Genomic DNA, 288,358 nt, shown 5'->3' with positions numbered 1-288,358 from the left:
AACTCATGGAATTTCCCAATAGTAGAATAATTATATATTAAACTCTTTCGTAAAGCCAAGTTACATTAGCAGAAATATACGTATTTAATATCATCTTTGACTATTAATACTACAACATCATCTAATCATAAAATGCAATGCTACTAAGTCTTGAATAAAAACTCCCAATAGGGTTCCTGAAAAAAGCAAAAATATATACGTCTAATAGCATTTGTAATAATATATTTTCACTAATACTGTTGACTTACAAGACGGTAAATTCATATAAAAGTTGGTACCAAGTAAATACTACCACTTACCAACATTTATATGTATTTACCGTCTTGTAAGTCAGCAGTATAAGTGTAAATATGTTATTACAAGTTTTATTATACGTATGTATATTTTTTTCATGAAATTTAATAATACGTACGATGCTGATCAAGAAGTTATTAATAGGGTTCCGTCAGGCTGAGTACTTATTGAGTGGTAAAAAAGTTGGTAAACAAGTTTTAATTATCTACAACATGGAGATCGTGTTTAAAAAATCTCGTTTGGTTCATTTGTAAAATTGCAATCAACCAACTCTTTATACTTCTTTCGTTACATTAGGGTATAAAACAATAAAACCGTCTGTACTTTCATATAACTGGACAATTTTGATAATATTCATGATGGATTATCATGATATTCTACACCATTAATATTCAGATACATGATGATGACAGGAGGTTGGCTGAAGGCAGTGTAATTAAACCATTACACGTGACATGATTCTAATGCTTTGTGTTTGTATGGTAAGACGAATTATTGTCCTACTATATTTGTAACTTACATTTATCTCATACTCATGCCTGCTAGTGTAACTTTTAAATCGGTATAATTGGGACAAACCATGTAATTTTATGCAGTAATGTTAGTTGTTATTTAATTGTCATAATGCAAATAACTTCATCAACGCTAACGGAAAAGAAACCCCTAAAATACATTTGAGAAATAAATATGTTACAAACGTGCTAAAGAAACACATACTTGAATAAATAAGAAAATTAAATGTTTTGGAATTTAATGTTTGATTAAAAAAAGATTTTTTGTTTGAATTTACATAGCTATAAACTACGAGTAATGGAATATCTGACATGTCTGCAAGCTCAAACATTAAACATCAAACAATGAATACGGTAGTATACGGGACGTATATAAAAAATAAATAGTTTAAATGGACATTTTTTATACTTTGGTAAATAGATCTTATAGCATACAATAAACAAACAAAATGTTTCTTAGATTCGAATCCGGAAAGGTTTATGGTTACATCATAAATTGATCACCTTTATCTCATAATTGGTAACCACTTACAGATTTTTTTTTAAATAGGTATTTTGTTGTAATTCGTGTTGATTATACCATATTATTATTTCTGTGTGATTTAGTGTGTTCTTGTTATCTTAGATAATTAATTAGAAAATATTTTGATTGGAAACAATCTTGGAAGTCATGCTTACATGTTTTTACCATGTACAAAATAATGAAAATAAACCACGGATAGGTTTTAATTCACCTTAACCAATGGCTGTATGTATAATGTCATAGCTCAATGAATACATGATTTCGATTTTTGTACTGATTAACCTGGTAAAAGGTTTACAGTACTTTAAATATCATATTGCAGAAATATTGCTTAAGTATATTAAGCAATATTAATATTTTAATACCTCAAAATATTAGAGCCTACCTCGGACAGGTACCAGATACGTTAAAACATAAAACTATTATAAAGTAAATTGTATAAATCTACGTAACTCGACTTACTAAAAGAAATTTACTGTTTCAAACTTGATACCTGGTTTTAAAATTGATATTGCTTAAAGTTTCACACCATTTAGTGTGAAAGAAAGTGAGAGATAACTCCAAGATTTATTTCCCCACGAGGCCTAAGTTTTCAGAGCCGAGGGAAGCAGTCAAGCAATATTTGACGATACTGTAATAAAATGTAAAATTAACGCAGTTATGAGCTAACGATGACTTATGATTCCTGTGGTTATTATACTTTACCATAACTGCAACTACCACCTCTTTACTTTAACTGCTATTACTTTACCATTTCTCTTACCTTAAACATAATGTTGCTAAGCCTTGGAAATCTGCCTCATTTTATAACTTTTTTTCTTAAATGATACATTTGAGTTATAAACCTTTTGAAAGATTTAAGTTGCATTGTGCCATTATATAAGACAACAAGATTGGCGTACTGAGACTTACTGTTATATCTGTATAAGGTCTACGGGGAGTTAACGACTTGATAATTTGTGGAAGAGGGTATTTTCCAGTTTTGAACTGGGCTCAAGGGCGACTATATTTACGACTAACACAAGTATAATTTTGTACTTCGTTACTTGAAAGCTGTTATGTTATGTTGCCCCCAGAATAAAAATTCCGCAATATTATATTACGCCAAATTTTATAATATTTTATGGCAAAACAGTTTTTCTTGTCTATATAAACATTATACGCCGAACAATTAATTTAATCCTATCAGATTTTTCAATTTATAAAAAACATATTACTGTATTAGGAGTTTGGATTTGGGATTCGGGGTTCGGGATTTAGGATGTGACGTGATGTTTAGCAATTGTACTAAAAAAGTAAAAGACTTAAAATGTTATTTATTTCTTCAACATATGTATATTTTCTTTGTTAGGGAAAGGATGTCTCGCAAATCTATTTAAATACATCATTAAATAACAGGTTATATCCAGTTAGTTTTACAATTAGAATGTATTCACGCAAACATCCACACACTAAAGGAGTTAAACAACAACAAAACAAATTTCAAAACTAATAAATGTTTTACTTAACTTCTATCCAAAAATTAAAAGTGCAAATGTTTACATTACCACAATTAACTCTATAGGAGGCATTAAACATTTATGGATTCACTCTTCAGTTAAACTATTTCGAATTTATTTTTTCTTCTTGAGGTATACATTCAAAGCATTAAATCGTCTGCATTAGTCATTAGTGCATTAGTCTTTCAGTGAAATTCATTCTATATTTTCTACTTTAAGTAGAGGTAATCACACCATAGTAATCTTTCAATCTTTGATTGTGCACTCTAACAACAGTTTTGAATTGCTTTCGCTGCTAACATGAGCTAACAAAAAGCAACTAAGCAATCAGCCTGAGTTAATTGAACAAAGCGTTCAGAGTTCAATCCTGTAGTGTTTGGTGCACTGTTTACACGACCTTTATCGTACAATGAGCTACAATGGATATTTAGCCATAAATAGAAAAGCTAATCAGTGTCATGTAAGAATCAGTGTTTATGCCATTGCAATTCTAATAAAGCCCCGCCGTAGCAAACCTGCAGACTAAGCGAATTTCCATTTGCCTGATTGGATTTACACAAAATGCCTCCTTAAATATATCACATTTATTCCCTATTTAAATAGAATTAGTTTTTTAGTTTAACGAGTACTTAGGTTTTCTGCAACAGGGAGGGTAAAAAAGTGTTTTTTGTTGTAAAATGTTAATAGTTTAGTAAGAAATTAATGTATTTTCCAAATTCGATCAAAATATGTTCATAAACAAGCAGACTACAACAGTTGATTTATTCTCCATAAGAATGACATGGTAATTTTAAATTTACTTGAAATTTTCTCCGTAACTTTTGGTCGCACAATAACGCTTCAATTACTATAAAATTCAATATACTATAATATAAAATATTATACTGCATCATTTGGTTTTGAAATTTATACGTATCTTAAAATTAAGATTTAATCAATTGTTGATAGATTATTAATTAAATAATATAGGTCTACACGGAGTAATATGTTTATGCTAATTGGGGGCAAATTTAGTCTTTATGGCATAGAACAAAATAAACAAATTAAGTTTACTATTAACTGGTCGTTTTATTCACCTGATAATGGTCTTAAACAAACATGATCTTTGAAAAGTAAAAGGGTATTATGTCATTTGATTAGCCTTAGAAACAAGTCTTAAACTCTACACAAGGGGCCCTTCGTGTTCATTATAAGCTATGCAAATAAACATATAATGTAAAAGTCACTGATTTCTAACACTGACATTCGATATGGTAGTCGACGTAATTTATATATGTAAATATGTACAATTTAATAAACGTTAAAATTCTTATACTAAGATAGAGAGAGAGGGAGAGAGTGGGAGAGAGAGAGAGAGAGAAGGGTGGCGGAGAGAGAGGGGGGGAGAGAGAGAGAGCATTTTCCCTTATCTTATAATTATATAATAAAAAAATAAACGTTTCAGCATTTTATATGACGTGAGGAATGTTTCCAAGTGAGTAAACATTACAGAAAACAATGTGAACTTATGTCAACATATCGTTATTTAACTCTGTTCAAACACTGGAACGTTGGCACAATTTGTGTTTACAACGAAGTTTCGGTAAATAAAACAGCAGAAGACGTCATGGTTAGTGTTGTGGAATAACAAAAGCAAAATTTTGAGTAGAGAAATAACAAGGTAAATCTCTTTTAACTTTTCTCCAGGTTAAAACATATTTACCAGTATAATAAACATAGCGGGTTAGTGTTTTGACAGTAGATTTATTTTTTATTTCTCAAGGAAATGTGATACGAGCACATACAATTACTTAAATATGTTTTGTATGATCTGTAATATCTAAATTCCTTTTAGTACTCGTCATCTTGAAATTCTAAGTAACGTAAATTAATGGATGAATAAAAAAGACGTACTACTACTACTACTACTTTTACTACTACCTACTACAATCGTAATTTTTAAAACAAGGACTAACCAAAGGTACAGAATGAACATAAGTATCTTTAACATCCTGTGTAAGCTTTTATGTTTTTTTTCCTTCCGAGTTGGTCAAATGTATTTACAGGTATATAAAGCAATATTCAGTTACATGCAACACCAAAAAGGCCAAAAAGTACAAAAAACTGTTAGGTTGTAAAAGTATATCATAGGAAGTATTTTATTAAAGAATTAATTTATAGCATTTGGCTAAATATATTACTTACGTGTATTACCATTTTAAGCAAAGCATTTCACAACCATGGTTAAGCTTTTTACTTGTGTGTGACTAATTTTTTGATCGGCACAGTGTATGTATACACTAAATGTATCGGTACTGTACAAACATTGTTTCGTCCATAATGTAAGCGGATTTGCAAACAAAACCTTTGTTTGAAAAGGACAGACATATTGTCAATGTTATATTGACAAGTGACATTGTATACTGACTTAATCAAATACAGAGACTATTTAAATTAATGTTTATTTAGATAATATGGTGGATTTACTTTGACATGTAGTTTATATAAACCGATAACATTTATCATTCAAAAAATTTGAATGAATTCAAAATGTATTGATATCATGATTAAGTAAAATAATGCACGAAATGTGCAAATTAATGGAAATTGGCATTCAAAATTTGTAGGCTTCATAATAACAAAATAAACCCTTAGAGATACATAAAACAAACTATATAGGCCTACATCAAAACAGATTTAATGAAAAAACAAACTACAAACATCAAAACAGATTTAATGAAAAAACAAACTAACCTTCAGGACCTCATGCCGACCATAAAAATAGTTGTTTAGTATTTGTAGTTAAGGCACTTGTTAAGTATTTACAAATCGATTTATACGAATAATTCATCAATCGAGCTATATTAAGACTGAAAAAATGAATGCACCCCATTCTCAAGAAGTCTTATCAAATATTTGCAAGTTGATATACAACCATTTGCTTGCTTGTAACCGCTGATAGACTATTGTGAATGTCTGATTAATATTCTACACCATTAATATTCAGACACATGATGATGACAGGAGGTTGGCTGAAGGCAGTGTAATTAAACCATTACACGTGACATGATGCTAATGCTTTGTGTTTGTATGTACAACAAGATGACGAGGCGTCCTGTTTTGGTGATCTATGGAGGAAAATTTGTTGTATATGTCGTATGTATTGTTGTTGATAAAACTAGTGAAATAGAAAAAATGACATTTTAAATACACGTCCATATACCTGTGGAATGCTATATTTCTTAATATTTATCAAGAAATGTTTAATATATTGCAAAAGGTTAAAATATATGTATTACATACCTGTAAAATACAGGTATTTTAACCTTTTTACAATATTATTGTCAACGTGATTCGGAATAAACAACACAATATGAAAATGTTTAATTCTAAAATTATATATTGCCAGTATTACTGTTTGGTATCGTTTTTCTTTAATTTTCCTAACACTTTCAAAAGAGCGTTTAAAACTGGTGACCTAACCTTCTGGCGGTTATTTCAAATAACAATGTAAATTCCGAAGCCATCATAGAACTTTATCGATTAAATCCTCCTTATTTCAGATGTTACTCTTCTAGTTTCAATTCGTAATAGATAAAGTAAGAGATTTCGATCAAACGAAAACATAATTTAATAAATGGAATACCATAAAATGGAAACTTTGTATTTTGATATAAAAATTGTGGCTCAGTCACACAATAGTGATAGAGTGCTTTAGAAAAATTATAATCTGTATTCATTTAAATATCTTCATTGTACAGTGAATGAATAAAACATTTAATCAAATGCTCAGTAGAAAAAAACTCATTTCCTGATATAGATAAATTACCTAATATAAATAAATACGATATGAATACAATCTTTTATTTAAAAGGATTGACGATACAAATCTTGTGAATGTATAATATCATCCAAGACGAATCGCAAAGTAGAAGGTTCACGTAGTTCAACAAAATACAGAGACCTAAATAAAATAACAAGACCCTCAGTAGCAATTTTCAATTGATTTTACATTACCCCAATCACATGTATAGCTAACTCAAAGAAGAAGTATATCTTGACAAAAATGACCTTGACATAATGACCTTTTTGATAATTCCAATCGAGGCCGTCCTGTAAAATGTTAATAATTTATTCCTGAGATTAAATAACACTCAGGAATTACTACTTGCGAGTGTTGTATAGGTATTTATTGTATTTTATTTAGTTTCATGAAATTTGTAGAAAAATATCACATAAATCATTATGTTATGTTTTAAAGGTCATGCTTTACACTTTTGCAAAACTATTATTTTAAATCTAACTGGCATAAAAAAGTTAATGATGTTATTAAACAGCTGATAATTTGTTTACCATTTTTGCTGTTCTTTAAAAACGTTTGTAACGGTTTAAACTTTTTAATTATAGAAATAACTCTAAATTATGAGTACTAAGCTTATTTTACGAATACTGCATACACTACATGAAGCCTATAACACAATAATTATTCTGCTTGCATACACAACCAATACTTTGTAAAACCTTAATAAAAGAAGAGTTCTGACAATGGTGTGTTCACTGAACCGTAACTTGCAATACACAATACACGTATTGCAATACAGGGACTCAGGGATGAACACTTGAGTTCACAGATTGAATACGTCTCAACAATGATGTTGCTGTCTTGGAAGACCTCAATATAAGGTAAGTCCCATCCTAGGTTAAAATCGTTAAGTTATAAAATGCAATCAACCATTCAAGGTAATAATCACGTTCTTAGCTACAGATTGGATTAAAATTTAGTTAAGTTTTGCATAAAAGATCTGTTGAACATTAAACCTTAACAGGTGAAATAGTATAATTTTTTTCCTTGATACGTGTATTCTCTTATATTGATAGCCTTTTTTATCGACCAATCTATTAGTTTATAATATTTTATGTGCCTTTACATAGGGAATATTTGTGTATTTATACAGAACAATATGGGCTTTGTTACAAAAAAGAATTGATATAATTTTATGTATTGTCAAAAATAAAACGTCTTAATCTTTTTATTTTTTACCTCTGGAAACGACCGTGTCGTTGAGCTGGCAATAATTTCCAATGTTTCGCATGCGTTGCAGCAACTCATTCCCAAGTGCCAGGTTAGCTAATAAATAAAATAAGAATAATCTGGTCTAGCCAGTACTGTCACTAGTTAAACAACACGGGCATATCCCTAAAACTAAAATCTATATTTGTTATTGGCAATAAATAATTTCAGAATCTCTGATTTCAATTATCTTTCTATATTATATTAAGTTATACTTTTTTATCCAACAATATGGGTTTACCGTTGTTTACGAAAAGACAGTACAATAATCTCACACTAAACAGTACCTTAAAATAAACTCTTTATTAGTAAATCAATCATCGGTAACTCTTTCATCTTTACACACACATACTGTGTCACTAAGTAAAATAAAAAAAAAACATAAACATGTTCATGTTCAACTTTGATCCATTGATCACAGGGTTAGCCACAACAATCCATGGTTTGCGGTCGACCCAAGCGTTGGAGCTGCTGTTTGGTAATTCATTGCCGTGCATTTTGCAAAACCTAGTAGTCTTAGTGTGTACAGTGTGTTGCAGAACTATCCATATGTTTAAAATAGTTGTTTGGTGAGAACCAAAATATGCAAGTAGCCTCCATAAATACTTTGCATAAACACGATCATACATCTTAAGATCATACATCTTCTTCAGTTAGTGAAACGTTATTTTACAAAACGAATGGATGTCTTTTGGGATTGTGTGATTGAATAGTACTAATACTTTAAGATTTGAACAAGATAAAAAGGCTTAGATTATGTTTCTAATGAAAATCTACAGATCCACAAGTTTAGATAATACACATCTGAGATGGATGAGTGACTGTGTCACGAAAGAGCTAAAATAGTGCCCATTATTATACACCACAATGTAAAATGACAAATCTAATTGAAATACATAAAAAATAGCAATATTAAAACAGATGAAATGAATATAATATAAAAATATTACTTGAAAGATTACATTCATTACCTCAACAGTGGAATACATCTCTTTTTATTGCAAGAAAACAATAATCTACTAACGTATATACTGTGTAATATAATTTGTATAACTAGAAAATTTGAAATTTTTGGAGGTAACCGTTTTTAAATATTTGAGGAAGAGTTCAAAGTTGTTTTATGCAACACCTTTTTTTCCTTAAAAGACTATAACAGTATTTCATTATTAGTAATAAATTTACTACTGCAATTGAAATAATCAACGCTGCTATACAATGTACACCAATAAATAATACCTTTGACTATAATACAACAACTAGACATTCCATCTCCATGTTAAAGTTGTAGCCAGGTTTTTAATAAAATTTGTTTTAGTTGATGTGAGCCACCTACAGATTGTATCCAATAGTCAATGATAATACTATACTACATAAGTAAATTACATTAGTAAAGTAAACTACATAAGTAAAGTATCTGCTTGGATAATAATTCACCTTACTATATAAATCATTGTTTGGTACATAACACATGTTGTTACGCTGCTTTACACTTACACTATAGTAGAGATTATATACGAGGGGTGCAAGTGTTCAATATGACACCATGTTGGGGTTTGCCAAACTAATGTATCTGAAACATTATGAAGTTTAAAGGTTTACACATGTATAATTCATGTTTTCGTAAACAATTCGTTTAAAATGTGTTTCTTAATATGTATTTATTATTTAGTAAAACAACTCTCTGAATACAACAAAGGGGTCTTCATGATAAGGTTAGAATCCTTTATACAAATACACAGTAAATATAATTGGACGAACATTTCTAATATCCTTTTTGTTAAAGAAATATATTTACGATTGTTTATGTAATGCTTCTTCTGTAATTATTACATTATGTGTTATAACATTATATAATTTGTCTGGATATTGGAATATCAAAAATAAAGAGTTCTTTGAAAACAAATCATGGTTTTTGTAAAGCATATGTTGTATTTAAAGTTGACTTCTAAAGAGTTTGGCTAAATATTATGAAGCAGTAGGTTTTATGATGAAACTGCATTTTAAGTTTCAAACAGCACGGTTATGATTTGGATGAATCACTAAAGGATTAAATCATTAACGGGTAAACAACTTTTGACGAACAATCTTTAGAACTTACGCTAAAGTTCTGAAATTAAATTCCCGATTAACTTCCGTTTTATTTGTGTATATAGTTTGCCTCAATTGAATAAAACCACTAAGATTAAAAGTTTATACATTAAAAAACTAATTTCTCCATTTCATAAAAATGCTTTAACTAATTGATATTTCTTGATATTGAGATATTGATATTGATGATTGAGATATTGATATTGAGATTCCATTCTTCTTTATCATATCTTTAATCGAACAAAAACACATTTTAGAAAAGCTTTTTTATGACTATAATTAGCAAGAAGGATATTAGTATAATATCAAATTAAAATAGTCTTTCTAATGTAACGGAATAAAGAGTAAGATAATATAAGGTTCTTAAAGAAATTTTATGTTCTAACACTAAATAGAATCTGACAGTTGATAGAAGTTCCAGCAATACTTGGCCATAAAACACATCGCACATGTAGTAAATTAAACAAAACTGTTCTTTTAAACACATACACTTATAGAAGTGGTTATAAAAATAGTTCAATGTATAGGTTAGGATTAAATTAATCTCTTTAACATGATAACAGTGACATGAAGAGCTTCCTGGGACATAGATCCTCGTGCAAGGTGAATCACAAGATTACAATCTCCTGCCAAGACACATTTCATTGGCAACACTGTCTACTAACATGTCGGGTTGTTATACTAAAATTAGCATTATATGTATTGTCAGAATTTAAATACAGTTACAGCATCAAGAATAGAGTTAATAAGTTTTTTTTTTTTAAATTACCAGTAAAAAATGTCAGTTATTCGGTCAAAGTATTTTATTTTTGGTATTTTTTTAAGTAGAAGGCTTATTTTTAAGCGTTGTAGTAAAGTTACATCTACAGTGGATATCTAATAATATTTTTTTTCACTTTTACTAATCCCCCCCCTTCCGAGGGACTAAACATGTTTGCTAGCGTAAAACATTTTAAGAGCATCGATGGAAGTTGTAGAGAATTTGTTTTATTTTCAAATCCCTACTATCCAGCTTTTCACATAGACCTAATGGTATGTGCAGGTATATACAAACAGCGAAGTATTATTAGGGTATAAGTCACATAGTATTAAAATAACTATAAGTATTTTCATACAATTTAAATTCAATGTTTTTTCTACTGTCAATAATTAGATTACATTTATAGTGCTGAATTAACCTTTTTGGCAGAACAAAACAGAGATGTAACAGATAATGGGGAGAAGAACCAAACTAAAATTTCTATCTACACCACGCTGAAGTAGGTATGACGAGTAACAACATCATACTTGGGAACAACATTAAATATGTCTCCAAAAAATAAAAAAATGGAATGTGCCTTTTTATTGGGAATGACGTATTTTACACACTATTTAACACAGATTTAACATGATTATAGCTTCAGAAAGTGATATAATGTTCGAGAATTCTTCTAACCGCAGGAATGTGCTGAATATAACCAGACAAATGAAATCTTCTAATCCCTCTAATAATTGGTGTATCCATTACTACTTTAGATTGATCAAAGCAGAGAATCAGCAACTCATGGCGATGTAATAGCACAGAAAACATACTACTACTACCAGTATGTTTTCTGTAGTAATAGGTATTACATATGTCAACAGAATATTACAAAGTACATCATTGCGCTACTTATGTAATATGTTAACGTACTTAAACACGCTCAACTGTTACATATCTTATTTGACGTCATAAATATAACTGTTGGGGTGAATTTCCCATATTAAAGTATAACCAAATTTTAAATAAAACAGTTTGTTGTTCATTAAGTGATTACCTGTGCTGCTGCAAATATGTTATTTCTTTATATACGGGCACTGGATGATCCTTGTTAATTATTATTATTATCGACATATTAAAAGCGACCTTTTCCCTCAAATCCAATTGGTTGTTGTTTTATGAGGGTTTAATGGGAAAATAACATAAGTTACAGTTACTTGTCAACTCCTGTCCAAATCATCACATGTAGGCAGTGTTCAATCTCATAGTCAGTATAAACCACATAGCGTAATTACCATGTTGTTATGTACGCCGCGTGTTATGGTTTAATTACCCTCTTGACAGCCAAACTCTGTCATCGTCAGTGTCTAAATATTAATGCCACGGAAATCTTTGTTAACCCGTTAGTCAACGTTAGAAGTTCTTTATAGCAATTATATAGCCTTGTACAGCAGCAATCTTTGATTCTTTTATTGGCCTTAACATAAATTGATTGATTTTTAGTCACTATTAATTGATTATCATTTAAGGGTAAAAATGATGAGTAACTAATTTACCGTTTTGTAATACCACCCATTTTTAAGGCTGTAAAGTTACAAATGGTTCATTTAAACACATAAACTCAAGTACCCTAATTCACCAATAAAAAATACCCAGTTGTCATTTATTTTGCAATACATTCGTAGTTTAGAAGGTTCATTTTGAAATACTGAAATGTGATACAAATGAATCATAATTATAATTTTTTTAAATAAACATTACCCGTCGAAACGTGGATGGAATAATTCTAAAATGTACTTTTTAAGAAGAGTATCTTTAAACGTTATCAGGAGACATTGCAAAAATCAGGTAAGGAAAAGGGAGTAACACAAGGGTACCAGTAATCACTCTCACTTTATTGAATTTAGATCTCAAAAACAAGAATTTCGTTCAGCCACACAACAGTAGGATATACTGATAATCTTTGTCTTCCTTCATTTGGTAAGGGGATGTGGACACTGGTTAAATATTAGTATAGCTGTACTTTTTGGAAGCCGTTATTTCAGGCGTTTAACTCGTTTGACATCAGTTACTATGAGACTCTTAAAATTATACAAATTTGTAAAATTACTCTCAAGTGCAAATTGCTGTTGGATTTAGACCCTACAGTATCGAGTACGTTCTGGATATTACTGGCTGGAATTTTTAATTAAATTCATCCTTGTTACAACATGTACCAACAACCTTTATCAAAACGTGCAAATCTTAGTCAAATGTGTTTAGTCTCAATAAAAATATTTGTCAGTGTTTCAAAGTAAATCTAATCAAAGGAAGATTTTTTAAACAATTACCTCGTTTAGGCAATACACTTCACTGAACTGTTGTCCCATATATTACAACAGGAGGCTTCCTGCAATATTCATTACAGGAGTATTATATATGAGGGACACACGTGCTCTATATGACAACATATGGTAGCGTTGAGTGTCTCCTTACAGTAAATTAACAAGTGATAGGGATTTTTATTTTTACTTGTCACGGTGTTGCTAGTTTCTACTAATTGAGTTTATCAAGTTAAATAACATATTCCCCTAAGAGCCCTACGTATGTCAAAAAATCTATTCTATTGAACACATCAAACAACGTTGTAAATACAAAAACAATAAACTCGATATACCGTATATTATAACTAAATAAATATTTTTTTTAGCTTATAGCCTGATTTCAAATTAATTTTTCATAATTAGCATTGACTCTATATTGTAAATGTAATAATTTTTGGTAATTTGTGAAAGAATTAGCATAGGACATGTAACAACTTCGGCATCTTTTATCCTGTTTACAAAAGTAGATTATATTGTAATGCAGTCATATATTTCAAAGCGTTGTATATTTTTAAACATGTCCATTTTCTGCAGTTAACTGGCAAAATGGGATTTCTTTCACTGACTGTAACACGCAAATTAGCTGATACCTGCATTTACTCACTTTACCGCACTCATTTTACTTTGTCACACTCATTTTAAATTCACGCATTTCGGTATTTCAACCAAACAACACAAAATAGTGTGCAAGTGTTAGGCACGGAATATGTGTACGCTTGAAAACCTCGCCGTTTTGGCATAAACACAAACTGGCCACTTTCAAAGCTGTTTCAAAGTTGTAATATAATTCTCACTCCGACCTTTGGCATTCAGTTTTACACTAGGAAGTACAGCAATGTTCGAAGCTGAGAATCTTCTTTGGACAAACAACATATATCCCAAGGCAATGAGCAAATAACAGTACGTTAATGATCAGCCAAGCGCGATCATATTTAGCTCACCTGGCTGCACTCAACCAGCCTCGGGAGTCTCAAACTGACAAAGCTTAGGTTAGTACTCGACTGGAAAATAATACCAGAGGAGATTTTGTTTCATTACCGTAGGAAGTTAAACTAATAAAATTTCGATGCTTGAATAAAATTCCTTAAATTCGTACCTGTATTTGCGTAGGACGAATTTATATTATTTTATTTTAAAACTAGCAATTCAGTGTAAGAATCTATTACATATTGCTAGCTAGCATCCGAGTTTATTTATAGCACAATTCCAATAATGTCTAGAAAGAGTCAAAATGGTCATCAGATGTCAGGTGATATGATGAAACACGAGTGCAGGACTGAGGGCTTTCTAGGGGGGTTTGACTTATTTTAGTGAGCAATCCTTATTAAGGTTGCTAATGTGTGGCTTAGCTGTTGGGAGGGCGATACTAATAAGCGACGTTTGGTTTGGGTGCAAGTTGACGGCATTAGTTAATGTATTACGAATTGGACACAACACGTGTTCAACATTTTTTTAACTTGTATAGGATAGAAGTACACAAACCTATAATTTTTTGTTTTGTTTCAATTAAATGGACGTAAAGTGCTAAATTTGTTCATTAAAACGGTTGCTTTAACTTAAATAAATTGCTTATTACAACTTATAGCTTTTTAATATGGGCAATTCGCTAACATAAATTACAAAAATAAATTATTTGGTTAAGATATAATATAATGTCCCCCACGTCAAATGGTTAACAGAAGAATTTGCATTGTTTTGCAATAGAATTACACATAAAAGAAGAATTAAGCAAATAGTTTAGAACTTGAAATTGGTAGTATACGCGTCATATTCAAACAAAAACAGAATCTCGCCTCTAACGTACTAGGCCCTATATAATCTAAAAGAACAATAATATAAACCAGTAATCGTCAGTTTATCATCCCTTAGTTAAACATAACGAATTCAATCAGTGTCGTCCACAATCACGTTGTAACTCCGCTGAGAGAATGAACAACGAGTCAATCTTTGCTGCTGAATTGTCTGTGGATGAACGTTTTTTCCTAGTGAATTTGAATTGTTAATAACAGTCGCCGGCTTATTAACATTCTATAACATAACAACCCGGATACCAGGATAGTTATAAGGAAGGTGCTGCATATATAACATGGATAATGAATGAACACAATTAATTGTTAATGATGTATTTTTATGTACCGGTAATCTTTTGAGTGACTTAAGGAATCATTTTATTTCCGATTGTAAATACATATTAATCGGAAGTCGGCCTAATGCTCAGTGTGCATTTCTTATGTTAAATAGTAAAACATCATATTTCATGGTAAAGATAAGTAAAAATACAATACAGTACGTTTCTATATTAACACTCGACTCTACCACTAAAGCGTAATGTGAATTCCTTCTGCGATGAATATTTACAGCAAAAATAATAACTACACTGTTTACAATTTTTTTCCCTAATTTATTGTAATAATAAACATCAATTGTTGGTATCTCATAGCTACATACATAACAATTTTATGGCTATAGCACACGTGACATAAAAAAAACTATAGCTAAGGTAGGAAACTGAAGGAGCTGTATTTTAGTTGTAATACAGACAGTTTTTTCAACATATGTTATTGGGTTGTTTAAATTTACGTTACATTTGTTCTTAAAATAAAGAGTTAAGGATTGCAGTTATAAATTTGGATCCTACATATACAAGATACAGTTTATAAAAATAGATCACTACACGCGAAATATAAAAACGGGAGGCGGTCATGTGGAATATCTCCGATCTATCAGCTGTCTCTGGAGTATTCCTAACAAAGAAACACTTTGGGGACCGATTTGTAACTGTGTGTGAAAAACAAATAAATTGTTTTACTTTAACTCAACATTTTCTTGTACTTTCCTGTTAAAGGGAACATTCATTATTATCGATGATTTTTAATCTATATATCGATATTTTTGTTTCCCTTTACGATCCATTACAAATTGACAACTGATCTTGTTTAGGCTAAAATATAGTCTATTATAGATAAAAACTGTTCTTAGCTAACCTAAAATAACCAACCAAACTTGCTGTATGTACTATTTTTAAAATTCCGTTTGATTACAGAAAAGGCATGTGGGGAATATTAAGCGGAATTTTTAAATGTTACAGCAAGTTTGGTTAGTTTTGTTAGGTTGGTTTGAAACAGTTTCATTTCAGTATTTTTATTTTTGTTCTAAACAATATTTATTTATCGTAGTTGTCAGCTGATAGGTTTCAATTCGTTAATATCGATACATCGATTGAAAATCATCGATAATAATGAATGTTCCCTTTAACAGGAAAGTACCCATTTTCTTTATACTTAAATCCTCTGTCACTAGTTCTGTTGTTATAAGGCATATGGCCTGTTTATCAAAGAAATGTTATTGGTTATTAACGTACTCTTTCTGAGTGCGAACTCTCATTTTCAACTATTTGTTGTTCAGCGTATAATTAGCAGCGTTATTGTGAGCTTGTTCTTAAAATGTTATTGAAAATATGTTTTTACTTAGAAACCATCTTCTACGATAGCATGTTTTTGTAAATTTTAGCCTGTTTAACTTCGAATTAAGTTAAAAATTATTGTAACTTAAAGAACTATTTTGTTTCTAAAACAATTTTAATAGAATTCACCATGCATCACTTAAGAGGCTGTGGTCCTTCTCATGAAGTGATCTTATTTAGTCATAACTATTTTACTACTTAACCTGGCGAACTTTGTACCGCATTACAGTCATGTATGACGTTGATATCTTAGTGATACCCATCGTCTCCTCTCCAGAACATCAATGGGTATTGTAAAGTATCATTTGAACGGTGTGTTTCATACATCTGTTGCAGTTGACCAGTATCTCGACAATGTTGCGTGATTCCATGTTTTCACCAACAATCAAGATGGCAACTTCATAATATTGTTGGAGCGTTAAATGTGCGGGCCATTCATCCGGTCTGATCACGACTTTGTAGTCATCATTTGGCATAAGATACAAACTTTACAGTCCAGTGGGGCTTAGCCCTATACGTCTATATGTTAATCGAGGCAGAGACGAATCCAACGAATCAAAAATAATTAAAATCGGTCCAACCGTGCTTGAGTTATAAGTGTTCTACCATATAGACTAGTATGTTTTATCTATAACAACAACATTGTAGATATCAAAATTATTATTATCCAGAATAAAACTAATTGAACGGATTGAATACTTGATCAGTGAGTTTGAAGTTGGTGTTTAAAGAAAATTCAAGTCTTTATTATTCAAAATTATAAGATCCCTAATAACTTTTATCACACGAAGCTAATACTACTTGTTTTAGTCTATGTTAGCTGTTTAAAACTATACATTTTATAAAGTTTAATAAAAAACAACAAATTGTGTTACGTCTAAGAATATTTTAATTAACAGTTCGAGGGTATTTATTAGAGTTTAGAATCGAAGCTTTACGTGTAGCTCTCTATAAGGTTTTATGTAACTCTAAGGCTTACCAGCAAGAAGTTGTAGAGTGGAAAATGTGTATACAGGGTGTTTGGTACTCAGTGTGAAAAAAAAATTTTGGTGTAAGTACAAAGTAAATGCAGTATGATGATGCATATAAAATGTCCCAAGTCTAAAAATTAGCTTCCCAAAGAATTATTTTATGTTTTTCAAAAATAACTATGTTTTTAAACTTAATACAGCTATTTCTCAATTACCTGTAAATGGATTTGAGTATACAATGTCATTTTCGTGTTCTACATTAAATTTTGAATAAGAATAATACAAAATGACAGAGGATCAGTTGTAAAAACTCCATCGTAAATAGATTCAAAGATAAAAATTAAGATGTCTGATAAAAATGCAAAAAACATTGGTCAATTGCATTTGTTCACACCCTGTATACAGGAAAGTGTCGGAATATGTTAAAAACTGCGCCATTTTATAAGCTTTCCAACCATATGCTACACTATTGAGGTTTAGATATTTTTTTGTTTATTTTAGTGGTTTGAATGCCAGAAAACAGGGAACTTTTTTTACTGTTTTTACTGTTCAAGCTGAAACAAAAATACAACTTTTGCTTAATACATGCTGACTTTCTATGTTTTAAATGATAAAGACGCCATGCTTTGTAGTCTTCAAACCACGAAAGCGTACATAAGCAGACAGAAAGCTCAATGGTGTAGCATATGGTTGGAAAGCTTATAAAATGGTGCAGTTTTTAACATATTCCGACACTTTCTTGTATACAGGGTGTGAACAAATGCAATTGACCAATGTTTTTTGAATTTTTACCAAACATCTTAATTTTTATCTTTGAATCTATTTACGATGGAGTTTTTACAACTGATCCTCTGTCATTTTGTATTATTCTTATTCAAAATTTAATGTAGAACACGAAAACGACATTGTCTACTCAAATCCATTTACAGGTAATTGAGAAATAGCTGTATTAAGTTTAAAAACATAGTCATTTTTTAAAAACATAAAATAATTCTTTGGGAAGCTAATTTTTAGACTTGGGACATTTTATATGCATCATCATACTGCATTTACTTTGTACTTACACCAAAAAATTTTTTCACACTGAGTACCAAACACCCTGTATATGAGTAAATCGACATCTACCTGAACCGTGACTCGCATGTAAGATATCTACTTCTGCTTCTACAGCAATGATTGTGCTTTGGTAGTCTAACCGAATGATTTAATTGAATAGTTTGTGAAGTGTTTTAACTAAAAATCACGCAGTTATGCTGAATTCTAACAGCAAGCTATGTAATCATGTTATTCCGTTTACAACATTATTATGTTTAGCATGTATTTTTTTCGATTTTAACATTTTAGTATATTAATAGTTATACCAATTGAAATACATCGTTTGGTGCAGGAATCACACAACTGTGAAAAATGTTAGTTATGGGATTCCTGCAATAAACTATTCAATTCCATTTCAAACAAACGTCTGAGAATATAAATACCCCCGCCGCAGCAAACCTGCAGACTAAGCGAATTTCCATTTGACTGATTGGATTTACACTGAAATGTCTACTTAAAAATATAACATTTATTCTTGATTTAAATAGAATTAGTTTAACAAGTACTTAGGTTTGCTGCATCAGGGAGGGTAAAACTGTTTTTTTTTTGTGTAAAATGTGAATAGTTAGTAAGAAATGAAAACATTTTCCAAATTTGATCAAAATATGTTCACAAACAAGAAAACTACAACAGTTTACTTATTCTCCATAAGAATAACATGGGAATTTTTAAATTACAATTTTTTTGAATTTTCTCCGTAACCATTAGGCGCATAATAACGCTTCAATATACTAAATTATTTGTTTTTTTAAGCTCTACAAAATGGTTTGGAAAGAAATTGCTAAATTTTATGTTTTTTGGGTAAAAAATGAGAAAAACCTATTTTTACCCCATAAAACCCCCCGTAAACCCCCGTTCCCATGGTCCGATCATAATGGATCGCGAACTCGTTCGAATAAACGTACGTTTACACGTTTGTACCAAATTTCATCAAAATCGGATCATTTTTGCTCGAGTTATCGTGCTGACGGACACATATATATATATATATATAAATATATATATATATATATATATATATATGAATTTGAACGGATGGTGTTTTAGGCCTCTAGGGACCTCAAAACGAAAAAAAAAATTGGTCCCGCGTCCAGGTCTTACCATGAGTACTACGGTAATAGCTTATTCCCTATATGGGAAATTCGCTAAAAGCAAATTTATGTCTTAGATATATTTTGAAAACTATTTTAGATCAATCGTTTCATTTAGTTGTATGTGTAACAACAAAAATGTAATCGTATCCATGAAATCAGACACGGTTCATACAAAGATTACTTCAGTACAAAAAATTTTAAAATTCAAATCGTAAGTAAAAGTCTTAAATTGCGTTTACCTTAAGTAGAAAATATTAAAATACAGGGTGAATAAAAAGTCAACACCCCCCCCCCCTGTAATATTTTTCCAAGTAAATATACAGAGATATTATTTTGGTGATCGTGTAATCTTAGCAGGAAGTTTCAAGATTTTGAATCTTTTGAGTGTCCCCCCAAAAGGGGGGATTTGGGGGGCAACTCAAATATTTTAAATGTAAACCCCTTCAAATGACACCTTATGTTAAAGTGGTTACAAAAACTTAAAGAATGGTGAAAACTAGAGGTCGCTATTTCTTCTCTATCCAAAATGGTAGCCCGTCAAATGTTGTGGAAAATCAATGGTAAAATTGGATCGTAATGGTAATATTGGCTACCATTTTGGATAGAAAAGAAATAGCGAACTCTGGTTTTCACCATTCTTTAAGTTTTTGTAAACACTTCAAAACAAAGTGTCACTAAATGGGGGTTTACATTACAAATTTTTGAGTGTCCCCCCAAAAGGGGGGGATTTGGGGGCCGTGGGGGGCAACTAAAAATGGTTCGATGTAAACCCTCATCAAGTGACACCTCATTTTGAAGTGTATAAAAAATCTAAAAAAATGGTGAAAAACAGAATTCGCTATCTCTTTTTATAAAGGATATATTATATCTCTTCTTAATTCAAAGGATATTGTCTTATATCATTATTAATATGTAATGACACACAAATAGTCATTATCGCCAATAGATTTTTAATGAGAACTTATTCAATAAATCGCTGAGAAGAAATTTTGTTAACTTTTTAAATTATTTTAAAATAATTATCGACTTGTTAACCAACTCAATCCTTGATTTAGCAGTCATAATGAACATGCAATTAGAAAAAGTGAGATGATTTATAGTCTGTGACTATTGAATGCCTGTGATTTACAACTCCAAATCATTTTCCAATATTTTACGAGAGCCAGGAATGGATATTGAATTTCAAACGATTATATTTTTGATATCATTTAGGGTTAAAACCCCTACTATAATTCCTACACATCTAACATACAATACATATTCATACCAAATTTGTTATTAAACTTAAAGTTTTCTTAATTAATTAAAATTTTTTTCATGGGTTTTCTTTATAATGGGTACTTTCCTAGCCCATAATATCAAAACTGACAATCGCATTTATTATAATATATATTTGGGTTTAAAATGGGTATTAATGTGTGAAAAGTGTGTGTGGAACTCACTCATAAGTCCTGTTGTCTATTAAAATGAGATTAACTTTTTTTATAAAATGTAACTATTCCTGAACCACGATTTAATTGCGATACTAATGTTATAACGTCATAATAACCGTATTTAGAACACGTAAAGTTTTTTTTTACTTTGAGATTAAACGAAAATCAGTAGAGGAATGAAATCATTGGTTAACAGTTAAGTAGATATGGCTTTACATAGATTGCCACTAATAATAACAATTCATTGTTTTATGACTATGTGGTTTTATCAAACTTCTCGATAGCCTTAAATACTGCAACAAACAATACTGCAGTAAATAATTATTAAATACTAGAGGAAATAATGTAACAGTTTTTTCCCCCATGACAGGTTTTTCATAGAAAACTGTCTTCCAAAACAATATGTTTTTTAATTCGACAATAGCCTTACAATGCTTTTAAAGATACAAAGAATTGAAAAAGTCCTTAAAACCAGATGTAAAAGAAAATAAAACATTGCAGTTTCCCAGACGGCCTTTGATGTTGTTTAAAAGTGTTGTTATTGGAATATTACAACGAATTACCTGCTATTTATTTTGATTTTGATTTGATTGTCACACCTGACTAGAACAGTGACACAGCTTGTTATACAGCAGTTTATACAGCTGGTCAAGCTGTACAGCTGGTTGGTTGGATCAATCTTTAACCACTCAACATTTTATACAATTATCAATTATTTAAGATGGGGACGCCACTATGTGCGTATTTTAACCCAAATATGAAAGAAAGATGAGTGTAGGATGAGTGGCGCAATCTTATAGTCTTGTTAGTGACTAAGGCCGACAAATTCCTTAGACACAACTGTTAATTATCAGCCTATTCAGCTAATGGCAACTAAGGGGCCTACAGTTTATAGTGGAATCCAAACCACATTTTTGCCTTGATATTAACGAATTGGTCTAATTATCAGGATATAGTACTGCGGATAGTCGTAGTAATCACTAGTGCGGACGTTAATCCACACCATGGAGTATCCATCCACAGTGCATGCCTATAAATATCCACAATCCGTGACCTCCTAGTAGTTGGATTACAGGACGACGCGACGCCACCGTCCCAGTCAATTTAATTCAATCATACAATTCAAGATATAAACAATTTCAGAGCCTGCAATGAATCAGAATGGTATACTGTTGTGTGATACGTTACTTATATAAATAATCTTACAAATATTATAAATTTTACAGTTTTTTTTTTCATCTTCATATTTACAAAAAATTAAACAGTGCATTCTTTATAAATCCCTATCATGACAGTGATCGACTTAAAAATGTATGTGCGATGATTGTGAAAGCTTACATTATTTTAACTCCTCAATTAGGAAATCAAATCCCTATATCCCTAAATTAAAAAAGAAAATTTTAACTCCATTCGAGAAAACCCAAATGGGTATTAGCAGTAATGCAACATACATTAGACGAGAGAAAAAAGGTAAGGAAATAAACTGGTGGACGATTCTCATGCATAAAATTACCATACATATGAAGGTTTTTATCTAGCGTGTTATTTGTTATATTTTCTGTACTTTTTCCACTTATATTGAACAGACAAAGAGTAATTATCATTAACGTATCAAAATATAAACAAACGTCGTTGATAAATATTTTGCTGTATATTTAATTTTAATAATAAAAACCCTTATTACACTTGTAAATTGAGGTGCATTTCAAAATCCATGCCGAACAATATTAAACGGGCTTAATTAAACCATTGACTATGAATTCATAGTCAATGATTAAACGAAGCCTAAATATGAAACAGATTTATGTTAAAACACTATTAATAAAAATAACAGCCATGGTCAACAAATTAGAGGTCATATTTTCAGCTATAACCATTCAACATTTTTCAAGCGAAAACAATATCTTATACGTAATAGTGTTTTCCATGTATTTTTGTTTTTCGTTAAAACTCTGAAAGAAGTTTGATTAAATTACAAGAAGGTACTTGTTGTTTAAGGGGGTTGTTGTTGTTATACGAAAGAAAATAAGCGCCCAATGTTTGTCAGCAGTCGATCACAAGAAACGTTGCTTTTTATAGATTAGAGGATCGCTTTTCACTGCCCACTTAACAGGGTTATCTCACCTACAAGCAGATAAACAAAAAAATATATTTTTACACAATATAGATTGTATAAATACATTGTATTGATATCTTTGAAAACAAATTTAAATGAAAATATACAATTCCACTTATCTATCATTTTTGATGTTTCAGGTAAAAGTAGCAACCATAGCATTTAAGATTTTCCTACTATAGGCTATTATCATGTATTGTGCCTTATACCATTACTGAATTATTTTTAAAGAAACTACACGGTTTACGATTTATAATATCAAAATTACATTTTTATCTTTTATGGTTTATAATGTTTCAACCTAAAAAGTTCATATACGATCAGCTTTACTTTAATCTACAAATAATTTTGAATGTTTTTGGTTACTTATTCTACTCTTCATTGCTAATAGGCTCAGTAACAAAATTTATGATTCACCCATGATCCCTAATTTAGTATAGAAATGCTAGTTTTTGGTTATAACTTTAAATAGTTATAAAATATATTTTACTACTAATGTAAGGTATTTTAGAGTAAACAGTAGCGTACATAAGTAAGAGCTTATCTTCAATATTACGCCAACTAATATTGTAACCAGGGTGCTAGTGGATAATAATTATAACCTATTTTATCACGCTTAAATTTGTTTTTAACTTATTCTACTCTTCAGTTCTAATAGGCTCAGTAACAAAATTTATGATTCACCCATGATCCCTAATTTAGTATAGAAATGCTAGTTTTGGGTTATAACTGTTTATAAAATATATTGTAAGGTATTTTAGAGTAAACAGTACATACGTAACAGCTTATCTTCAATATCAGGTACGCCAACTAATGTTGTAACTTAGGTGTTAGAGGATAACACCTTAGGATAAATTTTCAAACCGTTCTCATGCATAACACCATAATTATAACCTATTTTATCACGCTTGAGTTTGTTTTTCAATTATTACCATTTTAAGGGAAATACTAAAATCATAAGTGATTACACACAAATTATTTCAAATTGTGCGTATTAATTTCTGTTGTAGAAAAGTTGTGGACTCATTATTTATATTCTTTTTTTACTAAATAAAATGTACACATTTAATCTTAGTTATCAATTAGCTGACTTTGGTTCCATACAATATACAAGTATAACCACTCCGCAATACTTCTGAAATACGCTTATTTAAAAAAATACCAATTTCCATGAATAAATTTATGTTTTCATTTATAAATTAATCAACAAAGCTTTGTTGTCTGTTCTCATGAATCATTTAGTAGGAACATCCAGCAATTGGATACAATACAACTGACCTATTTTGAGCATTACATTAAAATTGGAGATATTTATAAACAACCCGAAGGCAAGTCGATAATTCAAATTTAAATTAATTATACATGTTGCTAGTTTGGTTTACCAAATGGAAGACTTTTCGTGATAAACATTTGACTTGTTTTTAGACTCTTATCTTATTTGGCACAAATTAATAAAGTTATGTAACAGAAAAAAACTTGAGCTGAGGTTAAGATGGCAAACTCATAATGTTACAATGTAAACAAGCAGAACTGTCAAATGAATTTCAAATTTCCACTAACGAAATAGCCAACACTACCTTAGTTGTTGTATACAAAATATATTTTAATGTTTGTAATACTATAGGCAGATTCAACTTATACTACATCTATGTAAAGATAGGGAATTATTATGCGATGGACATGTACTTTTTTATTCATCAGCTAAATGTACAGGCTACTAAATCATATTAAATGTCAGGTAAATGTATTTTAGTTTGAATTTTAACTAGAGAATATGGTTCAATGTTTCATACCGATGATTGTTTGTTTGGTAGGTAAATTAGAATGAAGGTAATTAATAATTAATCATTTGGTATGAAAAAGAAAATCCAGCTGTCTTTGAAACTTAATATGATTGAGCTATAAATATTAGAAAAAATATGATTGGTATTCATGATTTTTAATGAATCAAGTAATAATGAAGGTTTCATACAGAATGCACGGATAAGAAATTTGTCTGTGAAACAACCAGAAAATTGAGTTTTTAAACCTTAAGGATTGTAATTTTAAGGGTCATTTGGACCAAGAAAGATATCCTGAAATGTTTCACTAATATTATCTAATGTCTTTAACTGGGTCATGTTTCTTTTCAGCTAATAAATAGCTTTCTATAAATCATAAAGTAGAGTAATATTATATTTTCAAGTTGAAAAAGAAAAAGATTGCAAAGATCCGTTTCCTCTCAAAGATACTTGACAAAGTGTTTAAGTGTTGGTATGCTTTTCTTGTTACACTTTTATAAAAAAAAATCAGACGTTTTGACTATTGTATGTACGAAGTTTTCAAATAAATGGCGTGTTTTATCAAAAATATTCCATGTTTCAAAACTTTTTCCACTAGTCCATTTATAGTTAGTATTTTCCATATAATCTTTGTTTGTTTTAAGGTTTACATCAAGTGCAACTTTTTCCAAAGGATATTTTAAAAACGTGTATGTTTACATAAAAACATCTACATTTACGAAACCCTTATTACCTAGATAACGTTGATTTCAATGGAAGAACCTAAGAAATAACCTCCAGTTCTTGATGAACCCACGTTAATAACGTGTATATTAATCCTACTACCTCCAGTACTAGGAAAACACTTTACAATACACTTTATGTAGCATCATTCCTGTCTAGGAAAATATATGGACTTAAATAATATTATGATTTTTTATATTATTAATTTAAAAAATATTTGGAATTTATAATACGATTACGGTAGTTTAAAAAACTTTAAGCACGCATCCTTGACCGTCCTCAAGTATAAAATATTGATATATTATTGCCAAAGACATGAGATATTATTAATTGTATTAATTACTTACCCTTTCTTGCTTGCTTGGGTATTGGAAACCTTAAATAAATTTAGTATTCGTAAGTTTAACTATCTTACAATGCTTTCCTCATATGTAGAGAACAATATTTTTCACTTGAAGCATAAGTTCCATTTGTTGGAATGAAATTCGTAGTCTTGCTTCCTTTATTAATCGGGAACTCAAATTGAATCAACGCTGTTTTCCTCAATTTTAAAATCAAATTGTGATTTTGGAATGTTTGCTACATGAAGTTGAGCTTACAAACAAAAAACTGACTAATAAAGCCTTGCGCACGTGAAACGAAGTCAGGTTCAAGTATACATCTGCAAAAGTAATTTATGGATTGCTATCTCGTCCATGACACTTAAATAGTCGTGTTGAAACAATCGTTCTTAAATATATCCAATGCAGTTGCATTCAATGATATTTTCTTCATAATAAATCGGAATGTATAGAGAATGTAAATCGCAAGGCTTTAAAACTACTTACACTTTAACTCAACTGTATTTCAGAGCGGATCGATGGTGGTTAGCAGAGGTGTACACAGTTATTTACTTTCTCAATCGATAAATAAAGTAAAAATAAAACGATTATGAAGCTTTTAAGTTTTTTCCCCTACGACAGTTTTTTAAAGTAACAATTTCAGTTCAGTTCTTAGCATTGAAAGGTTTCACATAACAGCATTGTTTACTTTCATAACAGCATAGTTTTACTCATAACAACACGGGTAAAGGACCAATAAGGTTAAGGATTTAGAGAGAAGAAGTAAAATTGTAATGATTCGAACATCAACTAATCATCTGTTCACGCCAATTTAATTGTTGAGTGGTGCAATTAGTACGCTACAATGTTTCCTTGCATAACTGCCAGTGACAATGAGAGGTTATAAACGAAGACATAACCTCCCTTAAAAGCTGTGAGTAGTGAATTTTAATGGTATAGTTAAAGTACTGTCGTAGGTAAAGTAAGGTACGCAACTAGCGTAAATAGTTTTAACGACACTCTTGGAATTTTTTAAGGCACTCGCCTTACTATAAACTCCTAAACTAAAATTCCGTTAGCTTCACGAAAACGATGTATAACACTCTTAATTTATCCTTCATGCTTGCAGGTAAAGTTTATTTGACGACCTAACTTACATCATACGTCCATTATATGTAGTTTTTTTTTTATTGTAAATGCAATCAGGAATTTGGTGAAATGAATGAGGCCAACTAAATCACTTTTAGCAACGGTTGAATTTTGTTTCGTGTGTTGAACGGAGATGAACCAATTACCGGAGGTAATTTGGATGAAAGTGATTGGCAATTAGCAGCGGAAAGTGAGGCGTGATCTTGATCAAGAACTTGTGAACAAACTTGAACGTGAGATTACTGAATTCCGAGTTTTTAAAAGAGCTAAGGAGTCTTGGGGATGTTTAACACAATCTTTGTACTACGTTTTATGTTCCTAAATTATAAGCTATAGTCTACTAAAATACACAGAGAATTTAATCGTTGAGATCTTTAAGGGAGTTGGAAAATTCAGAGATTCTACAATAATTTTACTAATACTACCTCATGAAATTAAATATGTAACACAACATAAGTGTTAGTCTGTTTTTACAGGACAAAAAATTATCTATCAAATCTTAAAAGTGAATATTTATAGTCTTACAGTCTATAGAACAATATCTAGTGATCAACACAAGTGTTTCATGCGAAATCATGCCCTGCAGTTGAGCTTTAAATAGTTGTATCACAAAATTTGATTATTTAATTGTTTTTCTTTAGATAAATGATTGATATTAATATTTCCTATCTGTAGACCCATAATTGTGAATTAATATACAACAAAAACATTCTGAAACCAATATTTTCTTATAATAAGAGAGGGAAGAAATAAAATAGATTGACAAACGGATATAGTTAAATCTACAGCTCATATCAATTTACTAATATACCCCTAAAATACTGCTTTACAAAAAGCACAAATTTCGTTACAAAAACACATTCTATTAAAAATTATTTACACTAATCTTATGCAATATAGATCTGATACTAGTGGTGCCTTATCAAATTCATAGAAACTTTTGAACTAATTTCAGCTAAGTTGTACACAGCACAAACATTTTGTTTCTTTTGGCATAGACAAGTTCCTTTGAACGGTAGTAAAGCCAAAGTAACATTTTCAAAGAAACACTGTATGTCAACAAATATTCATGTTTACGATTTATTTTTAGCCTAAGTAGTTTCTTATGATATATTAAATATAAATTCCAAGACATTTTTTTGAGCCATTTATTTCATACCTTAGTACCCAATTCGTTTTTTCTACATTATTCGTCTATATTATTATTCTATATTATTACACGCCATAGCTACCTACGTAAAAGGTGGAAGGTAATTCAAATTAATTGAACGTGCTTATTACAAACTTCCTAACATGCGTAAGCCGCAGAATTGCAATGTGACTGCATTCAACCTATATGTTTATTCTACTCAATATTTGTAGTTAAATAGTCTGATATTTTTATAAGCCAGGGACCAAAGTACTCTTTACGAGACGAATGCATTCGATTACAGAAAAAATATAAACCAAACAATAGTTTTCCAATTCGATTAAGGAGTTGATGCCATACTGGTGGAATTTTTATAGCTTTGTCATTTAATTTATTTTCGATAACATTAGAAAAACATTTTTAACTCATAAACGACGCAAAATATCCTAGCAGGCTTGTACATCATTACTTGATGTACCTTATATTGTGAGGATATTATTGATATATCCCGACCGCATGGTACAACAATAGCCGTGTCATTCGACGAGATATATCAGACTGTCGCAATACAATAGTCTTGTCGTAAATCCTCTCTACTGCCGCAGTGGCCAGTTTTGTACAATTTGACATTTTGTATTTGTTTACATTATTTGTACAGGAATTTCTTATGTTTATGTGACAAATTAGTAGAGATTGCTTGCAATGCTTTATTGTATTATGACGGGAAAGCAAACACGATTATAGTTATAGACAAACCAGCCGATATTTATTCATTTATGTATCTTAATGTCCTGAAAATATCAAAAATAAAGACTCAGCTAAAATGTGTGCTGTCAAAAAAAGTTGCAATAGGTATAAATTCTTTTCTATGATTAACTTATGTAGAATATTTACGAATTAATGAGTTAATTTATATTTAAAATTACAAAGTAAAAACAATATTATCATTTGAAATACTAACTGACCACTTTAACAAGTTGTGTGGTCAGCGGAGAAAATTCTTAACATACTAAAAATAAACATTAAACTAGCTTAGCTTAAGATAAAAATAACACTTGCTCTCTGTGATGTGTGTTTGACAATCCGTTTCTTAATTACACTAATTACTAAAACTTAATAAAAAAGTTTGCCTTTGCAAATACAAGTTGCTGCTATTTTATTCTTCACCAAAATTCTTTACGATTACTAACTCTATTTTCACAAATTCATAATATACACAACTAATATTCATACTATAAATTAGACCAAGGTCAGTCTTTTTTTTTACGTTTAAACACAATTCTATATACTGTAACCGAACCGCCCATAATGTTAACTTTACGAATGTATTCTAACTATAACATTATAGAATATCGTATTTTAAATACAAAGAACATAATTGATAAAAATGGCCAAATAAAATGTTATCATAAAAGCTAGTACATCAAGGAGTTCAGTTTATATGGGTGTATTATTTAGCGGTTGTTTTTACAACAAGAAAAATATTTTTCGTTTCCAATTCCTTAAGCATATATTTTTTACCAAGATACCTACTAACGAATGAAATTATACTTACAATTTCAAAAGTAAGTAGCGTGCATTCAATCTATCTTTGAGTAAAGTTACTAAAGCCAAAAATATATGTTATATGTTTATATGTAGATTAACTGAGTTGCAAGTTATTACAAACATGGTTCATAATGGTTTTACGTAATTTCATTGACAACCTTTAGCTCTGTAATATCAACAAATTGACAGAACTTTACCGTTTATGAAACTCTGATAAAGAATCATAAAGTCAAAAATTAAGAATAATGTTTTAAAACTACATGACTGTTCTTGAAACGACTTTGAAACGACAAAGATTTGCGCATATATCTGAAAGTAAATGTTAAGGCTAAACAATGTTGTACTAACTTCCCAGTTGTCCTTTGCTTTAATGCTGCTTGAAAATTATGTTAGAATGATACGTAGAGAGCACTGATATTTATTTACTTTGTGTATTTTTTTAAATAAGGAAAATATTGCGGCTTTTATATTTAGAAATGTATACAATATTGTGTCATTTTAAAACACTTATAAATTATTGTAAAAAAATAAACGGTTCAGTTCAGAGTAACCGCTAACAATTCGGCATGGCTTGATTTACCAATATTAGTATCACTATAATGCTTGAAGGGTTTCCCATCGTGGGAGAAATAATAAGCCAGCCGACCTAAATATTGTGGAATGATTGTTTGTAACCGGAAAAATTATCGTAATCGTATTGTTATTTATATATTTCTGATAAGTTCTTTGTTCAAACTATCAACGCTTGCATCCAAACAATTATTGTAGTGGCCCTAAGAATATCGAGTACTTACCAAATCTACATTCCTAATAATCGTTGGTTTGTGAGATATTTCTTCCTTTTTGTACTCTTACCTGTTTTTGGTAAAGCATAAGTACATATGTCTAATAACAGTTAATTATAACTCGCAATACAATTCTTTTTCCACAAACGCATGGTTTTGTTAAAAAGGTTTGAAAAAAAGCGACTCTAGAAGCCGGAATAAATTATAATTAATCAATAGCGAAAAGAAAATTTGTTTTGAATATTATTCATTAACAAATTCTACATGTTACAAAATAAATTTACTTCATAACTTAGATTCTGGCCAAATCTTTTTTGAGTTAATTTTCAACAAATGGTGAATGGTAAGCTAAACGTTATAAAAACAGTTGTTGTTTTTTTTTTTTAAATAATATACTATAAATAGAATTTTAATAAGTGTAATGCTTTCTAAAAATATAAAATATATTCGTTTAGAGAAAAATGTAGGAGAATAATTGGAGGACGATTCTCATGCATAAAATTACCATATGCACGAGCGGCTTTTATCTAGCTGGTTATTTGTTTGAATTCCTCAGGAGTTTAAAATTAAGTAAAATACTTTATAATCTAACTTAAACAAATATTATAAGCTAAGCGTATTTCTCTAAGTAATGGATTCATCTTTATTAATTAAAAACTAGATTGTAGGATTTTAATGGTTTGTTGAGACGTGTTTAAGGGTTTTTTTTTTTAGAAAATACACTATTGTTTTTGAAAATGATAAAAAACCATTGCTTAACCAATTTCAACTTGTGAAGAATAATCTCCATAAAGCAATGTATTATTTAGACTGTAGACTAAGATATTTGATGTCAAAAATGTATATTTAATTATGTTTTTAATTTAGATACTACTAAACAAAATAACCACACATCACAAAATAAAATAAAATTTAAACGAATATTATTTTCCAGTTCTATTATTATGTTGATTAGTTTTAAAAACTCGAATATTATAGTTTTAACGTTTTATAAATAATACATAATGTTTAAATCACAAATAATCATAGGTACATTTTATAATAAAGGCGTTATTTTTTAGTTTAAAACTCTTTTAACTTGTAAAAAATATGTCTTCTGCCAAACTTTACAAGATTTAAATTCTATGTATAAAATATTATTGCTAAATTTTCAGTTTCAGTACGATTACTTCTCAAGTAATATGCATGTGTAAAAACAATGTAAACAGTTTAAAATGGGTATACATTTATCAAAACAAAACAGTGGGTTGATAAACAATGAAGATTCAACGTTAAATCATATTTTCATTTAGCTCCTTAATGAAAATCACTTACACAAAGCTTTGTGCATGTTACAATGTTTTCTAAACATTTACAAAATTAAATTTACTTCTACTAAGATTCACCTGAGACAGTGAAAGCTCCAGTGATGAATGTTTCGTTATAAATATTCCCGCCTTAACTCCTCTAACGTACACCTGGTATGTAGTAGTGTTGGCAAAGTAAGCTACACACCTCAGCGTGGGTAGCATTAATCATTGTGCTGTTGTTATTATTTAAATTGCATATCATAGGCCTACCAAATTAATAATTTTAATTACCATAAATTAACATAGAGTTTACATCTTGCAATATAACCATTAAACCATAACATAGCATTTATTCAGCATTGCATCCAGGATTGATTTAAGACAATATAAAATAGGTTACGTACCTTACGTCGTCAATCCTAGGTTAGTCTTTTTAGCGACTAGTTTCGAAACTGACGTTTCATTTTCAAGCCTTGTCAAACATAAAATTACTTGAACATAATGTCGTCGTCGAAGTACACAAATATAACATTTAACACGCACAAATACATAACATAGCATGCCAAATTTTGCAACCAATCCCTATCTTTAACTTCCAGAAATATTAATAGGTTTGTTCTAAAACTAGAACAACATAAGAAGCATTCAATCGTCGGGTTATCGATAAGTGATTGTAATTAGACATTTAAGTAATTGAAATTTAAAATGTAAGTTAAAAATCGATAGTAAAACACATCAAAGCAGTCTACGCTTTAGCTAAAGAAGATTATGAAAATAATAATTTTAAAATAATACTCAAATGAATTTACGGTATCATAAAATAGTGTATCAATACGTTATTGTAAAGACAGAAAAGCACGGTTTAAAAAATTACTTGTTTTAACTAACTTTTTCAGAGAAATCTACTTTTTACACTAAAGATTTATCTGTCGAATCGCAAATACGATTGCTTAAGGCTCATTATTGAGGTAAAGTTTTACAATAAGGATTTACGTAATAAGTTTTACGTTATTGGCATTATTGGAAATATATATAAAATTTGCAATGTGAAAAAGTGAATCGATTATAATTTATCATACGATACACAGTTAAAACATGTTTAAACATATAAACAAAGACAAATCCGATGTTTTATCTACAAAACTGCAACAGAGAAGCTTTTTCATACAACGTCAGAGGACGACGATATGACATTGTTTATTTTACTTTACGTTCGCTTTCAAAGACGTTTGTAATGTATTGTTACTTTTCGTTCGAGTTAAATTCAGGATTTATTGCTGCCTCCTAAAAACATTTATTAGGCTATATTTTTTAGTATTAAAAACTAAGCTAGAAGAGTCTGTCCTTGCGGTCAGAACAAGCAAAAATGAAATATTGTTTAACACCAAAACATGTACTAAATTGGCATATTTTGTTAAGCTGTGACGGTAATTACGTAAGTAATTTAGTCTTACATTATTGCTGGACGTAGCTCAAGGGCTAAAACATGGATTTTATTGTAAGAATTATCAGTTCATTGTTTCTTATTGTAAATAATTAAGGCTCTTAACTTGATTTGTTTAATCTTATACAGGGTGAGGCAGTGCAATTGCATATATCTTCATAAAACCTTTGACTACCTATTGGTGCCACCAGACAATCCATTCCCACGTTAAAGTTGTTGCTTTTTTTTATCAAAGCCATCGTATTTTATATGAGCCACTAACAGATTGTGCTGATTTAAATATTACTAATTTCTGCCAAATACATTATCTTTTTGATCTAGTCAAACTGATTAAACGAATTTTTGTGAGCTAAAGCAACTGCTATGGCCCATCAACTATGTCAGAAAAAAATGTAGAAAATATAGCTTTGGACACTAGCACATTCTGTGACTGGCTCACATAACTATCTTCTTTTTAAATAAAACGAGCTGGTGGCCCGTCCTACGTACGGGAATCGAGTTGTCAACTAAAACGGAATAATTCAGAACATCTAGTTTACATGCATAGACACAAATTCTGGCAGGTTTTAATGGAGAAGATCACCTTATAAATAAATGTAAAGTGACCACCTATTCAAATATAGATCTAAAATACGGCGATATGCATTTTAAATCCGATAATTTTACCATAAGACAGCATTTGTGTCGATTTGAAAAATCTTGAAGTGATATTGGCGACCGATTCACACTGGTTTTGAGTAGAGTAGCTACATGCCACCTCTAATTGCATACTGTACTACTTATGTACTTACTGTACCTTATCTTACCTCCGTGACCACTGAAACTTTTATGAGGATTCTCTTCTATCACCTGCCTCTTCAAAATTTAGATCCCAGTCTGAGGATGCATTTCATAACTTGATATTTCCCGTCTATCGTGTGGTACTCCTTGGAATATACTTTTTAAACGTTTATGCACAGCCTGTCCATCCAAGCTTTACCTACTTCTGGAAAGCATCCCTATATTTGGGTGTTAACAAATTTCTCTTAGCTCTCTGTTCTTTTTTATTTCGACCTCCGGGCCTGTTATCTTGAACTGGTCTGCATATTTTCTCTGCACTTTATTATCTAGGTTTTTCGGTTCTTTGGTCAGTGCCCAAGCTGCTGAATCATCAGTACTACGGGGATAGTTGGTATGGTATGAGTCGACTTTGGTTTCTGCTGCAGTTTATTTTACAGTTTTATAGAGACCTACTACACCGATTGACGCTTTCATTACTAACCAAAATTTTAGTATGCTGACATACTCACATTCAAACATACAGAAAAAGAAGTATCAACACGTAAACCACTTATATCTTAAACAATTAAGCGATAAACCGCTGAAAAAATATTTCCCAAATATGAGTTGAAATTTGCAATGCATAAACTAAATACTTACACAGATTGCATTTGCGACAAAACGTGATTAAACGCAAGTGTTTGAGATGTTTAGTTCAAAATAACACATTTCCTGATAACTCAGATCCTTCACGGTAGGGGAAAACTACCTACATTTTAAAGTGAAATAGTATGTTGGCAAACATCAACGAACAATATTTTTGTAAACAAACAATTTGGTACATAAACATTTCAATGACAGTTATAAACCAGCTGTAAGTTAAACCAGCATTAAAAAAATATTACTAGGGTTGCTTTCAGAGAGGTGAAAGCCAGTTGAGCGGAACAAACGTGATTTGATATTTGTATAAGTAATTAAATGTAAAAAGGTCAATAGATGTACTAATGCTGGTTTTATTGATTAAAATTATAATAACTCAAATTTACCTCTTCGAGAAGTGCATTATGGTAGTTTTGACCAGGAAAATATTACAGTAGTTGGAATCTGATATTAACATCCAAAAAGTAAAGTATAAAAATGAGAAAGGTAATTTTTTAACATTCAAATGCAACTGTAGCCTACAACAAAAAAACATTGGGCTACATTTTTCACCCTTACAATCGGTTAAAGTATTTAAGTATAAAAAAACAGTAACTATAAAAAACGAGTATTAAAGTATAACAACAGGAGGGGAAATTTTACATTTAAATTCAACCGTGCAACATAAAATGGCTGAAATGTAGGCCTAAACATAAGTAATAAGTAAACATCGCATTCAGCTGATTTAAGTGAAAACAGAATAATATAATAAGTAGGGAAGACATGCCTTAAATATACAATGTAGATAATATAATTAGAAATTAGTAGCCTACTTCTGGACAGGCCTAGACAATTATCCATACCGTGGTTAAAAGTGTACTTCTATAAGCCCAGGTTTACTTATCAACGGTTGTAACTGGACGTATGTATAGTCCGTGGCTTGGCAATCAAATAACAGTATTTGTATAGGATGGGCTACTGTTATCAACATTTGAAATAACTGAATTGTTACCAAATTACTGTTTCACAAAATGCAGATTCCATTTTCAGCCGAGCCATTAAAATGAGGATTTGCCGAACAATATTAATATTACAGAATAGTATATAATGATATACAACTTTTCACATTCCATAATTATATGTTAGTTTTGCTATGGTCAAAGGTACAAATCGAAATGTTCTCTTTTCATTTGGTCAGTATGTAATAATTTTCTAGAATCATTGACTTTATATAAAGTCAAAGCTAGAATACTGTAGATGGTTTGTTAAGTTAAGACCATATGCAAGCATTTTTGAAATCGTTTCCCCGTTTAACCTTAACCAACTATTCCATTCCAAAAGTTAAAAAATTATATGGTGCAACACAAATAAACAACCCGATCGCCTACCTATAACCTACACTATACCTTCCTAATCTAACCTTACTTCAAAACACTTAATGTAGTCACGAATACTCATAAACCCCGACCTACCTCCCCACATGCCTAAATCAGTGTTCAATCTGCGTTTTATATGGTTTTATCAATAAGTGTAATAACTTACTGTACCGTCGATGTAATTAAACATAATATAACCTATGAGGTATTATCGGATTAAATACCGATTTCGATGCGGTTCGATATATCGCTTATTAAATCCTGATTTCTAACATTGGCTGTTTCTAATCAGCTGGCAACACAAATAGGTTCCCAAGAAAGTAGTCACCGGTCCGTATCCCTCCGCTCCTTGTTTATGCTCCGCGCATTGAGAAAGTAGTTCAGTATATTTTCTCGATTTTCAGTGAATTCCGTGCCTTAAAAAATGTTTTAACGGCATTTTCTTGTTTATTAAAATCATAGGAATGGTTTAAAATCGTTTAAAAGAAAAGTATAGAAAGTTCAGAAATACCTTATGATTCTCTTGTTTACATTTTTCTTGTAAACAAAAAAACTGTCATAGCTACTTTAGTCCCATAAGCCCAATGTTAAAAATTTTAAATTTTAAGTTCGTTTTAAATTGCATTAGCATTTTCTAATTGAAATTTGTTTGTTTACAAACCATCCCATTATTAGTCTAAGTAGTCTTGTTAAGTTTGGCTGAAATGTGTTCAGCCGTTATTGAGTGATGGTGTTATATTGTTTGCATTGAAGTTGATCCCAAAGAGCTTCGCTCGCTTCGCTCGCTCCGCTCAATAAATTGCTAGTGTCGGCTGCTAGACTTTTTAAAAATTAAAACTTAATTTCTAAAAAACTGAAACCCTAAACTAAAATTATGGCTTCGACATTCCCTAGTTCTCAAAATTATCTTTCTTTCAACACAAAAATCATGAAAATCCGTCAAGTGGTTGATTCAGAATGGTGAACTAAAAAAACCCTGTTTCGTTTTAATATTATAGAAGATAGATATTGGCGACAGCTGGTCCATTTAGATGGGAAGTCTACTTCAGGATCCAACAGTCATTGATAGTAGTCAATTTAAATACCACATGTTCCAGCTATTATTAGCAAACATTATCAGTTCATTGTTTCTCACTGTGAATCAAGGTTTATTACCTATTTTTTTATCTCCTTGTAATATGTTTTTCTATCTTTATACAATGTCATTTGTATTTTTTCCATAGAGTATACCACGGAATTCCATAGAGGATCCATTATAATTGGATGATTATGTATAATCGTGTCCACAGCATACACTTTACTTGACGCGTGCATACATAGTTTGTACCGAACAATTATACAAATTACAAGAATGTATACAAATATATACATTATTTGTTGAAAAGAGTTATGTAGCACGACTAAAACACTCCTAAATCGTCACCCAGATTCATATTCCCCTTTGTTTAAGGCCACCTCACATATTTAAACCTAAACATTACTATAGTTATAAAAATATTGCTTGAGATTGTTTTACAATGTATTTCTTTATAACATAACAATATAGCGCCTGCATCTGTTTGTTAAGCAAATTTCCTTATACACTAAAACGTCTCGCATGCCTTGGGAGATAAAGTCTATTCAGAAGTATATTTTTTCTAGGATATGCACACAAGGGCACATTCTGCAGAAGTAAACAAGAGAAGAACCGTGTTTAGTTGAGTCAGTCTCTGGAAGAGAGCACTTCAATCAACAAACAACAATGTCCTTCAGGATATATATCCTTCAGTTCAGACCAAATTCTTAAATCGCAACGACAATTGTCTAGCTATATCAAATTACATATACAAACTAGTATTCAAATATTTAATTAACATTTTAACCTATTACCTATGGCAAAATATAATCGATTTTATGGTTCTGTTCAGATTCCTGGCTCTGGTAAATTCCGGGAAATGATTTAGAGTTGTAAATTACAGGCATTCAGAAGGCACAGACTAATATCTTATTATCTGCCCAGGAGATCATCTATAAATGCGTCACCATTTAAAAATGTTTTTAACAAATAAAATTGTGTAAGTATTGTTCTAGACCAGTTTAACAATAATAAATGAACAAATTTATAGGCTTATAGTCAGTTTTTTTTTGTTTTTTTTTTTACTTTTAATTATTAAACAGAATATAAAAAATAAAACTATATTAACCTCATAAGACTGTTAAAAATGTTTCTATTTAGTTTATATTGTCAGGCTTTTTATCAATAAGCAAAACCATAAAACCATGTTCATGAGATTTACATCTCATGGGCTTTACTTTACAGTAAAGCCCATACTGTAAAATCTACCCTGAAATAAGAAAGGATCGTTTAGTGATTATTAGTGCACTTTATCGGGTGTGTAGGAATTTTTTTTGCATTGAACTTTAACCCTTTAAAGTTGTAAGGTAAATAAAACAATACTATCTTTTGTGGGAATGTCTACCACTATCACAAATTGTTTTAAAAATATATGTCATCATCAAATTTAAAAACTTATTTTGTTGTAGTACTAATAAAATGTTATAAAAGTAGTATTGAATATCGCACATGCAAGTCACGTTTAGGTAGATTGTCGATTTTCCCACATAGACACATTTTCCAATCTACTGTTTCTTACATGCTTACCAAGCCTTAGATTTAATGTAGAACAACCCTTGAACACATAAAATACTTGTAGACACTAAAGAAATAGATTTTAAATCAAACCTTTGTAAATTGTGGTGTTTTAAACGGGTTTTCCATTGCTACTAACAATTGAACAAGACACTAAAGAAATTGATTTTAAATCAAACCTTTGTAAATTGTGGTGTTTTAAACGGGTTTTCCATTGCTACTAACAATTGAACAAGCTTAGCTTTATAAATAGTTTAGGACATTCGGGTTTTTATTCATATAGAAATATTTTCTTTCATTCAATCTGCGCAGTTCCGAATTATCTGAATTTTTTTATCACAACCTTTTATTATATATTGATTGTTTGCCTAACAAATCTTTATACAAAAAAATTTTTGGTAATTTAGAAATAGTTCTTACATTGAATAAAATACTACCCCTCCACAGCAAACCTGGAGACTAAGCGAATATCAGTTTGTCTGATAGGATATTTACTACAACATTTTCATAATCATGCCATATTTATTACCCTTTAAATTAACATTAGGTTTAACGAGTACTTTGGTTTGCTGCTATGGGAGGCTTAAAAGTGTTATTTTGACCAAATTTAAGCAGTACACGATTAAATAAATAAATATGCCACATTTGATCGAAATGTATCCATAAACAAGGTAACTGCAACAGTTTTCTTTTCATTTATGGAAATTGTAAATATATACAGTTCTTTTCTCCGTAACCTTTTAATCTAACGCTTCAATATACAAAATTATTAGTTTTTTTTAATTTCTGTAAGATGGTCTTAAATGTAAATTTGAAAAACTAATTTTCGAACATGGTTTGACAACATGTGTGATGTTAATTTCACATGCATAAAATTTATATAATCAAAAGATTTTGTTCAAATAAAAAACTAAAATCTTTACAAACAGAGTTTTAGGTTGTATATTGTTACAGAAAAGATTTTCTCCAAAAATAATGTTCTAAAATATAATTTTACTGAGTATGCTACAATCTTCATACTAATAGACATGTGTTTAGTAAAAAGGGGCAGGAGAATAAATAGGCGAACGATTCTTATGAAAAAAATCATCAATATTTAAAAAATACTTTTAATCACGAAAAATATGAAGGGTAAAATAATATATTTAGTGGATTCAACATAGCCTAAAAACACGCTAAGGAAAAGATTTCAAATGTCTCCAGGACTTTTCCTTAAATTGCCTAAATTTATTACGGATATTTTGTCGGAAAGTAGTTTACCGGAGTTTCATTGGGATAAATGTGATTGGCATTTAGTAGAAAAAAGTGAGTCATGGACTTAAATGTGTAGTAGTAAAAATTCTTTTTAGTAAATGCATTGAGAAAACTTCATAGTAATAGGCGTAAAAGCTACATTTGATCGTTGAATAGAAAATTATCATTTAAATGGTAAATTAAATTAATCTAATAACGTATTTTCCGAGAAATATAGCAAACTTTGATGTCCAACCATGTATACTTTTTGTATTTTATTGCTTAGGTGATTTTCTAGTAATATGATTCACATTTATCTTAATAAAACATTTGCATTAAATAATAACACTTGAGAAGAATAATCTTCGTTGGGTAATAAGGTTACACTGTACAGTATTGCAATGCACAATATTGTTAAGTACAATTCCGTATGGTATATTGAAAATTTAACGGTTTTATAAAGTAAATAAATATACATTGTTGTTGTATTATATGTAAAGCATTATTTTATTGCATTCTAAATTTCTTAGCAAATAGGCCAATACAAAACAATATTCCCATAATTCATAATACATTGCAAACTGTGTTACTAGTTGTACTTATAAATATGAATTGGTCTAGTTAAGATAAGTGCAATACTGCATTTCAAATATTTAATAAATTATATAAGTACCTATCTGAAAGTGTGTACTTCTTCCAATAGGAAAATATACATTTTTTTCTGTTTGTGACTCTTTGGGTTGATTGATCATTTTTTTTTATACTTCGTACTTACAGGTTTTTTTCTATGTGTAATTTTTTTTCCATATTGAAAAAAATTGTTCTATCAATTCGAACATATAAATTAGTTTTGACAATCTTTTTATTCATCACGGCTGAGTGTTCCGGCATTAAATCCAGAATCAACACGAATGAAAAGTAACAAAACATTATAAAAGTCTTTGAAAGAGAACGTAAGTAAAATAAACAATGTCATATTTTCGTTCTTTGATGTTGTGTGAAAAATGCTTTTACCTACGACCGTTTTTTAAAGTAGCCATTTCAGTCCAGTTCTTAGAATTGAAAAGTTTCACTTTACAGCTGTTTACTTTCATATCCGCATAGTTTCATTTCATATCCGCATAGTTTTCTCATATCCACACAGGTAACGGACCAATGAGGTTCAAGTATTGAGAGAAAAGAATTAAAACTGTAATGCTTCGAACGTCAACTAATCAGCTGATCAGCTGATCAGTTGACCAATTTAATTGTTGATCCGACTTGTTCATGTTGATACTCGCGTATTCTTAATTAAGTTGGTGGAAGTCGAAAAAATAAATGAAATATTTGCCGAATTGTACCTCATACAATATTATTTATGGTAAGAATGCTGCTAGCAATGTAATATTTAACGAAGTTTAACAAACACGTAATTACAGGAAATCAGCTGATTACACAACAAGTCGTTGCATCACTTTCAGTGGCAATGACAATACACGAAAACATAACCTCTCTAAAAAGTTATCAGTAGTGATTGTTAGTAATTAAATCCAGATTGATGGTAATTAAAAAAACGGTCGTAGGTAAAGTAGTGTACGCAACTCGCGTTAATAGTCTGTACGACACTCGTAGAAGTTTTTAAGGCACTCGCCAAGGCTCGTGCCTTAAATTTTCTACTCGTGTCGTAAAGACTCACTTAACGCAATCGTTGCGTAAACTACTATTCCGTTACAGTTTTGTAGACAAAATATCGCATTTGTCTTTGTTTCTAACATGTTTTATGTGTGTCTCACATAATAAATAATAATCGATTCACTTTTTGAAATTGTTAGGTTTAGATCTACTGAATTGCCATTAGTGTCAATAATTAACAACTACAATGTAACTTACCATATAAGCTTTACCTTATAAACTAGCCGTAAGCTAAAGTTTTTGTAATCATACAGATAAATCTTTTTCATATTTAGGTTGTTTTGTCTCTGAATCATAGTGCAAGCTATAAAAGGCAAAATGCTACATAAGTACTTTTTGTAGTGTAAACTGTTAATAAAACTGTCGCTTTGAGAAGGTCTTCAAAATTTTAAATAAGTTACATGGACAAGTATACAAATGTGGACATTTACACGATACAAGAACGATTAGGCCGACAAATAAGTTTTTACAATAACTCAACAACTCATTTATTTAGCTAGATTAACGTTACAAAATGCATTAGCCAAGTAAAATTTACTAAAAGTAACTATTAACTTACTTTTAAAATATAAATTAAAATTGAAATTCATGAGGACTGTCCGCCAGCGAGAAATGCGTGGACATTGTAGTTACCCACGAGAAATTACCTCAAGGGTCTTTTGAAGCTTCCCGGATCTGATACAATATCCGACCGCGTTCGCACAGTTACAGGTGCATGACCTATGAAGTGATAAGGACCATTGCTAAGGATGACAGTGGACCATTCTAGCATTACTCAGTTAACTTAATACCTTTTATAAATAAATATTTGTTATAATGACGTTGTATCTTTAATAGACGTTTTAAAACTATGAGCTATCTGAGTATATTGGCCGTTTTCACTCTAATCAGGTTTTATAACTTAAATTCAACATATTTCAATTTTGTAGTAAAGTTTAAATTTAGTTTATCTTTTCATAGTTTCTGAACAAACCAAGAAATCTTTCTGCCAATTTGTGTCAGGTTATGGCTGTAAAATTCGGAAAGTTGTACCGAATTTTGTATCAGCAGTTGTGTTGTGAATTCTGGACTTGATTGATGTTAAGTTATGTTATTGTTTTGTTACATTTTTTAATAAAAAAAAAATACAACACAATTCATTTAGTATTGTGTATAAAGCTTATTGATATGATCAATGTAAAACTAATGTTATAAACGCAGAGGTGTGTTTTTACTTTACCAACCCTACAACATACCAGGTGTACTTTTGAGGAGTTAAGGTAGGAATATTTATAACTAAATATTCATCACTGGAGCTTTCACTGTGTCAGGTAAATCTCAGTAGAAGTAAATTTAATTTTGAACATATTTCAAAACATTGTAATATACACAAGGCTTTGCGTAAGTGATTATCACTGAGAACCAAAGCAATTACATGATATTAACCTGTCAAGTAAGATGATCATCGCTTACACAAAACCATGTGTACATTACAATTGTTTTTTAAACGTGTACAAAATTGATTTTACTTCTACAAAGATGTGTTTCCTAAATAAGATGTTGTAAAACATTCCTTTTGGAAGGAATATACAGGTTTAGTTTTATACGTTTGAGATGGTTAAACATTGTATCAATCTTGTCGGTTGGAAATTAAAAATGTGTTTTAAGTAGGCTATTTCAGGCTCACATAATGGAGCTTATTATCAATGAGTGATGTCTTATTCGACTATACAGCAATATCACACTACTTCGTTATTCCTTTTAGTTGGTCTATGTTATAGAATGTTACCTGACATGAGACAAAATGGATCTAAGGTAAGAAAACCCACGAATATATATATATTTTAATAAAACGAAACTGAATACCTACATTTATTTTAGAAGAGTTCGGCAACATGCTTTGCAATCATCCTAAAGACTTGGGGACCACTTCAACGTAGAACATCATACATCCAACTTTTTCGTCTTTATATATGAGATTCATAAGTGCTCGATACTTTCCATACTCCATGACAGGTACAGTTTTTTCAATGTTCAACTCGATGATGAAGTCTTTAGCCGTGTAGTTTCCCTGCAATAACGAGTCATTTTTAATTTTTTTTATAATACTCTCTTATCATATGCTTGGATAGTTGCGGAGAACCCATGACAAGATAACAGTTTTACCGAAGAGACCCAGCTAAGTAATATGGGTTGGTCATATTTAAAGATAAATGTAATGTGGTATCCGAGGTAAATCTGGGTTTTCCTAGGCGCGGAAGTAAAGAGCGGAGAGAGGAATGCGGAGAGCGGAAAATAGATTAACATGGTGTTCCGCTCCCATTCTAGGAAAACAGTAACATTAAATTACCTAAGACAAGTGGAGTCCGCTCTCCGTGTTCCTCTCTCCGCTCTTTACTTCCGCGCCTAGGAAACCCCGGCTTTAATGTGTTTTTTACTGGGGCACCTTTTACCACGGTTAAATACCATTTTGGTAAGCACGATTAGGAATCTTGTTCTTGGACGTAAAAACTACACTAATACTTTCTCCAACCTAAACAACATATTTTTGTTTGCTACAGATTTTATATTTACTAGTTGATTGACCCGTGCTTCGCAAGTGGGCAACAATATTAAGAGAATAACGTAGAACTTAAGAATACTTAAGAGTAAAACTTATAACTTTTTGGTCTATAATGAGAATCAAAAGATAAACTCAGGGAAAATTAGGCAATCAATATTAAAAATAAAACCAAGGTAACAGCTGACGAATCCTTATTATTTTAAGTGGAATAGAATTCAACCATTTCATTGTGTGCGCCCTTAGAAGAGGGTTTATCGAAAAACTGATAGTTTTCAGGAAAGTTTCAAATCAACTATAGGTGTGCAGCTTGAGGTTTTCTTGCGAAAGTGATGGATCCTTGTTATTACCCGACCTTATTACCAAGGCTGCGTTTGTTGGCCACCATAGCAGGACAAACTGCGTCAATTTTTAACATGAAAATGATATTTACATCAAACAAAGTAGATACTACAAGAAATCTACGAAATCTCGTATATAGGGTGTTTGGTAGTCAGTGTCAAATATTTTAAGGAATGATTATGGATGCAAATTGAGATATAAATACGCAATATATGATAGGTATATCTCACTCCGCCAACAGCCATTTTTAGTTTTTTCAATATTTCTTGACATTTTCTAATAAAATCTCATTTTTCTCAACTTGTTATGATATTTTCAGTTGCTATTTTAGAATTTGCATTAAATATTCTATCAGAAAACGTAGTTCGTTACAGCCACATCCGTATAACACCTTGTTGATATAATGGTCTTGAAGACAGAATTTGGGAAAATCAATAAAAAGGCCACCCAACAGAACATTTTGTTATAAGCCGTGTTAAAATAACTGTCAACTAGTATAAAAGACTTATCCGAATTTTGAGCTTTAATATTATATGAAACATGTTACATTTTATGCCCGCCTAAAAGGATCGGTTTTCTACAGAATATGTAATGCAGATTCTAAAAAAGGCAATTGAAAATATCACTATGTTGGCTACAAGTTGAGAAAATGAGACTTTATTAGGAAATGTCAAGAAATTTTGAAAAATCTAAAGTTGTTAAAGACTTATCTGCAATCAATGATGCGTAACTCCATTTTTATTTTAGTTAATATATATGTCTTTGACTTCAAATACTCCTAGAAATAAAGGCTTTTATTTGAGATATTGTTCGTTTGAATCAGTTAAGTTCAAGATACTGCATTACACAATCAAAAACCTATTTCAATGCTGCCGAGCAGCACAGGGCCCTATAGTAAAAATAACAAGATTTCAAATACAAATGGACGGGTGACTGCGGAGGTGATTAGCACTGGTTATGAAAATACTTTTACACGGAGGAGTAGGAAGCTTATTGGGAAGCCTATCCCGTACAGCCCTGGCAAACGTATTTCTCCGGAGACTGCTGACCTCTAGGGGGACCTTGTGTACAGCTTCCAAGAATGTATATTCTGCTGTGTGTGTTATAGCTATGAAAACCTCTGGTCGTTAGTAACTTAATGTTTGAGCAGACATGCAAAAGGGAGGAGAATATTACTGTCCAATAACAGTAAGCAATTTTAGCCTTCTAAAGATTGACTTACAATGTTACAAAGGAGCACTTCGATGTTATGGCTCTCAAAGCAGATTTTTGTAGCCTAGGCTGTTAGTTGTCTTGTTGATTTTATATAATATAATTATATATATAAGATACATCGATTTAAAAAATTGGATGTTTGGGACAACATTTCTCAGCAAAGTCTGATCAAGTCTATTTGACTGTTTCTAATCAATGATTCTATATAAATGTATAAAATAATAATAGACTACCACTACCAAAGCTATTACTTACCATAGGGATAGGACACTTATCCAAATTAACACCCGCAGATCTCATCAAGTTTTTGTACATGTCTTTTAGTACATTGAAAATTTCATCGCAGTTTTTCAATGTCACCTCCATGTATTTTGGTCTCCAGCCACCGTTTCCCCATTTTTGAACTTCGACGTATTCCTGCAAGAATCACATGTGCGTGGTTAAAATATTTTTGTTGTTTTAACTTGTTGTCTCTTAAGCTACTTTAAGCTATTTTTTATCACTTATATTATTTAAAAGTTTGTAAAAGGAGCTATATTAGAAACCAGTAGGGAACTATAATATTGGTATAACTTCATAAACTGACAATAGACTACTCTATAATCTATGATTTCCTCTCTAGGGCGTAAAGTGACTCTTTTCGACCTAAACTAATGTTTCAGTAATAATAATAGATATTTCATCACTTGGGTATAAAGTGACTTTTTGACTCGAGGTCAGAAAATGAACGAGGGTTGAAAAGACACGTTGTGTCCGTGTGGTTAACTATGTTAATTGCAACATTAATTGATAAACTAAGTTAGAATACAAGAATAATTTTCAAGTAAAAATAACCTCGTAAACGACTTCCGACTTGTTTTCAATCGTGCAAATGCAAACACGCAGCTCTTTACTATTATGTAATTCAATCATTTGTCTGATTGTTCTATACATAATGCAATAAATATGTTGAACTATTGAAAAGAACGCAAGAATAAGCTGCAAACGATTAAACCAATCAATACATAATTTTGATACATGCGATTACTTAAATCGATGTTTAGGCCTACAACTGAGTTTACAACAGCTGAATTTTACTCCCAAGGGACTAAAGAGGCTTTTTATTCCCTAGGAAGCAAAAGTGCCACTTTAGATCCACAACGCATGTACTAAAACCGATGTTTCGCTGCAGCATGGGAAATCTATAATATTACAAAGAAGAGTTGGTGTCTGTGTGTCTGTCTGTATGTACGGGATAAACTCATAAACTACTGAACCAATTGGGCTTTAGTTTACAAACATAAAGCTACGAGATCGAGGTTTAGTTAATAATCACCATACTGTGCATAGTGAGCAAATGAACAAAAATGTACCCAAAATAAAATGTACACATAAATCGCTACCAAGAAAATAAAGAAAATATTTTACATACAGTACACACAGAACACAAATCCAATATTTAACAAAACTATAAGTACCATACCGTTATTAGAAACCCCAAAACCAGGTAAACAATTAATCCCTTACAAACAAAATTAACATATGTATTTATATACGAGATATATGAATATCTCGTATTATAAAACACATTATTTACGAGTGGCATTAGATTATCACACTAGACATTTTCATTTCAAACAAAACGTGTTATGATTTTATTAGATATATAACAAAGAGAGCATGCATGTTTATTTGTATTATTGTAAAAAAAATCAAATAAAAGTAAATTCGTTCCAGGTCCCGGTCTTACCATTAGACCTACGACGGTAATAGCGTATTTAATATTTAGACAATTTGGTAAAAGAAATTGGATTCAGACAATTATCTTAACAAAGACACAGAACCGATTCTATTACAGTAGATTTTATTCACACTCCAGCAACACGTTACCTTGAAGTCATCATCAACAGGAACCAAAAACGAAAATTTCTCTTTATACAGATACTTCCCTCTGCCAGCCTTGGTTATTTTGGTTCCAATAATAATTTGACGGGACCCTTGGTCTTTACAGTCTGCTAATCTTTCAATCTCGAGGTCATAAGGCCCCTGAAAGTATAACTAGAGGTTAGTTGAACCTAAAACTAGCGTATTAGAATGAATAGAGTAATGTTGAATTGTTAAAATAATAATAATAATAATTCGAAAAACTCGTGTGGAACCTACCCGCAAACACTGTGAAGTAATGAAAATGGTTGAAAATTTCAGTGCAGTTAAAAAAGTGCATTTGAAACCTGATAATTTCCTCTTTCTTTGTTACCAGGTTTATCAATGAATTGTTATTTACTGAACTAGAGTACCCGCCCTTCGGACGGGGTCGGCCTAAGTTTAACGCAACGATCACATAAGACCAATAGATAGAGCACACCTAACTTTGAGAGATTACTAACATTAAAGCAGGTGAAGCCAGGTCCGCCATCTTTTAGGTTAGAAGCGCTAGATGTCGATGAAAACGGCACCAAAACGCAATGTTCCGCTTCAAAATAACTCGACATTTAGCCTACTTAGACTTAAGTTATATGGTTTAAACTTTGTATGAGTGAATTCAATAAGTCTAGGACACTATTAGTTTTAATAAAAAGCTTAAGAGTTAATATTTTCGATTTTAAATCTTCAAATAAAGTCGGTACTTTTAAATGAGTTTTCAAATGTGACAGGAAAAAGTTAGTCGGCTGCTACTTTTTTATTTTTTGGCCAGGTAAGTTAAAAAACGGTTGATTTTGTAGCTAAAGAGTTGAACTTTTTTGATCATATTTTTAAAATTTTTAGCTGATGTAGTTTGGTTATAATTTACAAATAACCGGAACAAATGATGTTCACACAATACATTAAATATATCCGTTTTGGGTCAGAGCTACAGACAGCACCTGTAGTCCGATTTTTATGAAATTTGGTATGTAGGTACCATTATATCCCCAGGCGTTTTTTATATTTTTCAAATTTTGATTTTTAATGGTGATTTTCCCATAAAACGTCATAAAATAACAGATCTGACTATCTTGAAAATGGCTCAAATGATTTTGATAAACATTTTGTATGCCCTTTAAATTATGAACAAAATTGTACAAGTCCCATCCTAAAAAATTAAGGTTCAAACGTTTTTGTTAATAATGTTATCTTTAAAAAAAATACTTTAAAGTGATATAAAATCGGAATTTCGAAAAAAACCGGTTTTGAAGGAAATAAGCAGGCCTATGTGATGGTCTTTAAAATTCCTAACAATATAGTGTAACTCCCCATTGCTGGAAAATGTACCGCTCAAAAGTTACTGTACCTTATGTTTTTTCCCATAAAAACGGAAAAATTGATTTTCCGAAAAAGATAACACCAATTCTGATTGAAATTTTTCTCTAACAGTCTTTATAATTCCAAACAAAATAGTGCAACTCCCTATTCCTGTAAAAAACACGGTTCAAATGCAACCTTTTTTATTTTACCTATTAAACATAGTTACTCTCATCACTTACCCATGATAAAGGCTGTTTCTAAGCTAATGGGAGAAAGTATGTATCAGATTGGTGAAATCGATTATTTTCTATTCGAACAGATCATCGTTGAATGAGTCACTCCCATAAGGTTCTAGTGTCAACGCTACATTTTATTCCTTAGTTTTTGTGACATAAGACATGTTGGCTTACCATAAGTTGACCTATCAGTTTGAATTTGTAAAAAATGGGTGATAAGATTTCTGATTATTTCACAACGGGTGTAATGTGAATTGTAATGTCACAGTGGGTCCTTCGGAAAACTGACAATTTTGTTTGCAAAATTACAATGCGATTGTGTGAAATTACTATATTGTACGTCATGTTTAAACAGTTATCTGTTGGTCCGTATGTTTGATTAAAACTAATTTTTACATGAGATGCTTACAAAAATACTCTATTTAAGATCAAGGTAAGTTAGATGACCTTGCTGCTTTAAATTAAGAACCAGTATTTTTAATTTATTTTATTATTTTGAACGGGATTAACTGGAATGAAAATGTTTCCCCTTAGCACCACATTGTCTTACAGTTTGGCTGGACTACATATAATGAGGAAACTCTGTCCCTTAATTAGCTACTCAAACTCTACTCTAACGTTACTCACCACTTTAGATCCAAATAAGTCGACCATGCCTATGACCGACAACAGGCCTACCACCACCAGTGACAGTGTGTAGACCGTCATAGTGCAGCAGATACACATGATACAGATACAGACAGATACAGATGTGATCGTTTTGTGAACAATTATTGCACAACCTTTGTATTTGCGAGATAACAACTAGTTGACTGGTTTATCTGATTTTGTAAAACTCAGCAGATAAAAATCAGGTGTCCATAATTGGATGGTAAAGGTCATTGTTGAAGTATTATTTTTTGGTAACCTGACTCAAAAAGTAAAAACCATATATTTCATCATTATGGCATAAAATGACATTTTAATCTGAGCTCTGGTTGTAGGATTGAGGCGATTGCGGTAAAGCTATGAGCGAGGGTTGAAAAGACACTTTATGTAATGAAGTAGATTTTTTCACATTTTATCAACAACTAAAACACTAAGCAAGAAAATAAAAATACTTTTCATGTGAAGATAACCTCTCAAAACGACTTTCAGATTGTTTTCAAGCTAATGAAAATAAGCAGCTTTTCAGTAATCTATTCAATCATTACGTCAATTACGGTTGGGTTATATCATCGATATGTTGAACTATTGACAAAAATGCAACAATAATCAAAACCTAACTTATCGTTAAATAATATAGTTCCATGTGATTGCTTACTATATTATATGTGATATATGTGAAATATGAATATATGTGATTGCTTACAATATTGAAATTTTCATTTTTTTTACAACAGCTGACTCTTAGGCTACTCCCTACGGAGTAAAAATGCTACTTTCGACCTGAAGACTAAACAAACTTCCATTTGTCTGATTGCATTTACACTAAAATGTCTCCTTAAAAATATCACATTTATTCCCTATTTGAATATAATTAGTTTAACTAGAAGTTAGGATTGCTGCAACAGGGAGGGTAAAAAAGTGTTTTTGTTGTAAAATGTTAATAGTTTGGTAAGGAATGGAATGTATTTTCCAAATTTGATCAAAATCTTCTATATTTATAAAAGAGGAAGTTTGTACATATATATATTTGAACGTTATGGACTCCGAAACCGCTCGATAGATTATAATGAAACTTTCAGGCATTATTAAGCATTATTCAAGGATGGTTTGTGTGAAGTTTGGTGCAGATCCGCCAAAAGGGCTCCGCCCCAATGGCTCTGGAGTTTCACATGTTAACCATACAAAATTTGACGGTTACATAAAGTAAAAAAAAAATACATCGTTGTAGTATTATATGAAAATAATTCATTTATTTCGTTCTAATTCTCTTGTAGATGGAATATTTATAATAATATTTCTAGAATTTATAATAGATTGCGAATCGTGTTAAATTGGTTTTGGATTTCATCAAATTTTACCAGATGTGCATTCATTCCAAGGGTAGGTTCCCAAGAAATGTTATGGAACTTATTTCTAAGTTTCTCCCACATCTATTTTGCTTTAGAGCAATTTCTTACTCTGAGTAGAGTATCCTTAAGGGATAGGAAAATATATTTTCTGGCTTTTGCATCGGATTTTTGTCCAATTTACCAATTTTTCATCATAATTTGGTGTACCTGCTGTTGGTTTTCCGAATTCTCCACTAACAATTCCAAAATTACCTTTCACATTCTAAGATTACCTTCATGACTATTTTCCTTGTTGTAAAATTCTCAGTCCCTATCAATGTTGTTGTATTTCTAAAAATGAATTGGTCTAGGCCCTAGTAAAGATTGAAACGATAATGTATTTAAAATATTTTTATTTAAGCACCCAACTGAAAGTTTGTACAGTACTTCTTCTAATAGGAAAACGCACACACTTTCTGTTTGTGATAATTCTTTGTAAATTGATCAAAAATTTAAAATTTATAATTCATACTTACAGGTTATTTTTCTATGTGTTTATTTTTTCATGTTAAAAAATTAATCTATCTACTTGAACATCTATATTAGTGTTGAGAAATTTTTTACTCATCACAACTTTTAACACTTCTTACTAAAAATTATGACAAAATAGTCTCTTGGTAGAGTGTTTCAGCAATAAATCCAGAATCAACACGTATACAAAGTAACAAAACATTACAATTGTCTTTGAAAGCAAATGTACAGTAAAATAAACAATGCCATATCCTCGTGCTTTGACGATGTAAGAAAAACGCTTTTCTGATACAGCTTCGTAAATTAAACATCGGATTTATCTTTGTTTTTAACTTGTTTAATATGTTTTAAGTGTGTTACGAATAATAATTATGATCGATTCACTTTTATATCCAATTTTGTAACTATTATACCTAACCTTTTGTTACATTACCTACATATACTCAAGTAATAAATACGAATCCATATATCTGATTACTATAAACAGAATATATTAGACTTTAGAAATCAAGATTTACCCATGAGCACAGAAAACGTACTATGAGGTATAAAAATACACATAGGTAGTTAATGCAAATACATATTGATATTTCTGTAGTTTTATGTTTAACTTTGAGTCATTCGTTTTTACGAAACCTTACACTTAATATTACTTAAGCTATGAAACAAAATCTCTCGTGGTAATATTTTCCAGTCAAATACTTTACCTAAGCTTTGTCAGTTTGAGACTCCCGAGGCTGGTTGAGTGCAGCCAGGTGTGCTAAATATAATCGCGCTTGGCTGCTCATTAACGTACTGTTATATACTGTATTAATCGCCTTGGACTGTAAAGAAAAAATGTCAATACATTCTTTCGTCTTTTGTCTTGATGAACTGTAAAACCACCAAAAAACGATTACTGAAATAGACTTATACAATGTTGCACCTGGTTACATACTAGGTTTTCATCTGTTGTAATCGAGGTTCTTTATATGGTTATTTATCTCTTACATCTTCATATTTCCGTTTCGATCCTCTGACCCGGATCTATATTATCCGGATCATGACCCGTCACTATCAATAATAGTTTTTATTAATTTACCATTCAGAGAAATGTCACCACACATTATTCCTACATCTTAATCCTGAAAAATAGTCATACCATTAGAAGAATCTCGCATAATCTAATGCAAAACCAAAAATCAAATCTATTTTTCGGATTCACTGGTCAATGCCCACCTAAGTTACTAAGCTACTGAACTACGGTAAGTTAGGACTGGGATGAATATGGTGTATTCTAAAATTGCTTTTGGTTTCTCTTGGTGGTTGTCAAGAGAAGAAAAGCTGTTGAATTCCAAATGATTATTTGGAACGCAACAGCTTTTCTATAGACCAATATTAAACACTTTACACATTTAAACTTTAATTTGCAAAAAACAATAAGATATACCCACAGGCAGACATTAAAACACGGGTCATCAGGAGTAAGAGATGTGTTAAGTTACCAACAAAATAACAGTATTAACAGTCTCACAACGTTTAATACTCATAAGTTGAACTTCATAATCAATCTGCACGATGGAATCTCTCCGGTAGAAGGAAAAAGCCATGTATTTACTAGCATTAAGTTGCATCATATTATTAGTGCACTAAATACTTATTACTGAGGACATTATCAAGAGAGCGTTGCAGTCCATCTTCCGGGACGTTCAGCACATGAAAAAGCTTAGTATCATCTTCGAACAACGAAAACTTGCACTCAAATACCTCACCAATATCGTTCATGAATAAATTAAAACAAACAGGGTCCCAGGAGAGAGCCTTGTGGAGCTCCTAATATTACATTGATACGATCAGATAAACCTTTTGCGAATATCATTGTTAAGTGTCTCCCAGACTCGTCAGTTGAAAGAAAATAAAATATTTTAAGCAGCCTATCTCAGCCTCATTTAATGGAACTCTTAATCAATTAGAGATATCTTGTATGTCTTGGCAGCATTATTACATTACGTCTTTATTCCGTTTAACTGGCCAATGTAATAGAATGTTGCATGACATGGGGCAGGATGGATGTAAGGGACAATCAGTGAAAATATTTTAATGGTGCCAAACTTAATACATTTATTTGTAATGACTTCAGAAACGCGTTTTTTGATCATGCTAAAGACTTGGGGATCACTTCAAGGTAGAACATCATACATCCAACTTTCTCATCTTTATATATGAGATTCATAATTGCTCGATACTTTCCATACTCCATGACAGGTATAGCTTTTTCAACGTTCAACTCGATGATGAAATCTTTAGCCGTGTAGTTCCCCTGCAATAACAAGATTTTTTAATTTTTCTATAATACTCTCTAACAATAATTATTGGATGATTGGATACACGTATAAATATGGGGAATCCATGAAAGATAACAGTTATCTTAAGAGACTCATCTTAGTGTGGCGGTTTAGTTATATTTGGGGCTTCATAGTAAGTGTGTCCGGTGTAAGGTGGTTTTTACTGGGGCACCTTTTCTGACAGTTAAAGACAGTTAAGTGCCGTTTTGATTAGCATGATTAGGAACCGGCTTTGGGACATAAAAACTACACTAATACTTTCTCCAGATGTAAAATCTTCCTGTTTGGTACAGATTTCATTCTTTTACTAGTTGTTCTGCCCTTGCTCAGCTGGGCAAGATACTTAAGATCATAAAGTGGGTCAATAAATGTACTGTAAAAAACAGTTACAATAACTTGCCATGCAGGAAAATCTCATTCGTATTTATTTCTTATTTTAATGTAAATCTCTTGTGCATTTGCGTTAAGCTGTGTGATCAGATTAAACTTATAGCTTAATTGTAAGTAGCGAACCTGGTGCACGACATCGTGCGCAATCCAGACACAGTGGAAGAAGGATTTTTATTTTTTTATTTGGTGATTTTGGGTATTTTGGTTTTGTTGGAAAACATGGAGATTGTAGAAGGCCTAGATAAGTTTGCAGTTTACATACCTCAACCCCTATCCAACGACACCTTGGACATGATGATTAGTAGCGTGACAGCTACAAAACAAATATCAACAAATTCACATTTGCCTATTAAATATATAGATCTGGAAAATTCCAAATTAAATGTATGCCCTCTTGAAACTTAATATATATTTCCCCTGAAAATGCCCTGAAATTTTGGGAACCGTCCATCCCTACGTATTCTATATAGTCAAATAATCTTTTCGATGATTGAAAACATGTTTACAACAAATATCAAGAACTTTTGATCATTATTGTTGAGCACCTATCTTAAACAATCATACAGGAACGTGCAGGTAATAATAATGCAGGGAATTACCGTGATTTCTTCTTGAAAAAGAAATCAAATCATTGTTCCTTTGACATCGATATCCAGCACTCATTAAATAATATGCTGTTATTCATTTTAAATAAAACAAATATCTTAAAAAGAAACAACAAATAATGGATATAATGTATCTTGACTTTTAAATCCATTTAACCTTTCGAAAAACGTTATGCTGTGAAACATAAATTCTTTACCTTTTAAATTCATAAATTTTCATGTCATCAATATATTTCCATTAATTTCGTTTGTAATATAATCAGCTGTTTCAAAAATTTATGTCAATTTCGAAGTATGCATCAGCTGTTCAAATGTAAACAACAATTTTCTCCCTAACAATACATGGAAACTTTGAAGGCCAGTGGGACAGAGCCCTGATGGTATTTCAAAAATGGTTTGTTTGATGGCAAATCTACGAGCTACAACCTATCCAACGACACATGGTGAATAGGTGCGTGGCAACTCCAAAACAACCATCACAAATTGAATGTTGGCCTATTAAGTATATAGGAGTTATAGATGTCACGTGCCTGTTACGTGTTTGTTACATAAACACGTTACGAGATGTTACGTGTTTGTTGGTTTTGTTCTATCAATAGATAGATAGATAGATGTAAGCATCTACAATGGGAATCAAAATATAAACTCAGGGAAAAGTGAACAAACAAACTTTGAAACCAACCAAACAGCTGATGCATCTGTAATATTTTAAATATGATTAAATTTGGTCCTTTAATTGAGGTTCGTGCCCTTAGGAGATGGTTTGTAAGACAAAATTATAATTTTCGGGCAAGTTTGACATCAAGCCTTTCATTCAAGTATGTGGCTTACGATTCTCTCAAAAATTTGCGATCCTTATTATCGTGATAAAAAGATTTTTACAATTAGAGGTGACGTGTGGGATAACATTTCTTGGCAAAGTCTTCTTAATTAGACTATTTTCAATTAACGATCCTGTATTAATTTCCGTAATTTAAATAATATTATTACTCACCGCAGGGATAGGACACTTCTCCAAATTAACACCCGCAGACTTCATCAAATTTTTGTACATGTCTTTGAGTACATTAAAAATTTCATCGCAGTTCTTAAATTTCATCTCCATGTATTTTGGTCTCCAGCCGCCATTTCCCCATTTCTGAAGTTCAACGTGTTCCTTTAAGAAACACACGTGGTCGGTTCAAACATTTATGTTGTTTTAACCTATAGTCCCTTAGATATATATTTTTACCATTTATATGAGTCTGCTACTTACTGCCTTTGCTATAATTTATAATATACAATTTAATTGCCATAGGGTCACCTGACTTCTTGTTTGGGTTTTAATTTAATTAATTGTCGTTCATACTTTAAACAAAAGTGTTTATTATTAAATGATATTTATAATCTTTTCTTTGAATTACTTCATGTTTTTAGTATTTATAAGGCTCTAGCCTTACTAGGATACCAGTATAATTGATTTGAATTCATAATATATTTTTAAATAATTATAATGTAGACCAAAACACATTAAGTTTACTGTTTTTTTTTAGGGAGAGGAGGGAAAATGCTTTTACGCACACAGGTAGCCAGCCTGTAGTGTGAGACTCCTGAAAATTGTCAGACTACTCACTAAAAAACCCCCTCTACTCTGTTGGACACAGACCTGGAATTGTTTGTCACATTACTTCAAGTCAGGCCAACATGTGACCTAAGCCCTCAGGGCTCTCACCGTTTCTGGCATTTCGATTCTTAATGACCTACAACCGCATCCCGGTCAAGGTCGATCTTCTTGGCGCGGAGAATACCCTGGATATAATGTGACACACAGGTCCAATTGTCCTCACCCTCCGTCATAATCGGTATGACCGTGTCCACCGACAGCAGTCCTATTAATTGAACTGCTGTCGGTTAAGTCGATTAAGTTTACTACTCATGGTAGGTATCCCATTAAACAATAAATTTTAATCAAAATAGTTTTGGGCAGTTTTTGTGCAAATTTCATTTTTAAATATTAATTGGTTTGTATGGGAACATCACCATTAAAAGAAATCAAACCTGTAGATACTAAGGATTTGTACCCACATACTAGATATCATTAAAATCGGACCACGGGTGTGGTCTGTAGCTCTCTGTACGTATCTAAACATTCAGAAACACCGATACAACACTTAAAAGGTTACTAAGGAAGTAAGGTCCTCTTAAGGTGTTAAGAGGAACCTAAAATGAATATACCCACCCAAAACCCAAACTAGAAAACTTTGACGAAAACAATACTTTCTCCATAGTTATACTATAAGGACTGTATGGAAAATCCGCTAAAAGGAACTTAATTTAGACAATTATTATCTAAATAAAGACACAAAATCGATTCTATTACGGTAGATTTTATTAGATTTATTAGATTTATAACAGCAACACGTTACCTTGAAGTCATTATCGACAGGAACCAGAAATGTGAAGTTCTCTTTAAACAGATACTTCCCTCTGCCAGCCTTGGTTATTTTGGTTCCAACAACAATTTTACGGGACCCTTGGTCTTTACAGTCTGCAAATCTTTCAATTTCGAGGTAATAAGGCCCCTGAAAGTAGTAATAGAGATTAGGTATAGTTTTTACCTAAAACCCGAAAAATTAAAAAAAAAAACGTGTGTGAAGTAATGTAAAAGGTTAAAAGTTTAAGGGTTTAAGTACGGTAAAAGAAGTAAATTTCAAAACTCATGTTTTCGTCTTTCTATGTTACGCCGATATTTGTAGATTAAATATCGTAATACAACATCAAAATATACAACTATTTTTTCACACAAAAGATTTTGAAAAGTCGTTCTCTAATGATAGAAAATATAAGTTTGGTAGAACACATACATACATGACCAAATGTATGATGTTTATTTATTATGTATACATATACAATAAATGCTTTATTTAACTAAAACTAATAATGTCATTAATAACATACAACATATTATGTTTATACCATTCAGTAAAGTATTGTAAATCATATGATTTACTGCGAATGTGTAAAAAATGTAGAAACTCAGTGATCGTAAAAGTTTTGTAGCTGTTACCTGCCTGTCTTTGTATTTTTTTTGTGCTAAATTTGTAATTTTATTTAGGGCATCATCCTCTAGAATTTCATTTATTTTTAGAGTACACTTTAAAGGTCCAGTGATGGTGATCTTCTTGCTTCATAACGGCTTTAACATGAATTGTAATGTAACAGTGGATCTAGAGAAAACCTACAAAGCTTTCCTGTATCAAATTTTAATAATGTTAAGCTGGACTACATAGAATAAGGGAACACTCTGCCCAATGAGTAATACACAAACTATATTATAACGTCACTCACCATTTTGGGTCCAAATAAGTCGACCACGCTTGTGACCGACAACAAGCCTACCACCACCAGTGACAGTGTGTACACCGTCATAGTGCGATATATAGAGTTGTGATTGTTTTATGGACAACAATAGCACGACCTTCGTAGCTGCGTGATGACGACTAGTTGACATGTGTCATCTGATCGTGTACTAGGCCTACTCAGGCAAATCAAATGTCCTTGGTTAAATTTTAAATATCACTTGTCAAAATAGCCGTATAACTATAACCTCTGTAATACAAAAATACCCCCGCCGCAGCAAACCTGCAGACTAAGCGAATTTCCATTTGACTGATTGGATCTACACTGAAATGTCTACTTAAAAATATAACATTTATTCTTGATTTAAATTGAATTAGTTTAACAAGTACTTCGGTTTGCTGCATCAGGGAGGGTAGAACTTTTTTTTTGTAAAATGAGAATAGTTAGTAAGAAATAAAAACTTTTTCTAAATTTGATCAAAATATGTTCACAAACAAGCAAAGTACAACAGTTTACTTATTCTCCATAAGAATAACATGGGAATTTTAAATTTACAATTTTTTGGAATTTTCTCCGTAACCATTAGGCGCATAATAACGCTTCAATATACTAAATTATTTGCTTTTTTAAGCTCTACAAAATGGTTTGGAAAGAAATTGCTAAATTTTATGTTTTTTGGGTCAAAAATGGGAAAAACCTATTTTTACCCCATAAAACCCCCCGTAAACCCCCGTTCCCATGGTCCAATCATGCTGGATCGCGAACTCGTTCGAATAAACGTACGTTTACACGTTTGTACCAAATTTCATCAAAATCGGATCATTTTTTCTCGAGTTATCGTGCTGACGGACACATATATATATATATGAATTTGAACGGATGGTGTTTTTGGCCTCTAGGGACCTCAAAACGAAAAAAAATCGGTCCCGCGTCCAGGTCATACCATGAGTCTCTACTACGGTAATAGCTTATTCCCTATATGGGAAATTCGCTAAAAACAAGATTGTGAACTAATTGTTACGAGGAAACCCGTGCGAAAAATCATGCATTTATATAGGGTGTAAAACTCGTTTCCAAGGCAAAACGAATTGTACATTTTACTTTTATGTTTAAAAGATGATTTTTCTTTATTGCAGTTATTAGATTAATAGAACGATAAATTAACATTTCATTTACAGTATTGTTTTTGGATCTACACCATAAAGAGCAATTTAGATACCCTATTAAAAAAAAAACTCTATTCAAAATTCACTTTCATAACCTGTGATTAGTATGGGGTTAATTCGAGTGATGTAGCTAGTGAGAATTGAAATGGTAAAGCGTTTAACTTGAAAGGTACTTAATGTTATTTTTGAGATCTAAATTAGTCACACACTATAAGATTGGTGAAACCATCGATGTAAAGAAACTAACCATTGTAGAGGTCCCTTAGGCGGAGAGTGAGCCAAGTCCGTTGTGAGCGTCACGGAAGCGCCGCGGGGTAGAGTTGCAATAGTTTACTTTGTCATTGTTGAGTCATTTGGGCTATCTGGGGTATCGTAAGCAGGTTGTGGCTCTGCGAGGGGCCCTTTCCAGCGTGGGCTATCTCTCACACGGCATGCCTCAAGGATCAGTTCTAGGCCCTCTCCTCTTTACAATAATGATAAATGAACTACATTCAAACGAAAAAACTCTATTATTTGCAGATGATACAAAGTTGTTGACCAGGGATGCTAATTTTCTCCATCTACCAACAGAGGCTGAAGACCTGCTTGAAAAAGCCAAGGATTGGTATGTGGCTTACCACCTTAAGTTAATGATGACAAAACCGTCACTAGTCTGCACGCTGAAACGGAGAGTTAAGGAAGAGAGCGCAGCAAGGCTTCTAGGATTCATGGTGGATACCAGGCTAAGTTGGAACCAACATATCTCGCAGGTATGTTAAGCTATCTCAAATCCTCTATCTTCTCAGAAAACTTAAATCTGAAATTCCAGATGCTTCTCTATTATCAGTAAACTATGCCTTATTTCATATCCATGTGACCCATTGAGTATTTACTAGTATCGTGGGGGTACTTCTCAGCGGCTGAAGATGCTGTTCTTGCAAAAGACGGCCTTAAGGATTTAAATAATGATGACCATCGGCTGGGTATGTGGATCACTGCCAGTTTTTCTTCAAGGGACCAGGGGTGCTCACACTATACGTACTTTGCATCCTGACCCAATTGAAGGGTAACTTGGTAGCTCACCTTAGGGGAGAGAAGGTGCACGAGTAAAACACCAGGAAGGCCCAAAACATAGAAATTCAACAGTGAAATTTCAGCTGTACCTTAAGTAGATATCCACGCTCACGTATAAAAATTCATAATACTCTGCCCGCACAGATATAATACAATCTTTTGACGATCCCTTTTACATTTCTGGTTCTCGTAAACCCTTGAGATTTGTAAATCACGGGCATTCAATTATGTAGTCGAGGACAGTAATGTAAATCTCGAGTTTAAATCTCCATTTTCTAGGCTACCTAGGATTACGTCGTTAATGCTAGAACAATGAATAAATGAACGATTTAAATAAATTTCATAAAATATTGTAATTAAATAATTACTTTTTTAAAACGTACCAAGATTTATTTAAACAGATTGATATTTGAAAACACGTAATTTTGTGGAGAATGGTTTCTTAAGCAAATAAATAATTATTTTAATCGCGTTATCACTTAGCATGGAGTGTTAAATGCAAACAATATCACCAAACTAAGCTGTAGAAAAAAACGCTAATATTAGACACATTCAGTAAGAACTACCATAGATAAAACATACTGCCTTACTAGATTACTCATCCTTGGAACAGCTGAAGCCAATTTTATTGTTATATCTGTCCTGTGTACTGTAAAGGTCGTGTTTTGTTTACAATTTGTTTCTTGTTATTTGAATAATTTTAAACATCATAGATTTAAACCAAATAAAACGATCAAATCAAAAACAATAACTCGTCTCCTAGTTATTTAACCAAACAATTACGCACAAATCTTAAATTAACCCTAAAATAATACAAACAAAATTTCGTTGTCACTCAAAATCAGTGTCACCAGCCGGGGCTATAGAATGTATTCTATAGCCCCGGTCACCAGAACGAAAAACGATTTTAAACATTTACAATTGGATGAGAAGTCTACGTACTTGTATTGGTTAGTAGCAGGTACTAGTTGGTTGTGTAGGCTAAGGCACTACACATCTTTCATATATAGTTGTTCTTTACTAAAAAAGTTATAGACACAGTATCACAACAAAATAAGTGCAATAGTAGTATAACATTTTAACATGTATACAAATAACTTGATTCGTAATAGAGCTATTTGTAATTTTTTGAACATTCTCAATTGCAAATCGGTCCCCAAAGTGTTCCTTTGCAAGGAATACTCCAAAAACAGCTGATGGATTATATATATTCAACATGACCGCCACTTGTTGTTTAAAAGTAGTATTAATCAGTTGTTTAAGATAGGTACAACACTATGTGCGTATTATACTTTTGTTACATGGGTGTTTTACTGTATTTATTTTATCTCACAAAAGAATGTTATAACCGTGAGTAAACTAACTTATCAATAGTGGTAAATTTAATCGGTAAACTGTCACTTGCTCATGTAGAAGAAAAAAAACTAGGACCTTAATTTAGGAGACATTCAAAATTAGGCAATCAAGAGGCAGACTCAATCGTCATTTAAAATTCAAAATAAGTAGGCATAAATGTTCATCCTTTCACCAGCAAAGATTGACTCATTGTTCATTCTCTCAGCGGAGTTACAACGTGATTGTGGACGACACTGATTGAATTCGTTATGTTTCACCAAGGGATTATAAACTGTGACGATTACTGGTTTATATTCTGTTGTTTTATATGAAAAAATCTCAGCGATTGTGTAGACCTTTAGTGACGTATGGTAGAAATGGTATGATAGCAAACTAACGTTATTTCAATTTGTTATGTCAAGAAATGTGGCATAGCTGAACATCACTTATTTACACTCTCTGTCTAATTTGTATATTACAGTGTGCAATTTACACTGTAATTACATTGTACATTTTACAAAGTTATTACTTATTAAAAATAACAATCCTTCTAAGATTAAGAATAGTTGATTTTATTTACAATTTGTACTTGTTGGAATTGTGTTTTTTTTTTCGTTTGTGTTTGAAAAATTAAAATTAATCATACATATTTTTATTTGTAGGATAAAACCCCCAAAAGTAAAGAAAACACCGATTTAAAATGAAAACACTAAAGCATCCGTTGGTATAGGCCTACTAAGGTCCCATATGTATGAACCAACTTTATCAATCTTTTTTCCATTACAACATAGTTAAACAACCCGACCTCAGCCTTTCTCTTAGTTTTTGATACGTTATAAATAGTAGCAATTGGATTGTAAAAATAAATACTAACTAATAATCTATAAATTGAAACAAATTTAAATATTCAATAAATTTTATAAGTACTATTTCATGAAAACAATTTAAAAAAATAATTTTTTTTTCTACATTTGTATTCAATAACATCATCATGATTTAAATGTAGAACTAGAATAATAAGAACTTCTTAAATGTAGTTCTTAAATGTAAAGAATACACAACTCAACTTCTGGGAATAACCATGCGTTTCAGCGCTCTTGTGACGAGGGTTTAAATCTTCACGTAACATTACTTCTGGGATTATTTGTTGTTTTTATTCTACCCGAAACGTAAAAATATTTAACACACATTTCATCGTATTTTATTGCCATAAATTCAGAACAAAGTAAAGTTAGTAATTTGTTCATGAAATAAAATGTAGGCTATGATTACTAATCTTGATAACATTGAATTTATTTTTTTTGACCGATTGGTAAAGCAGTCCTTGTTTGGTTCCAGTTTTTATTTTGGGCTCGGAATGGCCCCTGGATATCCAATAATCTAGGGAAAATTTAGGGATATTAAAACTTCCTTTAAAGTAGCGGACTTTACTCTATAGCTTTAAAACTGACTTGGGAATCCTATATTAGATGTTTGAATGACGATAGAAGGTTAATTATAATCAGTGTTGTATCCGTGTGGATTTCAGTCTCATACAATGGAGCTGGAGCTTATAATCAGTGAGTTATGTCTTGTATGTCTTAGCAGCAACATCGCAGCACGCCTACTGGTCAATCTATACTATTATAAAAAAGAGGTGGTTGCTGTATGTGTGTATGGGAAAAGTAAACTCGAAAAATACTGGTCGGATTGGGCTGAAATTTGGCATGATGATAGCTCACATTCCCGATTAACATATAGGCATATTCTTATTTCAAAAATCCTTTCGGGCTCCGCCCTAGTGGCTCTGGAGTTTCCCATGTTAACCTTATGAGAAATGGAATTATTGAATCTTAACAGCTGTTTCAATTAAACAAGTTGGTTCTGTTCTATGATGTTCAATAGCATTAAAGTTACAAGGATTACCAACAGGGTGCAGCACTATTATTTCTTTTACATTTATGACAACAGCTAATTTGCAACCAAAAGGTGAGTGAGCGTAGCGAACGAACTTCAACCTGGAGGCGAGTTAGCGTAGCGAACTAGCTAACCTTAAGGCAATTGAGCGCAGCGAACGAGCTCCAACCTAAAGGTGAGTGAGCGTAGCGAACAAACTTCAACCAGGACGTGATTGAGCCATGCGAACGAGATAATCTTGAAAATAAAGAAGTTAAACGGGGCAAAGCCCGCGGGTTACAGCTAGTCTAATATAAAAAGCCTATCTCAAACCGGCTGTGGAGTCTGCCGGTATGATACAGGATTGGTGCAAGGTAAGAAAATCAGTGAAAATATTGTAATAGTGCAAACAGTAATCCATTTATTTGGGATAACATCTTCACCATGGTTTTGCGATTATCCTAAAGACTTGGGGATCACTTCACCGTAGATCATCACACATCCAACTTTCTCATCTTTATATATGAGATTCATAAGTGCTCGATACTTTCCATACTCCATGACAGGTATGGTTTTTTCAACGTTCAACTCGATGATTACGTCTTTAGCCGTGTAGTTTCCCTGCAAACACAAGACATTTGTATATTCCAAAGTTCTTTATTTACCCAGGCAAAGTTAGGGCCACATGGCCCTTTCTTACACTTAACCTGATATACATAAATACAAAGAAAAAAAATACAATGAGATTTCTTAATCTAATATAAATCTGCATATTTAACAAATTAAGAACAAATGAAATAACAATTCAATTCAACAAAATAATAATTATTATAAAAAGAAATAACAAACAAACGTTCACATATTCGCCCGCACACGCACCAGCAATCGCGCAAAGACACAGAAGCCTTAGGACACGCCAGCCAAAACCATTTGCTCAAAGTAGAGATTTTTTAGTACCGCCACAAACTGGAAAAGTTTTTCAATGTATTTAATTTGCAGGGGTAGGCCGTAAGACGGTAAACGGTAACAACAAAAGCCCTGTCATAAAGTTGTGGTCACATGATCAGGTATACGCTAAGTGATTGAGGAAGGACGAGAAATTCGTTAACTACACCCAGTCAAAAATTTAAAATAGGACGTAGAATATTTTGGGGAATGTGTTTTCAAAACTAAAAAACCAACGGCAATATTTTGATGGATTTTTGATAATTTAATTTCAAGATTTTTGCCTCAAGGTAGTATGGCTGGTGTTGAATAAAAGTGGTGTTTACTGAGACCCGACTTTTAAAACAGCTAAATACTATTTTGATTAGCTAATTATAAATCTGGCTTCCAACAAGTTTCCTGTTTGGTAGACATTTTTTGATTCCAGTGGGAATTGGAGGTGATAAGCGGAACAAAAGTTCCAAGCAAAGTCTTCTTAAGGCCCTTTTATACTCTGCGGCGCGCCGCAGTGGCGTTGTCAAGTGCTGCCAGCTGATCAAAACAAACTTAGCCCAACGGTACTGCCTTGCCTCCATCATTTTCTGTTGCCGGTGTGGTCGGTGGTTTTTTTTTTCTTTTCTGAGCATCAGTTTGCAAGTTTTGTGTATGCAAAATGACAAAACCTACTACGACTGAAGTCAACATTGAACAGTTCATCAACGAAATGAAATCTAGACCAAGTTTGTGGGGTTGTTCATCAGAGGACTACAAGCTCAGGGATGTCGAAGGGACTCAATCAACACTAGTAGTGTGGTGAAAAAAAAATCCCAAGTTGGTAGCCCTCCTCCCCGATGCCATGGCCGCCGCACAAACATGCAGCGCCGCCGTCGAACGCAGCGGCGTGCGGTTCGCCACAGAGTATATAAGGAGCCTAATTTATTATTACGTGTAAATGTGTAAATGTCCGTGATTCAAGTACAGTTTTTACTTACCATAGGCATAGGACACTTCTCTAAATTAACACCCGCAGACCTCATTAAGCTTTTGTACATGTCTTTGAGTACATTAAAAATTTCATCGCAGTTTTTCAATTTCACCTCCATGTATTTTGGTATCCAGCCGCCATTTCCCCATTTCTGAATTTCAATGATTTCCTGCAAGAAACACACGTTTACTGTTCAAAATGTTGTTGTTTAAACCCGTTATTCCTGAAATGAATAACAATTAAATGAACTAAAATATTTGCAACAAGTGTTTTATTAAAAAAATAAAAATGAACCTTATATTATTTGTGTAACCTTAAAGCTGAAAATATATGTTAGACCTTATTGCATGAAAAAATCATAGTATTTTTTTCATTTTATACGAGTATAATGGGTGTGTTTTTTATATGTTGTAGTACAAAACTCATTAAATTGTGTATACATAGTATGTTTCCTTAATAACATTGGTATTGTATGAACAGTCCTTTTAAACGGAATATTGAGTAATAAGTTCTATAAAATTTATGTTTTAAGTAGCCTATTTATATGTATCGTTCACAATTAAACAATTTAACAAACCATTGTGACGCTTTAATGAGTGTGAATTATTTGATTTATAGATGCCTATGATTACATTATAATTGGTAAGATAATTGCCTCGTACATTCGGTCATATATAAATGAAGGTGAACAAAATTTCCTAAAAGTATGTATATTTACATAAAAAAAAACTTTGCCCAAAAAACCACAAAGGATTTCCGAATCATCTTCTGGATTAAGTTATTCACGGGTTAACATAGATCATACTTTTTGAAAATATATTATTTATTGACTATGTATGCATTTTCTATATGAAATTTTGATTCAACCCCAATCCACAGTCACAGTGGCACATTAGGTGGGCATTGTTTTGGTGCGTAAGAACTCTTTATACAAATGTTTACGTCGTGGTCATATTAAATACCAATCCATACCTTTGTTAATAGTAGTAATAATCCATACAATTCCATATAAAATTGTTAAAACTATATTAAAACGTTCCGGAATCTTGCTACCACCCTGTATGAACTTATTTATTTAAAAACGTAATATTTCTAAGTATTACACTTGAAAATGACATTATGCACGAAATGTGTTCCGATTTAATTAAATCAAGTTATGAAAAAAGAGAGTTTATATTTATATATGTATTAATTAGTATAAAAAAATAAAAAAATAAATTTTTCCCGGGTCGAAGTCTTACAAGAGACTTACGGTAATAGCTTCATGGAAGATTCAATGGATTCAAGATGGAATATTCGCTTAAAAAACTTAATTTATACAATTACTTAAATCGATTCTATAACGGTAGTTTTTATTGACTCAACAGCAACACGTTACCTTGAAGTCGTCATCAACAGGAACCAGAAATGAGAAGTTCTCATTATACAGATACTTGCCTCTTCCAACCTTGGTTATTTTGGTTCCAACAACAATTTTACGGGACCCTTGGTCCTTACAGTCTGCGAATTTTTCAATCTCGATGTTATAAGGCCCCTGAAAGTAGTAATAGAGATTATTTTAACCTATAACTGTAATAGAACTGAGAGTTTCTTTGATAAAATAATTATTATTAAAATTCTAAAAAAGGTGTGGATCATACCCACGAACTAATGTCAAGGGGTGAAAGGTTAAGTGCATTTAATACCTTTGTGATTTTATTCGTGATAGTTGTTTCACACTAAACTAACATGCCAAATGTTCGTAGACACCAGCCTTATTTACAATCATTAATTAAATACAATAAATGCTTCTTTGGCTAATATAATTTTAATTTAATCTGGAAAATATTTATAATGCGTTTGTCCACCTCAGTTGAATGTGTTATCGGTTGGCCCTGGCGTTGCATTAAAGATAATGTTTAAATGACATGCTAACAGAATTTCTACGATAAATGTAGGTTGAAGATAGATAGCCCCACTGTAAAAAATTAAGAATAGCAATAGTTTCATTGTATTATTTTGAAAACGAGTTCTTGAAAATAACTGCAGAGTTTTACCGTAACACCACGTTTTCGTACAGTTCACTTGGACTATGTACGAGAATTTAGAACAAGACTATGTTAAAATTTAGAACGAGTTAACAGTAGAATGCTAAATATCAATCGCAGAATGATGCCTTTACACGAACTCTTTATTTTAACTCACTCACCACTTTAGGTCCAAATAAGTCGACCACACATACAACCGACAACAGGCCTACCACCACCAGTGACAGTGTGTAGGCCGTCATAGTGCGATAGAAACAGGTGTGATAATTTGTGGACAATGACCGCACGACCTTCGTAGTTCTGTGATAACAACTAGTTGACAGATTTTATCTGATTACGTGAAGCCCAATCAGATAAACCACGTGTCCATCGTAAAATGTTAAGGACCAGTAGTTAAACAATGTTATAATTGCACCCCAAAAATTGTAGATGAGTGTTTAGGTTTGACCGTATTTAGTTATTTTCCTTCCATTAATAAATTTTATATTTTTCACATTATGAAGAGCCAAATATAGAAAATAATGTTCTGGATGAGATACTTTCGCTACCTTTTGTTGCCATATAGAGCGTGTGTTTCCCTCATGTATAATACTTCTGTAATGAATATTGTAAGATTACTCATGTTAAATTTATATGTAAAGACTGATGCACTAGTTATTAGGGTTTTGCTAGATCTTGTTAGAAAAAATAGCTCCAAGTTCCTTTAGTTAGGTATACGTTAAAACCATTGAGATGACCAGATTATAACTGGAGTCACTACCCTCTGGTTGAACTTATGAGAAAAGCGTGCCACTGTTTTTACTGGTTTGCTACGGTGTTTCGTGTTGTTAGGTTGGCCGTATGATCAGTTGGTTGCTGTAAAATTCCATTCATTCCAACCATGCTATTTATTCAGGGTTATCTTTTATTTTTATGGACTTACATCAACAACTTATTTAGTTATTGCATGTTAAAAACTGTGTATTTTAAGTTATTTTGAAACATTATCAATTGTTTTATACTAAATAAATACTAACTTATTTTCCACTTTCAAGCTATGATTAGTGGTGAAAATAGTCAAGTTTCCTGGTTTGGAGATATTGGTTTAGGCTTGGGTTTATCCCATTGAGATGAATGGTTTAGCTCTATGGCATTTGATTGAAGAACGAACATCTGTTTATGATCTTGTTACAATGGGTTGCTCGTAAAGTAAATAAATAAACTTATATTGCAATCATAATGTTGAAATATTTTTGATTACTATGAAAAAAACAACAGGATGACGCCATCTTGCCTCTAATTTGACAATCCCACCAACCGATCACTCGGCCAACCTAACAACACGAAACTCTTAAAAACTTAAAAAATTGTTTTACGTTGTTAAGATAGGAAGGGAATGTTAATTTCACTGTAGTACGTTGGTATTGTTAAGGTTTGAGCAACTGTATAAAGAGTTTATATGGTTAAACAACGTGAAATAGATGTTACATACATGGCAGAAGACTTCCTTAGAGTTTGTACAGTCGTATGCAATATTCCGTCATGACATATGTAATACATGTCATATCTACATGTGTCGATGTCTATCTCCTTTGATCAATCATTGGTTGTAATGGATACACCAACCATTTCAGGGGTTATAATGGTTGATCCCTTTGTTTGGTGATATCCAACTACTACTTGTGATAATAATAAATCTTGGCTATTATATTACTATACTATCTAAAGCACGTCGTTAATCTGTGTCAGGGAGCTACGTTGAAGTCTTTACATGAATCGTAAAAAATAAGATGAATTTATATATATTTTTTATTATTATCAATGCTGTTACCTAATGTGATGTTATTACTCGTTACTCCAAATAAGTGTATATAGCCAGTAAATGTAGGTCGTATTATAAATCACATTATTAGTCCCAATAAAGTTTAAAATAAATACAAAAACTGTTGAATGTGTTATCCTAATTTTGACAAAACTATTATTAAAATTTAATGGAACATAATTCTACAATTTCTATAAAAATAATTATACAAATCACACTAATAGTAAAATAATAAGAAATAATTACTATTCCACTTTTGTTCAAAAATTTAATTGTATACATCTACAGCTTTCGCCAATGAGCCTACATACCAGTGCATCCAAACGAAGAAATAGTTAAATGATATTTGTGGTTTGAGACTAACCGCCTATGGTGTTTTATTTCCTCAACTATCACTAATTGCCTATAAGAATTATGCTAACAAGTAGATGTGTAGTGTCGAGACTTTAAAATTTTGAAATGAAAATAAATGCAACAAACCAATTTTTCTAGTATTTCAGCAAATAAAAAAAAAATAAAATTGCCTGAATTATGAATATCAATAATTGTTGAATCATTATTAGATTATTTGTAACCACATCTAAAAATAATATTTATATATCTTAACGTTGCGTATAACATTGTTTTTGCTGAAATATTTTCATAAAAAAGGTTAATACTTAAGCAGTAATCGATTTAATTCCGTCTATAGATTAATAATTTTAGTATAACAACCCGACATGTTAGTAGACAGTGTTGCCAATGAAATGTGTCTTGGCAGGAGATTGTAATCTTGTGATTCACCTTGCACGAGGATCTATGTTCCAGGAAGCTCTTCATGTCACTGTTATCATGTTAAAGAGATAAAATTCATCAAAAGCATTTAGAAAATTAGTTTTTTGATCAGTTTGGATATTTGATCAACGAAGTCTGTTGTTTAGTTCAGGGTTTTAATCATGATTTGTTTCTGTTGTGTGGTTACACTTTCGTAAGGTTAGTGGATTTTTATAAGAATTAATAAATCAACCACATAACACTCAAATCCGAAATTAATCAATGTCCCTTAATACGTTGTTGACTATAGATAGTGCAAAGTATATTATTATTATTCTTATCATATTAAAACACGATATTGTAATATTTCTTATACACGCGCGGTATGATTGAGTGCACTCGTACAACTTATATTAAATACATATCATTTTAATATACGCTTCACGAGAATAGATCTCGAACAACATATGATTTACAAACGAATATTTATCTTTACTTATATTATATTGTACAGGCCTAACATTTTTCATGTATTGCTGACATTAAATTATTCCTGGTAATTTTATTTCAATGACACGTTTTTTTAATGTATTTTGTAGCATTAAAATTTATCATACAGTTTAGTATCTGGCTGTTGGAAACAAGCTGTGGTATTAGGGGCTTAAAGGAAATTTTAAAATAATATAGTAAAGCTTTAAAAGAAAGATTTAAAATAATAAAGGAAAATAAAGGTCAAAGTAATTAAATAATTTTAAATTATTTTAAAAGTAAACAACGATATGCTCTGTTTGATTTCAAAAACGGGAAATCGACATTAATACAATATGTTTTAAATGTTTTACGCAAAAAAACATTATTCTTTTATGAAAAAAGCCTTTAAAATACTACTTAAATTTGATTTAATGTAAAACATGTGCTATGCTTATCCCTTTTCTAAATTTTCATATTCCATATTGAGTGTAATTTTTCGTTGTGAAAAATCCACTCCTAAACCACAAATCATTTTACAAAGGTAAAATAAATTAAATATAAATTTAGAACACTTCGACGAAAATAAATAACCATTATTTTATCCAGAGCTTATATTTTAGTAAATAGTTAATCAATTGAAGTTCATATGCTATAAACAACAGTTAATTGCAACAAGAATTATTTAGTAAAAGAGAGGAGTCAACAATGCTTGTGTAGACCTTAAAACTTCATAACGCTTTGGATACGGTAGTTTGTCAATTCCACCACATGTTGTTATATTAAACACTTGCTTTCCTTGTATATAATCTCTCCTGTAGTGTTAGTGTACAACGGTTTTACAAAACGTGATGCATTTCGAACCAAGATAATTAACGTTTTATGTAAGCAAATTTGTATATTACATTCTTAAAAATATGGAATAGTGTTTATAATTTAGTATAACATTATTGTTTCCCTAAAAAGGGCAAAACAGTTTTAATTTTTGTTACTATCAGTAGTTTACTAGGTAGGTACTGTATTTGTTTTAGTAATGCTTTAAGTTCAAATGTAGTGTTAAAATATTAAGCACATTTTTTTAAAACATTGATTTATTAGCCTACTGATATAATATCTACATATGCTATGTAACCAAACATACAACATATAACGTACAGATATTACACTCTTTGAATATCTTTTTTACATCATCTTAAATGTAACATAAAAGATGGAAATCTTTGATCTAACAATATAAAACACGTATTTATTCATTTCTTTACAAATAGATATGCATATTTTGTTAAAAGATGACGCTATTTAAGTTTAAGGATAAGGAAAAAGGGAAAAAATATCTGGGAACACTTGAGTTCACGTATAGGAAATCAAATGCTTAGCTATGGTTTGATTTAAAGTTGAGGAACGATGAACCTAAATAGTTTTATAATAGTTTTAATTGTACTTATTATATTTCCTTCTTATAACCATAGAATATATTATTTATAAATAGTTTGTGTCAAGCGGATTTCGTATATAAGGAATAAGCTACAACCCTAGGTATCATGGTAAGACCAGGACCCGAGACAGATTTACTTTCTCGTTTTGACATTCCCAGAGGCCAAAAACACCCTCCGTTCAAATTCATATTTAAATATAAAATGGCCAGAAAATAAATACCGTACACAAAACAAAGATACTTTTTTTAACAGCTGACTCTAGTGATATATTGATCACGTGGTTAGCCACAACAATCCGTGGCTTGTGGTCAACCCTAGTAAAGCTGCGCTGTTTCGTTATTTAATGTTATGCATTTTGTAATAACCTAATATTTTGTTTCCACTGGTAGTACAGAGCTCTACCGATATTTACAAACTCCGTATGCATATTGCTGAAACTATTTTACCCTAATAGTAACGATAAATGTCTGGGTCATCAGTTTAAAACCTGCTGACGACCAAAAAGTGTATAGTTACTCTTGATATTTTGGAGCATTATTTCTGGTTAAGAACCATCAGCATTGACTATATAACACTACGTAGTGTTATATAGTCAATGCCATCAGCCTACATCAATGCGATTTTCCTAAAATACACTACAACTAAAATCACCAACACCTTTTTCTCTAAAGAATATTTATAATCTGATAACTGTTATTCGGTTAATTTAGTAAACCGACCAGTTTGGCATTTAATTTTAAAATATCAGTAATATTTTTAATTAATTAAAAAGGCAAAATTTTGAAAATAGTAAAAAAGTGTATAAATAGTATAGGGAAATCTCCAGAAACCTAAATTAGGACAATCTTGTTACAAACTACTGAGCCACCTTATAAAATTTGCCAAAAAGAACAAAAACACTGTCCATAAAAGGTACGTTTATATGATCAGTAAAACTGAATTAAATCATGCTGTGCAAAAGGTTGCAAATTGAAAAATAAAGACTATGAGCTAATAAGATCTAGGAATGAATCATTTATGAGTTCATTCTCTTACGTTCGAATCCGCTAGTTCCTAAGCGTCTGGGATGTAATCATGAATTTACAAGATTTCAGTTGTTACAATTTTTTTCCTCTCTTCAGATTAAGGCTTTTATCTACAAAGCATTTTGTCTCACCTAAGTATTTACAAAACTTAATTATTTTCCATAAATAATTCTTTGAAAATGTTTATTTATTTACCATACAATGGTGGGTTTTTTGTTGTACTAGCAAGTTAGTTATAATTGTGTAAATATTCAGAGTGTGTCTCCAACTCTCCAAAATTAATCTTTCATCCTAAATCACAAAATTTTCATTGCATAATTTTTCGTTCATCATTGTATGTTTTTGTTTCATCAAAATCTACCGGGAATTTTGTTTATTTACATTATGTAGTCATAAACTAGTTGCTTATTTTATGAAAAACCGAATTTATTATTTGTATAATATCGTTTGATATGAGGCTAAAGGACATGAATTTAATGAAACCCCGTTATTAGATGGTATAGTGGGGCTGGTTTTAAAAATATTAAAAAATATTAGATATGTATTATGTATATAAATGAGCTTTATATGTGGGCGTGTGTAAATTTCATTTAAATTTAAAGGAAATTTAATTTATTACAGACAAATACAGATTTTATGCAATAAAAATCCTAGCTTTTTTTGCAATCTTTCGAAAGTAACATTAAGAATATTAATTCATGAAAAATTATACAACTAATACCATATAAAGAAGTCTCCTCCATAGATCACCAAAACAGGACGCCTCGTCACCTTGTTTTACATATGAACGCAATTAGCATCATGTCACGTGTAATGGTTTAATTACACTGCCTTCAGCCAACCTCCTGTCATCATCATGTGTCTGAATATTAATCAGACATTCACAATAGTCTATCAGCGGTTACAAGCAAGCAAATGGTTGTATATCAACTTTACAATGTTTTGAAACATTTCCTAAGATTAAGTATAGACTACAGCTGAAATTCGTTGACGTAATTAACCCTGCTTCTCATATCACTGTTTTTACAATTATGGGTGAACTAACAGTTTACTCCTATACAACTATAACTCACATTGTATACTTTTCAACTTATTTTTTCTCAAAAGGAGACATAAACTCCTCTGTACGCCTATTTGTATCCTTTCATCTTCAAACATTTTACTACTTCCCTTTGCTATGAGCTGTCTCCATAGCTTCTAATTGAAGTATCTGATCTGAGAAAATGGTTTGAGCCACTTGGTATTATTTTTATATTATTATTTAACTATTTCTGCAAACTGTGTAGAGAAATTAGTTCTAAAACCTATACAAAACCATAAAACTATGTGTTTTACATGTAAAATTAATTAAAGATTACAAACTATATTTTTGCTATAAACTAAATATACGATATGTTTGTTTCGAATTAGGATTGAGAAAGCAGTTTGTTTTGTAAAAGCATTTCTAACAATGGTATATTACCTGTGTAGTACCAACTTTACCTGTATTTTATGAAAATAACCTTTCTTTACCATTGCACCAGCTACAAGCACCAAGCAACAACTAAAAAATACATTGATTTTCTAACTCATAAGTTGTTAAGTATCTAATTGTTAGAGTACATTAACGTGAGTGTTTCAGGAACAGTTGTTTTCTTCAGGATCACCCTACACATACTTAAAACAATCGGTAAATTATCTACAAAACATCATCAAATGCATTGTATTGTTTTATAGACAATCGGAATTTTAATTCAATGCGAGTAACCATTGTACAGGTATCATAGTAGTCCATCACAACTAACTGAGAGAATGTATTATGTCCCTCGTCATGTGAGTGAACAGCTGAGAGCCTCTTTGTGCAATCTCTTGAGAGGGAGACAATGTTCTACATTTAATCTACCCAGAATGTTCTAAAATGATGCTTTTATAAGCCTCACTCTCAAGAGGGTTTCGTCAAGAATAACAAGTCTTAAGACATTTTAGTTATGAACAAAATAAAACGTCCCCAGTCGTTTTTCATTGAAACGTTTCTTATTTTTAAAGTTCTTCCGCTGTGTGAATAAAGATTAGGTACAAGATTATCGTTCGTAAGACAAATGTTTAACTCGAAACAATGTACTCAATGCTATACCCTTGATTTAAGTAAATGTGACATGCTTGGTATACTTTAATGTACTGAGACACCCATTAAAAAAAGATATAATTGTATTAAGTCATGCAAATGTTCATTTCTTTCTTATTTTATGTTAAACTATGTTTATGTTTGTTTACAAAGATGTGTCTAAGGCTGTGTAAGATTCATGAATAATTTAGCGTTTAAATTACCTAAATGTTTGCCTGGTACATACAATTCTTAACTTAACTATGCATCATAGCAACTTTTGAGTAAACTTAAGTAAAGGAAATAGTAATCAATTGACTTATAACACAATCGTTAAATTAGCGACATTATTATGAAATAAAATTTATATCATTGACGTTTTTAAATATAAAATTTAAGATTAATGATTAAAACAGATCAGTTGCATAGTGTCCAATTACTGGCTGCTATCCTACTAAATGATTCATGAAGACAGACAACAGAGCTTGGTGGCTAATAATTTATAAATGAAACTATTGACTATAAAACTGTCGACTCATCTGTAGAAATTGTTTCTTTTTTATAAATATATTGCATAAGTATACATGAAGTAAGTAGTGCGTAAGCTGCATAATGCTTGTAAGTATCTTGTAGGTATACATTTCAAGTATTAGAAAATAAATCAGCTAAATTAAAACTGAGATAAACAATGAAAATGTTATTTAGTTTGATTCGTTGAGAAAATTCTGACTCTGAGTTTTTCTACTACAACAGTTATTACCTAGCCAAAAGGAACATTAGTTTGTGTAATCTTGAAGATAAGCTCTTATTTATGTTTTCTTTACGCATACACTACTTACATTATTTTTTTCTGTACTAGTTAGCAGCTATTAATGTTGGTGTATTTAACATTATGAATTAGCACCTAAATCAAAAACCGTTAAGGGTGAATTTATTTAAAACTGAAAAAGACAATTTAGTTCTAAATTTCTGTTCGCAATATAAGCTTGTGATTAATATCCAACAGAATGTCCATGTTTCTCTAGAATCAGGAAAATAAACGTTGCCTATGAGAATTGATTGGGGTACAAGTGACAAGATACAGCAAACCTTTATGGGTCCAATAATGTACTGTTAAATTTCATTCGTCAAAATTTTCTTTGTAAAAAATTTGTCTAAATAAAAAGTTTCTGGTCGTCTATATGTTTTTATACAATAAAGATTTCGACATCATTGAATTTATAAGTATAAATAAAGAGGTTAGCAATAGAAAAAAACTGTGATGTTAAAGACTATGAAATAGTGTTAAAATTTGTTGCAGATTGAAGTAGTCCAACACATATGTGACTTTCTACATGTTAAAGATGCAAATTTAAAAACAATTTTTTTTTTTTTATATAATAAAGATGCAAATTTAAAAACTTTTAATAGCTTAGATGGTAAAAACCTTAAAGTTTCCATTAAAAAATTTAAATATTTATATATACACAAAACATATAAATCCATTCGCTCAATCACAAAGTGTATAACTTTTTCATGAGACATAAAAAAAATTGCAAAGAAAGGGTTTATTTAATTTTATACAAAGACGAAAGTGATTTCAAAGTAAAATCAAACGATCATATCTAAATACGATTATCTCACTACACAAAGAGCCATACACCCATTTATTGTTAGCGCCAAAAATAGTCTTCTAAAAGTAATTCTTTCAACACAATGTCGCCATCTTAATACCGACACTAGTCAACATTTCAGTATACTCGTAGTTCTTAGTCATGAAAACGCCTCACTTTATAATTGTAAATCACTTTCATGGGATTTCATGGGAAACGTTACTCAACGTTAAACATTCGATCAACTATATGGTTAAAAATTTAGATTAGCTCATATCAATATATCATTTAGCTCCTAATGGTTTTTTGGTGAAAGAATTAATATTTAATTTTCCATTAATACTGTAAAGCCTACTTCACTGAATTAATGGCGATTTCAAATAACTAATGTTCGAGTTTTTTACGAACTAGTTTTCTTAAAGGAAAAATAAAGTATAAGCTTTGACTATTAATACAACAGGCTTACACGCTTATACGTATAAGCCAAACAATGTCAGTATAACATGTATTGCTCCACATATTTTTTCATAGAAACTTTGTGTGTATTAAGAGTTTAAAACTAGCCTAACTATGACATCAGCGTATGTGAAGCGTTTGATATTAAACTCTCGTCTCATATGTGTAGCGTGTTCAATCCAGAATGTGGCAATTAGTTTTACCAAGTATTTGACGAATATTGTGTATAACTACAGTTTGTCACTTTTAGCGTACAAAGTTACACGCCAAACTTGTGTTTCACCGCTTTCCTGCAATCACTGCGTCAGTATAGAGCGAGTAGTTAAACCATTGAGTGTTTTCCAGGAGAATTTATAATCTGTAGTACTTATTATCTTTTCCGTAATGTTCTTGATCAAACCTCTATGGAATACTCCTAACTGTGAACACTCTATGAATACAAAATCATGCTAACAAAACAGGATACACTTCAGCGGAACAGAAAGAACATCATATCGTAATGAGATTTGTCTTGCAATTTTGAACAATATATTTTATTATATTGAATTTTAGCCTCCTGATCACAGTTAAATACTAAATAATGGCATAAATACCTGCATTTATGTGATCAAAATGTTGCTAAATTGCAACCGGTTTCGACTCACAAAGGAGTCATCGTCGGGCCAGTACAGATGTCTTCTTGCTTTATTTGAAGGTCGTCAATTCATGATAAATAAATACATTTACGTGTGCGTGTTAAATGTCTTTATTTATCATGAATTGACGACCTTCAAATAAAGCAAGAAGACATCTGTACTGGCCCGACGATGACTCCTTTGTGAGTCGAAACCGGTTGCAATTTAGCAACATTTTGATCACATAAATGCAGGTATTTACACCATTATTTAGAATATATTTTAATACAGCATTTTTTATGTAAACCATGCATTTTACTATTATCTTTTAATACCGGTGCAAAATGGTAAAAAAATGTTCATTCAATTTTTTTTTTTTAAGTTAATGCACGAGTCTTTTATGATGCTTTAATTCCTGCAGTGGTATTTTTATAAAGATTCTGTTTTCTAATAAATCACAAATAATTATACAATTACTCAGAGTTATAAGTAAAAATCAAATCACATATAAATTATTTGAATAACTACTGTAATGGTAAAACGAGTTTTTGTGTTTATTTTATCACTTTTTATGTTTAACTAGTCTAAATTCAAAATTCAGTACCCACATAAATATTTCTAAGGCCAACGTAATCTACCCTGTCAATACAAACAGGATGTTTGTGTTTATTAGTTGTAAATATCACTGAGTGAAAAATAAATCAGCTAATACTATAAGAAGAATGCAAGTGTTTCATCTAGCTTGATGAATATTAAATAAGGAATAGCTTTGAATATTCTTGGTCTAAACTTTTTTTATTTTCATTACGTTGTTTACTATGGGTTCAAGTTATGTCATGAATTTAAAAGTCAATGACGTAAGTCTATTCAATTATTCACCTATGTATTCGTGTTCGCCAAAAGTTTTGTTAACAAACCCAACAATGGAGGTTAGTTAAACTAACGTTGAAGTTCAAGTTGGTTGCTTGTCTCTGACATTTACAAACGTTACACAGAACAATCACTTACTGACAGCAATGTTAATGGACTTACTTAAAATACTACGCATAAATATTCATTTCAAATTTTCTATTTTTCTATAGCACGGTATGGTAGCAAGATACAATACCATTACATTCCACATGCCTTACTTAATTACTTTATCTATTGTAAATTGCATTATTTTTAATTTTTAGGCTTGAAAAACTACTTAGAACATTATCATTAAATCCAGAAAGTGTTTTATAATATTAAATCATAAAGCTTAAATTCATAAAACCTTCGATAAGCGTCCAAACTAATTTTTATTAAAACTAGAAAATAACTAGAGTTTAAGGTAAATTGAACTGTAGGGTACTGGTAGGCTACAAAATAATTTATACTGTTTGGAACATATTTCATAGGCCCTAAGCAATTCCATATAAAACTAAATTCATAACAAACTTTTATCGGCAGTGTAAACAAAATTTGTTTCGGAGAAAATTTCCAAAAATAGTAATGCTTATTTTGTGGTATATTTTCTTAAACATTAAACTAGGTTTATTACTTGACAGTTACAAATAAGCTTTTTTGAAAGCTTACGTGATGAATGTTTCGTTGAAAATATTCCTTTGCAACTTTCTCCGCTTTCTCTAAGGTTTCTGCCACACAATTAATAAAACATTGTTAATTTTAATTTTAGTTTCACCCTTAATCACATGCGATTCTCAAGGAAGTTTTTAATAGCTGTCGTAATTTTATGCTAGTGATTTGTACATAACGTCATGTAAAGATTTTAAATACAGTACCAGTTTCTTTCTTGTAAATTTAAGGACAGAGAATAAACTTCAAACTTGAATAGATGTTGTTAGGTTCTTTGAGATGAGTAAAACATTATGACTCAATGAAACCTGTAAACCGATTTATTCACATTTTTAAGGTGTTAGGTTGTTAAATAGCACAAAAGCAAACAATAAGGTATACACTCTGTAGTATCGTTGTAAAGTATAAACTATGTAGATGTTCTTAGATACCCATTTTAACAAGAAAGTCTTGTACAAAGTCATGTGAATATTTTTTATCTTTTTTTAGCAAAAACTTTGTTTATGTTTACAAAGATGTGTCTAAGGCTATTTAAGGTTCCGAATTGAATATTTAAGTTTATAAATTACCTCAACTTAAGGTTCACCTGATTCATACAACTAAAACTAACCTAACTAATTAAAAATAATTAATACAAAATGGTTAAATACATGGTTTTATAAATAAACTGAGTTAATGATTGCAAAGTTTAAACTGCAGTATCATTGTAAATTATACATTGCTGTATCATTGTAAAGCACACAGAACTGTATCATTGTAAAGTAAAGTATACACTGCAAAATATATCTAAAATATACACTACAGTATATTAAAATTACGGCAAAGTATTGCAGTACTGCTTGTTAACTTATGTTGGATATAATGGAAAATAAATGTTATACTGTATAATACCTTTGACTATCAATACAACAGTATGCAATATTCAATGATAATACTAAATTTTAGGGTTTAAAAAGGCCATTTAAAGTTAATTTAAATAACATGTTATGAATAAATTATCACTGTTCTTTTGACACATTTATTTTCAACACCAAAATAGCTGACGAAATTAATATTTAATTAAACTGAATAAACCATTGTTTTATACATACTAAAATATTTATACATATTGCAATAACATACTATAAAACATATTTGACACTGCTGTATTTTTGTAAAATAATACTCCATACATTAACTGACGTGTGCAACTTCTTGTTTGTTTGTTTGCTAAGTTCACGGTCCATAATAGGCTGTAGGTTCATACATCAAGTAAAAATTATGAGGATCTTTCCACCGAAAGTAAAGTTTGTCGTTTACAACAAACCCAAGGGGCTGTTGTCTACAAGAATAAATTGTTAGGCACCACAATGTTGCAGAATAACCTATCAAGTAAAGAAGAGTGAGATCTTTCCATCCAGAAGAAATCCCTCCTTAGTAGGGACCTCCCAATCTGATAGCTGTGATAACATATAAAAGGGAAATTGAAAAAATCTAAAAAAGAATATTTGAAATTTTATTGCTGCAAGGTGATAAGGTCTACAACCAGATCATTCTATTGTGACAGATTATTATCTTGGCGTCTGACATATATATTGTCATGTCATGTGGCCAGGACATATCAATAATATCCTGTCAATAATATATTTCATATCAGCTAACTAAGAAATCAGTTTCAAGATATCTTTACCAATAATTTATGTTTTACTGCTATGAAAATAAAGAAAATTCTGTATGTTAATCCCTTTGATGTACCTTTTAGCGAATTTCCCTATTTTAATCGTTATTGAAATAGCATTTGCACCCCAAGTTTTCATTGTTTCGTGTTAGTCTTTTAAGTTTTTTCTGACTTCTGACTATTGACTAGTTTCATTAGCTGACTTTTAAATTATTTTGTAGAATCAGGTCAAATACAAGTGCAAAAAAACTCTTTTAAGGGTAGATTATGATAATAAATTTTTCCGAGGTGTTTGGATTAGGGATGAATTGGGTACAGTTAACACTTAAATTCAGTATTAATTTAGATTAAACTTCTTAATAAAGTAGAGTAGAGAATCCAACAACATTTTCCAAATGGGTTAAAATTAGAAGATAAATTGAATTTCATAAAATTGATCTTTGGATCCAATACTGTATTAAAAGAAAATAACCTTCAGTGTGGACAATTATTCATTTAACAACAAATTTTCACTTTTACTGAAATAAATTCTTACAAGTAGTGGGCGTATAATAGTAACGTCTTAAATATATACCTAAGATAATCCTACTACAAAAAAATACTCTAATTGGTCTCACGTTCAAGTTTGATCTCGAGTTCTTGATCAAGATCACGCGTCACTTTCCGCTGCTGATTGCCAATCACTTTCATCCAAATTACCTCCGGAAATTTGGGTAATTTCCGTACAACATAGGGAACAAAAATCAAGCGTCGTCAAAAGTAATTAAATAGGCTGACATGAAATAAATGTGCATTCTTTGTGTTATTGCTAACTTGCTATGTGAGGAATGTTGAACTATTTAACTGATTGTTTTATTTAACTGCTGATAATTAACAAATTGTTTGTACAGTTATTTTTTTACTATAGATATACTAATTTTAGACGGCAAATTTTGTTTAAGCTCTACATATAATTTGTATAGTTTATTTATGCATTTCTATAGTTATGTAGCACAATATAATTTTTAAACATAAATTGGCATTTTATTTCAATTCTTATACCATAATTTTTCGATTGTAGCATCGATTGGAGGTTTGTAGGTTACCTTTCATATTTAAATATTCGATCGAATATGGATTATGGTATATGATTCTAGGAATAAAGCACATTATCTTGCAAGATCATGTGAAGCGAGTTGTAGAATATCTTGCTGGGTAGTAAGCTGCTTGTATTGTGAATGTCGCACTGATATAAACACATCATCAACTATAAATATACTTTAATAAATATAATAAATTCCTCCCTGTTATTAGTTTTCATATAAAATAAACATATAAGATAAGATATTAAATCCAAAGTAAGCTGTGTTCCATTAAAATATTTTAGTTTCAAAACCCATTAGTTATTTGCAGTTTGGCTACAAATAATATTTTGCTTAGGAATATGTTTAGTCGAGATTACATAGCATACTTTCAGTTGAAAAAATTATATATATATTAAATTTTGAAGTGGGTATTTCTAAAGTTATGTAAGCTTTAGAGATTGGACATGCTTTGTACCATAAACGATTGACGTTTCGCTATACTTAATAACAGAGAACTTGTTTACCCCAAAACAACAATTGCTCTATTAAGGAGGATATAATCAAGATATAACCAACATATCGACAACAAGTATCAAGTAACCATTAAATACGATTTAGTATTCATTTATTGTTTGGTGTCAAATTTATAAAGTTTTAACTTGGATAAATGTAAACTTTGTATGTACTAACTATATGCAAAGACTCATTTTGATATAAATTCGTTGCAGTAGTTTTGAAGAAAATATAAACGTTGTAAAAAGCAAGGATTCATAAATAAAATATCTTCAGCGCACAGGCGTTCTGTTATATTTTGTATTGTATGTGTTTTGTGGCTGGAGATGAAATGCAATTAATGCTTGTACTAGGAATGCACTCACGTTTATTTAGTACTTCAACAAGAGACGCTACGAGACAGAAATTAAAAGATTACTTTTGCATTTGTGTACTCAAAACACAATTCTAGCTCAGCAGTTTGAGTGACATAGATATTAATTAACAAATTACTTATGCAGTTGCGTGCGTAAACATGAGTTTTTTTTATAGTTTCACTTAACAATTGTTACTTTATTTTATTTGTAAAATAAATTCTAAAAGGTGAGTATTAAAACATTAGGGGTTTTAATGGAATTGTTACAAAATTGTTTCATATAATGAGATCAAAATTTTGATTTAAAACGGGACCATTTAATTTTCATTACATTTATTTTGGAACTTACTTTTTATTATGAGGAAACCTAAAATGTCAGACGAAGTAAAGAAAGATTCGTTTAAGTATTTATTTGATCACAAAATCAAATCCTTGTTGTATATCCAAATTTACCTAGAGATCCAGTTATGGTGTGTACATTGTAATGTGTGTTGAATTGTTGGATTACCTAAAAGTAAACATCACTCTTTAACATGGTACTCCAAGATGATTTCACAGTTTTAATGATAAAGCTATTACAATAATAGTGCAATATTTTAGTTTATCTTTTTTATCCAATGACCCCAGACATTACAATCTTGCAGCTTTGATGACTCAATTTTCTGGTTATTTCACTGACAAATGTTGCTCCTGTCTGCAGTAAAAGAAAGCTCCCTCACTGCTTGCTTCATTTCATTGTTAAATTGAACCCAAATATTAAAATATTCTCGACCATAGGAAAATTTATTATTCAAATAAATAAACCTTGAACCATGAAGCATTGATATCATTGAACGTTTACCCACTTTTACTGCTAATTTTTATTCGAGTTCAAACTTTGTGTTAATATTTAATCATTGTTAGATTATAATCTATTTCGTCTATAGTAGGCCTAGCTTTGCTATCGATGTAGAGTAGTTACTTATTAGTTCAACAAAACTAAAACTTTCCTTTAATTCACTGAGGTGTTACTTAGCATGTTCTCTAGTAAAATAAAGTGTTAATGTTTCAGTGTAAGCTACAAAGAACATTACACTAGTTTGACTTATTTTGCCAATTTTTAGATTAAATTGTGCCTCAATAGCATATTTTTAGGCCTACTGTTCTTAGTATTGCGAATTTATAATCACAGTCGTAATTTAAATTCAGAACTACGATAAAACTGCATAGACGAGATATGAAAAACAGTATCCTTTGGAATGTTCGTAACTCTGATGGTACTTTTGTAAATTTGTTAATTGATTCATATTATTAACTCTTTTTAACAGTTACAATTTTAAATTATGTAAACGAATCACTTATTTATAATTTTTTATGCACAAAAAATGTTCATGCCTAATTATCTTTCACAATGTATATACAATGTCACACTAATTTGAACAAAGACAATGTATATTTTAATAGATTAACATAACATTTAGTAGTTATGTAAAGATCACCAATGAATTGCTTCTAAAGATTTATTAAATCTATATTGTTGGGTATAAAAGGTTCCAGAAATAGAAAAGTCTCAAACGCTTCTGAAACATGTGTTATTAAATCTTCGTCTAGCTGGTGCTGCATAAAATTTCCCCTTTCAATCGAAAACTCACATTTTGTACTTTTCTGTCCCATTGTATCTATAGTTATGTAACGTAAATATTTTAATACAAAATCCACAATTTTGTTTTACTGTCGTGGCTTGTACAAATAGTAAATATTTGTAGCATTGCGTTTTAGTTGAGCATTTAAAATCATAACATTAGGTCTAAACTTACGGATTGAAATATCAGCCTCTAATCGGGTATCAACTATGAATACAGTAGGATGATCAATAAAATAAATTCCCTTCTATGGTTGATTTGTAAATCAACTTTTTCAGTTGCCTTTTTCAAAGATTTTAAGATTGGGAAACCTATAATTTTATATTATGAATAAATATTCTCAACAGTACCGGTAACGCATAAAAGGACGTTTTATTTTCAATTCGATCAACATGTCAAAAGATTAAATCATAACTAAGTATATAACAAAATATGAAAATGCTGAATATTTAAATGTGCACTAGGTATTTTATTTACCTATTATGTATAGTCACCTAGAGTACAACAAGATTATGTAAGGAGATGAAGACTATTGCATCACCTATACCATGCATACAGAATCATGTAATCATAGGGAAGGTTCTTTCCTGAAAATATAACAGTAATTTTTTCTCGCTCTTGTAGTGAAATTTTTATAAAAAAGTTTTAAAATCATAGCACTGATAACAATCACTTGTCACCACTATCATCACAATAAAATAACTGCAGTGGAATAACTTAGCATGTTTCTACATATAACTCGTAGGCTACACAAGTTAGGAAATATACATGTTTGAGACCTAAAATAATTGTGTTTCGTTGAATAACTTAACTATGCTTAAACCCACCACATATTTCATTTTGAACTATCGGTCTTTTTGATCTATGATTTTATTTATTGTTACAAACAATACAAATAAGTTGATGCAGTTTTACCTTAAATTTACTTGTGGATAGATATTTATAACATTAAGCTACATTTATGGACACAACATTAACCAACACAATTTAGATTTCAAGTTAGGTTTCTAAATATTGCAGTTAATACAAAATTATAAACTATCTCATTTATGGTAAGAAAAGTCTGATTAGAACACTACAACCATTAAAATATCCCCCAAATACTTTTGTTAGTAGAAGACTATATATTTTATACCAACCCATATCTTAGTATTATATGAACAAAAATAAAGAGGGTAACGAGTTTAATCCCATGTTTTACAAGTAAAACCAAAAGTGCCTAACATTACACAGACGTTGTAAACATGTTATTACTGGAGTAACGAAAAACAAGCATTTTGGGATTTGGAAACCACTTTACAGCGTGGGTGTTTGTCACTGCACTTGTTGGAAATTGTTAGAATGAGGTGGATTTTAAACTGTTAAATGTTATGTGGGCGTCATAGCTTGCTTAGTTAAATGTGACCAAAAATGTTATAGTAAGCTACTTAATACAGCTCGTAAACGAATTACTAAAGGAGTTAATTATGAACAGGGTAATTAAGAAACCTAAAAAAAAAAATAAATGCCTTAACTACCAATTTTATGAGGCAGGAAGTACGAAATGTTTATATAGATGTTTATTACGTTCTGAAGTAATTATTGACTAATTTAAATACTTTTACGCGAGTTGCGTACACTACTTTACCTACGACAGTGTTTTAATTACTAAAAATCACTACTCGTAACTTGGTAACTTAGGAGAGGTTATGTTTTCGTTTATAGCCTCTCATTGCCACTGACAGTGATGCAACGAAACATTGTACCAAACACTAATTGCACCACTCAACAATTAAATAGGTCTGAACAGCTGATTAGTTGAAGTTCGAATCATTGCAATCCTTGAAACTCATTGGTCTGTTACCCGTGTTGTTTTGAGTAAAACTATGCTGTTATGAAAGTAAACAATGTTGTTATGTGAAACTTTTCAATACTAAGAACATAACTGAAACGGCTAAAAAAAAAAAACAGTCGTAGGTAAGTTAAATAGTGTTAACGCAATCTTTGCGTAAACTACTATAGAACTGTAGCTTTTACCAACATTGAGTATTGCTATTTTATACAGCTATTTTGCTATTTTTTAACCATCCCCTATTTATTAACCTATTCAAGTTGATCATGTTACAAAAACTATTGTAAGTTATTATCCAGTATGTTATTGTGAAACCAACACGATACACGATATTTTTAACAAGCAGTCCAAACCCTCGTTAAAGCTTTCCGGTCCGTTGGGCTGTAAAAGTTTCTGTTTCCTTATCTTCTAATATTTTGTTTCTGCTCTGTTGCCTTTACAGTTTTTTGTTATACGAGATGTTGTTCTGTTTGTGCTCCATCAACTAATTGGTATTTAAATTTGTAACCTTTGGTTTGGTCTAATGACAGATCATTACACCGAATTTAAAAATGTTACTAATAACAATCAGTGCATTTTCGGAATACAAATTATCTAGTCGTTCTGGAAAAGATGGAGAAGTATAAAGACAGGCGTCTGCAAACTGAATTATATCATCTTATAAGATTTGAATGTTTTATGACTATATCATTAACTATACATCAATATCGAAATACTATTTGATGGGGTATAATTTGTTTAAGAACACTGTATCGTATACAAATCATTTTGGAATTAATTGTCAGTTACGCTTTTATTGTTGTGTTTATTGTGTAGATAACACTGCGAATGTAAAAAATCATTATCTTACAAATTTTTCATATATTTCCATGTATTTAAATGCATGATAGATATAAATTTAAAGTATGCTGTTGCTTTTTGCGTTCTTAGCCGTTCACAGATGGAAGCTTATAATAAAATTACACTTATTCGAAAATTAAGTTAGTTTATTGCTGAGTTCAAATAGAAAAAGCAGACTACTTTACACACTTTTAATCACCTTCGTAAAGCTGCTAAGCTCAATCACCCACTTCAGTTAACGTCATAAAAGTAGTAATTCTTGTTATGGTTTACGATTGAATAAAGTTCGTGTATTCAAGGAACTTATATCCTCCATTTCGAAGTTGACTAATAACTCAAGCTATAATTTCAGCAAATATTTATTTTTATTTTTAGCGATTTCCCCATACAGGGAATAAGCTACAACCACCTCCTCAGGGATAGGTCTATTGGTAAGACCGAGACCTTGGGACTGATTTACTTTCTCGTTTTGATGTCTCCAAATGCCAAAAACACATTCCGTTCAAATTCCTTGTATGTCTGTGTGTTAATTAGCATTAGCAAGTTTATCGAATAAAAATCACTAGATTTTAATGAAATTTGGTACAATAAAGTGTACACGTACATGTATTCAAATGAGCTCACGAACCAGCAAGATCGGACTATGGCAACGAGGTTTATGGGATTAAAATTGGGTAATTTAGTAATTAATTGTTTCTTTCGTCAAGTAAGATATTGATTATTTTTATTTCAGTTTTTTAAAGCCTCCTTTACCAAAATAAAACGATATAATCATAAACAATAGCTTGTCCCCTAGTTACATACCAGTAACAGTAATTATAAATAAGTCAATAATTAACGTTTAATGTCACACTTTTAGTTTGACATGTTCGTTAAAATGATCGTCCTATTGAACTTGAATAGTGCATGTAAATTGATTTAGTGAATATTTTCATTTAATCGGTTAATCATTTAGATTTATATATAAAAACGTTATGTAGGTACCTATATTTTATTGCATTAAGTAAGTTTAAAAAAAATCTACGTTAAAACAACTATTACATTTTAACATGTACAAATATTGAAATTAGAATACCTATGCTGGTAACCCATTTTCTTTAACAGGATTGACGCAACCTAAGTGCACTGCAGGCTAATCTGATTGCAGAATTTATTCAACAGCTATTCAGGTCGGCTTTACCCAGCTAATTTAAAACAAAAGGTTAGATTTATAGGTACCTGTCAGGTTAAGTTGCATTAAGTAACTTGTGGATGGGTTTGATTCAATTATTTTACTGCATTGATTTTAAGCTGTTTACCTGTTTCTGTACTTTAGGCCTAAATATAATATTCAATCTAAAATAAAAAAGTCTAATAGATGAAAAATTAAGGAAACTTAGTAGGATGAGGATATTTTCTTTATGCATGAGTTTCATTCAATGGTTATGCCGTAAGGTTGGCTTTCACGACATGGGTTAGTGTGAGGCAGGCAAGATATTTACAGATTCCTTCAATAATTTCTCTTTTGCAACACATTTATTATATCATATCATCTCTAAGAAAATATTTCTCAGAACCTGGGAGCAGGGAAGAGACACATATTTTACTTCTTCCTGTACACCAAACACACTAATTTTCCAGATAGGAACACAATTAACATTCAACTGTGGAGAGCTAGAGTGAAATGGTAATATGTGTGTGGAGGGCTCAAGACATACAAGCTAGATTAGCATTAGATAAGCACTACAATTACCCTGTTTCTTACTTTCTGGGTGGTTGATCCAATTGAGGTTTACAGAATATCGATAATGACTCCTAGATACCAATGCAGGTGTTAATTTATATCTCATTTAAACTTGCAGTTTGTAATTGAAATGAAGGCCAGTCTTTAATTTGCCAGAGCAAATACCATAAGATAAATAAATAATGACATTATTAACTGCACTTAAATCACCTAACTTACTCTCATAGATTGGCGTAAAGCGTGGATCACACTTACACTAGGCTAGTAGTAGCACCACCAAGTAACGACTGGCAGCCCGATCACACTACTTGTCTAGTGAAAATCAAATCAGGCAAATGGAAATTCTCTTAGTCTGCATGTTCGCTGCGGTGGGGGGTAGTTCTTTTGGTGTTGGTTCATCATTATTGACTGCACATTTTGGAATACCTCAATATCTCTAATATCTCAATAGAAGTGTCTCTTCTTAGTGCTGTACAGGCACATTTAGTAATGTTGAGAAATACTCATCCCATACGCTGAGTACAGATTTTTTCTCACACACCACTTTTTCCTGCTGATCTATAACACCCCCAGTCTTGGGTTTCAAACCTTGCTTGAAATATCTCACTGCCCAAAGAAATCTCTAGTGTTATTTCTGCTGGGTTGTCGACAAGCTAATGGAAGAAAATATGTGTCAGATCGCTGATGCTGTTTATGCCAGTATGCAAGTATGCCAGTAGTTATGTTATGCCAGTACTTATTATTGCAGTGTATACCGGTACTTGTCAAATCTAAGTCCTTATGACGCAGTCTAGGTCGTTGTAAAATGTTCTCCATTCTGTCCTAGGTGTGCCGTAGATGATACCTAACCAGGGTTGTTTTACAAGGGAGGGTGGTTAGCCCATCGCCCATCGCCCCAACCCCCAATATGCATGGAGGACCTACTTCTGGTCAGCGGGTCCATAGGACCTAGCCGGTAGGACTGACAGGCAGATCCACCGACCTTCCCCCTATCCGCCACCCAGGGGACGCTGAAGTAGGAAAGCGCACGGATACTTTATTACTACATACATAAAATACAAACACTACGTACAAAAGATACTTAATACTAGATACATGATATATACTAATTATACTAACATCTCCTTGTATTCTGTATCCACTTTGTCTTCAATCGCCTCACAGCGTTGTTGTAGAACTCTTCAGTTTCTACCTTTTGAAGTTGCTCAGGATTCAATTTCCTCATCGATAGTTGCATTTATCTCCTATATTTCAGAATGTTTCTCAAACGTTTTGTCATGGCAAACCCTTGTGCATTTTACTCTGCATTAACAATCCTCCCAACAATGTGGATCCTTTTTGTTTTACTGAAGCAATACATCCATGTAGTACTATAATCTCCCATTTTCACGAGGAGTGCTACTTAATTGCTTACTATAGGGATCCTCTTCTGTTAGTTCTTATGTAACAATAGGGACAAGAACGGAAGAATTCTGCCTAATTTTCACTGAAGTTTCATCTTCCATAACTGCTTTACTTTGTATCCTCTGGAATGGAGCAAATACACTCAACTTTATAGAATCTGTATTCTTCCCAAAAATATTTTTGACAGGAGGTAAATTTCACCTTGCATTATTAATTAATTGTATCATTGAATGAATTAAATAAATTGTTTCTATGGAAACGTATAATTATTCATTGTCCGCATGCTTTTGTTCAAACCTTTTACAATGGATGGATCCAGCCATTCCATTTCTATATAATAAAGTTGAAGCAAAATTTGCTGTAAAATGAAAAAAAGTATTTATTTAAATTAAGCATCCAACACGGGTCACACTTTTTGGCAACATAAAAAATAAAAATAGAAGCCCACACTAACTAACCGCTCGCGATGTCAGACATATGTTAAATTTTTGGTAGCAAGGCAGCGGCGACTAGCAGGTCATGGCACAGACAATACATTGTCTGTGGTAACGTCATAGAAAGCAGCTTACAGTGAGTTGTTGCATAACCTCAAGGATGCTGGAATGCCTGCTACAAGATTCTCTTTCACACACATCCTCAATAATCGCTTAAGTACTCTTTTACGAGGTCCCACGGATGGCATGGCAACTAGAACTGACTAGGTGAGATGGTGAGTAGTATGACCCTGCTGCTTGGTGGTGCTGTTGCCAGCCGCTGCTTGGTGGTGCTGTTTGCCAGCCGCTGATCACCACCTGTGCCTGTGACCGGTGCTTTTACGCTGATAGTAACAACTTCTTTTAATTTGCGGCTGATGTCGGCCCAGTGTGACCCGTGTGCTTAAGGATAGGGGTCAGAGTCTACTATAAACTATAGAACTATAAAATATTTATAGTTTTTAAAGCACTAATGGTTCAAAACTGGACCCAGCTCCAGCGGTTCCTGATCATTGGGCTTTTACACATTAGCTACTATACTCATCCCTCAGTTACTGTAAAAAAATATTAAAGACAGACAAGACTTTTAGACTTGACAAAAAATAGATGTGTATATTTGTTGGACATTATTTACAATCATAATAATAATTAAACATGTGTTAGTTCAATTAAAATAAAGAAGGCAGGCATAAATTAAACATATTAAAGAACACTAATCAATGAGTCAATATGAAACATATTACATGTTTTCCCCTCCAACGGTAAGGACTGCAACTTTAGTCAGAGGCCGGCGATAAGTTCCTTTTGATGTTGTTATGTCTACTATTCGTACTTGGCCATCATGACCTGGGTAGACAGCCGAGATTCGGCCAAGGGGCCAAGTATTTTTTGGGCAGTTTTCCTCAATTATTATTGCAAGATCGTCAATCTTTGGTGGGTCCAATTTCTTGTGCCATTTGCACCGTCTTGAAAGGCATGGAAGGTACTCGTGCACCCATCTCTTCCAGAAGCCGTCTAGGAGTGATTTAACACGAGCTAATTGTCGTTTACACAGTTGGTCTTCGTTTAGGTTGATTTTGTAAGCTTCTCTTAGAAAATGGTTTGGTGTGATTGGTTCGGGGTCATTGGGATCCAGAGAAACATGAGTGAGTGGGCGAGAATTTATTATAAATTCAACGCGAACCATGAAAGTCTGAAGCTCTTCGTCTTTTGGGTACTGGCAGCGCATAACACTCCTTAATGCGGTCTTTACAGACCTAACAAGTCTTTCCCAGCAGCCTCCCATATGTGGTGCTCGCGGGCAAATGAAATTCCACTTTATCCCGTAGTTCACCACGTCTTTTTGGATCTTTTCATGTTTGAGTGACTTTACAGCGTTTCTAAGTTCCCTATCTGCAGCTACAAAGTTTGTGCCATTGTCGGAATATAGTTCTGAGGGAACTGGTCTTCGGCTGATGAATCGTTGAATCGCCATTATACAACTCTCTGTGTTAAGAGAATGAGCCGTTTCGATGTGAATTGCTCGAGTGGATAAACAGGTAAATAGGACACCATATCTTTTTTCATGTCTGCGGCCAACAGTAACTTCGATAGGTCCGAAATAATCCACTCCAGTGTAGAAGAATGGATGTTGCACTTTTGAGGTCCTTAACTGTGGTAGTGCAGCCATCTGAGGAGGATAAGGTTTGGCATTGTCTATGCTACACCTCATGCAGCTCCTTTGAACTTTCTTGGCGACTGATCGTACGTTTAAGATCCAGAACTGTTGTCTAGTCATATTGATAACAGTCTCGATGCCCTGATGGAAACATTTCTCGTGAAACATTTTTACGATTAGTTTAGCCGTATGACTTTTGCCGTCTAAAATGATAGGATGCTTTTGTTCTTCGCTTATTTCTGGTGAACTATGTATTCTACTCGACATTCTTATTAGAGACTGATCAATGAAGGGATTTAAAGAGAATATTCTACTGGACTTTGGTAGCGGTTTGTTCTTCAGCAGTAAATTCTTTTCTTCATTGAAGCTTGCCTTTTGAGACATTGATATCAAGTTCTGTTCAGCTTTTTGAATTTCCTCTGGTTGAAGTTCTGGTATATTTCCAAAATCTACGTTGACCGTTTTCAGTTTCTTTTTGGTGGTGGTGGTAGTATGGGACCTTAGTATGCTAACAAATCTGTGTACCCATGCTAATACACGTGTCACTTTTTCCCAAGAAGAAAAGTTTTCAACTGTCAGAAGAGGAGGGGTTTCATCACTGTTCACAACTCCAACGAATTTCTTTCTTCATTTTCCTTGACTTGTAGTGTGGACGGTTGTATTGGCCAGTCACTAGATTCTCGCATTAGAAATGAGGGTCCGTGAATCCCTTCAGAATGCATGGCTGATGTAAACTTTTTGTTACTTCTAGTTGCAACATCTGCCGGATTCTGTTTTGATGGAACCCATCTCCATTCTTCAGGTTTAGACAAATCTTGAATTTCTCCAATTCTATTGGAAACATACTGTTTGAATTGTCTAGGGTCGGATTTCAGCCAGTGCAAAACTGTTACAGAATCTGACCAAAATATCGGACGAGAAATAGTTAAGTCAATGTCTTTTATGATGCTACAAGCTATTCTGCATCCAAGAACAGCAGCTTGGAGTTCTAGTCGGGGAATGGTTGTTTGTTTGAGTGGTGCTACTTTGGCACGTGCCATAACAAGCATGGTCTTGTAAGTACCTCTGGCACATCCATGGCGTAGATATGAAACTGCTACATAGGCCTCTTCACTAGCATCAACAAACGTATGGAGTTCAACTTCTTCAATTGTTTTGACGTTAAAATAGCATCGAGGTATGGTGAAGCTCTGCAGACATTTTACTTCTTGTAACCAGTCTTGCCATTTTTTACTAAGTTCTATCGAAAGAACTTCGTCCCACGTTATGTTTGTTCGCCAAATGTCCTGAACAAGCATTCTCCCTTTTATAGTAGTAGGTACAACTAATCCCAATGGATCAAAAATGGACATAGCTCCTCTTAAAACTTCTCGTTTGGTCGGATACCTTGTTTCAACTAACTGTACCTTTTCGGCGTTCCGGTGAAATGAAAAGTGGTCAGTTTCAGCATCCCACCACATTCCGAGGATACGTTCTGTAGGTAGACGACTTTCAGGTTGCAGTAGTTTTGTAGAGTTTGTCTTCAAATCTTCCGGTATTTCAAGTAAAATTTCTTTTGAATTTGACAACCAGTTACAGATTTTAAAACCTCCGGACTTGTGAATTTCTGTTATCTGTTGTATTCTAATTCTAGCTTCTTCTTCTGTATCAGTAGAGTCTAGTAGATCGTCCATGTATTCACTGCAGAGGATCGCTTTACTTGCTTCTGGGTAAATTTGTAGAAACCTCTTGGCGTTGCTGTTTACTACATACAAGGCAGTACTCGGGGAACACGTTGATCCAATATCATTGCTTCCATGATATAGGTATCTGGTTTGTTGTTCGGATCTTCTCTCCATAGAAACCTTTGCGAATCGACATCTTCTTTTCTGATACGTACTTGATGAAACATTTCTTGTATGTCACCTGCGATCGCAAATTTTCTTAATCTGAATTTGAGAAGTACTGCTGGCAGAGGGTTCAAAAGGTCAGGACCACTAAGCAAACCATCATTGAATGACACACCATTCGCTTTAGCAGCTGCGTCAAATACTAACCTCAGTTTGTCAGGTTTGTTTGGATTTATTACCCCAAAATGAGGCAGATAATAAGTCCGGTCATTTATAACATTAGCTTCGTCATCACGTAGTTTTCTGATGTAACCTTTTTCTTCATAATCAGTGATCTTGGCTTTGTATTTGTTATGAAAGTTTTCGTCTCTTGCCATCTTCCTTTCAATACCCTTAAGCCTTTTCAGCGCATTTTCATAGCTCGGTGGATATTTAAAGTCTTCTGACTTCCATAGTAGGCCGGATTCATACCTATCCCCTACTTTTTTGGTCGTATCTTCTAAAATCTTGAGGGCTTTTTCGTCTTCAACTGATTTCACATTGTCATCTTCTACTAGGGACACGCCATAATTCTCGATTTCAAAAGAATCTTTGATATCATGAAGTTTTTCACTTTCAAAAGACGTTAAAGTGAATTGACTATCTACTCGCCCAATGTGTTCATGACATTTACCGTGCAATGTCCAGCCTAAACGGCTCCAAGACAAGACTGGAGAGTTGGGAGGACCTTCAATTATTTTCCTTGCTAGAATAAGGTCACAGTTGTCTTGACCTATAAGTATTGTAGGTTTCAAATTTGCTGACGGTAAAGGTTGAACAATTGACCGTAAGTGAGACCACTTCTTTTTCAGTTTGACAGTATCCACCATTTGTTTTGGCAAGTCCAATGGTGACTGGGTTCGTACATTGTTTAATGTAAATACTTCGTCCTCATATAACCCTTTAATTTTAACTTTCACAGTCATGGATGTTGGGTCGAAATGTTGGGTTGCATTGGACCAGCATGTCGTGAGGGGTTCAATACTACCGTTGACGCCTAATTTATCGGCTGTAGCTGAATCCAACAAAGATACTGTTGACCCGTCATCTAAGAGTGCGTAAGTGTCGATCTGACAACTTGGGCCATATAATGTCACTGGACATACTCTTAGTAGAACACGGTTATTAACAACATGACTGCTAATAATTTCTTTATTTTGCGGTTCGCTGTCCTGTTTGGGAAATCTCTCAATTTTGTCAGTATGGAGGAGACGATGGTGAAACAACCTGCACCCATTTATCCCACAAACCTTTTTTACTTTACATTTTTGAAGCTGGTGACGTCGAAAGCAGAAGAAACATAGTTTCTTTTCGACAATCATTTTCCATCTCTGCGATACATCTGCCTTCCTGAAAACTCCACATCGTTCACTTTCGTGGCTGTCGAGACAAAACATACAGTTAAACTGTTTGTCTTCGGTAGAACTGGTATAAACCGGCTTTATGTCAGTTTTCTTCTGCCAGAGTTTCTCTTCTGTAGGACGAAAGTAAATACTCAGGATTGAGCATTGTTTTTCCAACCAAGTGGAAAACTCCTTCAAGTCGGGACTGCTTAGAGCATTATTACTTACATGTTCAGCCCACCTGTATTTTAAACTATAGGGAAGTTTGTTGAGACATTCATTTAGTAAGTAAGGATTTAATACATAATTTTCTAGATGTAATGACTCTGCTGTAGCAGTAAAATTCAAAATATTTGTCGAAAACTCAACAAGACTTGTAGTGTCGTCTTCCTTGACAGAAGGTAGCCTACGAGTCTTTTTTAACATTGACTCCAAAATGAGTTCTGGTCTACCAAAACGCATCTGTAAGGTCTTGATAATTGACTTAAGATTTTGACTTGAGACAAAAAGAGGCTTAACCATTCTAAATGCTTCTCCCTCTAGGCAATTCCTTACTCTTATGAGGTTGTCATCCTCACTAAAAAGATAGGCAGTTTTTTCATACGCCGAAAAAAATATCGGCCATTCATCAGGCTTGCCACTGAAGCTTGGAAGTTTTTGACGAAATGAAACAGGCTGTATAGCTTTTTGGAAGGTATCCGCAAGCTTTTGCACGGCTGAGGTCATGATGGCTGATGAGGACTTAAGAACTGTCGGTTCTTTTTCATTCAACCACCTTTCAACCTTGCTTTGCGGTTCTTCCTCATCATCAAGATTTATGCTAAGTCCTACCTTGGTTTCAGATCGATTACTAGGGCGGCTTGACTGTTGACTGCCACACACTGAAGCAGACTCAAGCTCAGCTCTCGCTGTCAGCAGTTGCTTCTGTCGTTCTAGTTCTCTAGCTTCCATTTGTCGTTGTCGCTCCATTTCTTCAACTTGTCGTTGTCGCTCCATTTCTCTTTCCTCATGGGCTCTTTCCAATTTCTGTATTTCTTCCAGCTTCTTCAACTCCACTTCCATTAATCGTCGTCTACTAGAAGAAGTACTAGATTTGGCAGATACTGATGGTTGGTCATTACTTGGCTTTGGATTAACAGTTTTGTCGTTGTTATTCCCAATTGCTGGAGTATATCTGTCTGGAGGGTGTCTTTCCCTCTCTGATCTCCTTATTGACATGATAAAGTCGGGTTTCGGCACCAAATGTAAAAAATATTAAAGACAGACAAGACTTTTAGACTTGACAAAAAATAGATGTGTATATTTGTTGGACATTATTTACAATCATAATAATAATTAAACATGTGTTAGTTCAATTAAAATAAAGAAGGCAGGCATAAATTAAACATATTAAAGAACACTAATCAATGAGTCAATATGAAACATATTACATGTTTTCCCCTCCAACGGTAAGGACTGCAACTTTAGTCAGAGGCCGGCGATAAGTTCCTTTTGATGTTGTTATGTCTACTATTCGTACTTGGCCATCATGACCTGGGTAGACAGCCGAGATTCGGCCAAGGGGCCAAGTATTTTTTGGGCAGTTTTCCTCAATTATTATTGCAAGATCGTCAATCTTTGGTGGGTCCAATTTCTTGTGCCATTTGCACCGTCTTGAAAGGCATGGAAGGTACTCGTGCACCCATCTCTTCCAGAAGCCGTCTAGGAGTGATTTAACACGAGCTAATTGTCGTTTACACAGTTGGTCTTCGTTTAGGTTGATTTTGTAAGCTTCTCTTAGAAAATGGTTTGGTGTGATTGGTTCGGGGTCATTGGGATCCAGAGAAACATGAGTGAGTGGGCGAGAATTTATTATAAATTCAACGCGAACCATGAAAGTCTGAAGCTCTTCGAACTGTATGTTTTGTCTCGACAGCCACGAAAGTGAACGATGTGGAGTTTTCAGGAAGGCAGATGTATCGCAGAGATGGAAAATGATTGTCGAAAAGAAACTATGTTTCTTCTGCTTTCAACGTCACCAGCTCCAAAAATGTAAAAATGGAGCGACAACGACAAGTTGAAGAAATGGAGCGACAACGACAACGACAAGTTGAAGAAATGGAGCGACAACGACGAATGGAAGCTAGAGAACTAGAACGACAGAAGCAACTGCTGACAGCGAGAGCTGAGCTTGAGTCTGCTTCAGTGTGTGGCAGTCAACCAAATGTAAAAAAATATTAAATACAGACAAGACTTTTAGACTTGACAAAAAATAGATGTGTATATTTGTTGGACATTATTTACAATCATAATAATAATTAAACATGTGTTAGTTCAATTAAAATAAAGAAGGCAGGCATAAATTAAACATATTAAAGAACACTAATCAATGAGTCAATATGAAACATATTACAGTTACAGAGGAGTGTAAGGGTTGGTAGGGAACATGTTAAATAAATGATCCTGGCTAATGAAACAGCTGATCTTAGTCAGTAAAAAATAAGCTATTTAGGTAATCTTGTACCATTCTACACTCGTCCTCATATACTACAGGGTTATCATATATTTGAGTTAAATACGCACCTAGGTGGTGTCCCCATCTCCATGATTAATAATTGATAAGTACTAATTGATATATTTGTCATATTTCAAAAGTGAATTGAAGTCATGTCATTAACATTCCTCTAGTTAAATATCAAAATTATATTTTTCAAAATCAAATAAACATATTATTTTAGTTTTTATTATGCATTTCAAGTATTTAAGATTTAACTCCTTTGCAGTCTTAAAATCTAACTGTCTAGTATAGAATTGTAAATATCTGTTCCAAAGTAAAACTGTTGTAATCCTTTCATCATCTGACTTAAGAAATCTTGACTTAACAGATTGACTTTGTTAAAAGCTTTCTTGTGAGCCTGGCTGAATGTATTTGCATGCCTAGTCTATCACACCAAATGAGTACTTAACTAAAATAATTTTCATTACAAGTCTGTGTGTTTTATAGGTGTGGAAACTCTCATCAAGTATAGGTACCAATATTTTTTGGCAAATCTACACTTGCTTTCATTTTGATCTGCTGTATGCCTATAAATTTGTATTTGGTAAAAGACCTTTAACCAAGCGATCACCAAACTACCATTTTTAAATATAATATATTGACTGACAGGCACATAGGCCTACGCTAAGTAAGAATATAACCTGCACTATATCAGGATAAAACACTTATTAATAATATAACTCACTATGATACCATATTTAATAATTAATTATTCTTAAAAAAAATACATGAATTTAAAATACTATTGAGTAACCACTGTACTACGTAGCTGCAGTAGAAAGAAAATACGGTACTTTCCTGTTAAAGGGAACATTCATTATTATCGATGATTTTCAATCGATATATCGATATTTTTCTTTTCCTTTACGATCCATTACAAATTGACAACTATCTTGATTAGGCTAAAATCAAGTCTATTATGGATTAAAACTGTTCTAAGCTAACCTAACATAACCAACCAAACTTGCTGTACTATTTTTAAAATTCCGTTTGATTACAGAAAAGGCATGGTGGGAATATTAAACAGAATTTTTAAATGTTACACCAAGTTTGGTTAGTTTTGTTAGGTTGGTTTGGAACGGTTTCATTTCAATATTTTTTTTTATACTGAACAATATTTATTAATCGTAGTTGTCAGCTGATAGGTTTCAATTCGTTAATATCGATATATCGATTGAAAATCATCGATAATAATGAATGTTCCTTTTAACAGGAAAGTACCGAAAATACTCACATATTGATGACACATTTTCACGATATACAACTATTTTATTCTGTGGGACTGAGTTAAAACAGCTAAAATATGGAAATGCACTATCAAAATGGTGAGGAGGATTCAAACTGTCGTCAAGGAAGGTATTATCTCCCACTTTCAAGATTGTTCTTTTGAAACACTGAGGAATTGTAAAAATTAATTCAAGTCGTGCGCAGTTGGTCCTGAATTGATGATAGATGCTACTCTAGAATTATCAAGTATTTTGGAGTTAAATAGTACTAAGAAATGAATGTCTGTAATTTTATGTGATTTCCAGGAATCCTTTTCATAATAAAGTACAAGTTGTAACTTATAATTTCCATTAGATTTGCATTGGATGATTGGCTGAATTAATAATATTAGTTTGTTGTTTATTAGACTTGAGAGTAAATAGGAAGTTCATAGTACAACTAATATAGTAATAGTGGTGTATTTTTTATTTGTTTTTTTTATCACTGTGTGCAAGACATGGAGGTGGGGATGAACCAACATAAAATGATCAAAAGAAAAATAATTACAATATTGCTCATGCTAACATTAACTCTTTCAAAGGAAAGATTGTTTCCCCAATAATTACATTATGAATCTTCATTAATGATAATTAAATGTTTGAAAACAAGATTCAATTAACTTTGTTTACTTGTGTATTTAAACACTATGACTTGATTATTATGAATTTTTTAATCACAAAGAGTGAAAACATGTTTTTTTTTATATTAGTGCGGTGCTTGTTATCAAGTTTGTTTATAATTATTACTAAATTACTATAAGAAAAACTAGTTTACCTACCAATTTAGGTTAATTCCTCAAACAATTTTAAAAAATACGTAGGATAATGTAATTATAGCTGGTGAAATACATCTTTAGTTGAAGTAAGAATTTGAAAAAAATTCAAATTTGTTTTTTTAATAGAAAAATGCAGTAAGAATAATGATGCTTGATGGCAAATCTGTGCAAGCATACATTTCTTTAATTTAAGACCATAATAATGAAAATCGGTCGGGTAGAGGAGCCAAACAGACTTCGAAAAGAAAAACCAATCTTTTTTAGTGAATTTCCCATATAGAGAATAATAAGCTATTACCGTAGGTCTAATGGTAAGACCCGGACCCGGGATCGATTACTTTTTCCTTTTGTGGTCCTGAGAGGTCAAAAATACCATCCGTTCAAATTCATATATATAGGTATGTGTCTGTTAGCACGGTAACTCGAGCAAAAATGATCCGATTTTAATTAAATTTGGTATAAATGTGTAAATCTACATTTATTCTAACAAGTTCGCGAACCAGCATGATTGGACTATGGGAACAGGGGTTTAGGAGCTAAAACATTGGTTTTTCCTATTTTTGACTCAAAAAACATACAATTTAGCAATATCAATCCAAACCTTTTTGTAGAGCTTAAAAAACAAATAATTTAGTATATAGAAGTGTTATTATGCGCCTAATGGAGAAAATTTTGAGAAATGTTAAATTTAAAATGCCCATGTTATTCTAATGAAGAATAAACAAACTGTGGTAGTTTATTTGTTTATGAACATATTTTGATCACATTTGGAAGATGCATTTATTTCTTACTAAACTATTAACATTTTACAAAAGAAACTTTTTTACCCTCCCTGTTGCAGCAAACCTAAGTACTCTTTAATAACGAATTCTATTAAATAGAGAATAAATGTGGTATTTTCAAGGAGATATTTTAGTGTAAATCCAATCAGGCAAATGGAAATTCGCTTAGTCTGCAGGTTTGCTGCGGCGGTCGTATTTATATATAGAATAACCACCCAGGACTCATACGTTATTTGATGCTGAGTCCTTCTTCGTCGACGACCTGCCTGCGACTACGCTACGTCTCCCAACACTGTCTCATACCCTCTCTCGGGTTTCAGACTACGACACGGCCCTTCTTGTACCTCTATGTAGTCTACTTTGGTTGCTGAACTGCTGTGACGAACTAACAAGACTACAAGATCGCACCACTCATCTCCATTCATTCTTGGCTTATAATACCTACTATGTATGGTCGCCATTTCATTGAAAAGAAAGTATAAAGTATAAAGTATCATAAAAGCAAGTGTTGTTTTTGGAATCATAAAATTTTGCACTTCATAGTTTCTGCTTCTTGACTGATTTTATTTAGAAATACATAAGATTTTAACGAGAAATTCAAACTTTTCTAATTTTCATATTGTTAATTTTATTAAAAGCTTAAAGTCTTGCTATCAACAAAGTATGGCTCCCTCTTCAGGATGAGGATTATTAAAGCCTCATTTTAGAACTTTCAGGGTAGATTAAATGTAGAACATTTATAATTCTGAGTGCTTGCACAAAGAAGACTTTTACCACTTTTTACTCACATCGGGGACATAAATTCTTTCATCTGCTGTAGGTTTTTCAAAGGTGTGTGGTGTGTATTGCCTCTAACTTCTAATAGATATAGACATTCCATTCCCATATTAAATTTGTCGCCAGATTTTTTATCATAATTGTTGTAGTTGATGTGAGCCACCGACAGATTGTGCTGATCTAATTTACTAATTTCTGTCGAATAGACAAACTTTATTGTGAGCTCAACAACTTTTATGACCCATCACCTATGTCAGCAACAAAAACTAAGGTAGAAAATAGAATTTTAGACACTAGCGCATTCTGTGACCATGGCTTACACAACTATCTTTTTTTATGCAAAATTGTTGACAGCTTACAGCATTTGGATGGGCTTGATGAAGCTTTACTACTGGCTAAAATAAGCTGTTTCTTCAGACAGGGATATTATATTCAAATTGGGACCATTGACAGCTAGGGCACAGTATTAAACCACCAAAACTGACTTTTCTCCAAATTGAACCAGGGGTGACCCTTTAACTGTCAGTCAAGCACAATAACCACTGGCCTTCAGTTCCCAACCTTCACTTGTCTTTTAACATTTATCATCACTTAAAAAATATTTGAGCACAGCTTGGTGTGAAAGTAACCAGTGACAGTGAACAGAAGCAGGATTGGACATGATTCACTGACTCATTTACAATCTGCTGGGGTTTGGAATTAAATACGTCCTCAGAGAAAACTTCAAGATATAAAGGGGACCTGTGAAGATGAAGTGCAAATTTAAATTTACTTATCTATTCAATGAAGTTATATAGCTTATTTTTGCATCTTTTGGACTTAGGTGTTCCAAAATTCTTTTGAGTTTTGCAAGTTGGGTTCATAGAAAGCAAGGGTTTTAAAGAGGATTGAAAATAAATTAAGATAAAAAAGAGCTATTGAGTTTTGAGTTACAGAGAGTAAATTTTTATCAAATCAGAGACTATCCAAGTTGGTATCTCTACCTAATGCACTAAATGACTCTAATAACATAATACTGTACTGTGTCTATACATCTACATAGTCTCAATAACTGTTTCAAAATCCCAATGAAAATACAGGGGGGAAATAAAGTGTTGTGTGTTGATACACAGCTTACCCTAAACAAATTAAAAAAAACAAAAAAAAATAAACTTAACCAACTTACCAAACACAGGGATTAAGTTTGTAGAAAATAATAAGAAAATATTTTCTGAAAACATCCTCAAGCAAATCAGGGTATTTTTTAAGTAATAGAACAAGATTGAAACGGTATGAATGGTACTAATATAATTGTATAGTAATTAATTGTATATACATGGAATGGTAACTACAGTAATTACAATGTTTGATTTTTGCTCTGTAAAGATCAAACTGCTCTGACCCAGTCAATCTCCAATGAAGATGTCCCAGCTTGTTTGACAGGCAGATAAACACCTCCATAAATTTGGAGCTCAAAATTTGAAATTTGACTCTTGTCTAAAGGCTCTGATTGATTCTGCTTCTTTCCTCGGTAATAAGGTTCAAAACCAGCGAGAGGAAGCTCAACTATTTCAAATTTTCTGTTTGGGGCCTGAAAAAAAAAACAGATTAATGCAATTCTTGTATTAGGCTTTATATTAATTATTCAATAATGTCCAATAATACAAGGCTTTAGCTATGGATCAGTACCTAGCTGGACTCACAGAGCATAGAATAAATATAGAGTCGCCACTCCTATACCTACAGCTATACCAGTAGTGAAGCCGATTTCCACCATCTTGGTAAGAGAGTCGGGCTCGGAACTTTGAAAACACGGCGTCATTACCACTGTGTTATTTTATGCTACTTTATGAATTATACGAAGCTACCGCTCCGAGGATACATACAGGGCCGTCCCTAGGGTTGGCAGCGCCCGGAGCAAACGTGGTCGTGGCGCCCCCTCCCCCCCCAGTAATAGTTGCATTTGCATATTTTAATACAATAATAGCCACTTCGTGGCGCCCCCTCTGCCACGGCGCCCGGGGCAGGTTGCCCCCCCCCCCCTTCGGACGGCCCTGGATACTATCCCCCCTTCGATATTGACCTAGGACTCTGCCCCCTGCGGGCTTTCAAAGTTCTGAGGTGAGAGTTTAAAAAGCAAATATTGATTGGTGGTTTCCATGATAACAATATAGTGGTTTAAATGTAAATGCAGACCGGGCCGGCCGCCATCTTGGTACGAGAAGCCTGCTTCACTCCAGACGGCAAGTGCCGCCTCTATATTTATTCTATGCTCTGTGGCTGGACTATAATGGTTAACGTTCAAAGTCAGGGCTGTCAACGAATTTTTGACCTACTTAACTGATTATTAGCAACTTTTGTAAATATACAAAAAAGTACCTTTGAAACTCTAGTCTTATTACTTGATTTCTTCATTTAAAAAAGTAAGGGGATTTTTCATTATTTTGAGATTTCTAGTTATTTTAGTTTTTTTATCCCAAAGCTTTATGCCACTGCATGAATTTTAATATTATTTATATTATTTTGCATTACTTCCTGCAAGCTTTCGAAGCTCATAAATTTTAAATTGAGTAAAACCTTTTTGAAAGTTTTGGTACTTAAATAGATCAACTAAATAAATAATTAAAAGACAGAATACTCTTGATGGCATTTTAGGTCACCTGAATGAGGTTTTTTATTGTTGACCATTTTTTATCCCTACCACCATCCTTAGTTAGGTTTTTAAGCTTGTTGGAACTACTACTAATTTCTTCCTAATCACTTAAGCAAGGCATTACCTGAAACATTTGTTCGTATGAGGGAAACGGTTCGGTATTTTGATTTTTGTGCCGAAGAACGACTTTGTATCCATAGTTCTCTCCTTGACCCCGACAGTAGAGCTGGATGGAGTTGTAATTTGTCAGGTTGAATTCTGTGTCTGTTCGAAAACCAGCAAACCCTGCTCCATTAGGCTGGGGGTTCAACATGGTGAAAAACACTCCTCTCTGGAAACGCTGGGTCTTCTGTAGCACCAACACCGCCTTGGACATCCCCACTTCTCTGACAACATCGGACATCTCCGACCAGCCGTGGAGGTTGTCCAGTTTGGTGAAGTCAAACAAGACAACTCCTTCTTCCATTTCACTGAAACGATAACTTAAGATGAAAAACAGAGATTGATAACATTTTTTACCCTAATCCTACAGGCTTACAGTTTCTATCCCCAAACGAAATATAGGCCTAAACTAGTGAAAAATATATATTTTGTGGGCCTATCTTAAAAAGTTTAAAAGTGGTCTAATTGAGTTGTGCTTTAGCTCATGGGCTTTCTTTTCATATATAATGTAGTTAATTGCTTTATCTGTTAATGATAAATATAACTCCTTTTCCCTGATCATCTTATTCTCATTTTCAAGTGTAAGATGTTAAAAGATAAAATACCCAGATTTAAATGAAAAATACCAGCACAATTTGACAAACCATACAGTTCAAAACCTTTATGTACAGGAATGAAAAAATATAGAATCTCAGGTGAAATTTCTGTTGCGATCTAGACCTTTTCAAAACAAACCTGTTGGTCTGGTAACAGGAAGAGATTAAACATTAAAAACTTTCAACATGGTTTTTTTTATCTTCAACATAAGACAATCATTACTTTGAAAGAGATTCTTAACTTAGACAGACACAGTTGTTACTGAAACCTGTATTTAAAGCTTGGCTTAAAGTGAAAATTCATTATAATGATTTATCATCAGTTTTATTTAAACCAAAATTAACATATACATCTATATGAAAGTCAATAATACCACTGGGAACACATTTACGTTTCCAAAATTGTCGTATTTATTATTTCTACTTTGTTTACTAATTCCGCTTGTGTGTTAAGTTCTTCTAGATACTACAAATTCAGTCAGAGCTGATCGCAAGGGTTAGGCCTACCTACAGAGCTTGTTGCGTGCTATTCTTACCCACCTGACTGTTCGTGGAGTAAAGTACAAAATTATTCAATTTTCAAGTCTGGTCATAAACGGTAGTTAATGTTTGCTGTCTTTCCACGACTCAACAGTGTGCATAGTCCTAAGTCCAAACTTACACTCTGAAGAAATTGGAATATCTGTATTTTTGTTAGTAATAAACTAAACCTCAAAATTGATTCAGCAGTTATTCTAATATTTCTTTGAAACCCACTATTAATATCTAAATCGTTTACAAAATTACCTTACTTTGCCAGAACCTCTTTCCAAACATATAATAGTACAGTCAAAAGTAAAGATAAAAAGAATTATTAATGATAAAAACATTTTCACTGGCTGAAGTGAACTGTTGAATGAATGTATGCTTTACTAAATACACAACTGAGTTGAGATAAGAAAGATAATCTTGTTAAACATTGGTCTCTTGACAATTCTCTTAACAATTTTTTTTAACAGCAGGTATTGAACTAATCTAGGGAAGAATGAATTAGGCAGTTTTTCAACTAAACAATAATTAAAATAGTATTGGAACATAACAGAAACTAATATGACTCTATAACACTACTTCTTCTTTTAATTAGTCTATGAGTTGGATTTTAAAAACTACTACGGTACTTGCATGGTAATCTCTAAAATGAACAATGCAATAAGGCCAATTTAAACTTTGGCAAACAAAAGCTAGTACAGGTAAGTAACTAAGTAAGAACAAAAACTCCCATGTATTATTATGGAGGAAAAGTTAACTGTTGTATTTTGCTTGTTTATAGACATTTTTATCAAATTTGGCAAATTTATTGATTTCATACAAAACTACTAACATAAAAGAAAATTATTTTTCCCTTCTCTGCGTATTGACCGAGAATAAAATATATAAAACAACGAGAATAAAACAAAAGAAGTGACAAAGGATAGCAACACCTACCAAATAAACACTTAAAAAAACAAAGTGCTACAATAGTTAAGAAAAATTTACAGGGTTAAGTTACAAAAAATGTAGAAAATTAAAAGATTGAGTTGATTACAAATTACCATATATATGAATTGGTTGTTTTACATCTTTATAAATTATTGAGCGGAGCGAGCAAAGCTCTAATACGTCGACTCTTATGCATTTCGTAATACGCAAACTCCTCCTAGACGGCTGAATCAATCGTTTTCAAATTTTGCATGGTGATAAAGACCATATCGTTGAGTGCCAACATCTATATGACGTTAAAAAAGTTTCTCAGTAATACACCCCACTGGGTCTCAAAGTTTCAATGTAATCCTAATCGAGGCAGTATTTGACACATAAACAGAGACATATGATCAGCTGTTGACTTTTGAATGCAGTAGATAAAGAAATAGCTGATAGCACTATTCCACAGATATTAGAACAGAAACGGTATGGATCATAAATATAATCAAATGACGACACTAGCTTGAGGTCCATGACATAGGAAGTAGTAAAGGCAAGTTGTTCGGAGTGTGGGAACTGTTTATGACGATTAGATTTAGGGATCTGCAATCCTAAAATGCTATGGAAAGGGCGGGAAAAAGGTCCGTGACGTAGGAAGTGGTGAAGGAAGTAGTAAATGCTAGTTGTTCGGAGTGTGGGATCTGTTTATGACCAATAGATTAAGGTATTTATAACCCAATAATGTTAAGGGAAGGGTGGGAAACAGGTCCGCGACGTAAGAAGAGGTGAAGGAAGTAGTAAAGTGAGCAGTGTGGAGTGTGGGAACTGGAAACCGTTTGTAGCAGTTAGATTAATGTATCTGCAATGCTGAAATGCTATGAGAAGGGATGGAAGCATGCCCACGACATAGAAAATGGTGAAAGAAGTAGTAAAGGCTAGCAGTGCGGAGTAAGGCTAATGTTTGTGGCAATTAGATTAACGTATCTAAAATACTAAAATGCTATGGATAGTGATGAAAACAGGCCCCACGACGTAGGAAGTTGTGAAGAAAGTAGTAAAGGATAGCAGTGCAGAGTGCGGGAACCGTTTGGGCAGTTAGATAAATGTATCTAATACTTAAATGCTATGAGAAGGGGAGGAAACAGGTATATGACGTGGGAAATGGTGAAGGAAGTAGTAAGGCTTGCAGTGCAGAGTGTGGGAACTGTCTTTGGCAATTACATTGATGTATCTGCAATCCTAAAATGCTATGGGAAGAAAGGGAAACAGATCCACAATGTAGGTGGTGGTTAAGGAAGTAGTAAAGGTGAGCAGTGTTGAGTGTGGGAATGGATTAATGTATCTGCAATGCTAAAATTCTATGGGAAGAGGCTGTAGACTGTAGGTTAAAATGATTACGAAGCACGAATCAATACATATTTTGATACATGCAATCGTTTACAATTGAAATTTACAACTAAGTTGACAACAGCTGATTTTTACTCCATAGAGGCTAAAAACGATTTTTACTCCCCAAAGAGTAAAAATGCTACTTTAGACCCGCAATGCATGCATTAAAAATGACTGTTTTTACTGCAGTATTACAAAAACGATATAATATGAACCCTTGATGACTCCGCTCAATTTTGTGGATGCCTCTGCAAACGCCACCTAGTTTAGTTATATTATTACATACTGCCAAATGGTCCCTTGAAGCACATGCACCCACAGACACACACACTCCGATCTTCGTTGCAGCCCGCAGTAATCTCCTCGATTTTTTTCCCAGGTCCTCCAACTCCAAGACTCGTCATCCCTCCATCTTCTTCATTAGACCTTCTCATTGGATGATTACCGATAGGGTGAGTGGCTTATAGGTTATAGCCATTTCTCGGAAGTCTGTCCTACCGGTCATCGCCTAGCTCACGTCAGCTGGGAAAAGAATTTTGAAATCGATACTCATGCTACTTATCAACTCTGTTCACACCAACTGGTCGACCAGTGGCGGTCCCAGGGTGGGGACCACGGATGTATGGTAATAAGTTAAATAAATAACACTCCACCGAGGAGGTTGGGAACAGTCTCGCGAGGAGCAATAACTCCGAAACAAATTCTCGCCCCCCCCCCACCTTTTATTCCCTCGTTTCCTGGCGATGATGAGGCACGAATAAAGCCAAGAGGCACAACATTCCCGCCTGAGCCAGGAAAACGACATTAGGATACAGCATTAGGAAGCTCGACCAAAATTGACCCCTGGAGTAACCCAGCTCGGATAGGCTATCAGGAACACGTAGCTCCCCAACCCGACAAATTAACAAAACACACCCGGAAGCGGGTTACAAGATGGCCCTGCTGTATCTATAGTATACCATCGCATTATAATTGTGTAATATAGGTTTTGTAGAGCTAGTTATTGTCTCCTACATTTTTTCATCTATTATAGGCTACAACATTTTGTTTCATTAAGAGGACGGTTTATTATTATTTGTGCATTCCAACAGTTCTTTTAGATTTTTTTGTATTTAACCCTCCATCGGTCGCACCTAATCAATTAGACACCACAACATGAAAAATTCCTGCATTTTTCTAGTTCTCGGCCCCAAAACCGGTCTTGGCCAGTGTGCTGTTTCATCCCCTCCCCCCCCCCCACACACACCTAGTATCACTGTGAGCGTCGTCTCGTGCACACATGCCTTGTTTTGCTCCGTTGTATCTCTGATAGATACAGTGCAACCGGTCCCGTTTTTATTTTGTGACGTACCTATCTCAAAAAAAACAGGACCAGTCTCGTTTTTATGTGATGTAGGCCTACCTATCTCCATTAGGTATAATCATAAATTAATAAGGCCTAATTCCATTAAATATAGAAATAAATTAAACTGTTTTTACCCAGCAAAGAAAACATTGAGTTCAATTTTACATGCAGTGGCACTGGTCGCAATTCAATTTTACACGGGCATGGTCGCATCGCACTGTAGGCCTATCTAATGGAAGAATGTGTAAGTTATGGTCTGACAACTTCTATCAGAAAGACACAGTGAGGTGCGACCGACGGAGGGTTAAATGTTAGGGTAAGTTAGACTTTCATATCTGTTGTCAAAAACAACTGAATGAGAAAACCTAACCTAATTAACCAAACGATATATCGAATACCTAATCCATTTATCGATCGATATTTTCATTTGATTGTTTTTGACAACAGATCGGCCTATGAAAGTCAGTCCAAATGTTAGCCTGTGTAAATAACTTAGCCTTTAGCTTTTTATGATTTATATGTCTTAAGTTTTTGTACTGTAGTAATGTATACAGTAATATGAGTTTTGGTCAGATAAAATATTATTAAAAAATCATACCTTACAGGACAGTGTAAATTCGACAGACAGCTTGTAGGCTATGTTTTGTAAGATATCTTAGGCTATGTGTTGACTTCACGATTTTCGACATGTCCTATATAACCTAACCAACCATGTTATTTGTACAAAAATTAAAAATGACATTAGCGCCTACATTGTTCCATAAGGAGGCATTATGTTAAAATAAAATCAGTAAAACAGAAAACATTAACAATTAATACCGGTACACAAATAGTTGGATTTAAGGTTATGTTTACTTCCTCCCTGGCTCCCTCCACTCAATTTTAAGAAGAACAAGAAGAGCAATAATAATTATTATCATTATGATTCTACAATCTACACTACAGCTGATACCTTTGCTTTGACTTTGACAGTTGCGTAGTGAAAGCAGTCATGTTGACTAAACAGCTGTTTGTATGTCGTACACTCGTAATGTCATTTCCTGTGTTTGTTGAAATCGAATTGCATTATCATATTTGTGTGATAGCATTATCAGCTTTCAATAATTTAAAAGCAGTTTAGATTAATTTTTGTTCTGTCGATACCTATTTTAGTAACCTATATACTAACTACACTGCTCCTGAGTTTTAGTTTTCTTTACAAAAACAAGGTTACATAATAAGAGTACCTAAATACTTTAGTTAGTCCTTACCGTTTTTTTAACGCTCTACTGCGAAACCCTGTAGTATATGTCGCCAAAGTTATGAACATCAAAACACATACCACCCTTTTTAACATAATTTATAATTTAAGCGCAAATTCTAAAACACTATCGCCACCATATATCGTTGTATGTGAGCTCAAGGTCAAACTGTTTAAGCCAGAGTGGACAATTCTAGAGACCGTTATTACCGTATTAGCGCTGACCCCTTACGAAAATAACAAAAAAGAATCAGTGCACTCTTATGTAACGTCGCCTGTAAAACTACAAGACAAAAAGTATTAAAGAATACAGATCGTTTTGAGCAGGCCTACTCCTACATTTTTTTCATCTATTATAGGCTATAACATGTTGTTTCATTAAGAGGACGGTCTATATTATTATTTGTGAATTCCAACAGTTCTTTCTGACGATTTTTTTTGTAGTTTATTTGATTTACTGATATAAATTTAAATAAAACTCTTACAGTATGTGAACAGCACATTATACTTTTAGCATTGATTATGTTCTAGTCACCAAGTCCCAAGGTTGTAGTTATTCAAAACCATCGCAAACTAATTTATTTACGCTATAAAAACGTGATCCTGTTTAGTTAGTTAAATCAATAAAACCTAAAACTACATTAAACTACCAACCGTAGGCAATATAAAACCACTCCTTTAGGACATTGCATTAATTTGGCAACTTTTACAATAATTGTGTCGATTTAAGTGCTTGTGTGTGCGATCTATCCTATAAAAAACATACTCTAGCAAACCAGTTGTTATGAGTGATTTATGTAAATTAAGGTTTGAGTGCATTTATGTTGATTACATTTTTACGTATCACTTATTTCATTGCAGTGTAAGTATTATACATGTTGTTCATCAAGTAGCAATAAGCCGTACTTTAAACATTACTTACTTGTTCTAATTGGTATTTGAATTTGTTTAACATATTTAAATGGATAGAGGATATAGCAACAAATTCAAGCACGTTGCCTGCCTGTACAAACCTTAAATAGTGTTTGGAGGATCCATAAGGAAGATATAAGGGGATGTATATAATTTATCAATCATCAATTACAAACATATACCTTTAATCAATGCATTGGTCTAAAGTGGGATGTAAACTTCAACCATAGACTAACCAACACAAGTAGACTTCTCATCCCATTGTAAATTTTGAAGCTTGTTTTTCATGTCTAGTTCATGTACGCCACACTGGGCACTAGTGTCGACGAAATTTTGTTTCTATTATTTTAGGGTTAATTTCTTGATTTGTGCTTTACTGTTTGGTTAAATAAATAGGAGACAATTTATTGTTTATGATTAGATCGCGTATTATTTGGTGAAACGAGGTTTTAAATGACTGTATTAACGGGAAACAAATCGTAAACAAAACACGACCTCTACATAAACCGTACAGAACTAACAATAAAATTGTCTTCAGCTGTTCCATTAGGATGAGAAATCTACTAAGGGAGTATATTTTATCTATGCTTCAACGTAGTGTTCCAGTTCCATTGTCAATAATTAATATTTCAAGGTTTTCTGAAACTCTGAAGTAGCATGGTACATTGGCGTTGGCGAGTCTGCTTTTTAGAACACACAAAATAAAAAATCCGGAGATGAGATGAGCAGCAGGAAGGTCTCTTTGTAGAAATGCAGCTTTGGGATCCAACTAAAAATCATCGTTGACAACAACTGAAGAGTGACACTGGAAATCTATAGCCTTATTTTACAACTTCATTGGAATGCAAACTTATCTTATGGACGTATTTCTTGGACTTTTACCATTATACTGTATATATACAAATTTATATATACAATAAAACCTCGATAATTATCCAGACCCATAAATTATAGTCCGTCTCAATCCCATCCCTAAAAATTGTATGTTGGAATTCCATATTAAATAAGTGCAGTTGTACAGATTATATTCCAGAGTAGCAAGAAACCACCGGAAGTCTTTTTATTATGCAGTCTGTCAACGCCCAACGGGTTATTCCAAAGTAACAGAAACATCTACCCACTACTACGATTCCCATCAAGTAACCGGAGCTTGTTTAGCATTTCTACAAACAGATGTTCCTTGGTTCCTGCTAGTGCGCATGCGCGGCGCTCCTACAGCCAGACGCTCCGTTGTGTGACTAATGTTTTTGTGGTCATAGATTAAGTTGTTTGTTTGTTTGTTTAGTAGTAGCCTTCTAGCACAATTTGTTTTTCAGGATTAATTTTGCCAACAGTGTCATTTAGAGGCTTCTGATTGACTATAACGAAGGTTTAGTAATTGAAACATTATTTTGTTCATAGAATAAAATTATAAATGCCTCAAATTCAGTTTTAGATTTTTTTATTATGAAATTAAACCGTCATAACCTAACCAAACCAACCAAACGTGCTGACAATGAAAAACTCTAATGAAGGTTTATTAATCGAAAAAAAAATAGTTCTGTTCATAAAATAAAATTATATATGCCTCAAATCCTATTTTATAATTTTTTTATTATAAAATAAAACTATCATAACCTAACCAAACTAACCAGACTTGCTAATAATGAAAAATCAAATGAAGGTTTAACCGAAAAAATATTTCTGTTCATAAAATAAAACTATAAATGGGTCGAATTCAATTTCATAATGTTTTAATTATAAAATTAAACCGTCATAACCTAACCAAACCAACCAAACTTATTGATAATGAAAAAAAATCCAATGCAAAAATATACTGCTACGAGTGGGATTCGAACCCGGGTCCTTTGAATCATCGGCCCAGCACTCTATCCACTACACCACCGAGGCCGTTGGCATCAACCGTATCGTCGCGGTAATGATGTTCCCTCAGCCAATCAGAAGCCTCAAAATAATACTGTAGGCAACACTGATCCTGAAATAAAAATTCAGCAGCCTTCTAGCCTGATAGTATATTAAGTTAGGTTATGTTGTGGGTGGTTACTTTTTGTCTCTCCTCGTGTACTCTAATTTATTAAGCAACAATTTTTAAATTTTGATAATTTTAAAAGTGATTTTGGTACATTTAAAGGCTATCAGTTAGTTTGTAGTTTACACAATAAGGGTTTACATTAAATGGAATGGAGTCATCAGTTCGAGAACCTGGCTTTTGCCCTAATTGTGGAACCATATTACCTCTAATTGGAGCAGCTGGAGGAGTAACTTGTTATTTGTGCAAAAATTCATATGGGCCTGATGGTAAGTTTTTTGTTAAAATAAGGCTAGGTGAATATGTTGTCAGTGACTAAGCTGCTTTCCTGGTTTAAATTGCAGAACATAACCCCCCACCCCGCAGGGCCGATTTACCGAATAGGCACGGTTTGCACATGCCTAGGGCACTGGGGGGTGCCAAAAAATTGGAAGAAGACAAAATTTGGTGGCTGCATATGCATGCGACTACGGTAAGCTTCTGATAATCCCTCGCCGCTGTGCAAGTTTACATTGTAAGTTAATGGTCTGGCACGATTGTGGGAAAATTCTTACCTATTTATTTTCTGCTGTTGTGTGGACATAGGCCTAATTATCGTCCTCCATGATCGTGGCAAAATTCTGATCTTTTCCCGTGGTCGTGTGGACATTAACTTATCATCGTGTTGCGCGATCTCGGCATTCTGATTATGCCTCACGGCCGTGTAGAAATCATTATTGTATCTCCCGCGGTCCAGTACACATCGTAATCGTCTCCTGCGACTGCGGCAAAAAGATAATCATAGGCCTATCCCACATTCGTGTAGATATCATCATCTCAAATTTATGAGTGGCGAGACCAATTTTCCAATAACTTAGGCTACCTATATCCTTTGTGGAGTGGTAGGCCTACGCTTATTTTGGTGAATGTAAGTAGAGATAAACTATTGAATCGTATAGGCCTACCTATTCATTTTGTAGTAGGCCTAATAGTCAGTGGATTTCAAAAATGGTAGCCTAGGTACTTAAAAACCAATTTTAGAAAGATGGATTGTTAGAGAAAAGTAAAAAAAAATATAGGCCTATAAACTTAATAATATTTTTAAATTTTATTTCAAAAGCAAAAACTTGTCATAGGCCTATGTAACGTAGGATAAATTTTTGTGCACAACTTAAAATATGCAAATTGTACAGTATTTATTTCTCTACATAGATCCAGCCTAACTTAGTTCTTGGTAAAAAAATGTGTTTCAGAGATCGACAATTTTTGTCGATTCCCCACACTAGCCTCACGTAAAAATTTGCTATTTACAAATAAAAATGATCAGCTGTTGGAATGTATTACCGGGTACCTATGACATTATACTTTATACAAAATGAAAAAAATATTTACTCCCTCCTTGTTGCAGTGGTATCACTTGTCTTTGCTAGTACTGTAACAAAAATTAAGACGTCTGCTATGATTTTTTGAAATTACTCGTCCTTCACGATTTTTCAACGAAAAATGGCAGTCGCGAGTCATTCAAAAGTAAGTTTACTCATGATGAGATCGATATACTTATGTTATAAGGTTCATTCTTTTAATGAAACTTCATAATCTCATCTTTCCATCGGTATACGAGTTCTAGGTATGTAATTTCACCGACTATAACTGTACGTGAAATGCAAGAAAAATGTATTTTGTTGTAGGCCTAGATAGTAAAACGTTAATCGACAATTTAGTCGGTTGCCACTTCAGCAACACAATTTGAGATCAACATTTTTTGTCAATACCCCACTCGTAGGGTTAAGCGATCGCGGACAATTCTCCGTGTGTAGACATAAAATTATCGTCTCCTGTGGTCACGGAAACGTCACTGTTGTCATGTGTGGTCGTGGTAAATTGAAATTCCAGGTACAAGAATACAAAATTCACGCATAATTCCCGGATTTCTTGATAGGTGGACACATAAATCCCAACCCCCCCCCCCCCACCCCCCAATTGGAAGAATCCTTCAAGCTAGAAACACACAGGTGGAGATACTGGCACGGCAACTTTGTTAGAAAATCAAGACACAGTAAAATGTTGATACTTGGTTACAAAACTAGGGAAAGCAGCTCATTGGCTAATTGCGTTATGTATAATCCCATATTTCCCTAGTTCAAGTAGAATGTAGGCTACTTGATCCCTTAACTTAGTACAAATGCCAGCCAACGTCCTACAATTCTCTCATTCAATGCTACGTTTCAGTTGAATTTCAGCTCAGTGGAAGAAACAGAACCTGACATTTGTGGTTAGCTGGTATTAAAACTGTGACCTAGAATGGAATACCAATGCTCATCTGTTAGAGGAAGACCGCGGTTAAAGACGGTGCCAGTCTGTAGGCAGTCAGGTTACTTGCCTCTAACTTAGTGCATTTCAAGTTACCTGAGGCAGCTAGGTAACCTGCCCGCTAACTGTCTTAGTCAAAACGAGGCTTTAGTATTATAGGTAGTAGGCCTAAGTTAATTGATTTTTAACTACAGTATATACACAGGCACACATTTCAATAACCAACACTTACAAAGGATTTCCTATTGTAGTATTTGGAAGGATGGAATCCTGCTACAAATTATACTTCAACAGATATGATGCCAGCAAAAAAACACACGTGGATGATGACGAAGAGGAAGCTGATGGACCAGTAGTAGAGCGGAGATGCCCCAAGTGTAACAATGACAAGATGTCATATGCGACATTACAACTGCGGTCTGCAGATGAAGGCCAGACTGTGTTTTACACATGCACAAAATGCAAGTAAGTAATAGTTGTTAGGAAGGTAAACTCTGATGTTGTTATTACCTAAACTAACTTAATCATGTTGTTGAAAAGTGTAAAAAAATTGAAAGCCCAACGCCAATTAATTAATTGGCAGCTCCAGCTATGATCAATCCAGGTTGTTTCACTTCTTTAAGATGTTTAGCTAGAAACATTATGATTCCCCAGCATTGTATTTTCTCAAATTATATTATGTTAATGACCACAATGCTATCTTATACAGGGTGAGTTTTAGAGTTTCCCCCAACTTTTTCAACATTTCTTAAGATATCAACTTTGGACGACGTCATATCATTGTAGTGTAGTAAGTACTTCGTTTTCACTGGGTATACATTTTTGGCCGCCATTTTGGATCCGCCATATTGGATACAAAGTTTTTTTTTATTGTAAAGGTAGGTTTGTGACCCATTGTTTCAAACTAGAATTTTACGCTGATTACAATGCTGCAATTAGTCTTTAAAAATCTAGATCCGTTTTAAAGTTATGAGGATTTTTTATTATTTTTAGCCCATTTTAACATTGTGCATTTAAGACCATAATCTCAAAATAGTGCTAGATAAAGATAAGTGTACACCAGCATTCATTGTCGACCCATTATGACGGATGTAGGCCTATTTTTTTTCTCTTGGATCTGCCATTTTGAAATGTGATAAATTAATTTAAATATGAAGGTGGTGTTGTGACCCATCATTTTGAACTACTTTTTTATGCTGAATTCAATGCCGCAATCCGTTTTTGTTTCTCAGGCTTTCTTGATGAAACATTAAAATTATCTTACTTAAATTTCCAATAATTTCAAAAACCAAATATGAAAATGCAAAACGGATTACGGCATTAAATTCAGCTAAAAAAGTTGTCTAAAATTATGGGTCACAACACCACCTTCATATTTAAATTAATTTGTCACATTTCAAAATGGTGGATCCAAGATGGCGGTCAAAAAAAATATATCTTTCTTAACCAAGTGAAAATAGGTCGACAATGAATGAGGTGGTTAGGTGGTGTCCCATACTTATCTTTATCTAATACTATTTTGAGATTATGGTCTTGGTTTGTAAATGCCCAATGTTAAAATGGGCTAAAAATAAATTTATAAAAAGTCTTCATAACTTTAAAACGGATCAAGATTTTTTTAAACTAATTGCGGCATTGTAATCAGCGTAAAATTCTAGTTTGAAACAATGGGTCACAAACCTACCTTTACATTTGAAAAAAAACTTTATATCCAAGATGGCGGCCAAAAATGTTACCCGGTCAAAATGAAGTTCACTACAATGATCTGACGTGGTCCGAAGTTGATATCTTAAGAAATATAGAAAAAAGTTGGGGGGGAACTCATTTAAAATTCGCCCTGTATAATTCGTGAAAGGGTTTTTATATTAATTTCACGATTTTAAATCAACTAAGTTACTTGACAGATTTTTATGCAAGAAATTTTGTTTAAAACTTTTATTAGTTAGCAGCCGATGGTTTCAAATTGTCGTTTAAATGTTTATGTTAGCTTACAAGTTATATGAATAAAAAAATATTGATTGTCGGTGTCCACCGACTGGGAAATGATACGTGTATTTTTTATTTTTACGCAGATTATTCAATTTACCGAGATTGCGCATGACGATTTCAAATAACGTTTCTGTGACCACAGTTTTCCATATAGCCGTGGGATACGTTAACAATTTTGCCGAGATCGCAGAACACAGCGATGGTGTTTCTGTTACTGCGGGAATATTCAGGATTTTAAAACTATGATACTCAAATACTGCTACAAATACACTTAGTAATTACCTAACTTGCTCTGTAGGTAAAGAATATTAAACCATTTTCAAACTGAAACCTAAATTTAATCACACAATAAATAATACATTAACATGATGATTAAGAGCAGGAAACAAATGACGTTGCTGGCTCAAAAGTAAATATGTTTGTACCTATTATTACGGTAGGTACATAAATGGAACTGTAAAAAAACGTCCAAATCACATGTTAATATTATAAGTAGGCCTACAGTACTCGTAATTGAGTGTACATACTTAATGGCACAGTATAAGGTTCGAGCAAGTGACATCATTGTGATCCATACTGTGCGTCATATTAAACCTTTGTTTATTTGTCAAATACTGCTTCCATAAGGATTACATTAAAACTTTGAGACCCCGTGGTTTGGATTCCTAGGAGATTTTTTTAACGCAATATAGATGTTGGCACTCATTAATATATGATCTTTATCACCATGCAAAATTTGAAAATGATTGTTTTAGCTGTCAATGAGGAGTTTACGTATGACAAAATCTACAAGAGTAGAGAGTAGATGTATAAGAGCTTCTTCTATTACTACTATTCACTCTGTGCTCATAACAAGGTTGAGCCTAATTAATAACCTAATTAATAAATTAAGAATTATTGATTAAGCAGTTTTTTTTAGCCTAAAATTGTTCTTACAAATTTTCATGAGCTTAAAATGTAAAAAAATCTTATGTCAATTTTATGTATAGTGATTATTTTTTATATTTACAGATTCAAGGAGTCGGAAAATTCCTGAATACATGTGACATTGTTTGAAAAGTTGATGTGTATTATAGACTAATAAATATTTTAGTTTTTACTTTTTGTTTATTTTTAAACCTTGTTCAATACTACTATAAATACAAGTGTTTGCACTTTAAAAACATCTTGTAGCCTATGGACCAGATAATAAAGTGAGAACTTTCTGTAAAACTGCTACTGGTTTACTTCATAAGTTAGTAACAGAATTAACGTTACATGGTGAAGCTGGTGGATAACTGAACTGGGGCGCTAGGACAGAAGAGGGTCTTGTACTGTACAGCAGGGGGTTAATGACGTTATCTGTGATTGGTTGGATTTGTGGCAAGGGGGTCGTTACCATAGACAAATAGAATAAATATACTCTGTCGAAGGATGGTTCCGGCGCCGACCACTAGGAGTGCCGTGTAGTTACAGCACACACCGCTGCAGGCGAGGAGGGCAGGAGCCGTATGCAACCAGTAGACGCTGCAGGAGTGTGCGCCTTATCTACACGGCAAACCTAGGGGTGGATGCCAGAACTTATGCTAACCGCAGTACAGCTGACGGTCTATATTTATTCTATTGGTCTATGTCGTTAATCTCTCCAGAATATTTGTTCACAGAAAAACTTTATTTACCATATTAAAGGGAAACTTTAAAATAAGTTTAACTGCAAATTGTTCAAATAAATTCATTATAGGCATAGACTATACACTTCTGGCAAATGGTAGGATTGAATACAAACACAACCCCTTATCTTCGGTACTCTTTTCTTTGTTCAAGCCACGTAGTAATGTAGTTCCACAAGGCTCAATAATATAAAAACTTCAAAATTTACAAGTTTATTTTAAAATAATTTGCTAAACCTTAAATAATAAACTGGAAAGCGTGTAGCCTACATCAAGCCAAGTGGGTTAATCTATTGTTGTATGTTTAAAAAATAGCTGGAAAATCACTCAGCACATAATTTTTAAGTTTTTCAGGAGAATACCCATCTGTTTCACTGGGCTATACCCTCTGGTGACCTCCCCCCCCCACGGAATATAGGTCCAGGACCGCCCTTTTTTTCCTGCGCCAGTGGCATTTGAACTTAAATCAACGCTTTTTAGGGAAAGTGGTCCAAACCCTTAGAAGTTTTGTGGATGTATTGGGATTTGAACCCAGTCCGAGACACCAACCACTAAAGGCTAGCAACACACTTAATGCCCTCGATTTCTGGATTATGAATTGTCAATCAGCAGTATTCATTTATGGAACGAAATCAATAAGTTACACCGCTGTTGCTAATCCACATTAAAATTTTATATGTAATATTTATGTGTATATTACATAAATTTTGGCATGGTTTTCTTGAATGTTTGAACCGTAAAGTAAAGTAAAAGTATTATATTATTGGATTAAAGTATATGCTAGGTTTTCTTTAATAATTGCTAGTGTAGGCCTAAAGTTCATACATTTAAAATTAAACTAAGCATATTGAAACTGCCATGGTCCTTAAGAGATACCCTCAGGCATTTTTGTTTGTTTGTTTATGACAAGTTAAATGTTGGGCAACAAAGCAAAAACACAAAGATTGTGTGGTTTGATTGAAACATTATTCGCTGTGTGTTTGTGTGCACACTGTTAGTTTTTATCTAAGTAGAGATAAGATACTGCTCCTGCAATGCTCAATGCAGTACCATTGGCAGCACCTTTGCTGTACTCAATTCTCAAGTGTTGATGTCTGGTGTTTTTGAATGTTTAAAATTTTCAGAATGATCTGTGGGTTTTTAGGTTACTGGTATTTTCGATACCTCATGGTTACTGAACTTTACATTGTCGAGAAATGGGAAAGATATATTGCAAGTATCCTTTTCAAACTATGTTTATTAATAGGATAGTTCACAGCCTCTATTAAATTATAGTCATGGACTCTGTTGATTTTTTAGAAAATCAATTTTTTCCGTTATATGGGGCTTTTATGGGAAAATAACATAATTTTCAATAACTTTTGAACCGTAATTTTTACAGAAATGGGATTTGTCCCATTTTGTTCCGAATATAAAGGACTAGGGTATAACATACAAAATTTTTATCAAAATCGTTCGGGTTATTTTTGGGAAAATCCGATTTTTCCGTTATTTTATGGGGTTTTATGGGAAAATCCCCATTAAAAAGCTAATTGCTACTTCCCTTCAGGGAATTCACTAAAAAGCGCTCATTTGTCAGTTTGTCACCATTACATGAACCAGACATAAAAAAACTAGCTTCAGATTTTAGAAAATGGATGAGAAGTCTAGGCCCTACTTGTTAGTTGTTAATAGTGGTACCTATCGTATAGTATACTGGTTATTTCTATGCTGTCTATGATACAAGACAGTATGCAGTATGGTTAAAGAATTACTTCTTTTTAGCTTCATGCAGCATCCCAAAAGAACACAATGTTTGTTAACTGGATAGGGACCCGGGGTTCATAACTTACTTTATCATTGAGTCCATTTTTTATTATTCTAAGAGATATGAAGCTTTTCTTAATAGTAACAAGGCAAGTTGGGGGTCAAACATTCCGCACTATGGCTACATTCTGCCAGTCAATGATTCTACCCATTCCAATTAATTTTGGTTGCGTATTCCAATCCGTGGGAAACTGTAAAACTTAAAAGAAATAATTAACTATAGTTTTGGCTAACTCCGGAACCCGCTCTAGAGCCGGGTTAGCGAATTCAGTCCTCGTACGGAAGTCGCTAACTCGGTCCCTCGGCGGAACTCGCTAACTCCCAATCAGAAGCCTCGCGGGCCGTCCAATGGGAGCCAAGCACGAATATTTTTGGCCAGTGTTGCCGAAAGTGTAGTACCTATATCGTATCGGTACCATATAATGTCGTATCCTACGATTAATTAGGAGTAAGAGCAACGTAGTCGATAAAATAAATATATTTAGAAGTATGTTTAACATTATTCTTATGATTATTAGGGTGGAAAATGTATTATAGTCTTACCATAGACTAACCAACACAAGTAAACTTTACAACCCATTGTAAACTTTGAAGCTCGTTTTTCGTGTCTAGTTCAAGTCCGGTGACACTGATCGCTAGTGTCGACAAAATTGTGTTTCTATTATTTTATAGTTAACTTCATGATTTGCTCTTTACTGTTTGGTTATATAACCAAGGGACGTGTTATTAGTTGTGATTAGAACGTTTTATTTGGTTGGACGAGGTTTTAAATTACTGAAAACAAGATACAATTGTAAACAAAACACGACCTCTAAAGACAGTGCACCGGACAGAACTAACAATACAACTGTCTTCATAGATGATCCATAAGGATGAGACATCGATCTCTATTGAGAAATGTATATTAATATAAGGGAGTATGTTTTATGTGTACGTTTCTTACTTAAATAGTAGCTTATTGGTATGCAAAAAGATAAAAATGCACATTTAATTTGGATCTATTACATGTTATGAAATATCTATCCATTATTTAACTATTTATTTATTTATTATATTTGCCTGTTTTTGTGCATGGTGTGATTTAAGCTAAGTCAACCCAGTTTACTAACTGGGACTGTTAGCCTAACTGATTATTGCCAGATGATTATTATATGACTTGTCTGATGTTTAAAAGACCAAATAAAATTCTCATTCTCATATTTTCGTAGTCCGCCATTTGTTTCTTTTATTCGAATAAATACCATTTTGTGAACTTCTGCAAATAAAATTATTGAGTTCGTATTTTATATACTGGGCTTGTAACCTTAAATCATAAATCATAATAAAATTTAATCGTTAAACGTCATTACATAATTACATTGTAGTGGTAATGTATTTTTAAATAGAGCTATTGAATTTAAATAAATATTTATCAATACATTATAAAGTGGTAGGCCTAATGTATTCATGGATTGCATTAAAAGTTAGTCTATGCATAAATACAACTTGTAAATTTCTTTTATCGTAGGCTATTAGTGTAAAACCCGGGTCATCCTCTTAATTTTGTTGAATTAATATTAATTTTACTTCTTTCAGTAGGCCTACTTTTTAAAAGTCTGGAGTTTTTCTCCTGGCTGGTTCTAAATGTACCCTGGCGTTCTTGTTTGTTACAATTCTTATGAATGGTGGCCATAGCTAAAATTACTTGATCTTATCCAAAAAGAAAGCTATTGTCTATTGTGTAGCTTAGTACTGGGGAACGGTGAACCGAGCAATGGCTTGGTATAGTTTATATCGATTGTGAAAGCAATATAAAGGAAACCCAACACTAAAATCAGGAAAATCCGTCAATTCGTTTATTAAGAATCGTGAATTAAAATAACCCTGTCACGTTTTAATATATGAATATTATATCTTCTCCTATTTTTTACTAGTGGTGCTTAGGTGTACAATCTAAAAACGGTTTTAGAACATGTAACATTATTGCTAAAAAATCCTTTACATTTTAGAATTAGGCAACTATTTACTAGTAGACCTACACAATGCTTTGGTTCAAACTATTAGGCCTAGATAAAAACTTAGTCTATGTCATCATATTTGTACACAAGTTGGACGGTTCAACGACTAACATTTAATTTAAAATCTATGAATTAGTTATGAAAGTTACGATGGTTGATGACTGTATTAATTAATGGTTTTGGTTTATTACGACATTACAATTAAATCTGTTTTCCGTGTTTACGAACTTGCGTGTATTTTAGCTTAATTTCGTAGAGGTTTAATTATTTAGTACCAATTAAACAAAATTTTGAATATTTTTCATATTCTATTATTTTATTTTATACTGATGGCATATTTATTTAAGATCGAAATCATAAACATTTAACTGGCCATTGTACAGTTTAATAAAAAAAAACACTTTTTCATGATCTTTTAATTGTATTTTAATTACTTTGGGCTAGTTATCTGTTAAAAGTGGAATTGATAACAAAAAACAATTACATTTACTGTATCTTTATAGACACTGACATTTTGAAATACGGCAGTGTACGATTATTTTGTCGTACAAGGTTGGCAACGATCCGAGCAGTGGGCGCGGCCGGGTTAGCGACTTCAGCGACCCCTGGTATCGCACCCTTCCAGAGTTAGCGAATTCCGCCGCGAGACAAAATCGAGTTAGCGGGTTCCGGAGTAAGCCAATTCCTGACTGGGACGGTTAGCCAGTTCCGACACACGACCGAGTTAGCGAGTTCCTGAGTTAGCCAATTCCTACGTCTCATTTCAAACCTTTAGGCCTGTTTCACATCTACCCGGCTGCCGGGTGCCGGGTGTCGTTTAACCGGCAATGGGGTAAAGAAGTATATGGCACCGTTCACACATGCACGGCATGTGTCGTGACCGGTTAATCACTTGCCCGGCTGCCGGGTACTAGTCGAGGGATGCCGGGTGCCCCCTCGGCGAAGGCCGGCTGCCGGTGTCGGTTAAACGGGCCGGCTGGAGTAGTGGGTATAGCGGCCAAATGTGACTGTTCACATACAACCGGCACCTGCCGTCTGTCGGGTGCACCAAAAGTACTTTTAGTTCAGTTGTTTGTTGTTAATTTGTATTAATTTTGGGTATTTGTTCTTAAAGTTTTGGTCATGTCGGAAATAGACCATGAACTACTTATCAATTTAGTTCAAGAGCAGAATTATTTGAATTCAACTGAATTTTTACTCAATTTTCATTTTCATTTTTTTATTTTATTACATAACATTGATTTGCATTTCACTCAAATTCAAACAGAATTAATTTAAAAAAAAAAATCCAAATATAAATACAGTTGCAATAAAGGTTATTTCAAAGTAACATTACAATTGCTCTATTTCCAAAAAACGATTCTTATTTCGTTCTATTTCCATCCCTACGACACACAAGTTTCACAAGCTGGAGTACAACTGCCGGAGTGCCGGTGTCGGCGTAATGTGAAAGGTGCACTCGTGCCGGTGCCGGCTAGAAGTCGGGTTAACGGCATGCCGGGTAGAAGCCGGGTAGATGTGAAACGAGCCTTAACTTGCAACGAGCTCCGTGCCGAAGTGGCCGAATACAATAAATGTTATCAGATTTTCGATGCTGGCTGATTAGTAGAATACATTATTAAGCTTTGTGCTTTGATTATAGAAACTACTTTCACAGTTGTGTTCGTATGTTGAAAAGCTTCATGTTACACAATTCGACTGGGACCCATTCTTTTTCACCACCCTCTTGCCGGCTGCTGATAAACGTCAGATCAGTTTAGTAGTAGTGTTTTGTTTGTTGGAGGAGTTCAGATGTCATAAAAGACCAATTAGAGGATTAGAGCATGTGTTTAGTGTTTGTTAACCAAACTCTTTCGTAACTATCTTCCTTTTTTGTTTACAGTTTTGTTCTATACCTTAGTGTTCAATAACACACCGGTAAATTTAATTTTAAAATATAATTAATAGCGATTCTTTTCAACCTGTATAGGGTTAGGCCTAACCAAAATGTTTAACACTCTTAAAAAAATTTGGCAATTTTTAAACTATTGGTATTTTAGGTACTTGATGGTTACAGAATTGTATATGGTTGAACGGTGGGAAAGAGCTGTTGTTAGTATCCTTTTATCACTTAGTTTAGACCTTTTAAACTAAGATTTCTACTAAGGTGGCTTTAACCAAGATTTCCTTAAGGCTAGCATGGTATAAGATAGGCCTAATCTAAGTTATCATTATCCCAGAGATTATTTTATAAAGGCCAAGTCTGGTCCAAATGGTCCTTAGTCAATCAAATTCCAAAGCATAAATAACTACCATAAGTTAAATGGGTATTATTTTTAAACGTGTTTTTCTCTTTTTCAAGGTGCCGGTAAGTTAAGGTAAGTTACCGTACATGTTTTGATTGGATTGTATAGTGGCCTCTAAACAGTCCAAAGCCTAACTTCCAAGAGCTAACATTACTACAAAAATTATCCTTTTTTTATCATTGATTATAAACCTAAACGTTTTAAGTTAGTCAATGTTTTAAAGGCAGTTTAACAGTGATAATATTCTTTAAATCTTCTAGGGAAGATCTTAAATGTTGGAAAGAGTTCTTCAACACAAATTACTTAAGGCCTACATGTGTGCAGTGGCAGCCCTAGAGATTGCGGGGTCAAAGGCAAAGATCAATAGAAATAACCTCGCTTAATACCTGAAATACGTCTGTGCTGGGCCCCAGGCACCACCTTGTTCACCTTTATGTAGGGTCGCCTATCTGGATGTGTGGCAGGTAGCCAAATGAAACTAAAAAACAAACTCTAAACAAATAATTCATTACTGGTACAACTAATCTTTTAACTTACTATTAGTTTAGGCCTGATCCAATTTCCCATTGGAACCACATGCCAATTATAGATAAAAAATATACAATCTTAAAATCCGCGACAATAGTTTAGAACGTTGAGTTAAATATTTTATTGGTAGATTTCATGTGGAATTTAGACGACCGACAGAAACGAATTTAGAATTTGGACTGACTTCAGCTGAGCTCTCCATCCTCAACCCACCTCTAGCAATGGGGAGGCGTTGGGCAATGAGCGTTGTGGCTATGTCGCATGACGTCATTTGGCTCACTGTAAGGTGGAACTACTTTCTGGTGATTACGTGCGTTAGACAAACTTAATTTACGCTTAAAGTTACGCAGTTATTTGGTTCAGCGACTAATTTGCACGTGCCGTGACACTTCTAGAACATGGCTCCGGTGAGACTACGGCGCTAATGCAGAACTTGAAGGTTAAAGTTCATTGTTACAGACCCTCTTTTTATATTTAGATTTTAAAATAAAATTGTTCGTGATGGTTTTGACAGGGTTTTATTTGAAGGTGTAGCAAAGACCTCATTTGTAATTGGTCCATGGGAAATTTTTGTGGCCGTCACACATGTGTGTGAAAACCCCTGGAGGTGCATTGTTTTGTAGTGCCAGACGTGGATTTCTGTTTGTCAATTTGAAACACTTTAAATCAGTTTTGTAGGCCTACGGTCATAGTTGGGGGCCTGGGGTGGCTTAGATGAAGAGGCCCTTTTTACATACACATACATTTACATACATATATCTTTACGTGACATAATAAATACCATAGTAGTGTACCCTGTTTAAAATCATTTTATATTTAGGGTAGGCCCACTATTGTACTTATCATTTCACATACCTATTTATTAAAAAATGTATTTTGTATCACTGATTAAATGATGAGCTTTTTAGGTGCATGTCGGATACTTCAACTATATTCAATTTATTTACATTTATTTTTGTTATTTTAGAAAAAATGAAGATAAATTAAATTTTCCTTTAAGATTTTACGTTTTTATGAGTTGGAGATTCGGAACACACTTCTTAGAGTGATAGAATTAACACAAATAGGCCTAAGGTTTTTTATCGTCACTCAATTTAGAATAGGGCTATTATATCTTTGTATAGAATTGATCCAAACGACTACTGCAATCGCAGCAAAATTTTACGATATTGTTCTAATGACAAAATCGTGAGCGTCTTCTGTGTTTGCGGGGTCATCATATTTGTCTCCCGCGGTCGCCAGTGGTTATCTTCCGAGATCGACGGTGGAATAGTGAACATATTCCACGTCTCCTGCCTTTAATACAAAATTGTTAACATCTCCTGCAATTGCGGCGAAATCTTGGATCGCCCCCCCCCCTCAGTAGGCCACTGCTCTTAATTAACACTCACCGTCGTCATAGGAAAAATATGAGTCGCCTATCAATTAGAAGGTTCTTTGGAAAAGAGTGGTAATGCCATGCTCTGATACACCGCTGCCCAGGATATGAGAGGTTTTACTGTCTTTTGAAATTTGGAAAACTTGTCATTCCTTAACATTTTCCTAGATACAACCATTGTAATACTGTGCCTTATCCTCTCTTACATTAACTATGTGGTTTTGTCTTATACTTCGTCACTTCAGTGGTTCCCTACCTTTTGGTCATCATCTACCATTTCATGATCACAAGTAAGTATATAACCTTCAGATAATTTCATGGCGACATTAATATTTTAATTTTATTGCCAGGCATCAACACATAAAATGAAAAAAACCCTTCTGTAGCAAACCTGAAGACTAAAGCAACTCTACTTGCCTGATTGGCTTTTCACTAAAATATTTCCATTAAACTTGTCAGATCTATTCCCTATTTGAAAAAATTGGGTTATTTAGTAGTTAGGTTTGCTGCTACAGGGGAAGAGGCTAGAGTGAAACATTAAGAGCTTTGTATGAAATAAATGAGAAAAATTATATCAAAATATATATCTACAAATAAACTACAACAGTATACTTATCCTCCAATTAAAATAACACGGAAATTACAAATTGGTACACGCACGTCAACACTTCAATATTCAATGTGTTAATTATTTGCTTTTTCCTCATACTGCAGCAAAAACAGTGTTTTTCATACATGATTTGCGAGACTAAAGTACCTAACATTTTTACTCTCTAGAGAGTAAAATGCCTTTTTAGTCCCTTGGGAGTAAAAATTAGCTGTTGTAAACAGTTTTAATTTTCAATTGTAGCATTCAAACGGATCAAAATTATTTATCAATTGATTTATAAGGTAAGGTTATAGCTTATTGTTGCATTCTTGTCAATAGTTCGGCAAGTATAATGTACAGTAACACAATATTATTAGACAAAATTATTGAATCACTTACTAAACAGGTGCTTATTTACATAAGCAGAATTGAAAACCAGCTAGAAGTTGTTTTAAGAGGTTATTTTTAGAAAAGTATTTTTGTTTCATAGCTAAGTTTGTTAGTTCATGATGCAATATGACAAAAAATATAGTTCAGCACACGGGCAACAAGTGTCTGCTAACGGACATATATTTAAAGCTACATATGAAATTCAACAGATGATGTTTTTGGCCTCTGAGGACATCAATCGCTGCTCACTGCTTTGCATTGTTTCAGGTTAGTATATTTTGACAGAATCGTCTATCGCTGACCACTGCTCCTGGAGCAGACGGAGGACGCAGTCGCTAACGATTATTAGTTGAAGAACATAGATAGATGTTATGAAATTTTTTATGATATGAATGTTTGATTTTTTCAAAATTTTAGGTATCACTCCAGAATTTCTGGGCCTTAAAGTGAGAAGCATTTCTTCTGAGACATTTTTATGATATGAATGTTTGATTTTTTCAAAATTTTAGGTATCACTCCAGAATTTCTGGGCCTTAAAGTGAGAAGCATTTCTTCTGAGACATTTTTATGATATGAATGTTTGATTTTTTCAAAATTTTAGGTATCACTCCAGAATTTCTGGGCCTTAAAGTGAGAAGCATTTCTTCTGAGACATTTTTATGATATGAATGTTTGATTTTTTCAAAATTTTAGGTATCACTCCAGAATTTCTGGGCCTTAAAGTGAGAAGCATTTCTTCTGAGACATTTCCACCAAGCAGGAAGAAGGAACCAGCTTTAAACTGTTCTGACGATATATTGATTCCACTATGAAGTGCCCAGCTTTGGTTGTCAAAGAATTGTAAGATGGACTGAACAAAAAACTAAAGCAAAACTGAAACTCTCAGAACAACGAAAGATATTGAAATGTTTATTTGTCGTTTGTAAATATTAATAAGAAATTTCATAAGTAGATTTGTGTTTGCCAAAAAAGTCTCCTGACAAGGGATAAGACATATTCTATTTGGAATAAAATGTAAATTTTAAGTCTCAAACAAGGGTAAAGTGTAAATATTATTGTTTAAACAGTACAAATATTGTATGTTGATATTGTACTGAAATGTTAGTGCTTAATATTATCTAAGATAATAAATGTTTTTATACTTCTCTGGGATTTTATTAAAAAACAAACCTAATAGTGCTGGCATAGAATAATAAAGTATGTTTTAAGCCATGGGGTCCTGAAACCGCTAATCCTTTATAGTAGAAAATAACTTAATTTAGTATGAGCATAAACAATATAAAAATTTCACAAAAACACTTTTTAAACACTACCTTATGCAGCAAATCTATAAGTACTCGTTAAACTAATGCTATTTAAGTAGGAAATAAATGTAATATTTTTAAGGAGATACGAGGTGTTAGCCCGTCCTGTAGTCAGTTAAAACTGTGTATAAGAATCAGAACAGCTAGCTTACACGTATAAAGACAAATTTTATAGCAGCCTACAGTAGAAAGAGTAATTATCAATTGAAAAAGTGTATAGGCCTAGTCAACGATATCACCTTCCAATTCCATCGCATACCTGCCTCTTCCATAATCAATATCTACACAATACAATTACTCATACTATACACAATTTCCAGTAGGTCTGAATAGAAACACCCAATAAAACGAAAACATCCAATAAAATCCGCAGTACACATAATTATAACGTTGGTGTCCTGACATCATTAAACTAATCGTCCACACATATCCTTCATATCAATTTCACTGCATCAATTGCTAAATAAATAAGTGTAAACAAAGAAAAGTAAAAACAACAACATATAGTTTGTTTTTTTTAAACAGATGAGTCAAAAATAAAATAATATTCATTTGAACAAAAGAACTGGTCACATGTTGAAGGAATTTAAAACGTAAAACACGCTAGTAAAGCTAGTGACGTAATTAATTGTCTATGTTTATTATCCATTCCGTTATCAGTTCTAATATCCTTAATAATTAAACCACCCTTATTGAATCAATGTACACCGTAATTCCCCATATTCATTTATTTAAAATATAAAATATTCAGCGCCTCCAAACGTAACCACAACTAAACACACGCCAAACAACTTTTTAGCTTTCATAAAAGGATGGTTAGTCTAATTGCAGTATCCTAGGCCAATGATGACGTTGTGCTCAATCTATGTCATTCATATCTGTATATCTTTGGATAAAACCCGTTTGGGTTGTGGTGGTAATTTAAAATTGTATTCCTGGGGATTCTTGATCTCCTTCTTTATGCCATAAATATTTCCGGGCCTAATCCAAACAAAGTTTAATAATTCAAAAACATTGATTGTAAACAAACCAAGATGAATTAAAACGTGTAAAAATGGATTTTCCTACCCTTTCCTAATAAAGTGGAGCAGTATAATAATTTGCATATCCTTTTTTAAGACTCGTGTACAGAGCCTCGACTTTTATACATCGATGGTGTTACTTTTCTCGGTGGTCTACTAATATTACTTATTTCCTAAAAATCAATGACAAATCAGAGTAAATAAAATAACCTCATAGTTCTACAGAGCATTTTTATATTTAACCAGCTGTTAGTTAAAAAGAAAATTATATTGCACTAAAACAAACCGAAGATTACAAAGATTTATTTAAAAAATCCTTCGAACATCCTAGTATTTTACCTATGTATATTCAAATAATCTCTCATCCTCTTATTGAAGGATTGAACGTATCAATGATTAGCCTTACACATAGTATAAATAAGTCAACCCTTAGTATATCTTTTAATTTTATCCAAATGCTGAATTTGTGTTACAAACGCTAAATTTTTACAGCTGTTATGTTAAACAAACTATATTACACCAAAAGCTAGTTTAGAATCTTAGCGTCGGCTGCTAGACTTTTCAAAAAATAAAACTTAATTTATAAATAACTGGCACCCTAAACTAAAATTATGGCTTCGACATTCCCTAGTTCTCAACATTATCTTTCTTTCAACACAAAAATCATGAAAATCCGTCGAGTGGTTGATTCAGAATCGTGAAATAAAAAAACCCTGTTTCGTTTTAATATTTTAGAAGATTTTTGTGTAAATCCAATCAAGTAAATGGAAATTTTGGGTACTAATGGCCACAGCTGTAAGATTTCAAATTAAAAAAACCGGTATCAGCAATCTTGACTCAACCTCTTATCATAGAGGCAAGTGGTAGGAGTGACTGTGAAATTTTATGGGGAAAATTAAAAAAATTGCATTAGGTCTAACTTATGATTGTGAATCGACATTTGTACACCAAGATTTTTTTGGGTTCGCACATTTTTGTTTAGATTTAAAAGGAGTTTTTTTATGATCTCACCTTCACATATTAGGACGCTCTAGCCCGAAACTGTTTTACACATTACTTCAGCCTAGCTATAGAGTATAATTAGTAAAATATATTAAATTTAGAAAACACACAGTTCAAAAACCACTTTTATGGGTTCAGATGAACTCAAAACGAACATTTTCACTAAAACTCGAACATTTGGCCATAACAATACTACTGTACAATAAAACAATACAAAATTGAGATATAATTTGGGCGTAGGGGGAAAAAGTGAAAACCAGCAAATATAACAAAAAATTAATTTCTACAAAAATTGCATTTTGATTAAAATGTAGTACCTAGGTCCTTTTAACTCCAAACAGAATGGTACAGTACAGTAAAAAATTATGGTTCAAAAGTTCTTACAGTATTTCTGACTTTACCCTTTCAATTATCATAAATTTACTCCCACGCTTACCCAAGGGTTTCGACAAGCTAATGCGGGAGAAAATTATGTGTCAGATTGCTGATACCGTTTATAGCCTATTGTTATAGCATTTGGAACACCTCTAATAATTCAGTTGTTAGAATAATTTTTTACCTATACTGCATACAAGTCGTAAAATGCCCAATATAAGGAAAAAAATGTAAAGTTTCATAAATTAATTTTACACTCACAACACAATTATTGAAAGCTTAAAATTTTAGTATTTCAACAACTTGGCCCAAACATTGTAGAGTTGTTTAGTTTGTTGTCCTCTTCATTTTTTTTATGTATGGGATTAAAAGATTTATTAATTCAATAATATTCAACATTCGTGTAAACAGTAGACGGATTAATAAGTAAAACTCCTTAAAAATATTAACTGTAGTTTTAGCAAATGAAACATCGAAACACTGCACGCACAGTAGGAAGGCGTGACAGTTACACGCGCGGCAAAACATGCCTTTTTAGACAATTACCCAATGACAATTGTCATTTATTCACCGACAAGTTCGCCGGACCGCGACCCGACGGGACTGTTTCGGTGTTTTTTAAACATACTCCATAACGTTCACTGACACTGGAAGGTATTAACAATTTGTTGGTTATTTTCATCCAGAGTCATCAGATGCTTTGGGGAAAGCTGTCCAAAACCACTCAAATTGTTGAGGATTTGTTGATGACCCGACACCTGACTTTTCAGGGTTTCGCTAGATATCTAAATAATATACACGGTTCAGGCAAAGTAAAAAAATATGGTCTTTTGGAGCCAGTTTTATATCAAACACGAAAATCAAAGTCTTAAATATCCAAATAACTATTTTTCAACGGCATAAAGATTAGTTAGCTGAAAATTTTCCTATAAATGTTAGTTTTGCTACAACAAATGAAAATTTATTGATATATTACTATATGATATTGATATAGGCAATTGTTCCAAACTTTATTTCAGTTAACCTTATTTTTATTGATGCATTGATGTCCATTTAACCTGTTTAATCAACAAAAAATGTATATGGATATCCATTGACCAATTCCGTTAGGATGTGGAGTGACGTGGTCACATAATATGCCACTAGATATTTGTACACAAATAACCTTCCGCAGAAAGTGTTTTGACAGTTGAAATCACAGTCAATCAGTGCAAGTTTATACCGCGTGTCATTTATCAGAAATGCACACTTGCTGAATTATTAGGGCGCGCAGCACAGTCTAAAATAAGCTGCTGAGTTCATTAGTTAATTTAGTCATAAGGTGCGGAAGTGTGCTTACTTCAATGCTTACTTGTCTGCATTTAAAATTTTTCTCGGTTGTGGTAAAAAACCTTTTTGCCCGTGTTAAAACCAATATTTGTATTATTTATTTATTTATCTGTTGCATTTTCCGTGCCTTGTAATCTAAAAAATATCTTTTTAAAAATAAAACGAGAAAGGGTTCATTGAAGGATTTGATGATATTAGGAAGAACTAACAATACTGATAATAATATAATAGGCAAGGGTAAACTAATAGAAACCCATATAAGTATAGCAGAGACCATTTGAAAAATGTAGGTCGTTTTTGTTACCCACTCTACTTCAACTAGGCAAATTATTGCATTTGTCTATCATTGATCAATGATCGATGATCAACTTTCAATGTGAAGCGGGTTGCTATTATGTCCTCATTTCATACAAAAAGGACCAATGGATGGATGTTATTTACCAATGGTAATTAATTGTCCTTATTAGCTATTCCAGAATAATGTCTAGGCTCCATGAGCTAAGTTTCTAAGGGGAAGAGCTTTATAAGTTTTTAATCTTAATTTTTTTAAGAAATAAATGCAAGTACATTATCCAAACGTTACTTTCAATGTAGCCCCAGTTAAGTCACATAAATTATTTTCAATTAATGCAAAGAGAAATTCCCAATGCTATATTATAATACATAATATACTCGTGTGGTCGCCATTCCCCTTTATCTTTTTCTGAATCCAAATCCAAATACGGGTCAGCCACTCAGCCACGCCGCTAAATCTGCCCTTTGCTATAGCTGTAGCTGTAGGCCTAAATGACGGTGGCAGTCAGTGGTGGTGGCTAGATGAACACTTCCGGTCCATTGTGGGTCTAGTGAGTCTAGTGGTCGGTGTCTACTGTTTAGATCAGTCTATCAGTGTCTACAGTCTACGAAGGATGTCAGCGTAGCTCTCATGCGCTCGCCGGCCGTAGATTCATATAAGACCGCAGGTTAGTTATGTATGTAATTTATGCTAGTGCTTGTGGTTATTACCATTATTGACTTATTTGTTAACTGAAGTTCTATTAATTAGTGAAAATAAAGTTCTTAGCTTATAAACTGAGTTCTCAATTGCCATTTTTATTTTTTGAATCATTATTTTACGTACATTTGTATTTTAGTTAGTTGAAGTAAGTTTAAAACGTCATCGTCTTACCGCTCATATTGGTTAAATTCGTTAATGAATTTGTATCTAGTTTGTTGCATTGCAGTGTTTACATCCATCACATTTATCGGTTCGTCTATTTATTTAACTATACCGTACCATTATAGTTGTATATTTTAGTACCTAAAGATTGTGAAAAAGACCCATAATCTGTTGTAGATTAGTTTATTTACTTGAATTAGTTTAAGCTTTTCATCGTTACCGTAACACTGTATTGGTTACATTTGTATATTCTTTTATTGGTTCATATTTTTAACTATTCGTTTATTTTTATCTGTTGGTTTTTGTTTGTTAAACACAATCATCTTGCATTAGTTTATTGAAACTTCCAAATGTTGATTTGTTTAGAGAGTTTCTTGAAGATTTTTGAATAATTGTATAGTTTTTATCGATCTCATTGGCTTTTTTTAGTGGTTCAAATTGATGTTACAATTGTTTATTTTTGTATATTTCATAAATATGTTTATGCTGTATCGTTATCACTTTACATTTTATTTGTCATACCTATTTTGTAAGTTTATTTTATTTGATTAATTTTGACTACACCGTGGTTGTGGTTTGTACCATTGACTATACAATGTCAATGTTCGTACCGATGCATTTCGTTTGGATATGATTAATTTCAATCGTATTTTTTAAAATTTCCATTGTTCCTTAGAAATTATTTGAACTCGGATATACCAGCAGTTTTTTTAGTTTGATAATACTACACAATATGTATATTTATAGCAAATAGAAACAGAACCTGTATTGATCAGGTGACCTTTCTTATTGATGACTAGCTGTGTACCCGTTCTACGCACGGGGATCTTATAATATTCAGTTGAAACCTTCTTATATAAAGAACAGCAGTTGGTTTGCATATTTTAAGATATGCTGGCCAAACTATTATACATAGCTTCATTTTATGTTGTTTTTTGTTGTTCCGGATCGGTATGACAATCAATAAAAGGTTAAATTACCTCTGTGTCTGCCGGTCGATCCTATAACGGTAGGCTTACTTTTATTTTTACTATCTGATCTCGTTTGCATGGCTCAATCACGTCCTGGTTGAAGTTCGTTCGCTACGCTCACTCACCTGTATGTTGGAGCTCGTTCGCTGCGCTCACTTTCCTTCAGGTTAGCTCGTTCGCTACGCTCACTTGCCTTCAGGTTAGCTCGTTCGCTACGCTCACTCGCCTCCAGGTTGCAAATTAGCTGTTGTCATAAATGTAAAAGAAATAATAGTGCTAGTGCTGCACCCTGTTGGTAATCCTTGTAACTTTAATGCTATTGAACATCACAGAACAGAACCAACTTGTTTAATTGAAACAGCTGTTAAGATTCAATAATTTCATTTCTCATAAGGTTAACATGGGCTTCCAGAAATTCCACGTCAAAAATCGACAAAAACTTGATTTTCAAGGGTTTACTGTTAAATATCTAACTGTCTCATATTCGATGAAATACGTCTAAAACCATCTCATATATGTATAGTATTTGGAAAATAAGTTTCAGGCGGGACAGTGCTATAGTTATTGAGGAGTAGTTGTAATAAAGTGCGTATTTTAGCGTTACCAAGAGAATGACAGATAGACAGACAGACAGACAGACAGACAGACAGACAGAAATTGAGATAAGGTTTGATTCGGTTTCTCTGACCTATGAAATGTAAAAATAACCAAAAAGTTCATTATTCTAAGCAATGTACAGACAAAACTCTAATTTTATTTATATAGATGTACAATAAGAAGTAAAGTACCTATGTTAGTTCTTATGATGAGTCTACAGAACAGAAGAAACAATAAAGTGACAATGCATCAACTATACTTTCCAACCATTTAGAGGTTTTATAGTGAATATTATTGATAGAATAGTAGATAAGATCATTATATTATGTTACATAATACATTTTCTACCGTACCTTGCCAGGTATCAACAACTTTTCCTGGCAAGATATTACGGTAAACTAGAACAGTGAACTAGGTATAATGCGACTATCGTAGGTTCAGTATACCAAATATTTTTTGCCTGAACGGTAAATTAAATCTTGAGAATTTGGCTATGGCTATTGAGGCGAATTTACTGTGCAGACAAAAATGTTAGTGCTCTAAACACAATGTGTTAATTTATTTACATTATGTAAGTGTTCTAATAGAAACTGTTGTTTTAAAACATTTTTTATTGTAGTAAAACACAAAGAAACTCGATGCAAGTTAACTTCTCTGTGATGTCATTGCTGTACATGGTGTCATTGTTTGATGAATGACACAATTTTCACGTAAATGCCCATATTATGTCACTGGAAGGGATTTACTTCCGCGACCCCCCCCCCCCCAGTACCCCCCCCCCCCTACGCACTCGCTCTGAGACAACCCGTGCACTGAATTAATTAGTCCTGTGTTATTATTGTAAATTAGTTTCAACATAGACACAAAATAAATCACTATGGTGGTGATACTGGCGCTAAACTAATAATATAGTTCTGTAATTTTGTTTTAGCGAATTCCCCTTGAGGGAAGTAGCTATTACCGTAGGTGGCACGGTATGACGGGACCGAAATACTTTTTCGTTTTGTTCCTAGAGGCCAAAACACTAATCGTAAAAAAGTGTAAATTTTAAACTCCCATTGTTAGAACTCGTGTGAAATAAAGAACTTTTACAAAATATTATCTAATAAAGAACTGATTTTATTATGATACATAACAAATATTTCATAACATTTTCTTTAACTAAATTGTTATGTTCTTGATCACTTTCTAAAATCCTTACCACAACTCTTCTCAATTGTTTAGATAAATTAAAATAAACCATCTGTTCATAAAAACAAAGACTAACAAATTATTATATTTGATGTTGATCATTATTGAATTTGTACTATATAAAAATAACTCAATTTCCAACATCCTCCCCACCTTGGAATTTTGCTTTACCTCTTCAAAATTTCAAACAAAACTATTTACATGTTTCAAGTTCACAAGTCCATTTTCCTAGGGATTTTTATCTTCCTCCCTCTTCTTATTTCTGTAGGAGTTGATGAATTATCTTCTGTTTCAATATGTACATCCTGTTTCCTTGACATGTCTTTTGAATTTATTTTCATAGAGTCAAGAAATATGAATCCTCTTCCTTTTTTTCAATATATACAAGCACTGCATGATACCTTTTCTTAAATCTTGATCTCTTTGATGATGTTTTCATCCTTCTCACATGTTGTTTCCACATATCTCCCCACCATAGGACACTCGGAGGATCGAACTTCCAAGTTACTTGATGGATTTCAAATTTCTGTTTCATGGTTTTCCAATCCAGCGGCTTCCTGAATTTCATTACACGGGATGGTATTAAATTTAAGAAATTTGAACCTCTTGCAAAACATTTGTCTAAAGAATTACCTCTTTTGTTCTTTGTAGACCAATCAAACACTGGCTTTATTTTTGTAGTTAAGCTACTGTCTTTTGTCACTGGGCGATGCAGCAATTGATGAACCGTTGTCGACTCTGCTGGATCTGAAACAATTTCTTTAACACAGTCACTTAATTTGTTAGGAGTATTTAGTTTTTTGCTTGATGACAAATTGACTTCATATCTGTTTTCAACGTTCACCGCTACATTTTCTTTAAAAAGTTGAAACACTTCTGCATCAATGGAGTCTCTCTGTTTCACCCCAATAGGATCCCTTCTTCTGATTGTCTCCCAGCTCCCTAGATCTCTGAACTCTGGTTTACTCTGGCAAAATAAAGTTAGAAGAGACGTATTACGACTTCCACTGCGTGGTTGTTTCCCCATCACGGTCCATCCAAGGTACGTTTCAATAGCAACTAATTTGTCGTCAATCCTCTGGATAGTTCCTGTATACAAATCCACTAATACATCTGCACCAAGTAACATTTTTACATCTGGTACATTTTCACCTACATCAGTTAAAATAATGTTCTTTTCTTTCAAGATGTCGAAATACTCTTCACTCTTAAGCCTAGGTACATGGTTGCAAATTGTTTCTTGATCTGTCACAGGAATAGAGATCTTGCAAGAGTTATTTAAATTCTGAAGAGTCACTAGGTAATTTTTATGAGATTTTTGTTTTAGATTTAGCCCACCAAACAAACTATGATTAATGACTTCACTACCTGTTTCTTTTAGACCCAATTTAGTGACACAGTCCTTAGTAATGTAGGACCTCTGTGAACCTGGATCTAAAAGTACTCTTCCCAAATACTCTTTACCTTTCTCGTCTGCAACCTTAACTAATAGAGTTTGTAATAAAGTTTCTCCTGTACCATTTCCAAAATTACTGAGAACCTCTGACTTAGGCTTAGTTGTACTCTGCTGCAGTAAGTCTGGTTTGTCAACATCAATTTTAGATCGAGGTCTACTTTCATATAAGTCCCTACACATGATCCCATAATGCCTTTTACCACAGAAGAGACATTTAACAAACACCTTGCACTTTTTTGCTGTGTGACCTTGCTTCAAGCACACAAAGCAGCAATTTTTCTTTTTCAGATGCTCCTTTCTTCCATCTAAAGTTAATTTTTGAAAATAGGAACAATCTTGAGCATTGTGCCCTCCTTTAGAACAATAAGTGCAGCTACTCACCAACCTTCTAGGACCCTCTGTACCAGTTGTCAATAGAGCTGCTACAGGTTGATCAGGTTGACTCTGACGAGGTTCGTGTACCGTTGATATTTTACTGGGGCTGCTGCATTTTCCATGATTGTCTCCTGGAGTGGCAGATTTAAAACTCGAACGAGCAAGCGCCAGCCTCTCTTCACTCTCCACTTCAGCCTTTAGAAAATCAAGAAGTTCTTCTAGAAAATTACTAGAAATTACTAGATCTGACGATGTAGAAGTTGAGGGTATGTGTAGTAACCTACCTGAATGATGCCGCTCCCAGGCTCGTAATATTTCTTCGGGCAAAGCAGATTCTACAAGAGGATACAGCATTGAAGCAAACTTGTCTGAAGTGACTCCTAAAGTTTCAAGTGCCCTTAACTGTGTTTCTAGTTTGTCATACAGTCGGCACAGTTTGGTATTAGGACTTAGTGTTACTTGTTGGAGCACTAAACTGAGCAGTTCCCTCACATATACTTCTATTAAAAAGTCATCCCTACCAAATCTTGCTTTTAATTGTTCTAAGGCCTTTACGTAATTAGTTCCAGATGGGGGAAAACTTTCTACTAATTCCCTAGGGGATGATCCTGGCTTTAAAGATTGGATGAGGTATTGGAACTTATCCTCAGGTTCTAGATCAGGATCCTCATGGACCTTCTTAAACTGCCCCCAAAACCCTATCCAATTTTTCACATCTCCATCAAACTGGTTTATTTAGGTAGACTTAACCCCTTCTTAGATGCTAATTTAAGACTTTGAACGGTATCCCCGAATTCACTTCTTGACTGTTGGCTTAGGCCAACCTGAATAATGAAATGGTCATACTTAGCTCTCATTGAAGATAACATGTCTCTGTAAGATTCTGTAGTATCAAACTCAGCTTCTAAGTCCTCTTCCGTTGTTGCAGGATCTTCAAACAAGGCTTCCTCGATGTCTTCATCTAGCTTAAAAAGCCTATCAGCTTTATCTTGCAACTTGTTTAGATTACTTTTAATTGCTGCTTCATCTTTAATATCCTCTGCCAGTAATTTATCCATTTCATTACTACACTTTGTAAAAGTCCTTCTTAGTTGAGTCCTTTTTGTCTTTAATGACTTCAGCTTATCCATTGTAAAGTAAAATATAAGCTTAGTCCTAAATCTGAATTTTAACTATAAAAATGTCCTGTCACGGTCGCCACTTTGTTAGAACTCGTGTGAAATAAAGAACTTTTACAAAATATTATCTAATAAAGAACTGATTTTATTATGATACATAACAAATATTTCATAACATTTTCTTTAACTAAATTGTTATGTTCTTGATCACTTTCTAAAATCCTTACCACAACTCTTCTCAATTGTTTAGATAAATTAAAATAAACCATCTGTTCATAAAAACAAAGACTAACAAATTATTATATTTGATGTTGATCATTATTGAATTTGTACTATATAAAAATAACTCAATTTCCAACACCCATGTTATTCTTTTGGATAAAATGAAAACTGCTGTAGTTCACTTGTTTATGGATATATGTTGATCAAATTTGGCGAATGTTTTATTTTATCCTAGTATGCTATTGACGTGTGGTCAAAAACACTTTTTCCAATCCCTATAGCAGCAAACCTAAGCACTCATTAAATCAAATGTTTTTTTAAATGTGGATTAAATATTTCTCATTAATGGAAAACTTAAGTAAAACTTTAATCAGAAAAGTTGAAATTCGCTTAGTCTGCAGGTTTGCTGTGGTGGGGGTTTTTACTCTACCAAACATACGCTATATCCTTATCCTCTTACAACACATTAGAATATACTATAGGCTTACAATCATGTGGAGTATATAATTAATAATAGTTTCTGTAGCGATGTACGAGTTCTCTTTAACGAAACGGAATATACAGTATGAAGAAATATAATCTTTTTATCGATCAATAATTATTCATTGGACACTTATTACTCTATTTATTTATCATATAAAGTCCGTTTTTCATGTACAAAAATCTTGCCCTATTTAGTAACCTAAATTTCAGATACATTTGTTATGGAAACTATGTATGTCCTAAGTATGTGTGTTTTTAAATTAAATAGCACAGGAGACAATTTTTTAATATTTCCTATCCATAATTTTTGTTTAAATACACCCAAACTTACCATAAATTTATCATTTTAAGCTAGGTGATTCAAATAAACATTAAACCTTTATGTCTCCATAGTATTTCCTCAGAATTTAGTTGGTTATTTTTTTAAATTTCTAACTATTAAGCTATATAAAATGGCTATATAGCATTTTGTTTTGTGAATTTTAAAAATCGTCATAATTTTTTGGTAGCTTTGTCTAGCTGTCATAAATGTTTGTGCAAAGTTTCAATTTCGTATGTTTAACCATTCCTTAGAAAAAAATTAATAACTTAAAAAAACAAAATGGTGGCTGTGTGAGCAACTAAGGACTTCCGGACAATTTAAATATGATATTTAGGTATGGTAACTACCCAGGAACAATGCCCTAAAATATTGGTAGAGAGTTCCGGGACACCCTGTATACAGTGATTTTTATTAAACAATCTTTATGGCAGCATCGAACGTTGAAGTGTCCAACAGCTGTTGTATGCAGAACTTGTATAAAGTATTCACCGAGTATCGAATAACGATCATTCATTGTTAAGGGGTGAAGACAACACAAACGATATCATGTAGGCTACACGTTAAATAAAAATGAAATTCCGTTCGTGGATTAAAATATGTTAATTCCGATCAATACACTTGTGCTAACACAGTACTCAACTAAAATTTAAATGTTAAGTGAGCTGCATGACATTATTCATGATTAATGAATAAATTTCTATTGACATAAACGTTTTTATTATACAGTAAAGATGTAATTTTAAAATCTATTTAGTCGATGGTAATTCACTCGCATGAGTTTAAAGGCGTTAAAGATGTCCAATAATTGTATGTAAAGTCGTGCAACATTTTTAAATACACGTACAAAGTTAAACGATAATTAATTGATGTTTGAGATTTATTTATTTGAGTTAGTGAAATCAAACTCCAGCACACTAAACAAAAACAGAATAAAATACAAGATATATTTTTAATCTAGATTGTTATGAGTTAAAGGTTAATTGTGTTACATTATGTTTAAATTTTAATTATCATTCGATATGCGCCTGAAGTATAACAGCACAACGAACAAAATACTATCTCTTTACTGATTTTAACTTAACTTATACAGTGGAACCTTGATAACAAGACCCTCAATAACAAGTCACCCTTGATAACCAGTGTCATTTTCAAACTCCCTAGAACTTATTTTACCCTTTGATTACATGTTATTGCAAACCTCGATAAGAAGTCAACCTTGATAACAAGTCTTATTTGATAATCCCCATGAAAGTCTTGTTATCAAGGTTCTAATGTAGTTTATTGTGGTCGAAATAAAACCAATAACACTACAATTAATTGCTCTTCGAATCTGTTGCGAATACAGCTTATGGTCCTAAAACGCATTTGGCAATGGTAAGGTTTCAAGATGCCCTTTCATGTTTACAATTTTGTATGACTGCAAGCCATTTATACATTTTTAATATGCTTCTTTTACTTTTTATTTTTTCGTAAACTGATACAGGGATTGCTTGCAAAATATGCCAAGTTACTTCCCCCATAATAACTGAAATGTTAAAGCGGGTCAATTGTTTGAGTGGTACAGTAGTTGTGATGGTTTGAGCTTAAACGACTTAGACTCTGGAAGTGAAAGCACGTTCAAATGTAGTAACCAATTAGAAATTAGAAATAACGAAACGAACAAAGGACTTAAATTTGTCAAATTAATGAGACTACCGTGTTGTTCAGTTTGTAGGACAGATGTTGAACACATGACGAAGTTTTTGCCCAGAGTAGTCTACAAGAACCACGGCTACGCTATTACTTACTAGTCTTACGCATTTGAATAGTATCCGAGAATGTATTTATCCAAAAACATACAATATGCATTATATTTTGGTACAGCCCCACTAAAGAGACTCAAACATTTTTTTTTCATGGAACAAAACGTGCATAATCGCTATAACTGCAATATTATTGATACAAATAAAGGTGTATATATTTAATTTAGATAGGCTATCGCAAGTAGACTTGTGAAGTCTGAAGACTGTTTTGTTGGCCGCTTGTACCGTATTTCATGCACAGATCACCTGTGCCCCGGACTCAGAATGTTATCAGACATCAACGAGAGGTTTTGCTGTGACTTTAAAAGGTTTTTGCATGTGACGATTCCCTTATAAATAGAGTATGGATGTTTAACATGTGGGCGATTACCAGTTGTGAGCTCATATCTACAACCAAGGGCCTATAGGCCTAACACATACAGCTAAAATAAGAGTCATCCATCAGTTTGGAGATCATCAATCAAACTCTCATCGGTGTCATTTGGGAAACCATGAATCAGTAGTTCAATATTAGACGACAATTTGGGTAAATACTATTGAAATGGTTTAGTGGATGTACAGATAAACTGTAATCATGGCTGTTGCAGTGAACTATTACACGCACATAACTACGTCAAGTTCAACTATCCATAATGACTTAATATTTGCTTGTTTACACTCCAAATATGCAGAGCTAGGCTAGAACACATAATAATTATCACCACGATCATTACTAGATAAACAAGCTAGAAATACTCCATTTTAGTAGTAAAACTAATAGCTCAATGCGTCGACAATTTTCATATTTTCTGCAGTACTGACAAAGAGCCCTTACTTGAGTTTTAAAACTGTCAGATAAAATCGGCAATCAACACGACTTTGAAAAAAACGACCAAAAATAAATCAGCACACATTACTTTTACCTTAAATCAGGCTACATGTCCTCCAGTATCCATGAACAATATTCACCTCCCTCAAGTAACGGAAATAAAATACTTGGGCATGCACTTAGATGCAAAGCTTAATTGGAAGGCACATATCTGGACTAAAAGACAGCATCTAAATTTAAAAACAACTAAACTTAATTGGCTTCTTGGATCTAAATCACAACTCAGTACACAAAATAAATTGTTACTGTACAAAACAGTTCTAAAACCAATTTGGACTTATGGTATTCTGCTTTGGGGATCAGCAAGTACCTCAAACATTGAAATTATTCAACGTTACCAATCAAAATTATTACGTAAAATTGTCAACGCTCCTTGGTTTGTTACCAACAGAACACTTCACAATGATCTTCAAATTCGAACAGTAAAAGAAGAAATTACAAAATCTAGTGAAAAATACATTATAAAATTGGAAAATCATTCAAATCATCTTGCACTTAATTTATTGGACAATCACAACACCATTTACAGACTGAAGCGACATACGATATTGGACCTACCATTCAGATTCGGCTAAGTGTTATCAAAATTCTCTTTGTTAGCTAGTGTTGACGGTGGTCAATTACTAGCTCATGTTCTTCAAGTTATTTTTGTATTACTATTTATATCATTTGCTTATTGTTCAACTTGAACAGATTGTAAATTAAATAAAGTTAAAAAAAAAAAAATTAATATAGGCTGGTTCACTGTGTTCTGTATCAGTTGTTACACTTGAATAAATAGTTCCTCCAGCGACAATTATTGAACCCTAGGTCCTGCACTTGCATGTGAACCTTGCAGTTTCGTAACGTCTCGCCTCACCTCTTATTGTTTATTTAAATTGAATGACACAATGCAAATGCTGTGATCAACCTTAGGCCTACTATGGATGGTTAAGTATTGAAATAGAAAGTAACATTGATTACTACAATATGTTAGCGTTTTATCACTAACAATCGATGGTTAAGCATAGAAATGAATGAGATGTTATGGTTGTCTCGTAGAAATGTACATTCAGATTCTTAGGAACATATCTTTGAACTATTGTAACATTCAAATACATAGAGAACGGTCGTCTCTGCCAATATTAATTAATATTGGCCACTAACAGTAATATCGAGATTAATCAGTCTGAAAAGTAATAACAGATCTTTGGACAGCTATTGACGATTGCACGATCACACAAGATTAATTTCCCCGGTAAGCTTCTGATGTTGTGTATGGATTATGTATAGGCCTATGGTTTGTAGATTTGTGAGAATGCCTAAAAAGGTTATTAATTGGACATGGCCAATGGATATTTCTGGAAAAAAAATTAAAATTTAATTAAATATACCGTCTTTATGGCTTTTGGATCTGGCACCAAGGTGTCACCTGAACATTTTAATATTTGTTAATTCATAATTCACCTATGATTTGTTATAACATATCTCATAGTTGTGTATTGGTATTGTAGCTCAGTGGATGTCAATTTTCCGCACCAATGAATACCTCGGTCGTCGCCTCCAGATGCCAAGTTTGATCAATTTCATCAAACGGTTCGCGACACCTCCATTTACCGGTTAATAGTTTTTCTTCAACAATCCGTGGAGCCAGAACTTCCTTGCCCTCTCCATCCTATAAACACTCGTTGCTTCAACAACAATAAGTAGAAGAGGGAAAATATAAAATAATGTGTAAACTGCACGTAGGTATGCAATAGGTTGACCTTTAATCTGGGTGACCCAACAGGTGAACTTAAGCTTAAACAGTCACTTACTCTATTATGAAAATATACAACAAAATAAATGTTTATACAAGTATATGTAACAATAAAATACAAAAATAAAATCTACTGCTTTTTGGATTTTAATTGCTAATGCATACGTTAATGCTGTACGAGGACTATAAGAGTAGTTTTAGCAATTAATTGGCATCACCAATTGTAGGAGGGTCCTGTGTAATTAGGTCACCCCTTCTTCCAATTTAACCATTCAGTTAATTCTAAATGTACATTTTATGGCAAAGGAAGGTTAAAAATATCATATCACCAAGTCTATATCTTCGATGTAAAACTAAATTATCAATACAAACTATTTATAATGGTCTATAAATTCCAAAACATTTTACAATAAATATCATCACTACGATCATACACGATCATACGATATATCATTTTTGAGATTTTTATTTAGAAACCTTGTTTTCCTAAATTATCCGATAGCATTGACATTTTGATGATTGAGAATATACATGCCAATTGCCAATGCCATCCATCGCTCATTAGAATTAGCTGGAACCAATCTTGAAAAAAAACCAGTTTTATGCTGCTTCTGATTGAGCTATTATCAAAATTCTATTTCTTTTTTAGTTTTTGCCACTGTAATATTTGCTGTGATATAATTGATCATAGTTTGCAATTAGCTATCTTTTTGGTTTAACTTGGTTCAAATGCTATGCACGATGGAAATAAGCACTTAACCGTGGCACGCTCTTGTCAGGTGTCAGAGGCTAGAGGCTCGATTCAGCACAAAACTGGCAAAATATGTACTTCAGCCCACTTTCTCGCCACTATGCTCTGCCTTGCAAGGGCCAATGCAGAAAAACCTTTATAACAATATTTGCTGTGTTTTATGTACAGAACTTGTATCAAAAGCTGATAGTAAATTACAAAATTGGGATAGTAATCTAAATGCCAAGATTACAATGGAGTGGAGTGTGCAGCGAGTTACTGCACTGGTGTAGGTGAGCCGGAATGATGTGTGAGAGCGCAGGGTTCGGTGTGTTATTATTCCATTGTCAGTCAATTGAATTAACAGATTTGATTGTTTCAACTGCTCCTGGGCGAAAGGGATCCTGTGATGAATCTGACAGCTTAAACTGCAGTGAAGCGGTCAGAGGAGATAAACCAGTTCTTTATATCGTTGATTTTATGAAAAAAATGATGTTTTACGCTCTTACAGATGTCTGCAAATTGATAAAACTACTCATCAATATCTAGTGTAGGCACTGGTTTATTTTTATACACCCCATCTATTTGTATGTTCACAATAATCAAACCACGTTTTTAAATTTGAAGTTTTCTGATGGTTTTATCCTGAGAAATGTCTAAAATCATATGGTTTCGAAGTGGACTATAATTGGTATTTTTTAAAGAGGCATAAGATATCATTGCTAGGTATACAGACAGAAATCACGCAACAATGTTACTCTCATTCAAACTAGGCCTATTACACATGTTACTGGCAAGTGTGAAAAAAAATAAAAAGGTTGAAACTTGAGTAACGGTATGAAAAGATTCTAAAATTGAAAAGCCAAATGCATCTTCGCAGAAGAGACATTCCTGAAAACAAAAAACTGAAAAATTAGGTGGTATTTGGTAATTACATTAATGGAATGGAAAATTGTGTAGCAGTGGAGCTACATTTTATCTTATGTGAATAGTTGTAAGATGTTTAAAACATAGAGTTCAGCGTTATTTTCTACTGTTTGACAGGATAGAATGCTGGAAGATGTGTGCAGGACACCTGGTTGTATTGGTCTGGCTCCTGGCTGTGACGTCACTGTTGGTACAAGCGACACAGAATACAACGCAGAACACTCTCAACTCTACACAGAATCAGAACCACACATGTACCCGCACAGAAACGTGAGTATAAACAATGCATAATCGACTCAACCCTACACAGAATCAGAATCACACATGAACCCGCACAGAAAAGTGAGTATAAAAAATGCATTATCAACTCAACGCAACACAGAATCAGAACTTCACATGTATCCGCACAGAAACATGGGTAAAAACAATGCATAATCAACTCAACCCTACAAAGAATCAGAACCACACATGTACCCCCTCAGAAACGTGAGTATAAACAATGCATAATCGACTCAACCCTACACAGAATCAGAATCACACGTGAACCCCCTCAGAAATGTGAGCATAAACAATGCATAATCGACTCAACCCTACACAGAATCAGAATCACACATGAACCCCCTCAGATATGTGAGTATAAACAATGCATAATCGACTCAACCCTACACAGAATCAGAATCACACATGAACCCCTCAGAAATGTGAGTATAAACAATGCATAATCAACTCAACCCTACACAGAATCAGAATCACACGTGAACCCCCTCAGAAACGTGAGAATAAACAATGAATAATCAACTCATAACCCTACACAGAATCAGAATCACACGTGAACCCCCTCAGAAATGTGAGTATAAACAATGCATAATTAACTCAACCCTACACAGAATCAGAATCACACGTGAACCCCCTCAGAAACAACAGTATAAACAATGCATAATCAACTCAATACCGGTACTACACAGAATCAGAACCACACATGTACCCGTACAGAAATGTGAGTCATATCTTGAAAACTGTTAGGCCTGTATTAACAATATTGGTCTTAAACGATAGGTAATTTAATGTACTTTAAAAATGATTATGGTTGTTCTCTATGAAAAAGTGATGCTTCAGGGTCAAAATCACACAAACGTAAAAATAGTGCAAAATTCCACCGATTTTTTAGCTTTTTGGAGGTGATCCGGAAGGTCGCCTAGGTTGAAAAGTTTGATTTAGCATCTCGGTACTATTACTAACAACATAAAAAAAAGAAACCTACTACCCCAATTCATGCAAGATAAAATGCGTTAGGTTACTGGATTAATAGTGCTAGATAAATTTTAACAGAAGAAAAATGAGCTTGTGATCAATGCAAAACAAAACAACAAACTATACTTTATTTACTTTTCAAACAATTTAACACATGACTATGAATATTTAAATACTAAGACAAAACAGTCTTTCAGAAATAAATAAAGAATTCAGTAGGGAATTCAAAAAATGTTGATTTAAATATAGATTGAAGTTTTAACCTCAACCAACGACCTACTGATCACGGCAAACTGAGTTTAAGATATATTTTGCAAAGTTCATTTTTGTATGACCAATGATTTTTGAGTAAAATTTCAATCCATGCACTTTAAAAGAAAACTGCTACTTTTGACAAAGATAACACAACAAAAATGAAACCTTAAAAACATTATTATACTTTTTTGTAAAAATAAGGTGTAAGTTTACCATTTACAAAAGATTGTTATGGATTCATAGTATCTCCATGAATGGTCCTTCATTACTTAATCTAACATATAAAGAAGCAAAGCCAGAAGAAGGTGGAAATATTTCTTTAACCAAGCATACGCCTTTATCGTCAAGCTCATTTTTTCTCTCCTAACCCAAATTTGTTTAGCTTTGTTTCAAGATGAGAAAGTTTTTCTCGCAACGAAGTATTTTCAGTTAATAGCTTATCCATTGCTTCTTTAATTCCATCAAGTGATTGACGTTCCATCTTCGTGAACCGTTCTTCAACAGAGTTATGCGATACCTTCATCTTGTTTTCTATCTGGCTGATTTCTTGCCGCAGTGAGCGAAACTCTCCCAAAACTTCATCGTAGGATATAGCTCCCTCCAAAACTGCACTCTGCCGCCGTAGTTTGCTGCACGGATTACATCTCCAGTGATCCTCTTGATTGTGAATCATTACAATCTCCGATGGAGTCATTTCAACACATTTGCCATGGAAAATCCCTTTGCAATCGATACACTCGATTTTTAAACTTGTACTTTTCAGAGTTTTTAAACATTTTTTACAGTCAGACATGTTTTGTTGTGAATGAAAAGTTTGAATATGGTTTACTGAGAAGAAAGAAAATGACAAATATAAATATAGTAACAATAAGTGTAGGTACTGTTAAGGATGCCACTGCAGTGACATTTAAATACATGTTTCAACTATTTACATTATTCAAGTTCAATTACAGTTAAGCGTGAATGGGTGTGGTTCAATTCCTGAGAATTTCACTTATGGAGATTAAATTTTACAGTTAATAATTGTTAACACATCGTACCTTTAAAATAATGGTTTGAAAATAATAGCTAAGAAACATTGATTTTAATTTTTGTAAATTAATTTAATAACAGAAAATATTTAATTTTTCAAGTTTAATAAAATAAAAGGGCCATATAAATATTTTTACATAAATAACTTTAGATAAATAAACAATAAAACATGAAGCATAATAGATTTAGTATGTACTACTGTACATATCTTACAGGAGCTTATAGCTGATCTTTTACAAAAAAATTGGTATCAGTTGATAGATCCTTATAGTTTTCCACATTTTTTTTGTAGATACCTAAGAAATAAGATATCATAAGCATACATTATCGACAATCTTTGATTATATTCAGATATTCAATAAAACACTGTAAAGGATGGGGGGATAGACAAATATTTTTATTTAGCATTGATGTAGAGACCAAGTACTAGAACATCTGTACGCTTGAGTTTTTGTTGGTGTTTGGTAACTGCCAGATGTAAAGTGGTTCTTGGTTTGCATCACTTCTGCACTGGTTAATATCTCCATCTCAAAGTAAACAATACGATGGGTGGAATGTAAACATGTCCTATAATACTAATATTATAGATGTGAAAGTTTCTTTACAATAAATTCATTTAAATGTATACATGACTTCTTATCTTTCATGGAATATGTTAATGGTCAACTTGTAAAGAGTTTGTAAAATTAATAGGACAAATACTGTATTAGATTTATTGAAGAAATTTATAGTACTGTACTCCTAAAAACTTAAAAAAAATACCGATTACTACTTACTGGTTTTATTTGAGCTTGACTTGGTTTGACACTGAATAGAATGTTCTTATCTTACTACTAATGAAAACACTATTATTTTTTTATGGGAACTTAATTTTACTAATTTTATTGTTTTAATTTCATCAAATCAACTGTTGAACAGAATGACATTAACAGCTGAAACAAAGTAAACATATTGTAGTTTTTTGTTATGGTAACCAAATTTAACATTTTTATTGGAAACCCAACTAAGATACTATGGATGACTTGGGCGATAGAAGCCCTAAGAAAAATTATTTTACTATCAGAACAGTAATATGCCTATATGACACTCCTAAGTAAAGTAGCTAAATTTGTACTATATATGTTTCTAATTTAATCCAATGCTTTTAGGATGTATGAGAGACAGACATATAAGGATGTGTCACGCGTAGTGACTTTGCTCGTCACTACTAGTAGCGGCTACTACTCGCACTCGCCAATAATTTTTTCGTCCCAGTCACACTAGGCGACTAGTAGTAGCGAGTACAGTGAGAAGCTTCTATTGTGCTTCTAGTGTTTATAGCATTGTCATCAGTAGGGATAAGCCAACAGGCCTTGTGACATCTCTTGTTGTTAGGTAAAGAGAACAGTGTGATGAGGACTGAGGAGTTTGCTTTATAAAGCAAAGAATAAGAAAACGGAAGTATGTATGGAACAACGATTTGTTGGTATCGGATTGAATAGTAAGGAGCCATAAGTTTGGTGCCTCTGCCACGCTTATGATATAACTAGTGAGTGAGGACACTCAATCGTACTACAATATTCAAATCGTACCCAAATTCAATTAGTTGCTTGAATGAGTTTTTTGGCTACCAGCGACTAATCGCTTCAGGAATAGAACATGTTCCATTATTTGCGCTACTGAATCTTTACTCGACGGCGAATGCTAGTCGCCGCTTCCTACTATGTCACACCTGGCGATTAGTAGCCGAGCAAAGTCGCTACATGTGACACGTTCTAGACATACTCACAACATTTTTTTTACATTAGTATAGACAAGCATAAAAACTATATCGCATGTTTTTACCATAAAACAGGCTACAGCTTTGACATTTGAATTGAATACTCCACTTTACAGTAGCGCATCCATATTCTGAGATCTAGAATTGAATAGTCAATACACAATTATCTATTTATAATAGAAATCTGTTAAATTCAGGAAAATTGTTTACATTTATAGTTTTGATTGCAAAAAAAATCTTTGCTACTATGGAGGGTTCTTTGTTTAACATATCTTGGAGATAATTGTGGAAATTGCTATAATGTGTCATAATACAACAAACAACTCATCAAAATACAGTAGAACTCCAATTATCCGAACTCCAATTAACCGAATCTCCAATTATCCGAATCGCTTATTTCAACAATTTTATAAACGTAAAGCTACAGTAATAAGTTTTGCAAAATATCAAAGAATTGTTATTAAACACATTTAGCCAATTTTGGACTTTGATGGAACACTATTGACTTAATAACATGTATAGAACACTTGTACTATGAGCATTGTAAACTGTAAAAATGTTCTGATTTAAATTATTATTAATTAAAAGTTCACTTACACTTAGTACCGAAAATGAGGATTTTTCTTTAAAATTCTCGGAATTCCGGTAAAACTCTGATTATCCAAATTTTTGTTTATCCGAATGGGGTCTGGTCCCTATTGGTTCGGATAATCGGAGTTCTACTGTAATTAAATATATTTGATAGTGTAAATTATAGGTATCATCAAATATTATCTACAAATATTACTTAAGTTAACCACAAAATTGTCTCAGGGCCAGTTTTAACACAACGCACGTTCCATATACCTGGAGATGAGTAGCTGTAGTGCATGCCTAATTTAGTATAGTAATCTGGTCAGTATGGTATCTTTTTCGTTGTTATAAACTGGACCCAGCTAGCCTTGATTGATGGGTTTTTAATATATGTTTCTGGCTGAACAAATAGCTTTCTTAGTCAATAGCAAACCTCAAGGCATCTATAACTATATTCTACACTCATCCACACACGGTTGAGATATTAAATGAATATTATGTTTCAGAGTGTCAGTAAGAGTAGCAGTGCCGCTACAGGAGCCTGCTACATTCCGCAGTTACACGTGGTGTCTCAAGGTACCTCCGCGCTGCTCCAAGTACACTGTCATCATGAGAGAACGTATCATCTACCAGGTAAAGTAGCCTAGGCCATAAACTGTGTAATGCCAACCGCGGCAACCGTTCTTTATTGGCTCCTAGGATAGTGAGTCCCATCCGATATCAGACGCAAAGATACACTCTTGTAGAAAGTATGAGAAGAGCTTATCCGCTCATCAACTACATTCATAACTATCCGACTCGTAGAGTATGTTGTTTTAAGTTCAAAACACCTTTGCAATATTGTTCTCCCAGTTTGAGGAGGATGAATTTTCCTCTACAGAATTGGTTTTTCTCATAGGAGTAACTCCAAGGTCTAAACCGCTTGTTGGTACCTGAATTGTCATTGTGTTTGGTTGAGACGCAGTTTCTAGCTAGGTGAGCTTGGACACATTGAATCCTGCTTGGTTAAATTGGTACCGACACTAAAAATAGTAACTCTTCAAGAATGAAATGGGGAATGACAGACATCAGCATATATAGCTGTTTTGCGAGGTCCCAGATTTTGAATTATGGCCTTTTTATGGTTCTTCTTGTTGGATTGTCTAGTATGAGCAAATGCAAACTTTAAGGACTTTAGCATTTTGAAGGAGATATATTTTACAGATTAATTAACACAAGTACCTATTAAGTATTAAGTAGCTAACTACTTAATATTTTTTCCAACTTAAACTATCGTTACCAGTAGCTATACACATATATAACGTATAATGGCCGTTTCAGTCATACAATAATCATATAATTATGTCGTGCCAGGAAAATGTCTACTCACAAAAGACAACGAATAAATTAATTTTTAACTTCAGTATTAAGAGTTGAAAATTTTAGTGAATATTGAGTATATATATTTATTGTAAATATTGCAAATAAACAAATACATTTTTGTTTTAAAGCACAAACAAATCTGGCTTAATAATAAGGTCACATGGTGCAGCAAGGGTGGCTAATATTATCCCTATGTATAAACTGAGTATAAAATTAAGTGGACACTTATTCACTTACATCGCCTGGTGCGATGACCTCGCTAGCTTATTATTCGATTGTCTTACGTAGGAACATCCTTGTTACCTTTCCTCTTAGAGGACCATAGAATTCATGTGTTTATGTTTGGCATACTTCAATTTATACTTTGTGTTTTCATAATAAATACTTTACCTCAATGTTTACGAGTTGTGGAGATAAATCTGACTTTTAGGTACTAAGGTAGACATCCCATCTATATGAACCAGCTGTAGCTAATCTTTCAATTAGCTCACATTGTTCAATTATACGCTCACTCACAGTGTCCTACTGTCACCACAACTTATTTTCCCTCTTAGATTTTGACTTAAAAGATGCTATAGTTTACAATAACATTACAGTAGGTGTTAATATATCTTCCTTCAGTTTCCCTTGGTGAACAATTTTATGTATACAACAGAAATTAGTAATTGGAATCTCAAAGCAGCACACTAATTCTGTCAGGGGCTCAATTAAAATAATGTTAATTTTCATGCTAAAGCTTCTAATATAAAATTATCTCATTTTAAAGCAACAGGATAAATTTAATGTTCTGTGAGAAGTTTTCAGTTACAAGGATTCAATACACACAATAAATGGTGACGGGTGAGTATTATTTTTTGATGTTTACATAAAAAAAAAACCAACTGAAAATCTCAAACAGATGATTTAAAAAATTCATTTTTGGTGATGATAAGCTTATGTTATTTGAGAAATTGTTGCACACTTTTTACCATCACGATTTTACAAAAAAAAAGTTATTTGTGTAACTAGTGAGCAAAGTGGCACTTTGCTGCACACGAGATAAATGTTTATCCGACACGCGCTGTGGTACAGGTCTTGCGTGGAGCTATACGCGCACCGACACTCCAGCCTACGCATTTTCACTGCCGTGGGACATAGGCTTTAACTAAGATCAACTGGTTCCTCAGCCAGGAACATTTGATAAAAAGCCAAACGATCAAGGGCAGCTTGGTCACATTTTAAACTTGACTTGATGATATATATTGATTGTCTACAGACAGAGGTGCGTAACCAGACAGTGCAGGAGTGTTGTCCAGGTCATGTTGCACTGTATGATACATGCATACCTCAGTGTGCAACATGCGACAACATGTTGTGCGACAAGAAGAAATGCTCCTGCAAACCTGGATTTGTCGGCACTCACTGCAATCAGAGTAAGCGCTACGTTCCCCTCCCTTGCAAGTACAACACAATATCAATTACTACCTATGATATCGACAGTCAAAGAAATAGATTCTATGGAATTTGGCAGTCATCTAATGTACTACTATATTAGTTTAATTAGAACAATACTTCTTTTTTCACTATCAAAAATAGTTTTTCGCAAAAGAAAAAAGCTCTTGTATGAGCTTGAACATTGAAAATAAAATCATTAGTTTGATTCCTAAGATATATGGGACTAACGTCTGATTGTTATAGATTTTAATGGAGACCTGCTATTTTGGTGATTACTTATATTGTATTTAAACAGACTTTTTCTCTTATACGCCATGCCGCAAGGATCCTCACTCCAAAATCTAAAAAAAAACTCTACAAAATTTTACACTAGCTCCAAATAACGTGGTGATATATATTTTTGTGTGTTTCAGCTTGTCAAACAGGCAAATGGGGAGAAAAGTGCTCAGAGGCTTGTGTGTGCAGGGTGGGGGAGGATTGTGATCCTGTGACTGGGAACTGTACCCCTTCCACCTCCACCACATCCACAACAACCGTACCAACACCTACAACCACAACAACCGTACAACCATCGACAACCACCACAACCGTAAAACTATCGACAACCACCACAACTACTATTCGGCGACCCACAACCACCTCATCTACCAATGTGTTCATCAATCTCACCCCGACAGAACAATCCTCTTCCGCTGAAGATTTGACAGAATTCAATGTGATCCGGGCAGTGGACAACGACATTGCGAGTGATGATGACTACGCAGTGTCTCCTACTGACAGTGCCATTGTGATCGAGCGCCCAGACATAGCTGAAGCTAACGCTCGATGGAGCGCTCTGAGCACTCACTCAAGTGTCACTGTAGGATCTGTGCTTGGACTGATCGCTTTGTTGGTGGTCATAGTCAGTATTATAGTGAAGTGTCGGGGGAAAAAACAATTTGACAGTGCCTCAACAATCGGTGATAAGAGCTCACTTCACCTGGTAGCAAAGAATAGTCACTATGCAGTGCCAGGTAAGGTTTGAAGTTACTTGGGTTATTTTTTTAATCTGATGATACTTGGAACTATTAAAGGATAAAAGAAAGAAAAAAAAGTTTAAGTTGCCTGTCTTTGGTATTCTTATTGCCAACGGACAGGTAACTTAAACCATTTAATTAAATTACTCAACTAGGCAAGTCATCCTGGGCTACTAAGTACCATGAAAGAAAATATTTTAGAATTACAATAATACAAATGAAAATATAGGACATTAGCTACCGATATCTCACTAATTTTACTTTCTTCTTTGCCTTTCAGACAACTTTTATGTGTTGTAAAGAAAAAGAAAGACATAAAATGCTTAGTTTGGAAATAATGTAGGCTATCTGACAAGAATCCTGGAACTTAGTGACTGTATTTGTTATCAAGAACAGAAATTGATTGAGACAAGTAGGCCTAGTAAAAAAAAAAAAATAAAAAAAATAAACAACACTCCATTGGAGCAAAACGATTAAAACTAAAAATGAACTTAGAACACAAGAACACACGTTGAGCAAATCATTGTTAATAAAAAATTATAAAAGTTAATACTGAATAGTGTACACCTGAAACTAATGCAACCGTTTTTAAGAGTTATATTAAAATCAAATGGCAATAAAAAAGTATCATTAGTGTAAACTCCATCTTGTACTGCAACACAAACCAATTCATACTAGAATCAGTTATTGTGACTAACTGAACTGAAATAGGAAAATACTGTTGAAGATACTTAAAGCAGATCAATCTAGAACCTAGAACAGGATGTTACTTGGGAATCCCTTGATACACTACATATCACAATGAACACAAAGAAACATAACAAATGAACAAAGAAACCATTATGATGTAAATTGTTGATATCATTAGAAATATTTGAACTAAATGTCACGGTATAAGGAATGTTTAAATATACATTAATAGTAATTAACTTATCAATATGTTACTTTATATCATCATTAAAAGTTACTTTGAATCCCTTTTTTTCAGGTCCTCCTCCATTTTCTTTCCTGAATGGCCTTCCGATAGATATAACCAGAGGTAAGAGGTACACTCAGGTGTTTATGGTAAAATGCATTATCAGAAAATATTTCTTGATTGACTAATACAAGATCAATACATTAATCCTAGTCTACATAAGGAATACACTATTTTCATGCTCCTTGTTGACTGTTGAGTTAATCTATTGTCTGACCCTTAACCAGTTACTTATTGAAAACATTGCTTTTTAAAATTTATCTGATGGACCTCTAGAGGGAAATTTATTATTAATTAAACAAGACTAGGGAAGTGTAAAACACAATGAGTGATATTAAATTAATTTAATATCTGCAATGCATACTTGGGAATAACGAATAGAAATTCTATCGAATAGCACTATTCATTAGTTTTTTTGGCTAACTTCTATTTTATTTGTTTGTTTTTAAATTAACTAACTAATAACTTCTATCAGTTACTTTTTACGGGACTAACTAATAACTTCTAACTAGTTAGAATTTTCAACTAACTTTCCCAATTATGCGGAAGCATCTCAAATACTGGTTTTTTGTTTCACGTGATCAGTGAGGGTTGCGTGCGGCCGTGAGAGGTCAGTGCCCTTGTAGACAAACAACGCGGGGGGTGGGGAAAGAGAAAGTCAAAGTCCAGTTGCTTTGGAATGCAGTGGGCCTGTGGAAGGGTAGTGACGGCCATTATCAACAACCCAAGCACTGATGGGTGGGATGGGGAAATGTTTGTTTGGTGATTGATATATCATCTCAAGTGTCAAAACATTGTCTTTAGTTGATGTTCATTATCTGACAAGTTTTATGTCATTTGTTTATGTTATAGTAATGTAAAATGTGACAATGTTTGATTAAAACACAAGTACCAGGGGACCGATCTTGCTCGAGGTGTTTGATTTGTTCAAGAGGTAAAAAATAGAGCTTATAAGCCTACAAATATTTTCAGTCTTACTACGATTAATTGAGTAGTAAAGTCAATTAGTTTTTGTTAGACATCCACGTATCCTCAATTTAGTATACAAAACTTTTTAATATGGACGATCAATCTATAAAATGTCCACAATAAGCTTCAATCAATATAAAACTCATGATACATAACATCTGTTATCTGACGACCGTTATTGCATTAAGTCACTGTGATCGTGGAACGTTGCAACAATAATTACGGGATGGTGTAATAACGCATCAATTCGTGCGGTGCATCGTCGAAAAATACAAATCTCCTTGGCCTTTCCTTTAGATTTTTAGTTCAATGTCAGTGTATATTGTTTTGCAGTAAAACACTTAATGTTTTTGAACAGTCGTAATTATCCCTTTGGTTAGTAAGACATCATACAATGCAAATGTATTATACAAGCAATATATTATAGTATATATTAGTAACCAAGATGTGACATTAAAAAAATACTTTAAAACAACTGCCCAACGAACAAATAATTTCTACTAAAACTAACTTTATTTTCTATCAGTTAGTTTTTCAACTAACTAATAACTTCTATCAGTTACTTTTTAAACTAACTAACTTATAACTTCTATCAGTTACTTTTTACGGGACTAACTTATAACTTCTAACTAGTTAGAATTTTTGACTAACTTTCCCAACTATGCGCAATGTTCATTGTGGCACTGATACTAGTTGATCTGTTGGAAATAAACTTAATTACAACTTTCCCAATCCTCTCAATTACAGAAGTGTGTGAAGACATGTACGACCATCCCCGCAGTATAAGGTGCCTCAACAACGAACCAGTGTATGACGAACTGAGATATTGATTCCGTTTCCACACTTCACTACAAAGTATTGTAAATAGACATAATTTAGAACTGTTATGTTAGGTTCATCCTCCTCTACTGCTGTTAACACTGGAATTTTGGAATATAAACATTTTCTTTTTCAAAAGTATATTTTTCACCCCTAACATTACATTCTGGTCCTACTGCATGGTTTATTGTACATGTTAATAAGTCTAGGATAAGGGTTCACAGTTAAGGTCGATTCACACATATCAGTCCAGTCACAGTTCCGTTACAGTCTAGTCACAGTTGAATCCGCAATTTCTCGGTCGATCTGTCAATTATTAAGTTTCAGTCACTCTTCCGTCACTTTATTTACAGTGTTGTTAAAGTCAAAAATGTTTAATTAATACACAATATTCTATCAAATTTTCATCATCCGTTTTGTTGGTTGTTACAAACATTACTTAAAATATAAACTCGATCATTTAAATAAAAAAGTACCATTTTCTAACCTCAAACACGTCTGTAAGGCATCCGAACAATCCAAAAATATCGGTGAAAAGAAATCTAAAATTGACTGACGGATGCCGGCAGAGCGACTGACGGAACAGCAACGGATGAGTGTGGATAGCGCAAAAGAAAATCCATTTAAGGATTTAAGAATATTTTTGTCAACTGTAACGTGCCTGAAGTGACTGGACTGTGACGTGTCGTAACTGATGTGTGTGAATCGACCTTTAGAAAGATATTGTTGAGGAAACTATAGGCTTGAACCAATCTAAGTTAAAATAGTCAAAAACTGCGAGGAAAATAACAAATATTAGTTTTCTAACTTTTAATGCTTTACTTAAAAACTTCAATTCTTATAAAGTTTCATTTTTCATTTAAAATTAAACCCTATGGATAAGCAGCAGAAAAACTTTCATACAAATTTAAATTATAATAGATTGATTTTTAGTTTCTTACAAAATAACAACTACAATGCTTTCCATAGCTTAAAGTAACCTTATCTTTCACAATAGTAGCCTATTAGAGGTTATTTATTTTGATTATGTTATTTACCACAACACAAATAATTTACAGAGAAATAAATTAAATATACAATAAATTAATGTACAAAAATAATCTTATTGTTTAATTTAGTTGATTTAATGTATCATACAGACATATTGATTTGTGTTACGTTAAGAGTTAGCTTGTTTCATCCACAAATAGATAAGGCACCAGTTTAGTAAGGGTTTTGTGCATCGACATATCAATAGTCAAGCATTCAACATGTACAGACAGGTATGCTGACTTTTTTTCAAAAGCTTTTAAAATCATCAACACGAGGCCTTTAAGACATGTAGCTTCTTTTTAACATGAAAAACCATTCTCATGAGTAATTTTGGTTGTAAAGTTATGAGATTCTTTTATTTTACAAACACTCAAAACTATAAATTCATTTGCAGTTACTAATGGAAAAATACAATAAAAACATGTTATTTAGGCCTATATCAAAAACTTTTGTTAATGAACAACATTTCTACAACCAATTTAAGCATTTCATTTTTTTATGAATGAAAAAAGGTGCTTTGTAAATGCAAAATTATGAAGTAAATGTTTCTGTCATTTCACACTACTCTAGCCCTCCGAGTGTTATGTGTCGAAAAATCAACACATAACACACTTTGTGTAGTGTTTTGTGTCGATTTTTCGACTCACAAACACTGTTTACAGCAAAGGCTCTATGACTGACAAAATCGGATTGAACTGGATCGAGTTAGGTATCGTTCTTTTCGTTAGATTCTAAGCTTTCTAAAGGTCTGTCTCTAAGCGCTGTATGTTCTCCGAGCCGATCGTAATTGTAGCAGACAGCTGACGTGCATATTTGTAAACAGGTTAGTTAACCTCGGACCGATGACTGATGTGTTTTATTATGTTTATCATGGTTTTAGAGTTAAAAATCAAAAGTAGTGATATACGTGGTGCATTATTAGAAGATTTAAGTGATTTTGAAGGGCTGGTTGATGATCCTGAAGAAGTAGGTAGTGATATTGATGTAAATTATCAGCCAGATTCCTAGCTATGGTTAGGCTATGCATTCTTAGCTAAACGCTATGTACCGAAATCTGTTTTTTGCCCATAACTTATTTATTTGCAGATCTACTTCCTTATATGATTATATATTTGTAATCCTCATAAAATTTAGTGGCTATTTTCAAATATTTATAGGCAATAAATAATAATAATAATTATTATAATAATTTATAATATTTTTATAATTTATACAACTTCATTGAGCGCAAACTTATTTTTTTTTGAAAATTTAAAAAAAAAATTTTTTTGTACCTAAAAAATTTTTTTGTAACAAATTTTCCTTATGTTTTATGTATAATATTGAAGCCCATGATTTTCCAAACAAAATGGTATATAGAACAGTAGAATTAACATTGTTTTTAAGCTTCTCAGATCCGTTTTAATAAAACCTTGCAAATGTGCAAAAAATAGGCAAACATTAAGGACAAAACTAGGGACCCTCGGAGGGCTAGAACTAAATTACCCATTCCGCAGCAAACCTGCAGACTAAAGGAATTTCCATTTACCTACCCCTATAAAAAAGTAATTTCTGGCCATATATGGCCATATTAAAATTCCATATATGTTTTTATAAAGCCATATATGGTTTTTTATGGCCATATATGGAAGCAGACATGGCCAGATATGGTTGTATCCATATATGGTGGTGGCCATATATGGTCATATATGTAGTCTATATATGGAATTATTGGTCATATATGGCCATACATGTTTTCTATATATGAAATGATCGTCCATATATGGCCATACATGTTTTCTATATATGAAATTATTGCCCATATATGGCCATAAATATCCTCCATATATGGAATTATGGTCTATATATGGCCATATATGACTCCCAGGTATGGAATTAAATTACTCATATATGGAATAATAATTTTCCATGTATGCTCATGTAAATGAGTTTTTGACAATAACTGGAATTATTATAAGGAATTGTTGCCACATTTGGGTTTTGTAACTGGACTCCCAAACACTTCTTATAAATATAATATTATAAATCTTAAAGTTTGTGAGTTTGTGTATTTTCTTGTTTCTCGCAAGCACAAACTACTGAACTGATTGAGTTGAAATGTGGTACAGTAGGGGGGGGGGGCAGATAATATAGGCATTTCTCCTTTAAAGTAATTAGTAGTAAAGTAATAAAGTATCCAGATTTGAACCCAGATGACAAAATCCTGTACATACATCTATTGTACAATTTTATTATAACACAACAAAATCTTAAAACTGACGTATAATTTTAAAATTGCGTAAGTGTAGTAGGCCTAAATAAGGAGAATATTATAATAATAATTAATTAATTGTACCTTTGCTATCAAATAGATTCTTCAAATGACATAAAATGTCTAAAATATTGTTTTACGAGACCAAATACAGCTTCTCTTATTCGTAATGGGTGTTGTTAAACCCTCTGATATGAAGCGGTTGTGGTGTAGTGGCTAAAGGGACGGACTCCCACGTTGGAGCCCCGGGTTCGAATCCCAGTCGGCTTCTTGAAAATTTTGTTTTGAAATTTTCGAATAAAAAATTTTTATTATGGTTTTAATGCATAGTTTATACCATTTAATGTGAAATAATGTTTAACTGTCATTTTTTTATTTAAAAATGTCCATATATGGGGGATTCCATATATGATCATATCTGGTTATATTTGGTCCAAAACCAAATATAACCAGATAAAAAAAATTTTATATGGCCATATATAAACTTTTTCATAAGGGTAGTTGGATTTGCATTAAAAGATTTCATAAAAAAATTCTCTATAACAATTAAACATACAAAAACACTTCTTAACCTTTTTGTTTTATTCTATGAGCTTTTCAAAATGTTTGAGATGTATTGGAAAGTTATATTTATTAAGGGTCAAAAATGAGGAAAACCAATCTTCCTCATAAAACCTTGTTTCCATAGTCAGATTATGTATTTTGTATATGGATTTGAACGATTGTGTATGGCAGGTAGGCCTAAATGAAATTGAATGGATTGTGTTTTTTGTCTGGGAACCTCAAAACAAAAAAGTAAATCAGTCCCTGGGCTAGGTCTAACCATGAGACCTACGGTAACAGCTTAATCCCTATATGGGGAATTCGCTAAAAATGAGTGCTTACAAACAATTTTAAACAAAACAACGTTTTTATTTGAAAGTAATCTTGATTTAGATATAATGTATTTTTTCAATTATTCTTTCAAAAATGAATACAAAATTAAGTTTATGCAAAAACATCAAAAGACCTATAGTGATTGTTACATTGAATGCAGCCTTTGGATATTTCACTGCAGTAATTTACATAATAAGTATATGCAGTAATAAAAATAAATATATAAAATAAATTGTAACTGAAATAATTATTGGTCAGATATCAAAGTAAATTAATATACAAGACAAAAGTAAAAATACAAAACAATACAATATGAGGCTCAAAAACAATGAATTGATTTGGCGGTATCTAAAACTAGTAGAAGAAGAAAAGTAATAAACAATGTTGAAAAAAATCTTCCAAACATTGAAGATTCATGGACCAAAGAAAATATTCATTTGTCCGATAACATTTTTATCTGACATAAGTACCAATTTAAGGTTTGTATAAAACCCCAACAATCAAAAATATTAAACAATATACTGGCGAATTATACACGATTAGTAGAATGAGATATAAAAAATATCTAAACATAGAAACAAATTTATTCACTCTTCAATTTGAGTGAAAACACTTAAAACGCAGTATAAATGCTTAAAATTAAAAAGAAGGACCCTGCATGAGTTGGTAAAGACTAGTTGAATGGAACCCGGCTACCAATCATTGAGGAAAGTCTCTTCTAGCGTGGTGTAGGAAGTCAGGTTGATTCCCAGTCTGCAACGAAGAACCAAAAACCATTAGAAAATATTTATAGTGATAATGTGTTGAAGCATAATATCGGAAATTCTGCATTACTGAATTGTTGATATTGATTTATTATTAATTATATCTAAGTGAAAAAGTGAATGATACATACATGTACATAACACAACAACATAAACCGTGGCAGCGATGAATAAAAAAATAAAAAAAAAACCATGATGAAAATGTTGTTTTTAGATCGGTGATGGGGATTGTTAAAAAATAATTGTAGTTTGGGGTTAAGGTTTGGATCTAAAGTAGACTCCCTCTTATCCAGACACCTTTTAACCGGACATCGGTTTAACCGGACTGCACTCGGCGGAAATTACATCTGTTTAACCGGACAATTTTTATCAGCACATCGGTTTAACCGGACTAGATCGGCTGGAAGTGTGCGGTACTGAAATGAAATGTTCTCGTGGGAAAAGATTTGAGAGCAGTGATCACGTGTCTAAATACAATGCTCTCCTAAATTTAAGTAAAATAGTATACAGTATGCATTTGAACGGCCCGTTTTAACGAGTATTTGGGGACGTCGGTATAACCGGAAAATCCATTATCTGGGCTGGCCTTGGTCCCAAGGAGTCCGGATAAGAGGGAGTCTACTGTAATGACATGCAATAGCACAACGATAATGCATGTACTGTAGCATTGTGGAAGGAACCTAACCTCAAAATTGTGCTTTATTGTGGTATTTTTTATGGTGTTTCCGGGTACTTCACCCCTGCCTTTTCCCTCCATTTGGCAATACTGAGAGCCAGCTAGCAACTATTATTGTTTAGTGCTGCCATTTGTTGGGTTCTTATAAAACTACGTCCACAACAACTGGGACACAGTAGGTATATGCCTCTCATTCGGATGAAACTAAATTCAAACGTTTTCAAGCACTCATTAGCACACATTAGCTGTTCGCGCCACCGGCAGTGGCTAGCCATCGCGCAACCGCATTCAACGTGTAAAAAAAAGAAAACGCAAATTTTTATAAAAAACAAATTCTGAAATAATTAATCTCATGTGAATTAAATTAAAACTTAACCAAAGGTGGTTTTGAAATTTGAGATTCAGTTTACGTTTAGACACATCCCTCACTACATTGCTAACAAGCTAAAGGTTCTAAGGTTTAAACTAAATGCATGTGATAACTTACTCTTTAAAGCCGTTGTTTAGTTCATCAACCTTGGAAGGATGGCAGACGATGCTTGTGCGTGAGATGGAAGGGTCAAACAATAATTTGACATATTTGGGCCCCATTCGACTGAGATCCTCCTTGGTAACCTTAGCGATCATACTCACCAGCCATCTGCCACAGCAAAACATTTAATATACACACTTTGTTGAAATTCACAGAAGCCAATCTAACAAAAAGTATTAAGTGAAAAATAAACGTGCGTGCTAGAATTTGTCATTAACCCACCACCCTACTGTCATTAAAAGAAGGAACTCCAAAAATACCTAATGTGAAACTTAAATCCACCCAAGCTGTGCAACGGAACCAGACTGACGATAAAAAAAAAATTACACCAAACCTGATTGAAGCAACAATCATCAGTGGTAAGTTTAAAGGAGAAATAGTCTTAATCCCAAAAATACCGATGATTTCATGTGATTTCATTCGAATTACCCTTTGAATTCAAGCAACTAAAATTTCCTTTGCGTCTTGCTTTTGCAATCACCATTATAAGGCAATCCCTGACTATTGCCAATTTAAATTTAGAAAATGCATTTTACACAGCTTTTACAATTTTGTTTTTACAATGCTTTTTACACGTGGACAGCTGTAGGCCTATGTTGCGTGCTCACGTGGTGGTAGTTACGCCTTTAAAACTTATTTATTTATACACATAATGAAAAAACAAAAACATTGTTTATCCACTGGCAATTAAGTAAAATAAATATTCTATTTTGGTTTTTGGTATACATTTTTGTTATTTATCGTAAAGAAGATATTACCATTTAAAATAATAGTTGTTAGCGCAGCAACGCGTGTCGGGTAACTGCTAGTAACTTGAAAAAGATATTTACTTTTTTTCAAAAGAGCACTGCTTTCAAAAAGATTAAATATAAAATAGCTTTTATTTTGGCAATGCAGATTTTCAGATAAGTAGGACTATATTTAAATTCAATATTTTTCAAATTAAAAATTGCTAAGATAAATTTTTACCTGTTGTAATTATGGTCGACATGTTTGAAGTAAGACAACAGCGACTGAGCCACTACATCCCCGATGCTCTTCTCTCTCTCAATGATCTCAAAGATGAGCGAGCTTTTCGCCGACTCAAACAGCGAGTCCTCCCATGTTACATCGTCTGCCAACTTTTCATCCTAGGAAGCAAACAGATTTTCATATTTGTAAATTTTTGTTTTTGTGAGATGACAACCTAATTGACATGGGGAGAAAATTGCAGACATTTTGGATGCATCCGGCAATTCACCCAGAAAAATCACTATTTAACAATCATTACATGAACATTTGTAATTGCAAAAAATACAAAATATGAGTGCAAAAAATAGAGGTGCAATAGACACCTTTTAATTACAGTTTGTTAGGGAGCTTGGTAGTCATGAACTGCCAACATCAGCTATTTGTTTTGTGCCATCCTAAAATGCTGTTATTGCTTGAATAGCAATAATACTGCTAAAATTGAGATAGAGAGTAAAAAAAGGCTACTACTTAGTATCTAGACAAAACTTAGTAGACTACAACTTAGTATCTTAGTAACTTAGTAGACTTTGTTAGTAGACTAGACAAAATCTGAAGACTTAATGGTTGGGGGTGGTTATTGTAGCTGAAATACTCACAAGGATGACTTTAGTTTTGTTGTAGGCACCGATGACATTGGTAGCTTTGTAGAAAGTGAGGTAGAGAAGTCCTTCGTTTGGTCGAGGGATCATGTTGTACGAGTAGGCAAACCCTTGGCCTCTGATCAGTCTCCACATTGGACCCTGCGACATGTTCAAAGAGACACTGATGAACAGGAACATATTTTGCAATTTTACTAACAATTTATGTTGAATAAACTATGTTGAATAAAATAAGACTGGTTGAGCAGCGCTGCATTTGAATCTTATTTACTGTAATTTGTCTTTTGCTATGCCATAATAAAAAAAAAAAAAAAAAAAAAAAAAAAAACTTACTGCATTATGCAAAAAAATATTTAGTTCTCACTAATTTTCAAACACCCCCACACTGATCCTACCTCGAGCTGTGTGAGATACTGCAGGAAGACCAGCAGGGGCGCCAGGTCAGGGTCTAGGAAGTCCCGTATTGCCGGTGCCGTGTGGCAGTAGTATGCCGACTCCACTGCGCCTATCCCAACCACACAGTTGTGTATCTTGGAGGCTGAGGAGTCCTGCAGTAGCTCCCAGTCAGAGGTGACTCGTAGTCTGTGGGAAAAAAAATCAGAGCTAACACCTCCATGGAAAACATCTTTAGTTTCTTAGTTCAAACAGTTTAAAAATGGAACCCGTAATGCTGGAGGAAATCTAGGAAGAATCTAGACATTTTTGGATGTTTCCAAGTAAAATATATTTCTGATCTTTAGGACGGGTTTACATTTTATTTGGAATCCGTCCAACTGCCTGCAATATCAATACCGCCACATCGCAAGTGACGATGAGAAATCTAAAGCCCTCCAAAATTGCGGATGACCCTTCACGATGGTTCTGCAAATCCAAGAGACAATGATGATGTCTGGATGTCTCCTTGACCACGGAAGATGTTCACAGTGGCACCATGATCATGGGAGTTGTTAATGATGGCTGTTTAATGTTGGAGGATGTTCACTAAAGGTGCTGTGATTGTGGGAGATGTTAAAAATGTCTCTAACACTGCAGAAGAGATTCACAGTTTTGCTGTGTTGCAGGAGCCATTAGTGATTCAACCGTGATCGTAGGACATGTGTACAATGGCAAAGAGATCACGGGACATATTAAAGATGGCACAGCAAATGCAGAATACCATGATGTCGTTGCTATAGCAGATGACGACCATGATTTAAAATGGATTTTTTTTCCATGATGGTCATGATCATGGATTTTAATTATGACCACATTATACAATCCCAGGATACAGGAGAAGACCACTATTTGTCGCTATTTACTTTGGGAGAAGATTATTTTGTCTTTGAAATTACAGGATATGTTATGGCCTTCCATGAAAACACAATAGTAATAACTGTACAACAATGACTAAAACAGATTGTGTTTGTTATTATTGTTATTTGCAAGGATTAAAAGTCAAGATTTTAAAAACAAACTAAAGTTAAACAAGAAGCAATTTGGTCCCGTTCCAGTTCTGGAAAAATCAGGAAGGAAATACGAATCATGTCTAAAACTAAAAGTACAGTCCCCTAATTCGACCTACTTGTGTCTGTGTGGAGAGTGTGTGTCTGGCAGGAGCTGTCCCCACAGTGAGCCAGGGTTGGGGAACCTCGCAGCCAGCGTGTCGAGGTTGGCTGCCAGGTGTACCACCATGTTGGATGGGTGAGTCACCATCTTGCGCACCTGGTCTATCTCAGCCACTACCCGGTCACACTCCTCGGGGGAGTTGAGTCTGTCCAGCAACTGTGATAGGAACTTGTGCTGTCGGAGCACACTGGCCGTGTGGTGGTTACTTTCTGAAACAACAACCAGTCTGAGTAAAAGCAATTACTTATTTTTTAGGTCTACTTGGATATTTGATTGGAAGTTAGATGTTTAAAGGATTATCGAATATCTTTCTAGTAGTGTTGGACGAGACTAGATTTTTCACTTTGAGACGAGACGAGACAAGATTTTTTTAATTCCCGCGGGACGGGATTTTTTTTGGGACGAGATGTAATGAAAAGTTAAATAAAAAAAATTAATATCTACTTTTTAAGTTCAGAAATATTTACAAGTTTTTAAAACTTGGCAAAAAATAGACAAAAATTTTTAAAATCGTTTATTAAAAAACATTAATAAAAACATCACATCAGAATATAAAAAAAATATTAATAAGGTCTAACTTATTAAAAATAACTCTTCGGCATAGGAAACATGGAGTTATCAGTTAGTATATAGTTCAACTTTGGAAAATATCAAAAACAACAGTATTACTAGTTAAGTATCAAGTAAAAATTTTTAAGTCTTGTGTTATTTTTAGAATGATTTTGGAGTGACTTATTTTGGCTATGTTTACAGTAGTAAAACATGTCTCACACTGCTTACACTAACAAAACTTTTCATTTGCTATGCAAAAAAAAATATAAAATGATTGAAGCAATATTTCCATGTAAAGCATAAATAATCTATAATATTAAAACGAAACAGTGTTTTTTTTATTTCACGATTCTGAATCAACCACTCGACGGATTTACATGATTTTTGTGTTGAAAGAAAGATAATTTTGAGAACTAGGGAATGTCAAAGCCATAATTTTAGTTTAGGGTCCCAGTTTTTTTGAAATTAAGTTTTAGTTTTTAAAATGTCTAGCAGCCGACGCTAAGATTCTAAACTAGCTTTTGGCATAAAATAATTTGCTTAACATAACAGCTGTAAACATTCAGCTTTTGTGTCACAAATTCAGCATTTGGATAAAAATGTAAAGACATACTTAGGGTTGACTTATTTATACTATGTGTAATACTAATCATTGATACGTTAAATTCTTCTGTAAGAGGATGACAGATTAATTTAATATACGTAGTAAAATACTAGGATGTTCAAATTATTTTTTAAAGCAATCTTTGTAATCTTCGATTTGTTTTAGAGCAATATAATTGGTTTTAACTAACAGCTGGTTAAATATAAACTATGGAACTATGAGGTTATTTTATTTTTGTCATTGATTATAGGAAATAAGTAAGATTAGTAGAGATAATTAGACCACAGTTTAAACCAAAATTAATTAAACCACAGTACAAATCGAGGCTCTGTACACGAGTCTTAATAAAAAAGGATAAATGCAAATTATTTTACTTCTCCACTTTTCAAGGAAAGATTAGAAAAATAACAAAGTTTACATGTTTTAATTCTTCATGGTAGCTTTTTGTTTAAAATTAATGTTTGTCTGCTTCAACTTTGTTTGGATTAGGCCCAGAAATATTGATGTCATAAAAAGAAGATCAAGAATAATCAGGAATCACGATTTTAAACTACCACCATAACCTCAGCCGGGTTTTATACAAAGATAAACAGATGGATGACATAGATTGAACACAACGTCAACCTAGGACCTAGGATACTGCAATTAGACAAACCATCCTTTTATGAAATCGTGTTCAGTTGTGGTTGCGTTGTAGCGCCGATATCAGCGCCCCTAAACGTGAAAATATCACTTTTATTTCAACTATGAATATATTGTAGTTTAAATGAACTAATATGGAAAGTTACGATGCACATTTATTCAATGAGGGTGGGTAATTATCAAGGATAGAACTGATAACGGTATGGATAATAAACATTGACAATTACGTCATTAGCTTTCCTAGCGTAGCGTGTTTACTTTTTATATTCCTGCTACATGTGACCAGTTCTTTTTTTCAAATGAATGTTATTTGAACCAAACAGCTGTTTCAAAACAAACTGTAATTGTTTTTACTTTTCTTTGTTTATGCTTATTTATTTAGCAATTGATGCAGTGAAATTGATATAAAGGATAGGTGTGACGATTAGTTTTGATGTTAGGACACCAAAGTTAAATTATGTGTCCTGTGAATTTTATTGGATACTATCGTTTAATTTTAGGTCGTTTCTATTCAGACCTACTGGAAATTGTGTATTATTGTGGTGACAATAATTATGGAAGAGGGAGGTATGCTATGGAAGGTGGTATCGTTGACTAGGTCTATACACTTCTCAATTGACTATTCCATTACTCTCTCTACTCTACTGTAGGCTACCGGTACTTATAATCAGTGTGCGTCTGTGCGAATCGGCTGCCAATCTCACTTCAACGCTTTTCACATAGTAAAAATTGCAGAATTGCTGTTTTATTGTAAAATTATCGGATTTAAAATGCATATCGTAGGACGCGTTGCAGAAAGTCAACAGTCCCGGAAGGTCAAATAATTTATACCTGTGCCGCTAGGTCAAAAACTACAATGTTTGCAGTGTCTGTAGATCAAAAATCCCAGTAAGTCAAATAGTACAGTCCGAGCTAAAAACGTGGTCTATGTTAAAGCAATTGACTTATTGGGAATTTGACCTAATGCAACAGCAGTTTTAATATAACGAAATAAGATAAAATATAAGTTCAGTTTCGCTGAGTCAACAGTGCCGGAAGGTCAAAAGTATAATCTGTTAAAAACAGCGATAGTCCTCTCGACGCATGACTTCAATAATTTCGTGTTTTGGTGTACTTAAAGTTGTGCTAAAATTTTGAAAATTGGCACAGAGCTTCTTGGTTAGTCCTACTCGATGACTATTTTGTTGGAACTTTAAACTATTTACCGATCTAATTAATAAAAATTGATATGTATGGTGAAATAGTTTTAAATCGTGATTTCTAGCATGAAAAAGTTAGCATGCGAGATTTTTTTTGTTTTTGGGTTAAGGAGGTTTTGTCTGTGACAAAGTTGTAGCCAAAAGTGTGATGGGTAAAATATATTTTTTTGAATTTTTACAATCAGTGGTTCAATAGATAACTTGGGTTGAAGAGGACGGCAAATTTAACATTTCGCAACGCATAGAAAGAACTACATCGTACGATGCGACTGCTGAGTGGACTTTTAATTTACAGTTCTAAGAACAAGAAAAAGATGAATATACAGATCACCAGTACATTCATATTATTTATAAAACATCTTTCTGTATTACCAGCTTACATTTTTCACTTATAAGAATACATCATAAACAGGGTGTTAAAAATAAGCAGGGAGATACTTTACCTAGTAATTCCTTGGGTCAAAATAAACAGAAAATGAAGGATAACATTTTTTCCAAAATCGTTTCGTTAACCAGATATCCGCCATTTTGTATTTTTTACATACAAATATTTATCTTTACACTTTTCCAACCGATGTTTATGAAACTTGGTATGTATGTAGGAGAGACCCATGTTATAAAAAAAGATTCATCTCGATTCACCCTAAAATTTCAAAATTTAACACTTAACTACAATATATAATACTTTTCTACACCACAATATTTACTTATCACCATAAATCTTTAATAAAATAAAACGTTCACATTTTTAAAATCCAAAGTAAATCAATGTAATCATATAATCAATATAAAAAAGTGCACTAGTACTTACTAGTGTCCAATAACAATTTGATGGATTTAACCAAAACCTTTTCTATTTAACTTATTTTCAGCTGTTAAATTTCAAACGATACGTTTTAGCTACATCATTAACATTATTATCATCATCATCGTTTGAGTTTGGGTTTGCGGCAATGTATTTTTATAATTAAAACCTTTAATTTGATACCTACCAAACTTGACCTCTGCTGCTATTAATTGACTGTATGGACTATTAATTAACAGCTGTGTCTAAGGATTATGTCGGCCTTAGTCACTAACAGGAAAACAAGATCGCTCTACTCATCACACACTCAACTCCATTCATACTTGGCTTAAAATGCTTACATTTGTATGGTCGCCATTTCAAAAACAGGTAAAATATTATTAAAATTATATAAGAATTTTGTCTTAGTCTTTGTGGTCTATCCCCCTTAAGGGATTAAACAGTGATAATAGCTTAAGACAGTAGATATTTATGGCTATTATATTATTGATATACCAAGTCTCACTACTTTATCTATATTGTTAAAAAAATATAGCCAATCCAGGACTTTTCAACCATACTGTATAACGCCAACACGAAATTTTTCCGTTGAACTCCTCCGAATTTCTTAGGTGATTTTGACCATTCATGTCTCATTAGAAAGAGCGTGTCACGTACATTTGCAAACCAACCTTACATTTTTAAATCCCTTGGGCTCAGCCCCAGCGGCTCATGTTATGAACCCATGTTATGCCTATGAAGAACATATTGATTTATTTATATTAGGATCAGCCCAGTTAATTGCTGTTATGCAATTCAAGGAAATAATGTAGGTTACATTATTAACATGTTACTGATTTGTTTCAAATACTATATTTACTATTTCTATTTGGGTTTGCAGGATAATTTAATCCATTTTACCAAACAATAAAATTAATGGACAAAGTACTATATTTCATGAGCTATCATTGAAAGGACCGATTGAAGTCCTCATCAACCAAAATAATGCCTACTAAAGCAATTAAAATTGAGACGAACATGTAATGCACAAAATCAGGTGGTTCTTAAGTATGTGAAAAAATGTATCGCTATTCAAAAACAGACGGAAAACTTGTAACCATATTCTTGACAACGGGTGTAACCATGTAACATGGCTACATTATCAATGACAAACGTGGACAACCTTATACGAGTGTGAGTACGTCCGAAAACAGAGTAAGTCCGAAAACAACTCTAAAAACCAATAAGCAATAAATTGCAAGAACCGTTGCTTATATCATTGGGTACGGTATACACGTATCCACTGACGTGTATACTCAATGCTTACATCGAACTGTTATATGTACATCGTGAGTTGTTTCATTTAGTTGTGTGTCCATTAGTATAGTAGTTTAGTTGACTCTTTTAAAGTCGGCGGAAATTGTGACTGTTATTACCCTTGAAATAATGTTTGTGAAGTACTTTGCAATCCTATCAATGCTTATAGAATCATACGATTACAATTTTCTGGTTAGAATATGTCGCATAGAGTGGTGACTAATGTATCTTTTTTGTTTGCTTGTGAAACAGGATCAACAGAGATTTTCCATCGACTTAAACAATACGATACTCCCAAATTGTTCATTGCAATAACAAAATATCACACAGTTTGATGAATATTTGTGTGTAAACCACATACAGTACACCTTTATTCTATCTATTTTACCTTTTATTTTTCCAAGACTTAATAGAAAATCACGCATTACGTGATCAGTGAAGAAAAGGCTGTATCCCATGTGTTTTATAGGTAAAGAAGACAAGGGCGCTCCTAGACATATATTTTGGGGGGGGGGGGGTCACCGGGGGCCTGGGGGGTATGGAATACCCCCCAAAAAGGAGGGGGTCTTGGGGTTCCCCCCAGGAAAAATATATAAATAAATAAATATAGGCTATACAGGGTGATCAACTCAAGGAGGCCACCATTGGGATATCGGAAACGGTAAAAATTAGAGAAAACTTAAAATGGAAGACATTCCTTTATTTTTTGTGGCAGTTTAAAATATGATTTTAGTCGTTTGAAATTCAGCCGCCATTTTCCAAAATGGCGGCCAAATTTGAAATTTATTATCGAACACCCTCACATATTATATTTTATCATGTTTTCGGACATAATAGGCAATTTTAAAACTTTTTTATCCTTGACATTTTTTCGATAAACCCACTCGTTTAGGAGTTACAGCCTATGGAAAAATGACTTCCGGTGTACATATTAAATCATGTAGCTCCTAAACAAGTAAGTTTAAAGCAAAAATACGAGGAGTAAAAAAGTCTTACAATTGCATCCACATTCCAAAAAGATCATAAAATTAATTAAAAATATAAATTATATTATTTAAAAAAATGGCGGCAAACTTGAAAAGTGGAAAACTTTTTATTTTATAGTCTTTAAGGAATGAAGATGCAATTCTAAGACTAATTTACTTTTTGCAATTTTGCTCTAAACTTACTCGTTTAGGAGCTACATGATGTAAAATGTACACCGGAAGTCATTTTTCCATAGGCTGTACTCCTAAACGAGTGGGTTTATCGAAAAAGTGTCAAGGCTAAAAAAGTTTTTAAATTGCATATTCTATCCGAAAACATGATAAAAAAACTGAAATCATATTTTTAACTGCCACAAAAAATAAAGGAATGTCCCCCATTTAATGTTTTCTCTAATTCTTACCGTTTCCGACTTCCCAATGGTGGCCTCCTTGAGTTGATCACCCTGTATATATGAATTTGAACGGATGGTGTTTTTGGCCTCTAGGGACCTCAAAACGAAAAATTAAATCGGTCCCGGGTCCAGGTGTTACCATAAGTACTACGGTAATAGCTTATTCCCTATATGGGAAATTCGCCAATAGAACAATATTACATTCAACCAGCTGTTGGTTAAAACAAATTATATGGGACACAAATACTGAATGTTTACAGCTGTTATGCTAAGCAAATTATATTGTACTAAAAGCTGGCTTAGAAGGTTAGCGTCGGCTGCTAGACTTAAAAAAAAATTAAAACTTAATTTCAAAAAAACTGGGACCTTTAATTATAATTATGGCTTTGACATTCCCTAGTTCTCAAAATTATCTTTCTTTCAACACAAAAATAATGAAAATCCGTCGACTGGTTGATTCAGAATGTGAAAAAACCATATTTACGTTTTAATAAAATATATGATAGTTTGGACAGGTTTCAACCCTTCCGAGGCGTAATACATTTACACAGTTTATGTGTAGACTACATTATAACTTATAAAATAGTTCTAAAATTAAATGGATCTCCTTTTACAAACGTATATAATAACCAGAAATTTTCAGATCGTCCTTGCGTGTATTTTATGCCACAAATTTTGACGAAAGGCTTTTCATTACATAAACTCATTACTTCATAACTTCATTACATAAGCAAGTTTTGTTGGTGTAGTAAGCGTTGCAGGAGGTCTACTTTAAACTGAATCGACGTTCACTTTTATTGCTTTTGATCTTCCGGCACTGTTGACTCAGCGAAACTGAACTTGTATTTTACCGTATTTCGTTATATTAAAACTGCTGTTGCATTAGGTCAAATTCCCAATAAGTCAATTGCTTTAACATAGACCACGTTTTTAGCTCGGACTGTACTATTTGACTTACTGGGACTTTTGATCTATAGACACTGCAAACATTGTAGTTTTTGACCTAGCGGCACAGGTATAAATTATTTGATCTTCCGGGACTGTTGACTTTCAGCAACATTCCCATATCGTATAGGCCTATGATGGAATAAAAACATATTTGGTCACACAACATTTGTTTACAAGATGATTTTTCACATTAATAACTGCAAGAAACTTTGTCTTTATATGTGTAAACTAGCTGATCTGAATTGTACACGGTTTTAACTAACTACTGAATTCCCGTACGTAGGACGGGCTAACACCTCGTCTTACTAATATTATAAATCTGAAAGTTTGTGAGTTTGTGTGTATGTTTGTGTGTGTGTTTGTTGCTCAATCACGCATAAACTACTGGACGGATTGGGCTGAAATTTGGCATGATGATAGCTCACATTCCCGATTAACATTAAAGCATATTCTTATCTCAAAAACCCTTTCGGGCTCCGCCCCAGTGGCTCTGTAGTTCCCCATGTTAATCTTATGATTTTTTATATTTAAAAGGAATTAATGAATCTTAACATCTGTTTCAATTAAACAAGTTGGTTCTGTTATATGATGTTCAATAGCATAAAAGTTACAAGGATTACCAACAGGGTGCAGCACTATTATTTTTTTTAAATTTATGACAACAGCTAATTTTTAACCAAAAGGTGAGTGAGCGTAGCGAACCAACTTCAACCTGGAGGCGAGTTAGCGTAGCGAACGAGCTAACCTGAAGGCAAGTGAGCGCAGCGAACGAGCTCCAACCTAAAGGTGAGTGAGCGTAGCGAATGAACTTCAACCAGGACGTGAATGAGCCATGCGAATACTTAGGAAGTTAAACGGGGCGAAGCCCGCGGGTACAGCTAGTTAAATATAAACGCCTTCGCAGTTTTTTTTTAATTTTAAAATTTTTATTTATTTAATTAACTTTTTTTTATTTAAAAATTTTTTTAATTTTTTAAAATTTAAAGTTTGCAATTTACGTTTTGCAAAAAAACTTAACAGTTTTTTAAAATTTGTAAATTTATTTTTTTTATTTAAATCTTTTTCAAAATTAAACTTTAAATTTTAATGTTTTTTATTTTAAATTTCTAAAATTTTTAAATTTTTTTAAAAAATTTGAGTTAAAAGTTTGCAATTTACGTTTTGCACAAATCTTCAGTTTTTTTTTTAAATTTTAAATTTATTTTTCTTAAATTTAAATTTTATTAAATTTTAAATGAAAATTTTGTAATTTAGGTTTCGCAAAAAAACATAGCAGTATACAAAATCTTATTTAAATTTTAAATTTAAAATTTTTTAAGCTTAAATTTTTAATTTTATTTAAAAAAAAATTAAATTAAAAGTTTGCAGTTTACGTTTTGTAAAAAAACTTGTATAGTTTTTAAAATTAAAATAAAAAAAAATTAAAATCATGTTAAAATTAAAATTTATTTAGGTCTATTTTAATTTTTTTTTAATTTACATTTTTTTTTTACTTTTATATTTTAAATTACAAGTTTGCAATTTACGATTCAAAGAAAACTTCAGTTTATAAACATTTTTCTTAAATTTAAAACTTTTAAAAAAGTTAAATTAAAATTGTTTTTAAATTTTCAATTAAAAGTTTGCAATACACTTTTTGCAAAAAAACTTGGCAGTAAAAAAAAAATTATTTAAAACAAATTTTTTTTTTATCTCGTCTCAAAAAATATCCCGTTACTATATTAATCCCAGCCGAAGCTTAGAGATAAAATAAATCTTGAAAAAATCTCGAATTTTCAGGTCTTGTCCATCACTACTTTCTAGTCTTGATGTATTTCCAAACTCAATAAGATAGTAGCCTATCCATTCTAGCATTAAAATAAAGAATTTAATACTGAAAAGAAAATGTAGGAAACATCACTGTCACTAACAGCATTGAAACTATGGGAGGCTTGACCTTAATACATAGGCTTCTGAAGCTATTATCACTAGAACCCTTAGTGGTTTTAACATCAACTGCTTCTTCAGTTGAAGATTGCTGCCTAATGTTTTGATTCCTATATTCCTACCCTGTGACAAACTCAACCCCTACTTTAAACAGATCTAAACTGACAATCCTTACTCCCAGCTGAGCCACTGAAAAATGCCTGAGCAAAAGTATGAGCAAAATGTACTCTCTGGATTTTATATTCAAATTAATAGCTTTCCCACGATTAGCAACACAGTATGAACCTAGTGTTTGAAAGTTTATCAAATCCACAAGAAAACAACTAGAGTACCTTTCAAACGCTTTGTATTTTCTTGAAAACCAAAGAAATGGGAAACTATTTCTAAAACATTTTACCGAAATCAGAGGAAAGCTTTGTAAAAAGACGATAATGCATAATAGTGATAATGCATAAAGACAAAGTGCAAGCAAACATACATTTGATTATAGATGAAATACCTTTGGTGTAGAGAAGACCTTTCATGAGTTCCCTGACGATGGTGTTGCCTTTCCTCTTGACTTGTGCCACATCGTTGACCATCTTGGCAGCAATGATCTTGAGTCTCTCAGCGTTGAGGTGAGTGTTGTACAGCAGCTCCTTCACCCACTCTATCCCTCTCTCATACTTGCTTGGCTCCAGCTTCATACAGAGCAGATGGTTACAAAACTACTTCTCAGTAAGAGACAGTCACAAAAAACCAAATACCATCCCCGCAGCAAACCTGCAGACTAAGTGAATTTCCTTCTACCTACTGGGGTGTGGGTAGTTGGTCAGGATAAGCCAACGGAATGTAATAGAGCAAACGACAAAACCAACATCTCATACAGTGATAAATATAATGTTCAGAAAACCATTTTCAATATTATAGATTACAATACTATTGACAAAGTAACTAATCTGTACTAGTGTGAGCCACTCCGCATTACCTGCAGCATGAGAGAGCCAGTCTGACAGTAAGGTCCACACTGGAAGCGTGACGTGGTCTCCAGTCCCAGTCTGGTGACAGCAGCTACAGTGTCTGCCTCTAGCTGAGCCACAACCTCCTCCCAGGGTACCAGGTGATCTCCCCGCTGGACCGGACACTCCAGCAACGCCTCAAACAGCAGCGGCAGGTACGGCCTCAGTGCTGACTGCACCTCCACTGTGTCCATCAGCACGAATATCTGCAGCAGTTGTCAAGTACACACCATGAAACTTACCACTCGCTGTCGTGAAGAAACCATATGTTGCATGCTGTGAAATTTTCCTATTCACCTGTATATCTTAAAATTGTTCAATAAGCTGCAGGATCTTTGTTCTTCAGACCTTTCAGTAATGTACTTTGATGCCCCATATGTACTATGCCTTTCTATCATTGAATTTACCCTCACTTTCCTTTTAAACAGGTTAAAGGAGTTTTGTAGTCTAATTAACCTCTTTCAAGTTACTTTTGATACAATTACAAATTCCGCTAGAACCGATTCCTCTTACATCATCAAGACTAGGCCTACTTGTCATGTGTAGCCAAGTGTTCTTAAAAAGCAACTGTGAGTAGGCTACACCTGGCTAGTTTACAATTTGGTTTGATCAAAAGCCGGTGAATGGCATGGAATGTTGCCAAGAAGCCAGCTTTTTCCAGTATTTTTTAATAAACACGAGTGCATCAAGGTAAACTGGGCTAGGCTATGTGCTGAAGGTAAAAAGTTACTTTGCAGCTTGTAAACAAGATACGTGTACTGGATACTTAAGGTTGAGAGTAATTTGGGATTGTTTATTCATACGAGAGTTATCCAATGAAGGTCTCCTATGAGCTCCAGTCAGGACCAAGCCAGTTTGTGCAATCTGACAACAGTGATGTGTTCTTTACTTCCCTCACTACTAATCTAACAGTAAGTTATTCGTTTGTCAGACAAGCTTAGCTAAGAAAAAGTTCCATAGAAATTAGAATTAAAACTGCATGCATGCATAGAAAAATTCCTGTAGGCTACCGGACGGACAGTTATACACATAAAACTTGTGCAGTGCTTCAATTTCTACAGTTATGAGGGTGAGTAAATTCTGATGTCACAAAAGTATCACCTATTTAAATAAAAGTAGAACTTGATTTAAATTTGTCAAGAAAAATTTCAAATACAAGTTTGCAATGCAAAAGACTTAACACTATATTTTTACAGACAAATGAACAAATTTATTTTAGTTTCATTGAGTAATGTGTCACTCACATAAACAAAGTTGGTGGTGATGTGATCCACTTGTATGTATACGGGGACTTGACTAGTATCAAACATGGGATGAGGCTGTTTGGAGTCTGTGGTGAAGGTCTGTATCCTGTGGAACTGTATTGACTCAATACTGGGAATGTTGACTGACTTGAGCATACCAGCTGGTGGAGGGATCTAAAGGGAAACACCCAAACAATCATCAACAATTATCAGAAAACACAAACATTTAACTAGAAGCTGACGATTCGGCTAGATAACAGATAACTATCATTAGAGCAGTTAATTGGAAAAAGTGCCGGGCAGTCAAACATTGAAGACCAATTTGTAGGGTTGGTTCTCAAATATTTCTTTATGAGTTTTAGTTAATCATTTCTTCACTAATATGGATATAGTTTGGTAAGTAAGGTATATTTAAAAAATAGAACCGAACCGGAACGATCCTTCACTAAAACAAACACACAAACTATCAGCTTTATAACACAGTATACTCTTGGTAATTCAAAATTGGTGGACCAGGCAAATAAATTTGAATTATTATTAAGAGTTTTAAATTATCAGAAAGTTTGATTTATCGGGAGGAAAATAAACCATTTGAATTCAAAAGAGTTCATTTTTTTAACTGTATTATGTAAGGTACATAAACTAAAATGGAATGGGAATGTTAAGCTCCTTTCCATAGCTTTGGTCTTTTTTAAATCAAACCTCCTACAGGCATGTTTCGACGTGGTTGTCGACCACTAACTAAACCACATAACTAAACACTCTTTTAGTCTAAAATATTCACTTATTGTGGTTCTTTTTCTTCCGGCATTCAGTCAAAACAATTTTGCCTTTTTTTCGTAGACAACGTATTTGGAGGGATTTGAAAAGTATTTCAACTTCTGATTTTAGTCTATCACTAGACTAACTATTTTAACTGCTGCAATCCCTTTTCCGCAAACGAAAGGGACTTGTATTTAAGCTTAGTTTCCATGACATTAAAACAAATTTAACTTCGGCCACGGTTCCACACAACAAACAGGTTAAACAAAAAGATCACAGATAACTAAAAAAAACTTGTTTTAACAGGATGAATAGTTTCCTGTGATGACAGGGAAAAAACTGCAAATCAGCCTACCCTCTGCTTGGACTTCAAAATATCGAGTGTATCAAGATGCATTGTAAAACTTCGAAATATTAATAATTCCTCTACGGACTGAGCTTTTATTTTGAATTATCGAAAGTTTCGATTGATCAAGTGCTTGAATTAACGAGAGTAGACTGTATTAGTATGATAGTTGATGTGCAGATTCTATATTGTATATTAAGTTGCCCTTTTAGTTTAGCTTCACAAGTTTGTTTATGGGAAAGAGGTATTTATACAACACTCGATTATTGGCTCATATGAACTAATCTTTTTTCCTCATTTAAGCGAGTATTAATAGGATCAATCATGTACATATATTAAGTTCCTTACCTCATTCTGTTCCATGGCCTGAGTCAACATCAATTCCTTTTCCCTGTAAATCAGAAAAAGTGAATTTAGTAATAAAATAAGAAACAGGCTAAATAAATCATTTTTGAAGTCAAACGAATATCTTATCATTAATTTTTAAGAACTACCTATCAATGAAAACTGTAATAATCAAACCCAGTCAAATTATAATTATATTTAAATATAATTATAAAATTATATTTCAATATAATTATAAAATTATATTTCAATATAATTATAAAATTATATTTAAATATAATTATAAAATTATATTTGACTGGGTTTGATTATTACAGAATATCAGACTTGGGAGTAACGATTACAATAACGTAACGATTACTGTAATCGGTACCTTTTTTAGTAAGGTCTCTAACTCACCCGTTACATCTTAAACCAAGTAACTTGTAATTGGTAATCGTTACAAAACATTAGTAACGTTTAATAGTAACGGAAAAAAAGTTACTTTCGTTACATTGTATTGATAAAAATTATTTGCAAATTAAAAATTTAAATTCAGTACATCGTTTGGAGACAAAGGTGATTTTTTATGACCATGAAAAAAATCCTTGGATTATGGGTGAGCTTAGAAATATAGTCGTGACTTATGCTGCTTTTTTACAACCGAGGTGCGCAGCAATAAAGCACGGCGCACTGCTAGTTTTTATAACGTTATGACACAATTCTATGACAAAATTCAATGAGCATGGAGAAAATTCTTTCATGAACAATAAGAAACGTATACAATTACAAATTACGTTCCAGACAATCCTAGAATAAGGGAATAATGTGTGAAAGCGATTCTGCTCTCACACATTATTTTTACTATGATCTATCTATTAAAAGGGCCATTAATAGTTGCCACTTAAACACTACAAACTAGGGTTCTGGATACAACCACCACACAGACAGAAACTTATAACCAAGAACTAACATGTCAGCCATCATCAGTAGACCTACAGTTTACCGTAACAGCTATCAAACACTACAGATTGGCAGATGTCTGTTCTTGTTCTAACATTTTTAACAGTAAACTATCGTTTTATATTTCTTACTTGAGCCCGTCCACCCCCAGTAGGTCCCGTTGACTTTGCACTCTCAGTTTCTCCTCCCTCGCCATCTCCTGTTGCTCATCCACACTAGGCACTCCCCTCACAGTCACACTGGCCCCTGTCAGCAAGTACTGCTTGATCAAGGACGTCCAGAATGTCATGTCTTCCTCCTGCATCTTGTACAGATCTGCCACTTGGTTCAGTCTCTGGTCCAGCTAAATTGGAACATCTTTGTTATTGTGATTGTTTATAAAATATTGTTTTATGTTGAACTAGTCTACCTTTTGCTCAAATTCAAGAAATTTTTGCAAATTTGAAATACAGGCAATATTTTAAAACGAATAACAGTAATAATTCCAGATGACTGTAAAAGAGTCGACTCAAAGATTATGGAAATACTCACGATGTACATAACAGATCGATATAATCAAAATTTCTTGTAAATATCTTATAATTTTTCAAAAGCTGATTTTGTTTTTAGTGTTTTCTACAAATATTTCCCACTCATAACCACATTATGTTGTCCATAATAACAAAAACGATTATAAATAATAGGATTTGGATAGGGACATAGCTAATAGTCTATGTCTCAATGATCAAAAGACTCTTGAAATTCTTTTTACTTCTAGCCGTCTCAATGCTGCTAAAGCAAACCCTGATAAGTTTTTGGGAGTTCATCTTGAGCCTGGGTTGGGATGGGAAACTCACATTGACACTGTTGTTAACAGAATATGTAGAGGTATTTTTCTGCTTAGAGTTTTGAGTATGATTGTTTCCATTGATGCACTTGTAACTGTTTACCATGCTCACATATTTAGTCATTTATCCTATGGCACTATTCTCTGGGGTAACCACTCCTCCGTTGTTAAATTACTAATCCTGCAAAAGAGAGCTGTACGTATAATGTGTGGAACTAGGCCTAGAGCACACTGCAAGCCTTTGTTTGTTCAGTTAAAACTACTCACTCTTCCAGCTATTTATGTTTTGGACTGCTTAATTTATGTGAAAAAGAATGTCCACAATTTATTGTTATGTGAAAATCTACATAATTACTCTACTAGGCAAAAGAATCACATATTTATTAAGTACAATTATTATTCCAGGACCTTAAAAAGTTTTGAGGTAACTGCACTTAAGCTGTACAATGTTCTTCCTACTGCAATCAAAGACCTGCCACTAAACAAGTTTAAAGACAGGATTAAACACTTTTTGGTTAACAGCCCTATTTATAACACTTGTGAATTTTTTGATCTTGACTATTCATTATTGTAGACCATTGCTGACTGTGTAGCCATTTTATGTAAATGTACCTTGTAATTTATGCATGTATGTGATGCATGATGCAGACGTAATTTATTAATTTATTTATTTCTTGTATGCTACTTGACTTTTATTGATGTGTGCGTTTTTGCAACATTTTGTAATTATTTTTTTTTTTTTTGTGACGAGACTGATAGCATGTAATTGTTGAATGGTCAATAAATTCTTGATTCTTGATTCTTGATTCTTGAATAATAAAAAAAAAACATTAATCTATTTCTTGTACTTGGTGGTGTTCTATGACTTTCCTATTTTTCCATATTTTGCAAATCAACTCTTTCAATGATTGCTCAAGAAATGCAGCACAGAGTTAATTCAGTTTTTTTTAGTATATCAAATTGTCCAGGCTTTCTCGCTTTTTTCCATTGTAATATTTACACCAACCCAAATAGCCTAGTATTTCATTCCAACCTAGTCAGTAAATGTTTGTACCTCACGTCTCCTTAAATTGCATCTAAAATATTAACAGCAATTAAATTATCCAGCTAATCATAATGTAAACAAATATGTTCTCCATAAGGATAACAGGGGAACTTTAAAAGTCACTGGGGCAGAGCCCGAGGGACTAGTCAGTTTGCAAATATAAACGCCTAGACGAACATTTTGGTATAGGCCTATAATACAGGGGGTTTAAATCTTAAAACAAAAATGCCTTATTGTTCACAAAGTCTCATGTAGCGTATTAATAATATAGCATTGAAAAAAAAAACCCAACAATCCTTCCACACCCTTCCTGGACACTTGGCCTAGAATGGGAAAAAATAGTAAAATAAATACCCCCACCGCAGAAAACCTGCAGACTAAGTGAATTTCTATTTACCAGACTGGATTCCTACTTAAATTTTCCTTTAAAATTGTAAGATTTATTTCCTATTTATTTGCCAAATTTGATTAAAATATATCCACAAACAAGCAAGCTGCAACAGTTAATTAATTCTCCATAAGGATAACATTAGAATTTTAAATTTACAATTTTTTTATTTATCTCCGTTACCGTTAGGCATACAACAATGCTTCAACGTACAAAATTGTTATTCAAAGGTTTATTGCGGACATTTTCCATCACGATGGTAAAAAAAAAACAATATAACAATATGCTTTGTAAAAAATTATTTCTTTTGTTCCAAGCTCTACAAAATGTATTGGAAAGAAATGGTGAAATTTTGTGTTTGTAGCGTCAAAAATGGGAAAAACCAATTTTTACCCCATAAAACCCCATTCCCATAGTCCGATCATGAATAAACGTAGGTTTACACGTTTGTACCAAATTTCATCAAAATCGGAATGTATATAAGATTGAACGGTTTTTGGCCTCTGAGGACCTCAAAACAAAAAAGTAAACCGGTCCTGGGTCTAGGTCTCACCATGAGACCTATAGTAATAGCTTATATTCCCTATTTGGGAAATTTTCTAAAAGTGGATTGGAAATAATTAGTTGTATTTTTTTAAACTAAAAATGAAACTGTTGGGATATATTTATTTTCAGTCTGTTAATATTTAGAAAAGTGGTTAATATAAAGTGTAATCCCTCTTTAAATGTATAGCAACAGATCATAAATAAAAATTGGTTATGTTATTTATTGTATGAGATTTGAGATTGAAATGGACATTATATGGCAAATTTTAAAAGGAATTTATGTTTTTAAAACATGTTTATGTTATGTGAAGTGAAAAAAAAGGTATTTTCACTTTTCAATGAGAAGCGTGAAATGCCATGGTCATAGCGCTTCTGCAGAACGCGGGAAAAACATCACAGAAAATTTAACCTAATCCAAAACATCTAAATCAAGATGAAGTAATAAGAACTTTCATAAATTTTGGTGGCATTTTGGTACATTTTGATGTTAATTTTAGTCTCGAGCATGCTAGATGTAATTTTGACTTTATAGTAGTTACATGTTAGTTTTAAACAACACAATACCATAAAGCATATTTATGGCCTACCTGTTAATCTTATCATAGTGTAGGAAGAACTTTTATGATCTTCTTTACAGTTCTACAACTTGTTATCATGGCATAAAATCGTAAAGGTATTTGTTTTCACTGGGATTTTAAGCTTTGTGAGATAATAAATTTTATGAGCCATACTTCAAAAACTCGATTGAATGAAATAAAGACATTGCTTTGCAAAGCTCAGGTTAGATTTTCGAACACTTTGCTGACCATCAAAGTAGATTTCATAGCAACTAACATAGAGATCAATACAAATATAAGATAAGACATATTATTGTCTTACAAGAATAATTTTTTGCTCACATATAAAACGTTTCATGGTGCAAATTTCAAGAACCAGGACCTATTTACAGTTCAAACAAAGAGACTAGGCAAATGACCAGACTAGAGTAGTCTGAGAAGGGGTTTTGATTTGAAAACTTTCCGGCCAACGCTGCTGGGGAAGTAGGTTATCTTACTGTCTTGTTAGCAAGTCATCATACATAACAGAACAGCTGGTAGTGACGGAGCTAAGCATCTAGATATCCGAAACGGCACACGGAAGATTTCTCAGGTGCCGTTTGACGTCACTAACTGCTGACGTCACTTTGAGGGAACACCAATACCGCAACGATATGGTTCTGAGCCATCGGCTTCGGCGGTGCAGTGGGTAGCGTTGCGGGTTGATAAACCGAATGTTCTGGGTTCGATTCTCGCCGGTGGCATTAACTTTTTATCAACAATTTTTTCATATCAGCAAGTTTGGTTGGTTTGGTTAGGTTATGACAGTTTAATTTTATAATTAAAAAATTATAAAATTGAATTTTAGGCAATTATAATTTTATTTTATGAACAAAACTATTTTTTAGATTAGTAAACCTTTATTTGATTTTTCCATTATCAGCACGTTTGGTTAGTTTGGTTAGGTTATGACAGTTTAATTTAATAATAGAAAATTATAAAATTGTCTGTTTCTTCAGACGCAGCAGTTAGTGACGTCTGCAGTTAGTGACGTCAAACGGCACCTGAGAAATCTTCCGTGTGCCCCACGGTCTAGATATCTAGGTTATTTTTTACAACTATGCGTAGAATATGCCAACCCAATCCTGCCAAAATTCAAGTAATTCATAACTAATTACTTCAATAGCCTAGTAACATTGACTAAAGATAGTATACATTCCGTTCTCATGTTTAGGTGTTACCAGTCTGAAAATTAAATGAAAACAGTTTAATTGGACCACTGCCATAGTAAGCTAATCTGAATTACTGATTTATGTCCAATACGCCAATAGTTGAAACCAGCCATACAGAAAGGACAACTTAACTGTAAACTACTGTAATGTTATACATCACATTAACTAACAAAGTAACAAAAATATAACTACTGGTTGTAGCCAAATCCAAAACTACCTCAATAGACTGTTTTTGTTTTTATAAAAAAATGGCTAATGCTGGTCCAAGATGCTAGTTTACATATTGAGCTACTGAGCTACTAACGTCTTGCTTGGTGTTGCCGTACAACATGTCCCCGATGGCCATGAAGGCAATGCTGTCGTGAGGACTGTTCTCCAGATGACTCAAACACTCCAGTCTGTGACGGTTGACGACAGTTGACAACCGCTTCATGTCTATTGGCTCCTGTCCACTCACTATCTTCTCCAGCACCTATAATGAACACAAGGTGTCAACCACGTATAGATTAACGTTTTTAGAGGATGCATAGTTTGAAATGGTCAACATTACTTTTCTTTATAAATAATAATGAGTTTATTCATACTATGAAAATTTGTTCTTCTAAATTAGAATGAGTTACATGGTGTAACTATGAATTAGTTTTTGTCCGACGATTATTGGATATTAGTTTTCCAATCTCAATTGAACAACAGAATGATGCATAACTGTAAAATGTCAGGAAAAGTCAAGGAAGGACAAAATAACTTGGGTGACAGTTTAAATTCACTGCAACAAATTGACAAAGATGTTGTTGTTCAATTTTATTAAATTAGCCTACATAAATATTGTACACTTTACATTGATACAACATCTACTTAAAATTAATACTTAATTTAAAATCACTGTTTTAAGATTGGGACTAAAATGAATGAAGTATGAGAGTTTTGGAACTTACCTGCATAAGCCGATCCTTCACCGCACCAATCTTAGCAACTGGAACGTTTTCAAATTGTAGCATCAAAACGGATTCAGAGTTTTCTACCAGCGAGTATGAAACCTGCAGAAAGCAAACAAAATTTAAATTTGTTACATTTAAATTAAAGTGGTAGTTATAGCGAATTTCCCATATAGGGAAAACACTATTACTGTAGGTCTCATAAAAAGACCTAGACCCGGGATCGATTAACTTTTTTGTTTTGATGTCCCCAGAGGCCATGAAACCAAAACACCACAATCCGCTCAGAATCATATATATTATGTGTCCGTTATCTAAAAGCAGTTAATGTAATGTAGGAGAGCAAAGGATACCACATTCATTGTGAATCGAACAATACCAGATGAGTCATCACTCAGGACACTGGCCCAGATAGAGGCGAGGTGACAGGTGATGCACGCACTCCGGTCAAAGACCTGACCTTGGCCTAGTTGGAGGGAATTTGGCAGGCGAAAATATGACTCATCTGGTATCATTCGATTCATAACAAAACGAGGAAAGTCCTACAAACATATTTATGACAACCTAACCAAACATAGCTGCCACAGCGTGCTGTATGAGGGTGGCCACCGTATAATACGAAAGTACCCTAAAACAATTTACCTTGCTGCAATATGGATCGGAGATCTCCACAAACTCTTTGGGTAGCGGGCTGACTGAAGTGTCTGTCATGTACTTCATCAACACTGAACATGCAGCCAATCTAGGAAAAAAGTAGAATTGATCAACAAGTACAACTACTAATACAAACTCATGTCTTCAAAACAATTACCAGGCCAATTGCCAGTAATTCAGAAACATTTGTTATTACTTGATAGAAATATGAAAGCAAATTAATAAGATAAGAAAGAGGACTTTAGAGTTAAACACATTTTAAAGTATAATCTTTGGGAAAATGTATGGGCTAATCCTAGAAATAAGGAGATTGGAAAGGAAAACACAACATAGATGGCCTATGGCATACTGAAAGAAATTTAAACTAATAAAGATGTAGTCTTCAAAGTGAAGCCTCACTTGTATAGATCAGTGACAGCAGAAGGTCCCCGCCAGCCAACATAGACCATCCCATTGTCCTCTTCATCACAGGGAAACTTGACTTCAATGTCGGCAGACTCTTTCAACGGAGGCACAGGGTCCTGCCACGGCCGCTTGAATTGCTCTCTTGTACCCTGACAAACATAACCTTCCTTACAAACCCTCCAATACACTACAGAACTTCACAATAGGTGTTACGGTAAAATTTAGGAATAAAAAAAACTTTATTGCAGCCATTGCATCTTTAGTTAGATTTGATCAAATTTGAAATGAAATGGTTAAAAAAATTATCAGCAATCAATGAAATTTACGATTTAACTATTTGGTTATACAGTAGAGTCCCGCAAACTCGGCTCTCGATAACCCGGCAGTCTGGATAACTCGGCCATCACCTGGCTCAGAAAATTAGTGATTTTTTGAGTCCATGTTAAAAATGGACTCAAGCCAGCTCAAGCAAATCATTCGCAACTCATACCAAGGATTTGTTGTACTATATCTGATGACTTAATACTGACTTGTAATATAAATATAAATAAAAAAGGCGGTTAAAAAGCTTAAAAAATTGTATTTTTCTTATTTTAAACCCTTGTTCCTGATAACCCGGCATTTCACAAACTCGGCATCCCTTCCAGTCCACATTACGCCGAGTTTGCGGGACTCTACTGTATTTAAGTAATATTGCAAAAAGGTGTCTATACTAGCAGCAAAATCCGGCTTTGCCTGTGTAAAATGATACAATTTACAATAAGTGGTTGTATAATTAATTTTTTCTGTTTTCATAGATGAACACATATCTTAGTACCTACTATTACATCTAGAAATATGTTAAATATTCTTTGTAACACATTTCCTTAAATTGCAACTAAAATATTAACAGCAATTAAACTATCCAGCTTCGGATCATAATGTAAACAAATATGTTGTTCATAAGGATAACATGGGATGTTTTAAAGCCACTGGGGTAGAGCCCAAGGGGATTTTTCCAAAATGTAAGGTCAGTTTGCAAATCTTCACACCTAGACGAAAATTTTGGTATGTGGGGTTGAATCTTAAAACAAAAAAGCTTTATTGTAAGTTTCATGTAGCGTATTAATAAAAATAATAAAATAGATTTACTGTTATGCCTAAATTTATTAAAAGCCATTAAACATTTCAATGCTCTGGATAACTCGACAACCTCTGGGTCCAAAATTGGTTTTACTTAACAACAAATAATTACCAACCTTGGAAGCGATTTTTTGCTCAAAAGGCTCTAGAGTTTTGAACAGGTCTTCTGGCTTCACTTGTCCAGTGATAATCAACGTAAGGTTTTCTGGTCGGTAGAACTCTTTGTGGTACGCTCGCACCTGTAGTATAACCAAATATTTAACATTCTAAACCACAGAATTGAACATACCGAAAGTAGGCTAGCTGATACAAGACTAATCATCTGTCAAGCTATTTTTGGTTGATTTTTAAAGTTTTTAAATATTAATATACTTTTGTTGTGGCAGTAACGTATCAAAACTACGCAAGTCATTTCACTCAACCAAAACTCTGTTTTATTATAATTTGTGTAATATAAAACTATAAAAAAATATAATGTGTTGCTATAATATAAATAGAATATTAACCCTCCGAGTGTCCATAGTTTAGGCCTTAATGTCCACCTATTTTTGGCCCCTTTGCAAGGTTTTATTAAAACGGATCTGAGAAGCTTAAAACAATGTTAATTCTAATGTTCTATATACCATTTTGTTTGGAAAATCATGGGCTTCAATATTATATATAAAACATAAGGAACATTTTTTCAAAAAAAAATTTTTAGGTAAAAAAAAATATAATTTCGAAAATTTTCAAAAAAAAAAATAAGTTCGCGCTCAATGAAATTGTATAAATTATAGGCCTATAAATATTTGAAAATAGCCACTTTGTTCTAAATTTAATGAGGATTACAAATATATAATCATATAGCGAGGTAAGTTATCAAATAAATAAGTTATGAGCGAAAATGGATTTCAGTACATAGCGTTTAGCTAAGAATGCATAGCCTAACCATAGCTAGGAATCTGGCTGATAATTTACATCAATATCACTACCTACTTCTTCAGGATCATCAACCAGCACTTCAAAACCACTTAAATCTTCTTATAATGCACCACGTATATCACTACTTTTGATTTTTAACACTAAAACAATGATAAACGTAATAAAACACATCAGTCATCGGTCCGGGGGAACCTAGCTGTTTACAAATACACGCACGTCAGCTGTCTGCTACAATATTTTCGGAACTAAAATGAATAGCGCTTAGAGACAGACCTCTGGAGAAAGCTTAGAATATTACGGAAAGAACGATACCTAACTCGATCCAGTTCAATCCGATTCAGTCAGTCATAGAGCCTTCGCCGTAAACGATGTTTGTGCGTCTTAAACTCGACGCGTGACCCTACACAAAGTGTGTTGTGCGTCTATTTTTTGACGCGTGACCCTCGGAGGGTTAAACTATAACTTTTAGTCCTCATATAGAACTAGCCACAAAATTAAATTGGTCAGATTAAGTTGTTGAATCCTGATTAGATACACAGACCACAGGTCTACATTGGTTGTGGTTTTCACATCCTTTATTCATTTTATCGCAATATTTTGGATTCTCTTAAGCTTAAGCACAAATATACACAATTAAAACGTCATTAAAAATTACGTCATTATAACCACAATAGAAAATTTAATTTGATCTATTCTCTAACTGTACCTTCTACATTATACAAGTATCAACAGCTGGCAATTCTCTCCAAAATTGACAATAATCACAGTTATTATGTTATTAATTTCCACTAGCTCAACACCTTATGAGTACATTACAGTGATGATGGTGTCCAGCAAGGCATGAACAAAAATTAAAGGACATTCTTTTTTATTGTTCTGTTACCACAGGCCCAACGGCCAAATAACAAGAATTCTAGAAATTTAAATGCAAATTTTGAAGTAGGTAGGCTACAATTTATATGAATTCAATGTATAATTTTTACAGTAAAATGTTATCATATCTATTTTTTTTGTGCAGTGATTGTTGCAGCATCCAAACAATTTCCTCAGTCTGTACCGATTCGTCGTATAAACAACGAATTAACGTGTAGCAGACGCAACAAATAGTCAGCTGATCACATACCACCCACAATTCTATCTAACCACACAAAGTGGAAGGGGTAGACCCAAGCTGCCAGCAACGAGTCTGTCTGTTCCTCCCTTGTCTCCAGTGTAGCTAGTCGGTAAAACTTTCGTATCGTGCAAATTATTAAATTCATTTCGCGGTGTTGGGTTGGTCGGATAAATCTTTATTTTCTTAAAATCGTTTAGCCTATATCCCGAAGGGATTTAATTGCAACGCGAGTGGAAAATAGAATCAGTTTTGTTTGTGAAACAAGTTGAAAAAGTTTGTTTTTGCCGATCAACACAATCCGCCATTTGAAAATTTCACGTTTCATCACACGAATCAAATCGATCGCGTTTCTTTCAATAAACCGTCTAGTTACAATTCCCCATCCCTATCCCTGTATGTGTATCAGTGTTTTTGTGGACGTCCGAAATCTGTAAGTAATTTGTATTATTTATTGTTATATATTAGTTTCAGCGAGTCGCACATGTGGTAAATTTCCTGTTGTATTTTGTTAGTACCTGTTACATAAGCACATGTTTCCAGGTTCGATCTCAATTTGATGATTTTTCATATCCATTCATAGCGTAACAATCTGTCTTATTTATTAAGCTGTGATAATCTAATAGTATTATAATTTATTTTTGTAAAAAAATACAACCAACTTCAAACGCTCTAAAAAGAATGAAATAATTTCAATAAAGTAAAAACTTTTGTATTAGGCAAGCTCACGTATTTTAAGTCGGCGCGGCTCTATGATGATTTTTGATGCAAAATTGAAAGAGGTTGTCCATATTGCAGGTGACTATCTATAACTAAAGGTGTTAATCTGCATGTCTTTTTCATAGTTATGCGTTAAGTGTTATTTTATTACCGTAATCAGAGATCGGTATTATAGTGGTATTAACGAGTATCTTTAAAAAGATTATAACGCATTTAAATGTTTCTAACTTGGAAAAGTAACGTTTTAATACTAAACTAGCTTCTTTTCCCTATCATAATATCAAACTAAATTATTTTCCTATTCATATAGAACATTTGTGTGTGTTATTTTAATAATGCATTTATTCTGAAGTAAACATAAAATACAAGAAAATATTTCCTTTAATGTATAAACCATAAAACAGTTCAGTATGTTTTTTTTATATATTTATGTTATCCAGCTACAATTTATTGATTTTCAAAATACACACACATCAATCATATTTGCAGTTTGAGCCGCGCCGACTTGAAATACGTGAGCTTGCCTAATACAAAAGTTTTTACTTTATTGAAATTATTTCATTCTTTTTAGAGCGTTTGAAGTTGGTTGTATTTTTTTACAAAAATAAATTATTTCATGATTTTTAGTGACTGTATATTTTTTTATATATTAATTACATGAGGATTTTCGATAAGAAAAACTGTTTGAAACAATCAAAAGTTCCAGAGAACAATCATTATTTTAAAACTGCTTGAGTCACCTGTTCAGGTTACATAATCAATGGGTATGGAAATAAACATCTTTAGATATTCCTTAAGAAAGAAAGAGTTGTCCATTACATTAGGCCTAATGAAAAACTAATTGTCTTTTCTAGATACATTGAAATGTCAGACATCATCGTTTCCTGCAATCGGTGTACTTCTACATTATAAAAAGAAATACAGTAACGTCTCAAGCCTTTTGGAACAATATGAAAGTTATTCCTCAGCTACCAGCACTAAAAAATCTCTCAAAAGTGGAAAATTGGTCGTTAACACTATAGTACCTTTCGTATAGTACCTTTGGAAAATATTATATGAAAGATTGGTTCAACTAAAAGTGGTGTAAGTCATGTAGGGGGTTTTGTTTGCTCAAGATATAGCCTAGTCGAAATTGCAAATCATCTTCCTCTAGGACTTTCCGAAGCAGGCATAATAGTATTGATATGTTATAGTAACTGGGTAGAGAATATTAATAAACATTCCACATCTGCAAATGAAATATGTAGGCTATATGAAAGATTGGTTCAGCTAAAAGTGGTGCAAGCCATGTAGGTGGTTTTGTTTGATCAAGATATAGCCTAGTCGAAATTGCAAATCATCTTCCTCTAGGACTTTCTGAAGCAGGCATAATAGTATTGATATGATATAGTAACTGGGTAGAGAATATCAATAAACATTCCACATCTGCAAATGCATTAGGGGTGTGCGAATAGTGATTTTCAACCTCGAGCCGAGCCGAGCCGAGCTTTTTAAAAAATATTCGAGCTCGAGCTTTTTCGAGTCGAGCTTTTCCTAGCGTAGGCCTAACCTTATCTTAATTATTAAACTTTTTTTTTCTTAAAAAAGTGAATAATAATAATAATAATGTTCAGTCAATTTTTAAATAAACACAATGTTATTTTAATATGTTTAAAAACATTGAGAATTGTCAAGACATCAAATAGTAGATAATCACGATAAGAACTGAACTGAACTAAATGAAGATGCAAGAAATAAAAGGATATCGATTGAAGGCCTGAAGAGATATGCAGTGCAGACTGAGACAATCAGATTGTCTTTCATGACAGAACAGCAACGCGACCTTGAATGACGACAAAACAACTAGCAAGTCGATTACATATGTATATTGTAACTACTATGAATATTTAATTCTATTTTGTATAAATAAATTCAAAATAAATTTAAAAACACGTGATTATTCTTGTTGTTTTCCATGCACAAAATATTTTTGTTTAATGTAAAAATGGATTGTATGTTTAACAATAATTGCAGTCCATTATTGTTAAGCAGTATGGTCCCAAATTATTGTTTTTGATTTTAAAACATCACAGTTCATTTGACAAAATTATAGTTGAAGCAGCCCAATGGCTTGTGCAATAGTTTGTTTACAAGCTTTCTCCAGACCACGGGGGAGGGGTGGGTCTGATAAGCCGTCTATTGTTCACCCGCAAGAAGGTCCGACCCTCATTAGTGCCGCTCGGCTGCACTCAGTGGGGAACCCAATACAACAAATCAATCTTTTAAATGAATACAAATATTTGGTAATAATTGTTTTATTAATATTCACCTTGAAATTTCAATAAATTTGGTGTAAAATTTGACAAAAATCGGCCATTTTGACCGATTATTAATACAGTACCAAATACCAATAAAGTAGTACTTAATTGGTAGGTAAAAATTAACCGATTTTCGTCAAGTTTTACCCCATGCTGTGCGCTATGTCACAAAAGCTGATAACGACATGGGTGATTAGTAACCATGACAACATGTTGAATGCGTGATGAAGGGAAACCCAAGAAATAGAAGAACAAAGAGAAAGAATGACGTTGTTATCTTTACAGTACTGTAAATAAACTATTACGCACAGGGCCGGACTTAGGACTTCAGGGGCCCCGGGCAAATTTTCCAATGGGGCCCTAGGATTTCCGTGTGGGGGGCCTCCGGGGGGATTGGGGGGTATGGAATAATTTCTAAATTTAGGCTTCAAATAGAGCAATTTAAGGCCAAATAAGCAATAAATTCTATATCAAAAATCGTTCTTAAAACATAACTATTTTAAAATATTTTTATATACTGCATCTTTTAATTTTATACACAAAAAATAAAAATGTTTGAAACCTAATCTCTTGCATTCACTATTTAAACAAACTCTGACCAAATGTTTCAATTGCTTTGTAGTACCAGTGACGGCATATTTGGTATGGTAGCATGGTAGGCTACCAAATATATTTAAATAATCGATTATTGCCGTCGATTTGTATGATTTTTCAATATTACTACTATATAGGTGTGATTATTTTTTTTCATAATGGTTTTGGTACCTATGACATTCTCGTTTTTATAATAATATGTTAAAGTCCTAGCATGAAAAGTACCATTGAGGACTTTCAAGTTTGAGTTTTTTATTGACGAGCAAAATCTTGCAATGTCTAATAAAGACTCACAAGCAAATATATTTATACAGGGTGAATTTTAAATGAGTTCCCCCCCTACTTTTTTTTACATTTCTTAAGATATCATCTCCGGACCACTTCAGATCATTGTTGAGTAGTAAGTACTTCATTTTGACTGGGTATACATTTTTGGCCGCCATCTTGGATCCGCCATATTGGATACAAAGTTTTTTTTTTCAAATGTAAAGGTAGGGTTGTGACCCAATATTTTAAACTAGAATTTTACGCTGATTACAATGCCGCAATTAGTTTTTAAAAATCTTAATCCGTTCTAAAGTTATGAGGAATCTTTATAACTTTATTTTTAGCCCATTTTAACATTGTGCATTAACAAACTAAGCCCATAATCTCAAAATAGTGCTAGATAAAGATAAGTATACACCACCATTCATTGTTGTCATATTTTCACTTGGTTATGACGGATGTCATATTTAAATTAATTGATCACATTTCAAAATGGCGGATCCAAGATGGCGGCTGAAAAAACTACATCCGTCATAACCAAGTGAAAATATGACAACAATGAATGGTGGTGTATACTTATCTTTATCTAGCACTATTTTGAGATTATGGTCTTAGTTTGTTAATGCACAATGTTAAAATGGGCTAAAAATAAAGTTATAAAGATTCCTCATAACTTTAGAACGGATGAAGATTTTTAAAAACTAATTGCGGCATTGTAATCAGCGTAAAATTCTAGTTTGAAATAATGGGTCACAACCCCACCTTTACATTTGAAAAAAAAACTTTGTATCCAATATGGCGGATCCAAGATGGCGGCCAAAAATGTATACCCAGTCAAAATGAAGTACTTACTACTCAACAATGATCTGACGTGGTCCGGAGATGATATCTTAAGAAATGTAGAAAAAAGTAGGGGGGGAACTCATTTAAAATTCACCCTGTATAAGTAACTGAAAGAAGTCTAAATGGATCCAATATCGATTAATACAACACAAACATAGCATTGAAAACAACATTACTCACTTCCGCTTTGTTTTTGTACTGTTAGTTTGCAGAATTACAATAAAATAACTCAAAAGTAAGACAGTTTCAACCAACTTGACGTGACCACTAGTCAGTCTCAAAGGACAAACTGTGGGAGTAAAGTGATTCTTTTGGATAGGCGATAAGGCATTTTATGTGTGTGTATGCGCGTGCGTGGGACAGACAGGACTAGACAGGATCCCTTATCAGCTCATTATCATTGATTGTTGCAGCTGCTTCTGCTTATCGCTTGTTTACGATTTCAGTCGACAACGCTCGCCCACTCCCAATAAATGTAATTTTTTGTTAACATCAGACGACTCTAGTTGTTTTAAAGCGTCTATATAGATTTAAAAAATCTAACTGGCGCAGTATGATTTTGACTCCAAAGACTAAATTGGAGGTCAACATTTCGACGCATAACTTAATTACTATTTTACATTGTTCGGATAATATACTTCTACCCCTTAAAATCCTGATTGGTATATACTTAGAGGCAAAAGAAAAGAATAACATTTAATAAAACATAAACGGAGCAATGTTTTTATTTTTTTAAGTATTTGAACTCCAGTGAATCTCCATTTAACACAACAAAAGTTACGTTCTACGTTGGGACAAGAGTTTTCATATTTATTGTATTTTTGCCCCAAGCGCGGGGCCCCCTTCAACTCATTCGCCGCGGCCGTACGTTCGGGCGAGCGGCTTCATTGAAACTGAAACTTGTCCATCACAGCCTAGCACATATGCTCGTGTTAACCAGACATAAGCGTGGGGCCCAGTGCAACTCTGAGGAAAAGTCCCTTAGGATCAAGAATTTCGCTCATAGTAATGCCTTAAAATGTACCTAACAATAACCTTAAATATAGGATAACGAAAATAAAAATAAAGCTGTTACAAAAGAAGGCCATTTGGTAAGTGTCTGATCAATTTTCGAAGTTATTAATAAAAACTACTGTGCAAGGGGGCCCTGTCGGGGCCCCCCTTGGCCCGGGGGCCCCGGGCGATCGCCCCTTCCGCCCATAGGTAAGTCCGGCCCTGATTACGCAGCGCCCCTAGTATCAGGAGCGAGACAAGCACGAGTTGACTTTCATTTGACCATGGTAGTTCTTTTTTGCTTTATGCCTGTTCATTCCAGACGAATCTAATCGTAAAGCAAAACAGCCGATAACGACTAAACTAGTTATCAGTATTGCATCATACGGCTTCTTTGCCGTTTGCTGTTAGGTCGTTGGAAACGTATTGCTGTAATTTTGTCCTGGGAAACTAATGGTAGCTATGGAGATTTAGTTTTCTGTCCAAAACGTCAAAATATATTGTATATCCGAAAAAGTCGGATAAATAACGGATAGTGTCGGATATCGAATTTGGGCCCGGTTTGGATACGGATATCCGAACCGAATCCGACCCGATTTTTCGGATATCCGCACACCTCTAAATGAATCCTATTAATCAAAAAAGAACATGGTTGGTTTGGATCCAAAAAGGTGGAGAGACAAGTTTTACTTATATATTAAAAAATATATAATTGACATATAGAGGAAATAGACCAAAGCACTAGAATTAATAGAATAACACACAAAGTAAACAAGAAATGAAATGCAGAACACGATGATTTAACACTGTCACTCAATTTTGTCATCTAGAAGGGTCGGCGAACTAATCAATAAATAGCCAAAACCAGTTTCCTCCCCTTCACACAGTCTCACCGCCCCCTCCCCCCCCCACCCGGGTGGCCCAACACTTTGTCCTTGAAACACCCTTGCGTCTGAAACAATAAACCCTTACACCCTCGTTGCTGTTTTGACAACAGGTTTATGAATGCGATCACTATTTTTCATTTCCAGAATTAACTATCAATTATTATTATTTGCAAGATACAAATAGGAAACTACATCACATTATGGTATTTAAACCCTAGCAGTGGCCAATGTTAGAAGTGGGGAATGGCCAACCCATTTTGGCGATTTTGCAGACCTTTTTTTGAAAATTCGTAAAAATTCAACCGTACAAGTAAACCTAGCCAACCTCATATTCATTTTGTTCGGAAAGAACAGGAGAATCTAGAAATAGTAATATCATAATGATTTAGACAGTGTATTTTATCGATAAAGTGAAAAAAAAATTTGAATTTTTTTTTTGAAATTTCAAAAGCGGCTTTGGTATTTTTTTTCTACGGATTTCTTTATGGGAAATTCATTATATACATTTTGTAGAAAATCTAATTCCCTACATAGAAATATATAACATGTTAGGAAAATATTTTTTTTTATAAGTTTTTGGGGCGAAATATAATGACAAACAGAGAACCGAAAAAATTGAGAACCGTACAGTGTTAGTTTATGTTGTAAAAAGTTCTATAATACATGTGTATACTAATAATGATATATACATGTTTGTAAAGCTAATGAAGTAAGGAATCAAAAAGAGTCATAAAGTTTATGGTAAAAATAATTTTTTACCTATAAACATACGTATATAAAATAATGTTTATATATTTTAGCGATTTCTCGAAAAACAAAATTCACAGTACTTAGTATACAACTTTTGTACCAAATTTTTTTACTTCAAACCAACATAATAATCTTGTAATGTATTCAATTACCAACATAAAAATGTATAACATGTTAGAAATATTTTTTTTGTAGGTACGTAATAGGGACATAATAATACAATAACCGCAAAACCGCAAATAAGTGTAAACTATAGCCTACAGTGTTTGCTTGTGTTGTGAAACATTATGTAGGCTGATGATATGTAGCCTACATATTTGTAAAGCCAATGAAGTAAGGAATCCAAAAAAGTCATAAGTATGATGGTAAAAAGTTATTTTCACCTATGATTATGTAGGCCTATCAATTTGAGAACGTTTTGAATTTTTTGCGCATTTCGAGAAAATGGAGTGTACAGTATTTAGTAGCCTATATAATTTTTTACCAAATTTTTTACACCCAAACCAATATAAACATGTTGTAGTGTATTCATTTACCTTTATAAAAATGTATAACACCTTGGGTAAATCATTATAACCCCTCTGAATGTCAGAATCGTCATTTTTGGACATGATGCTAACAAAATAGCCTACAGTAGTAGGCCTATTTAGTATAGGCTATAACTTTTTTACAAAATTGTTTACCCCCGAACCATTATAAACATGTTGTAGTGTATTCATTTACCTTTATAAAAATGTATAACACCTTGGGTATATCATTATATAGGTACAACAATCTCTGAATGTCAGAATCGTCATTTTAGGACATGATGCTAACAAAATACAACCTTTTATGAACACTATTCCACAAAATTCAGTAATATTTATGCATGAAGATAACTGTTATACACACACACAACACTTCACTTACACTAACACTACGAACTAATAACATTTAGTAATAAATCGCGGATAAAACTATTACGGCAACAACACAAACAAACAATGGCAATACAAGACAGCTGACAGACTGTGGCAGTAATGACTCACTTCCGTCGTCTACATCACTGTCTACATGCGAGCATACAGAAATAACCCTGAGTGCAGGGCTGCCACTCTCTGAATCTAAATTTCTTCCTCTTCAAAATGATATACTATATGACTAGTAATAATAACTTTCACTGTAAATAATTCGTATTTTCCATACTGTCACCAGACGACTGTTGGCCATTTGTTAGAAATTTCGAAAACAGCTGTTTTCATAAAATCGTACCGATTGTGCAATCAATATTTAGTTATAAATATCACTACCACAATGAAGATAAAATCAACGGCTATCTAGTGGTATCACCCGCAACATCCCAAGACGAAAATTACCCGAGCAGGGTAATGCCAAACAAGACGTGTTTTGCCAGTTCCCAAGTGTCGGCTGCAAAAGTCGTACCGCGCCAAAATTTCATTTGATTTCTAATCGTCGTGACATTGTTATATACCTGCTACAGGGTTTGTTTATGTAATCAAATGAAAGTTCAGAATGTGATCTTTCGAATGGTATATATATTATTCTAATCTGAGTTGATTGTAAGTGTTTTTTTACCGTTAAAAAAATTTCGGCCCATACCGTAACCAGACGACTTTGGCCATTCTAAGCATCAACGTCATACCGTAACCAGACGACGGTTGGCCACTGATAGGGTGACCCGTACTATCAAAAATTAATAACTCATTACTTATTTTGAAAATAAAAAGCACTCATTACAGCACGCGCCACTTATTGATATATATATAATCCTCAAAGTAACTGTTACTTTTATACAAAATAAAATAGGTACAAAATTGTGTGGCCAGTCAAACTTTATAAACAAACATTTTATTCTATAAAATACAGATGGTAAATAGGGGTTGGTTTAAAGGAAATAAAATATAAAACATATTAATTAATTATTTTGATAAACATTAGAAAGGTTATGGGATTGATTGAACTAAAATAACCGCAGGGAAACTTATAAGTAGAAAAGTCGTCAACCACAATCTTGTTTAATCAGTACATTGTTAGAGAGAGAGAGAAAGAGAGATAGCAGATAGGGGCGTTTGATTATGAATCTTAAAAAGTAAACAAACAAGGAACAACGACACGACGATACTCGTTTACGTTTACAGCCTTATTGTGTCGCCCACTACATTTGCACACGTGACCACCTTTGTTTCTTCCTTATCTTTCATCCGTCCCAAAATAGAATTCCTGAAATAGTTTGTTGGTATAATCTCCCCTCCCACACAAGGCGCAGTGCTCAGTGCGCAATGTAGGTTGCCGTGGCAACCGTGTGTCGTCATAGCGACTTAGCCAATCACGCACTCGCACTGCGTTGTATATTACGATACGAATAGTTGTGTTGGAAAGACAACGCGATAGGTGGTAGTTTCCTCAAAATTACGATCGATAATCATTGCGTCTTGACTGAGCTGAGGTTCTTGCTTATCAAGACAGAATTATGAAACGGAGAGTAAATTTAAATGAAAGTTAGTTCCTTATTTATTAATTTAATTTTTATTTGCTACTTCAATAAGTATTCGGCTCGAACATTTCGAACTTTTTGAAAATCACGAGCCGAGCCGAATAGGACGCTATTCGGCTCGAAAAAGCTCGATGTTCGAATACTCGCACACCCCTAAAATGCATGTTTAGTAATTAAAATATTTAACACTTTTAAGACAATTGACAATTATGCACTGTCACACTTCTTAGGTCGTGTAAGGAATAATTGCATTTTGATTTATATTTAGACCTGTTTTACGAATGCTTTGGTTTTCACAATACACCTTTATTTGTCAACAATATCATACAGCTATTCACTGAAACATATATGTTTTTGTAAGTCAGAATATTCAATACTAAAAACAGAATTACTGTATACACAAATCAGGTAAAACGTTAAAATACATTTTTTATAGTAACCAAAACAAAATGCATTTTTCTCAATGTAATTCATTTAGGCTCCATGGCAAGAAATAGTTTATTGATCAATATGAAGCAACTGTTTCATGAAAAATTGTCTGTAGCTTCATTTAAATGGTTTCAACTAACAGCTGTAGGAATGTTATTATGATTTATTGCCTTCTCTGCACAAATGTAAACAATCTGCACAAATGTAAACAATATAAATGTTGAATATTTAAGGTTTTCAGAATTTTTCACCGAAACAAATATTATACTGAAACATAATATATAAGGTACCAAATAGAAACTCTCCTGGTTATTTTGGTGGTGGAACCACACTGATCGGTAAAAGAATCACAGAGAAATTGGTGAACATACATAGAAAAAAAAAAAAAACATCGCCACAAACAAATTGAGAACCTCCTCCTTTTGTTGGTAGTGGGGAAGTCGGTTAAAAATAAAATAGATGAAAATGTTTTTGTAGGGTAATTCAGAGTTACTTTATAAGATTTTTATAGCATTGGTATTTATTGCAAAGTCGTTATTGAAGTTCATTATTGAATATTAAAGAGTAATACATTTAAGAGTGCCACAGTCAGTATTTTATTTGGGGGAAATTAAAGTAATATCAAAGGTGGGAGCAGGTAGCTGGTTCGACTTGATACGGAGGTGTTGTCGGAGGTTGTGACAGTTTATAAAATAGATGAACCGCCAAAGTACCAAATTAGCCATAAAATAATAAGCAAAATTCCAATACATATTAATACGATCAAGCACAATATTTACTGTTGGACTGCGAGACTCGACCTTCGTTTTTGAATCGTTGGCCAACGAACAGGATTTGCTTGGTACTGGTAATCTCAAACAATTAAATCAAATATCACTCTTCCGTTGACACATTCGCGATCAGTGTGTAACCGCGCCGTATCTTCCCTTTTGATAGATCCATTTCACATTCTTAAACAAAAACTTCAAATTGACTGTAGCACTCGAGGTCATTCATTATTGTATATAAACATGCCAATCGATTATTAGGTACAATCAATTGTAGTACTCGTCAACACTGTACAATAAATCAAATTGTTATTGAACTTTTAGTTCTCAATAACCTTGGTAGTTCATTATTAGCAATATTGGTTATCTAGTGCAATAATAGTAAAATTCAGTAAGTCACAGGCCACTACAAAAGATTCACCTTTAAAGTGCAACACTAAATACTAGTGTAGTAGTGAGCAGATTAAATTCAGTGTAGATTAAGATTGGTTATTGATCATTATATTAAAGGTATTTCAGTCTGGAAGAACTTCAAACAGTACCAAGGACGTCCCATAAGGACTTCTGGCGATAATTTTTTATTTTACAGGGCCCACTTAAATATTTCTTTAACACCAAGCTTCCACTGCCAAAGCTCTGTTCTATATTATTATTGCCTTCCAAGTTCTTCCAACCTAGGGACAACCAAAATTTGTAAAGAATTCTTTTTAAGAGCATTGCAAGGAGTAAATATATTTAAGTATAATATTTAAATATATAAAAGTAGAGGGAACCTTTTGTTTTTCTTTACAAGTGATAGTGACAATCTGATTGGTTGGTTTACACCAACTCCTCCCTGCATCTCCCCAAACACACTGATATTATAATCGTCCCCTGCAACACCTCCGAGAATCTCCTGCGGTCACTATTTTCATGACTCTTGAACTATTCTATATTTCCTGGTCCCATACAAAATTCACATTCCATTCACAGTCTTTACACAGCTCAGTTGGCGATACCCTGAACTCACATTACCTTGTCATTGTTGACAGTCTCGCGCAGGTTCCTCATGATGCCGCCGGTCTCACTCTTGTAGCCGCAGTGTCCCGGGTAGATGGTCCTCAGCAGCTGCAGGTACACCCTAGACTCTCCTGTGTTCTCCCTCCCTTGCATCTCACAATACACCACCCCAGCATCCTCTCCCTCCCCCGTCACATGGTGTACCTCCGTCACAAACGCTGAGTCCTACAGAGAAAACATTACAAATTAAATATGTAATTGATTGGTCATAGTTACAATATTTGAGATAATTTAATTGTAAAATAAAAACAGTAAGATTTGATTTAGCATCTCAAGCAGCTTAAGAAAAAGCGGGGACAGCAAGTTGTAGGTTGCAAGTATTTGCCAGTTACAAAAACTGCATACCGTACTTACCTTGTCTATAGGGGTACCATCCCTAGGGGTAGCCTAAGCATGGAAGACTGGCATTCAAGTACTTGTAGCTATAAACTTGCAGTCCCTACTTTCCCTGTCTGTAAGCCGCTTCACGCAGAAGCAAAAAGAAGTTGTAACTTTTGGGAAACTATAATTTACAAGTTTTAACTGTCAACAATATGCAGCAGAAGAAAACTTTTGTCCCTAATCACTGTTTCAACATTGGAACATTTTGTGAACTTATTAAATAATTCCTTTTCAGGGTTACTCAGAAAAAAAGATTTACCCCAAGTCACGACATATTTTTTAGTTATTAATGATAGCCTAAATATACTATTTAAAAAATACCGCAGCAAACTGAAACCTGCGAACTAAGCGAATTTCCATTTGCCAGATTAGATTTACACTAAAATGTCTCCTTAAAAATATCACATTTATTCCCTATTTAAAAAGAATTAGTTTAACAAGTACTTAGGTTTGCTGCAACAGCGAGGGTAAGTTTTTTTTGTTAAATGTTAATTGTTTAAAATGGATTTTCCAAATTTGATCAACATATGTTCATAAACAAGCAAACTACAACAATTTACTTTTTCTCCTTGGGCATTTTAAATTTTAAATTGTTAGAATTTTCTCTGTAACCATTAGGTGCACAATAACGCTTCAATATACAAAATTTCTTTTGTTTTTTTTAGCTCTACACAATTTTTTGGAAGTAATTGCAAAATTTTTTTCGGCTTAAAATGGGAAAAACCAATTTTTACCCCATAACACCCTCTTTAAATCCGTTTCCATAGTCCAATCATTCTGGTTCCCGAACTCGTTAGAATAAGCATAGGTTTGTGAGGTACCAAATTTTAAGGGGGGTAAAAACGTACTGCTAATCAACAAACACCATAACTAGTTTCCATCCACGATAACCTACTCCTAGGCCTATGTGTTGGCCCTAGCTTCGGCTATGAGCCAAAGAACGTAGGCCTATTTTTAATCACAGTGAAGTACACAAACACGCCCACAACTGCATTCCCTTATATACAATAGCCGTACCGCAGGGGGCTCACGCTTGCGTGGGTTCGTGGCCTGGGCGACCACGCGGACCCTAGCTCTCCCAGAGGGGAGGTAACTGCCCGGTGTCAGACCCGGCACTTCAGGTAGACCACAGTTATGGACGACTGGTAAGCGCCAGCCCCTTAGGGGGAGCCTCCAGTGACATTCCCTCCATTCAGGGTGGGGGGGGTGTTTAGCTCTCAGTGACGCCGTTAATTCCGCCTCTCCTCAACTACCTGTAACTGTGGTTGTGACTGAGTCCTACCTGTTGTGTTCGACTGACATTTTGTGAGGCATATCCTCGACTTTGGAAGTAGCCTCGTCCTGGGAGGTGAAATACCTAGCCCCCAGAGGGGAGGTAAATGCTCCGTGTTGGTATCGGCATTTTCAAGTTGGCCACAGATATGGTCGACTGGGCATCGGGTCCCAGTGACATTCCTTTATCCAGGATGGAGGGGTGTTTAGCTCTAGGAGAGATGGAAGTACATCATAATCTCTAACCTACCTGTGTCTGTGGTACTTTGGGCTTCGGCCTGCTTGTGGTGTGCGACCAGCATTCAGTGGGCAAATCCTCGACTTTGGAAGTAACCTTTCCTGGAGGTGAAAACGGGCAAGTACCCGCAGCTCACGGGGACACTCAAGGGCAACGTAACTTTCTGCAGTGTGAGGGCAACGGTTTGTAGGTACTTATGCAAACCTATCCCTGTCTCTGAGCACGGACGGTATGGTTATCTTGAGTGTGGGGGGTTCTTCCCGGAACCTCAATTGAGTCAAGGGTGTCGCCACCTCTGGTGGATAGGTTCATCCGGGTGGGTCCCACTTCTATACCTGCCTCCTTTTGGGAAACCCTGATGGCCTGGCAGTGATGTTGGGTCTGACGGGCAAACGAAGTAGATCGGGTGCTGGGTCCGAGCCCGCCAGGGGTATCTGGGGATCTATCGCTCTGGATATCTCTGGTTCCCAGCAATGGGTCAGGCCTCGATCGGGCAGCGGTGTAAATGGGAGATTGGGGTTCCCCCCGTCAGCGTGCTGATGGTCCCCTTCCTCCTGGCTATTGATGGCGGGTTCTGCCTGTCAGGGATGAGATAGGTCCCGAGTGTTGCTTGCACTAAATGCGTCGGGGCGCTCTACTATGGACCTCTAGGTTCCGACCTAGTGGAACCCAGGTGGAGTGACGCTTAAACAAGCAGCCGGAATCCCTGGTTAGGATTGAGGGGCAACCCTCTTTCCGAAGGGTCTGCTTCGGCAGCCGGCGAGCCTGATGACCTTAAGTCATCCGCCCATGATGTGCTAAAGGTTGATGCGTAAGCTTCGGCCTACATCATGGGGCCCGGGTATGTCCTGAAGGATAGGTACCGGGTAAGCAGTCAGGGGGCTTCGGCTCTCATGACAACAAATCTAAATCTAAAATCTAAAATATACAATAGCACACCATTTCACAAAATAAAGTTAACCGACCGATTTTACGAAGATTTAACGCCGATGACAACATGACATAACCTCAAAATGGTGTTTGTTGACGGACGCCAGACGACAACTAGACCGGCTCAACAGGAATTTCCTATCAGCTGTTGGCTAGTTCTTGAACTCACCACCAGAGCGCTTACGCCTCGGCCGAGGAAATCGTGATTTGAGCCGGACAAGATTATTCGCTGTTCGACCGTCGACTCGTTCACGAGAAGCCCCTTATAACACAAATTACGATCACGCCATACCACTACGTTATCCATTCAGGTTAGCTAAGTTTGTTGTTAGACTTTCTAACGTTTATTTTATTTTCGTTTTATTTTAACATACCCATACTCGTCTGCCACTTATTTTACCCGTTCAAGTCCGATTTTAAATTGTCTAAATTTCAATAACTAAGCTTTCGCCGATTGAGTCTTGACCCGCCAGTTCCTGCCGGTCAGTGACTAGCGGTGGATATCTTTCGGTTTGATTTAAATTAATTGGCTCCGAAATTACGATTTCTCCGTTCGCTTAACGAATTATTACCACATCTAAAAATTATTTCTCGTTTTTCACCGTTTTAATACCCCGAGACTTATCGATCGAGTTCTAAACCTCGTCTTTGGCGGGGTTTTTTTTTTACGAATATTAGTATCAAATCTATTTTAAATCATCCCACGATAAATTCTCCATTCATTTATATTAATTAGGCCCCCACGACTCTGTAGGAATTGCTTTTTACATTATATTCGATTTTATTATCTAACAACGTCTTTAGCCAGATAGTTTACAGTTTATTACGAGTATTTAAATCACATTGGCTTAAGAGTGAATACTCGTCGGCCCTACAGAGTCATTCTAAAAGTTAGGCAAAATTCTCCACAACACGTTAACGAAGGCTGGGATGATATAGCTCCTACTGGGCGTCTGCAGGATTTCCTGAGCACTTCTAGAGCTCTGAGCCTTCGATTAAATTTTAATAAATTGGTCAGTCAAAGTCGTGAGAACTTCGTATCAACCCCTGGATTTTTCTCGGCTCCTTCTGAGCACTCCGGGGAAGAAATTTGATTGTGGCCAGTTCTAGGGGTAGGCCTAGCCTGACTTTGGTGAAAACTAGTTTATTCCCCCCCTAGAATTTTGCGTCACAGGTTTACACGTTTATACAAAATTTAATCAAAATCGGATAGTTTTTGCTCGAGCTAACAGACATATATATAAATATATATATATATATATATATGAATTTGAATGGATAGTGTTTTTGGCCTCTAGGGACCTCAAAACGAAAAAGAAAATCGGTCCCAGGTCCAGGTCTTACCATGAGTACTATGGTAATAGTTTATTCCCTATATATGGGAAATTCGCTAAAAACGGACTATAGGCCCAAGTTCATTTTAAAGAAATAGTTGGACGTAAATAGGTTATCAATTTTGTCTTGAGCCTGAGGCAAAATTTTATGCAGAAGATTACTTTATTTTAGAAAAAAAAAACACTAAGTCAATAATATAAGTATTATAAGCTTTGCCTTTTTCTGCCTTTAGGCTGAGCATAGTTGTTAAAAACATAAAGAAAAGTTTAGTAAATATTGCTGAAATAAATATTTTTATTTTTAAATTAAGGGTGCGCTCTACCTCAGCTCGGACGATGTTGCTTAACGCCTTGTTCCTAGACCATTGCATTGAACAGCGTCATGATGAGCGCTTGCAAGCCTTTTGATTCTGTGTGATTACATCGTTATCCTTAAACCTTTTAGTAAACTAACTGCAGATTCTTGTTTTCAAGAATCTATTGCACTACCCCCGTTTGTTATTTTTTCTTTAAAAATTATTTGGATGTGTTAAAATTTATGATAAAAAGCATGTATTTTAACATTTTTACCAACCTTTTAGCCCAACATAAAAAAAATATTCAAATTTTAAAAAAGCGCCGGACTTATAATAATATTTATCGAAAAATATGACACCAAGATCTTTTAAATCGGTTCAAAATTGGGGCTACAAACAGTAAGAGAACCAAAACCCTTGCATTTGCACGCACCAGACAGGGAAGAGCGCAGCCTTAATGTTCTTTGTTGTATGAGGAAAACATTCAACACTTGCTGGGTAAATAAATTGGCGTAAAAAATAATCTCAGTGAATAAATTCTGAGCATAATCTAGCCTACTTTTAGGTAATTAAGTTTACAGCAATATTATTTTTAAGTTTAGAAATAATGTGTTAAATGTTTAAACAAACTAGGTACAACAATATTATAGAAGAAATAAAAAACCAAGGCTTATTAAAGAAAAAAAAATTAGGATATTTTCAAATGTTGCTACAATGCTAGAGATTAATCATAGGGTCAAAGTAACATATAAAGAGGTCAAAAATGTCATCATAGAGTGACACAGGGTCATTGAGCTGAATAAAGAGGTCAAAGGGCTCAATGTGTGATTTGCTACATACTAAAACATACTTTGCCCTATCAGGAGCAACACAGAAGTTACACTGGGAGCAAATAGAAGGTAATTAATGTAACTTTGGTACAGTAAGTACTGCCTGCAAGCTATAATCATTAAATAAAACTAGGTGGCGTACGCAGACGCTTCCACAAAATTGAGCGGAGTTATCAGGACATTATAATACTGGTTTGAAGCTAATGGACTAAAACTTAATCAAGATAAAACTCAAGCATTAAATTTTCGTACTGCACAGTCTAAAGAAGGTTAAAATTAAGAAATCATCTTTCTGGGTCAGTTGATACCCCTTAGCAACCATGCAAAATTCTTTCGTTTGGAACTGGATATTAATTTTTCTTGGAGTAACTGTAATGATACCTAATATTATTAGTAAACTAAATTCAGCCTGTTATCAAAATGCTAGTACTTTGTAATAATATTGACCTTAAATCTAGAATTAATATTTACACTATGCTTTTTTTCAATAATTATAAACTATGGGATTGAGTTCTGGGAATTATCCTGTGATTCAGCTAAAGTTGTTAAATTACAGAATTAAAGTTTTTAATAATAACTAAACTAGCTGTTACCCATGGGCTTCACCCCGTATGACTTCATAAGTAGGTACTGTATTAACAAAACTATTGCTTGGTTAAGTTAAGCTGAAATAAATAAAACAGAATACGGTAATACAAACAAATAATCACACCTGATTTGAATAAGGTAATAAATTGAAAGAATAACAAACAAATAAGTACAGCTGAGGTATTTTTAACATTATATATATGGAAAGTTCCCTTTAGAAAGGATTTTGTCGCTCCGGCTCTTTCTTGCTTGTCACAACTATATTTCTAGTACACATACTACACATGAAAGCGCATGATCGCGCAATATGCAAGTTTAGGTACCTTAGAAAGCTCATAAAGCTGGATACAAGACACTCACCGTAAGAGTGGGGTACAGAATATGGTCCAAGTAGATGGGGATGAGTGAAAGGAACCCCTCACTGCCAGCTGTTGTCATCGTGTAGCAAGTGTGGTCTGTATCTATAACATACACAGACACACATTGAGTGACTCTTTTTTAAGCTTACCAATATATTTACCAATCAATGTAGGTCCTCTTCTTTTATGGGGGGTTTAGTCGGTTTTATTATACCAAGCAATAAGCAGATTAACTATTGTATTTATTTGAAGTTATACCAGTTGACCACAAGATAAAATTAATGACACTTAGAATAGGTATCTCTTGTCAACTAAATACAAATTTACAGAAAGAGTCCTGCTTTCACAAGAATGTTGTCCTAGATCCTTAGTATCTAGTAGAATTCAGGAGAGTTTATTTTGAGTTAGCTTAATGTTTGTTTACGTAGTGCTGGAAAAGGAACCTTGAGTCGGCCATGTTATTTTGCCATAACTGACATGTGGTAGGTCTAACTTTTCTCAGGCCATGTAGTTACTAACCTATATAAACCTATTGATAACTTTTAATCACAGAATAGAACAGGCCTGTTCTACCTAAAACAAGGTAGGCTACAGTAGAACCTCTCTAATCTGGCACTGAGCTAGTCCAGCCCGCAAAGCAGTGTGGAGGGATTGAGACATGTTACAGTACTGAGGCTAGATCGGTTAGTACTCAGTAGTAGTTGTGTGACGTGAATGTTTTTTAAATTAGTGCTGGTAGTCGAGTGTCGTCTGCCCTGAACGTTTTCGGTGACCAGTTTGGTTTTTATTTAGTGTGCTGTGCTACATCTTCTAACTTCACATTGTAAAATAAGTAGGATAATTGAAAATGTCACAGTGTACAACAAAGACATAGGCTCACTGCAAGTAAATCATTGACACTTGTAAATAAAAGAAAACAATATTTTAAAAATAGGTAGGTACTTGAAAAGTGATATTAACCCTTAGAGTGCCAGGCGAGAAATAAAAGTAATGCTCAAAAAATGCCGATGATTTTTCCCGAAGGTCGCGCTAAAAATGCCGAGCGCGATCTGGCGATTTTTAGGTTAAAATTTCGTAAAAATCGAATTTTCGATATTTCGACCAACGAAAATCGATGTATCGCATCTAGTAACTTTCGACTCAATGTTAATATATGGGTTAAAAGAATCCGAGTATCCATTCGGTTGTTATGACAACTGTTCGATCATTACGAAACGTCCGGTCAGCCGGACGTTGGCACTTTTGGCTCGTTCTAAAAACGTCCGGTCGGCCGGACGTCGGCACTTTTGGCTCGTTTTAAAAACGTCCGGTTCCCCGGACGTTGGCACTCAAAGGGTTAAAGATGTCTAACCTTAGCCTAGACTAATGAATAAATTGATCTTGGACATGCCACAATACACGACATAAGAAAGAACATTGTAAAGATTAAATCGTTTTGCAAAAATATTGACAGTTCAAAAAGAAACAGAATAACTTAGAGAACGGGTGAGTTTCTACAAGAAGGACAGTCTATAGCCTATGCTTGGTTTGATTTAATTTACAACAAAAAAAAGGTTTTTAACCTGACGTGAGTTAACCACAAACCTCACAAAACACAACTCGTATAGTCGCTGCCACTACAGAAACCAACTAGCCTGACTATAATCACGCTACCAGTTGGGTGGTGAAGTTATAGCCTGAATGAAATAACAGGCATAAATGGAACTAAGTTATAGTCTACTAGTTATTTACCTGTCCATGCATTAGTCCCAGAAGCCAGACATCTATTGGCCAAGAGATCCAGAACGCCTTTGTATGGGTACTGTTCACTCCCCAGAAAAACCAAATGTTCCAGAGTATGGGGCAAACCGTCATCATCATGGGCCTCAGTAGCTGAAAGAAAACAAAAACTGAAATCAGGCCTACGTCAGTGTAAGTTATGCGGAAGTGCGGAAGCCATGCCAGTAACATTTTTTCTTCATCTCATTTTCAGGAAGGCTCTCCATTCTCTTTTTATAGGTTCACTCAAAACAAATAGGCCTATACCGGTACCTATATCATGATTATGTTTAACTTACAACAGTAGGCTACCTATACTTTAATTTTAAGTTTAATGGCAGTGACACACTATCGATCTTTTCCCCAATCAAGACCCCGAACTGAGCAGACAGAAGGGAGGTAAATATCAGCAAAATTTCAACCCGAACATTTTTTCAATCAAGACCAAGGCCACACGAATTCTACCGAGCCCAGTATAATAGGCCTAAGGGAGTAGAGAGAGATGTCGAGAGCGTGTTTGTGTAAGAACGTGAGAGGAGGTGTTCTAAAAAGAGTGCTCAGTAATATGAATTGATTAGTTTTAGGCCTAGGCCCTATTCATTAAATAATATGTTACAGCTAGCCTATGATATTTTTTTTAATTGCCTTTAACAATATTAATGTTTACATTAATTTTGAAAGAATATTTAAGTAGGCTACTTTCAATTTCATATTTTTATTTTTTATTTAAAAATTATTTTTTTAGATATTTTAATGTATGACCCTTTTTATTATTTACCCATTGCTATGGTCACACTAAATAAAAAATTGGTTTAATGGCTTCAACTTGTAAAAAAACATTTTCAACCTTGATCATACAAACCACAAAATTAAGTTAGCCTAGTACTTACAACACAAATGCCTATAATATATAACAACAAAATATTACCCAAAATCTTTTTATTTTACCAATTAAGTTAAAGAGGGTAGTTGCCATATTAGGAATGAGAACTATCAATGCTAGCGTTGGCGGTCGTTTGCTGCGGCACTTGCGACAGCGTACGGGGCAAAACCGTGACACACTACCATACATCACTCCGTACATGCAACTAATCTTTTCTTTGATCTTTCGGAAAAAAAAGAAAAAAAAAAAAAAAAAAACGCCTCTAAAGCGCTCTTCTCCCTGCTTGGCCTGATGTCTGGATCACTGTATGGACCCTTGAACCTGTTCCATTTGACCTCCCTTCTCCCTGCTCCGTTTGGGGTCCTGATCAGGGAAAAATCGATAGTGTGTCAAACTGTTTTGATCTACCACCTAGCCTTAACTTTAGGTAGGCCCTCAACCTAGCCGTAACTCAGTACCGGTACGGTATTTTGTACTTGTGTGAACCTGGCAATAACTTGGCAATAAGTAGTGCGCGCGCCACAAAAAATCTATTGCTGGCCGTTTTGCGGCAAAATACGTCCGCGATGCATATTACCGATGATGCCAACAGATAGAGGACACTTTAACGGACACGACAGTATCAACATTATGTACCTGGGGAGTAGTATAAGGGGGGTAATTCGGCAAAAAGTAGTGCGCGCGCTACAAAAAATCTATTGCTGGCCGTATTGCGGCAAAATACGTCCGCGATGCATATTACCGATGATGCCAACAGATAGAGGACACTTTAACGGACACGACAGTATCAACATTATGTACCTGGGGAGTAGTATAAGGGGGGTAAAATCGGCAAAAAGTAGTGCGCGCACTACAAAAAATCTATTGCTGGCCGTATTGCGGCAAAATACGTCCGCGATGCATATTACCGATGATGCCAACAGATAGAGGACACTTTAACGGACACGACAGTATCAACATTATGTACCTGGGGAGTAGTATAAGGGGGGTAAAATCGGCAAAAAGTAGTGCGCGCGCTACAAAAAATCTATTGCTGGCCGTATTGCGGCAAAATACGTCCGCGATGCATATTACCGATGATGCCAACAGATAGAGGACACTTTAACGGACACGACAGTATCAATATTATGTACCTGGGGAGTAGTATAAGGGGGGTAAAATCGGCAAAAAGTAGTGCGCGCACAACAAAAAATCTATTGCTGGCCGTATTGCGGCAAAATACGTCCGCGATGCATATTACCGATTATGCCAACAGATAGAGGACACTCTAACGGACACGACAGTATCAACATTATGTACCTGGGGAGTAGTATAAGGGGGGTAAAATGAGCAATAAGTAGTGCGCGCACCACCAAAAATCTATTGCTGGCCGTATTGCGGCAAAATACGTCCGCGATGCATATTACCGATGATGCCAACAGATAGAGGACACTTTAACGGACACGACAGTATCAACATTATGTACCTGGGGAGTAGTATAAGGGGGGTAAAATCGGCAAAAAGTAGTGCGCGCGCTACAAAAAATCTATTGCTGGCCGTATTGCGGCAAAATACGTCCGCGATGCATATTACCGATTATGCCAACAGATAGAGGACACTCTAACGGACACGACAGTATCAACATTATGTACCTGGGGAGTAGTATAAGGGGGGTAAAATGAGCAATAAGTAGTGCGCGCACCACCAAAAATCTATTGCTGGCCGTATTGCGGCAAATTACGTCCGCGATGCATATTACCGATGATGCCAACAGATAGAGGACACTTTAACGGACACGACAGTATCAACATTATGTACCTGGGGAGTAGTATAAGGGGGGTAAAATCGGCAAAAAGTAGTGCGCGCACTACAAAAAATCTATTGCTGGCCGTATTGCGGCAAAATACGTCCGCGATGCATATTACCGATTATGCCAACAGATAGAGGACACTCTAACGGACACGACAGTATCAACATTATGTACCTGGGGAGTAGTATTTTTAATTAATATTTTTTAAGCTCATTTTACCCCCCTTATACTACTCCCCAGGTAGACCTACATAATGTTGATACTGTCGTGACCGTTAGAGTGTCCTCTATCTGTTGGCATAATCGGTAATATGCAACGCGGACGTATTTTGCCGCAATACGGCCAGCAATAGATTTTCTGTAGCGCGCGCACTACTTTTTGCCGATTTTACTCCCCTTATACTACTCCCCAGGTACATAATATTAATACTGTCGTGTCCGTTAAAGTGTCCTCTATCTGTTGGCATCATCGGTAATATGCATCGCGGACGTATTTTGCCGCAATACGGCCAGCAATAGATTTTTTGTAGCGCGCGCACTACTTTTTGCCGATTTTACCCCCCTTATCCTACTCCCCAGGTACATAATGTTGATACTGTCGTGTCCGTTAGAGTGTCCTCTATCTGTTGGCATAATCGGTAATATTAAAAAATATTAATTAAAAATACTACTCCCCAGGTACATAATGTTGATACTGTCGTGTCCGTTAGAGTGTCCTCTATCTGTTGGCATAATCGGTAATATGCATCGCGGACGTATTTTGCCGCAATACGGCCAGCAATAGATTTTTTGTAGTGCGCGCACTACTTTTTGCCGATTTTACCCCCCTTATACTACTCCCCAGGTACATAATGTTGATACTGTCGTGTCCGTTAAAGCGTCCTCTATCTGTTGGCATCATTGGTAATATGCATCGCGGACGTATTTTGCCGCAATACGGCCAGCAATAGATTTTTTGTAGCGCGCGCACTTTTTGCCGATTTTACCCCCCTTATACTACTCCCCAGGTACATAATGTTGATACTGTCGTGTCCGTTAAAGTGTCCTCTATCTGTTGGCATCATCGGTAATATGCATCGCGGACGTATTTTGCCGCAATACGGCCAGCAATAGATTTTTGGTGGTGCGCGCACTACTTATTGCTCATTTTACCCCCCTTATACTACTCCCCAGGTACATAATGTTGATACTGTCGTGTCCGTTAAAGTGTCCTCTATCTGTTGGCATAATCGGTAATATGCATCGTGGACGTATTTTGCCGCAAAGCGGCCAGCAATAGATTTTTTGTAGCGCGCGCATTACTTATTGCTGATTTTAACCCCCTTATACTACTCCCCAGGTACATAATGTTGATACTGTCGTGTCCGTTAAAGTGTCCTCTATCTGTTGGCATCATCGGTAATATGCATCGCGGACTTATTTTGCCGTAAAACGGCCAGCAATAGATTTTTGGTGGTGCGCGCACTACTTTTTGCCGATTTTACCCCCCTTATACTACTCCCCAGGTACATAATGTTGATACTGTCGTGTCCGTTAATGTGTCCTCTATCTGTTGGCATAATCGGTAATATGCATCGCGGACGTATTTTGCCGTAATACGGCCAGCAATAGATTTTTTGTAGCGCGCGCACTACTTTTTGCCGATTTTACCCCCCTTATACTACTCCCCAGGTACATAATATTGATACTGTCGTGTCCGTTAAAGTGTCCTCTATCTGTTGGCATCATCGGTAATATGCATCGCGGACGTATTTTGCCGCAATACGGCCAGCAATAGATTTTTGGTGGTGCGCGCACTACTTATTGCTCATTTTACCCCCCTTATACTACTCCCCAGGTACATAATGTTGATACTGTCGTGTCCGTTAAAGTGTCCTCTATCTGTTGGCATAATCGGTAATATGCATCGTGGACGTATTTTGCCGCAAAGCGGCCAGCAATAGATTTTTTGTAGCGCGCGCATTACTTATTGCTGATTTTAACCCCCTTATACTACTCCCCAGGTACATAATGTTGATACTGTCGTGTCCGTTAAAGTGTCCTCTATCTGTTGGCATCATCGGTAATATGCATCGCGGACTTATTTTGCCGTAAAACGGCCAGCAATAGATTTTTGGTGGTGCGCGCACTACTTTTTGCCGATTTTACCCCCCTTATACTACTCCCCAGGTACATAATGTTGATACTGTCGTGTCCGTTAATGTGTCCTCTATCTGTTGGCATAATCGGTAATATGCATCGCGGACGTATTTTGCCGTAATACGGCCAGCAATAGATTTTTTGTAGCGCGCGCACTACTTTTTGCCGATTTTACCCCCCTTATACTACTCCCCAGGTACATAATATTGATACTGTCGTGTCCGTTAAAGTGTCCTCTATCTGTTGGCATAATCGGTAATATGCATCGCGGACGTATTTTGCCGTAATACGGCCAGCAATAGATTTTTGGTGGTGCGCGCACTACTTATTGCTCATTTTACCCCCCTTAACCTACTCCCCAGGTACATAATGTTGATACTGTCGTGTCCGTTAAAGTGTCCTCTATCTGTTGGCATAATCGGTAATATGCATCGCGGACGTATTTTGCCGCAAAGCGGCCAGCAATAGATTTTTTCGGGCGCGCGCACTACTTATGGCTGGAGTTATTGCCAGGTTCACACCAATGTATTTTGTTCCTCAATAAAGTAAAAAGGGGGTTGTTCCTGCAACACATTTGTTTGCTTCTCTTGTGCTTCGTTCGATTGGGTAACTTATATTGATCTTTTACTCTAAATGATGCCTAGCATGCTTCACTAATTATGGAACGATTGTTTTGAAAGAAGCGAGTAACTTATTCTGCCACCCCAGCTTCATTGTGCAAGCACCACTGAGTACTTCAAAGGCCTTCATCTCTCAGATGCCAAGCCTAGGTCAAAGTTAGTTACAGGTTCTAGCCTAATCTTTCATTAGCCAAGAGTAAAGAATGAAATAGGCCTAGCCTAATTTTCTTCAGAATAGCCAATTACAATAGGCTACACAATATTAAAATTAAGATGAGTTTGTAAATTTGAACTTACCTAAACAGAAATAACCATTGACAACCGGCCCTTCAACTTCGGCCAACACAATTGTTAACCCGGTAAGGGACGATTTGTATTTATGAACTGGAATTAAATCATTTGCTTTAGATGAGCAGACTAGGTAAAAATTGCTCTCTGCTTTAGCAGGGGGAGATTTGTCTACAGGAGCCATCCTGAAAATAGAAATCAGCAACCCTATTTTTCAAGTAACTTCAAAGATAATGATACAACGAAACTATAACCTAACAGATTGGAATGGAGAACAGGAGGTAATCAGCCTAGATCATCCCTGTGAAATAGTAAATCAATCAAATCCGAATCCGACAAACAAGTGGCTGCTATTCTCTCTCAGTCTCACTCTCACTTATTCTCAGCTGATTTTGATTTTACAGAAGAAGAAAAATAAATAATTCCAAATCTGCTGATCCCCGTATATAACAGGATTCCAACACAAAAATCTTAAAATCAAGCAGTGAATATAGCACTCATGTATACACTAAAAATACCCAGCCTAATAACAAGCTTATTGGCTCATGACCTTATTTTATTACAATCCCACAAATCAATTGTTCTTACAATGTACAGTACTGTTTATTTCCAAAGTACTATAGATTAAAGCTTTAATTTCTTTGAATTATAAGATTACTAGCTGTACCCGCGGGCTTTGCCCCGTTTAACTTCTTAATTTTCAAGATGAGCTCGTTCGCATGGCTCAATCACGTCCTGGTTGAAGTTCGTTCGCTACGCTCACTCACCTTTAAGTTGGAGCTCGTTCGCTGCGCTCACTTGCCTTCAGGTTCGCTCGTTCGCTACGCTAACTCGCCTCCAGGTTGAAGTTCGTTCGCTACGCTCACTCACCTTTTGGTTGCAAATTAGCTGTTGTTATAAATTTAAAAAATAATAGTGCTGCACCCTGTTGGTAATCCTTGTAACTTTAATGCTATTGAACATCATAGAATAGAACCAACTTGACACAGCTGTTAAGATTCATTAATTATTTTTAAATATGAAAAATCATAAGGTTAACATGGGAAACTCCAGAGCCACTGGGGCGGAGCCCGAGAGTCTGATCAGAATAAAAACTACTTAGTTTTCCTATTTAATGCCTAAAGAATCAGTGTACCAAATTTCAGCCTCCTAGGTAAATGGGAAGTGGGAGAATTAGTGATGAGTGAGTGAGTCAGTCAGTGAGTCAGTGAGGGCTTTGCCTTTTATATATACAGGGTGGTAAAAAAGTCCCTGGACAGTTAAATATTAAAAAAAATAGTGCAGATAGAGCTACAATACTTGGTACAAAGTTACAGGGCATAAAACTCTATTTTAACACATATTCAGTGATCCAATAACTCTTCAGGGGGGCGGCCCACAAGGAGTCGGAAGAAAATCTTAAATGGAAGCATAGGTCAATATGCACATCAAATTAAAGATCTTTTTTAGTAGAATACAATGCCGCAAACCGCACTTCAAAAGGTTGATCCCGCGCAAAATGACAGATGTTCAAAGATTTCTTGAATCCGCCATTTTGAATCTTTGAACGGCTGCCATTTTTTACTCAGGCATTCTTTTGAGCTTGAATTTACGGCATCGTAATCTAAAAGTGAAGACCTTTAATTTGATGTGCATATCGACCTATTCTTACGTTAACAATTTTCTTCCAATTTCTAGGGCTATGCCCCCTGAGGAGAAAGCGTATAATAGCAATGTAAATTAAATGAATCTTTGAACAACTGTTATTTTGCGCAGGATCAACCTTTTGAAGTGCGGTTTGCGGCATTGTATTCTACAAAAAAAAAAACCTTTAATTTGATGTGCATATTGACCTATGCTTCTATTTAAGATTTTCTTCCGACTCCTTGTGGGCCGTCCCCCTGAAGAGTTATTGGATCACTGAATATGTGTTAAAATAGAGTTTTATGCCCTGTAACTTTGTACCAAGTATTGTAGCTCTATCTGCATTATTTTTTAAAATATTTAACTGTCCAGGGACTTTTTTACCACCCTGTATAGATAACTGCAGTCACTACTCTCTGGTTGAACATTATAGAAAAACGTGCCACTCACCCACGTGCCACTGTTTTTGCTTGTTTGTTTTTTGTGTTTCGTGTTGTTAGGTTGGCCGTGTGATCCCAACCTAACAACACGAAACTCTGAAACAAAACCAGCAACACAACAGCAGTGGCAAGCTTACGTTTTTTAAACACAGAGTGGTTACTCCAGTTATTATTATAGCTCAGTGTTTAAAACACGTTGACTACCATCCGTCACACTCCTCTGTGTGAGACGTATTGTAGTTAATGTGTTAATCTATGCTAGTACAAATGACAGTTAACACCACGGCCACATTTAACTCCAGGCCGCGGCCTGGTAGAATTGGCAACATTGCAAGAAAGTAGTTGTGTCTAGTGCCAGAATGTCCCATAAGATAACAAGGCAGACGGGTAACACCATAATTTATTCGCGTATTATTAATTTAAATTTATCAACATAAATGTATTAAAAGATTGAAATTAAAACATATGGAATTGGAAACCAAAACAATATTTAAATTGAAAAAAAAAAACATTTTTTAAAATGTAAAGTGGAGTAAATATTCCAATAGCCCAGCTAACCAGCTTTCGTATTTTTTAAAAATATACAAATACCATTAGCTGCATCCACAACAAAACAGCTGACTATCTTGCGATGTTGATTTTGCCACTTCAAAAGCCACGGCCTGGTAGAATTGGACAACTATTCTGTGTATAGTCAATGCAAGTAGTGTTGTCTAGCACCAGACGTCCGATAAGATAACATAACATGGCAGAAATGTGACACCAGCTCATTAATTTGCGTATCATTCATTCAAATTACATTTATTAGTCCTAGCTGTTGGCTAGTCCTACGTACGGGAATCAAGTAATCGATTAAAACTAAAAATATAATTCAGAACAGCTATTTTATACATGCATAAAGAAAAATTCGGACAGTTTAAAAATGTTTAGTGCACTTAAGGCCATTTTATGTCAGAAAATACAAATATTAAAAAAAAAATATTAACTTTTCTGCTATTCCTGTCTGTGAGGGTATGGAAATCTAAGTGCCATTTTGTCATCAATAGGCCCTACTAAGTAGTTTAACATATACAATTTTTTTAACATTAACTTCGTTCCACCCTGTATAACATAGAACCAACTTGTTTAGTTGAAACATCTGACAAAATTCTAAAATTCTGTTCAAACTAGAGGTCGTCCAGTGGTCGAAAACTCGACCAAAATAATGTAATCTAACAAAACTGCTTTATTTTTACCCCACGCTTTAAATAAAACATGTGATTGGAATTTGTTCAATTTGTTTTGATTTTCTTTATATATCGTTGTAATTTCATCACCAGCATATGATGGCAACCAATAAGGCTCAAGTAATCTTTTTTATTTAAAATTAATTTTTTGTGCTTATATTTTAGCCTATTTTAATTTATAACGGGATTCTGCACATCTACAGGAAAATATCTTTCCAACAGGATGCGTAGATTTTACCTGCGATGCACACGAGCTGAGAAAAAAGTTAAAAAAAAAAAATACCTATTAACGTATAGGATACTCAGGTCAACATGGGGAACTACAGAGCCACTGGGGCGGAGCCCGAAATGATTTTTGAGATAAGGATAGGCATATTATGTCAATTGGGAATGTGAGCTATCGTCATGCAAAATTTCAGCCCAATCCGTCCAGTAGTAAATGCGCGATTGAACCCCTAACAAACATAAAAACTTTCACATTTATAATAAAAGTATGATTGTAATAAAGTGGCCTGTTTTACTAAAATTTTAACATCATATGAGTGTCAGATATGAAATCTGACCATTGACTTTGTCAAATTCAGTGTTTTAATGTAGGATAGTGAGCTAACTACGTTATTTCGCAAGGTCTACGCGTCATTCAGGTGTCATTTATCAAACTAGTCAAAGGTAGATCGCCATTGATTGCCTCTAACTCTCTTTGACCTCTGACAACTGATTGATTACAACTTTATCTGATAAAGCACAGCTCTCTCTAGCAAACAAGTGTTGGACTAACGACTATATGAATGTAGTGTATCTACATTCTACCATTGACGTGTATAGTCAATGATTCTACACTCAACAGATAGTGACCATCAAAGGTTAAAAAAAATGAAAGTCAAAAGACACCATCCTACTGGGAATACTGTACCCTAGGTAACCCCTCTGTGCTATCTTACGTCCGATATTCTTATTTGTTGACAATTTCAACTAAATCATTTACCCGTAATCGAAATGCCCTTACGAGAATAAACAATTAAACAACATCATTCAGCTTTTGTTCCAAATCTGCAGATTAATTCACTACAGATCTATTTACGTTTTTCAGTTGTAGCTTTGTTAAACATGTATAGATATTGGGTTAGTTGAAAATCGAACAACAGGTATTGAAATATCAACTGACATTGTATTAGTCACGACCTTTTCCTATAAGTATAAGTATAGAACTTACCATTTAGGATTTCTTACTCGTTCATCTCAAACAAAATTTCAATTGAATCATCTATCACAAGTTTGTTCCATAATAAATGCCATCAATGTAACTAGTGTATCACGCCAAAGTGTTAATCAGCTATTAGGGCTACTGATATATTTTTAATTCATGGCTCCTGTTAAAACTATAAAACATTACTACAAATATCTGTTCCATAAACAGTTGACCAAGCATTTGATTTAGCCTAAACATAATAAAAATAAATACAATACCATTTACTAAATATAGTTTTGTCTTTGACGAGTAAATTATTGAGAACAAGACTACAAAAGCACAAGTTTGTAATAGTTGTAATACTAACCTGTGAAAAGTAAACATTTAACAAATTGCTTGCACAGTAACCCACACCCACATAATGCCACGGACGGACATACAAGCGGGGTTTTATAGAACTGCTGACGGCTCGAGCTAATTTATTGCACTCTTTTTGCCAAATCATACCATCCAAACCTTGGAGTTTTACCAAAATTAAGAAAAATTGGCTTTAAATTGCTACACTATCGCTGGTTGAACAATTGGATGTCGACCTGAATTTGATTAAATTTAAATTTTATTATTTGGATGGCATTGGAAATCTCAATAAATGTACAATATTATTGAAAGAACGGGTTTATTGTTTTAAATGATTAATGGTAATTGTAAATCGTAAAGTATGATAAACTAATGATTATTTAATGCTTTGCTGTTTTATAGTGGGATTACTTACATTAGTGATGGAGTATTATAGATACTTCGTCACCTTATAAATACTGAACAAGCAGGTTTATATATGTTTAGCGTATTGCAATTTGCATCTCAGTCCAGGAAATACATTAGATCCACTCAAATAGCTTCGGTGTCACTTTCAACACAGAAACATCGACATTGAACACGTGACACATTAAACTTAAAACTATGTGTACCTGATCCGATAGGTCCATCTCGAGAAATTGCCATTAGCGGTTTAACGGACAGGAACAATACGGTTTTGGGGCGAGTACGAGCACAACAAGTTTTGATGATTACTCTTTCTTAAATGGTATCATAAACTAATATGGTCGAATCATTCCACCAAAATGTCTTAAGATCCCAAACAGGACTTAATTTTGCGTAAAAGCAAAACTCAAAATTACTTAAATATACTTTATTGATAATTAGTTGTAAGTATTTGTTAAATTAATATATACTTTGTTGATGATGAATAGTAATATACGTAGTTTTAGTAGGCAAATTAATAATATATTGTACAAATTATTCGTGGAACGATTTTTAAAATTATTTAGTTGAAATAGTTACCGAATACATTATCGTTTTTAAGTTAAAAATTAAGTAATGCAATTATTTATACTTGGCATTGATAACACTTTACAAATCGTAAAAGAGTTTAAAAATAAGCGTTGCGTAAATCTAAATACCATTCAAGAATTCATCTTAAGATTAATATAAGTTTAGGACGGTTATGAGGCGTAATATAATTTGTGCAAGCATTTTGTCGTGTGCTTTAAATTTATTTGATTTTTACGTTGTCTCACGGACATTTTCACTTCCAACCGTCAAATATTGGAGCAATTCAAAAACAATGTTATATACATTTGAATAGTTATTTTACTTAGTTTTGTTGTTGTTGTTGTGGTTATTATTGAAGTAAATAGTTTTCAAGACGACAATTATATGTTATTTAATAAAGTTTTGTCATTATAATTGGCTTAATGTAATATAAAATATATTTTTAAAGAAAACCAATTTTTCCCCTAAAAAGACCGCTAGGTACATATTTGTATTTTGTTTATCACAATTGTATTTACAATCTGTCCAGCTATTTGAACATTTAGCAAATATGAGAATAAATATTAAAACGTTAGTTAGTGTCTATCTATCAACAGACCTAACTTAAAAATATTTGAAGGAAAACATAAAAATAATGTAACTATTTAAACAAAGCGTGAGCTGAGGTTTCAAAGCCATGTTATTAGGATGATTTTAATATTTTTTTTTAAGTATTTTACACTAAAGTTTTTTTTTTCTTCAATCATAGGAATTCCACTGTCCTAGCGAAAAAACTTATAATAGCAAATTAAATATCAGATTTTTTCATAACGTCGAGACATAATTTTGTTACAGTATATTCCATCAGTTTTTTTTTATCTCAATGATAGTAATATAAGGCTATTATTAATATAATAAGGGAATAATATCTCAAACTAATAAGAAGTAATATAAAATACCCCCACCCCAGCAAACCTGCAGACTAAGTGCATTTGCATTTGCCCGAATTTGCGGAAATCAGCTGAATAAATTATTTCCTATTTGGGATATTACTTTTACTTTTGCAAAGTGCAAGCCAATATGCTTCAAATTGAGGATAAGTAATGTATTTAGAATTTGTGAAATCGATATTGACGAATCAGAAGGTGTTTAATTACTGAAAATCAAACTTTGTTAAAGCATGTATATCATGTAACTTCGACTGTGTTTGGGATATAATTTAGCGTTTGCAGATTCCTTAACTTTAGTTAAATCTGTTCAAAGTAAAGAGAATATTAGATCAAAGGGTTTGGGTAAATTAACAAACTTGTTAAATTGTTCACGAACATAATTTAACCTCTCTGTCTTCCCGTATTGAGGATATATATAGTAAGTTTTCTACACTATTCCAAGTAACGATGATTGTAGCTTATTATTAACGTCTGTTTAACTAGTTAACAAGGCAAATTACTCGTTTGTATGTGATTGCTAAATTGATGAGATTGAATATTAAATTTTTCAATAGAAGGATAGTCAAGTTGTGATTAGCAGTGATAAAGTTGTGGTCTTTAATAATTCTTTTTAATTGGTTGATGTATATTTTTTTCATCCATGTGCTATACATCAACCAATTATGTATAGCACATGGATGAAAAAAGATATTCTACATAGCCTACTTAGTACAAAAAAAAACGTCCTTTAGGTCTGATTCTTGAAGGCTATTTCATGAACGTAAACTTTCTTTTGCTCTAAAATAAAACTATTGAGTTATCAATGACTAGTATTTTTTTTAAATACCTGTAAAGGAATGGCAGTAAAAGACTTACGGAATGCTACCAGTAAATAGCAGAACTTAGTTAATCTATAATCTAGACCGATTCTAAAAGGTAAAGTTCAAATGCAATTATTAATTTAGAGGTATATATAAATATATATTTAGGCATATAATATTTACACACACTTTACATACTCCTGTAGTATAAAAAAATATTTACTGAACTATTTATGTACTGTTTTCATAGACATGAGTATTAATTGACTGCGTTTACTCACAATAACAGAATGGCTTAATCAAATTAAAACCACAGTAGCTGAACTGGCGTAATGAAAAAGCCTTTTCCCATTTTGCAATGCATATATATTACAGTTATTACCGATCCAATTTCTGTGTTTATACATTCAACATTTCCATTTATATTGCATCTATATAATATATTATAGTTGGCTGACTTTATTGTGGCTATTAAATATTGTAATCACATAATATTTTATGAAATACAAATTAGAGTGTTGTTAATTAAACTTCAACACTTATTAAACTAAACTCAATGACATTCTATGGTATTATATATAGATTCAATATAAATGATTTACTGGATGTTCTACAGGGTTGTTGACAATTATCATAGTTTTAGCGATTTTCCCCTATAGGGAATAAGCTATTACCGTAGTACTCATGGTAAGACCTGGCCCGGGACCGATTTACTTTTTCAATTTGAAGTCCCTAGAGACCAAAAACACCATCCGTTCAAATTCATATATATGCAATTATTTATAAATCAAAGCTATACATTATAAATAAGAACATTGAAATTGATCTTAAGACGTGAATTAAGAAACCAACCCCATAATGTCGTGTTTAACTTTTATACCGTGCCAACAAAGTAGCCTTATTTTGTCAGTATGTTATTTTGTTTAACACATAGATCCTATAGTCTAAAACAAGTGCGTGTACAGAAAAACTTTAATTTTCGTCCAAGGATGTTTAATATTTTTGTTTATGATGGAGTATGTTGTTTGAGTCGGTCACAAGGCTGGGAAAAATACAGTTTCCACCCTACAGCCCTTGAAAGTACCAACGTTATCGTCAATACCTTTTTGGAGCTGCAGTTAATAAAAACAGCTGATACAGGTAATTCTTATTGCAATCTATAAATGTGTATTAAATGTGCAATCTTACAATTTATAAATGTGTATTAAAATGATTTATTTTATCATCTAAAATGTTTTCACATTGATTACCGTACATAATAAATGTCCTTAACTTATCTAAAAATTTAATGTTTAATCAATTCCGAGCAAAGTTTGGTCTCCTGGTACTTAGAATAATATTTGTACTCCACCTGATTTTATTCAACCTAATCCAAACTCAAAGAATCTTGATATATAAACTAATTAAATTAGTGTAACAATTTTAATACAACGAAAACAAAATTTATTTACTTAATACACTTCTATTATAACAATACAATGTATTATTTTAACTTATCTGGTCACGAAGTAAACGCGAGCCACGTAAGTTAGCCTTATCTCAGTAGAGAGTCTCTAAACTTTACTTACATTGTTATCAATGAGGGGAAAAGAACGGACCTAAAAATAGTATCCGTATTGGGTTTAAAAATAACTGGTGTCCCTGTTGCTTGAATTCGAGCAATTGCTAAGTATAACAGGCGTTATTTTAAAACTAATAACAGTCATAATTTCAGATGACTTTAAAAGATATGACTCAAAGATTATGGAAATACTCAAGATGTACCTAACAGATTGATATAATCAACATTTCTTGTAAATATCTTATAATTTCTCAAAAGCTGGTCTTGTTTTTTTAGTGTTTTCTACAAATAGCTTTACTCATAGCCGCATTAGGTTGTCCATAATAACGATTATAAATTCTAAAAAAAACATGATTTATACTTCTTCTCCTTGGTGGAGTTTTATGACTTTCCCATGTTACCATAGTTTGCAAATTGACTCTTTCAATGATTACTAAGAAATGCAGCACAGTGTTAAATGAGTTTTCATTTTAGTATATCAATTTATCCAGGCTCTCTAGCTTTTATTTCCGTTGTAATATTTACGCCAACACAAATTCAAATAGTAAATATTTCATTTCTACCAAGTCAGTAAATGTTTGTAGCAAACTGTTAAATTAGCAAACTAATTGACTTTTTACAATTAACATATGCTCTTCTTCTCACTTTTAATTTCTAACAACAGCTGGAGTTTAATAATAATCTTTGTTCCCATGTTAATCTTATGGAGAAATAAGAAACTTTAAAGGGCCCCAGGGCCTCACTCTCTAATTATTCCCCTAAAAAGAACAACTTTACGTTACGCTCTTTCCAATGACACCAAAAACATGTCAATCGGTTCAGTAGTTTCGGAAGAGTAATTGTCACAAAAACCCTGCTTGCGTATTAAATAAGTATAGATAGATAAATATAAATGGCTGGGAATTTTGAAACTGTATCTTTACTAGATAATCTAAACCTTAACAGTGAATAAACTTGTATTATAAAAGAAATATAAAGTCATTAAAATGATCATCAAAACTTGAATCATATATCATACCTAAAATGTCCTATACAAAATTGGCTATTTAGTTAGCCTTATTTTTGTAAATATTGAATTTTGATAAATAAATACAAACTATTATGAGGAAGACAATTGTTTTAGTTTTTCTGCTATTGAACGAGATTATTACACAAAATTATTCAGTTTACAATTGTCTTTCCTATACAATATGGTTTTACTGTGACTGTATCTAACAAATATTTAAACAAGTTTTAACAAGACAAATAGAAAAATCAAATATATAGTCACATTAGTGTCATATGTTACACATAAGGAAAACGTAACAATGCAATCACTTATTAAATGATTTTATCAAAACTGAATTTGGTTCTGTAATTTAAAATATAAATCATAAAAAAATAAAGTTTCATTCTACAATTTACATTGTATCTTTTTATCTACGTAGAAATACAGGAGATCAAAGTTGTAAACAATTTGTCAAGGTTGTTAATTTTTCCTCACCCATTGATATAATATGCTCTTTTAGAGAACACTGAAGAAGAATATGTGACACGATTTATATGTTTTGGCCACTTGAAATAAATAAAAAAATAAAAATTTTATTTAAGAGGTGTTAAACATTTTTGGTATCAAAAAATAAACCAGTCTTATTTTATGAACTACCAACAAGCTAATCATTATTTATAAGCGTATCCTTACACCGCTGGAGTTTATATTTGAATTGTTTTTGTCCCTGATACTGAAAAGCACGTAAGGTATTTAATTTATTTACGAGATAATTTCAAAAACTGGGATGTTTATGCGAAACGAGTTTGCTTTAGCATTTTAAAATTAAATGTTTAAGATAAATTTATTCTCGAACTTGGGAAATAATGAAGAAATCACATCTATACGTTGTTTTTATTGCATTAAATTTACTTACTATCTTTGAATGATTGAATTTCATACCGATGTTTGTGGTTATAATTATTAATCACGTGCCAGAATTTAAGTCACTAATTTCCATGCCTTCAATTTGGCTTGGATGGCAGTCGTCAATTCAGCTATGATTAATTATATTTAGTTATTTTTAATTAAACCTCAGATAACTCAGGGTAAAAATTGTCATATACACCTGAAAAATAATCAATAAATATCGAATTTAAAATGTCATAGATTCCGATAATGTTTAAAGTCTTTTGTATATTATCCCAGAAGAGTAGTGAGTACTAGTACACTAGTACAATTAGCCATTACAAGTAGCTATGGCTACTCTTTATTCTCTAATATTACTATCAATAAGTTAAAATTAATAACAAATAAGAATGGAAGGTGGTGTTTCAAATATTTTTTTTTTTAAATATGACAAAGTAATAGTAATTTCTGACACATTCTGTGATATCTGAGTCGAGTCACGTGAGTCAGCCTTATCAACTAAACTCTGAACTTGGTTGGGTTTATCACAAAGAGAAGATACATTATGGAGCAGTAACTCTTTGGAACCCTTCTCGTCGATTACTGGTGCTACAGAGCCTTGGTGGGTTGTGAACAGTATGCAAACGTGATTGATGAAACTTCTCACATCCTGTTTTTGACTCAATTTATCTTAGTGGGAGAGGGATAAGTAAAATATTTGATACATCAGTATTTTATCGCAACTATTTTCCTCTATATCGAACAATCTTCAGTTAATTTTCTGTGTAATCTTTTATCAATAGTTACAACTGATATTTTCCCTTTATACTGTTTTTTTTGCAAGTATACTGTGAATGGATTGTTATTAAGACAAGTTGTATGTGACAAGTCTTTTGTTAACTTTTTATTGTTATTTGATTTAACCAAATTGGCAACCCATGAGGCCAATGTTAAATCTTAAAATTTTCAAATGAGTTGTGTGGCTATATACAAATTTTCCTGAGGTAGTGGCTGTGTCCAATCACGTTTTTAGGGCTATAAGTCCCTAGTACTAAAACCTAGTCAAATTCCTTCCACCGCATTTCGAGATAATATATTACAGACAGACAGACATATAGACAAACAGACATAGGTCATATTAGAGTATAGGACTGCGTTTTTGTATTGTTCTAACCATAAACCAAATCTACATTCCCTAATTGGACATTTTAACCTTCTAACTGTAATCCTATCAAATTTGGCATCGAATCAAGGATCTGAATGAAGAGTTAGAAATTCGTTTTGGACCACAAACAAATTGACCTTAATCGTTTTGCTTCCTTTGTTTTTAAGCTCTTACACAAATTATGAGGCGGTTTAATTTCATTATATTTTAAACCTTCAGAGAAAAATGGTTCCTGTTGAAGGAAATTTAACATATACCCATTCAATGCAAAGGTAAAAACACATTGCCAATCTCGAGCTATTAATTAATTTTGTAAACATATTTCATCGATTATATAGTATTATATGTAATTCCTTGTTATGGTTATGTTTCATAGTCCGATCTTAGTTTCCCTGTATGCTATCACTTTATACAGTAGCTCCACTGACAATTAGTTAAATAACTACCTTATTCTGTATAAATACCCCCGCCGCAGCAAACCTGCAGACTAAGTGAATTTCCATCTGACTGATTGGATTTACACTGAAATTTCTACTTAAAAATATAACATTTATTCTTGATTTAAATAAAATTAGTTTAACAAGTATTAAATATATATTAAAATATATTAAAAATATATATATGAATTTGAACGGATGGTGTTTTTGGCCTCTAGGGACCTCAAAACGAAAAAAAAATCGGTCCCGCGTCCAGGTCTTACCATGAGTACTACGGTAATAGCTTATTCCCTTTATGGGAAATTCGCTAAAAGACAATATTGAAAGCTTATAGATGTATGACAATAAAAACAATTATTTAACATAATATCGCCTCCTTAAAAGTATTTACTAAATCCCATTATACCCAAGTGGTATATATCACTAAGGGTTTCTGTAAGTGATACACACTACACATTCATTACAGTTGGTGTCCGATAATACAACAGGACCCTAGAGGGAAGTTTTATCTAATAAAGCCTTTTCATTCAGGATTATGTCCAAATTGTCCAGCTAATACACTTGTTTTATGGATTTTCTAACAATACTGCGTTTTTTCGTTAACTAAAGTGATTTTTCTCGGCTTGAATTTAAAGTTTGACATTATACTAATTGGAATTCACTTCATACTACTAGAAAGTCAAATATTAATAAACATTAATTTTACCTTCTGGAGTTCCAATTCGCAGTGGTTTACTATGCGTTTCGTCAACATTAGGTTATCCACTGTTGCTCAACTTGAATATTAAAATTAAACAGTCATACCATACACTAATTTACACACAAAATGATGAAGCTGTGATAAGAACGCAAGAAGGTAACGTTAATACTTATTTAGGATTTAGAACAATTCATCCTCTAAAGTTACATTAAAAACAGAACCATATAGTTACACAGCAAGTATATCATCAATGTTACGTATGTATTTTATTAGATCCGAAAATAAAACATTACACAGCAAAATGCATAAACGTTCTCATTTACATACCTGTATCTTTTATTAGTACAAAATAGTCAATTAAAATGCCAAAAGGGTAGTACAGTATTAGATAAAACTTGGTTTGGGGAAAAACTTTGTTCTGAACAATACCTTTCTGAAGATTAATAAAAAGTGTAATAGAGCGGCTGGTTAAAGTATTCTTTTATAAACTGTATAGCCTGCAATTAAAATATATTACGACAGCAGACATTAAAGATCGTGTATGACTAATGGACACATTTACTTATTTAAACTGCTGATCAAATATCAAATTCAATAAACAACATTTGTTTAATTGATCAATTTAGTTACAGTAGAGCTAAATACCACTCGCCACTTTACATTGTGTTTTGCAATGCCGATGCAAATGCAATGACTCCCTGCGTTAAAATATAAACAAACGACATTCGATTGCCACTACCGTGTGCTGCTCTACACATTTATCACACTCGCGGGGTAGAAATTTTGGATTTATTGGCGAGGGTTTGGCGCTAGTAAAACATACTGCAGGTCCTTTCATCGAATGGCCATTCTAACAAAATATGACCGTTAGAATAACTATTACATTAAACGCTTGCACAGATGAAACATGTTTGTGCTTCTATTAAAATTCAGATATTACTACACACCGTTAGTAATCACCCTGAATTAGAAATTGAATGTTTTACACAAATTTGTGATTTTAAAAATAAAACATTTCGTTCTAGAGATCGTAATACAAATCCCACCGATCACCAAAGAGTGTTTTGGCTGTATAATAATACCGTTAGCAACCTTAAGCTGTTGAGCCATCTATCTGAAAATAAACATGAATAGGTCTCTCTTTCTATGTATTGAAAAGCTTTTTTCAATTTAAGATTCCCGTTTAAAATAAGGCACGGTACGTTAAATGTATTTTGCTGTTTTAGCCTATCTAATAGTTTGCCTGTGGTGGCTTTTAAATACTTATAATTTATTTTTCAAGGGAAACATTATGAAACTTAACGAGGAAAAACTTTTACTGTAAGACCACTAGGTGAAATAAAAGAGCAGGATAATAGGGATTTATTCATTTTAGAACCTTTTAAACGCCACTTTCAGTTGGCAACGTTTGACTGTTTCCATTAAGTTTTTTCTTTCTTAGTCCTATTTTTTTTGGGGGGGGGGCACCTCTGTAGAAAAGGAAGATTATAAGATGTTTGTAAGGACCAGCTTTGTCCGTCTCTTGAAGATTTGAATAACGATTATTTAAAAATTATAAAACTCTCCTCGAATATCATTTCTAATACTCCTGGTCATAAGTTAAGACAAAATCAGAATAATATAATATAGCCTAATTGTTACTATCACCTGATCTCTGATACAGAGCTATTCACGTTTGGTTGGCTCCGAAGGAACGAATCACAGCTTTAGCACACAGGTAAGAGACATGATTTGGAATGCATCTTGAACAGAATCGTAAACTTTATACACCAGACTAGCTGTGCTTATTAGAATATGACTGTATAAATACTATATTTGATAAGAATTGTTATAGCGAAATGTGTTTATTTTTCAAAAACAAAATCATGAAAAGAAAACTGTTTGTTATGAAAAAATAAATACTGTGGGAATAGAGGTAAAAATGCTTTACGAATACCAAGCATGGAGGTAATAAGCTTAACCTGCCGACTCCTCACTGAGCGTCTTGTTTATTATAATTCTATTTACCATCGCTTGGTTAGATTTTATGTGAATGGAATTACATTTAGTGAACATGTTATATAACAATACCCCCGCCGCAGCAAACCTGCAGACTTAGCGAATTTCCATCTGCCTGATTAGATTTAAACTAAATTTTCTCCTTAAAAATATCACATTTATTCCCTATTTAAACAGAATTAGTTTAATGAGTACTTAGGTTTGCTGCAACAGGGAGGGTAAAAAAGTTTTTTTTAATGTAAAATATGAAAAGGTACTATGGTTTAGTAAGAAATTAATGTATTTTCCAAATTTGATCAAAATATGTTCATAAACAAGCAAACTACAACAGTTGACTTATTCTCCATAAGAATAACATGGGAATTTTAAAATTACAATTTTTTTGCATTTTCTCCGTAACAATTAGGCGCATAATAACGCTTCAATATACTAAATTATTTGTTTTTTTAAGCTCTACAAAATGGTTTAAAAAGAAATTGTGAAATTTTGTGTTTTTAGGGTCAAAAATGGGAAAAACCTATTTTTACCCCATAAAACCCCCCATAAACCCCCGTTCCCATAGTCCGATCATGCTGGTTCGCGAACTCATTCAAGTTTATCCTCCCTTACACCTTCAAACCAAATTTTATCAAAATCGGACAAAAATTACTCAAGTTATCGTGCGGATGGACACATATATATATATATATATATATATAGATATATAAAAATTTGAACGAATGGTGTTTTTGGCCTCTGGGGACATCAAAATGAAAAAGTAAATCGGTCCCGGGCTTAGGTCTTACCATGAGACCTACGGTAATAGCTACTTCCCTATAGGGAAATTCGCTAAAAACAAAAGAAAAATATGTTTTAGCGAATTGCCCAATAGGCAAGTGTACTGGCAAGTTTACTGTGTACAGGGTGTCCCTTAACTCTCTGGACACATGTATAGAGCGTTATTGCTTAGGTCAAGACAAAAACATTTTACCACAGGAACATGGGTCTGTGGTGCTTTTCTGCCTGTCTGTATTTATGTGTTTAAAAAAATAAAAAATGGTTTGACATACAGAGTTGAGATTTTGCAAAAATATTTATCTTATTAAGACCTATTGTTGTTTAAAATTATACTGAATAATCATTAACCGTTTCAAAATGACAGCTATTTAAAATATTTGATGCCAAATTTCACGAAAACCGTTAACTTTACAAAAAGATTGCAAGAGACAAAAAAGTTAGTAAATTGTATGTAGTTTTCAATGATATCTTATTTGTTAATAATGGATAAACAATAACAGATAAATGTCTTCTTTCCAAATGCATGACCACTACTTTTCTCCATTTAAACAATGCTAATACTCTTTTAACATTGTCTAAATATCTTTACAATCATCTCAGCAATCATGAATCAATTAGAGCTGCTGCAAATAAAATTAAATAATAAAATGTTTCTATATTCAGGCAGTATACTTTTACTGAAGTTACTCTTGTATTAAACTTAGAGTTAGTTAGGTTAATGGAATACTAACAGAAATCTGTAATACTTTCGATTTTAACTTCTGATGACCATAAAACCAACAAAGGCAAGTGATCTTTCCTATAAAGTAAGTCACAAAGATACATTTACATGACTGTTATGAAAACTTGGCACCAAGTAAAAATTTGAATATAGCAAATTTGAACATGGGTGAGATAATGAAACTAATTAAGGCCTGACAAAAGAGCTTGCGTATGAGTGTTTAGCAGCAAACATATCTTTATCCGTGCAAGTGTTCATCGTAAAAGTTATTCGCACGGTCATATTTTGTTAGAATGGCCATTCGATGAAAGGACCTGCAGTATGTTTTACTAGCGCCAAACCCTCGCCAATAAATCCAAAATTTCGACCCCGCGAGTGTGATAAATGTGTAGAGCAGCACACGGTAGTGGCAATCGAATGTCGTTTGTTTATATTTTAACGCTGGGAGTCATTGCATTTGCATCGGCATTGTTAACCACTTTACACAACACAGCGTAACGTGGGGAGAATTAAGCTCCACCTCAACTTAATTTATTAAACATAGTTTTTTATTCTATTACCTTATTTTAGGTCCTTTCTATCTAGAAACATATTGACTACTCCAAATTCGACCCCACTCTAACTTACCAATTGCTGAATAGTATTTACGATAAGTATTTTAGATATATTTAAAGTCAATTAAGGGATATGAGACGGTGATTTAAGATTATTTAAAGATTTAAGACGAAGATTTAAAATCATGCAGATTTTAAGATATAAGTAGATAAAAGCTCTGCTTCGAGTTACCATTAATCAAATCTTTAATGGTATCTATCATAAAAGGTAGATAAAAATTACTTTTGAAAGAGAGCTTTCATGGATACTTATATTGTAAATCTTAAAACCATAAATCTTCATCTTAAACCTGTATATCTCCATCAAAAACCATTTAATTTACTTTAAATATATACAAAATACTTATCCTAAATAATATGCGGCAGTTGGTAAATTCAGAGTGGGGTCAATTTTGGAGTAGTCAATATTTTCCTAAATATAAAGGACATAAAAACAAGGACATTAGAATAAACAACTTTGTTTATTAAATTGAGTGTAAGTAGAACACTTTTTTTGAAGTAGCCCTTTTAAACATATTTCGATGAGAAACAAATTATTATTTCACGTTTTTGGCTACTCCTATAATATTAAAGTAATTTTAAATACGTCACTTCCTTTTGAGAGTCATTTATTAGTTTATGGTAAACTAAAAAGGGTAATATTAATTATATGAGCAACCTAAATATCAAAGTTCTAGAACATTTATATAGCTATACAACGAAGAAATATTAATAATCCATTTGTCAATGATAAATTCTTATCTTGTAACATTGGCTGCGCTGATAATCAATATTAAGTGTACTAGTATCTTAACGAATTACAAGTGTTAACCATTCAGTAATATACGGTTTGTAAATGAGAATGTTAAGCTTAATAACACTGGAAAAGCCATGCAACGAATGTATAAGCTGGACAATTTGGACGTAATCCAGAATGAAAAGGTTCATTATATAAGACCGTCCTCTAGGGTCCTGTAGATTCATTGGACACCAGCTCTAATGGTTTTGTATCATGTACAAAACTAAGTAATAATAAACAGCTCGGGCTTAAATAAATAAATATAATAAAAATATAAATATTTTTAAGAGTAAAATGTTTAACGTATTTTTAATTATCATGTTTTTAATGTACTCATATTTTGAACAGAAGCTTGAAGTACTATATATAGTTCTGTATTCAAATTACATTTATAGCATGAATGTTGTTATAATATGTTAGAAATATGTATATAGCAATAAGTAGGCAATTACAATGGAACTGTGAAACTTAACGAACAAATCGTACAAAGTACAATACAACTCTCTGTTACTGATATACTGAAGAAGTGATTTTATATTAGTTAAAAATTCGTACCATAAACTGTTTGCATAGAAGTGTAATAGGAAATAAAAACGCCATATTTTGCTCAAAAGATCAAATTAGTTTCGTATTAATCAAAATATGTGGGTGGCTGTGTGGTTATAATGTTCACTTGATAATAAAAAAAGTTGCCAGATAGACCCGGAGAAAAGTCAGCATCACTTTGATTGTTCGAAACTGAACCCAGCGGTCTTTGATAATTGTCTTTCAATAAATTCTAGTGGCCAAGAAACATGTGATTTAAGTGAGTGAAAAGCACGTAGATGATCTAACTCAACTTTGAATTCACTCTTTATTCATATTGAGCTTTACGCACCGAATGGTGTGTAGAAATGTAAAAAAATTAATATATGCAAAATTATAAAAATAAACACTCTGCATCACACAAACTATTTACTTTCTAATAACTCAATTGCATTTCCTGTATTCAATTTCCGAGACATTTTTTCAACCCTAGAGACAGTATCTTAATTACTTTTAGGCCTACCTTAGAGCAAGTGTATTAGCATTTATATTGCATCCACATGGATATATGTGGAACTCCGCGAACATTGATAGCAGGAAAACTTGTCTTGATTTTTGTCTTTGTTTTAATTTAAAAAGATACAAATTATTAACATTTATTTTGCCTCCACATGGATATATGTGGAACTCCGCGAACATTGATAGCAGGAAAACCTGTCTTGATTTTGTCTTTGTTTTAATTTAAAAAGATACAAATCATACAATATTAAATGCTTTAATCAAAATGTAAGGTTAAGATTTTTAGCTCACGTATTTGGTATGTTAATACAACATTATCACTGCAAATGTAAAAGTATAATGGGTCTGAAAGTTATATGAAAAGCAGAGAGGTCAAATCTTTGGCTCCGGTAAAAAAAACCTCACGGCTTTACATTTAAACATTATTATGTTACTAGTGGTAAAATCATTGGCCATCAGAAATCCAGGTACTTTCCTGTTAAAGGGAACATTCATTTTTATCGATGATTTTTTCTCGATATATCGATATTTTTATTTTCCGATCCATTAAAAATTGACAACAACTAACTGATCTTGTTTAGGCTCAAATATTCTAAGCTTACCTAACATAACCAACCAAACTTGATGGACCATTTAAAAATTCCGTTTGGGTTTGATAACAGAAAATGCATGTTAAACACGGAATTTTTAAATGTTATAGCAAGTTTGGTTAGTTTTAAGGTTATTTTTTTTAGAACAGTTTCATTTCATTATTGTTTGTGGATACTGAACAATATTTATCGCGTAGTTGTCAGCTGATATGTTTCAATTTGTTAATATCGATGTATCGAGAAAAAATCATCGATAATAATGAATGTTCCCTTTAACAGGAAAGTACTGAAATCCAATATGGAAATGAGTGCAACTCTAGTTGTAGATTATTCTTGCAAAAGGCTAGAGACTAAGTAATCCAATAGACCTTTTACTTTATGTAATTTGAAAATGATGGATTTATATGAAAAAAGATTGTGTACTTGTATTGTGTCATATATTCCCTTCTATTGCTTATTTTTTATAATTGTCTGGGTTGCCGTATGTTTATAGTGCTCGGCTTCAAATCTGAAGGTCGCTGGTTCGAATCCAAGCGAGATCTCTTCTAGACCCAGATGACATTTGTCATTGGGCTATGAATTTCATGATGCTATCTAACAAAAGTGTCGACGTTAGATAATAACAGACCAGGGTTTGGACCGTTCCTTTTCAAAAACTTAAAACTGCCACTGGCGTAAAACTCATAAAACATAAAATAAAAAAAGATTGTCACAATTTATCTTTAATTACTTTATTAGATAATGGCTATACAATTTATTAGACCGATTAACTTATTAGGATGTAAATTAACTTGTGCTAGCTAGTAAATTCCACATTTAATATGTTTAGCCATTACATGCTCACTTAATAATACACAATTGTGTCGATAAAATAAAATATTATCAGTGGGTACTGTAATATTTTTTTTATTTTATCGTGACAGCATATGTTCACATGTTAACCCTGATAAATAAAAGACATAAAATTCCTTGTTATTATTTTTTTGTTGGAAATTTTTATCTGCTCTAAAACCTAGCAATCTGCTCATTCAATACAAGAAGGCTCCATCAAATTAGGATAAGTACTTAGAAAAAGGTAAAAATCCCGTATGGTGATGTTCTAGTAGTTCGGTAAAAGAAATCTACAGAGTATGAGATTTACTTTGATACCAGGAGTGTTTATAAATAACATGTAAAAGGGTCAGCAAGCCAGTGTACAATTCAAAAGCTCATTTTTATTAAAAATTTTCTTTGAATTTGTATTGATACTAAATGTAATCAAACAAAGTATTAAATAAGTGTACGAGTGGTTTTATCAATTTCGTGTTTATTGAAATCATATTGAAGAAAATCCTGTAAAATTAGCAATCAGCTTGAAGTGTTCCATAAGTAACTTGTTCCATAATGTATCTTCTAGTGTGATAAAACCTAAGGAAAGTTCGGAGGGAGGGTGATAACGCTAACTTACGTGCTTGGACTCTCACATCACAGATTGTGTAAGAATTATTCTTGTAGCTTTGTCATATTTTAGGATAATTGGAAAATAAAATTAAATTGTAGTTTTATTTTGCGTGAAAATATAAAGTGATTTAATTGGTTATATTAGATTAAAAACTTTCATCACATAATTTCCTGCATTTTACTAAAAATTTTTACTCCAACCACAAGACTGGGGCAAAGGATCGTGTTAGTCTGAAACCAAAAGAATGTAGTTTTTCGAAGAACAATTTGGGATTAACTTATCTGTTTAAATTATGACTTTATTTTGGGACCAAGAATGGCAATTAAAGAAACGTGTAGGCCTAAGGCATTTTAAATACTCTGTGAATAACTAATTGATTTTTCTTACAATTACCCGACAAATTTGGTTTCCTTGCACTGATTATAGCATACAAAGTAGCTAATTGCTGCATTTACTTACTTTTGCCGCACTCCAGTATTCCAACCAAACAACACAAAACAGTGTACTTTTATAAGGCTCATAATACGCGTACGCTTGAATTAAATATTGAAACGGAATGAGAGTTAACTTAGGGCGTAATGAGATTTATTTAACATTTATTTTTAAAACATGTAAAAGCATGTTTCTTAAGCATATAATATATCAGACATTGTGCTGTATATAACTAAAATAGTGATAGCAATGATTTTATCCTTAGTTAAATCTATACAATATAAAGAGAATATTAGATCAAACGGATCAAGATTCTGATCAAACGTTGGCTAAATTAACATTTTCTTAAATTGTTCATGAACACAATTAATTCATCCTACTGTGTTTGCGCGTAGGAAGTAGACTTGTTAAATCAAGTGTAATTCTTGAATGAAGCTGGCTGTGGTTTATTTATATACAGTATAATCTATATTCTGAATTTGGGTCTTAAATTTAATTGTAAGGAAACCCTATCACTTTGCTGTTGGGTGTAATACCACGTATTCACCAAGAATACTAAGATAGACCTTTATTACCTTTCAATGAATCTTGTTGAATATATTTCTGATAGTTATTTGATTAAAACTGTATTAGTAACATTACTTTAATAGTAAGAAAGAAATGAGATTTATTTTGTGTAGTCAACAATATCACTCAATTACAGTAGCTTCAATAGAATATATATTTTGTGTTAAGTGTAAATATTATAGATCATTCGTTCCTTAAAACACGTCCGAAAGAATTCTCAATTTTTATGATTCCAAATACTATTTTTAAATCAATGAGACATTTGAAATAAAGTTTATACTGATTCAATGCGTAGTATCATTCCGAGATAAAAACGTTTAAATTCAAATATTAGTAATTAGTTAGAGGACACTCAGACATATAAAATCTTATATTTACTGGCAAAGAGGATGTTTTACTTTATGGTCTAAGGACTTTTCAATACATTAAAATGGGAATATAAATATGCTGGAGCAATTTGATAATAATTATTTTGTTTATGAACGCTTGGTTTGTTTAAAAAATGTAAACGTCATGAAATACACGGTTTTGATATTTTAACAGTTATAATGTTTATTTATATCTCTAAACAGCCACTTTTTTAAAGAACCAGCCTCCTTTTCCCCTCTTGATAACAATGAAAGTAAAGTTTAGAGACTCTGAGATAAGGCTAACTTACGTGGCTCACGTTTACTTCGTGACCAGATAAGTATTAGTTAATCTAAAAATATATTATACATTAAAAGAGTTATATTTGTTTAACTCTGTGTCAGTATTAATACGGTGTTTTTATTAGTGTATACCATGATATAATTTGGGGTTGAATATTTATAATTTACTGTTTCCTTGGTGAGTAAAATCACTAAATAAGTTTTTTGAAAACCCATGTATTGTATATCATTAAGCACACTTCAATGTTAGGTTGTATTCTCATCACTATATCCTGAAGTGATTTTTTCGATACTAAGTTTAACGACCGACTCGAAGCTGAGGTTAGAAAACGATCAAGGGTCGAAAAGACGATTAAGTCCATCACACTGTAAAATTCTTTAGTTGGCAATTTGTAAATGTATGGGGAAATGAAAATAAGACAAGATGATTATTTATACTTTTGAAAACAACGACTTTACTTATCATTTGTATAATATGTCTTTGATTTATATTACTCATGTATAAATATGTATCTTTTGTATTAAAACAAATTAGTTCTAGGTATATTTATTTATTGTCTGTTTTAAAACTCAGCTCTTGTAGTATTTGATCATTTGCCCGGAGCCTAATTCCCCGGTAACAAAATATTAGATGTCTCAGTCGCAATTTGAAGGTGAGTGCGCTAGGTTCTGACCACTGTTGTTTTATTCAAGTACACACTTAGCCCCAACAAAGTGGACACTTGGCCTGTATCCCTGAAAGTTACATGAGGGAGGTACCCCACACTTCTGGAACTGACTGTACCCAAACCTAAATTATATTACGCCTACTTCATTTGCCCAACAACTTTACCCTAGTTCATTGCTTTTGCGATCGTGTTTTTAAGTTAACTTATTTAGAAATTTAATGTAATGAAAGATTCTCAAATGAGAACATTTATAATAATATAGTTAAAACTACTTTCACAAGCTACAATGATTTCTCACACTTAACGTTAACTTAATTGACTTTAAGGTTGAATAATTTATAGTAATAATGTACAAACCTACCATGTTTGAAGTACAACATGTTTATGACAAACCAGACAAAAAAAGATATAAGAGAATGATCTTTCTCAGTATTGGCAACAACCATAAACAACATGAAAATATGTTGGGTCATGAGGAAAAAAAAACCATTTCAGTTATGCCAATCACGGCTTTTGTTTACAGATGATGCAACAGTAATATCACTGAAGTATAAAAAAACTGTTTGATAGAGACGGACTTAATATTTTATAATTATGTATTATTAGTTCACGTAAATTTAAGAATTAAATAAAGGCAGAATTAGAAAACGGTCATATCTGTACAAAATGTGTTTATGCAATGTTTAATGTTTCGTAGTTTTCTTTTTTTTAGTGCTCAACGACTGTGTTTGGGTATTTTAGTGTCATTTTTGTTACACAATTGGTTTCTTTTTGTTAGGCACGTAGGTTGCACTGTAAAATAGTTACATCACGAGTTATATTTTCCAAAACCAGGATCGGTTTTCATTTACAACACAAAATTCATATTGTTTACAGATTACATAATTTATATGTTTATAAATGGTCACAATAAAACTCCAGCAACGGCACTCAATATAAATGGCATTAAATGCCCAAATATGGAAGTTAGAGCAGGAATAACTGTAATATATCCATTGTAGAATGGGATAAAGCGCTCTTTCACCACGCCAACAAAGTTACAACGGTTAATTTAACTAAGCCTCCAAGTTATTATTGGTAAACGGCAGCAATTAAAATCTATAAAATTATGTAATATTTAACTACATAAACAGCTGAGTTAATATTTGTTCAGTGAGAATATTTATATTGAATATGCTGTAAATGTATTGAATATTGCTTATATGATACCAAGTGGTAACTGCACTTTTATGGAACGGTAAAAATGACTTTTCTTTTGTTGTGTCTCTGTTAAAACAAATAGTCAGGTTGTTAGGAGAATTCTAAATTAATTGTTATACAGGGTGATTGATATAAGTGTGCCAGCCGTTTTATTCGAAAACTATTAGAGATATCAAAAAAAGTTAAATAGTAAGTGCCTTGGATTTTTTATTTAAAAAATTGTAGTCAAGTCAAAAAAATTATTTTATCCGCCATTTTCCAATATGGCCGCCAACTTTGATTTTTCTTACGGAACACCCTGTATTTTATTATGTATTCTGGTAGAAAAGGCAATTTTAAGACGATTTTATTCTTGTGATTTTTTTCATAAACCTAACCATTTCAAAGATAATAATTGTTAAAGTTTAGAAATTTCTGCATGAGAAAGAGTTTCGATAAAGGTCTAAGCAAGCATGCCAGCTGTTTTGTTCGAAAACCATTCAAAATTTCACAACTTAAACCATTATTATCTTTGAAACGGTTAGGTTTATGAAAAGAATCACAAGAATAAAATCGTCTTAAAATTACTTTTTCTACCAGAATACATCATAAAATACAGGGTGTTTCATAAGAAAAATCAAAGTTGGTGGCCATATTGGAAAAATGGCGTCTAAAATTATTTTTTTGACTTGACTATAATTTTTTAAATAAAAAATCCAAGGCACTTACCATTTAACTTTTTTTGATATCTCTTATAGTTTTTGAATAAAACGGCTGGCACACTTATATCAATCACCCTGTATACAAATACTGCAAACCATCAGATCACACCTAATAAATTTTATTTAATCGGAATTATTTAACTAGTTTATACTTTTCACATGGTTCAAATCATAAACCACAAACATAAATAATTGGATTTGTGTATTACCATCACTGAATCTGTCTCAAACACGCAAAGACTGGTAAGTTAAATTATGTTTGTTAACCGTTTAACAAGTTTGTTAATTTAGCCAAACCCTTTGATCTGATAATAGCAATACATTGCAAATATTAGAGCTAAGTCAAGGAATCCTTTAACTTTAGATCTCAAGTGAAGCCCATGTTACATACATGATTTCACAAAGTTAAATTTGCAGTAATGAAACATTTCTTATTCGTCAGTTGTATTGAGTTAACTGTTTCAATAGAAATTTTACACCTTAGATTATTCATTTTGATTTTATTCTACAAACATTATAATCTAATTTCCTACTTATATCGATTGGATTTAATTCTGTTCATTTTACTAAATAACAATAATGCAAATATTTAATATAATAAATAATACTTTGAATAAAATTGTTATGACAATATGTAATATGTTAATAACTTGATTATGACATGGTCTATTTTTAGTTTTACACAAATTTTTTAAAAGTCAATGCAATTTAAATGATAATAAATAGCTGTTAATTCAGATAAAATGCAATTAAGACATTCTGGTATTAATAAAAAGCTCAGGGATAAATAATTATTGTACAACTATGGAATTGTATACAAGCATTTTAGTATAGTTATCATTAGTTTTTTTATAGTATATGGATGGACACAATATAAACAATAGCTATAAATGTAATAGACACGATAACATGTAGGAGTGCTATAGAATAGTATTAGTAGCCTATTTCTCAAACAGTAATACGATCCATTTAACGTGAAAAAATTAGATTGCAATACTTGTTAAAAATATTATCAATGATGGAACATTGGAAGAAAAATGAAATTGGTATTGGACAAAGGTTTAACAAGAAGCCGTTCGTTGAACTGTAGACCGTTTAAAATATTCATCTTAAGATAAATTTATCATCAGGATGGATCAGAAATGTTAACTGTATTTTAAATATTGAGGGGATTTATGAGATTTTCACTTTGAGACACAGATGTTTTACTTCAAGTCCTTAGATATTATAAAACAATAAAAAAGTATCTTATATATTAATGTAACAATGTATTTCTTCCTTTTATTTAATCAAATTTTTTTAAAAGAATTTGGATATTAAATTTCATTTGACACTTTCAAGAAAGTTGGTTTTGCTCAAATGTGTTCAATATTGCCTCGATATATTTGTCATGAATTTGTCCTCTAAGTAAATGACATTTATGAAAAACTAAAAAAATATATTTTTAAGACCATACCAGTAATTATTTAACTTGGATATACAGTGAATTTTTATTAACAACAAACAACAAATTGGGTGTTTTTTTATTTTAATTTGAATTGGCATTTCTGAAAATTTAGGCCTAAAAACTTAGAAAGTTTATACTAAAATAATATACTGCAATTCATAATGAACTACTTAAATCAAATATAATTCAAAGTAGTATATTACTATTCTATCGTAAATACCACATAAGATTATAGACTAAACCATTAAAACCATTTTAAAAACGTTATGTTGTACAGAATAACAAGTGATTCACTCGTTTTCTGTGATTATATTTACATGTTGATAGCCCCTAATCTCCCTTAATACCTTTTCTGATTTCAAAGAGTAAAAAGTCTAATCACAAACAGATTAAAAAAATAAATATAACTTTATTGCCATTGGTTAACATATGCTTTCCTCTAATGTTGGACCATTTGTCTATACAGCAGTAAGGAATCTGATAATCTAACCCAACCATTGTTTTACTTATCGTAGCATTTCATAAAACCGATGATAACCATGAACGAACCTGTACAGTCTGAACAAAGGTACTTTGAATGTAAAAGTCACTGGTCCAGTCAAAATATTAGATTATATTAAAACATGTAAAGGCTCGTCTAATAAGATTTCTTATGAGAATGATCGTGAAAGACTATTACCATTGACAGTGAATGCTATAACTTTACCTGACGGAAAGATATGTTTTTCTAAAGTAATAGCGATGAATTTTAATACCTATAGTCAATGGTAATAGGTATATAGTCAGTAGATGGAACTTTTTTAGGGATTTGCGATAAGCAATATATTTATTTGTATATGTCTGCTAATTTAGATATGAGTGTATTTTACTGATGAAAATGAAATGATAATGCTTCTTTATTGAGGCGAACTTAGGACCTCATGGTCCTTTCTTACAGTTAACTTCTAAAAAACTAATAATAACAACAAAATAATAACAAAAAATACAATAAAGTTTGTAACTGATGGAGGTGACCTGGTAAAAATATTTTACATACTTGTTTGTAAAGGTCTACTTTAGGTTTAGGCTCTTCGTTAAATCTCTCCTTTGATAAAAACGTCGCATCAAAAGCCTTGGAGATAAGAGTCTCATACGTGACTCAACTTAATGTTTCCTTTGATAAACAGTTTTGAATATTTGTAAAAGTATTTTCTGTAACTATTTTCTTTTGCCGCAGTAGATTGGTTCTTCAATACTTAGTTAATTATGTGTTATTAAATTAAAAGATATAATTTTTTATTTCATTAAATATTTCTTATAAAACTACTTACTAAAATACTTAATAAAACAGTGCAATACAGTTGCACTTTGTACCCAACTTAGTTTTATTCTCCACATGTCTGTGAAGTGTAAATTTAAAGGTTTTTTTCAAATGAGAAATTATGAATGACAAGATGTACACTGTGCTTACTATTTGGCAGCAAAAATAATATGTTTTTTTTCAATTATTTAATGTAAACAACGCTAATACAAACAATTAAAGATAAACTTATCGCTAATTGCTTGTATTATAGAATTGACTATTAGATACTGAAGTATCTAATAAAGGTGAATAATTAAAGTTGTATTAATAGTGAAAGATTATAGTCAACCTAGGAAACAGCAGACTAAAAAATAAGGTAAAATATGTTGTTTTGTATAGGAATTAATTAAAAAAAAACTAAACTAAATATCAAATGAATGGAGTTTGGCGGATGAAGTAACATTTTTCCTCATATGGTCATGGTAAACTATCTAACCTTTGCAAAACCTTATAGTACAGTTATTTCAAAATATAATATACCCCTATTATTAAACTAGTAAAGCCACGATGATTTTAATTAAACTACTCGGTTATCAACAGTCAGAGCTGTAATTGAAATCTATGTTTGTGAAAACTGCGTTTGACGATGTGAAAAGAATTACTTGGTGTAAAATTTCGGAGAGAACTTTCCACTTAATCAAAAAATATAAGTGGAACAGGAGTTACAGTTGTGTTTTCATTAGATAAAAGCTCCACTTAATCCAACTCCAGTTACTCAGAATGTAATCATGCAATGTTAGATCCTAATTATGCTTGTAGTAAATATACTCATAAAAACAAGTCGCTCAGTAAAGAAGTCGGCAAGTAAAGCTTATTACCTCCGTGCTAAGTAATCGTTAAACACGTTTACCTCTATTTCGCACGATGTATTGTTTTTTACAGCCGTGCATCTCTTGTCTTTAATTTTTGTTAGGAATCAACAATGCTGTTCCAATTACAGTTGCAATTTGTTTTTCTTTTTACTGTACGGTATATATTTGATTTTATATTTGTTAATTTCTTCCTCTTTACTGTTTATTTAAGTGAGCCTCAAACATCTGTGTCTGAACGTATGAGGCAAAGGAAGCTGGTTAAATACCATCATGAACAGTACTAATATTGTGTGGCTACACAGGGTTGATAGCCGAAGACGCAGCTTTTGTTTTACAGCCCCATGACGTTTTAAATCCAATGGCATTATCATCAACAGTACTGGATTAGTAAATGCTAAGTTTCATCCAACCTAGTAGTTGTAAAAGCGTGTCAAAACCTTTGTCTCAGAGGCCCGCTCTTCAAATCTCACAACTTACAGATTGTGGTTTTAGCTGTACAGTAATCTTAATCAGTATACTTACCTATCTAGGAGCAAGACAAAAGATGAGTTTGTCAGACATGGGAATCTTTCTATGTGTTGGATATCTCACTAAAATCCTACGATGAAAGTTGCACTTGTACACAGAATATAATACAAATTTAATGAGTATGTGTTGTAGTACGTTATTATATTCTCTTATAGTTTACAAAATGTAATCTCAAAGTAGATATATTCCGAATACGATCTATTGCTGTAAATAATACTACCTAGTAATAGAAGAGTGTGAAAATGAGTAAGCATTCATCTTTAAATAGTTACAGCTAACATTTGAAAGTCTTTAATGAAATGTTTTTGTATCAGTCTGTCGTGGAAGAGGATACACTCTAGGGATTTAGGAAGATTGAATTACGTCTTCAAAGGACTAATCTGTCTTCCTGTCGCCTTAACAGAGAGCTAATGAAAGTATTGTTCAAAAGAAATTTAATTTTGAATAATAATCCAACGAGACGGGTTTCAATTACTTAAAATCAGCAGTTTTTCATTCGACATAAACAGCTAATTGTAATAACAGATTTTCAAGATAAGAAACCCCTTGAATGAGTGGTGTTTTCGTATTTACCGGGAATTTTGAAATTAATCGCCTTTATTACTTTGAGTGTTTTAAAATCGTGTGTTCTTACGCCTTTGGCTTTTTAAATTATTTTTTACTAGAAGTTCATTGTTACTCACAGCATTACCTTATTGCATAGGTTTTTTGTAAGACAACGAAAACAAGGATTGTAATCGACTTATGTCAACCTTCTGTTTGACAGCATCATTGGTTGATTGTATAATTAATATGCGTCTTACATAAAAAGTTACATACCAACCCATACAATCGAATAAGGAGTACTCCGTTATCTACTCCTTTAACCTATGCCCATGCCAGTGGTTAGAGCGCGGGACTTCGGTTCCAGAGATCCCAGGTTCAAATCCCGCCAAATCACCAATGGATTTTGTCCCTCATCCCTTATGTCTAGCCTGAAGTAATGTGAAAATCAATTCAGGGCTCGTGCCTAGCGTCCTAGGAAAAAAAGAGAGAAAAAAAACCTACGCCCATACATAGAATTCCACAGACCACCTAAACACTACAGCGAAAGACAGCAACAGCAAAGTGTTGAGTTTTCCAAGGTCTCGCGGTTTAACGGTTGTGATGTTGTGATGCCGGACACGAGGTGTGCGCAATGTCGAGGGTCTCCTAGCGACATGGTCATCACAAGACCACTAGTGACTCGGTGACTCAGTGAGTTAGTGAGTTACACACCGCGAGTAGTGACCGAACATGTGGACCATCTGTGAGCCGGGCTAGCAAACGCTAGAGTATGGGAATCTGTCTAGACACAGGTGAGTCACCACTCACTCAGTACCTTAGACCATCTTGAACATGAAGCTAGTAAATGCATCAGTAGACAATTCGATGATGTTAAACTATTGGAACTAAAGGAAAATCTATAACATATTTCAAGTTATATTGTAAATACCTCGGCTTTATATAAACCTTGAAAACGATTTGAAGCTAGTAAATAGGTTTTTTAAAATTTTACATTGCTATACATCAGTATAGCTATTACAACTAAAGGAAAATCGATAGCATATTCAAGGTACATTGTTAATACCTTGGTTTTATTGCACCATTTTGCTAAAACTCAATAGATCGTACTGTAGTAAGTTAGAAATATTATGAAACGGAATTTCGTCTTTGGAATAATATAGCTGTCGTTACTGAAAGAAAATTGACAGTCTATGCAAATCATTTTTTAAATACCTAGATCAAGAGTGTGTGTACCTTTGTTACCTTTACAAGAGTATTTGTAAAGGTAATTCGGTTTTATGTGAAGTTCATTATAAATTACAATATTAATAGACCCAAAAAGTATTGCGCCATAATGTTAAGTTGATCCGATTAATTTAAAAATACGCTCGTAAATGCTATGACTGCTGCAATGGTGACATATGCATCGGAACTGTAAAAAATCTACGGTATCTTCAAGCTATTTTGTAATTAAATTGAGCAAGAGGATTTTGAAGCTCATTTTATCTATTGGAAGTTCATTATAAGTCACAGACTAACCTATTAATTAGTTTTGCATCATTTTGCTAGCATTACATTTACTAAACCATGTCGATAACGATTAGAAGCTAATAAAACATCAGCTGCTGTTGCAATGAAGTAGGTATTGGGACTAAAGGAAAATAGATAGTACATTAGCGTCCGAATAACTTGACTAAGACTTTTTAAATTCGTCGGATCTCATAACATTAATTTTACATAGTTTCCCTAGACAAAGCTTATTGTCAGTGGCCAGGATTTTAAACGGTTGGACGTTATTGATTCCAGGATACATTTGTAGCTTATCGACCCAGTAGTGATTATTTAACGCCCACTTAATGTTATCGTGATCGAAGGTTATATTCAACAGGAAAACAGATTATAACAAAAACACTAACAATAGATTTGAATTGATCATCAAAACCTTACTATCATTAGCTATAATTCTTTATATTAAAACTTATAGAAACAATAAAAGCTGGAACTACCGAAACAGTAAAAATGTTTATGTGTATAACACCACACAAGCTTTGTGAGGTATAAAAACAAGTGACTTTGAAATCTTTATGCTCTACATACCGTAATACAGTTTTAGAAACATAATGTGATATTTTATTGAATGAAATAACTAGCTTTTGAATTCCATAATACAATGTTCACACAATTGATTGATTGAGTTGAAGGAGATTAGAGAACAAGTAATTTGTATAACAAACAAGTTTAGTGATATTGTATAACAACAATTCCAGGTCTGTGTCCAACAGAGTAGAGGGGGTTTTTTAGTGAGTAGTCTGACAATTTTCAGGAGTCTCACACTACAGGCTGGCTACCTGTGTGCGTAAAAGCATTTTCCCTCCTCTCCCTAAAAAAAAAGTGATATTGTATATATGATTCCTAAAATAATTAATTATATCTCATAACACTTCCTCCCAAGTATATTTTCAATATTTGTAATCCTACGAAAGTTTTGTTCTTGACCAATGTGGATTATTTATAAAGAGATTAGGACTAAATAAAAAACACCGTGGTGTTCTTCAATACTACTGGTGTTTGAGTTAGGACAGGTTTTATACAGGAAGGTGTAAAGATAGATATCAATTTGGAATTCACAACGTCAAGTATTTCAACATATAACACATTTTATTAATTATTAGTTCAAGGGTAACACCAAATATATTAACCTTGTTTTATTAAGATGTATTGATTAAGGTTTCTCGGTACTTTCCTGTTAAAGGGAACATTCATTATTATCGATGAATTTTTCGATGTATCGATATTTTTGTTTTCCGATCCATTACAAATTGACAACTGATCTTGTTAAGCTAAAATAGTCTATTATATGGATTATGAAATGAAACTGTTCTAAGCTAACCTAACATAACCAACCAAACTTGCTGTACTATTTAAAAATTCCTTTTGATAACAGAAAAGGCAAGTTAAACACGGAAATGTTAAATGTTACACAGCAAGTTTGGTTAGTTATGTTAGGTTTTTTTTTAAACAGTTTCATTTCATTATTGTTTGTTGATACTGAAATATATTTATCGTAGTTGTCAGCTGACATGTTTCAATTTGTTAATATCGATATATCGAGAAAAATTCATCGATAATAATGAATGTTCCCTTTAACGGGAAAGTACCGGTTTCTCACCTAGTACTCAGATAACTAATGCATTATGTAAATGGAAAAATAGTTATCTGTGCAGTCAAATGCATAGCCTCGTGGCCCTTACACGTAAACTGTTACGTAGAGAGTTTCGAAAATATTAATTAATGATTGGTGGTTTAAAATGAGATTAGCCTATGTTTCTGGGTGAATTACGAAAGGTGACATTATTGTTGCGACATTTTTCATTGACATTTGACAACAACTCTGCAATACTCGTTGTAAAATCTCATCTTGCATCTTTCACCTTATTATATCCCCAAACCAAATAAGTATATAAGGTATGATTTTGAATTATAAATATTCATGTGAGCAAATTATAACGATATTGCTATTCTAGAAACCTCCTTATTTACGAGAGTTTGCATTACAAAGCATAATGTATTTGCCTTTACGTGTTATTTCAGAATAAATTTGTTCTCAAAAATATTTTCAAGCCGTTGCATTTTCCGCACTGGTCAGTTTGAACATTCACTGTTAAGTTGGTACCTCAATTACAATACAAGTTGAGAACAAATCATCCACCAACGTTTACAAAAACCAGTGTATAAAAAACATTACACTCTAAACTAAATTTTTTTATAACCATTGAGTTGCTAAAATATGAACATTACATTTCTTCATTTTTCGTTACCATGATTTAAAAATTCATCAATAATAAGTTTCAGAATGGAGCTAATTATACATAACGTGATTTTGAACTTCCACTTGCCTGTTAGCACCTGAAATTTAATCGGTCGGGTCGGTGCAACTGGGGTTGGGCGCGGACCTTCTTTAATGCCACACATGTTCACACCCCTCCAATTACCAATGACAGTCAGCTGTACGATAAGGCCATAAACTTTTGCTACCAAGCCGATCTTATTCTAGAAGTGTAACAATAAAACATTCAGTTGCGGAAATCCCTCTCTGTATTGGTGAACCTTATACACTTGAAGAGAGTTTACTAATTTGTACGCATTCAAAACCTTTTTCACTCAATCTGTACTCCACTATAAGTTGTGTCAAGGACATCAATGGAATAAAAGGGAAATGCATTTTATTTAACATAATAAGCTATATAGCGGTCGAGTTTGAAAAAAATTTCGGCATTAAACAAAACATATTGTTTTCACTAAGTTTTGTCCAATACTCTTTATTAGGATGTACAAATATTTTATGATAAAAACTCTATAATCCACTAAAGACAACTTTGAACTTTAGCTAGATCAGAAACTAAGGATTGAGATGCACTATACATATTGGTGGGATTTCCTAGTGATGCAATATCCGTCCCATTTCCTGCGTATCTATACTGACTTCCACATGGAATATTAAGTAAGATGATTATACAAACAACCCTCTTATAAATATAATAGTGTATTATTTAATATTGGATAAGATTTAACATGTTTTAATTGTGGTACGAATACGTACAATTGAACAACCTTATCCAAAAAGTGTGTTTTAATAGCACACTGTTTCACTAATCATTAAAGGATATTACTGAGATATTAAAAACCTTAAAAGATATACAAGCAATTTCCAAAATTAAACAGTAAAAGGTGTTTTTACCGTAAACTTAAAGATTTCTTAAAAAGTCCTGTGCAGCTAAGAACTGTATAATTCATAAATTTAACAACAAGTATAACCCAAATATTTATATTGTTCAGTTTGTAAATTAGTAATTGATGCCACTTAGCGATTTTCCTATATCTTAAATGGATTGCAATACTAATTGTGTAGCTTCTTATTATAACATCGCGTAATACATTAACCAAATTTTTACAATTTATTGCAGTTGGCAATTCTCGTTTCCAAGTCTTCAGTCCATACCGTCAAATACGGTCCACCGTTTGAAAATGATAAAAAAAAAATCTTTGAGCTTTCCTCTTAGTTTGAAATTAATCAGGTAAAATAAAGTAATCAAGTCAACACTCTACAACGTATTTATTAACGAGAGCGTAAAATATAATTAGAATCAACAACTGAAATCAAAAGTGTATAAAAAACTGCGTCATCAGTTCAACTACTATTAGGTTTCGAGAATAGAAGGTAACAGGAATTCAACAAGCATGAAACATATTGGAAATGTATGTTGTATAGCTTCCTACACTTTTATTTCTACAATCAATAAGTATTTTTTTACTGAAACTAGAACATAGAATATTTTGATACATAGCTGGTTTGTTTTTGCTTATCCGTGTTTGCAACTTCGTAACAAACGACCGTCTGGTTCAGACACAGTGATAGATGCGACATGCGGGGAACACAGTGCATGGATGGGGGAATGCCATTGAATTGAGGAAAAACACGTCCTGGCTAATAGCAGAAATATTGAAGTTATATTGCGAAAGGAATTTCTCAGTCTATTACACATCTGTGAAGTGCATTTCACATTCTCTGCCACTCAACCTAGGCGTATTAGCTATTTCACATGTCCTTTTGATTTACGTAGATTGTTCTCTAGAAAAATTTATTCTCCAAATAGGTTTGGAAAATCTCTGAATTGATTTGGTGTCCAAACAATCAACTCTTTACAAGTAAAAATGGATTTTTAACAGGAAAACCCATTGTGAAAAAGTGTAGATTTTTACCACGTTGTTAATATTTATCATATTCCTAAATTATATTGCACTTTGCTAGATGCATTGAAGCTCAACATTTAACACAATTTTCTAATATAATTTGATAATAGGGTAACCGTAACTGATTGAGGTGTGCTTTGCTTGAACCAAGCCGCTTATCTAGTATAATAAATCGTTAAAGTGTTTAAAACATTAGAAAACGATATCCCCAAGTATTTAAAAATTGAAAATAACACTTTTTTGTTTTGTCATTAACTCTGTGGTCCAGTACTCATGCAGTTCTGTTTAGGCTGTATTATTTACTTTTTAAATCGTTAGCTTTTCCAACTTGGAACACCATAAGTTCATAAAAATTCATCTTTAGCACAAAGTGCAATCTCCAGAAGTTAAAAATAACTCAATTCAGCTTGTTCAAAAGAAACATCAAAGGTATGATTGGACGGCAATACATTTTTTTTACGAGTGTTATTAAATATTTTATGACGTACGTTCAGTTTCACTATAGCTTTACTCACGTTAGTTGGTAAAATGTCAGTTTGCAATGCACTGTATGAATATCGTTCCAAATATTTATGTGTCACACCACCTGGGATTATTGAATCAATTTCCTAAGACATCCTCTTGAATCACACACGGGGAAATTGCTGGGTTCAAGCTCGGAAATGACTTTACACTCGTCCTGCTCTGTAGACGATATTAGCTTCCGTCGCTTTATTAAATCTTGAGTACTTGTTTATATACAGGTTTCTTTTCATTCAAATATAATTAATAAAATATGTTTATACTCTGGCGTATTTACTTTACATTTTACCACAATTAAATAACTTAAGTTTCATAAACTTGTCCTCTAACTGGGTTTGCATAATCTTTTAAGAATTTTTTGTAACTTATATTTCATAAAAAGGTACAGTATACAGAACTAAAGAAAGTGTTTTATGTATCAGCTAGCACTTCCTTTATAAATGATTGATAAAATCTTCCATAGTTGCAGTATTCTAGTATGAGCATAAAAAACATTGTTAATGATTGCAAAATAATAACGAACTGCTGAACTATGATGTATTTCAGTGGTGATGGGAATTGTTGTATACTATCAAATAATATTGATTTACAATATTTTATACAGGTCTGAGAAATAGTGCATCGAATCTAGAATTTAGTGATATCTAGATTTATTCCTGTTTTAATTCAAACAATGACAGTATTTAAGCGTATCAGAATAAGGAATGTTCAAAGAAATATAGTTTACATTTTGGATAGGTTTTTGTTTGCTTGAAGCCAAGTAACCAAAAGGCAGCTGAACGCAAATGTTATTGTTTCAAATTATTATCAAAACCTTTCATTATTTGATTTGAATATAATAGATAAAACAAAGTTTTGAGTGGAAGATAAGACATTAGCTATTAGCAATATTATTAAAATAAATACAAGGATAGACTGTAAGGTCGTAATACCAAGTAAATTTTACTAAATTTGTTATTTATTTTATGAAATGAAAGACGAATTCGTAGTGAATGTAGTGCAGATTTGATATGACACATACCGTAAATTATTTCCCCATTTTACTGCGACACGAAGTTGCACTGTAAAAGCCGTGACATAGTTCATACTAAAACAAATTTATGATGAAATCAATTAAACATTTTAAAATTAGTTTATAAAACTTTTTCTTTCAAATTAATAATAATATTGACTGGTCCTATTTCTAGAAAAAGTAATAAAACTACAAGCAAGAGTTGTAAGTGAAAATAATTTATTTGATTTGTTGTGGATGAAAGGAAAGAAATAATTAAAATGTCACAACCCCACTCCCTCGAGCATTGTTCAATTTCCTGTGAATGTTTTTACTGGATATTGGAGTTTCCAGTTTATTTCCCATGCCTATTGACGAATAGAGGAATTTCTAAGCAGAACTTTGGTCCCTTTATTGTTATGAGGTGACTAAAGAATATGACAAATCATATTGCATAGTGAAAATGCTGATGAGGACTGATAAAACCAAAGATATTAACAACTATAATTACTTATTAATCACAGAAGGCATACAAATTTATAGCTAAATTGTTAGAAATTGTACTGGTTACTTTTGACACTCGGCAGTTTACAATAAGGACACAAGTATAGTTGAGACATTTGCCTGTTAAACCAGTAATGACCAAAATTCAGTTCCAAAAGAACTACATAATGTAATTTGTACAAGAAAAATTTGATTACAGATGAAATGATTGTAAGCCAGATTGGATTGCAGCAGATGTCTTCAAATTTGATTAACCAAGTTATTACATCTCCCTAGCACTTCGCAGTTTATTTCAGTAATGCAGATGTTCTTGAGCAAAAACACAGTTATATTCACAGATTCACTCTGTTTTTACTGGTTAAAATTATTAAAAGCGTAGCAATACTAGAGTTTAAAAGCTTTTTATATTAAAATAGTTTAAAAACAGAAGAATTCTTTTACATAAATAAGTTTCATAAAGTAATATACTTTGTAGAAGTTAAAACACCAAAATATCATTCTAATACTTATATATTTTAATAGTGATTATTGTTATTAAAAGTATAGGCTATTTAAAATTAGGCCCGAAGAATGTGTTATGCCTATTTTAAAAATTGTCCTCTGCAAAAACAGTTTTTATACAACTTTTAGTCTCTTCTTGAGGTAGCAACATTTTTTTACTTTTCACAATGACATTCTTATTAGTTTAAATATTCTTGTTTTAATGAGAACATCTTAAAAGGAACAATCCTTTTCTTATCTTATATCCTTAAAAACACTACTTATGCTGCTACGTGTATATACAGGGTGACTCACCTAAAGCACAGAAAACATATTACTATAACCTAAAGTAAACCAATAGCTATTCTTTTATTATGAGATATAGAATTAACTTCTTATGGGTCACCCCCATATTTATATATATTTTAAAATATGTCCGTCATTTTTTAATGTGTCCTACAACTTTGTTATTTCTTATAGAACACTCTGTATTTTATGATTGATTTATTATGTAAATGCGATTTAAAAATGTTATTATTTTTGACATCGTTTCTCTAAAGCTACTGGTTTAGAAAGGATCGTACAGAAACAGTTTTTGATAGGGTCGATAAAAAGGCTCAATTACTTGTATCAATAAAACAACCTTATATATAATATATTAAATAAAAAAACGAGATGTAAGTGAGTTAGATGCACAGTTTTGTACTGTCGTATTGACCGATGCTAACGACCCAAGTGCGTATGAAAGTTCATTGAACCTAAACATTGCTGGCGTCACGATCCAGTCCATAGTTGCTATTTAAGTGTTGAAAATAATACAAAGGCTAGATTCGTAACAATGGAAATTAATGTGATGGTTATTCAAATTAAAGACCTTATACAAAAATAGCTTAAGAATATAGTTTGCCTGTCTAGCTTAGCTTTTCTCTCATTAAACTTAGGTAATTATAAAATAAACAGGTTTTACAGTGGCAGCTAAAACTAACTATTTTGGGAGCCAAAATACAGTTTAAACCACTGTTTTCTTTTAGTATTTGAATGTTAACATTTATTTATTTACCTATCAATAAACAAGGTTATTATGACCTAAATGTTGTATATTTACTTAATATTTTCTTGGAAATATTAGCTTGAAACCACCCTAAAACAAAATTTGTATAGCAAAAATAGCTGCATACCTGAGTAAAGATTACTTGCCTGGATATTTAAAGGTTGGCCAAAGGATCAAACCCAAGAAATGTAAAATATTGACAATTCTCATAAACTGTGCTCAGGTTTCCTTGAATATATAATTTAATTGGTAGTATGAACATTGTTTTATTTACAAAATATAACGCTGTTTTAGAATCTAAACAAAATTTTGAAAAATTTGTACTAGTTTCAATTTAGGCAATTATTAGATAATTATTAATTTAGATAATTATTTAGTACGATGTCAAAGTCGAAAATTCAATAAAAGTTAGTTTGATACGAAGAGCTGGCAAATACACTCCTTTGGTCTTATGGGTGATACAATACTGAACATCAATGCCAATGTGGTATATTCAATTTATTGATTGTCTATAAAATATGTTCTAGTCCAATTTTTCACTCAATAAACCTGGCAACCGCATTTACTGCACTTAAATGGCATATAAAGGAACAGATGCGATTCAAAACTGTTTTGACCTTAAATTAGCCTCTTTCTAATTTACTGCTGAAATTTGCAAGTAGCCAGCAAACATTTAATCGGGTTTTAAGATATTTATATTAATTATGGCTATGCTTAATATGTTGCTTGAGATTATTATAGGGAAACTAAACCCCTCCATCCGAGTTTTAGGGGATTAATATATTGGGTCATCGCTTTGTGAGTAAAACAGCCATATTTGACTATAGTAAACAATGGTTTGCTCAAGATGTATTGCTATGCATGTATTGCACTATATAACATTTTGAAGTTCAAAATAAATATTACTAAAATAGGTAAATCTACATGCATGTTACTTAATGCTTACCACGTACGACAAGTTTTAAAATATATGTAGGACAATTTATACGTGTGAATGAAACGATAAAATTGAAACCGTCAGCACGCTGGCACAATGCTAAAAATAATTTTTAGACAATCTGTGTACTAAACTAAAATTACTAATAAGTTACTACAGTAACAATAAATAAAATAATAACAAAAACATATCACTGTTTTGATATTTATAAAATATTTTATGCTGAATCATGCCATATGCCTCAAATCAGATTTTTAAATATTAATTTATAGTTTTACTAACAAAAGTTTGTAAATTTAGCATAGTCATTCACATTGAAAAAAAAAATTAAGAAGGGTATAGAAAAGACCTCAAAGATCATTAAAGGTTTGAAAAAATGAATGTTAAAAATTTGAAAAAAAAATGTAGATCAAGGAGAAACTCCCAAACTGATATAAAATTCAGGTAATTCAGGTAAAAATGTGAAGATCTATATACGTTGAAAACAGCAGAATACTGAAATAATATATGAAATGTAAAGTAATAGAAATTTGAAATTCTTTCTATAACAAGAGATAGTAAATATAAACGTTAAAACCATAAATGCTTTATACACTTAGATCTCAATATAATTTTTATCGCACTTCCTTTCAATAATCATGGTTTTACCATCGCAAAGCCAGTAAAATAAACTTTACTGAGCGAGCAGATGACAATACACAGACTATCAAATTCTCTGCGGTCTATTAATTTTTACCGACGTTTATAAAACTCACTCATCCAGTTTTTCCACTCAACCAAGCTCTTGAGCTGGTATCAGATTTATTGCAGATAAAAACGGACTCACGAGGGAGGAAAAATAAAAATAGTTACGACCATGATTGTTATAAAATAGTGGACAATGTCAACTAAAGAATGATTCAGTAGTCAACCCAAATCTGTTCAGAGGGCTTTGTGAAAAGAGTATTTGCTCGTTTGTTTGAAAAATATTAGTTTAAGTCTATTTGTGAAAATATTGTATGTAAACAATACTTAAGTGTAAAATCCCATAGAGAAAAGTAACGTTACGGTAGAACCTATATAATAGACCTAAGACTTTCTTGAGGATTTTTAAATAAGACTTGTTATCAATGTTGACTTACTACCGTGGTTGTGATGTGATTATGGGTAAAATATATTCAAGGATATTTTAAAATGATACTTATTATCAAGGACAACTTGTTATTGATGATCCACAGTAATAAAAAAATGCCCGGCTAATTTATATACAGGTGCTTAATAGTGGCGGAATCCCGTACTGACGTCCTGGGTTAGATTTTCACCAATGCCGCAATCATTGCTATCATTCACAAATCAATCCCCATAGAACGCAAGTCAATCTTTTTAGAAATAACCAAACAAAACAGAATCCCTTTGATGTTAGAACTCTCTCTGAGTCGGGGAACTTTCTCCACTAAAGTCACAAACTGTTTAGTACGAGTATTAATCAGATTATTTTCATTTTTCACCTGTATAAAGTATAAATTATTGAGTAAAATACATCAATCATCCATAGGCAGATAAGCTTGTGACATGATAGTACAAGTTGACATGTGAGAGTAACTTCTATATCTACCCATGAGAGTGATGAATGTTGTTCAATGTGTGACTCATGATCAGGCATGTATGAAATACGCCATGGATTGAATCATCTTTGTTGAGTTGGACAACTTATCTAGTGTCAAACAATATTTATGTTGTAGAATATTTTAAGTCTGAATAATATAGTTTATATAAAGATGAAGTTGATAGACAGCTAGAAATAGCATAAAGATAGCGCTAAAATGACAAAAATTAAAATCCACATATTCCAGTTATTATTTCCTCTTACAAATAATTTCCAATTGCGTATCGTGTGCTCCTATGATCGTTTTATTTCAAAAACTCTTTTCCCGGTGTTGAATTAAACCTGGTTTGTTTTCGAATATAGCTATTAATAAAATAAAACGCATTTTTATTTTGAAAGTAGAGTTTAAAAGTGTGTTCCTTTAGTCTTTGGTTAAATAATTTTCTGATAGCATTAACTCGTCGGTATACGGATGCGTTAAAATATGAATGTAAATCAATGATATCGATTTTGACCTGTTCCACCGATTATGATCTGGGGAAAGGCGTCACTATTGGTATCAGAAAACAACGGATACAACACCCGGTAGATTTTAACGCAAAGTTTTGAATATGTACTAACATGTGACCATTATCATACCTGTATCTCTTTTCTTCTAAAAAGAACCTTTCAAATACCTTTAAGTATATCTATATCACATTTATTTCATCTTACAATACATAAATTTTGTGTGAAGGTTAAATTTAATCTACAATGTGATGAAATAACCAATTGTATTTAATTTGTTTGAAATATTTTACAATCCATAGAAATCAAACACGCATAAACATAGCATACTTCAAGTATAGAACATGAGAGGTGCAGAGACATAAGAAAATGTATGCGGAATGTCCGAGTATGTGGACTGAGATGTATTCAGTGCAGATGTTTTTTTTATAGGAAAAAGTATAAAGTTACACTATTTACACCCTAAAACAATACAAAGCAATCCGAACAGATGTTATAGTTATCTGAGAAGATGCAGACGAAATCTGCAAAGTATTACAATGCTCTTTGATAATATTTCTACTTCTACCTTTATCCAAACATCTGCTGTTTCAAAGGGACCTTCGCAATTTCAATGTCCTTGAGGAGATTGTGTTTATGTAATTTGTAGCAGCTATTTCAAGAATTAGTTTACATCTTCAAAAGAACATAGTTAGGACATAATTGCTAACTAAACCATTTTATCATCAGAAGTAGAAAAAAAGGTTATCTTTAGCTTACGATTCTGTCAGATTGTTTTAATATCAGTTTACCACTAAATCAGATTCTTAATAATATCAGACCACTTGATTGATCTCTTGTTTTTTGAAGAAAAAAACATAACAATGTAAAGTACCATATTATCGAAAGTCTGAAATACAATTTTTATTTAATACTTTGCCACATAATGTTTTGAGTAAGAAAAAGTAAGACTAGCCTCAAGATCTCTGAAATATTGTTAAATTCTATACATTTTAAAAAGTAAAATTTATGTAATGATGAAAAAAACTTAATTACCTCTTTTATTAATAAACCTGCAACAAAAACAATTGGTAAGCCTTATATTTTATTGTATAATATAAGATAAAACTTAACCTTGGACGGATTTTTACACCATCTGCCTATCGCTTGTCTTCCGAGACCCATATAAATATAAATCATAATTTATATGGATATAAATCACTAAATTAATTAATAAATTCCATATAAATTCCACATAATTAGTAATTTATATGGAATACAGGGACATCAATTTCGCCTCTAACTTATCAAACTTTAAGAACCTTTCATCCAAAGAAAATATCTTAAAGACTAAGGCATTGCAAACTTTTCGTTACACGAAACGAATCAATTTTGTTCCCATGCCATCTTGGAAAAGTTTTTTAGGAATATCGTAAATTCCAAACCAACAACAGGATGCAGTTTCCTCAATGAATAAGGCCTTGGTTTAACGAACAGGATTTGCTCTAATGTATAATTTGTGTAAATTTAAGAAAATACAGGTTTCAGAGCAGTCGTGTATACAGGTAGGACTGAAACTCAGACTGTTCTTTACAAGCCTCATCTAGTGGATTTACTTGTGTTATATGAAGCATCTTGAATTTGAGAAAGAGAGCTGGTTTTATTTTATGAAGGTCGCACCAAGGTTTCTCTTACTATTTAAATTCATTTTTGTTTTAATCAGTTAAACATACACATACACATTGAGCAAGAATATATTTCAAAATTACTCACGTAATATACCATAAACCGTGGAAAATTACTTGTTTTAAAAATAATGGTTGTAAAACGTACACAAACTTAGAAAAACTCATAAAAACAAATCCTGTTACGAGAATAATATTCATAATAAATATTGAATGTTGGGGGTAAATACAGTTACTCTAAGCTCCATAAACCTCTAGTGCAAAAATACTACAATTTGGATTTCAACTGTAATCTGTTCGTGTCAAAATAGCTAGAGGAATATAATTTCCAAGAAGGGAAATGTTCAGTTTCAATTACAGTGTATAGTACAATATTAGCTCAGTAAACTCTGTAAATGTTGAAACACTCGAGTTTTTAAATTACTAGATGCTTTGAAATAGGAAATACAATACATCTCATATTCTCATCTTGTATCAGTCCCAATAATTATTACTTGATTCATTTACTTGAATCAAGTGTAGAAATTCACTGTCAAATTTATTATACATTTAAACCGACTAAAATAAGCAAAGAATAGCTTGAAAACTATATGAGTTATAATACCTATTATGAATAAAAAAATCGTTATACTTTACATAGTTTATATACAATCAAGAACATATCAGATGCGCGAGGTTTTAATAGTATATTTGATATAATACCTGGTTGCTCAGTTTAAGAAGAAAGTATTTTTCGAAATTTATCACCATTATATGAAAATAGAGTGTCCTGGTGAAACTTTATTTGATAAACAAAATTATATAAGTAAAACATAAATAAAGTGTCACGAGTTTTAGATCAAACTGTTAGTTATTACTATCTTTACAACTAATTGTATCCCTCTACAAATAGCTGAGTGCATTGTAGCAATCGCAAATACACGAAACCGCAATATTTCGTTCAACAACCTCGATGATTTTACGACTGAATTCTTCGGTGAAAGCACTAAAAGACATTAACTTAATTCACTGCACTCATTGAAAGTGAATTTTTATTCTCTTCGACTTCAGCAATTGCAAAACGTCTTGTGTTCCTTCTATCTGATTTCAGGTTTATATTGTTTTGATTTTTCACTTACGGAAAACAATATGATTGCTAAGCAATTCCTTTACAGAAGAAAATCTTTGAAAATCGTTTTGCATGCAACAATGAACTCTCTATTAAGTATCATATTTGTATATAAAAGTTAAAAAAATCTACATAAAATAATAATTTTGTTTTGCCAAGTAGATAAGAGCTGTTTTGAAGCAGCCATAAGGTGAAAATATAAAAAAAACCTATCGTTATCCTTGCTGGAACGTATTAGGAGTTCGAAGTAACTATTTTTTATAAAAAAATATTGTATACCGTATCCAATATATGGTAACATTGCTTTAAAACCTTTTAGATCATATTTGAACTAAAATAACTAACTATGTGTATAGTTTATACAAAAATTAATACTTAGTTTGAGTGCTAACATTGACTTATTTTAGACGCGCTCTAAATATTTTAGGTATTTTTAAGTAAAATACTATACACACTTTTAGTAACGATAAAACATAATGACCCACACGAGTATTACATCAAATTGATAGTTCCAATAGAAGAAAATTACAATACTTGATCCATTGAAAAAGCTATACATCTAGGATCAAACTAGCTAAAGAAAAACCTGCATAAAGCTGGTTTTAGGAGGGATTAGCTCAGGTTTCCCACGAAATGGTGTGAAAAAATTTGTATGGTTATAATATAGAATTTGGTTGATTCTTAAACAGATTGCGATTTTCAATGTTAGTACAGTAAAAATATGTTTTGACCCAAAAAAAATTAGCACAACCGGGGAATTTGGTACAGATGTTGGGTGTACCTTCCTTATGAACATACTAAAAGTCCCCTAAAATCGAAGCTGTGCTACGGCCGCCATATTGGAAAATGGCCGCATATTTCTGTATTTTTCGCTATAGTGACTTTATTATTAGAGATACAGGAAAAAGCTAAATGTACAAAATGTAGGTCATCTAAAAATACACATTTTTTGTATTTACCATCTTTCTCTAAACCCAACGGTTTTTGAGTTATTTGTTATTAAGTATATTTAGTTTTTTTCTATTTATCAAAAATAGGTGAAACAAATGGAAATTGACCGTTACTTTCAAGGATTATGATAATTTATCCTATTTAGTTAAATAGTGTGATACTATAAAATATAAAAATTTAAGCTTATTTTATGAGTAAAACAACTCCGCCACAGCAAACCTGCAGACTCAGCAGCAAATTTCCATTTGATTGGATGTTTTATTAAAAAATGTAAATAAATAAAATTAGGTTCAACAGGTACCTAGGTTTGCTGCTACAGGTAGGTTATTATAGCGTGTTTTTTTTTAAGTGAAATATCAATACCTTACTATAAAATAACTAATTTTTCAAGTTTGATCAAAATATATCTATAAACAAGCAAACTGCAACAGTTAACTAATTCATAAGAATAGCATGGGAGTTTTAAATTTACAATAAACAATTTTGAATATAAAAATTTTGGTTGTGTTTACTAAAAAGATGGCGATTATTCGTCACGATTAGAATATTAACCAAATGGGTTTTCAAAAGGAGATGGAGCCTGTTATTTAAGTAATATTAATTCGTACCAAGCACTGAAAATATTGTATGCAGTAAGGCAATCTATCATATTTTGTAAAGTACGCAATAGTCATCTTAATATTTTATCTTCATTTTTTACCCATTTAATAGTTAACATTTTAGTATTTTGATGGCACCACCACACTAACTAACTATACTTGACATCCCATTGTAAATTTGGTAGGGTATTTTTTCGTGTCTAGTTCATGATGGTGGCTAATTAAGTATGGTATAGTATAGTTAGTTTTATTTATCAAAAATCGGTGAAACCCATCGCAATCGACGGTTACTTTCAAGGTTTACGACAATTATTCATCCCCCTTAGTTGATCTCAGAGTGATAGTGGTAGTGCCATCAAAATATTAAAATGTTAATTTATTAAATGGGTAAAAATTAGTATAAAATATTAATATGACTTTTGCGTAGTTTACAAAATATGGTTGATTTCCTCACTGCATACAATATTTCCGATACTTGGTACGAGTTAATATTACAGTACTTAAATTACTTGCTTCATCTCCTTTTGAAAACCCCTTCGGTTAGTATTCGAATCGTGACGAATAATCGCCATATTTTTAGTAAACACAACAAATTTTGTATATTTAAATTTGTAAATTGTAAATCTTAAGCTACCATGTTATTATTATGAATTAGTTAACTGTTGCAATTTGTTTGTTTATAGATTTATTATGATCAAACTTGGAAAATTAATTATTTTATACTAAGTTATTGATATTTTACTAAAAAAAAACACACTATAATAACCTACCTGTAGCAGCAAACCTAGGTACCTGTTGAATCTAATTATATTTAAATAAAATTAATAAAACATCCAATCAAATGGAAATTTGCTGAGTCTGCAGTTTTACTCATAAAATAAGCTTAAATTTTAAGATTTTATAGTATCACACTATTTAACTAAATGGGATAAATTATCATAATCCTTGAAAGTAACGGTCAATTTCCATGTGTTTCACCTATTTTTGATAAATAGAAAAAACCAAATATACTTAATAACAAATAACTCGAAAACCGTTGGGTTTAGAGAAAGATGGTAAATACAAAAAATGTGTATTTTTAGATGACCTACATTTTGTATATTTAGCTTTTTCCTGTATCTCTAATAATAAAGTCACTATAGCGAAAAATACAGAAATATGCCGCCATTTTCCAATATGGCGGCCGTAGCACAGCTTCAATTTTAGGGGACTTTTAGTATGTTCAAAAGGAAGGTACACCCAACATCTGTACCAAATTCCCCGGTTGTGCTAATTTTTTTTAGGTTTATGGAATTTTTCTCTTATTTTTACTGCACTATGTCTGTTGTTTATCCTTTTCAAAGAGTCCCAAAAAATTTCAAAATATAGTTGTATGAAATGGCACTTTAAAGAGCGATTAAATCAAACTAGTGATTTGGAATAATGTTATCTGGTAATTAATTCATGGCGTGTTCAAAACGTCTTTGACGAATAATATACTTACAAAAGATAATGGTTTTTCTAACTAACCTCAATAGTATAAATCGGAGGTTGAAATAAAACGAAATTTAATGAAAGTCCTTTACTTAAACATGCAAAGAGGTTATGTTGTATGAGTAAAGTTACAGGTAGTAGCATTTACTATTGGATCAATAGTCAAAGATAGTACACTAAATTGTTACAGACACCTTTTTAATTGATACCACCTACTTTTTTATTTGCAAATAAATAATATCTTCTGACTAAACATTACAAAGGTAGGCCTAAGTTTGTAGCTATAAAGTATATTAAACGTACAGCAATCAGCCCAAATGAAATGTTAGATTGGTAATCTATTGATGGACTCAGAAATGTCTTAGGGTCATGGACAGTACAACATCTATCAACTAATCTTTAATGAAACACCTACGGTAAAGAAATGCAGCTAAACTTAAAAAATGTGTATTAATAAAGCAACTTAATTAATTTTACATTATATTAAATAATAAAAATTTACAATATTCTGCATAAAAGTAAAGTAAAAAATATGCCTTAATTGTTTGTACGATAATGTAGTTTGTTTACTAATGTATGAATAGTAAAACAGAATGATTTGAAATACAAATTAAAAATCGAAACTTTGAGTCTAAAAACCCAAAAAATCCCTTCCAAAAATCAGTTTGGCGTGTTCAAACCTATAAAATTTATGGTTTTTTACTCTTGTAATGTACCGACTCATAAATAGTTCAGTAGTCCTGAACCATGAAAATTAATAGCAGTAGCTACTTGGTATGGAGGAATTCACACATATGAGTCATGTATTTCATTTGAGCAATACATTTTACCATCTTTCCAATTTATATTTTAAGTTCATTTGTACTCAGTTGTCATAACCAAATAGGTCCACTTCCACTTAAATAGTTGTAGAAGTATTAGGAAAGAAAGCTAATATAGGTTATGTTTGTGTATTGTGCGACAAATTGTTTATTAAGTATTCCTTTCCAATAAAACTCAGCTTATCGAAGGACCACCTGATCAATACTCAATACATTTCACATTAAGGTTCAGGGCCACTCGTACCGTTAGTTATCACTTTGTTTACTGCTTTGTCCTCAAAACTAGCCAACACTTCATTTGTAAACCTTCTAAAAACCTGTCACTTTTCTACAAATCTCTGAACAGAGTTTTTTGATGGTAATTATTTAATGGATTATAGGACAATGCAATGTTACTGCAATTTTATTTGGAAAGAAATTCTTTCAGTTTTTTCCAATTATAGTAGTTTAAGGTTCACCTCTAATCCATCTTATTACATAAAATATTCGAGTGAAATACTTGATTGAAATTATTTTCTAGTGGCCTACCTTAAATGAGGTATCAGTGATGATATTTAGTCTTACTATTTGATGCGCTAGATATCTCTGCGTCCTAAATGCTCAAAATTATTGGTTTTAACATGACAACTTTGTCATCTTGATGCAGGTACTCTTTGATTAAAAACATGACTTTAAAAAGAAAAACATTTGTTTGGCATATTTTATTAGAAAACACATTTTAAGAAAAACACTAAAAAATAAAGACAAATACACTTTTTTGACAAAGTAGATATATACCTACCTTTTGGAAATAATTAGTTTGAAATCTAATTTATAGTTGAAAAAATTTATAGTTTTACGAGGTTAGCATTTGTATATTTGTATTTGCATTGTATTTGTATATTTGGATTTGTTTTAACGTGTTGTTTTGAGTTGAGCTGCTGTGTTATCAAAATATCAAATGTTAAAATTTGTTCGCAGGTGGTACATATGCACCTGATATTTTAATAACATAACCCTTGAACACACATGTATGTTTAACGCACCGAACGTGCTAAGAATTAATGATACTGGAAATAGGCATGAGATAAAAATACCTGGGTATAAATATACTAGGTGTACAATGCAGTTGTCTGCTTGCAATATTGAGCGGAGCTAGCATATTAATCCAATACTTTTATAAAGTCCTTGCTACATCTGTTTCTCATAAATGAGATTAAATACTTGCAGATTCCAATGTCAATTATATATTTGGTTCACATAAATGGAATGTCTATTTGCAGAATCCAAAATCAATTATAAGTCTGGTTCACGTAAATGCAGGAACCAAAAAATCTACCTTTCATCTGTATGAAATGTTTGATTGCAGTATCAAATGTCAATGATACATTTGGTTCTGATAAATAACATTCCTATTTGCAGTATTCAAAGTCCACCTGGTTCACTTTACTTCCAGCATCCAAACTTAATACAGTACTCAAGTACATATTTTGGTTCACGTAAATGAATTGTCTACTTGCAGTATCCTAAATCAATGTTACACCTGCTTCACATAATTGGGATATCTACTTGCAGTATCCAAGGTCAATGGTCCATTTGTTTCACATAAATAAGATGCCTATCTGCAGTATCCAAAGTCAATGATAGACTTACTTCTGGTTCACTTAAATGGAATGTCTATTTGCAGTATTCAAAGTCAATGATACGTCGGGTTCACGTAAATGAATTGTGTTCTTGCAGAATCCAAAGCTATTCACATAAACGAAGTGCTTATTTGCAGTATCCAAGACAATGGCACGTCTGGTTCACGTCAATGGAATGTCTACTTGCAGTATCTAAACTCAGTGGTATCTTTGATTCACATTTTTAATGGAATTCCTAATTGCAGTACCTATTCAAAGTCTGCATTATTGATTGGCACGTCTATGGAAAGTACGTATATGTTGGTACTTGCAGTATCCAAACTTAATCGTAGGCCTATATTTGGTTTACATAAATGGAATGGCTATTTGGATTATTTAAAGTCAAAAAAATGCAAAATGGTGCATCAGCCTTATTCTGGCGACCATAAAAAATATTGCTTAATCATTTTGTAGTAAATTATGCTCAATGATATCAATCAGATTGTTCTTCCATTTTTTCCTGTACTGTTGTAATTTGCTATTTATTTAGATGATTTGTTGACTAACCTAACATATGTTGCGACTCTTGTTTACCTTTTTGTTGTTATCTCGCAAAAAATGTCATGGCAACCAATTGCCCCATAAGGCTAATGTTAAATTTCCAAAAGTTTAAATTCACTTAGGGAAAAGCCCTCTGGTCCGATTTGTACCATTTCAGATTTATACCTTCCCATGGTTGGTTACTATGGTTGTGCTAAATTTCGTGCAGATCGCTTCAGCCGTTCAGGAGGATCATTTGTAAAACAAAAGCAGGAGTGTAGTATAAGTGTATTATAATGTTATATTAACATATCAACATATGTTAAATGTATCATATGTTAGTTGAAGACTTGAAGGTAAACAATATCAGTCATGTTTATGTTTCAGTCTTGAGTTGAATTGTAAATAAACTTCTGAACTTTAAATGTTAAAGCTTCTAATTTTATTTATATTTTCTAACTAAAACATGGTGTCAGGTGTATTTTGAAACCTAGAAGAAATAATGGAAGTATCTGGATTGTTTAGGTTGCCTGAACCTATGAGTTTTGAAGGAAATGTGAGTGAAAATTGGAAAAGATTTCGTCAGAAGTTTGAACTGTACTTAATAGCTACTAGTCATGGTAAGAAACTTAAGGATGAAATTAAGATTGCGCAGCTGCTTAATCTGTTAGGCGATGATGGCCTAGATGTATATAATACTTTTAAATTTGAAGATAATGACAAAGATAGTTTTGATTGCGTACTTGATAAGTTTGAATCTTACTGTTGTCCTCTGAAAAATGTCATATTTGAGCGGTTTAAATTCTATAGAATGAAGCAGGAAGAAGGTCAAGACTTCAGTAAGTTTGTTATGCAGTTAAAAATAGCAGCTAAATCATGCGAGTTTCTTGAACCTGACAATATGATTAGAGATAGAATTGTCTTAGGTATAAGAGATAAAAGTACTCAAGAGCGTCTATTAAGAGATACAAAACTTGACTTGAAGAAAGCTATTGATTTCTGTATGATTGTCGAGAGTAGCAAGGATCAATGTAGGACTATTGTAGAGCACAATGAAACCAAGCTTTCGGGGACTAAGTCGGATCCATACAGTGTATGTGTTGTCAATAATGTACCAAATCAAGAACTTTCGCGGAGTATTGCAAAAGAAAAACAGAATGATCTGTGTAGCTTTTGCGGCTACAAACATGTTCGGGGTAAATGTCCTGCATATGGCAAAACATGCTCGAAATGTGATGGTAAAAATCATTTTGCAAAGGTCTGTAGGAGTAAAACTATAAAATCTCATGCTGTTACAAACAAGGAACAACACGATGAAGACTCTTGTGTGAGCGATGTTAGTTTAGGCTCGGTAAGCTTAAACATTAGTGGAGTGAAAGGTCAAAGTGAAAAATCGTGGACGGAAAACTTGACTGTTGGTGGTACACAAGTTAGATTTAAACTAGATACAGGTGCAGAGATCAGTATTTTACCTGCTAGTTATGTACGGAAAATGAACATTACACACGTAAAACGTAGTTCTTGTGTACTCTCAGCCTGGGGAGATGAAAAATTCAAAATCAAACCACTAGGTCTTGTGATGTTACAATGTAAAACAATTACAGGTGTAACTGCAGATGTGAATTTTGCTGTAGTGAATGTCGAACATGAACTGCCAATTTTAGGACTGAACGATTGTGTCAATTTAGGACTCATTAAGAGAGTGTCATCAATATGTTTGAATTTTAAGGATAAGGATGATGTTTTAACCGGCTACAAGACAGCTTTTGAAGGATTGGGACAGTTTCCAAGCACTCATCATATTCAGCTTAAGGAGGGTGCTATCCCACAAATTCGACAATCACGGAGAGTACCTTACAGTTTACAGGAAAAACTAAAGGAAAAGTTGGACCAACTTGAGGAAACTGGGGTGATTCGAAAAGTTGACAAACCTACAGCATGGGTCAATCCTCTGGTGATCGTGGAAAAACCCGATAAGTCTTTGAGAATCTGCATAGATCCGATGCCATTGAACAAGGTGGTAATGAGAGAGCACTTTCTAATGCCACACCCTGATGATATTCTGGTAACATTGAGTGGTTACAAATATTTTACTGTTTTGGATCTTAAGGATGGGTTTTTTCAAATTGTTTTAGATGAGGAGAGTCGTGAACTGTGCACAGTCAGTACCCCATTTGGGAGATATCAATTTTGTAGATTTCCTTTTGGAATCTGTTCGGGTCCAGAATTGTGCCAGAAAAATAACTACAAATGCTTTGGAAACCTGAAGGGAGTTAACATAGTACATGATGATATTATTGTAGGAGGAACGACATCGGAAGAGCATGACGAAAATTTAAAGAGAGTTTTGGACACAGCCCTTAAACTTGGAATCAAGTTTAATCCAAACAAGATGCAATTTAAGAAGAGCGAAGTTAAGTATCTGGGACACATAGTATCGGCTGCAGGAATCCAACCCGACCCAGATTATGTAAAGGCCATAGTTGAAATGGACCCACCCACGGACAAGAAAGGGGTAATGCGGTTATTGGGCATGCTAAAGTATTTATCGAGGTTCATACCGAATTTAGCAAAAATCACTGCACCCCTCAGATATTTGACAAGAAAGGATGTGGACTTCTTATGGACCGTAGAGCATGAAGATGCTCTGAAGATTATCAAGACATTAATTTCCAGTGAACCAGTTTTGGTATACTTTGACTCTCGAAGACCTCTTGAAATACAAACAGACGCTTCTCAAGATGGCCTAGGATGTTGTTTGTTGCAGAGTGGGCAGCCAGTGGCTTTCATGTCCCGTTCAATGACTGATACAGAGAAGAGATATTCGCAAATTGAAAAGGAAACTCTAGCTATAGTTTTTGCTGTTGAGAAGTTTCACAGGTTTATTTATGGCTATAAAGTAACAGTTCAGACTGACCACAAGCCGCTTGTAAATATTTTTCAACAAGATTTGCACGTGGTACCAGGTCGGCTACAGAAAATGAGACTAAGGTGTTTGAATTATGATCTGGAAGTAAAGTACTTACCTGGTAGTAGCCAACTTATTGCTGATACGTTGTCAAGAGCAGCATTAAAATGCACAGGAATGACAGTGTCTTCAGAATTTCAAGTACACAGTTTAACAAGTTCATTGCCTATGACTGAAGAGAAGAAGAAATTATTCCAGCGTTACACTGAAGAGGACCAAGAAACTGCTATCGTGAAGAGGAATGACACAGGAATGACAGTGTCTTCAGAATTTCAAGTACACAGTTTAACAAGTTCATTGCCTATGACTGAAGAGAAGAAGAAATTATTCCAGCGTTACACTGAAGAGGACCAAGAAACTGCTATCGTGAAGAGATACTGCAAAGAAGTTTGGCCAGAAAGGAAGCAAGACACCCCAGAGATAGTACGCCACTATTGGAACCAAAGACATATGGTATCTGAAGAAGATGGTTTATTGTTTTTAAATCACAAACTGATTGTGCCACGACAGCTACGACAGGACATGCTTCAGCGAATCCATATCGCGCATGGAGGAATTGAAAAGTGCAAAGCTAGGGCTCGACAGATACTTTATTGGCCACGAATGGCTACAGACATTGAAAGTTTTGTGGCTCGTTGCAGGATATGTGAAAGGTTTTCCAGGAGTAATGCAAAGGAAACCCTTATGCCGTATCCTATACCTACTAGACCATGGGAGCGTATCGGATGTGACATATTTTCATATGGAGGAAATGTGTACTTGGTCATGATGGATGCTTACTCAAACTGGTTGGAGCTGGTTAAAATGCCATGTAAATCAGCAACGTCCGTAATATCAGCATGCAAAGACATCTTCAGTAGATTTGGCCCTCCTGATATAATGGTAGCGGATAATGTCCCTTACAACAGTGCCCAAATGAGGGAATTTGCCCGTGAATGGAATTTTGAAATTGTGACACGCAGTCCAGGCTATGCACAATCCAAAGTACAGTATGACAATAAGGATTTGAAAATGGCTTTATTGGAGCTTAGGAACATGCCCGTTAAGCATCTGGGATATTCTCCAGCTCAGCTGATGTTTCAACGCAGGTGTAAGACAACAATCCCTGTTACCGAGGAACTGCTGAAACCAACGCTGAATGATGGAGTACAAGACAGGTTAAATACAAGACAACAGCTGCAGAAAAAATACTATGATCGGTCAGCCAAGGACTTAAGGGTTGTAAGAAATAACGAAAGAGTTGTCTTCAGAAATGAAGGAAGGTGGGAGCAGGGAAAGATTGTTAATCAAGGACCAACTCCAAGAAGTTACTGGGTAGAAGGTGATAACGGAGCTACATTAAGAAGAAATCGCCGCCATCTGAAACCATCACTCACTCAACAAAACAATTCCCAGTCAGTTCCAAGGCAAGACGAGCCAGTACAACTAAGACCGCGTAGAGAAATCAAGCTACCATCAAGATTTCAGAATACAATATAATGGTCTCAAAAGAAGGGAGAAGTTTGGTTGGTTATTGTTTTTAGTTAATTCTTTCAAATTTGTTTGCTGTTTTTTTAAAGGGGAAAGATGTATTATAATGTTATATTAACATATCAACATATGTTAAATGTATCATATGTTAGTTGAAGACTTGAAGGTAAACAATATCAGTCATGTTTATGTTTCAGTCTTGAGTTGAATTGTAAATAAACTTCTGAACTTTAAATGTTAAAGCTTCTAATTTTATTTATATTTTCTAACTAAAACAATAAGAGCTTCGCTTCGCTCCGCTCAATTAACTGGGGTACCTGAGAGTACTTTCCGTTGAGTTTATCTTGTGATATTCCTGATAGTAAATGCTAACTAAAAAAAAACATTGCATACATAATTATAACTACTAGCTAACGAATATTATTCTAACGATTGATAAACCAAATTAGAATGTCGAATACGATGATGCTAAATATTCGTATGTATAATAATGACATTATTACATATTAATAGGAATCCAATAAAAAAAAAACATAGTTAAAAAGAAAATTATTACTAAAATTAGTTTTTAATACATATATATATATATATATATATATATATATATATATATATATATTCTATGATATATAGTTATCATATAAAAGTTTTCTTTATAACCTGAAATCTAATATATAAAATCTTTATGACTACAAAAAAGGTAAACTTTGCACGTTGCCTATAAAACCTGAGCTAGGATCGTATGTAGTAAAGATCTTAATCAGTAAAAAGAATCAAGGTAGAAAACTAGAAAAGAGTTTCAATCAAGTATTTGACTTGAATATTTTATGTAAACAATCAAATCTTTTGATTAATATGCTTTTTATATGTTAAGTTTACACTATATTAAATTTTTATGGTTGAAAGTTTAGAACGACGAAGGGTAGTTCAGATGTAAAGAATATTCTATAATAAATTATAAAATATACCAGCTACTTGAACTAGATTATTTAATTTGATATTCCTGGGAAAGCCAATGTAAATTGTCTTTAAACACTAACTAATAATATTACCAAAGATTACATATGCTACGCAAATTTTGCGTAGCATATGTAATCTTTGATATTACTGAAAAGAACAGAATTTGCAGTTTTCCCAATCACCATTGATCACACAATAATTTTATATTAATTATAACTAAAGGATATACACATTTATTTAACCATCTCATCCAATAAAAACTGAACGTATTGCAGAAAATGTATGAAATAATATGCAGCAAACTCCAAAAGGTCAGTAAACGGTGCATTATATTTATCTGTTACTCATACAGAACATACATTGTTTAGCAAAGTCTTTACTTCAGATTCTATATAGAGCACTCAGCAGAAAATGTTAAGTGAAGTGTCTGTTGGAAAGTTTAATATTTTAGATCAACGATAACCAACGAAGTTCTCTTTTATCGTCACAGCCACTGACAGCTATCGGATGCAGGTTATACTTAGGCCAACGTCATCACTTCAATATCTACTACTTTTACTCAACTGCACTTATATACTTTACTCAATAAATGCTTCTAAGATAGATCGTTTGTTATGTCTCATTTACTTCATTTAGGATAACAAGTTCAGCTAAATACTTCTGAAGGTCGTTTAAAAAAATAATAAAGTATTTTTGAAGTAGTAGATTTTGTCTCACTTACATTTGTTCGAATGTTATTAAGTATGTTTATAGTTTTAATCATTAAAATAATGAATAGACATACCTCCGAAAATTTCAAAAATAATAAAGAATCACTATGTTTATTAATGAATGGAAATTTTTTTCAAACTATTTAAGAAAAATAAGGAATAACACACAATAATAACATTTAATTGAAATAATGAAGTATGCACAAATTGGTCATAATTACTTCTGTAAAATAGTGTAGTTTAACCCCGCCGCAGCAATCCTGCAGTCCTAGTGAATTAAATTATATTATTTTGAGCTAAAAAAAATAATCTTGTTAGTTACAGATTAATATTTTAAGTTAGCTGATCGGAATTCTTCATCCAATTCTCTGCGATTATACATTATAGTCCTATGTAGTAGTGTCAAGGATATCATCTTCGGACCCAAATCTCCTTTATGAAATTGAAACACAATATTTACAAAAGATTGGTAGATTATAATATTTATACTGCAATGCATATGAAAAGCCAAAGGCGAATGACTATCAGACAATTCTATTGATAAGGGTCCATTGATATAAACCCATTACCCCAGGCCAAGACTGACTGCCATTGGATATCTTAGATCTTATGAGAGAGTTAAGCTCACTTTACGCTCCACTCGCCTTCAAACAAGACTTTGACAGTCTTTGACTTTGACATCCGACCCTGGAATGTAGCAAATCATCTGTACTGATGAAGTCTCAGCCTTGTTCAGAGTTCCGTTTAAAACGTTCTTACTTTAACTGATTTAGACGTTTCTGTTTCATCAGTCATAGCTGGCTTGGTTTTTTACTAGTAATTTTTCAATAGTGTCAAAGGTAGATTAAATTAATTTCTAAATTGTTTGTAAAAACAGATACAAATGGAATACTTTCAATAATTTTGTTTTATGAATAGTGTACAAAACATATACTACAGTAAGTCCCAACTACCTTAATTGTGTAATGTTACGTTTACGCGACTATTTCATGTCCATTGTGATCATTTAATATTTCTTTTTACTTTTGCTTATTTAAAAACTTTTTCAACTTCCATAACGCAATTAAAATTATATTTACTAAAGTACAACAAATAGCTGTGGTAAAACCAAATGCAGTAAACTTGGTGGACAGTGAAAGCTAATATTTCATATCTAATTATTTTGAATATACTGTTCAAAACATATGAAAACAAGGATCTTCATCACATGTTGTTTTCACTCTCTAAAACATTTAATGGGTCGTGGGTATCCCATTAGAGAAAGTGTTTTGCACCGCTTAAACAACATTAGACCCAACAAACATGCAGGCCACGTCCAAAGTCTGAACACATTGTGGCAATCATTTAAAAGTATCTCTAAGAAATTAGGTATTCTAAAGCTGTTTTTATTTTAGCTCTCATACATACGAAGGCCCATACCATATAAACAGATATTTTTTTTCGCTCTCTAAAAAATACTGAAATGTATAATTATCTCCATCCATAAGAATAAACACCCCTAGAACAGCAAACCTGCAGAATTTGTGGATTTCTATTTACCATATTGGATTTCCCTCAAATATATTTTTGCAAATGCCATATTTTTACTAATTAAAGATAATTATTTTAACGAGTGCTTAGGTTTGATGCTTCAATTAAGTTAATAAAATGGGTTTTTTTCAATTTGTGTGAAGTCAATAGTGAAGTATTAAATAAATAAATTTTCCAAATTTGATCAAACTATGTTCATACACAGTTTACTTATTCTCCTTAAAAATGACATGGGCATTTTAAATTTACGCTTTTCAATTTCTTCCGAACCTTTAAGGGCAAAACACTCTTCAATATACTAAATATTTATTCTAAGCCCTACAAAATAGTATGAAAAAAATCGAAAAATTACATGTTTTTAGGGACAAAATGGGGAAAACAATTTTCAACCCAAACAAGATTCTCGTTTCCATTGAACGATCATCCTGGTTTGCGAACTCTTTCGAATAAATGTAGTACCTTTTCAAGTTTATACATAATTTCTTAAAAATCTGACCACTTTTGCTCTTGTTATCCATAAGCAGAATTTTTATACATCTAACAATACAAGTCAAACACTCATAAACAATTTGAAAGGACTGTGTTTTTTGCCTGAGGGGAGATCAAAACGTAAAAGCAAATCGGCCCGTGTCCAGATCTTACCATGAGACCTGCAGTAATAGCTAATTCCCTTTTTAAGAGAGTTTTTCATAGTTTTTATTCGTCATGTGTAAAGTGGCCACGAAGTACAATTGCTAAATTGTAACCCAAAAAAACAAATGCTAGAAATTGGTTGGCTGTAATTGAAGTGTTCTTGATGTTTAGGAATACTGTAATAAACATACTGAAAAATCGTTACTAGCCACAAGGAAAGAAATCTTAACTTTATTGAAAACACAATTGAATTTCGGAAGAAAGAGATTCAGCTGTGTGTAATTTTCTTTGAGGCTTTACGAACAGATTTACAAATTGTTTCGTCTCTGATTAGTTTTTCTCTATTTTCCATTACTGACATCGATTTATTTCACGCACGAAGTGGCGAAGGAAACATTCGTCCTTCTGATTACCTGAGTTTTATTTGAATAGGTAAGCGTCCTACGAATAGCTTGCTAATTATGAATTACTTATATTTAATTTTGATTCATCAGAATAACAGTGGGGTCGGTAAATTAGATATAAATTAGCCAAAAGGTTGGTTAACCGAGTTATAAAATGCCTAGCTATTAATAGACATCAGTTTCAATAAAGCGTTATAAAAGTAGTTTATTATACAGCCCTTCCTCTTTAATAGCTTTTATTTTGTTTACTTAAGCAGCATTATTGTAAAATATTAAGAACTAGCTGGCCCGACAGACGTCGTCCTGTCCTATTGTGGTTTTATGTCACATGATCGTTCATTTTCAAGATGAGCTCGTTCGCATGGCTCAATAACGTCCTGGTTAGAGGTAGTTCGCTACGCTCACTCACCTTTAGGTTGGAGCTCGTTCGCTGCGCTCACTTGCCTTCAGGTTAGCTTGTAACCCAACTAGCTCAGGAAAAATATTTAATGTAACTTTCAATGCTCCAGGTAGAGTAGGGGTGGTCCATATACTCGTATGAAATCATACCAGATCATAATGTCCAGGGGTAACCAGTACCTAGTCATGTTTGAGGGGGCTCCACCTTGTTGTAATAGCTTCTGAATTGCCAGTTGTAAAACAAGGAAACAATGGCAAGCTAGTGTGATGGAATTATTAATTATACTAAGTGCCAGGATTAAAAAAAAATAACAAGTGTTATCCTCCATCCATATAATGAAACTCAGAATTGAATAATATACCACAAGAAACAGGATACACAATTAATATAGCAGCATGAGAGAGTTCATATAAGTCTGGCTATTATTCCACTTAAATATTAATAAATTGCAATAATCAATACACACAGTGATAATCAAATACCTGTATCAAAATGTTATCAACGAAACATTCCAAATAGGTAGAATATCTATGTAACAACCTTATCCTAAAATATTAACATCAACCACAATTTTATCTAAGATTAATTTCAAATAAAAGTTTCTACTGATGGGAAGCGCTTCCTTTCATTTTTTTTTTTTATTTTCAAAAATTTTCCAAACTCAGCAGAACACAAAGTTACTCTGAAATGTTATATCTCTTTTGACACATAAAATAGATACACAAATAAACAGATGACACCTAGACAAAACACTTATATAATCGTAAATCTACCCAGTTGTCTGCTAGCTTGATCCTCCACTCACAACACAAAAGTCCTAGTCAGTTCAAAAGTTCTGAATAAAAAATATTCCGCTAAATTCATCTAAGTCCCACTGCCGAAGATTTAATCAAAATTTATTCTCAACTCTCATAGGCTAAATTGACTCTGATTAATTAAATCCAAATGGCTCTCAAAATTCAATCAAACTAATTCAGAGAGAAATATCTGTTGATAATCCAGAGTAGGTAACACTTTCTTCTGTTTAAGTAAATAATAATCTCAGTTAACTTCTCAAGAGTTAGTTTTCAAAGTTCTCAGCAAGCTTAATAACTAGCACTCAGCTGACAATTTTGTTGGTGGGCAGATCCGTAGCTAACGTTAGGTCTGAACTACCAGTAGCAGCATCCCTGATGGAGTTGAGCCGCAGTTGGACCACAGGCAGTCTTAGTGGGGGAGGGTGTTGGGGCGATGACACAGATGTGGCAACCAAGACCGGAAACCCTAAATATTCCAATACATAATAAAATTTGTCCCAAAATATTCTATACATAAATTTACATAAATACAGTGTAATCAATCAATGTTTATACTTTTCCTTCCATAACTGAAAATGATTACTAATCTCAGAATAATCAACATTTGACATTAATATTTGTACAATAAATCTCACACAATAGTTTAAAATCTTTCAGAACATACTATAGTTGAAAAATAATACGGTTTTGATTTTAACATAAAATACACTGATTTGCACATCTGAATTCTACTCAACACTAAATATTTCTTTTTTTTTCAGAACAAAAATATACTCTTTTTGGCAACACTTTACTAATGATAAAATTTGTCTGACAAAGCCTAGCCTAGGTATATTTTCCCAAATTGAAATTGTTTAGTCTAATAGGCAGTACTGATATAAATTTGACTTCAAGAATAAAATATTTGCACATTGGATATGGCTTGATTTAATATTTAAACTAACAGAAAGATTAAATACAATTTGAATACTCACAGTTACATATTGACAGACAGGTACATGAAACTTTACATAACTCTGACACAAATTAAATTATAACACAAAGATATTTTAAATTGAGCTTTACACAAAATTCAATAATTAATTTTCAAGGACAATGAAACATCTGGTTGACTTTATATTTTCTCAACAAATAATATTTTACATTTTACTTCAAAGTTAAAAAAATCAGACAGAGTTAAATTTACTAGTCACATGGTAGCTAAACAAGTTTTAACACAAATTTGAGGGTCAATGTTACAACATGATCTAACACAGTTAAATTCAGACATAAAAGAAAATCTACACAATTTTACCTTTAACCAATCTATGAAATCAATTTAAGATATGATTTTTAAAATATTTTGCAAAGGGAAATTTAATCCTACAAACAATAATTATTTTCCATGACAAAATTACTAGCTACTATTCATGAATATTCATAAGCTGTTCTTGACCTTTTGAATAAAATTGAAGGATAAAATTTGTATTTATTCATTTCTATTAAAAGAGGAAATAATTTTGAAAAACTAGGTTTACTATTTCAAAAGTATAAAATTAACTAATAATCCATCACACAGCTTACCATGCCTCCTAAAATCCGTTGCTCGAAGAAGGATGGGTTATTGAAGTGTAGTACATTCTTCTGTGGTCAACTTCCTTCTAACCATGTACGTGGACAGGGGAAGCAATAGGGTATTGAAACAATCCCAGACAGGTATGAGTCAAGGTCCAGCTGATAAAGGTTGGAGCGCGCTTCCAACAATAGATAAGGAAATAAGTTGTCCGGTGGCCAGCCAAAACAACTAACTATTGGCCTTGAGTAAATAATATCTGTCTGTATGACCGTTACAAATTTCTCCCCTTCCTCGGAGAAAATTTCCTGAAATTTTCTAATGATTCCGTGAGATCAAAGGTCTAAGATCTGAGACGTGCCATCTTCCAACGTCTCGTCCATCTTCATCTTTTAGCTGATAGGTGGTAGGCGAAATCTTCTTTGTGGCTTCAAAAGGACCAACAAATTTCGATGCCAGCTTAGCGGAGAAGAATTCAGCTGCATCCGATTGAACGAAATTCCTCTTCAACACCTTGGCACCAACTTGAAATTCCACTTGTCGATGACGTAGATTGTATCGCTTCTCATTAGTTTGGTGGGCTGCCTCTAGACGCATCTTCACATCCTTGTATATGTCTTGAAGATTTCCCAACTTCTTAACTTGACGATTGATATCTTCAGGTTCTGGATCTTGTAGATTTGGTTCCATGTCAGTACGACCATCAGGCCACAATTCTCTGCCAAAGTTAAAGTACGCTGGAGTGAAGCCAGTTGTTTCGTTGACAGCCGTTCTCAACGCGAAGCCAATCTGGGGAAGGTTGCGGTCCCACAAGCGCTGATTGTCCTTCACATATGATCTTAACATTGTTCCAATTGTCTTGTTGGCACGTTCCGTAGGATTAGCTTGCGGATGACGTTTGGCATTTACAATATTCTGACATGGTATTTGTCTGCCAATAAACGCAAAGGTTGGCCCTTAAATTCAGGACCATTATCACAGATAAAGAATTTTGGAATTCCATAGATCATGAAAATATCATTTTCCAAATGTTGAGCAACTAGAGCAGCTGTAGCAGATCTTAGTGGGTATAGTAAACAGAATTTTGAAAAAGTATCCAATATGACCAAAATATAACGATATCCTCTAGTAGATCTAGGAAGAGGTCCAATGATGACGTCTTGGCGCAGAATATGCAAGATCCGGTTCCATCACTACATTTGGTCTCGGAGGCGGATATTGAGTGGTAGAGCGGATACGACCGAGTTCAGCTCGCCGAGCCAAGTTCCGCAGTTCCTCTAAGGTGTTTATGTTGAACATGCAGAGCTTATCTTGCAGATAATTATTAAGATTTTTGAGAATTTGGGCTAGTTGTTTTTCTTCCGATATCTTTTCTGTTAGTCTGCTGTATAATCCATTCATTGACGCTAAATACAGATCGATGTTCTCATGTTCTCCTTGGGTCCTATTCAGAATTTCTTTCAAGAGTAAATGGTCGTAGTCCGGATTCTGGAACACTGCTCTAAGTTCACGCTTCATCTGATCCCATGTGGTGATTCGTTGTCTATTGGACCTATGCCAAATCAGTGCAGAGCCGCTAAACAAGTCGACAGCTGATTCTAAAAGTTCTCTTTCAGACACGCCACGAGCAACTCTCAATTCCTCTACACGCTCAAGAAAAGATCCAATGCTAAAATTGGAACTTCCGTCAAATTTAAGGTCCCATTTATACACTGGAACAACCTTACGATAACTATCAGTTGTCCTGGGTGGTGTTTTCAATTTTGAAGAGTGGTCTAAATCTGCTGTTGGAATTTTACTTGAAGGTAGTAACTCAGCTGCACTAGTAGTTGGAACATGTAAAGTTACTTTATTTTCCTCAGGTAAGTTTGCTTTGAATAATGGTGGTTCAATTTTGTTTACATCAGGTGTCCGTATTAATTTTGTCTCTAATTGCTCCATCATAGCTTTAACTTTGTCCAAAAAGTTGCTCAACCTATCTTTTAAAGTCTGGTCTAATTCTTTATTTTCCTTAATATCATCAATTAGTTGGAGTCGACCCAATAGATGCTGTATCCTAGCCTCAATTCGTAGGTATTCATTGGTTTTTGTTGCCGAATCAAAAGCATCAACCAGTTCAGACAAATCAGAATACTTTTCCTCACATATATCTAACTCGGAGCTGGGATTAATTTTATTGACAGCCTCACTATCAGTTGGGATTTTGTTTGAAATGGCTTGCTGTAATCGCTTCCTAAGTTCGTAGACATCTCCATCGTCTGGAAGTCCTCGGGTCCTTAGTTCATGTTGAACTTCATCTTTGCGTAACCGGTAACTCATCTTGTACACGACTAATGGCAATGCTCAACAACAATGGACATAAAATATTTCTAACAACAATAAATTCAAATAATCTAAATAAATATTCAATGGCAATAATTCTTCAACTCCTCAATGTATCAAAGTCCATTTGGTTACCAGCTTTAACCAAAACAACGTTGAAAATATTCCAAAGTCATAATATCAGCAACAAGTTATGTACAGCATCAATAATCAAGCATGTAATCCATAATAATCAAGAATGTAATCAATAATAATCAAGAATGTAATCAATAATAATCAAGAATGCAATAATAAATAATGCAATAATCAATGATCAATAATGTAATCATCAATAATCAATAATGTAATCATCAATAATCAAGGCTGTAATCAACAATAATCAATAATAATCAAGAATGTAATCCACAATAATAAATTCCTCTGATAATCCAAAAAAATATTATTTACAATTTCCTTAATTGGTCCACTAAATCAACAGGAATATAGTGCCAACAAAATAATCACATAATCAATCAATTGCCAAAACCGAGAAAATCTTTCCAAGTTTCCAGTATGATTCCACAGCAACAACAAAGACGTATATGGTCAATTAATAGTGTAGTATACAACAATCATTTCATCAAAGAAATAGCCCCACGTTGGGCGCCATTTATGTAACCCAACTAGCTCAGGAAAAATATTTAATGTAACTTTCAATGCTCCAGGTAGAGTAGGGGTGGTCCATATACTCGTATGAAATCATACCAGATCATAATGTCCAGGGGTAACCAGTACCTAGTCATGTTTGAGAGGGCGCCACCTTGTTGTAATAGCTTCTGAATTGCCAGTTGTAAAACAAGGAAACAATGGCAAGCTAGTGTGATGGAATTATTAATTATACTAAGTGCCAGGATTAAAAAAAATAACAAGTGTTATCCTCCATCCATATAATGAAACTCAGAATTGAATAATATACCACAAGAAACAGGATACACAATTAATATAGCAGCATGAGAGAGTTCATATAAGTCTGGCTATTATTCCACTTAAATATTAATAAATTGCAATAATCAATACACACAGTGATAATCAAATACCTGTATCAAAATGTTATCAACGAAACATTCCAAATAGGTAGAATATCTATGTAACAACCTTATCCTAAAATATTAACATCAACCACAATTTTATCTAAGATTAATTTCAAATAAAAGTTTCTACTGATGGGAAGCGCTTCCTTTCATTTTTTTTTTTTTTTATTTTCAAAAATTTTCCAAACTCAGCAGAACACAAAGTTACTCTGAAATGTTATATCTCTTTTGACACATAAAATAGATACACAAATAAACAGATGACACCTAGACAAAACACTTATATAATCTTAAATCTACCCAGTTGTCTGCTAGCTTGATCCTCCACTCACAACACAAAAGTCCTAGTCAGTTCAAAAGTTCTGAATAAAAAATATTCCGCTAAATTCATCTAAGTCCCACTGCCGAAGATTTAATCAAAATTTATTCTCAACTCTCATAGGCTAAATTGACTCTGATTAATTAAATCCAAATGGCTCTCAAAATTCAATCAAACTAATTCAGAGAGAAATATCTGTTGATAATCCAGAGTAGGTAACACTTTCTTCTGTTTAAGTAAATAATAATCTCAGTTAACTTCTCAAGAGTTAGTTTTCAAAGTTCTCAGCAAGCTTAATAACTAGCACTCAGCTGACAATTTTGTTGGTGGGCAGATCCGTAGCTAACGTTAGGTCTGAACTACCAGTAGCAGCATCCCTGATGGAGTTGAGCCGCAGTTGGACCACAGACAGTCTTAGTGGGGGAGGGTGTTGGGCGATGACACAGATGTGGCAACCAAGACCGGAAACCCTAAATATTCCAATACATAATAAAATTTGTCCCAAAATATTCTATACATAAATTTACATAAATACAGTGTAATCAATCAATGTTTATACTTTTCCTTCCATAACTCAAAATGATTACTAATCTCAGAATAATCAACATTTGACATTAATATTTGTACAATAAATCTCACACAATAGTTTAAAATCTTTCAGAACATACTATAGTTGAAAAATAATACGGTTTTGATTTTAACATAAAATACACTGATTTGCACATCTGAATTCTACTCAACACTAAATATTTCTTTTTTTTCAGAACAAAAATATACTCTTTTTGGCAACACTTTACTAATGATAAAATTTGTCTGACAAAGCCTAGCCTAGGTATATTTTCCCAAATTGAAATTGTTTAGTCTAATAGGCAGTACTGATATAAATTTGACTTCAAGAATAAAATATTTGCACATTGGATATGGCTTGATTTAATATTTAAACTAACAGAAAGATTAAATACAATTTGAATACTCACAGTTACATATTGACAGACAGGTACATGAAACTTTACATAACTCTGACACAAATTAAATTATAACACAAAGATATTTTAAATTGAGCTTTACACAAAATTCAATAATTAATTTTCAAGGACAATGAAACATCTGGTTGACTTTATATTTTCTCAACAAATAATATTTTACATTTTACTTCAAAGTTAAAAAAATCAGACAGAGTTAAATTTACTAGTCACATGGTAGCTAAACAAGTTTTAACACAAATTTGAGGGTCAATGTTACAACATGATCTAACACAGTTAAATTCAGACATCTACACAAAGAAGATCTACACAATTTTACCTTTAACCAATCTATGAAATCAATTTAAGATATGATTTTTAAAATATTTTGCAAAGGGAAATTTAATCCTACAAACAATAATTATTTTCCATGACAAAATTACTAGCTACTATTCATGAATATTCATAAGCTGTTCTTGACCTTTTGAATAAAATTGAAGGATAAAATTTGTATTTATTCATTTCTATTAAAAGAGGAAATAATTTTGAAAAACTAGGTTTACTATTTCAAAAGTATAAAATTAACTAATAATCCATCACACAGCTTACCATGCCTCCTAAAATCCGTTGCTCGAAGAAGGATGGGTTATTGAAGTGTAGTACATTCTTCTGTGGTCAACTTCCTTCTAACCATGTACGTGGACAGGGGAAGCAATAGGGTATTGAAACAATCCCAGACAGGTATGAGTCAAGGTCCAGCTGATAAAGGTTGGAGCGCGCTTCCAACAATAGATAAGGAAATAAGTTGTCCGGTGGCCAGCCAAAACAACTAACTATTGGCCTTGAGTAAATAATATCTGTCTGTATGACCGTTACAAGCTCGTTCGCTACGCTAACTCGCCTCCAGGTTGAAGTTCGTTCGCTACGCTCACTCACCTTTTGGTTGCAAATTAGCTGTTCTCATAATTTAAAAAATATAGTGCTGCACCCTGTTGGTAAACCTATTAACTTTTTAATGCTATTGAACATCACAGGATCAAATTGTTTAGTTGAACCATATGTTAAGATTCTTTGATTCCATTTAAATATGAGTACTCATAAGGTTAACATGGGAAACTCCAGAGCCACTGGGGCGGAGCCCTTTTGACGGATCTGCACCAAACTTCACACAAACCATCCTTGAATAATGCTTAATAATGCCTGAAAGTTTCATTACAATCTGTCGAGCGGTTTTGGAGTCCATAAAGGACAAACATACAAACAAACATACATTGGATTTTATATATATAGATGAATTAAATGGGTTTTCTAAACAAAATTAATCCAACGAAAACGCGCCTACTATTTTTTTGATGTTCACCTATTTCGTTTAAAATAATTAGTCAATAAGTCAAGGGGGTGTTTTTTACACTTTTCTTTGTTGAATTTATTGATTTTTACGTTTCTAGTGTGTTCTGGTGTGTCTGTGTGTGTGTGCGTCACATTAATTCAAAAGGAGAAAAATTTTCGGGGATCACTCTATATATAAAATATAGTTCTCTAAATATTTCGACAACTAATTATATTAATTAACTATATTTCATGTATACTAAACATTTTAACACAAATAGATATGTTTACAAATATGTATTCAATGTTGAGTGATCAAGGAGTTGATTTTCTTAAGATTATACACGTGTGTATGCAAAGAACACATGTATATGTATATTATGGTATGTATATACATAACTAATATCTTCAACCCCACAATCAACAATACTGGGTACTAGATAAATATATTACTACTTAATAAGAATGCAACATTCTTCGGCGATCACTTTGAAATACAGTATTGCCTTTTAAAAACATGATGAACGTGTGCGAGGAAACATATGAACAACAGGAAAAATGTGCGAGTGGGAGGCAGACAACGTTATCGTCAGGTGCATACGTTTTTCTGTCAGTCACCATTCATCAGTATATCGTGTGTGTCAGGTGATTATTTAGAAGTTCAAATACATCACCATGAGAACAAATAACAAAATACCTGTTTGGAGCCCGTATGAAGGTCTTTATTGTGTAACTTGTAAATAATGAGTACATACAATTTACGCCTCACCTTGCTAAAGAATAACATTATATGTATTGAAATATATTAATTCCATTTTTGTGTGTAGTTATTAAAATGTATATAGAGTAAGAAAAATAAAGTATTGTAAAAGTGTTATATCTACTAGGTATTTGTAAAATCTCAAGCAGCACACAACCTTTCATAATAAACATTACATGGTCTGTTATGAACAACACGCACTGGTAATTTATTTTATTAAAAGTACCAAAAGAACTAATATAACTAATATACTGTACTTATAATATAACTAGGCGTTTTATTGTTTAATATTGGTAGTATGATACAGGAACACTTGAAAAGTACCATAGGTATTTTTAAGCTTTTATTTGTATTAACGTAACCCAAAGGTACATTTTACTGTATACACATCATTACATGATTAAATAAAGATTGTTAGTTTGATGGAGTTTTGGCGGATGTAAAAAGCCGTTTAGTGTGACCATGTCTTAAATAAGTAAAGTTTGGTATATTGGGACTACTTAAATCAACAGGTGATGATGTTTACCATCACGAGATGAAGACACTATATAATCAATAAGTCTACATTTCCAGGTCACTCTATTGACACCATATGCAACAAATATACATATACAAACGTTACTACTGTACAAATACTGGTAAAATTAAATAAACACTAAGCACCATAGTTTTCAATTTTCTTAACATAAAAATTATTATGCTAAATCATCTTTAAATAAGAATTATTATTCCTTTTATATTTTTAAAAGTTTGAAAAAATAACTCTTTGTACAGTATTCAAGTAAGTCGAATTGCTAGATAGAAAACAGTTTCCATATTTTAAGGTCTTAATTATAAGACAACCTTACAGATCAAGTGTACATCCTACTTTATATCCGTTGCTTTTAGTATCTAGGTTGAAATTAAATTTTTAGTTTTATTTAAGAACAAACATCAATTGTACTTCGATACTAAAGAAGAAGAAGAACAAGTATAGATG

General features: G+C 33.0%; 9 protein-coding genes and 1 long non-coding RNA gene across 13 annotated transcripts; 4 read left to right on the top strand and 6 right to left on the bottom strand.

The window, feature by feature from the left end:
• Positions 1-53,877: 53,877 nt before the first annotated feature.
• Positions 53,878-58,485, bottom strand: LOC129000528 (uncharacterized). Its single transcript, XM_054427490.1, has 4 exons — positions 58,405-58,485; positions 57,483-57,638; positions 56,072-56,233; positions 53,878-54,057 (listed from the first exon to the last, which is right to left on the bottom strand). Exons 1-4 carry the CDS (start codon positions 58,483-58,485, stop codon positions 53,893-53,895), a joined length of 564 nt encoding a protein of 187 aa, XP_054283465.1. The 3' UTR covers positions 53,878-53,892.
• Positions 58,486-64,278: 5,793 nt separating this feature from the next.
• On the bottom strand, positions 64,279-68,023 carry LOC128999364 (uncharacterized). The gene is made up of 4 exons (XM_054425830.1): positions 67,943-68,023; positions 67,133-67,288; positions 65,762-65,923; positions 64,279-64,466 (listed from the first exon to the last, which is right to left on the bottom strand). Exons 1-4 carry the CDS (start codon positions 68,021-68,023, stop codon positions 64,302-64,304), a joined length of 564 nt encoding a protein of 187 aa, XP_054281805.1. The 3' UTR covers positions 64,279-64,301.
• A 23,242-nt stretch (positions 68,024-91,265) lies between these two features.
• Positions 91,266-92,975, bottom strand: LOC129000527 (uncharacterized). Its single transcript, XM_054427489.1, has 2 exons — positions 91,795-92,975; positions 91,266-91,395 (listed from the first exon to the last, which is right to left on the bottom strand). Exons 1-2 carry the CDS (start codon positions 92,973-92,975, stop codon positions 91,266-91,268), a joined length of 1,311 nt encoding a protein of 436 aa, XP_054283464.1.
• Positions 92,976-93,310: 335 nt separating this feature from the next.
• On the bottom strand, positions 93,311-94,546 carry LOC129000526 (uncharacterized). Its single transcript, XM_054427488.1, has one exon. It carries the CDS (start codon positions 94,544-94,546, stop codon positions 93,311-93,313), a length of 1,236 nt encoding a protein of 411 aa, XP_054283463.1.
• An 8,778-nt stretch (positions 94,547-103,324) lies between these two features.
• Positions 103,325-111,072, bottom strand: LOC129001132 (uncharacterized). 3 transcript variants are annotated; one of them, XM_054428330.1, is made up of 3 exons: positions 110,870-111,072; positions 104,812-105,157; positions 103,325-103,625 (listed from the first exon to the last, which is right to left on the bottom strand). In XM_054428330.1, exons 1-3 carry the CDS (start codon positions 110,953-110,955, stop codon positions 103,422-103,424), a joined length of 636 nt encoding a protein of 211 aa, XP_054284305.1. In that variant the 5' UTR covers positions 110,956-111,072; the 3' UTR covers positions 103,325-103,421. The 3 variants fall into 3 exon arrangements, with proteins under 3 accessions (XP_054284305.1, XP_054284306.1, XP_054284307.1); XM_054428331.1 differs by lacking the exon at positions 110,870-111,072 and adding an exon at positions 110,572-110,627; XM_054428332.1 differs by lacking the exon at positions 110,870-111,072 and adding an exon at positions 110,218-110,497.
• Positions 111,073-113,782: 2,710 nt separating this feature from the next.
• Positions 113,783-119,177, top strand: LOC129001600 (DNA-directed RNA polymerase I subunit RPA12-like). The gene is made up of 3 exons (XM_054428953.1): positions 113,783-114,069; positions 116,341-116,554; positions 119,090-119,177. The coding sequence occupies exons 1-3, from the start codon at positions 113,952-113,954 to the stop codon at positions 119,112-119,114; spliced, it is 357 nt and encodes a 118-aa protein (XP_054284928.1). The 5' UTR covers positions 113,783-113,951; the 3' UTR covers positions 119,115-119,177.
• A 1,638-nt stretch (positions 119,178-120,815) lies between these two features.
• Positions 120,816-129,384, top strand: LOC129001690 (uncharacterized). 2 transcript variants are annotated; one of them, XR_008491481.1, is made up of 3 exons: positions 120,816-120,943; positions 127,890-128,011; positions 129,118-129,384. It is a non-coding gene; the product is annotated as an uncharacterized LOC129001690 (long non-coding RNA). The 2 variants fall into 2 exon arrangements; XR_008491480.1 differs by lacking the exon at positions 120,816-120,943 and adding an exon at positions 125,357-125,625.
• A 5,175-nt stretch (positions 129,385-134,559) lies between these two features.
• LOC129001559 (integumentary mucin C.1-like) lies at positions 134,560-159,275 on the top strand. The gene is made up of 7 exons (XM_054428889.1): positions 134,560-134,694; positions 147,809-147,961; positions 153,068-153,194; positions 155,179-155,335; positions 155,771-156,370; positions 157,362-157,412; positions 159,066-159,275. Exons 2-7 carry the CDS (start codon positions 147,825-147,827, stop codon positions 159,146-159,148), a joined length of 1,155 nt encoding a protein of 384 aa, XP_054284864.1. The 5' UTR covers positions 134,560-134,694; positions 147,809-147,824; the 3' UTR covers positions 159,149-159,275.
• Positions 159,276-161,451: 2,176 nt separating this feature from the next.
• LOC128999737 (uncharacterized protein C05D11.1-like) lies at positions 161,452-218,339 on the bottom strand. Its single transcript, XM_054426390.1, has 20 exons — positions 218,005-218,339; positions 212,251-212,391; positions 210,521-210,621; positions 204,247-204,456; positions 190,276-190,398; positions 189,032-189,186; positions 188,621-188,720; positions 187,979-188,080; positions 187,348-187,515; positions 182,602-182,813; positions 181,532-181,574; positions 180,076-180,249; positions 178,801-179,037; positions 178,333-178,513; positions 168,440-168,692; positions 167,274-167,460; positions 166,876-167,019; positions 166,238-166,398; positions 165,224-165,376; positions 161,452-164,049 (listed from the first exon to the last, which is right to left on the bottom strand). Exons 1-20 carry the CDS (start codon positions 218,177-218,179, stop codon positions 163,989-163,991), a joined length of 3,081 nt encoding a protein of 1,026 aa, XP_054282365.1. The 5' UTR covers positions 218,180-218,339; the 3' UTR covers positions 161,452-163,988.
• A 51,665-nt stretch (positions 218,340-270,004) lies between these two features.
• On the top strand, positions 270,005-273,640 carry LOC129000525 (uncharacterized protein K02A2.6-like). Its single transcript, XM_054427487.1, has 2 exons — positions 270,005-270,032; positions 270,798-273,640. The coding sequence occupies exons 1-2, from the start codon at positions 270,005-270,007 to the stop codon at positions 273,638-273,640; spliced, it is 2,871 nt and encodes a 956-aa protein (XP_054283462.1).
• Positions 273,641-288,358: the final 14,718 nt, after the last annotated feature.

Source organism: Macrosteles quadrilineatus, unplaced genomic scaffold (assembly GCF_028750875.1).
Source record: "Macrosteles quadrilineatus isolate MER2022 unplaced genomic scaffold, UCM_ALF_1.0 Scaffold_8__2_contigs__length_117827958, whole genome shotgun sequence".
Classification (NCBI taxonomy): domain Eukaryota; kingdom Metazoa; phylum Arthropoda; class Insecta; order Hemiptera; family Cicadellidae; genus Macrosteles; species Macrosteles quadrilineatus.
This window is presented reverse-complemented; position numbering and strand designations above follow the sequence as displayed.

Coding starts and splice junctions, on each gene's coding strand:
- LOC129000528 (XM_054427490.1), bottom strand. CDS start 58,485: ATGACGGTGTACACACTGTCACTGGTGGTGGTAGGCTTGTTGTCGGTC. Junction 56,234..57,482: donor CTGTCGATAATGACTTCAAG/GTAACGTGTTGC, acceptor TGTTTCTTAAAG/GAACACGTTGAACTTCAGAA. Junction 54,058..56,071: donor AGAAGTGTCCTATCCCTGCG/GTGAGTAATAAT, acceptor TTGTTATTGCAG/GGGAACTACACGGCTAAAGA.
- LOC128999364 (XM_054425830.1), bottom strand. CDS start 68,023: ATGACGGCCTACACACTGTCACTGGTGGTGGTAGGCCTGTTGTCGGTT. Junction 67,289..67,942: donor ACTTATTTGGACCTAAAGTG/GTGAGTGAGTTA, acceptor TACTACTTTCAG/GGGCCTTATAACATCGAGAT. Junction 64,467..65,761: donor AGAAGTGTCCTATGCCTATG/GTAAGTAAAAAC, acceptor TTGTGTTTGCAG/GGAAACTACACGGCTAAAGA.
- LOC129000527 (XM_054427489.1), bottom strand. CDS start 92,975: ATGTCGAGTAGAATACATAGTTCACCAGAAATAAGCGAAGAACAAAAG. Junction 91,396..91,794: donor ACCGTTGGAGGGGAAAACAT/GTAATATGTTTC, acceptor TGTTACTATCAG/CGTAAAAGCACCGGTCACAG.
- LOC129000526 (XM_054427488.1), bottom strand. CDS start 94,546: ATGGAGAGAAGATCCGAACAACAAACCAGATACCTATATCATGGAAGC.
- LOC129001132 (XM_054428330.1), bottom strand. CDS start 110,955: ATGTTAAAAAGGGTGGTATGTGTTTTGATGTTCATAACTTTGGCGACA. Junction 105,158..110,869: donor AGTAGAGCGTTAAAAAAACG/GTAAGGACTAAC, acceptor TTATCGTTTCAG/TGAAATGGAAGAAGGAGTTG. Junction 103,626..104,811: donor CATACGAACAAATGTTTCAG/GTAATGCCTTGC, acceptor TTTTTTTTTCAG/GCCCCAAACAGAAAATTTGA.
- LOC129001600 (XM_054428953.1), top strand. CDS start 113,952: ATGGAGTCATCAGTTCGAGAACCTGGCTTTTGCCCTAATTGTGGAACC. Junction 114,070..116,340: donor AAATTCATATGGGCCTGATG/GTAAGTTTTTTG, acceptor TTCCTATTGTAG/TATTTGGAAGGATGGAATCC. Junction 116,555..119,089: donor TACACATGCACAAAATGCAA/GTAAGTAATAGT, acceptor TTATATTTACAG/ATTCAAGGAGTCGGAAAATT.
- LOC129001559 (XM_054428889.1), top strand. CDS start 147,825: ATGTGTGCAGGACACCTGGTTGTATTGGTCTGGCTCCTGGCTGTGACG. Junction 147,962..153,067: donor ACATGTACCCGCACAGAAAC/GTGAGTATAAAC, acceptor ATTATGTTTCAG/AGTGTCAGTAAGAGTAGCAG. Junction 153,195..155,178: donor GAGAACGTATCATCTACCAG/GTAAAGTAGCCT, acceptor GATTGTCTACAG/ACAGAGGTGCGTAACCAGAC.
- LOC128999737 (XM_054426390.1), bottom strand. CDS start 218,179: ATGGCTCCTGTAGACAAATCTCCCCCTGCTAAAGCAGAGAGCAATTTT. Junction 179,038..180,075: donor TCACCACCAACTTTGTTTAT/GTGAGTGACACA, acceptor CAACTGCTGCAG/ATATTCGTGCTGATGGACAC. Junction 167,461..168,439: donor CACTCTCCACACAGACACAA/GTAGGTCGAATT, acceptor TTTTTCCCACAG/ACTACGAGTCACCTCTGACT.
- LOC129000525 (XM_054427487.1), top strand. CDS start 270,005: ATGAAGCAGGAAGAAGGTCAAGACTTCA. Junction 270,033..270,797: donor GGAAGAAGGTCAAGACTTCA/GTAAGTTTGTTA, acceptor AAACAATTACAG/GTGTAACTGCAGATGTGAAT.